The sequence below is a fragment of the Rhipicephalus sanguineus genome, chromosome 2, assembly GCF_013339695.2.
Source record: "Rhipicephalus sanguineus isolate Rsan-2018 chromosome 2, BIME_Rsan_1.4, whole genome shotgun sequence".
Classification (NCBI taxonomy): domain Eukaryota; kingdom Metazoa; phylum Arthropoda; class Arachnida; order Ixodida; family Ixodidae; genus Rhipicephalus; species Rhipicephalus sanguineus.
Genome location: NC_051177.1, coordinates 183,120,110 through 183,408,467, shown reverse-complemented (window position 1 = coordinate 183,408,467; position 288,358 = coordinate 183,120,110). Strand labels below are relative to the sequence as shown.

The window sequence follows — 288,358 nt, the reverse complement described above, 5'->3', positions numbered from 1 at the left end:
GAAGCCACCCCCTCGATATCGAAACCGAAAGTGTCTTTTTAAGGTGGCGCTAATTAAAATATATACGATGCATTCCCAGGGACCACAATAGTTGTTTTAGGTTTCTTGACACCAGTATTTTTATTTAGAGCAACAATCCGAAAATTTTTAAAATTCGGGTCAGTATTCCTCTAAGCTTCTTGTGCTTCGAAAGGCAGTCTCCACAATACACTCATTGCATGGTTCTGTTTGGTGTCACAGAAGTCTGGCAACTTGGGGCATACCACGGAAGCTGGCAAAATACTGAGAAGCGCGAAGCGGCTCGTGGGTTACGTGCGCCCCAGTGACACGGGCACGGACGCACACCTGCCCCGAAGGGGCAGGCGCGTGGGCTAAACAGCGCGTGGCCGCGATAGCGGCCAGTAGCGCGTGACCGAGACCCTGCCAACCGGCCATTGAGCGTTAACGAAATGGCCGCGAAGCGAGGGCGAAGCCACGATTAGGTTTCCGCGCCCGAAGGGCGCAGATGGCCTTCACTGAGCAACAGGGAAAAACTGCCGGCAACTTCGCACGCGTCCATGCCAGCGTCCGTGGTGTGCCCGTGTCGTATCACTGGGGCGCACTGCCCCAAGTTGCCAGACTTCTGTGACACCAAACAGAACCCTGCCCTCATTCAGAGCTATACTTTCTCGCCATAGGACGCACAGGAGGAGTAGAGTAAGAGCAAAGCACAAAAACTATCCGCGCCGAATGAAGTGTGAACAGCGCACCGAACGCGCGGTCAGTTCAGGCCGTCTGCTGCCGACATCTAAGATAGGCAAGCGCATCCGGTTACCGATAGTTATGCTTTTCTTTCCTTTGACATTACATATTTTGCTTTGCCACTGGAGCGCCACGTTCATGCTTTCCACTGATCGCAACTGGCGCAGCGCAGTTTCTCTGGCAGCAGCGTGCGTGAAGCGAGCGCAGCTCCCTTATAGAGTTTTCATCTTGCTTCCATCTCCGCCGTGTTATCAGCGCCTAGCTGCCATGCGAACAGAGGGCGGATATAATAGCGAAGCTCCAGTGCACGTGCATTGAAGTCACCCAGAGGTGTTGCTGTTTCGAACTCAATCGGTCTGAGGACGCGAAAACGAGCTCTCACTGCGCCGTCTCTTACAACGAGCATCTCGGGAGCGCGCGCGCCTGCTCGGTAGCCCCGCGCTCGTGGCCGCTGCAGTGACCAAATAATTTCAAAATTAACGTCTTCAGTGCCGGCGACACCTTTTTCGGTACCTGCTGGCCTTTTAATAAAAAGAAATTCAATCCTGCCTGCATTTTATACACTTGCTGGGCAAGAAGTCAGAATTGCCAATCCTTGCCTAAGGGTCTCATGGAGGGGCCGTAACTATTAGTCCAACAACATTATGCAACATGTTTTCAATGATTGTGAAACCTGATGTGGAGGAGAATAAGTGGACAAAGTTTAAGCAATTTAAAAATTGTTTTTTTTAATTGTCGTCAGAAGTTTCCAATGTTCGGTGTTTTCTTGAACTTTGCCAGATCATATCTCTTTACTGAAAAGTTATATAAATATAAGATTCGGCAGTTTGGTAGATAGGCATGCGAAAAACATAATGCGGAATTTTTGTCGCTATGCTACAAGGCTTTTTTGAGATAAAGACCTTCAAAATAAAGAAAATAACGTTTCCTAGGCCAATTTCGAGGTTTTTTTATAAAAACATCTACACTACACATAAAAACTAAAAATACCTGAGCAGAAGCAAAAACATGCATATATTTAGTTTAAGAAATTTCAGCTACCTAACTTTAATATATTTTGTGCAATTCATAACGAAAGTTGGCCCAAACAGCAGAGCGCATGAGAGCAATAATGACGTCTTCGTCATTATTGATTTCCTGTGCTCCGAAAAAATTTTTGGCGGCAAAACAAATTGCGGATCTCTTCTTTCCACTCATGAGGCAATAATATATAAAATTTTGAAATAAATTTAAAGGGACACTAAAGAGCAAAACGATTTTTCTCGCATTAGTAAAGTAGTCTTCCACGATACCAAAAACACCACGCTTTCTGCGCGAAGACGCTTAATAAGCGAGAAAACGCGCAAAAAATACAGGTGGCGACGCCACCTTGGGATTCCCGCACCATTTGCCGTGACGTCACATATTTTTGACGGCGCCTGCTTGGGCCTACGCAGTTCCTAATAGGTAAATCGAAGTACATTGTCCTCTGAGGGGGCCAGAGACTTGACATAACGAGTTTGTGGAAATTTCGTCGAGCCAGTGGCGCCAAATTACGTTTAATGCTCTTTGAAACCTTTTACGTCACGAATTACAAAGTTCGGCGCGAAATTTAAAAATGAAACTTTGAACTTGGTTTTCTCCTCTAATAATAAACCTATGGTGGTGAAATAAACTACACAAGACTTCTCCGAGCACGCTTTATCAATCTAAACCAATTCATTGTTTCTCTTTAGTGTCCCTTTAAGAGGTCGACCAGCCATCGTTTGTTCGATCTTATACGTGTAATCACCCTCTTGTTTATTTTAGGCTGTCGGAAGCACTTTCAGCGCGAACGCTGAAAAAAAAAATGTTGTATTGACACACTTCTGGAAGAAGAAGATGTTTCATTAAAAGGAGGAGGAGAGGCAGGCCTGGAAAGCGGGTTTCTAGCCTTCCACTCCTCACAGGGCAAGGGGGGGAGAAAGAGGGAGGTATGACGATAGATCGGTACGTATAGTATGACACAATAGGCAGTTTTCGAATAGCGTACGCTAAGTTAGCGTTAGCGTTTGCGGCCCGCTATTTCCGTCACAAGCGGTTAGCGTACGACGCATGCGCAGTTGCGCGAAAAGCCAATGCAAGAATCCAGACGGCGCTACCGTCGCTTCCAGTTTTAGTACATGCGTATCGCCGCAGTCCGGCTCCCACCGCGAACAATAGATGACGTCACTGCCACGTGACCTAATGCTATGACGTCTGCTTGCTGTATTTTCCCTAAGTAAGTTTTGAATTTTCCCCAGTTTTCTCCGTGTCGCCACGGGGCGCCTAGTATTTTTTCTGTTGCTCAGTGAAGGCCCTCTGCGCCCTTCGGGCGCGGAAAACTAATCGTGGCTTCGCCCTCGCTTCGCGAGTGCGGCCATTTCGCTAACGCTCAATGGCCGGTTGGCAGGGTCTCCGTCACGCGCTACTGGCCGCTGTCGCGGCCACGCACTGTTTAGCCCGCGCGCCTGCCCCAAAGCCCGTCCGTGCCAGCGTCCGTTGTGTGCCCGTGTCACTGGGGCGCACGTAACCCACGAGCCGCTTTGCGCTTCTCAGTCTGGTAACAGACTAATGCAACATCAAACAATACCCTGCCAGAAAAAAAAGATAAAAAACCGAGATAGCAGCGAGGTTCGAACCAACGTCCTCGCAGTTTCGTGCACGACACGCTAACCGCTGCGCCACTAGAGCCAATCGGCTGGGTAGGTTTAACGGGCTGCATTTGTATTGTCAAGCTGGATATAACTTTCAGACTCGTTATTCTTACGTCCAGACGTAACTGCAACGGCTCCTATGGATGGAAACAACTTTATTGTGGAAACAACTTTATTGCAACGACTCCTATCGTTATGTCTAGACGTAACGCTAACACTGCCTTGACAGTAAAGGCTGGGGACAAGGCCGAGGAATCGTCGGATCGTTCCCTAGCTACAGTAGTACCTGTATAGGGGCAGGGAGTACCTCCCTAAGTGCACGTCATATCCGGTTTCGAGCCAAACCGGGGAGAGCCAGACTCCGGCGATACGCTTTTGTTTTAGTCCCCATTGGTCTTAAGGGAATGTCACTCCCTTGACCCCATGCTTGACCCCCTCTCACGAGCAGCCGGCATCTGTCGCCATGTTCTTCCCGGAAGTATGGACCGGAAGACTAAGAAAGCCACGCACGTTTGAGTACATTAACCATGCACCTTTTAGCGGACAAAATGCGAATGTGACGTGCGTCACGGTGCGCGTCTTCCTCGTGCTCCTAACAGGAGCTGCAGAAATAGAGTGTCTTCTCATCTCCTTGAACCTCTACCTCCCCCGTGTTTCCCACCGCTGGTCTCCCCGTCGTTCGATGTTTCACTGTGTCTGCGACTCTGCGGGGCGATCACCTCATACAACCATCGCCTCTTGCACGTGGGCCTCTAAAGGAGGCGTTGGAAAAGTGTTAAGAAGATTACATGGCTACCGGGAACTAATTTTCTGGTTACCCAGCCCGCGCAAGGAATGACGTCTGATTAGACTATGAACGACTTCTCTCGTGCCTGAACAGCCGCGGCATGTGACAAACTGATTAGCTCGATGCTAGCTTCGCAAGCCGAGAGAGAGAGAGAGAGAGAGAGAGAGAGAGAGAGAGAGAGAGAGAGTGAATAAACATCTTTATTCGGTACTATTTAGGGATCGTCCTTGGGGTGGTCGCCCCCTTCCAGGAAACCATAGTTTTCGCAGAGTCGACGTCCCTCGCTACCAGCTGGCACTGGTCTTCGAGGCTTAGGCTCGCGCCCATGTACAAAGTGCATGAAATTCATGAAAGTATGTACTGTCAAAACGGACGAAGCTCACTGATTCAGTGCCGAAACAATGAATGTACGAGAGAAAAGAAAATGAAGCTTAGGAAGGTACAGAGGACATTACTTGTGTGTTTTAACTGCAGTATAATAATTATGGGATCAATGGAGAGGAATTGAAGTGGATGAAAAATCTACTTGCCGGAGGTAGGGACCGAACCTACAACCTTCGGATTACGTGTCACAGCGGCGGTCGCTTTGCCGTCCACTTACAATACTACAGCTAAAACATACAAGTAATGTCCCCTGTAGCTTCCCTAAATTCATTTTCTGTTGGTTTCATTAGGTTGTGTCGAACAAAAGAAACGAGCCCTCGATCAATCCACCACCCTTCCCCTTATGAGGATGGTGGCAGTGCTCTCTCCGACAAGGACTCCAAAATTTGGTTGCCTCATGCACAGTTTCGCGATGAAAACTTTAGTCGCTGTCACTTAACAGAAGTGTTGTGTATCCCTTCATTCTATGCTTCAGTATTGCTCACGGTTGTTAACTATACACATTTCCGATTAATTGTTGCATAATCTTGACTGCATCAAGATATGAACAGCAGGGCAAAACAGAGTTGAAAGATGATAGTGCCTGTGGTCGGCTTGTGGTTCAAGATCTTTATATTGCAACAGAGAAATCCTTAACCGTTTTGTAGCTAAAATGACCGGTTTTTGTTCCAGAACAGAACTACTGCAGCATTTATGTGTGCACGCGTACGATCCTTCCCAAGCGCAAGGGCACACGTTTTTAATGTTCTACTCAAGTGTCACGCTTAATTGCCAGTGAATGTTGCAGTAACTTTGATGAGGTAATGTGGCCGCGAGCTTTGGTACGATACGCCGTGTTTCCTTTGAGTGTCCTACAAGTGTCAATATGCTTCTCTAAAGCGCTCTTTTTCTGCCAATAATTAATTATGGCTTCCTGGCTTGGGCGGCAAACAAAGAAAAACACGAACGGGTGTGCAGTGTTGCAAAAACGTGTGGTTCGATTATTATGCAAGGCTGAATACCTTTCTCACCCCGGCGAACTTTTTGTAAGACGCATCATTATCCCAATAAGTTACATCTACAATGGTTAAATATCCCTTCAGTTTAGTGAAGGAAAAATTCAGCAGATCTCACGCGTTGTGGGAATCGGTTACATGCGAAGCAGTCCGCGAGTACTTCTATACTGTATTTTATGGCATTGAACCAAGCTTTAAGAGGTGGATCGACGTGTTTTTGTAAGTGTAGTAGCTGTGTGCACATCGTGGGCTTACCAGGCACGTCGATGACGACAACACTAGCGTTTAAAAGGTAACTTATGGTGCGACGTAACGTCAGCCCTCACGTTAGAGTACATACGTCAGTATTATCGAAACTAAGTGCACTTTATGGTGCAATCATGTGAATATCATACGTAACTTTCGTTAATGTATTCTTCCGGTGCCGAGAAATGTTTGAATATAGCTTGCTGAATCACAGGAATACAAATGTAATGTTTATTAGACTGCTATAAAAGCGAAGCCAACATTGGAACCACAGACGTTAATCTGATATGACGCCTGTATCATAGGAGTACATATATAGTGTTTATTGCTTTCTTGTAAAATTAGATAGCCAGGACCACAACCACAATTGACGTTGCACCGACATTACGCCTGCATGGGCTATTTTTTTCAAACCAGTTTATATAACTGGCGTGGCTCTGCGGTAGAATACCGAGTAGAATGCTTGGGTTCGATTCCTGCTGGGATCCTAATTTTTATTTTTCCATTCGTCGAGTCAACGCTGCCAATGTCGGTTTTTCTTAACGCTCTCGCATTTAAAGGGGCTCTGCAACCCTTTCTTAGTTATATTGGAATAGTCTCATTATTGACGTATGACTCTTCACGAGTCATATGCCGCAAAAATTTTTCGAATCCGTCAGGTCTAAGTGGTGTTACCGAATTATAGAGATCACGTTCCGCAGCTTTCTCCCTCAACTCAACGCAACGAGCGCGCGGAAAGCTGCGCGAGGCGTGAAGGGAGGGAGGGAGCGCGGAGGTGCGAGGAGGCGACGTCAGCGCCGGCGGCATTTTTTTCATTTTTTTTTCTCTCTGGCGTCTCGGCGCAACCACGTGGTCTGTGGCGCCACTTCCGGTCGCCTCGCGCGGTCGTCGTCGAGACTCGAGCGGCGGAGCCCATGGCACCGTGTATCTCGCGTGCTTGAAAACTGCGAGTCGGTTTGTAATGTTGGGTGTGCACCTCGAACTGCCGTAGTGTTTTCATCGCTCTGCCAACCATGGACGCAAACGTGCGTGCGCGTTTGGAACGAATGACAGCTGAGATTGGTTTCGACCCACACTCCGATACACCGCCTCTTCGCACTGCTCGCGCTTGAATCGTATTCAACACGGCAAAGCTGCGTGCACCCTTCTCCCAGTGGCAGTACTTCGATGCTGTTTGCTCTTCGAATGCGGGCGCACAGCGAGTGCGGGCTGACAACAAAGAGCTACAGACTAGAAGAAAGGATCGTGGGGCATCGGGCCGGCGCGGACCCATCCCCCGGCTGTCTGCAGCTACCGTGAAAATGCGAATCTGCTTGGTTGCTGTGTCGCGGTTTCTCGGGAACCTGAGACTACGGGGAGGATACGCCGAGGTACGGCTCGATGACATACTGAACAGACAGCGAACGGGACTCTCGCCATACAGCGAACACAGGTATCCTAAGCTAGCCGGCGACAGCATTGTTATCAGAGAAATGCTGCACCGCTGCCTCGGTCGGTCGTGAGAACGTGCCGACGATGCAGTTTCCAGCTGACGAGGCAACACTCGAACGGCTGCCACTCTCAACGGCAACCGGCGATGGTCAAAAGCACAGAAATATTCACGATTTCGGCACTGCACATGGTGAAGAAAACGCAACCACGCAACTACGAGCAGGCGAGCTGTCGGTGAGACCGGAAGTGCTAATATTAATGTTTGTTCGGTGTTTTAACGGCATAACACAATATAAACATACATATTATCTACTTATTGAACTCAAAATTAACAACTAAGGTAATAATGAGGGTGTTATCGTGATTAAAACATCAGCCAATGGTGGAACTGCCGACAATCGCGTCATATATTGCGGGACTAATACATCATTTGTGGAGAGAAGAGGGAGCGATTTTCAGCTGACTTTGAGAATTTATTGTAAATTCCAGGCCGCTCGCTTCGCTATAATATTTGGCTCGCGTGTTCTCGGGAGCCTCGACTACCGATTGGCAGCGCTTTTTGACCCTGCTCAAAAAGTGTTGCAGGGCCCCTTTAAATGACCAATATCTGTTCTCGCCGTTCCGGGGTAGATATAAACTGTCAGTCACCTGTGGCCCATACCCGTACCCCGCGGCCCCGTGGGTAAACGGGTATGTGCCACACGGGTCTGGAGGATAGGGTTGACGACGTACATGACAGGATTTTCACGTTATTCATGCCGTGACCCTACAGTCATATTCCTGAAATCCTCTTACCCTCCCATGCCAATTTTGGTCTACACCAAGTTAAGCAGGTGATCATAAGAGCACCCAGACGTAGGAGGCTAGATAGATACATAGATAGATAGATAGTGTTTGGGATATGGCGTCGAGAAGCCGTTGAAGAACTCGATACCGTCGAGGTGATTAAAAGAGGGCTTTATTTGACACTGAGTGAGGCCATTCAGACCCTGCTAGCCGTTCTATGTCCCCGTTTTCTCTCGTGCTCACTGGTACTTCTTTCTCCTCTTCTGTCGGCTCGCTGGTGCTCGCGATGGAACAACATTCCCGGCCGCGCAAATGAAGTTAATTACAGAGTCCCAGCGGGTATAGCTTTTGTATGGGCCTTGTCACAATCAGACCTCCTTGCTGTTTAACCTTGCACGAATGACATGCCCATCTGAACTTCTAAAAACCTGAAGGATTCTTGCAAGTTTCCATAGTTGTCTAGGTGACGTCTCGGAATGTACGATAAACGATGTCACCTTCCTTTAGATCCGTGGCTCGTTGATTGCCTGCGAAGTGTGCAGACCGGAGCTGCAGCAAATATTCTTTCCGCCATCGCTTCCAAAAATTCTCGGTTAGAAGCCTTCTGTAGGCATGTCGGCGAATGACAATCCGATCGTCTCGAGTTGGCGTCAACGTCGACCGTGTCATATGGCATAGCAGTTAGTCGACGTCCAAGCAGTAGATCGGCTGGAGTCAAAGTGCACGGTTCCGCTTCGTCTGTCTCGACAAAGGTTAGAGGCCTAGAGTTGATTACTGCTTTCGCCGTCGTCTCCCTAGTGATGAGCAAACTGTCGACCTTGCACGGTCAGTCCGGGCGGCTTGGTGCGAGTCCTGCGGAATCCTGTCTGGGTCACACATACTCGAGGCATGTCGGCCTTTGCACTTCGAACACGAGATCCTCCGCTTGCAGTCGCGTGCCCTGTGGCCTTTCGTGGTACATCGGAAGCACCTTTTGTCACTCGACAGCACTTGCTTCTTTTGCGTCAGGGACATGTCGGTAGGACACGCTTCCGTGGAGTGCTGCTTGGATGAACAGAACGCACACATCTCGTTGTAGTGCTGATAATCACGAGTCGATTTCGTATGGAGAACAGATGACGTAGGCTGCTTCCAAGGCCGACTACGGGCTGGCTGGGTCGCCACATGTTGAGCCCCGCTTTCTCGTCCGCTGCTATCCTTATAGTCGCTTTTTTTCAAACTCTCCAGTTCGACCGAAAGGAGCTTCAGGAGACCGTCCAGCCCTGCGTTGTCCGCGGCATCATTCTCAGCTTGTGCGGCAACAGGTACGGTGATACAGGACCACGACGTCTCGGGGTAATGCCCTAAGTATGACGTCGCAGGGCATCGACGAAATGAAGACCGCTGCACACCCAGTGACTCCAGCCCTCGGATGTTCACGAGCACGTGGTCGTAGAGTTGTCGGAGGGCTCTTGTATCACCAGATGCTCGAACAGGAGTCAGCTGACGCAATCTTGCAAAGTATTCCTGCTCTTGGCGGGTCTTGTCCCCGAATCGCTTCCGTAGTAGGTCTACAGCGTCCTTATAGCATGCTTCAGTCGTTGGAAGACCGGCCACCGCTGAGGCAGCGTCTCCTTTTAAAAACTGTCGCAGATAGTGGAATTTCTCCGTCGTAGTCAGGGTGACGTTGTTGTGGACAATCTGGAGAAACTGCTCCCTGAACTCCGTCCATTTACACACATCTCCAGAAAAGGGCGCGATCGTGAGCTTCGGCAGCTTGGCTCCCGTCCTCTCTGATGGTGTAGCGATCACATTTGTAGCCGGCCCCGACCCCGATCCCTCTTCTGCTGGTGTGCTTGAAATGCGGTTCCGACGGCTTATGAGCTCGGCGAGAATGCGCGTCGCGTTGTCTTCATACTCTAACATTGTTTCGTACTCGGATTGGAAGTCCTCGTCCGTGATGACGCTCTCTAATTCGTTGTTGATCTTGTTCAACTCATCGTTGTTCGTTTTGAGCCTCTCGTAGATGGAATCGAGCTGCTCATGCGTTGCGGAGTCGTTGCGAAGTAGGGCACTTGCCTCATTGATGATCCGGCTGTTCAAAGATCGTCGTGAAGTCCGCTTCGCCTTGAGCTTGTCCATTTCATCCGGGCAACTCGTAGCCGTCGGTAGGTCTATCCCGGGTTGATCGGCACCAAATGTTTGGGATATGGCGTCGAGAAGCCGTTGAAGAACTCGATACCGTCGAGGTGATTAAAAGAGGGCTTTATTTGACACTGAGTGAGGCCATTCAGACCCTGCTCGTAGTCCTATGTCCCCGTTTTCTCTCGTGCTCACTGGTACTTCTTTCTCCTCTTCTGTCGGCTCGCTGGTGCTCGCGATGGAAACAACAGATAGATAGATAGATAGATAGATAGATAGATAGATAGATAGATAGATAGATAGATGATAGATAGATAGATAGATAGATAGATAGATAGATAGATAGATAGATAGATAGATAGATAGATAGATAGATAGATAGATAGATAGATAGAAACGCTTAAAGTGCCAAAGGTTCCCTAGGAAATGCTTCACATTTAAAACAATGCTCTTCAAACCCTAGCAGGACCACAAGCCAACTTTTCAAAATATAAAACCAGGGAACCGGAAGAATCCCACATTAAACAATGCCGCGCTAATTATGGCGAACACACGCTACGGTTCCCGCTAGCAAAATTACTAAATGCTCCTGAACATCGTGTATTTCTTGACATAACGCCATTACCATAAACTCCTTTACTTTTTGTTTGAAACGTCGCTGAGAAATGGTTATATCGTTTGAGTGTGTTTATCACAAATGTCTTTGTTGCAAGAGTGTCTTATGCATGGTATGTGCAAGCATGCTTCATTCCTGTACGTGAGCCATATACAACACACTGTGCATGTAATTTTAATTATTTAATACTTTTGTTGTGCTTGTTGCAACCACAGTTATAGGGCAGCTAGGGCACTGTCAAGCTGCCTTAACTAGCTTTGCTTTCCCTGGTCATCCGCAACATCGTTTTTTACGGTTGCAAATAGTCATTTCAGTTCAATATCGCTTAGTAAAGTGGCATGACCATTGTTGGAAAGACGCAATGTTGCATCACATCTGCCATTGTAGCAAAATAGACATACAGCTAGTTGGTATTTGTTCATTTTAATGCAAAAAGTCGGGTGCACTAGCACACAGGTACAAAAGAAGAAAGAAGGACGACACAAGCGTTCACTCGCAACTGGAAGTTTATTGAAACAAGCAACACGTGGTAAGGTTTCTCTCGCCTAAGAAACGATTTTCTCGTATTAGCTTGATTGTTTGGAACGCAGGATTGCTGGTGTTTTGAAACTGTTTGAGAAATACGGTTCAGGGCCAAAATTCACAGTAGAGGCCACCGACAATAAAAAGAATTACAGTTTCTTGATTTAAAGGACCCCTGACACAAAATTTGGAAACTCGAGATGCATGTGTTGTTTGATAATCCTGCATGCGTGGACACTTCTGACCGACTATGAGTGACGAATGCTGCCTTTAGATATTTTAATAAGGTTTTAAAGTAAGCGTTGAGTGCTCATATGAGTTTTCAACACCTTGCGACGTCGCCACTAGTATGGTGGAGACAGAGGCCCCGCGTCACGTTTCACGAGTAAATGAGTATTGTCGACGTCAGAGAATATTTGCGGGGCGCGCATCCGAGTGGCACCCGGCGAGGACTATTGTTCGTCACCCCTCTCGCTCCGTTGTCGGGCAGCTCTCAACGTTGTCTGGCTGCTTCGGCCAGGAATGTTTTTTTTCTGGGTAGCGGGGGATAGGAGCGGGGGCCACGTACTTAACAATACCGAAGCACCAGCATCATTTGATTCTTCACCGCGCGCGGGGCCCCGATTTGAAAACTGCGCTTTCAACGACATCAAAGCTTGAGTGCACGTGATCTTAGTTTCTTGTGGTATTTAGGCGTGCGTTTTGAATTGACGCATAATTGTTCTCAATTAACGACGCTACCATTAATTATACGATGCGTTAGAGCATAGTATAATTGCCTGTCAAGCGATGATTAAATTCCGGGATTAACAGACACAAAGCTACAAACTTCAGTAAAAAAGTCACAGACAAAACTTTCACTGTCAGGGGTCCTTTAAGGCTATAGAAAACCATATGTGTGCTGGTCGTACTTACCACGCTCAAAGAACGTATGCTAAACTTTTTTCAGGGCATACAAAGATTGTGCAGACTGGAGTGGATTGCCGTGTCTTGGTTACGTGCAGCGCTAACCAAATCGTGCTCCGATGAGCTATCCTCAAGTTGCAGCAACCAACTACAGAGGTTAAATGGTGCAGATTTCCCATCACACGGTCATGCGCAAGGTGTAGTCCAGAGGTTATTGAAGTGCGTGAAATCATATTCGGGTGCGAAGGAAAAGTCACAGTTTCGCCCCTAGGGCGCAGCAATGAATACGATAGCAGAAAGTGAATGTCACACGAGGAACGACAAGCAGCTCGATACTCGCAGCGCGCCGCTGAAGCAACAAAGAAGGACGCCCGAAAGAACGCACAGGCATGCACAGGACAAGCGTGAACTAACAACTGTCACAGTTGTTACGCCTTTGTGCTTGAGCAACGCGCTGCAAGTGTCGACAATGGAGAATCAGACGCCCTTAGATATTTCTTTTTCTTTTAAACTGTGGCGCGTGGAGTGCCCTCTGCGCCTCCTGCCACACAGGGGCGTCTGACGCAAGGTGTGCCCGGTCTTCTTTTTTTTTTTTCGTTCAACATCCCGAGTGGGTACAGAAAGGGGCCACTGCCGTGTAGACCTGCGCGCCGGTCGCAAAATCGCCGGCGGCGGCGCGTGAACGGCGCGGGGTTCATCGGATCGGCGGCGGCGTGGCGCAAGGGGGGGGGGGTATATTCAAGAGCTGGTGGGGAGAGAAATTTGTCCCTTAAGTTTTGGAAAAAAATATGCTTCACCGAAAAGGCGAAGCAGTGATTGCGATAGCAACATGTCGTGATGTCATACGAATTAAGGATAGCACTTAACTCTTTCTCGTCCAACCTAGTGTAACTAGATCTACAAAACGCTCGTATATGGAAATACGGCCGCTCCCGGGAGAGAAGCCGTTTTCGTGCAGTTTGTCGTATCAGCGGTCACAGCACGAATCAGTGGGATCACAGCGCGTAGAAGGGTATACGAGTCGTTTTCTGGTGTCTGCCGAGATAGCACGCGTCAGCGCCCTTATAGTCAAAGTTCACAATTGCTGCTCAAGCCACGCACCCGTACCCTTCCCCGGCGTCCCTTCATGCTCCTTCACCCAGTAAAAGACGGGCGGGGCGTTTTCTTTCTGGTTGAGGAGCAACTGACGGCAGGACTCGCACGCGGGCTGATGTTACGAATGCGCTTTCCGTGAGACGGAGATGGCCAGCTTGTTTCATCTCTGCTTCAGCCGTGTTCCTCGTCAGCGCTCGCGAGCTTTTACTCGCGGTTACAACATAGGATGCGCGGAGCGATGTTATCGATTTGTACTTTATTCGGAACATGACGGCGACGGTGAAGAACTGTCCAGAGTGTCAGTATACTTGTTGTCGTAATAAAAAAAATATGCCAAAACTGCGGAAGCGGGCTTGCTTTTTTCTGGGGAGCTGTATCGTCTCCACTGTAAAGAATTGGTCCGTTGGAAGAATCAAATAACACGACGCCTTTTCCATTGGTTTCGTTCTCGCCTTCACAACCCTTCTTGCAGGCGATATCTCCTAGCCACATTTTTCTTCATAAAGCGCGCGTACAATGTCATGACCAAGCGTTGAGCCAATCAGGATTTTGCACTTCTCGGCTACACCCGGTTATCTCCGCTTGCGCAGTCGGAAACCCACAAAATCGAGCGAAACCAGTTGATTGGGCAGATTAGCCACGCGAGACAAGGAAGAACGGGTAGGCGATTGCATGTCAAAGCAGGTTGGGAGACAAATGACAGTCAGTCAGTCAATGAACTTTATTTATAAATTGTCCTGAGGAGCCGATTCCCCTCAAGAGGGAGGGTCGGCTGCGGGCCGCCCACGTGGGGACAGGAAGAGCGAGCCCCTCCGCCAAATTGCGGGCCCTCTGGACAGCCCGGATTTGGACCTCCCGGTCCGAGCTGGTGATTGCCGTCTCCAGGCGTCCTCTGTGCTGAGATTCTCGCAATCGCGCAGCGCCGTGCATTGCCAGAGCATGTGGGCTAACGTGCATCGTCTCTCATCGCAATGAGGGCAGTGCGGCTTTATGCTGTCAATAAATTTGCTGTACACTAAAGGCGACGGGTAAGTACCCGTTTGCAGCATTCTTAAAGTGACTGACTGGGTCCTCGAGAGTTGCGGGTGCGGGAGTGGAAAGCTACGCCTGGCCAATTGATAATGTTTGCAAATCTCATTAAAGGTGAGGAGAGAATCAAGCTGCCGGATGCCATCCCCAAAATTAGATGCCGATTGCCCGTCACGGTGGGACAGTTCGCGTGCGCGGGTATGGGCAAGCTCATTGGCATTGGGGATAACAGGGTGGACATCTTGCCCATGTGGGCAGGAAACCAGGTGATGTTGCCGTCGATTTCTGTGCAATTTGGTCTTTTGGTAAGAATATGGGCCGCCTGCTCACAGATTGACCCGGTCATGAACGCTCGTGCAGCAGCCCGAGAATCAGTGAAAATGCGCGTGCGCATGGGAATCGCCACGGCCAGTGCTATAGCAGCCTGCTCTGCCCTGGCCGGCGTGGTATCTCGAAGAGATGCTGTGAGGAGTTTACCGTGAAGGTCAGTGACCACAGCCACGAAATTGGCTGTGCCGGGATACTGTGCTGCGTCAACGAACGCCACAAGTTCAGGGGTGGCAGAGGCGGAACTGAGGAGCGACCTAGCCCTAGCGGCCCGGCGGCCGACATTATAGAGTGGGTGAACGTTTCTAGGAATTTGTGAGACCTTAATCCGCTCCCTCAATTTGGGGGAAGTTGTATCTTTTTGTCTGCTACCATAGTTGGTTCGCAGCCCAGAAACTCCAGGATGCGCCTCCCAGCTTTGGAAGAGGACAGTCGTGCAGCTTGTGCTGTTTGTTGCGCTTCTGCAATCTCATTAAATGTATTATGCATACCAAGAGCCTTGAGCCTTTCCTCATTAATAATCGCATCCAGTTTCCCTTGTTCTTTCCTTTCCCACCTATGCGCTGCGGCAATGTAATTAATGTGACTCATAAGAAAGGCATGGAAAAGCCTCATGAGGTTGGCCTCACAAAGCCCCACGCCTGTTAGATACCCGAAGTATAAGCTTGACCATGTTCTCCGCCTTCGCCGCAATACGGGTCAGAGTATGAGAGTTACTTCCGTGCTCCTCCAGGAACATGCCTAATATCCGAATTTTATTGACTCGTGGGATGGCCTGCCCTGACCGTGTGTGAATTTTGATCCTAATCTCTTCCGGCGGAAATGGAATGGTGGTGAACTTGCGTTTCTGCTGTGTGTACAGGAGCTCCGACTTGGCGGTCGACAAGTGCAGCCCCGTGCTATCCAAAAACTCTTCCGTGCACCTGAGGGCCTGCTGGAGGGACTCCTCAACGTCTCCGTCCTACCCCCAGTGCACCATATAGTAATATCGTCCGCATACAGCGCATGTCCGATGCGGTCGATACGAGCGAGTTCGAGTGAGAGTTTCCTCATCGCGATGTTAAAAATTAATGGCGAAATGACCGATCCCTGAGGGGTTCCCCTAGGTCCAAGGTGAAATTCCTTGGAGCAGAGGTCCCCGAGCCGAATTGTGGCAACGCGATCCCTGAGAAAAGAGCGGACGAACCGTAAAAGCGGGCCCCCAATCCCAACTCGGAGATCGAATCCAGTATGTGGGCATGTGAGATATTATCAAAAGCTTTCTCCAGATCGAGTGCAAGAATCCCTCGAACATCTGTGGTGTCTATTTCAAGAATCTGATGTTTAAATTTTCATAACGTCTTGCGTAGAGAGCGCGGGACGAAAGCCAATGAGATTGAAAGGAAAGAGCTCGTGTGTTCAATGTGATGGGAGATTCGGTTAAGGATTGCATGCTCTGCGACCTTACCCACGCAAGACGTGAGCGAGATCGGTCGGAGCGTGCCGAGTCCGAGAGGTTTACCAGGCTTGGGAATGAGGACGACAGAGGCCGTTCGCCACTCCTCCGGCACCTGCCCCGACTCCACACCCGGTTGACCTCGTCAGTTAGAAGCTCAATGGATCTATCGTCCAGATTTTTAAGTAGCCTGTTAGTGATACCATCCGGCCCGGGAGCCGACTTTCCATTGAGATTGAAAAGGACCCTAATCTCCGCCGTGTCGAAGGGGAGTCCAGCTCTGCATCCTCCACCGAAAAATTCGGGTAGTCTGCATCCGTGGTAGCCCCCAGGGGGAGGTACCTATCCGCCAGCTGTTGTAAGATTTGATCATCGGAGAGCCCAGCAGACCTCTCCTTGTGAATGAGCCGATCAACAGTGTGTCTCTGATTAGATTTAGTTTGCTTATCTCCGAGGAGGTGCTTGAGAATGTTCCATTTTGCCCCTGACCGCATCTGCCCATCGACAGCGTTACAGACCTCATCCCATTGTTGTCTAGCCAGGGTTTGGCTGTACGACTCAATTTCCTGATTGAGTAGAGCAATTTTTCTGAGCCGCCTGTTGAGTCACTGCGTACGCCATCTGTTAAGTATGGAGTTTTTGGCTTCAAGGAGCCTCGCTAGGCGGCTGTCCATGCGCTCGGTTTTGAGATCCGTCTCCACCACCTTAGTGGCAGCTTTGACATCTGTCTTAAGCCGCTCAAGTAGCTGGCCAAGGTCATCGTACTCATTTTCATCGCTCTTTCTGAGTTCCCGAAAGGCATCCCAATCAACAATTTTGAAAACCCGCGGCGTGGTGCTTTAATCGCGAGGGAGATAGACGCGATGAAATGGTCGCTCCCCAAGTTCTCATGCAAGTTCTGCCAGAAAGGGCACTCGACGTTCCTGACAAAAGCCAGGTCCGGCGTGGTGTCCCTTGCTACAGAATTACCGAGGCGTGTGGGAAAGGTGTGATCAGTAACTAATAACATGTTAAGATTGGTAGTATGCTGCAGAAGCGCCCGCCCCTTAGCCGTATTATTGATATAGCCCCATGTCTGATGTTGCGCATTGAAGTCGCCAGCAACTGTAAACGGAGCCGAGCCCGCGATTTTGGAGGCTTTGCCGAGAAGCGCATTGAAAGTCTCCCGAGATGGTGAGCTATAAACGTTCAGTATGAAAAGGTGCTCCTTAAGCCGAGAGTTTGGGATTAACTCAATGAATACGTGTTCCACCTTTAGGTCTGGGCGTACCTCGCGAACCTCAAAGGAGAACTCTTTGGATATGAGGGTGGCGACCCCGCGTTTTCTTCCCCCCAGCAGGCCACGGAGCGATAACCCCGAAGGGCCACCTTCTTTAAGGGTCTCCTGGAGGAGTATTACGGCTGGCTTATTCGCCTGTGAGCTAACGAACTGCTGCAAGACTGCCTTCTTCCGCTGGAAGCTCGCGCAATTCCATTGCCAAATGACAAATTCCTTATTTAGCTTCGCCATGATTGCTACTTAAGTTTTGCTCCACCACCACCACCCTTGCAGAAAGGGACTGGATGATAGAGCTGACACCAGCGATGGCTTCCTTAATTTCACGGACCCCCGTAATTTCCTGTTTAAAGTCACTGAACTCCTTCTCGATATCTACCGGAGGGTCAGCGGCTTTTCGCTTACCCCTCTAGGTTGTGCTCGGCCTGCTGCACTTTCACCGCCCCTTCCGGCGTGCGTTCGCGCTCCTCAACTAATGCTTTAATCTCCTGAAGCTCACTCCTCAGAGTTGCATTCTCACGCTCTAGCTGCTGTATTCTAGCCGTAGCTTGCTCTGGCAACTGGCGCTGCACGATAGTGCGAGACTCACGTTTTTGGCCAACTCGTTCAGCCCAGGTAGGTTCCTGTTGAATCCGGACACAGGAGGCAGACCTATCCTCGAGCGAGAGCGGTGACCCGCACCCTGCCCAGGAGTATCAAGTCCGCCCCCCTGGTTGACTCCGAGCCCGGCAGCTTGCTGTGGCACGAACTCCCCGCGCTGCTTGTTTGCTTTTCTGCGTCGTCGCCTTCTACGCCGAACGATGTAGGGGACCTGGTACCTGCTTTTGCAGGCCCGATCTGCCGTCGGATGCGCTCCTCCACAGATGGAGCACTTCGGCTGGCACGTGTGATTCTCAGGGGGCGATGAGACCCCACAGTCCGGGCAGGTGATGACCGTAGGGGTAGGACAAACGTCCGAGCGATGTCCCAGTTTTCCGCAGGTTCGACAGGCGTCGATTTGTCGTCGGTAGAGGTGCACCTGATCATGTTCGTCCCACACATGACGTAGTTTGGAACTTTCATACCGTCGAACAGGACGATCACCGTGGGCGTTTGCTTGATGCGCCGTACTCCGAGAACCTTCGGATTTCTCGCGTGCACGAAGAGCTCACCAAGCCGGTCGTCAGACAGCTCAGGGTCAATACCCCGAACAACTCCTCTGCACGTATCTCCGGGTGGCGTCACATAAGTAGAGACTTCATGGAGCGTTTCTCCCACGCGAATTTGCTTCACTTTAGCGTAGGCTTCCGCGTTCCTAGCGTGTGGGCTGATCACAAAAATGTTCTGCATTTCATTGGCACAAACAATATCCTCCTCTGCCTGCGGCGGGCCGAGACAAGCAGCCATACCAAAGCTTGGGTAACCTTGAGTCGACTGACCTTGCGCACATCCATGCCTCCCTTTGGACGCACGACAACCCGGTAGTGATCTTTAGGCAATCGTGGCAGGCGCGACGCGGCGATGAGCTTGTTATCGGCCCCTTCGGGTGCGCTGGACGGGCGGCACTATTACCGGCACTGAGGCCAGGGCTGTCGCCGGGCGTAAAATCCTGACGCTGCTTCTTCCGAGAGTGGGCAACAATCCATCCGGAGGCTTCATCCTCCTGCCTGGAGATTTCTTCGCCGAAGACCATCTCCTCGAGCGGCATCCTCGAAGCGTCTCGCTCGGCAGGCCGAGCAGAGCGCCAACGTGGCACGGGGTGAAAAACCCCAATAAAAGGTCGAAAACTTGACCTACCCGCAAAAGTCGGGTATCCACTCGATCCTTGAGAGAAACTGATCAGATGAGTCGAAAACCGAGGTCGATCGGCAAAGTTGCGGCCAAAAACATTGAAAAAAGCAGGAGCCGATGCGAGCGCGCGCCTCGCGTCTAGCAAGCGGCGTCTCCAGACGAATGACAACTGATATTTCTCGTATATGGACCAATCGAGAGTATATGCCCTAATTATATCACGTGAATCACCACTCTGGAGTCACGAAGTGCGCAAAAAAAACAGAAACGCGAAGAGAGAATAACACGCTCGATTTTGTAATTTCACAGCCTGTTTTCGGGCCCTCTAAAAGGACAGGATGTACAAACACGGACACAAAAGAGTAGTCAAGGCACCACAATCCGCTAACAACTGAAAAATCGTACATCGGCGGAAAGGAAGCTAGACACAAATACTTATCTGCGCATTCCCAGGCAAGAGGCGATACATGTCTGTTAGGTGCGCGTGGTGGTCTACGTGAGGGATAATTGTTCACTCTCTTGACTTCTCTCTTGTGTCTGTGTCTGCACGTGGTGTCTTTTTAACATGAATACCTACCACTAGCTCAGCTATCTGTTATTCTACGTTTTTCATTGCCTTTACTTCTATATTTATTTGTCGATTCGCTCGCGTAAAAATGAAAGGAAAAAAGTATATTAACGCATCGATATATTAATTATCTTTTTTATTCATCTATGCACAGTGTACTTGGTCCAAGACGCCACGAATATGCTATCCAGCGAGTTGCTTCGTCACCGTTTAAAGGGACACTAAAGGCAAATAACAATTTATGTCAGAGGGAAAGCTCAATGTATGAAAACTTCTAAAACGGCAATATTATCAGCAGCAGTACCCTACATACTGAGAAATTAAGCTAAAATATCACATGATGAGCGCCACGAGGGACATTTTCGAAGTGATCCCGATGACGTATGAGAGTCTGCCTACAATAAATCACTAGTAATCAAACTAGCAGCAATAAAAAAGAACCTTCCGTGCATCAAAAGACGTAATAAAATGCTGTTTGTTCGTTTCCGTTTGATTCATGGAAAAAAATTGGCCGCGTATCTGCATGCTTCGCTGCAAATGTCGTCTAAAGACGATAGAAGAGGCGCTGCGTGAGATATGAACGCCATCTGGCAATACGTCGGGAAACGTGAATGCTGTGTTGCGGGCTGGTAGTCCCGGCACAGCAGCAGGCGAAGACCGGCGGTGACCAACGCGACCGGCGGGGGACGCCAGCCAGCCCGAACACGCGGTTTGGCGCGAAGCGCCGAAGCAGAAGAAACGTCCGCACTCAACGAGTACTCGCCACACACTCTTTTATATTCACGTCGCCTGGGTAAAGCAGGAATGCCAGAGCGGCGCCCCATGGCATTCGTACAGTGCAATATTGAACCGAAACCGAAACACAACAATGAGCTCGTGCAGAGGGCACGGAGGAAGCCAAGTTTCGGCGCAGTTGCATTTTCAGCGCAGCTTAAGAAACTAGGGTCTCTAGAATTACGTATCTATGTATTTTCTATTAAAGGAACACACCACCTAATACTTACCTCGTGATGTTGTGCCTCAGATATGCGTAATGTTTGCTTTTTGATCAACAATGTACACAAGTATGAACCTAGTCAGCCGTTCACGATGGCTGGCCCTTGGGCAAGTGGTTCAACTTTGGCCGAGTGGCTGAATCGGGACGTGCCGACAAACAGAAAGACAGACAGACAGAAAGACAGACCAAATTTCTGCTTTAAGTTCCCCAAGAAAGACTATCGTCTTTAAAAGAATCTCTGTGGCGTTGCCATGGGGAACGGCGCGCGTGGTTCAAAGGTTGCGTTTTCGCCGAACTGCGCTTCGCCCGGCGCCCTGCTTTGCTCACGCGGTCGCGGCGTACTGCCGCGGCGTACAGCCCAGCGTCGCGAGCCAATGTCTCGTTGTCAAGTTCTCCATCCACATCCACTACGGCGATTGCGGGAAGCTTCGATGGCTTCGATGGGCGTTGTTGCTGCTGGGTCCCGCTACTTTCGCTCTGTTGCTACTATAGTGTCGGCGGCCGCGCAGTAAAAGCGGGCAACGTTGGGCACGGCAGCAGTGACGTATGAAAGTGTGATTTCAGGCGGGTGATCTGAAGTGCGCTAACGCGATGCGGACCACTAAAACGTGATTTTATTTCAAAATAAGCACTTCCTTGGCATAAAAGTAGCACTACGAGGTTTCTGGGCCGCTATTTCAACAATCATCGTCGAGTTAATATTTGCCTTTAGTGTCCCTTTAAGGTTGGAGGACGCCGCATCGTTGAGGTCAGGGAATACTCGTGAGACATCTGGAGGAGACAAAGATACAACTTCCGGGAGCTATTCTCGATGTGTCCATGTAACGGAGATGTCCACAGTCCATTTCGGCAGAGCACATTCAGTTTTTAGAAAAAACGCCAGGCCTGCGCGGAAAGCGCAGCACAGTCACAGCGAAAGCTCGAAGAGCGGCATTTCTAGAGCCCGTTATAAACTCTCTGTGGCTACTAATACAACTACACTAGCAACGTACCCACTACGCCACAAACGATAATTTTTGTGAAGTTGGAAGCACCCACCACGACATTACTCGTCATTCTGCAGAGAAGCGAGGTACCATCTTTAAGGCATTCTGTGCAGTTTCTTGATACGACGACTGATGACGATGAGAATTATGACTGAGCCTTTTGTAATCGGTTGGAAGCTTTAAATGACCCACTAGTTACGTACTTCGCATTGTGTGACGCCAGGTCGTTATTTCATTCTCCCACCACACTTTATAACATGCGCTAACGTGAGAAAGATATAGAGAGAGGGAATTAACTTTATTGAGACCCTGAGGAAATGGATCATGGGAGCCTTATGGGGTTCCTTGGCAACCAATAGAAGTGCACTTGCGCGGAACCCACTACGCTATATAATAAATTTTTGTGAACGAAGGAAGCAGCCACTACGCAATTTTTCGTCATTCTGCGCAGAACCGTGGTATCTGCTAAACACCTGTAAGGCATTATGTGCACTTTGTTGATGCTGTGGCTAATGACGATGAAGAATTATGGCAGAGCCCTTTGTAATGGGTTGGAAGCATTCAACAATTCACTCGTTGCGCAATTCGCATTGTGTGACGCCTGGTTACAGAATTGGCATTGTGTGACACTTGGTTGTTATTTTACTCTTCTACCACGCTACATTACGTATGTTAATGTGGTTCCTTCCCGACATGAAGACTGTATAGGGTCTTTTTGCAAGGCAGTTTCAAGCACCGGCATGGCTCAGAGGTTGAAAGCTGGGCTCCCACGCGGAGGGCCCAGGTTCGAACCTCGTTCCATCCTGGAATTTTTTTCTTATTTCGAGCGATAGTGGTTACGGACACCGGCGGCGGCGGCGGGCAACTACGGCGCCAAAAACGGCCGCTGAAATGATCTCTAACAGCTTTCGCTGTAAAAGCGGTGAGCCGTGATGTCACTTCGCTCTTAAAGGGACACTAAAGAGAAACAATGAATTTTTAGATTGATAAAGTGTGCTCGGAGAACTCTTGTGTAGTTTATTTCACCACCATAGGTTTATTATTAGAGGAGAAAACCAAGTTCAAAGTTTCACTTTTAAATTTCGCGCTGAACTTTGTAATTCGTGACGTAAAATATTTCAAAGAGCATTTAACGTATTTTGGCGCCACTGGCCCGACGAAATTTCCACAAACTCGTTATGTCAAGTCTCTGGCCCCCTCAGAGGACATTGTACTTCGATTTAATCGGTTAGGAACTACGTAGCCCAAGCAGCGCCGTCAAAAATACGTGACGTCACGGCAAATGGTGCGGGAACTGCAAGGTGCCATCGCCACCTGTATTTTCTTTTTGCGCGTTTTCTAGCTTATTAAGCGTCTTCTCGCAGGAAGCGTGGTGTTTTTGGTATCGTGGAAGACTACTTCACTAATGCGAGAAAAATCGTTTTGCTCTTTAGTGTCCCTTTAACTACCTCGACGCACCGAACCCGCAAGTACATTCCCATCGCAAGAAGAACGGGAACGAAATGTAGAGAAACAGGAACTTGCCAAGTCAGAACTTGCATATGAATGTGTCACAGGGAATGCGTACCGACTTTCACAGGTGCGTTACACGGGCGGCCGCATTAAACCTAATCCGATGGCTAACACAATCACAGTTTATGCGCGGCCTCCGAGATGTGCGCCCAAAAGCGGATCTCTATGGGCTGCGTTCGTTGCGTTGAAGAGCATTCCGTCCCTCCTATTGTGTAAAGAGTTGTGAAAGCTTCGGGACGTCAAAATGAGGCTGTGGAAGAAAAACCGAAACAGGGGGTGCGCTGCTCGCCGAAATCCAGCCAATCAGAGGCAGCCGAAATGGACAGTCCCAAGGGGGACACATCGAGAATAACTCCCCAGCCATAAACAATGAAACAGAAGCATGCTGGCAGTTGTGACCAGCAGAGCATGGTGTACTATAGGGGGAGCGGCGTCGGACGTTAGGCACTCTGCCTCCTAAATTCTTTTCTCCATGGCTGAAGCGCATTCTGTCCCTTTCATTTGTGTCGAGAGTTATGGAAAGCTTCGTGACTTGAATCAATATGACGTTGCTGAAACGAACCGGAAACAGAGGGCGCACTGCTCGCGGAGCTCCTGCCAATCAGCAGGGGCTGAAATGGACAGTCCATTACATGGACACATCGAGAAGGGCTCCCCCGCTGGAGCGGTGTATTTTATGTCCAGATTCCCCGTTCATGCTGAAAGAAAAGACAAACGGCGGAGCGCCGCAATTATTGCGCGGCGGCCGCGGTGGCGTCATCACTCTCGGAACTTCGGCGGCGGCGCGCGCGCGTGAGCAAAAACAGGCGGCGGGCGGAGGAGCGCGCGCGGCGGCTCACAGGTCTACTGTCGTGTGCGTATCAAGGGCAGTTTTCAAATTGAAAGAAAATGTAGGAGCATTGCGTGATAGAAAACATGCCCAAGCTCCTCCGAGATATGCCTACCACAAGCGGTAGGCATATCTCATATAAATAACTCGCTGTGCGCATTCATGTCGTGTGGTTGAGTTGTCTAACGCAACGCGCTGGGGAGCGAGGGGTCGCTGGTTCGAATCCTGGTCGGGTGGTTCGGTAGTTTATTCTTCTGCTTTAGTTTTTCTTGTGCCTTCTTTATATATATATATATATATATATATATATATATATATATATATATATATATATATATATATATATCAAAACCTGCTTTTATTCCATACATAAGTATGTTCCACTGTCGCAAACGAGCGCTTGAACCACACTCAAAAGCACGTCAAGACGCGGCGCCAGTCGGGCGCGCGCCTCGACTCAAGGCGCCAGCAGCGGTCGCTTCTCCAAAGCGCACCGCGCTTCGCCCTTGGAGACGGCGCACGCCGAGACAGCCCAGCACCCGCGCAAGATCGAGAGAATTCTAGAAATAGACGCGGCGCGTCCGCCGCCATCGTCGAATAGGCGAGAAGGATCTCGCTCTTTCCTTAGCTTCCACTGTGCTGTGAGCAGATGAGTCATTTCGAAGCTTCGCGAACCCGTGCACGACCTGATATAAGTGCGCGGCGGCGGAGGGTCAGTCAGTGAAGGTAGAAGTTATGTTGTGCAAGTGAGAGCGTGGCTTGGTCGACCAGCGAAGAAATCTTGTTCAGGATGTAGTGTCGTCAGTCGGCCCTTGAAGCATTGAGAGATGATGCCGTGGGAGCAGTGAAAGTTTGAAGATATTGTCACCGTGGAGAAGTGATCACCGACTGCGAAGGGGAACGATTCGTCAACGCTACAGTCTACGTTAGATAGACTCGTCAAGCCAGTGAATATGAAAGGACTTTAATTGTCCTCGAATATTCTCGAGTGCTTGTTTTTGAGCACGATTGATTATTTCCTATTACTGTTAAATCCACCTGAGCTGTATTGTGATTGAGCCAGCCAAGTGTGCATGTTTGTGTGATGCTTGTACTGCCTTAATTGAGAATATATTTTGTGTTATCAACCCTTGGCTCTGACTCAGTCTTTGGACCACAACCGGCGTTCACTGGCGCGCTAAAATGACCTACCCTTAAATTGTCCGTGCTTTCGTGGTGCGTTTCGGGGGCCGATACGTCAGTCCTTAGAATCTGCCCGGCGATTGCCTCCCCATTAAAGGGGTTGTGACACCCACAGCTTAAAAATATTGCCAATCTATTCGATGTAAAAGCTGTTTTTTTTCGGCTCCTATTAAACTGAACAATGTACGTTGCAAAATAGAAAGAAAGCAGCCAACGCAAAGTGCCTAGGAAAAAAAGGGTGCCATGTTAAACATAGCTCGCGTTTTGTTCAATGTGCAACCTGCGTCGCGTAGCTGTTACCGCAGTCATGTGGCGGTGTCTATGTGGGACAAACTGGCGGATGCTTAAATATTCGTTTACAGGAGCACAAAAGAGCGGTAGCGTCAAAAGAAGGTGCACACTTGGCGTAGCATTGCACCACGTGCAGCTGCTCACCCTTTTTCATTGACGCTACCATCTTCTCTAGGCATCGAGACAAAACGCTCGTGAATTAATCGAAGCGCTTCATATTAGCAGGTGCGGTGACCCGCGTGTCAGCCACCCGACAATTGCCTTAACAGAGAAGGAATACTCCTATTTGTGCAACACGCTGCGCTTATTGACCCCGCCTCCCTCCATTTTGTTTTTTTACGCGTGTGCCCCCACAATAATTAATCTATTATAGTGTGGAAAGTTATTCTGTTTCTTAGGCAGATAAATCTTACCACGTGCTTAATATGCATTATATGTATTGCTTCTTCAAAAAGCTTCCAGTTGCGAGTGTGCGCTTGTGTCGTCGTTTTCTTGCTTGTCCCTGTCTGCTAGTGCGCCTCACTTTTGGCGTCAAAATGAGCATTTGCCAACATTGCATCAACATTGCTGCATGTTGTCCAGCGTTGTGCAGCAAAGCGCAACATTAAAAACACTGGTGCAATTTTGTAGCAACATGTGAAGGGTTCGGGCCGTCTGCCCCACGGAATCGAAGGAGCGGATGAAAGGTTCAAAGATTTATTCGCAGAAAAAAAAACATGAAGGAAACACAGTGGAATAACACGAAACTCACGGCCATGACACCGCCCTAACCTTCGCCCCGGCGGGGCACACACCGTGCGCGCACTGGTCCGTCGCCGACTGTCCTGGTCGGCGCGTCGGCTGCTCCTTTTGAAACAGCACGACTGTGCCACGCGCATAGGGCTGACGCGCTGGAGTTTTGAGTACTGTGGCGGAGCCTGGTGGCGTGCGCCGGAGTTGCTTGGTAGTCAAAAATGGACGCCGACCGGCGAGTTACGCAGTTCTCAGTTGCTTTAAGCGTTTTACTTAATTTTGCGCCTAGTTTTCAGGCTCAAAAGTGCTTAAAACGTACGCAGGAACTTGTCCGCTATGCCTGCAGAGTCTGACATGTTTGACGAGCGATCCCTGCTTCAACAAACCGTGCCGAAAGCAGGTAGTCTGGGCGACGGCTCTGAGCAGCGCGCGGGCCCCAAGCGCGGTCGCCGCCGTTATTGTTGCGTGGTTAATTGCCTCGAACATGGGGGTAAGGATCCTAATGTGCGGTTTTACTGGTTCCCCTGAAAGCCGTACGAAGTGGAGCGACGGAACCGCTGGATACGTGCCGTCCGACGCGTGAAGTGAGTACGCGAGCAAAACGTGGTTTGTAACGTAACGTGCCGATTACTTTTCGTACGCGCGTGCACGCGTTTATATATGTATATAATTCCCTGTGTGCAGTCCAGACGGCACGCCGTGGCTGCCGACGGCGATCACGAGGATATGCAGCCGGCATTTCGTGCGAAACGAGAAAAACGATGACATGAGTCACCCTGCGTATGTGCCTACGATTTTTCCGGCAGCTTACAGCCGGCTGCTTCCAGCGGCCGGCTGTAAACATTGCGCGCCGTCGCTTCTCGACCGCGACCGCACGCTGACAGAATTTGACGAATTCCCTAGAAGCAAATGTTGAAAATTACGACCGTGCATGGGGAAAAAGTGTGTTTGCGACTGAATGCGGCAGAAAACGGCACACGACGCGAATGCGCTCATTCGGGCCGCCGACGGCTAGCCTTCGTCACTGGACCTTTCTTGATTCCGTTTCGTCGTGTAATGTCGTCGTGTAATGCAAATCATGTCGGCTTTCTTAACAGCAATCTTTTCGTTTATGCACTGTCGTTAATCGCGCGAGCATGCCTCGTAAAACTTAACTCGAGTTCAACGTCGTATGAGATTCGCTGCACTTGCGAGTTGCAGCGCGCCGAAATGGTTCCTTCAATCTCCTGCACGTCGTAAACATACATGACGTTGACGAGCTTCTTGCGTTACGCAGATTTCTTGGCCTGAAGAACTCAGCCACGCCAGAAACTGGCCGAGATCCAAAGCGCAGCACAACCGACAGCGGCGGCTCCATTGCGCATCTGAGCTTAGTGCTGCATGCGGCCGCCTGTCTGACTACTCGAAACCAAAGAACTTGTCGTAGGGGGCGCTTTTTAGCACCGTTTTCGCAGCGCCGCCTGGGCAGCCAGTCAGGCCTATCGCTAGGCGCAGCTAGCGCGTGTGACGCTGGAACCAGCCGCGCGATGGGTGTGACTCCCACACGTGCTATCAGGGAAGAAGCTTCGTCGAAAACAAAGGAATGGAAATTAACGAGAGAAAGGATGTGGCAGATAGCGGTGCTATTTAAGCGTCGCCAGAGCAAGCTTGAATTCATCCCTGACTGTGTCCCGGCGGTTCCGTCCACTCGTCCCCTAGTGGATTTTTCGGCAAGACGAGTGGCTCCAATTCGGACGTTGAAAATTGTTCGTCCCCGCTTCCAAAGAAGAGGAAGAAGCACGTACAGCAGTACAACGTTGAGTGGAGAAGCGGCAACAGTTTCGAGGCCCTCATCTCCAATAGCTCTGAAGGTACAAATTTCGCTTTTTGCCAGGCATGTGACGACAATTTGGCGGCCAGAAAGCGTGAACTAGAAAAACATGTGGCTACAGTGAAGCATGTGTCTAACGCAAAAAAGGCTTGTTGGTCAGCCGACCCTCTTAAGCATGCCTTCTAAAAGCCAAATGACACAAGAAAGCAAACGTGTCAGTGAGGGAGAAATCAGTGGCAGTATTTTTTGCTCAACATAACTTGGCTTTTCACCGAGATGGAGCACATGCCGAAGCTCTTGGCAGTAGTGTGCCTCGACTCAAATGTTGCTAAGAAGATTGCATGTAGTCGGACAAAAACCTCAGCCATTGTCAAGAACGTCACCGGTCGGAAAAGTAAGGAGCGCCTTTGTGAGCTTCTCAGAAAGCGCAAGTTTTCATTAACTGTGGATTAGGCAACAGACAGCAGCTGCGTCAAGCCTCTCTGCTTGCTGACGCAAGTTTTTGACGGTGAGCGTGTCGTCGATGCATTCTTTGATCTAATTCATAGTCAGGGTGCAACTGCACAGGTTACGTATGATCACATCTTCAAGGCTTTTTCGACTGGCACGTGCCGTACAAAGAGAATATGATAGGGTTCGCAGCTGACGACGCCAACGTTGTGATGGAATCGAGGAAATCTGATGACGCACCCTGCGAAAAGACATTCCTAATCTGTTCGTGATGAAGTGCATCTGCCACTCATATCGCCCCAACAACACACAGGCATCCTAGGGACGTACAAAGGATGTCCCATACGGGATTTTTAGGGCATCCTAGGGATGTCCGAGATTAATCCCAAACACTACCCAAGTGAGACAAAAAACGACTTCCCTGGGATGTCCCAGTGTCACTGCATGTGGTACTTGATTGGGATGTTAGATGTATCATTTTTTCTCATATACTGGACTGTCACAGAGGTTTTCAACGCGAGAATGAGGAAGAAGGGCAAGTGTAGAAAGAGCACACTGCATATGGTACTTGATTTGTATGGTGTATGTTTTCAGTTCTCGAAAAACGAGCCTGCCATGGAGCCCCCAGTTCAAGAACTCTGGAAGAACATCCGTACAGAAAAAAATACTTTTATTCTGTTCAACGAAGTGAACTATATTAATGCACAATGAACTGGCAAGCTTTGTGTTGACACTAAGCGGAAAAAAGAATGAGTATAATAAAAATAATTGTTAGTCACTTTAAATAACCATATCACGCTGAGTCAGCCTCTGTTGACCTTTCTCCTGCCGCCCTCTCGGGAGCATGTCGGAACCATGGCATGCCAGCTTTTTCTATGTCTTTCAAGGTGGCCCTGAAGGACGTGTCATTGGTCAGGCTGCCTGCACACACATAAAAAACATGCATTGTTTTGTTAAGGTTAGCAGGGTATCTTTAGATTGAAAAGCAAAAACTTTCACAACCATTACTGCCTCTCACTTGCTCAAATTCCTGAATAATGATGCCCTTGGTAATCATTTATTTTTTACATATAATCTAGTTCTTAAAATAGCATACAAGTAAATATAGGCACAATGTTTCTGCACCCAGTTGTCTAATGGTAACAGGTGCTTTGTGGGTTATGTACATTGTGCCTTTGCATTCAGCACAAGCATTTCGCGTGCGGGTGAGTGCACATGTTCTATAAAATATCCTCAGGTGATTCAGGAACATTATACACAAGGAAACATTAAAAATGAACAATGAGAAATAAAAAAAGGAATGTAAGGCAGTCTTCTATAACGAAATATAACTTACTACACATCAGCTTGCAGATGTTCAGGTCACTGAACTACTTCTTCCCTTTAGCTCCAAACCAGCTGAACTGTACAGCAACATTCCAAGAGAGCATGCTCTTGAGGATGCGGGACGTTTTTTGCTGCGTGCTTTCACCTCCTTGTATGCCATGTGCTTTTTCTGGAAGGAAAAGTGCAATAAGAGTTTGAAAGAACCAATTCTCAAAACCCGACATAATATGACAACCGATGGTTTCAGTGCAGCGTGTTCTGTTAAACAAAAATGTGGGAAAACATCAGGCTAAAGGAGTAGTTTATAGAGTTAAACCCACATATATCGAACCCACATATAACGAATTATTGTGTATAACGAACATCCCCTTGAAAATTTTTTGTATATAATTTTCATTTATATATCGAATTAACTATATATCGAACTTCTTTGTGATCCCCTTCAGATTCAATGTATCAGGGTTCCCTTGTATACCATTATTGTTTCACATACTCACAAAAGGGGAGCTTATTGTGATCATGAAAACAATGAAGGCAGTGTTGTGTCAATGCTTATAATATAGCAGAGTAACAAAACTGAGGAAACAAAGATCCCCTGTTGGTAAAAATTAATCCGGAGTCCCCCACTACGGCGTGCTTCATAATCAAATTGTGGTTTTGGAATCTGAAACCCCAGAATTCAATTCAAATCATTCCTGTTTATGTACTTAGTCATATACCCTAAGGGCCCTTGCAGGCATAACATGGGGGGGGGGATTTTAATACATTGGTGTTGCGTTCACAAAATAAAAATAAAAAGCACAACAAGTTCGCGTGCAACATGAAGATGAAGATGCAATACAATGCAATGTAATACAAAATACAATATATGCTATTACAAGTGTTAGAAGGAGTGATGACGTTCGTAATAAAAACAAGGCATCGGAAAATAAGCTAAATTACAACTCTACGTTGAACAGGTGCTTCAATGCATTAACAAATGAGTCGTGATCACGCAGTGACATCGCTTGGCAGCCTGTTCCAATGGAAAATTGTAAGAAACAGCAGTGAGTTACGAAGGTAGTGTGTACAACATGGGCCGTTTTTTATATGCGTGATCCAAGCGCAGAAAAATGAGATGGGCTGGTTTGATTTGTGAATGTAAAACAGCGAATCACTGGAATAAAGTCTGTGAAAGTGAGAGAGTAGCGCGATAAGCCTTCGCTTTTCTAGTGCAGGTAGATTCAATGAGGCTTTGATAGTTGTCCCACTATGGAAGTGTGAATACTTTCCTATAATAAAGCGGGCTGCTTTGTATAACTGACTAGGGTTGCAAATAAGGGCGGCATATTCTATTTTTGAGCAAACTAAGGTTATGTACGCAAGAAGTTTAGTAGATGGCTTGGCAGAGTGCAAGTTACGTTTAATAAATTCTAGTGCTTTTGAAGCCTTATTGGTTACTGCATCAACAGGCGCATTCCATGAGAGCTAATACGGCGATCTGGGCGAGTTGGTGTACTAACATCTTCGGGAAAATGTGCAGCGCGGCACGGACATTCCATGAGAGATTAGAAGGCGGATGCCTAAGTATTTTAGCATAGGTAAATTTTCGACTGCCACATTGTTAATTATGTAAGAGTGCAGCTCGGGGTTACTAGGTCTTTTAAATTTTATATATTTGGTTTACGAGACATTTATTTCCATCTGCCAACGTTGGCACCAGTGCACTATTTGATGTCAGACTGCAATGCACTCACATCAGCACTATTGGCAATGTGCCTGTATACAACACTATCGTCTGCGAATAGTCTGATTGGTGATGACAAGTGGTTACTAATATCGCGTTAACATAAATTAGAAATAAGAGTATAAATAAGTCTATAAATTATATGCTACAAGGCATGGAAATAGGCACATAAAATTGCATTTCATCAGCCACTGCTACACTAAATAGTAAATGCAGGCATGTAAACATGTAGCTGTCACTTAAAAACAGAGCATCCTTGAAGCTATGAAATGTAAACTTAGGTGACAGAGATCCATAAATCAAAATTACCATTGCAACCCTTGCTTCACTTTTGGCTCCAAGCTCTTCATCATATCTCAACAAGTCCTCTACAGTTGAAAATGGCAAGTCAGGAATGTCCGTTGAGTGCAAAGGTGCATCGTCCACTTTCTTGATTAGTTCACTGAAGCACTGCGTGTGTGTCTGCTGAGTCAGCTTTATGGCGTTTAGTGCAAACAAAATCTTTTCCATGAACGCTGAAATAAAAGCACAGTTGTGAGCATAGTAGATGGTATGCTAACATAGTCTAGAGCCACATATTAAATATGGTTTCCTTTAAGAAGCTCACATTATTAAGCCGTCACTCCCCCTACCATCACTAGTACAGCATTGAAAATGGAGGTATCCCTGCATTCACAACAATGAAAGGATAAATAGCCATCTCTGTCTGTGGGCGGTGAAGAGTGATGTTTATGCATCCTGTCTGGCTGATGCAAGTATCACGAACCTGAAATTTTAACTCGGTGATGACCAGTGTTGCATTCATAAATGTTAGCTTACATTTTTTTCCAAATGACCTACTAGTTACGTTTACAGCACAGAAAGGCAGGTGTACAAAATGTGAAAATGAGAACACAGGGACAACCTTCCTTTTCTTGTGTCAATGTTTTGAATGCCAGTCTTATTGTAGAAACTTATACCCACTTATTTATTTCTTTATTCAATACTGCGGACTCAAGATCCAAGCAGGGTGAACATTAAAGGACCCCTGACACCAAAATTGAAACCTCGAGATGTTTTTGTTGTTTGACTTTCCTGTATACGGGGACACATCTGACTGATTATTAGTGACGAACGTTGCCTTTAAGATATCTTAATTTGGTTTTAAAAGTAAGCGTGAGTGCTCATTTGGGTTGGCTGCACCTCGCGACATCCTGGTATGACGTAGATAGAGGCCCCGTGTGACGTTCCACGAGTAAAGCAAGTATTGTGGACGTCACGGAAGGTTTGCGGGGTGCACGTGCACAATACGACGACTGGCACCCCGCGAGGCCTATTGTTCCGCACCCCTCTCGCTTTGTTATCGGGCTGCTCTCGAGGTAGTTTTCGTGAGGGGACACACGCTTAACAGGTTTAACCCATACCGAGGCACCCACATACTTTCAATCTCTACCGCACGCGGGGCCCCGATTTGAAAACCGCGCCTTCAACGTCACCACAGCTTGAGTGCACGTGGTCTCTGACGCTCCCCCGCATGGGGCGCTAGTTTCTTGTGGTTTTTAGGCGGGCGTTTTGAAGTGACGCTAAAATGGTCACAATTAACTACGCTAGAATTAGTTATACGATACGCTAGAGCATTTACGATTTAACTTAGGGATTACCAGACACAAAGCTACAAATTACAGTAAAAAAGTCACCAACAAAAATTTTGCTGTCAGGGGCCCTTTAATAAATACAAAGCAGAAACACTCAGCAACAAAAGAAAACACAGATGCAAGCTCAAAAATGTTAATTCGCAGTCTGCTCATTTGCCTTAAGGCAATTCCATTCATGAATGGTCCTTGAAGATGAGAATATTTAAACAGGTCAGTGCGAGCAAAATATGACATGAGCACGTTTTCTTGGTGGTGTCAGGTGGGCCTGCTAGTTAAGGGTGATAAATACGGTGATAGATCGAGAGCTAGTTTGTTATTCCAAAGCTGGAAAAGAATTCTAATGTATATTTTGCCTTCGTGCTAGGATGCTACCGACGAGAGGTAAAAAAATAAGCGCTTCCGAGCTGAACTTCAAGATTCACAGATTGATGCGACAGTGAAACCACATTCGACGAGATATTGGTAAAGCGTCACACTCACTGTCGGAAGCCATGGACGTTTGCTCACGTGTGCACAGTCAAGCGCGACCTAGAAAAGAAACAAAACGAGCCCGTAAGACTGGGTTGCGAACAGTGAACATAGTGAGGTTGCTTCTGCAGTGAGCATAGATGCTCTAGAAATAGCAATATTTACCTTTGTGTTAAGCGCAACCAGTGGTAAACGCCAGGAAAAAGCGCACGAGAAACCACTTCGTCCTCCACCGTGGTTCTGCATAGTTCCGCATTCTATCGTCCCGCTTCTGCTCAAAACAAGAATGATGATGATAGTGCGTTCAAAGAAATGACAAAAGTATTTATAAACATTTTAAATTTCTACAAGAAATAGTTATTGTTATACAATACTTATTTTTTGCGCGTATTTGGATAAGAACACATATTTACAATAAAAAAGTGACGTAAAAGCGAAACCAATCGGCTTCATGAGCAACATGCCGTGGATGTGCCGTGGCAATCCTGCGAAACAGCACACCGCGCTGAAGTAAAAAGAATGTTCTGAAGTCAGATTGTGCGCCCCATTCTATGGTGCGCCCCCCTATAAGCCAAGAAGGACGACTCAGCTTTATACTGAACAATCGCGATCCGGTCATAAACGTGCCACTAAGTAAACAAACCACGCAATGGATTTTTTTTTTCGTTCTCATGTTACAGGACTTGCTAAAAACAATGCAAAATCAAGAAAGTCGTAACTATGTTCACGTTGTAACATATCGCTATTTACAACACGCACGGACGAAGTAAGTATGCTGTTTCCAGGTCACGTCCCGCAAGGGGCGTTTTTCGGAACAACCCCTGCATAATCCCGTGTGAGACGTCCGCAGGATGCCTGTCGGACGTCCGGTGTGGGACATGGGATGTAGGTACATTTTTGGGACATCCCTGGGAGGTTTTGTGTTGTTGGGGATCATCTCTTAGCATCGTATGCGTCTGAGAAGTCACCGCATGCAGTAGAAGACGAAGTATGGGATATATATGAATACTTCCACCCAAGTGACAAGAACGACTTAAAACTTTTCAAGCATTCCTTGACAGCAAGCCTCACAAGATGCTAAGGGCAAACCAGACATATGGGTTGTACCTCCATTGTGTTGTAGAGAGAGTACTGGAACAAACGAGCCTTTTTCTACTTTCGTTCTGTTTTACTTTACTTTCGTTCTGTTTTACTTTTTGCAGTAGCCAACGCTAGCTCGTGAGAAGCGCGCGTTCTGGTATGCAGTAGAAGAAGAAGAAGACGTTGGCGAGTGAGACTCTCGTTCGTGTTCGCCTGTGTGGCATTCTTTCTTCTTTACTGCGCGCGTTCTGGTATGCAGTAGAAGAAGAAGACGACGTTGACGAGTGACACTCTCGTGCGTGTTCGCCTGTGTGGCGTTCTTTCTTCTTTACTACGTCTCGTGTTTTCAACGACACCCGAAGACAACATTTCAGAAGTACGCACCATGAGGCTCCCTCTGGCACGCTTTCTCTTTAGCTCGGAGTCGCCAGATGGAACACAAGGCTACGGAAACGGAGGGCACGGAAGGCGGCGGCAGCGCGCGCTCGCAGACAGAATCTTGAGGTGAGAGCCCGCGAGGCCGAAGCTGCACGTCGACGCCGCGAAGAAGATTCCGCCGTTCGAGCCCGCGAGGCCGAAGGTGCTCGACAAGCTGCATGGCTGCGGCGAGAAGACCGCGCCGTTCGAGCCCGCGAGGCCGAAGCTGCTCGACAAGGTGCAGGGCTGCGGCGAGAAGACCCCGCCGTTCGAGCCCGCGAGGCCGAAGCTGCTCGACAAGCTGCACGGCTGCGGCGCAAAGACCCCGCCGTTCGAGCCCACGAGGCCAAAGCTGCACGGCTGTGGTGCGAATCGGATCTTCAAAATGTGAAGGACTGTGAAGCGGCGGGAAAGCGCGCGTATCGGCAGGAGCCCGAGGCTGTGCGAGCACGTGAAGTGGCTGCAAAACGCATCAGGCGGGCTCTGCCCGAAGGCGCCGACGAGCGCTTCCAGCGGGACTTCCTTGATAACATTTTCGGCCATAGTTGCGGTGTGTGCAACAGATTGTGGTTCTCAAACAATCTAGTCACAATATCTTCCATCAAAGGACCACGCTCGCGCCAATGCCATCGCCGTGCTGCAGCGCGAGTTCGCTTCACCCCACTCATCATCATTCACCACGTGGATATGCTGCGATTTTTTCGTATTAAAGACGATAGTCTTTCTTGGGGAACTTAAACGCAGAAATTTTGGTCTGTCTTTCTGTCTTTCTGTTTGTCGGCACGTCACCCGATTCAGCCAACCGGCCAAAGTTGAACCACTTGCTTACCGCCCACCCATCTTGAACTGGTACGGCTGTTCGTACTTGTGAACGTTGTCGATCAAAAAGTAAATATTACGCATATCTGAGGCGTAACATCATTAGGTAAGTATTAGGTGGTGTGTTCCTTTAATAGAAAATACATAGATACGCAATTTTAAAGACCTTGATGGTATGCGTTTAACGTTGAGACAGTAACGCGTTTATTAAAAGATTGCCACAGCTGAAGCGATCAGCGGTCCAAGCCGAGCAAGCGCGAGCGCCAACAACCGTCTTCGTCTTCTTCTTTCGCTGGCGTTCTTGTCTGCGCCCTACCATGTTACAAATCACTCCCCCGCGGAAAAGGAGCCATACTGGCGACCTAAGGAACAGGTACAACTGGTGGGTCATAATCCGGCTTCAGTCGATCGACGTGAACAGTCTCGCGGCCGCGACGACGGCGGTCCGTAGATGATTGAACAGGCTCAATCATATAGTTAACTGGGGATGCTTGACGTAGGACGCGGTAGGGGCCTTCGTACTTAGGCAGTAGCTTTGTGGAAAGGCCAGGAGCGGAGGAGGGAACGCGAAGCCACACCAACGTTCCAGGCGAATACGACTGAGGAGGCAGGTTTTCGTCGTGACGGTCCTTCTGGCCCTACTCGCCCTACAATGTTACAACCCTAGTTTCTTAAGGTGCGCTGAAAATGCGACTGCGCTGAAACTTGTCTTCATCCGTGCCCTCTGCACAAGCTCATGTTGTGTTTCGGTTTCGGTTCAGTATTGCATTGTACGAATGACAGGGGGCGCCGCTCTGGCATTCCTGTTTTACCCAGGCGACGTGTAAGTAAGAGTTTGTGGAGAGTACTCGTTGAGTGCGGACGTTTCTTCTCCTTCGGCGCATCGCGCCAAACAGCGTGTTCGGGCTGGCCGGCGTCCCCACCGGTCGCGTTGGTCACCGCCGGTCTTCGCCTGCCGCTGCGCCGGGACTACCAGCCCGCAACACAGCACTCATGTTTCCCGACGTATTGCCAGATGGCGTCCATATCTCACGCAGCGCCTCTTCTATCGTCTTTAGACGACATTTGCAGCGAAGCACGCAGATACGCGGCCATTTTTTATTTGACTTTGCATTGCATTGCTTTGTATATTGTATTTCAAATTTGGCTTCTATTTTATTGTATTCCTGTCACTTCATCTTCTTTTCAACTGTTCTTGCCTGTGGCTATTTCGTGCCTTGTATCTGTATTTCGTGCCTTATTTTATTATTATTATTATTATTATTATTTATTATTATTATTATTATTATTATTATTATTATTATTATTATTATCATTATTGCTTTCTATATCGTATTTAGCATTTTTCATTCTATGTTATTGGTTTCCTATTACTTCATCTATTTCAATTGATCTCGCTTGTTCACCATCTACTAATGTTCTGCGCTTTTTTAATTCACTTTTAATTAACTTTGTTGTAGTTCTTACTGAGCATCCCATTTTCAGCATTTATACTCTGGGACCCCTCATCTGTATACAAGTATTATGTAACTGATGCTTATGTAACCAATAAACTCCAACTGGATCCGTGAAGTGTTTTTTTCTTTCTTTTTTTTGGAGAAGAGGCCGTCACATCTCGCCTTTTGGCGCCACAGACAACATTGCAGCGACTTCAATCCTTTAATCAGAATGTATCTGAAGTTTCTGGAATTTGTCCTTCCAATTTTATCGAAAGGCAAATGCAATCGGAATTCCCTCAAATTCGCAACCTGAGGAAGACAGTTCGTGATTCTCTCAGGACCATTTATGACTGCTACATCAAGAGTTCATATTCAAGATCCCCACTAAATGAAGATGTAGAGTTCAGAAATGCTAGTCATTTCCTTAAGTTGGAAGAAGTGTATCTGGGAACGAAAACAACATGCTCGCTTCCCAGAGAGAATAACCTCTCAGTACAACATCTCGTAGGCTTCCGCTTGCGGTGTCTGGACTTTTAGATCAAAAGTGCCCATCCGATACACTCCAGATTTTCGTTCAAGGATGAAGCTGTCAAGCTTCTTGACGTACCTCACAATCCTCTTGGGAGACTGCGCTGACCAGCTCAGAGCCGCAGGAGCAGCGTCGGCTGATCCAGCGGGCACGTTGTGTGGCGCGAGCCAATGGGGCCCTGAACTAAGGGCTCCACCCAACGAGGATAATCCTTGAGGCCTTCACAAATAAAAGTTTTTCTCTCTCTCTCTTGACGTACTCGACCCTAGAAAAGAAGGCGCAGTCCTTTGCTCCCGTTGCTGAATGTCTCCACGATATTGCAGGCGTGAGAAACCTACAAGCGCTTGACAGTGAGTGGCGTGAATTCAGAAACATTGATCATCAAGTGTCTGCAGATGTGGATGTGTAAAAATTTCGGAGGGCGTCTTTCAAAATGGGGCACGGAGACGCACTCCAGAATTTCCAAATTAGAGAACATTTGTGTTTTCCTTGTTTAGTTTGCCGCATTCAAGTGCCGCCGTGGAGCAGATATTTTCAGGCGTCACTGTTCTTAAGACCAAGCAACGGAACAAGTTAAGATACAGTTTGTGCGCTGCAACACTTGCCGGCATCCTTCAAACGAAATACATGACTCATGAGTCGGCTTGTTTCTCTTTTGTCGTCACCGTTGCACTGTTAAAGAGAATGAACAGTTTAATGTAGGACAAGGTCGACGAAAACTGAAAGACCGTCACTGCAAACTTCTTTAAGGAGTGAATGAACATTGTACTGTTAGTTAGAGTACATATTTTATTCGATTAAAATAACTTTCCTTTACAGATAATAATTGTATGCTACTACAATTTTATCTTACCGCCATCTGTTATCCATTTCATGTTTCTTCTTGCATTTCGTATTCATATATCTATTACTTAATGTACTTGTCGGGAATGCAGTCCGGTCATATTTTGGAAGCAGTTGTGTTTTCTTGATCTTGTTGTCTCAAACTAATCTAAATGTAGTCCCAAGTTGTATAGTCTTGCTGTAGTCAACTAGTAACAAAAGTTGCAACATTGCATGCATTTGCTGGTTCATTTTTCTGCATGCGCAGTACACTGTGCTTGAATAAAACAAGGGTGCGCATTTTTTTCGTAAGGTTTTGTATTTGTTTACTTTAATTATTTGAGTATACGACGCCCATGTATATGACTGTCGCGATTTTTTCTTGCTTTCTTGTGCCCTGTCTTCTTCTCTTTGTCCTTATTGCGAAAGTTGTATTCCAACGGCTGTAACAATTTGTGCCATTGCTGCACTTTGCATTGCCTTCCCCCTCTTCTGCAGTCACTTAAGAGCGTCAGTATTGGGAATAAACAATTTACAGAGTTTTCCTTCAGTTATTGCTTCTCTACACATTTTGTTGCAATTTAAGAAAAATAAGGTATCTTAATCTGAAAAACAAAACTTCTGACTTTGTTTTATGATTTGCGCGGCCATTTTTAGAGAATAAAACTCTGAATTTGACGCTGCAAAGCTTGGCTTTTCAAATTTGTTTCTTCCTTAACATCACAGTTTTTGCGATAAACTACGTACTCTTGACATTGTTTTCAGGTGTACATGCAAGTTCATTTGAAAAGTACATGGCTTGGTGTTCTATATTGCATCTTTCAATGCAGTAATACAGTGGAATTCTCTCTTTGCCAGGAGAGAAAAAAATACGGTGATCACAGCAGACCTATGTATCTCTTCTTTCCCAACCACCAAACATTCTTTTTTTGGTTTTTCAATGCGGTTCAATAAGTTAAGCGAATGGAGCCTTGACAGTTTAATTATTATTGACAGATTAATTTAGGTGACATTATGCATATCGTCCTCAGCGGCACTGTAGCGATCGGTCATAACGACCGCATTTGCACAGTGCGTGCCCATCTCCCCGATTTTGAAACACTGCCCCATTTCTGTCTCGTTCTTTATTATAATTATTTTTTGCGCATGTCAGGCTTGAGTTATGTGCTATTCCAAAAATTCTAACGTCCCGTTATATGCACGAAACCTATAAACCACGGCTGCACAAGTCCTTCAGCGCTATATTTGTTTTATAATAGTGGGCGCAAGTAAGCTGAAACACCCTGCATAAGCCGGCTTGGGGTAATAGTGTCTTTCCCTGTAGCGCATTTCGTAAGTCGTTTAATTCATTTCTTTATTATCATTAAGTTCTTTCGTACTGTGCTTAGTAATGGAGGTAACGAAAACTTTTGTTTTCCACAAATAATAAACGCGTTTGTTATTTCCCTGTCTTCAGCTTTTCATGTTCAGTAGAACCGCGCTGTCACATTCCCGGGTACAGCGTTTGCCTGGCTCTTACGCCGTTTTGCGCCAGCCCCAGCATAACTCTCATAGGATTCAATGTACCTCGCTGTTACGTCGCAAATTTGGGACCATTCCCGCATTCTACGTTGCGAACCGACCCTACGAACGGCCCTAGCGGCCATGATGACTTTGCACATGATTTAGTTTGGTGGTTTGACGATCGAAGTGGCCGCAAGAAGCAGTGAGGGTGACATCTATGATGCATTTTAAATGCGAATGCATTTCTTAGTCGGCTATGTCAGGCGTCCGGCGTTGTCCGCGCGCCTCCCCGCTCTCACTCCGTCTCCCATAGCAACAGCTGCGGGCGCGCGCGCTTATCCTCGCCCCTAGCTACCGGAGCCGGTGGTGCGGGCGGAGTAGCGGAGAGTGAGTGGAGAGGAGGAGCACGCTCTGGCGTGTCAGGAAGCTCGCATCGCGGGAGCTCGGCGGAGCTCCCGCGTGTGTGGAGAGAGTATAGGAGAGGGTAGGTGCAGTGCTTCGCCGCTCCTTCTCTCGCCGTTCGCTCTCTCTCCTCTCTGCGCCACCGCCTCAATGCAGTGCGTTTGAAACGCGTTTGTGCTGCCTTGGCACACTTGAAAACAGCGCGTTATAAACGCGTTTGTGCTGCATTGAAGGCGGTGGCAACATCCCTGAGGTGATTACGAACGCACGTAGGAAGCGTTCGTTGAAAGAGGCGCCCAAAATGGAGGCACTTGAGCGCGTCGATGTGTCCAGCTTTACGCCATTAAAATTACTACGCCGTGTATTCTCGGCGCAAGAAATGCATTCGCATTTCCTCACGATTCCCTTCGGGAGGTGGGGCCATTTTTAAGTCCCGCCACCAGAACACGACCTCCGAGATCTGTACATTTTTATCTAAACATGGCGTCTATTACGTGTTTGGGTGACAAAAATTGGCTTTGATGCGTTCAACAATACTACCGATCGAACATTAGTTTTTGTTGCCCGGAGGCATCCTGTTTGCGTGGAGTGGGTGCCGGTGTAGACTCATAGCTGTCGTTATTGTAGGAAATACTTTTTATGGTCTTCTCGAGTTTCCTGTCTCCTTCTTGTGGGCTGTCACATGGCACTGGCACGTGCAGGTGATTTAGAGGCGCCCTTGTACTGTTCGGGCGTGGAGAAAATGCGCCAGGTGAAGCTGCACGATATCCTTCAAGCGAAAGGTTTGTAATAAAATTGTGTGCGTCTCGCAACTACTTTTCTTCTTTTTTTTCCGTTACTCGGCTGTTATGTTTCCCGGCTCTTAAGTCTTTTTTAACGGTCCCGTGAAAAAATCCGGCAAATCTCACGCGCTGCGGGAGTCAATTGTAATGCGAAGCAGCAAGTAATTAGCTGCATACAACGCCTTTGTCTTTGAGCAAAATGAAGACATTCATGTTATGACATGTAGTTCACTATCGCATGTTTGTCATACATGCATCCATATACAACCTGGTACATACCATGCTACTTAAACTTATATTATGGTATATGCAATGCATGACTTGTCATTTATGTTCGTCACGAACTCATGTCATGTCATACCAATTTTGCTTTAACCCAGTTAACAAAACGGCCGCGAGCGCACCATCATCGTGGCGTGTAAGTCCTGCCTTGCATGTCATACATGTTATGATTTCCTTGTTACCACCTGCCATTTATGCTCATCATGCAGTCACGTCACACGTCACTGTGATTCTTTCTTTTTGTTCAATGTACTACATATGTTTGTTACCTTGATTTGAAATTGAGCGAATTTCGAGTAGTTTTGATATGTACAGATTAAATATAGCAACAACTAAGAATTGTAATCTAGAAAAGTTCTTGTAGTTCTGATGTGTATATGTGGTTTTCCTTTATTGATGCCTTTACGTACTTCCTTTGTGCTTTTTTTCCTTTATGCGTTGCTTTCTACCTCTATTGTTGTAATTTCACACCACTGTATGCCATAGTCTGGTGCACGGATCTAGTCGAGCCTCTTCAGGCTTTTTGTCCGCGCACCAAACTGTCAGATGTTGAATAAAATTGACTTGAATTGAAAAACAATACTGAATTCGGCATATGTCAAGCCAGCGAAACGGCCGTAAGCACACATGAGCGTGACGAGTAAGTCATGCCGCACATGACATGCATGTCATGATTTTTATATTACCACCTGTCATTTATGTTCGTCACACAGAATGTCCTCGCCATAGCAAGTTATGGTATATATCCATTTAAATAAACGGCGTGAGCGCCCCGAGAACCATGTCATGTAAATCATGCCGTACATGACACGCTTGCCTAGATTAGCTCGTTAGGACCTGTCACTTATGTTCGGCATACAGTCTTGCCCAGCTACACCAATTTTGGTATATATAGGGTCAAGAAAACGGCCGCAAGAACAGCAAGACAATGGCATATAAATGATGCCGTTCATAGCATGCATGTCATGATTTTGATCGTATGGCCTGTCATTTACATTGTTATACAGTCATGTCAGCCACGTCAATTTTTTAACAACCAGAAATTGGGTAAGTCGCACTAATCACTCCTGGTTTCACTAAAAAAGAAGGCAACAGTAGCCCTACACTAGGGAACGGGAAAAGGCGACGGTTGGCTGCGAGAAGACCCTGATGCGATGGAAGGCCTACGCCAGCGATGGACGCGCCCCTAGGTCTATGAGAGGTAACGAACGCTTGGTTTCAGCGCCAGTTTCTGTCTCCGGAGTTTGGACATCCGTGTCGTGTTTGTGACTGTATGTGGTTTAACCTCGAACCTCTTCTGCGCTGAGAATCAACGTTGAAACAACCAGTACAACCTAGCTAAAGCCTAGCAGCGACTTTGAAGCAACCTAGAAACAACCCTCATCACCTAGCTAAGGCCTAGGAACAACCTAGAAGCAACCAGATTAGTCTTCAGAGTCCTCCAGTTTCGCTGTTTCGCTGTTTCACAGGCTTGCGCGGCTTAGTGCTTAGTGCAAGCTTCGCCAATTTTTTGGTATGCATCTTATATTAACCGAAACTGGCCGCGAGCAGTACAAAGTCGTAGGCGGCCAATAGATAGATAGATAGATAGATAGATAGATAGATAGATAGATAGATAGATAGATAGATAGATAGATAGATAGATAGATAGATAGATAGATAGATAGAAGATAGATAGAAGATAGATAGATAGATACGCTCAAATATCGCAGAAGTTCGCTAAGAAATGCTTCGTATTTAAAACTGTGTCACTGGGGTTCTACTGTATTGTTTGTATTTTGTCTTGTTTGCTATTATTCATGCTCATGTATCGGCATGTCAAGTTATTATGCTACTAACTATCCAAGCTTGCATTCCTTCAAGAATTTTCACTGAACATCAATTAATTGATTAATACCAGGTTTATTATAAAACTTGGAGCGCGCTTGAGCTGCGCCTTCAAGTGTAGACCGCGATAGCGTAACCAGGCCCCGTTGGCAGCGCTTTCCCTCAACCACTAGCCTGCAGCTTTGCTTCTTGATGGCCACCTGAACCGTGCCGCTAGGAAAGGAACGCCTGTGCCCGTAACATTGGCCGTTTCAAACTATCCTAGAATGCCTACTGCAAGGACTGTTGGGTAGTGCCTACTATGCTATATTTTTTCATATTGCGAACTGGCGAAGTACCCACAAGGCACCAAGGAAAGAGGATGACTTTTAAGGGCTCGTTTCTTAGTTAGACACAATAATAACGAGAAAATATTGACAAAGAAAGTATAGGGAGATGTTACTCGTTGTAAACTCAATATGTAAAGCACGTAGAATAGAAGAGGCGTCCCTAAGCCACATGCTATGGAGGTGTCTCAATCAGCAAACAGACTCCCCAGAACCTCTCCGGGAGCGATGGCACAAAACGCTGCTCAGCTTCGATCTACAGGACCAAACCTGGGCTATCCAGCAGGCCAGGGAGGCTAGTGGAAGACAATTTCTTCCGTCCTCCATCTGAGCGGTCTGGCCCGGACCAGCAACTAGCCGGATCTCGCAATAAAGTTGTTTCATTCATTCATTCAATATTCGTTGTAATTAAGATAAAGTGTGAAGAAAGTAAAGTGGACAAAAAGATAACTTCATCCTCCCATCCACATTATGGGGTTATATGTGCACCTAAACCCAGGAGTGTTAGTCAGCGCCAGTCGCAGCCATGGCGGCGGTGTGGAACTCTCTTTATCTGCCTGTTGGCGTCACGTAGCACGTGATCTTTTTACGAGCTGGCAGTTGACCAATAATCCCTCGCATACTACCTGTTATGGTTTCGTCCTCTTTACATTCTTCACACTTTATCTTAATTACAACGAAAACATCCCCTATTTTCTTTGGCAATATTGTCTGTTAGTTCTCGCCACTAGGCATCAGTATGGCAAGACGCGCACCTGAGCAGCTGCACACTTTGTTGATGTTGTTGTTGATGCTGGGACTGCTAATGATGGCGATCAATTATGCCTGAGCGCTTTGTAATGGGTGGGCCCTTAAACCACCAACTCGTTGCGCAATTGCCGTGTTCTGACGCCTGGTGCGATTGTACGCTTTTGCCACGCCGCAATATTACGAGCGTTAAAAAGGAGACTCTTCGCGCTACGTGACATTTGTATATATATATTATATATATAGTTTAAAGCATTGGCATGGGTCTGTGGTAGAACACCTACACCCACCAGACAGACGACGTGAGTTCGATTCCCACTAGAACCGAATATTTTTATTTATTTAGTTGCATCTATCTCGACTTTTTGCTGACAACCAACGACGCCGACACCGACACGCGAATTTCTGCGAAACGAGCTCTTTAACGCTATCGCGTTGAAAGGGTCTCTGGCGTGAAATTAAACGAGAGGCCCTACATTTCGCGCGAACAACGTAATTATTCGACGGCGCCAGCTTAGTATATTTATTAGTGGTTGTCCTTCGAACGTGGAACACAAAAATTACACTTGGGAAAAAAGATTGCGTTGTAGACAAGCACTTTGACAATCGTAGAAAAACCATACTTACGAAACTTTGCGTATAGTACCATTCGTTTTAGAGAAATTACTGATCATATCGGCTACGTGTTGATCCCTGCCATGTAACAATAGGATGAATCTCCACGTTACATTCGTCCTATTGTCTTTGCTAATGGTACTAGGTCTTCTATACGTCATTTAGCCTAATTGACTCACCATGGCCTCGGAGATTGCGCGCCGGCGGGTATCTCGGAGGCTATAGACTCAAAAAGCCTTGTTTCGTGGTCAAAATAATACCGTCTTCGTTTTAGTGATGCCAATTTTTAAGTGGTTATGACTAAAACATCATTTTCCAGAATATTAGACTTGATTAGCTGTTGTCACTAAGTCTGCACCTAAATTTGCCACAGCAAATAAACTGGTGTCAACTGCATGGATTACAAATGTCGTTTTTTTAATAATTGTTTAGACCATGATAAAGCAAAGTACAAACCGAAAAAGTAACAAAATCCTCCCAGGGGAAACCGCATATAAAAAAGTTTTAATTTTTATATGCCCCTGAAATCATTACAATCCGAATTGAATGCTGCAAATACGACGATGATATGGAAAATGGCTATGCTGCTAAACACCGTAAATTGTTAATGTCTTAGCCAAACATTGCGCTGGACAATGTGAAAAATGCTGTGGAGAAACCTGAAAATAAGCCGACTACAGCTTCCTGACTTTCAGGGTCTTCTAAGCGAGACGAGAAAAGTTCGGTCAATGTAATTTTACGGAAGCCGTATTTAGCGGTATGTGCAACAATGCAAAGTTCTACGAATAGTAACCAGTACCCTCTGTGTAGCAATTTGACCGCCTACTTTTGACGGCGGAGGAATGAAGGCAAGTGCGCCTTTGCCACTCCCCCTTTCAGTAAATATGCCCATGAAAGCGGCAGATTTTCACGAGACCTCGCCAGGGATAACAAAAAGGTGAAAGCCTCATATGTCTGATTGGAAAGATCACATGATCACGGCGTGATCACGAAATGGTACGAAAATACCACGAGAGCTCTTCAGCACGAGCTACGCGTTCACTGCGTCGTTGCGGTGTACGCGTGACTTTTTCAGGAGCTTGCTCCTTTTGCTGGGGGGTTGTCTCTCGTCCCTCCTGCCGTGTACGCTAGTTCTCATTGCTCCCGCTAGAGGCGCAGCTGTACTCTCCGTTGATTCAAGGGCGCGTGCTCCGCTCTCGACACACGCGCCCTTGATTCGTGCACGTGAGTGCGTGCTCCCGTCGAGAGCGGAGCACGCGCCGAGGGTCGCGCCTTAGATAGCGCTCGCTCTTGGCTCGCTTCCGTCTCTTTCGCCGGACATCAATCAGTGCACTTCGCTACCGCTACTCATCATGAACACCGAAGTAGTCAAGGCAGCAGCGGCGGAAGGCTCACAATGCAGCAGCAGCGCGGCCTCACCGCCACGACCTTGCGGCGAGAGCTCGCGAGGCCGAAGAGAGTCGCCAGCGCCGACAGCAAGCACAAGCCCACTACCAGCATCGAGGCGGCGACAGCAGCGAGGGCTCGCGATGCCGAAGCTAAACGGGCTCGTCGACAAGCGGACCCGAGCTTAGTGCCCGCAAAGCAGAAGCTGCGCGAAAGCCTCGATAAGCGGACCTCGAATCCGCCACGGCGCGGGGATGCAGCAGCCAGCGCCTGAAGCGGTCGCTACGTGAGGCTGGTAGCGCCGATGCTCGCTTTAAGCGCGATTTCCTAGATCGCAGTTTCGGCCACAGCTGCAAGGTATGCCATCGCGTGTGGTTTCACAACTTCACCACAATCTCGACCATCCTGAAGCTCTTGAACAAAATGTATATACTGCATCAATATGTGAATTTGTGGGTATAGTGCATCAATATGTAAATTATAAATCTGCGATACCAAGGCGTTTGAACTGGACTAGTTGGTACTTTTGAAAGCACTAGTGTTTTGGGTAGGGTGGGACAGAGAACGAAAGGGAAATTTTAGAGGCTTTTTACATAAAGGAACGGGGTAATGACTGTGTCAGTGACACGTCAGTGCATCTATCTGACAAAGAGATGATCTTTCTGAACGCGATTATTGCTAGCTAAGTTTTTCGATTATTTTTTCGTTTTAGGCGAAGCATGCTGCTCACACATGCGCAAAGTGGTTGCCGGTAGGTGTAAATAAGCCTTTCAAGCGCGATTTTCTGTTCAATTGTAAGTGCCAGCTTGTCCCGTCGACTTCTTTCGCTGTGTCTTGTGTTTTCCCTGGTTTTTTATCCTTTGTAAATTATAAACAGTGTGTATATAATGTGTATATACAATCACACCACAATTACTCTTGTGTCACTTCTTTATATGATGATGATTGAGCAGATGTACAGAGGATTCACGGTTCAGCGGATTTAACCTCTGGAGCAAGCGCCTTCATCATCATTCACTTCGTGGATATGACATGAATTTTTTTTGTAAGCTGTGTTCCTTTCAAGCTCGGCTCGAGGCGCGCGAGCTGCACATTCACGTTGTACTTTGCGGCGTTCGCGTGATTAATTTTTTTTTTCTTCTCTGTACGTACATTGCGAGAATGTTTACGGTGTACCTTCCACTCCTGTAATAGCCCTACAACAGGGCTGACAGTATTAATAAATGAAATGAAATGAAACAAGCGCCGTTCGCGTGATATAAAATACACGTTAAAATAACAGCCGATGGCTTTCGAATTTCAGTCGTCTTAGGCGAATTCGTAAGGAACCCTGTTAGTTTTTGTTTCTGTTCTGTATCGGCCATAAGCTCTTTATGATTGGTCGAAATCTTCCTACCCACAGTATCTATTCGTAACGCGATGCATCGAAAGGCGCGAACACACCGCACCGCGTAATTACTGCTCTTGAACTGTGAGGTAAAACATACATCAAGCAATACATTATTTCCGATACTGCATCGCCATTAGTCATTTGCCCTTAGTCAGAAGTTTGCGCACTCGCTAAGATCGCGTGCCTGTCACGCGACGATGTCAAGCGCACGATGTCAAGTTGATGTGTACGGAATAAACAGCGCATCATTTTTAAATGCCGAACAATACTTTTTTTGAACAACCGGAAATATCTCGTTTCAAACGGAATATAACATTGATTCGCGCCTATAATTTGGGGCTAGTCGTAGAGTTAGCGAGAATGATTGGCGTGTAATAATTTTAGGGTGAGCGCAACATTGTTGAACTATTCATCCACGTATAGAACTTCGCTCTGTTGGCTGTTCTTTGCTGAGGCTGTGCTTTTTAATTCCTTGACGCAAACCGCTGCAGTCGTTGCAAGCCACACCATGATAAGCGGAGCGGATTAACAGGAGACACAAAGGAATCATCATCCTCCGGCGTTTAACATGACCCAACTATAAATCACTGAACACTTCTCCGCTCTCAACGACTACAAGAAGCGAAGGATATAGGCACAGCACGGCCGCTACATAACAAAAAAAATCACCGCATCTCACGAGACCTTCAAACGTAGGCGGAACCGTCAATGTTGCCAACTAAAAAGTGTTGCACAATGTTGCCCATCAAGAAGTAGCGCTCGGTTTGCGCATGCGCGAGAAATCTGGGGACGTTTGCGTCTTGAACGTTTATTTTCGCCTAGGTACAACCGAGAAAAACGATGTTATGTCCGTTCGTCCCTAGATTCGTCTCAGATCCGTTAGTTCTCTCGGCGGCACCAACCACCGTGTCGTTTGTTTGGCTTTTGTATTTGGTGGTAGCACGGGAATATTGTTGCACAGCGTGGGATAAAAGCTGCAGCCGAGGTGAGTACCATGCCATTTCTCATTATTTCGTTTGCAATATTAGCATACGAAAGCGGTATAGGGACCACTCGTGGACCACTTGACGTTTGAAACTCGCAGGCGTCGTGCCGATTCAGTAAAGGCTGTTGCTACGGTTACGTCCAGACGTAACTGTAGTCACCGCTATCGTTACGTCCAGTTTAAAGTCCCTAGATTTTCCCTGTTGAAGAGCAGGGAAAATCTAGGGACTTTAGTTCGGATGTGGTTTTCCACACACGTTATTCTCCTGTTGCTCTAGTGAAGGCCCTCTGCGCCCTTCGGGCGCGGAAAACTATCGTGGCTTTCGCCCTCGCTTCGCGAGTGCGGCCATTTCGCTATCGCTCAATGGCCGGTTGGCAGGGTCACGGTCACGCGCTACTGGCCGCTGTCGCGGCCACGCGCTGTTTAGCCCGCGCGCCTGCCCCTTCGGGGCAGGCGGAGGCGCACGTAACCCACGAGCCGCGTCGCGCTTCTCTGGCAACAGACTTCAACAACACCTGAGAGAAAAAAAAAGAAAGAAAGAAAAAAAAAAATTCACCAGCAGCGAGGTTCGAAGCAACGCCCTCGCAGTTGCGAGCACGACACGCTAGCCATTGCGCCACTGAGGTCATTTTTTTTTTCTTTAATTCATGGAAATATGACCCGTTATTGCTGTGAACCACACACTACAAATCGGTTCGATAGGTCTAACGGGCTGTATTTGTATCGTCACGCTGGACGTAACTTTTAAGACTCGTTATTCTTACGTCCAGACGTAACTGCAACGGCTCGTACCGTTACGTCTAGACGTAACGCTAGACACTCCCTTCAGTAAAGAGGCGTGTGTAAACGGTAAACTCCCGCGGTAAAATTTCATGGGCATAGACCGTGCCAAAACCTTTATCGCAGTACTTTATGAATGCGATGTACGGATTAATCCGCGGTGATTTTTACAACGCCTGGCGAACGCGTCGTAATGAGGAGTAGCTTTTCATCGATCTTTTACGAATCTGGAGGATAAGGTATGCGTGTGTTTGTCATATAAGAGCTAGTAAATAGGTATGACGCTCAAGGCACTTGTGCTAAGTGAAGACACAAAACGACAAACACGGGCGCCAACTTCGTACTGTTTCTTAACAGAAACCACGCTCATTTATACATGCTGCCGAACAAGGTAATCGCAATATGGGTGTGCTAACAAATCATCATGACCCCAGTGATCTACCAGAGTCGAAAGATATGCGACAGAACTGCACTGACCTGAACTGTGCAATCATACCATACTTATTTCCCTCGAGTATTGAACCAACTGCTCAACAACAAGCCCTGTTGTAGCATATGTACATAGCAAACATTTAGAGGAACCTTCTCTAGAGAAAAAGTGATCTGTGGTAGCCTTGTGAAAACAGAGCTAACTCATCGGAACTCTGTTTAACATCTCACTTTTTGTGTGCTTTATTTGAATTCATTATAATTTAAATATGAAATGTAATTTTGTTATTGCATTAATAGATTAATATAATACATTTCAAACCTACAACTCGTCATCGCAAGACCTATTGCGGGGAAACCTTGAGAGTCCACTAAAACAAAAGGTCTGCGTAGAGTCTTGTTGCTGTTACGTTTGGCCTTAAAATTCATCGAGGCAGACGCCATTGAGCGTGCAGTTATCTATCAGAATGCTGTCTTCCCCCCCGTATCGGCGCTAGACGGAGGCAGGAATGCCGATTCTTCCTGGAGGAGCTTTTGCCGGGCGAGCGGACATGTCGCCGTGGATGGATTTCCCAGAAAAAGGACGTCGGAATTCGGAGACCCCTTTTTGGCTCGTTGTTCTCTGCGTGAGATAGCACCGCGGAAGGGATTCTCAGCCAGCCACTTCTGCCTTCTACCCTACCGCAGCAGGGAAAATTAACCCGTGCCGGAGGGAGCGGTCTGCGTGTTTTCCGGAATTCGACACACCCGCTTTATCGTGCGTTTTGGTCAGCGTGGGATCGCGCCGTTGAAGACGCTCCCATCAACCCAGGTGGTGCCGTCACCCGAGGCAGCCATCATTCAACGCTTCTTCCGAGTATTACCGGCAGTGGAAGCGGAAGTCATCGGTCCTCCACCCCCAACTCCCCTTTGGACTGACCTCCTCGCCGACTTTCCCACCTACGACCCTTCGGGGCGTGGCGAGTGTATTGTGTGACTATTTGCCTCCTTTCGGGAGGCCGGACGCCAGGACGGCAGGTCACCGGATTGGCGGGAGACGCTGACACCGGTTTGCTTGTGCCTCTGTAGTGACAGTCTCAGGGCTATAAAAGCAGAAGACTTTTGATGTTATTTCGCTCTCTTTTCACTCCAATCCCCTAATCATGTAAAATAAATCTACGTTCCTTCTTGAAAGAACGCGCCTCCTCACTGGGAACCTTCGGCTATGGGGATGGACGGCGGGAGCCAGCTACCGTAACGAAACTCCTCGCCGAACCCCACTCCTTACAACTGGTGGCAGCGGTGGGATGGACCTTGCGACATGGTGCTGCGTTTGTGGTGAGTGCTTGGTCTTTGCTATGACTTTCCAGGCTTCATTTTGCGTTTACACTTGAGTAGTGTAGAAGCTGGATTGTGTTTTTGTGGGTTAGGTAGATAACCTAGTTATGCGTAACAAGTCAGTTTGAGGGATCACCTAATTATGTGTGAGCAGGACCAAAGCAAAGCGGCAGTCATGGATTTGAGGACGATGCTGAAAGATGAGCTTTTGTTTGTGTGCGAGCATCTCGGCATCAAGGTAGATAATAAAATGGCAAGGACAAATATGTGGAAGCTGATTATTAGGGAATCCAGTGAGGAGGACATTAACGACGCGTTAGTAGCTTTCAAAAGGTTTGAAGAGCGAGAAAGCCTAGAAAGAGAACGCGAGAGACAGGAACGGAAGGAGAGGCTAGAAAGAGAACGCGAAGAGAGGAGAACAGAAATGCAACGTTGGAAATGGTCTCAAGTAAATTCAAGGATTCACCAATTCAGAGAGGGTGAAAGCATAGAGCGTTTTCTGACCTCTTACGAGAAGGTTTGCACAGAACTTGGGCTAGACCGGGACTATTGGTCTATTGCATTATACAGTGTTCTTCCGTGTGACTTGTTTGGTAAGATAGGGCACCTTCCCAAGGAGGAGTTCAATAAGTACGAAGTAACTAAGGCAGTTTTATTGCGGTGCTTCGGTATCACCCTTAAGAGTGAGCAAAACAAGAGTGACTTGCAGAGAGATCCTTCTGCGGAGAAAAATGCGCGACAGGTCGTTGTTAGTGAAACCGACCCAGAGAAAAGTACGCGTTTCTCCGATTGTGCGAAGGTAGAGCGTGAGCTAGAAAAGGAGAGAGAAAAACGCGAGAAAGAAAGAGAAGAACGCGAGCGAGCCTTAGACGAAGAGATTGAAAGTTTGGAGCGTAAAGTTGAGGCAATGCGGCGGAGAAGTCAGACGTCCGCAGAGGTTGCGCACGAAAGGTGCGAAGAAGTGGCGAGTGCGGTGCACTTTAAAGCCACAGGGAAAGCCGCTCCTTGTGAGATACCACCAGGGAAAGGTACGCGTCTCTACGAGTGCGACATGCGCACGGAGTCTTCTGCGGAGAAAACCGAGAGACAGGTCGCGGATAGTGAAATTGCGCCTGATAAATGTCTGCGTTTCTCCGATTGTGCGAAGGCCGAGCAAATAGAAGACGAGACCGCGGCTGGTATCGAGTCTGAAAGGATTCCGAAAGGCACTCCGTGTGGGACCGAGGTTGGTTCCAGCCGCCCTAATAGGGTCATTGAGGAATTGGAGACTTCCCTCGCACCCCAACACGTGAATGGCCTTCCGGAAGTCGAGGGAGAAGAGGACAACGCTAGTCCTAAACGCAGCGGTAACGCGACGCTCCAGAAAGACAGCACTATGGCAGAGAGCCTCTCTAAAAAAGTTCCTTTTGATAGCGGAGGAAATACCCCAGAGTGTGAGAGGGTAGAGAGCCATACTGTCGAGAAGGGCCCAGCTGTAGTTTTTGCAGATGAGAGCACAGATCAATTGGCCCGACAGGGCAACGGAGCGGAGAAGTCGAATGACTTAAGCAAGAGAGAGAGTGGCGCACAAGCACCCATGAGCTGTGAAAATGCCGTTGTCGCAACCCAGAGTGAAGTCCACCGTAATCGGGGAAACGTTCGCAAACGTCGCCGCAAAAGAAAAAAGCGGACTCGTGCGGCGCCGCGAAGTGTTGAGACAGGTGGCACACGGCAGAGCGAAACACAGGACAGGCGAGCGGGCAGTTTGAGAAAACGCTCTTTGAGGCGTACAGTCGGATGCAAGCGACCGCCGCTGCGCAGAAAGAAAAAGGACAGGTCATCGGGCAGTTCAGGGAAACGTCCTTCGGGGCGCGCAGTAAGGTGCAAGCGGAGAAAAGGGGGAAGCGGGGGAGAACAATGCGCATCTCCACGACGGAGGGTGCCTTCAACAGGTACAAGTTTCCGGGGACAACCATGTCGAGGTATTCCTAGACGCAAGGCAGGAGGAGCAGAGCGCCGAGCGAGAGCAAACAAAAGGAGAGGATTGCCACTCTTTCCCCCGCGTTTCTCGTGTCCCCTTCGCCTTTGTGAAGGAAACCGTCGGAATTCCCGAACGAGGCGTGACGGAGAAGTACAGCTAATGGCGCGCGCTCATTGTAGTCTCTGGCGATCTGAAATGCCGCCAAGACCGCGACCGCCACGAGTACGACTAAGAAGGGGAAGAAAGCTGTAAGCTTGTCGGAGAATGTAACAGTTTGTTGAAAGGATGTTTTTTTGTAAGGTTATTTTAGTTTGATGTAGTGTTCTTTTGTTATCTCCGCGACTAGTTTGTTTAGCTAAGCAGTTTCTTACTTTTGGGTATTTTTATGCGATGTATGTGTTTCTTTTATTGAGCCTGTAAGCATTGTGCGAAATAGTTGTGGGCGCAATATTATGAGTAACTTGTGCGGAAGCTGTGACCCGCACGGAAGTGAGCTGACCGCGTAAGTTGAGTCACGGTAGTCATGAGTGAATATTGGTACGACCGCTAATTGTGAAGCAGTGGTATAGCGTTTGTCGATCGGAAGCGAATTTCACTTGTTTGTGTTTTTTATGTATAGCGCATTTTAAGGGAGCAAATTAGCAATTTTGAGGAAGGTTTTAGAGTAAAACCAAAGCGGTTTTTGAAATGCTCAGGTTTGGCGCTGAATGTGGCTATTTTCGTGGACCACTGTCAGGATTGACAAGCATGTGGGGCCGGATATTCAGCACGAATCCAACGCAGATTACGTCTGGTGCTCCCGAGGTGTACGGCATCAAGAGCTATTTTCTTTGCGTGTTGTTTTTCGTGAACATTTAGGTTCTGTCGCGCGTTAAGAGACGTTTAGTTACTAGGAATGTGGCGTATGGCTAATTGTGTGGTTTAATGTTTCAGCGCTCTATGAGAGCTAAAGAGCACAGCAGAGCGCAGTGCGTTCTTATCAGAGCGGCTCTCAGGGACGGGTAGCATTGACCACAAGAGCCTGTTAGTACGCGATGTTTATTCCCTCTATTTTGTTTACATTCATTGATGGCTTACAGGTCGTGTGATCACGTATGCTGAGCGTTACGCTTTACCGAACATTAAGGTCAGGGACACGTTTCAGACAGTTGTATGACGCAGCTGAATCTGTTGTGAAAGAGTTTGCGAGTACGTCAGGTTGTGTCTCAAGTAGGTAATAGCGGCTACGTTTTGAGTTTGTTTTGAGTGAGAGTAGAGAATACGCACAGATATCTTGTGTAGATTGTAGGCAGCCTTCATGTGAAAGTTGTGTTGTTGGTTGTTTTTCGTGTAGTTAGATATGAGAACGTAACGCTACATAGCAGTGCGGATGGTAGAAGCAGACTGTTTTAAAATTGGTTGTTTCAGGATCTAGAGCCAGATTATATCTGCTTTTGGTGTTGTTTTGCTTGGACGGCCAAATGATCCCTCTTGTAGGCATCTCCTCATCCATGAGTGTTGTAGCTTTGACGGCACGAAATTCTACCAAAATTTTAGAGTAGCGGGTTTTTCATTTATTTGTGTGTCTTGAGAGGCCTGGAGAGTTTTTAGCGAGTCCAAGGCGCTTGATCGCGGCATGGTATTGTGTTGTATGGTTCGCTTTGCTGCTGTCGATCATTGTGAGGTGGTTTGGGAGTTTGTTGCGAGTTCGCAGTTGCGGTTCCAAGACAGGACGTCGTCCTCGTCACCAGCTTTTCTCTTCGTGCCCAGCGGTTGTGAGCGCTGGCCAGCAGAGATTTTCCGGGCGGCGGAGGAGCTGCTACGTTTGGCCTTAAAATTCATCGAGGCAGACGCCATTGAGCGTGCAGTTATCTATCAGAATGCTGTCTTCCCCCCCGTATCGGCGCTTAGACGGAGGCAGGAATGCCGATTCTTCCTGGAGGAGCTTTTGCCGGGCGAGCGGACATGTCGCCGTGGATGGATTTCCCAGAAAAAGGACGTCGGAATTCGGAGACCCCTTTTTGGCTCGTTGTTCTCTGCGTGAGATAGCACCGCGGAAGGGATTCTCAGCCAGCCACTTCTGCCTTCTACCCTACCGCAGCAGGGAAAATTAACCCGTGCCGGAGGGAGCGGTCTGCGTGTTTTCCGGAATTCGACACACCCGCTTTATCGTGCGTTTTGGTCAGCGTGGGATCGCGCCGTTGAAGACGCTCCCATCAACCCAGGTGGTGCCGTCACCCGAGGCAGCCATCATTCAACGCTTCTTTCGAGTATTACCGGCAGTGGAAGCGGAGGTCATCGGTCCTCCACCCCCAACTCCCCTTTGGACTGACCTCCTCGCCGACTTTCCCACCTACGACCCTTCGGGGCGTGGCGAGTGTATTGTGTGACTATTTGCCTCCTTTCGGGAGGCCGGACGCCAGGACGGCAGGTCACCGGATTGGCGGGAGACGCTGACACCGGTTTGCTTGTGCCTCTGTAGTGACAGTCTCGGGGCTATAAAAGCAGAAGACTTTTGATGTTATTTCGCTCTCTTTTCACTCCAATCCCCTAATCATGTAAATAAATCTACGTTCCTTCTTGAAAGAACGCGCCTCCTCACTGGGAACCTTCGGCTATGGGGACGGACGGCGGGAGCCAGCTACCGTAACGAAACTCCTCGCCGAACCCCACTCCTTAAGGTACGTGCACACTGGCGGGAAGCATGCCGCGGCGGCGTCCCGCCCGTCGGCGCCTCCGCGCGGCAAGCAGCAACACGCTGTCCACATTGCCGGCGCGAGAATCACGAGACAAGAACGGACATGTCGAGGAGCGCGCACCCGCCGGCTTGCTGCCGGCTCGCGATTTCTCCCAGAAAGGCGGAGAGGAGTTGCGCGGGTGAGGAGAACAATGTCTGGTTGCTATGACGACAGCCCGCGTGAGAAGGAAGAGGAGGTAAAGCAGGCGCTGATTGGTGGTTGGCTTGCGCGGCAGCCGGCGGTAGCGGCGAAAATAGGTCCCCGAGCGATCGAGTCGGCGGGAGAAAGATTTTGACGCTCCGCGGGAGAAAGAGAGAAAAGCGGCATCGAGCGAGCGGTGAGCGGCGGGCGGGAGAGTGCCGCGCCGCCAGTGTGTTCGTACCCTTACATTGCACAGAATCACTATAAGGAAACATCCTTTTGCCGTGGCTATGTCATGGCACCCAATGGTCATGTGATGCGATATGGACATGCACAACCTGCTTTGTGTATCCACATTGTTAACGTGTGAGCTTTCATCTTATTCCACTATATGGTGCAAGAGCTACATGATATTGCTGCAACGGCATTGTAATGTGTAGGAATAGTATAGGTCCATTAAACACAGCCTGGGGCAAGGTCTATTCATTTGACCAAATATCTGGTGTGGAAAAGGACAATTATGAATTCCATGTCGGGAGATGTCCCCTTGCCTTGAACCATATGCACACAATCAGTAAGCATCGGAAAGCTTATACACGCCTTTATGTGCTTGTATGATGGCATATATAATCGAAGTAAATAGGTCTGACGCTCAAGGCACTGGGGCTAAGTGAAGATACAAAACGACAAACACGGGCGCCAACTTCGTACTGTTTGTTAACAGAAACCACGCTCATTTATACATGCTGCCGAACAAGGTAATCTCAATATGGGTGTGCTAACAAATCATCATGACCCAGTGATCTAGCAGACACTGGGTCATGGTGGCCCAAAGGAACTGCAACGAAGCCCGAAAATAAATCAAAATCTCTTTGTGTTCACCTCCTGCTATTCCTACCCGCATAGTCCAATAGCCACCTTCTACTGGCACAACATTGTTAGGAAGGCATACACCTTAGTAATAGGGAACAAAAAGCACTGCACAAAATGTGCATAATGTACACTGCTGGGACCTTCAATGAGAAGCCAACAAAAAGGAGTTTTATAGATGATATTTAAGAGACAAATTTTGTGTGCCCCTGCAGCTAGTGCAAGCAGAGAGAAAAACTTTACAATGGTAGGATATCTGATGCACCAGCGCAGGGTGTGCTTAAAGCCGAAATATCCTGATAATTTGCTTTTTTGCACAATGACATGTGAGAAAATACACTGTAAACTATGCCACAAGACCTTATAGACTGTAAGTTTTAGCAGTGGTATGATCTATGAAAAGAATGGTGTCACGAATAGCTTTTTTTCCTTTCGGCTGTCCATACATCTTTCGAAAAACACGCATAGTGCACACGGTTTGTTATAATTTTTATCTAGGCTGGTGTACTGACAACAAACATAATAAATCCTTCTTTTTCCCTCTATTTTTCTTGCTGGGGCAAGGTGCTACTATGCTGCAGGCACTACAAATCCAGAAGGGTTTACGGTTGGGTGTATGGGTAGAGCATTTTCCGAAGTTCAATACCAAGTGCAATACAAACAAAAGAACAGAGCATTCTGTTCTCTGTCCCCACTGTTTTTATTGCACTCCTTATTGCAACTTTAAGTTATGCTGCAAATCACATTCCTTGCTACACTATCTGCTGCAAAACGCTCTTAACGATCCCGACCTGCATTTGCAGAAAAAATAGGTACGGTATGCCACTTTTGAACAAACATTCATCGTATCCTGTATGCCCAACTATTTCCACGGTGGGGTCCTTTTATGCAAGGAATTATTGCAGGTTAAAGTATGTTTGTTAGCAAACCATGCACCAACAAAATGTAGATTGTTGCTACTTAAAACGCCTTGCTCTCGATTCCGTGTTTGGGCAACACCACTTAGTTTACTGGCTCAGGCCTCAGTTGGGCTGGATTGGGCCGGGTAGGTGAAATGTTTTTTCGAATTCGGGACGGGCCCGGGTCTCGCTTGAAGTCACCAAGCCAGATTCGAAGGAGTAAACTTCGATGTTTTTCCAGGCTGAGAATCATGCCCAAATTTCGATGGTAACCTCACATGACACTGAGGTTTGCGTGCTTGCAAGGAATGCTGTGATGAATTTCGACAGAGAACTGAGTTCAAACTTCTTTAGTTGAATTTTGAAGCGTAGAAATGAATGCGGCTTCTTTTCCAGACTGATCACAATAGTCATTAGCAAAAAAGATCAAAAGAGAGTTGCAACAGGTGTGACGTTGGAGATATGTACGGCAAATATGATGACTGTGACCACGTGTAGTAGGAAAACACTTTGGCACCTGTTTTGAAAGGACGAAAAACGAAATTGTTTGCGACATCCACTCGCTCACGTCCTGGTTGGATTCCCCCAACGCCTATAGCGGCAACAACGTGGTCTCACTGCCGCGAGATGCATCTGCGCATTTCGGTAGAACTGTGACTGCAGAGTGGAGGTTCATGCGGAAGATGTAGCAAATGGCATGTATGTTTCCTAATGCCACTGCTTTGGTACTCCACGTGATCTGGCTCTCATATGAAACTAATTTATGTCTTAACACGGGTCTGAAAATAGCCGTAGAAGGTTTTAGTGCCTACACCGCTTCAAAGGGTCTGTAGTGATTAGAGCAAAGGTGGAGAGGGAAATAAAGAGGGAAACAGAGAAGGCATCTCGTTGTACAAATCGTTTTGTACAAGCGGGTGAAATACAGTAGGCTCTCGTGAAACGGAAACTGAAGGGACCAGAAAAATGTGTTGCATTTACAGAGAGTTAAAGAGGTGTGCAGAATTCAGAATGAAAAACCAATCATATTAGAGACAGTTGTTCCATTTAAGCAACACTTCCATTTAGGAGATTTCCATTTGTGCTTAATTAATGTGCTTTAATTAGACTTTGCAACAAAATGCAGACTTTATTAGCAAGGACAGCCTTGTATAACATTGTTCCATGGTGTGCATGGCTTCCAGTACATTAACTGAAATTTATATTTTACCAATACACAGCCCTACATTCTAGCAAGGGGTTCACAGATCTCCTGTCGGTATTGGTAGGGTTCTGAGACACCTCTAACTTTTAAAGGGGCCCTGCAGCACTTTTCCAAGTAACCATCGAACGGCTTCATTGAAGGAGTTTATTGCCTCACGAATCAACCGCTGCAAAAATTTTCAGAATCCGGCAAGTACGAGAGGAGTTAAAAAGATTTGTTGCACGCTGTAATGGCTTTCCCTCTTCTCTCGTCCATGCGAGCGTGCTGAACGCTAAGTAGGGAGGGATGGCATGGGAGAAAGAAGTTACGTCACCCGCACGTCATGACCTTGAGAACTTTTTCTTTGTTTTCCTTCGAGCACGCAGCTTACTTTCAGTGTGATGGTGAGCACACGTGTGGGCTCATGGTGGCCTGCCGTGGCGGCCATGGTAACTATGCTCAAATCAGCTGATGGTCATGAATTTGGGCATATGGCATCATTTGTAAAAAGAAGAGGGAGCAATTTCTAGCTGACTTTGAAAATTAATTGTAAGTTCGAGGCTGCGATCTGAGTTGTAACGTTCAGCTCCAGTGTTTTCAGGAGCCTCGACTACCGATCGGCAGCGTTTTCTGACTCTGCTGAAAAAGTGTTGCAGGGCCCCTTTTAAACACTGCATTTGTAAGCCTTTCTTCCAGAGATAGTTAATTTGCAAGAATGTTGATGTGCCTAAATAAACAGTGTACTTACCTTTACTAGTAGGTGCTCAAGCACATTGGTGGTGTGCTTCAGTTGTAATATATACCCGCCACGGTGATATAGTGGTTAAGGTGCTTGACTGCTGACCCAGAGGTCACGGGATCAAATCCGGGCTGCAGTGGCCGCATTTCGATAGAAGTGAAATCATAGGTCAGCAAACTCACTCATGAGTCGACTCACTCAGACTCGGATCAAGCCCCGAGTCCGAGTGAGTCAGGCCGAGTAATATTTTCATGGCTCTGAGTCCGAGTGAGTCCAAATGAGCATGGACGTATCTACCGGGAGGTCCAGGGGCCCTAGCCCCCCCCCCCCACCCCGAGAAATGTTAGAGGGGCGGAGCCCCTCCACTTTTGACAGTGGTCATTGTCGGCTGCAGACTGGGAAACTAACAAGTGAGGCAAAGTTTCACTTCCCCGCATCAATAACGTAATTATGTAAAAAATTGGTCCTACGATTCTGCTGAGACGACTGTCCTCCTCCTCCATGTGTCATGACAACGCACTATAGGCTCTCTGCAGGGCGGGCTGCCTATTCCACGCTTTCGCGCCTTGCGCTCGAGCATTGCAGAGGAGGCTATCGCTCAGCAGGGGCTCTATAACATTACAGCAATCTGTCATGATTTTATTTTGTTCTGCCTGGCCTGAAATCTAAGTAATCGGCGACGCAAATACGGGCGGGAACCAGTAAACGTTTTATAGCCCAATCAAACGCTCTCCTTTTTCAGGAAATTTAGTTTCTTTCCTTGAAAACGAATAGCATATCGCCACTTCTCCATATATAAGCTGCTGTGACTTGCCGAGCCAGGAGAGCTAAAAAAGATTCCCACTTTAGTCTCTGATTAACCTTGCTTATCATGTGGGAGCCCGCAGCGATCGCGGCGGCTTGTAACAATGCGATAAATAATGCAGTAGACTCGAGCACATTGAGAAGCCCAGCTTTGAAATTTGCCCCATAACTTGATCTACTTCAGCAGGGAGATGATCAGCGTCCACGGTTTTCTGGACTAAGAAGGCTGCCCATCTGCAAAGGACTGTGTTCTTCTTAATAGTCTTTATCTCTCTCTCTACCTCTCTGTCAGCAACGATGAGTTCACAGAGAGTTGTATACACGCAAAACAGCTCAACATTGTTATACTACACCTGAGTACATCTATTATACACATCCATCTCGCCCGTTGCTATAAGTAGCCGCTGCCAGTGTGATTGGCGGGCAGCCTTTTTGAATTACGTTCAGAATGAGACACTGTCTGGCTATTAAAAAAAAATTGTTTATTGTTCAGCACAGTAATGCTCTCCTTATTGCACACACTTCATTTTAACGCTGCGAGTTTTGCGCACTTGTGACGTCGCATAACAAGGAGGCGATATTATGGCACACCGAAAATTTTTGACGAATAGCGAACAACCAATGAACAACTGTGGCCGTTTGGGCGTGTTGGTATCACATGACCAATAAATTCTAAGCACACAAACAGACGAGGACAAAGTGTGTCATACGCGTTCTTTGTCCTCGGCTGTTTATGTGCTTAGAATTTATTGGGCAATGAACAACAGTACGCCGTATTGAAAATAGTTTATTATTATTATTTTTACGTAGTCACACTTAAGTAGTAATTATGCGGTGGATCACTTGCGCGTGATTTGTTGCTTCGTGTTACGAGCAGGTGCTGTGAGAATGACCAATAAAATTTCGACCAATCATTAAATGCTAACAACCTACACAGAACGAAATAATACGGGGTAGTTTAACATTATAATCACCCACATTTTTTAAAGAAAAATTTAGCTTACACAGTTTACGTAGGCTATTTATTTGGAGAGGCCGGAAGGGAGGAGTAAAGGGCCACTTCACTGTTTTCCCGTCCACCCTCTCACTCGAGCTGGGTGGGGGGTGGACGGATAAATTTGTAGTCATTTATAATCTTACAGTATCAGGGTGTCGGAACAGAGCGAAAACCGAAAACGAAAAACGAAAAAAAAAACGATATTTTTAACCAGAACGAAACGTAACCGAAACTTTATCTATTATTTTGTTCCGGAGTGAAACCGAAATTTTTTCCGTCGTTTTTCGGTTCACGAGAAAACTTCGCAATCCGTAGCTACTTAGCTCATGCAATGTGAGCATATCTGAGGGTACGGTATGAGCGCGTACCTCAGGCAGGAATTCCAAAGCAAAGACATGTTGAAATTGTGCGAAAAATGAAAACAGTGGCAACCAGAGATGTTTATGTTAACGCAAGTGGACTCTTGCGCGCCTGTCACGCAGGCCAAGGTGGAGAAGGCATTGTCGGCGCTGAATTTTGTTACAGCAAAAGCTGTTATGAGATCACAACAGCTGATTTTGGCGCCATAGTTGTCCGCCGCCGCCTGTGTCCGTGACCGCTATCGCGTGATATAAGAAAAAATTAAATGAGAAACAAATATCTAAGATCGCATGGAATTTCAACCCGCGCCCTCTGCGTGGCAGTCGGGTATTTCACCACAGTGCCACGCTGGTGCTTGTAACTTCTTCGCACAAATACTCTATATAGGCGTCATGTCGGGCAAGGAATCGTGTTAATATATGTAATATAGCGTGGCAGAAGAGTAAAATAACAACCAGTCATCACACAATGCTAATAGTACAAAGAGTGCGTGGTTTAATGCTTCCCACCAGTGTTGCGAAGTTGCCTCACCAGAACTGGAATGACTCCAGAATCATTCCACATTTTCTCGACCCCGGAGTGGAATGGGGACGACGCTTGGAGGAATGGAATGAGAGTAGAATTAAGCGCCTTTGGCACGGAATGTAATGGGAATGGAATTACGTCTTTTTCCGAAAATAAAGCAGGTTTCCGTCCCCCCCCCCCCCCCCTACGTGCTGTTTTTCAAACTTCAAACATAGTAAGTCAGAGCCTCGAAGTTAACAATAAAGCAGTATTTTTAAAATGGCTTGGCTTTTTACAAGCACGGTACGTTTATAAGCAACGCGCCTACTAGAAACCGAGGCATAAGTCAGTGTACAAACAAATGCATTATCCCAGCAGATACCGAAGGGAGAAACAAATTGCCTTTGTGCGTTGGTTCCCATTGATACCACCACACGAAAGTAGCCAATACTCTATGCACAGCCTGATCTTTATCTCACGAGCAGTTTAGTACCTCACACACATAAATAACCTTTGCGACAAGGAAGGCATTGCATACCTGCGCATAGGCGAACACAGAAAGTTCTCCTCACCCCATCCATGCTTGCGAGGCGCGCTTGACAAGTGTGAGTGCTGACAAGCAGTGCGGCCCAGTGTTCCGTATTCGATGCAAAGGCACAAGTTGTCATGCGGTGCGCTGTTCCAACTAATACTAGCAGATCTAGAGGGTTTTCTTCCGCCTTTACCAAATCTTGGTTTTCTCCATATTCACGACCGCTCCAGACGCGTGGCAAAACTGCTTAGTCTTCTTGAATACTACTTTTGTCAGCATAAAAATACGCTATGTCGTCATTTTAGCAGTAACACATTTAAGCTTAAAGAATATTAAAGGGCCCCTCACCAGGTTTGACAATTTTGAGCTAACGAGCACAATACATACACTGGGCGTTCACGATCACGTCTGCCAAAATTTGCAACGCTACGCGCCGCGGAAATGGGTCAAATTTCAAGGTGAACGCTGCTTGCCCTTCCTCTCGCGGGCGCGCGCTTCAGAGAATGAGGGGATGACGTACATGGTAAAATGGCCCTACGTAGATGGTAGTGCTGTGACGTCGCTCCTCTACGTAGACGACTGTGCTCTGACGTCGCCAACAGTAGCACGTGACGCTGCGATAATTATTTGACACGACATGTGTAGCTTGTGTAATTTGTTGCTTGAATAGATTAATAAAACTTGAGAGAAATAATGAGACACACAAAGGGAATGTGTGCGTCTTTTTCATTTTTTTCCCCGTGAACTACAGCGAGATGCGGGGCTAATGTGCCTCCCTCTCCCATGCGTTCGTGTCCCCGCGGTTAGCGCATCGAACAGACGCCAGCCCTGGAAACGAAAGTAATGTGCTGTCGCGTTCGAGCACTCATTATGCTCGTTTATTCTACCGCGTCCAAGTAAACGTTAATGCGGCACTGGCTCATGATACCGCCGCTCTCGTGCCCGTACAAATGTCTCAACTTTCATGCGCGTCCCGCAGAAACAGGCAGTACACACCAGAGAACGCCGACAAAACGCCCATGGCCGCTACATAAAAAAAAAGTTAGCGGCCGTTCAACGCCGCTCGCGTGCTCGGGCTGGCTCGGGCACGTCATGCGCACGTGACCATGCATGCGCATGACGTGTTCATGCGATGTGTCAAGTGAAGAGGGCAGGGAAGGGATTTGGCTTGCGAAGGCTACACGGGGCGAGTGGCAAGGGTTTGAAACTCGCCTCCTCGCATCATGGTTTCGCGCCGCTACAAATTATTCTTTTTCTCAGCTCGTAATGAACAGATTTGAAAAATTCTTGCGGCATACTGTTCTTCATGCAGCATACAACAACCTCCAGCGTCTAACTAAAATTTGCTATGTGGCCTGGTGAGGGGCCCTTTAAAACATCACCATTAATTAAAACATGCTGACCATGCAAATACTATAGGTAGCGGGACAACTGCCCTTATGGGAATTAATAGGGTGGTTGTACTGCACGATATATGTCACCAAGCTACTATTCCTCAACCTTGTTAACGTGTTTTGAATACTTTTGCAGTTCTTAATGCATCTGATGACATCAGCTTTATGCCCCGGGGCGTTCATTCTTAACTCAATAAAACTATCAAGATGACTTTCCTATGTTGAGGAATTACAGGAATGGAATTGAACTGCCCGGCCATTCCCGGAGTGGGAATGCTAAGTTTTTTCATTCCGAGGAATTGAAAGGAATGGAATTGCTGCAAGTTCGAATTCCCCGGAATGGGATTGGAATTCAATGGAGCCGCCCATTCCGCAACACTGCTTCCATCCACTGCAAAGTGCTCAGCCATAAGTCTTTATCATCATCAGTCATAGCACAATGAGCACATAATGCCTTACAGATGTGTAGCGGGTACGACGATTCTGCGAAGAATGACGAAAAATGGCCACAGTGGGAACTTCTCTACTTCAGAAAAATTGGTATGATTTATGGCATAGTGGGTACCTTGTATGTGTACTTGTATTAATTGCCCCAAGAGACTACAACGGGCTCTACAAAGTCCGCTCTTCCGGCTTTCGCTGTGACTGTGCTGCGTGTTCCGCGCAGGGCTGGCGATCATTTAGGAGCTGGCTCCTTTTGCTGGGGGGTAGTCTCTCGTCCCTCCTGCCGTGTACGCTAGCTCTCATTGCTCCCGCTAGAGGCGCAGTTGTGCTCTCTGTTGATTCAAGAGCGCTCACGAGGTGGCGCGCCACCGCTCAGGCGGCTCCGCCCTCGGCACATGCTCTAGTTTGATAGGAGACCGCTAGAGGGTCGCGCCTTAGACAGCGCTCGCTCTTGGCGTGCTTCCTTTCTCTTTCGCCAGACATCACTCAGTGCACTTCGCTACTGCTACTCGTCGTGAACACCGAAGAAGCAAAGGCAGTAGCGCGGAGTGCTCGCAATGCAGCAGCAGCACGGGCTCGCCGCCAAGACCTGTGGTGAGAGCTCGCGAGGCCGAAGAGAGACGCCAGCGCCGACAGCAAGCACAAGCCACAGGCACCGAGGCGGCGGCAGCAGCCACCGCCATTATACTACAAGGAAAACGTTACCCCGAGCTTATGTGGTCCGTAAATGAGCTATTGAACAAAATGTATATACTGCATCAATATGTAAGTTTGAGTATATAGTGAATCGATATGTAAATTATAAACATTGTGTATATAATGTGTATATACAATCGCACCACAACAACTCTCGTGTCACTTCCTTATATGATGATGATTGAGCAGGTGTACAGGGAAATCACGGTTTGCCGGATTTAACCTCTCGAGCAAGCTCCTTCATCATCATTCACTTAGTGGATATGCTGTGACCATTTTTATCAGAACAGCGCTCTCACACATCAGAGATTACACTCAATGACATGCCGCTTCTGAGATCGTGCTCACTCCCTTGACACAAAGCAATGAGCCCACTAAAAAAATTCGTATTTGTCTTTTGAGAAAACAAATGCTATGACTTTGAAATTAATACTGGCTAGTGCTAGTTTGTAGGAATTCGTGGTACAGTTACTTCCGCTCCTCTGAAGAACGTGTTTTACCCTTGTCCCACTTTTCTAAGAGGAAGGCAAGTAACTACATCACAAATCTAATGTTTTTTATGATTACCTTAGCTTCAAATTTTTGCATACAAAAAAGAAAACCGTTACTTAGCATTTTTTTTCGTTCCGGAACAGAAACGGAACGGAACTATCTGCGGTGGAACGAAACTAAAACCGAAACGAAAAACACTTTGTTCCGACACCCTGTATAGTATACACAACCAGCTCAATGTGGTTTCCATAAATATTAATCGACTGAACTTGGTCTTCTTCTTCAGAAAGACTTTATATTAGAGGGGTCTAACAGTAAAGAAATTGGCACTCGGCTTATTCTGAAGACTTTCGCTAAGTACCTTGCTTTGTCAGCCACATGTCTTGTTTTTAAGGTACTAGAGTCATAGCAGGTTCTTCATACTCGTCGTATTTACAATACCAAACTGAGACTGTGAAGTTTCCAGATGGAATGCTCAAATAAAGAACAGGTTAAATGTGGCTTTAATTTTTAAACTTGACTGTAATATTTCCAAAATGTTATCAAACACTGCTGTGTTGTCGCAGTACAGGGCGGCCCAGCCTGCACAATCTGTTTGTGCAGATTCTTCCTCGATTTCAGAGAACAGTTTTGAAGAGCAAATCATGTAATCATAACAATGAACATAACAAATCACGTTAAATTGAGAGCAGATGTGGTTCTTTCTCTCTCCATATATATATATATATATATATATATATATATATATATATATATATGTATATATATATATATATATATGTATGTACGGTGCGCAGAGTGAGCGACGCCAGCGCCCCCACTCGCGAACGAGTTGATACGCCATTGCGAATGAGGAAAATTTTTGTGAGTCTGAGTCCGAGTGAGCCCTGAGGGCAAAATATATTTCATGAGTGAGTCTGAGTAAGCTTCACATTTGTTTCCCGACCTATGGTCCTATCTACTCAACTTCAGCTTATGATGACTCGCGTTTATACTCACGTCTACTCACACATACTTCAAAGCACTAGCGTTCATAAGCCATCTCAATATTATTGATCAGCGGCGTGAGTTACAGAGGGGGGCGAGGGGAGGGGGGGTTTAACCTCCCTCTGGCAAAATCTTTCATGGGAAGACTTTGATAAAATATCCCGTGTGAGTCATCTCTTTCAATAAAAATGTTCTTACTGCATTGTAACCATTTATAACTCGTATTTGAAGATATGAGATGAAAACACGCTAAGTAGAACACCAGTTATATGAGATATTGATGTTAAAGAGCATTGACACTATTGCCACGCCCGCTTCTTCTTTTATTTTGATGTGTTCGAGTTTGACCAGCAAGGACGGTTATCAACGCTCGACGCTGGCCGCAAAGCAGTGTTCGAGAAGCTTCACGATTTTAGTAGATCGTTTTGTTAAGATTGTACGCCGCACGCGAATGTTCCAGCTTTGTCGAGAGATAACGCCGCCACCAGCGATATTGCTGGAAAGTTCCATAGCGCCTGTATAAAAGCCGACGCGCTTGACCGCTTGTCAGTTGATCGACGGACGACGCCCTGTTCGCCGCTATCATTGTACAGCGTGTATTGCTGTAGTTCTAGTTCTCATTTTCCGGCCACAAGTTCGGCCAAATAAACAGTTTCATCCTGCAAACGCCGACTGCCGTCTTCGTCGACGTCACGACCACGTGACATCTGGTGGAGGTGCTGCTTCTTCCATGATCCGGACGCCCTCGCGAAGCGCTGACCCAAGCCCAAGCCGCGACGAGGACGACGGCAAGGAGAACCCGGATCGTCGAACAAGCCGCAGGCAGAAGGGACTGCCGCCAGAGCACGGGCTCCTCCCCGAAAAAGACAGACAGCCGCAGATCCCAACATCGACCGCAGGGACGATGACCGACCCCGTGCAGCCTGCGCCGGTCCTTCTTCGGCATCCCAAGGAGCCACCAACTTTCCGTGGGTCGTCGTTTGAAGACCCGGAGAGCTGGTTGGAGACGTACGAGCGAGTCGCCGCCTTCAACCACTGGGACACTGAGGAGAAGCTGCGCCACGTCTACTTCTACTTAGAAGACGCCGCGAAGACGTGGTTCGAAAACCATGAAGCGAGCCTTCAATCCTGGGACCTCTTTCGGACGACGTTCCTCAATACCTTCGCGAGCATCGTCCGCAAGGAAAAGGCCGCTGCTTTGCTGGAGACCCGGGTGCAGCTGCCAAACGAAAACGTCACCATCTTCACGGAAGAGATGACTCGACTTTTCCGTCAGGCCGACGCTGCGATGGCGGAAGACAAAAAAGTTCGCCTGCTCATGCGGGGTGTAAAACAAGAACTTTTCGCGGGACTTGTCCGCAACCCGCCCACGACGGTCGCCGAATTCCTCGCCGAGGCTACGACTATTGAAAAGACACTGGACATGCGGACGAAACAGTACAACCGCTCGCCGCTGTCTGCAACCTATTCCGAAGTGCACTCACTAGCCACCGACGACTTGCGCGAAACCATCCGAGTGATCGTGCGGGAGGAGTTGCGCAAGCTGTTACCTTCGCCGCAGCCTCAAGTGGATTCGATCGCAGACATTGTCCGCGAGGAAATCAAAGAGTCACTGGGTGTTCCTCAGCCGGCACCGCCGCAGCTTCAAGCAATGAGTTATGCTGCTGCAGCCCGACGCAACGCCCCCACTCCTCGCCCGCGTCAAGACGCCGCGCCGCCCCAGCAGTTCCGCCGCCAGGCACCACCGCCGCCACCACCGACGCCATACCGCCCGCCAACCGGCCAGCGATACACGCCGAGGAAGACCGACGTTTGGCGCGCCCCCGACCATCGTCCACTCTGCTACCACTGCGGAGAGGCCGGCCACACCTACCGCCGCTGCCAGTATCGACAGATGGGACTGCGTGGGTTCGCCATCGACGCGCCGCGTCCACAACAGGGTGAACGACCACGTGACATCGCCGGCTATCTGGCAGGAGCGCAGTGGACCCCCCGAGGACCTTCCCGATCGCCGTCGCCAGGCCGCTACGCCTCTCCCCAACGCCGCCAGTACACTGGCCCATTCCGGGGCCGATCGCCTAGCCCGTATCCGGAAAACTAAGGGCAGCAACCGATGGAGGTGCGGTTGCTGAACGACGAAATGCTGAAGATCCTCCGCCGCCGACGACGACGCCGCGACGAAGTTCCGAGACCCCGCCGCACGCCGAACGACGTCCTGAAGACGAAACTTTGCGACCGGAAGCAGACCTGACGACGCAACGCGGCAACAGCGGTACAAACCGACGTAGCCGTGACCCGACGCCACGACCTAACTGCAACGCAAGACGAACTAGTGACCTCGACGTTCTTATCGACGGCCACAGCGTCACAGCCCTCGTCGACACCGGAGCCGACTATTCTGTCATCAGTGGGCCGTTCGCCACGAAGCTAAAGAAAGTTAGGACAGCCTGGGAAGGCCCCGAAATCCGGACAGCTGGAGGTCACCTCGTAACGCCGGAGGGAATCTGCACAGCGAGACTCACCATTAACAACCGGATTTATCCCGCGAACTTCGTAGTCCTGCCGCGTTGCTCGAGAGATGTCATCCTTGGTATGAACTTCTTAGGCCTTCATGGTGCAATCATCGACCTGAGGTCTAAGTCAATAACACTGTCCACGGAAAAGGCACTACCGCCGCACACTCCACCAAGAAAGCACGCCTTGAATGTGCTGGAAGACCAGGTCACCATTCCCCCTCGCTCCAGCGTCATCATTTCCGTCGGCACTCAGAAATCAGCAGACTTGGAAGGCGTTGTTGAAGGCGACCAGCACCACTTGATTAACCGCAAGATTTGCGTCGCAAGAGGAGTAGCAGAGCTGCGGGCAGGGAAAGCAACAGTTCTGCTCACGAATTTCAGCAACGAGTACAAGCACGTGAGCAAAGGCACGACGGTCGCCTACATCGAAGAAATCGTAGAAGCCAGCAATGCTTTCGGCCTCACCGATTCTCCCGAGCCTACTCCGACGAATAAAGCGCCGCAACCAGCTTTCGACATCAATCCCAGCCTTCAGAAGCACAAACAAGAACAGCTCAAAACCCTGCTCTTGCAATACAAGGACTGCTTTTCGTCGTCGTCAAGAATTAGGCAGACTCCCGTGGCAAAACATCGCATCATAACAGAGGAAAGCGCCAGACCACTCCGTCAGAGCCCGTACAGAGTTTCGACGCGAGAACGCGAGGCCGTGAAGAAACAGGTCGACGAAATGCTACGCGACGACATCATCCAGCCGTCGAAGAGTCCGTGGGCATCCCCGGTGGTGCTAGTGAAGAAGAAGGATGGGACTCTACGTTTTTGCGTCGATTATCGTCGCCTGAACAAAGTCACGAAGAAGGACGTGTATCCCCTTCCCCGGATAGACGACACCCTGGATCGATTACACAACGCAAAGTACTTTTCGTCGATGGATCTCAAGACCGGTTACTGGCAAATAGAAGTCGACGAGAGAGACCGAGAAAAGACTGCTTTTATAACACCAGACGGCCTGTTCGAGTTCAAGGTCATGCCCTTTGGTCTTTGCTCGGCACCTGCGACTTCTCAACGGGTTATGGATACAGTACTGGCGGGCTTGAAGTGGCAGACGTGCCTCGTGTATTTGGACGACGTCGTTGTGTTTTCCTCAAACTTCGACGAACACCTTCGGCGCCTTGAAGTTGTACTTCAAGCAATCAAGACCTCCGGACTCACCTTGAAGCCTGGAAAGTGCCGCTTCGCGTACGAGGAGCTCTTGTTCTTGGGTCACGTGATCAGCAAGGATGGTGTTCGCCCGGACCCGCGGAAAACAGCTGCCATCGCTGACTTCCCGACGCCAACCGACAAGAAGGCGGTACGCCGTTTTCTCGGCTTGTGCGCCTATTACAGACGTTTCGTCAAGGAATTTTCACGGATCGCCGAGCCACTGACGCAACTCACGAAGGCCGACGTCGAATTCAGGTGGGAAACGTCGCAAGGTCAAGCATTTCAAGAATTGAAACGACGCCTGCAGACGCCTCCCATACTTGCGCATTTCGACGAATACGCCGATACGGAAATCCACACCGACGCAAGCAGCGTAGGACACGGCGCCGTCCTTGTGCAAAAGACCGACGGATTCGAAAGGGTCATCAGTTATGCTAGCCGGTCGCTATCAAAGGCAGAACTCAACTACTCCACAACAGAAAAGGAGTGCTTGGCCATCATCTGGGCTACATCGAAGTTTCGCCCCTACCTCTACGGCCGGCCCTTCAAAGTTGTGAGCGACCACCACGCCTTGTGTTGGCTAGCTAACTTGAAGGACCCTTCAGGTCGCCTCGCACGGTGGAGCCTACGACTTCAAGAATTTGACATAACCGTCGTTTACAAGTCCGGAAGAAAACACTCCGACGCTGACTGCCTGTCCCGCGCCCCCGTCGACCCACCGCCGCAGGACGACATGGAGGATGACTGCTTCTTGGGAACCATAAGTGCCGAAGACTTCGCCGAACGACAGCGAGCGGACCCAGAACTCAGGGGCCTTGTGGAATACCTCGAGGGCAGGACCACCGTTGTTCCCAAGGTATTCACGCGAGGACTGACGTCGTTTTTCTTGCGCAACGGTGTTCTCCTTAAGAAGAACTTCTCGCCGCTTCGAGCCGATTCCCTTCTCGTAGTGCCCTCGACATTGCGACCAGAGGTCCTCCAGGCTCTGCATGACGACCCGACGTCTGGACACCTGGGTGTTTCTCGCACGCTCTCAAGAATACAGGAAAAGTACTACTGGCCGCGCCTTGTCGCCGACGTAACCCGCTACGTCAAGACCTGCCGGGACTGTCAGCGACGCAAGACACCGCCGACTAGGCCAGCCGGACTTCTGCAGCCTATCGAGCCACCCCGACGGCCGTTCCAGCAAATTGGGATGGACTTACTGGGGCCGTTCCCGACGTCCAATACCGGAAACAAATGGATCGTCGTAGCTACCGACTACCCCACCCGCTACGCCGAAACAAGGGCCCTACCCAGAGGCAGTGCCGCCGAGGTAGCGAAGTTCTTCGTTGAGAACATCCTCCTGCGTCATGGCGCCCCAGAGGTCCTCATCACCGACAGAGGTACGGCGTTTACTGCTGACCTAACTCAGGCAATACTGAGATACAGCCAAACAAGCCACCGCCGGACCACAGCGTACCACCCACAGACCAATGGCCTCACCGAGCGGCTAAACAAGACCATCGCCGACATGCTGGCCATGTATGTCGACGTCGAACACAAGACGTGGGATGCCATCCTTCCGTATGTGACCTTCGCATACAACACGGCCATGCAAGAAACGACGCAAATGACGCCGTACAAGCTGGTCTACGGAAGGAGCCCGACAACGACGCTCGACGCAATGCTACCAATCGCCACCGACGAAGACGATCTCGACGTTGCCGCCTATTTGCAACGCGCCGAAGAAGCTCGACAGCTCGCCCGCCTGCGCATCAAGAACCAGCAGAGGGTCGACAGCCGTCACTATAATCTTCGACGACGCCACATGGACTACCAACCCGGTGACCGTGTGTGGGTCTGGACGCCGATACGCCGACGTGGGCTCAGTGAAAAACTTCTTCGGCGATACTTCGGCCCATACAAGGTGCTTCGACGTCACGGCGCTCTTGACTACGAGGTCGTCCCGGACGGCATTACGAACTCCCAGCGACGCCGCGCACGACCTGAAGTCGTCCATGTCGTGCGCCTTAAGCCGTTTTTTGCGCGTTAGCGAACCTGGGGACTGTTCTTTTTCCTTTGTTATTGTAATTTATTTGTGTATGCACTTGTTTTTTTTCCTTTCCATGTTCTGTTGCAAGCATCGGGACGATGCTTTTTCAGAGGGGGGCAATGCCACGCCCGCTTCTTCTTTTATTTTGATGTGTTCGAGTTTGACCAGCAAGGACGGTTATCAACGCTCGACGCTGGCCGCAAAGCAGTGTTCGAGAAGCTTCACGATTTTAGTAGATCGTTTTGTTAAGATTGTACGCCGCACGCGAATGTTCCAGCTTTGTCGAGAGATAACGCCGCCACCAGCGATATTGCTGGAAAGTTCCATAGCGCCTGTATAAAAGCCGACGCGCTTGACCGCTTGTCAGTTGATCGACGGACGACGCCCTGTTCGCCGCTATCATTGTACAGCGTGTATTGCTGTAGTTCTAGTTCTCATTTTCCGGCCACAAGTTCGGCCAAATAAACAGTTTCATCCTGCAAACGCCGACTGCTGTCTTCGTCGACGTCACGACCACGTGACACTATGCTCGATAAAGTAAATTATACGCTGATGGACGCATGAGTGGACTCATTCAGACTCAAATCGAGCCGTGAGTCTGGCTGAGAAAAATTTCAGTGAGTCTTTGTGCAGGTGAGTCCGAATGATAAAAATTTTGGCGAGTCTGAGTCCGAGTGAGTCCTAAAGGCAAAATATATTTCGGGAGTGAGTCTGAGTGAGCTCCACATTTTTTGCCGACCTATGGATGAAATGCTAGAGGCCCATTTGCTTAGATTTAGGTGCACATTTAAGAACCCCAGGTTATCAAAATTTCCAGAGCCCTCCACTATGGCGTTTCTCCTAATCATATTGTTTTGGGACGTAAAACCTCAACAAACCCCAAGTGACAGAATGCTTTTGACGAGGTGACTCGTCACGCAAATGGCCTGTTTCGTCACTCGTTACTAGCGCATGGATTTTTGCACTTAGAGGTTCGGGCTTTGCAGGCCTAGGCCTCTTATGAAAACTACTTTACCCTGTCCAACCCTGGTTTGTGTTGGCACGAGCACATGCAATGATCTATAACACATACTAGGTACATTGACTGTTCCCCCTTTTCACTCTTGGTGCAATACTGCATAGCATAACTTTACTGTAGCAGAGCTGACTATTGAGCAATGGGGAACCAAGTAATGCATAAATGAGCCTTTCCCTATTCACTTTGCCACTGTTGAGATGATGATGTAACCCTGCTACTAAGCCCACATATTGTTTTCACATTCAAAATTTCGAAGGATCTATCTACAACAAACGAAACAGTGAAAGAGCTGACTGCAAATATAAAGGCATGGTTCAGAAGGAGTCAAGTGTTTGCAAATACTCATTGCAAGTTCTGCCAGGCAACCAGAGCGACTAAATAATTTGTGGCATTGTTTGGAGATCTAAGCAACAGTCCATCTGAATGCCTATCTGAACAACAAAGCATATAAACAGAACCAAATGGCTTCATGCATAAACAAAATAACGAAACGTCAATCGTGGGCATCCTGTACATGGCATGGTGTGATGTTTCAATTGCAGTGAAGCCCTAACACTTTTCAAGCCACTGGATTTTATTCTTTATTGGTAGGTATAGCATAGTCTGACAGTTACAGATGTTGGTGTAGATAAGCCAACAATATGACGATAGTATGGCTGCGGGCTGCTTTTTTTCCCTTGAGAAAAAACTTATACGTACAATACCAAGTTTGATTAAATCGTTGCATGTAGGACAGGCATCATACCTGTCATTTCCCACCCTATCATGTGGGAAATGACAGGGTGCCGTTAAAAAAAGTAGGCGATTGTATGGTAACGTTTGCCTGAAAGGCCAGCCATGCCTTCGCCTTTGAATCCAGAGGGGTCAGCAAGTTCTACTGCTCCTAAAAATGTGCATCCATTTTTGTCTGCACGTACTATCATTCAAAAGTAGTAGTTGTAGAGGATCTCACTAGATGCATACCAATAGTGGCTTTTGTGATGTGTACTTTGCACGAACCTCCTGCCGTCTGATATGCTAATACCATCTTTCTATTACTACTACTGATTTAACAAGAAGTCAATGCCTGAAATGTAAGAAGCAGAATCGCAATTCGTGCGTACCGCTGCTTTCGTTTAAAAGTAGCTGTACGCGCGCTTAAGTGCTACAGCAGTACTGCATTTCTTCACTCCACGTTATTTGAAAAAAAAAAAAAAAAACATTCATACAGTATCACAACAGGCAGCGAACCGTATGGACTCGAGATGCTCCGATGGCAAGGTACACGCTAGAAGTGCATATGACATGGAGGACAAAGAACAGCAATGCCGATGTGTTAATTATATAGCAAGTTATGCGTATCAACAAGGCTGTTGCTACGGTTACGTCCAGACGTAACTGTAGTCACCGCTATCGTTACGTCCAGTTTAAAGTCCCTAGATTCTTCCCTGTTGAAGAGCAGGGAAAAATCTAGGGACTTTAGTTCGGATGTGGTTTTCCGCAGACGTTATTCTCCTGTTGCTCAGTGAAGGCCCTCTGCGCCCTTCGGGCGCGGTAAACTAATCGTGGCTTCGCCCTCGCTTCGCGAGTGCGGCCATTTCGCTATCGCTCAATGGCCGGTTGGCAGGGTCACGGTCACGCGCTACTGGCCGCTGTCGCGGCCACGCGCTGTTTAGCCCGCGCGCCTGCCCCGAAGGGGCAGGCGGAGGCGCACGTAACCCACGAGCCGCGTCGCGCTTCTCTGGCAACAGACTTCAGCAACACCTGAGACAAAAAAAAAAGAAAAAAAAATTCACCAGCACCAGCAGCGAGGTTCGAACCAACGCCCTCGCAGTTCCGAGCACGACACGCTAGCCATTGCGCCACTGAGGCCAATCGGTTCGGTAGGTCTAACGGGCTGTATTTGTATCGTCACGCTGGACGTAACTTTTAAGACTCGTTATTCTTACGTCCAGACGTAACTGCAACGGCTCGTACCGTTACGTCTAGACGTAACGCTAGACACTCCCTATCAAAAAATGCAGGTTGCGGGTTGGCGGTCGCGGTAGTAGAAACGTCGGCGCTCGTACTGTCCCCTTCTCGTCTTGTGTCTCCGTCGTGTTTGCGCTGATTTTTGCAAGTACGTGGGCTCATTTAAACTTTTATCATGCCCACAAGAAATAACAGTGGGCATTGTATGCTGCCGTAAACCGATAAAGCATGGTGTTAAGGCAAGGATAACAAGAAAGTTGGATCACGTCATAAATAGCTTGCTTACCTTTCAGATTTGCAGTAATATCCACGATCATTCTTGAGGTGCCCGTAATGCTTGTAGCGTACACACACCCACACACATATGTATTTCACAGCACTGTGTTGTGTTTTCCATGGGCCTTCGAGCTTGAGAAGAAAACTTGAATTCGAAATTAGAAACGGAAGCCGCCACATGTTTCTACAGGAAGCAGATGGCGCTTCGCGCAGCAAGGAACTGAAACCGAAACATTTTGCATTATGGTTTTGTCGTGGTAACTGAGTTGTTTTCTCTCACTTTTTTTTTTAAATTGCTAAATTTCTTAGATTCGTATGCAGAAATATTTGTTTTTCTCCTATTTTTGTAGAAGAAAAATCTTCTCTATCTGCATGTTCGTCATTGCACGTGAGCATTCCTTGCTTGTAAGCGTTCACATTGAAGTTACCGCGGTTACCGGTTTAACTCGCAGAAGTCGGGTGTTGTCACGGCTGCTGTATCGCGGCAAAGGTGAGTCGTAATCCTTAGGATTGTGAACTTTCTGCGTATTACCGCACCGCCAGTGCAATCGTCGGCAAGTAGAACTTGCTAAAGTTATTTGTGCTTGCTCAGTAAAAATATTTAGCCGAAGAAAATGCGATTTCCGAGAGGAGAGGATATAGGCTACACAGGTGCTCACATTGCACTGTTTATTCCCTTGCATGTGCGATTTCACGTGTGCAATCATTGTCGAACAGTACAAATGATTACGGCACATGCTTCCTCTCTGCAAAATAAGAATAATAAAAAGTTGAAAGTGAGCGCCCGTCCTGCCTAAATAACGTCCACTTTTCGGAGCCCTCGTGCACGGATACCAGTTTTCTTCCGTTTGCTTTACGATCATGTACGCATGCTATTTTTTTTATCAAGGACGCCTTTCGTCACGATGGTTACGTTACCGTGCAGACGTGGTTTTTGACCGGCACTTGGAGCGCTGGCGTTGTCTGTCCATTTTTATTTACGGCATTTTCGTTCTTGTTCAAACGTCACAAACTTCTTGTAGACCAGCAGTACGCGAATTGTTTGTTTAAAATCAGGCGTTGTATTCTGTGTAGTGGCAAGTGCAACGATATGATGACAACAGCGTGATATAGTGCTTTGGCTACTCGCATTGTCACTGATTGGTTAAAGTATTGTTTATGGCACATCCATGTTATTCCCTTCTATTGCCGCATTTATTCCATAAATCTTCAGAATCGCAGATATTCATGCCGCTCACACAATGTCTGGCAAGTGTTGTGCTTTATTTTGATGAAGTTCATTACTTCTGTCATTCTGTAATTTAGGTAATGACACAAACAGTAAATTACCTCTATTTAAGTACGACATAGCTAACTTGCATAACTCGATTGTGCTAGCTGTCCTATTTAGTGACTATTCTTGAATGTAAATGGGCTATTTTTGCTTTTAGATGAATTCTTAGGTACGCTAGATGATCAGCAGTATGGCTGAAGCATCACATAAATGATAAAGGACAAAAACAGGCACTATAACATGGGGCAGTCACGTGCCCTTGTTCTTCTCAATTTACTGTTTGCTACTTGTCCTCATAAGTTGCTCAATACGTTTCTTTTCAGCCTTGTAGAACTTACTTATTCTTTTGTGTGAACAAAACTCTACTTAGCATGCCACTTAAAGTGGAAGCACGTGCATGAGCCAGCTTGTTTTTCCATTTGGCCCAGGCTTTGTCTTTTTAGGTGTTCATATTTATGTCCACTCTTGAGCTATTTAAATTGCTTAGACTTCTGCTGCACCTGAAAGGCATCTTCGGTAGGTACCAAGAAATAAAGCATTGCAATTCATTTATTTGAAAGTGAACTTCTGTGCTTGTGATGAGTGGAGTATGTGATTAATGCTGCAAATGTGACTGCATGAATGTGAGTGCTACAGGATTATGCAGCAGAAATAAGCACAAGGAGACATCTATAAATATCATCTATTAAAGAGGTGCAACGTGAACAAGCGTCTCTTGTATCTCCGTCGTGGCATCCGTGACTGCGCACCATTGCCGCAGGTAAAATAGTGCAGACCACGCATCAACAGTGCTGCTGCTGCAGATGACACGACATCACCGTGTTCACTCAGCGTCGCGAGAAGCCGTGCGGCTGCAGCCGCTATTTTTTTTGCCAAAAAAATGCTTTTCGTACTCACTTTTGAGAACTCTTACATCGGTTTGCCAATTCAGCAGGGAGCAAACTGTGATTGTACACCCCAAAGTAATTTTTTTTCCAAGTGCTTCAGCTGTCCTTTAAGCAAAGTTCGAGGATGTGTAAGCACTGCATAGAAGCATTGCAAAGCTTTTAAAATTTATTGCACAACTACAAATAAGCTACAACGCAATGACAGAAACTGCATATCAATCTTTATAATTAGAGATAAAAACATTCGAACGAGACATCTAAACATACACAAAATGCAAGAAATATTTAAAACACTAGCGCAATCACATGAAAAGAATGCACCCTGCAAATGCCCTTGAACACGAATACAAAGTGGATTTTGTTTGTTGTTTTGCTCGTGATAGGGGAGACAGCGTGACAAGATTTTGGAACAAGACCTTGGTTTTGTGAATGGAACAATTTGGTGCAGGTGATTTTTTTTTCAGGGTGCAAACTTTTATTTTGGAGCAGAGGACTAAACATGGTGTGGGTGATTGAAACAAGGTACATGAAATCTGCTCTAGCCCCTCCATTTACACTAAGTTCTGAACTTGTACGCACTTCTGAGGGCATAGGTGACTTTCATATTCTGCTTTCTGGTGTTTACAAGACACATTGGAATACTGGCAAATCTAGCTCCCATCTAGTTCAAACTTAAAGGTAATTTGAAAACTATTTGGTGTCCGTAATTGCGTCATATTAAAATTTGTAAAAGCCCCTTGAAGTTTAGAATAAAGATGTGAAACAGTTATGCAAATAAAAATTTGCATTAATGTCAGCTGCTTACACAGAATCTTAATGCAGAGGGTGGTAACTGGGAAGCAGGTTAAGAACACGGCTCCTCTTCTAGCTAGCCCTGCTGTGGCGGTTGCACTAGCTCTGCATGTTGAGGGCACAGATCACCTGCACTGCATATTGCACTCAAATGGCTGCTGGCTTAGGGTGTGCTGTTGCAAAGCAGGCTGAAATGTCTCAATACTTCTGTACTAAGACAGTGAAGATTATGAGTGTGCCAAAAAATAAGTTAACAAATCCTTGCAGAAGCCCTGGATACTTGAATTTCTGCCTTCTCCCTCTAAATTTGGGGCAGCTACAAACCCTTGGCGCTCACAATCAGTGTATTGGAGCAGGTGTATCACCATTCTTACATGCTTACTATATCGTCTATAGTGCAGGTATCTTCATGTCTGATGCAAATCATGTTATATAATTAGATGCACCTGCACCTTTTTTTCCATGTTGAATTAATGCACTGTGAACCACGGTGCAAGCCTGTGTAACAAAGCAGAGATAAAATATACATCTGCTATACAGACAGTTGCACAAAACCAGCCAACAAAACACATGGCAGTACAAACATGACAGCACAAAGGTTTGCTGAAGACATATATTGCAAGTTCTCTTGTAATCTCTCTCATGTGCTGTTAACCGTACTAAACAATCCAACAAAACAAAAAGCACCTCGTGAGGTTGCAGTGGCAAAAGCAAATTAGCATTGTACATCTGATGACAAAAATTTACAGGACATCCACAATAAACTTCGTGACACAACCCTTCTGTTGATTGTGCACCTTGCTATTCATTGTCATAATTTCAATAAATATGCACACATATTTTACACTCCTTACTATGTTTGGTTTTATGCCTCATAGTTGCAAACTGTACATTTGACAAGTTCATATCAGGGCAGATGCTACTAAAAAAAATGCAACATTTGTCTTTAATTATATATTTTTGTTTTTACTTGCATTGTCCAGCTGAGTTTGTCTACGTTCATGAACTGGAAATAGGCTAAAATCATGTTTAAAGGACACAAGTTGGCTGTTAACAAATCGGAAGTGTGCATTGTCTGGAGTTCCCTGGGTAACACTGTGTCTGCTTGCCATTGCAGTTCACTAAAGCTATATTTTCAATATAACCATGATTCTGAAGCTCTCGTGAACAAGAAATGAAAAAGAAAGCATATCTTCACCACAGAGACAAGCTTTCAATTTCACCTTTAAAATGTGTTTCTCTCAGGAACCAATTTTTGGCAACTTCTTATATTTAGCCATCTTGTTTTTAAAAGGCACTCTGAAGCTCAGGTCTGGATGAAATTTTTCCCATGTTTTCTTTAACATGTGAGGGAGTGCTGTTGCCTTCTTTAAAGGTACTGGAAACCAATTTTTCTCGATCCAGTTTTTTATGGCGCAACAAAAAGCTCCCCATCGGTATTGGTTAAACCTGCAGCAGTTGATTCCAAAAGTTCGTGGGTATATTGTAAGCAGAATTTTTAAATCTGAGAAGCCACTAACAAAGAGTCCCTCTTCCAGCAACGCTGAGAAGCGATAGCAATGCCGATAGCCTTCTTCGCAAACTGTTCATTACACTCAATGTTCTGCTTTCACACTAGTTAGTGCAACTGTGGTTAACCATCGTCCTTTTGACATCTTCAACCATTTTTTAATCTAAAAAGCAGGTGAATAAGTTTTGCGAGCGCTCGTCGTCACATGAAGTCCCTTACCATATCGCGAGCCAGGCACTCCTCGTACTGCTCCAACTTGCTTATTCACTTACTTGGTGACACCTTTTTATTTTTCTAAATATTACAATCATACAATTGAAATCTGTGATTACCGGCCCAGGATGTGCATGTTTGCCAATTCCTTTTTCTTTCTGAAGTGTGTAGCCCAATGGAACGAGCTTGCAGAAAAGTATGTTGTAAAAATTAAATATTTGTATCTATGTTGTAACCTCCCATGCTGTAACGCCCAAGGGTAATGTGGGGTCATTCTTGAATAACCACAAAGCAAAAAAAAGTTGTCGGCAGTTGCCGCTACGTCCCCAACTACCAACTTTCATGCTGCCACTCATGAGCATTGCACCTCGTACGTTAAAGGGACACTAAAGGCAAATAACAATTTATGTCAGAGTGAAAGCTCTATATATGATAACGTCTAAAATGGCAATATTATCAACAGCAGTGCCCTACATACCGAGAAGTTAAGCTAAATGTATCACACGACCTGCGTCACGAGTGGGACATTTTGGACATGATCCCGATGATGTGAGAGCGTCTGACTAAAATTAATCACTAGTAATCAAACTAGCTGCAATAGAAAAAGAACCTCCCATGCATCAAGAGACGTAATAAAATGCTGCTTGTTCGTTTCTGTTTGATTCATGGAAAAAAGAACCTCTTTGACATTGCCATGGGGGACGGCGCACGTGGTTCAAAGGTTCCGTTTTTGCCGAACTGTGCTTGCCCGGCACCCGGCTTAGCTTACGCAGTCGCGTCTCAGTGGTAGTTTCGGTAATGCGTACTGCTGCGTGTGTTTTGCACGCTCGTGAAAGTCGCTTTGACAGAAAGTTCGACAAAATGTCGCATGCATGTGATGTTGCCGGATGCCCGAATGGTGCACGCCGCTGCACAGTAAAGGAGGGCAACGTTGGGCACGACAATAGTGACGTCAGAAAGGCCGCTTTCAGGCGGGTGATTTAAAGTGCGCTAACGCGATGCAGACCACTAAAACATGATTTTATTTCAAGATAAGCATTTCCTTGGCACACAGGTAGCATTACGAGGTTTCTGGACCGCTATTTCAACAATCAACGTCGACTTAATATTTGCCTTTAGTGTCCCTTTAATCGAAGGTGGCACCACTGTTCTGCTTAGTACTAACGAAGGGTTACGTGCAGATTTTAAGTTAGAAAATATTATGATAAAAAAAACTGTACTGCATTTCAACGCTCATATGGAGACAATTAACTGTGTACACTAGTAAAAGTTCACGTGATGAGAATCATGTGCATCTTCAGTGAAGTAATCGCGACTTCAGTGAAGTAATCAAAATATAAATGCGTGTTTAATGAGAAAAAAAAACAGGGTTTGTTCTAGGCAATACCATAGACTATCTTTCCAATAGTAGGGTTCTCTAAATTCGTATTAAGTGTGGTTGTCTCTTCCTTTAAGCTTTTATCTAGCCTGTGTATTTATTACAAACTCCAAGGAACCAATCACTCGGGTCTGAACTTTGTAAGGTTTCCCAGGTTTAATGTTTCGCACTCATTAACATACTTGATGTGCACTTCCCAGAAGTTTTCAGATTTCTACTTTCTCCTGCACAGGAATATAAGCCATTAATAGCCAATGAATGTGGAAGTTTAGTCGTAAAAGATAAGGACAAAAGGGTCTACATTATTATGTATTGTCATGATACAAAACAAAATCTTTGCTGCATTGGCATGTGAAAGTGAGATCTGAAATCAGCAAAGAACTATGTACACAGCCGTAGTTTTGTCTACATTATTTACCTAATAATATTTTTTGAGAAGCACCTCCCTTTCATTGCACACTTCCATTGCACACTTAGCCAAATCTGTCACTTGCACAAGAAAAAAACAAACAAAAAAAGAAATGATTATCATAATGCATGCAATGTGAACCTCTATTTAAAATGTCGGATGTAACTTCAAGGCTGCTTGTACAGTTCGTCTACCACACTTATGATAAAACTAGCAGCCACTAGTCTTAGTATAGGTATGGTCAAAACCTGTATGGCGCCCTTCATTGTTTGCACTGCACAGAATGTCGGCAATTTCTTTCTGTTCAGGCAAACTGGGCTTTGCCATAGATTGTGATACGCCAACAGGTTTACGTTTTGTCGAGTTAAAACGATGTTGCTTCTCTATTTTCTTATTAAAATGCACACCCGTGGCCACCGTGTGCGGTACAGTTGGAGCTACACTGCCAAACTTTACCAAAATTTCTGACAGTCTCGAGTGAAGCCATGGTGCAACTTGCTCTGCAAACACGGGCTCTTTTAGGCGCTCTACTATGGTTGAGGCCATTGTGACACAGTCCTTGCTGCAAATGCTGGTGGCACTTCCCTTGTCTCTGAGGTCACTTAGAGAATCCAGCGAAGCAACTGTTCTTACGATGTCTCTGTCACAGCCCTGTTGAAATAAGCGAAATGGAATTGTATTAGGAAGGTTTCAGTCTGTATAAAACAAAGGTTACACAAAGCAGTCCAATATCAAAAAGGCACTGCACTCTTTTGCCAAGGTTTGTCAGGTATTGCAATATGTTATATCAATTTTTGCTTATTTTATTTAATTTTTGTGTTAACGACGCTAACATCTGTCATCATTTTCGACAACGTTTCTGTCTGAACATGATCCATTAACTGCAGCATATGCCCTATGAAAACACAGCCACTAATGGACCTTATATGCAATGTTTCAGCGCTGTGAACTATAAGAATTGTGGGTAATGGATTCAACAGTGGCAATTATGTCTATCTATGTAGCACATAGATCTATGTAGCACAAAAACGGGTAATTTCATGAGGACATGTACACACCCTTCTTATTGAGAAAGCTTTGGTATGAGCAAGAACCAATTACATGCACTGCTTCGAACATACCACAGCACGTGATTCAATGTAGAGCACGCGGGGCTGCCAGTAGAAAATGCACAGAGAAGCAAAAGGAAGAGATGGGGATGTTCACACACACAATGTGCTCCCCCAGCTCTGGCACTTAGAAAAAATTCAGTGAAGGTGCGCCGTTCATTAGCTCTTGCCTCTTGGCCAGTCTGGTAACAAGAGTTGAATGTGTCCCGGCTCTTCCAATAATGGACTGACGTGAAAGATTAATTCCATGAAATGTCACTTATATTTCATACGTTGCACCACTTAGGGTGTAACAAAAATTTTGCTGAAAGATCTACCACAGCGATACAGTACTTACAGTGCTTGGGTGCTGACCCGAAGGTCACGGGGGCTGCATTTCGATGGAGGCAAAATGCAAGAGGCCCACGCACTGTGCGATGTCAGTGAAAATTAAAGAACACCAGGAGCATCACAAAGCCATTCCTTTGTCATTGCATGACTTTTTTATGCCAGTCATTGCCATTAGCCTTCTTCAAGTGGTAGAAATTTCCAGGCAGCACCTTTTGACCAATAGCTGATGGCTGATGGCAGTGAAAAGCATAAAAAAAGGTAATAGAATTCCAATGGAATCGCTTCACAATAGCACCCCAGATAGTCGAAATTTCCGAAGTCCTCCACTACAACATGCCTCATAATCATATCATGGTTTTGGCATGCAAAACCCCCGAAATTATTAAGGTATGTTCTAAGTAGTGCATGTGACTGACTCTTGCTCAAACGAAAGCTTTCTCAAGAAGAGTGTGAGCATGCCTTCATGAATTCGCCTGTTTTTGTGCCTTTTAGGGATTTCACACTTAATGTCTAGACATAATTGCTGTCTCATAACTTTACATAGGAAAAAACCAAATAATGGTAAAGTAGCTCTGAAGTGGTAATGCTTGAGACATAAAAAAATGCAATGCACATAATACAATAAAACTGTGCTTTCCTTTTATGTTTCCAAGTTTTCCTTGTGTAACTAACCAGCATGAACAATATCTTGACATGAAATGGCATTTGTGGTATGCACAGTGACAGGTCTATGCATAAACATTCATGTGAGTGGCATAGTTTTATGTGTGGTGCAATAATCTGCACGCTAGTTCATTGTTAGTGCATGTGCAGAGGAAAATTTTAATTTAAAGGATAATGAATTCACATGGTTTTTTAAAGCAAAGTTTTATAGATCACATGCAAGTAAACTAACAACTGTGATTAGTTACTGTTATTATTGTGCCATGCACTTTTTGAAACTTTGTCGCAGGCACAGTCTGTTCATTAACTTTGACCAAATTGTGGTCCTTGCATTCCCTCCGTGTTTTGAAAACCTCACTGCTGGTAACTTTTTTTATTTTTCTTTGCAACTGCTGACAGCATTACACATTTCAGGACAGGTAAACACATGTAAGTGTACACAGTGCACTGGGGAAGGCTACGCAACAGGTTATACCGTAAGGTCTTATATGGTGTTGCCATCTTTACTTTTGATGCCTACTTTAAAGGAGTAGTTACCCAAATTTTCAAAGCTGACTCTGTCATACAAGTATGCTGTATACAGATATTGCCCTGAGCAGTGCAAAGCTCAAGATCTGCCGATAAGATATTTTATTTTGACATTGAAGTCAGTTTCGTTATGCCTCACCGATTGAAATCAACACTAGCATGACGTCATGCTACATTATCAATTCTTTTGACCTCGTGCACCATTATAGCTAGTTGTGATGACATCAGGTACCAAAACATGCAAAATGGTCACTTGTGCATCAAGATATCTTGCACAGGTACATGATAAGTACATACTTTGTCATTATGTTAGGTTACAATAGGAACTGAAACTAGTTTCTAAAAACATCTTGCTCTATTTCAGGGTGCACTTCTCCATTTGTTCTATTTTTCAGAGTACACTCATCCTTTCATTTATCTGACAGAAAACAACTATGGGAAATTTTTGTGTCTGTAGCCCTTTAAATTCTGCATGCTCTCAGGATAACTTCTTGAGCGAGTTGGTGTTTACAAACATATTGCAATAGTCAAAAGTTTGAAAAAGAAAATGAAGATGATGAAAGACAGACAGACAAGACAGATTGTCTTTCTTTTCCTTTCTGTTTTCTTTCTTTTTCGAACTTTTCGTTACTGCAATCTTTAGCATGCTTTAAATGCTAAATTTGGACGAGATAAACATGAAGCTTACCTGGGACATATCCTCGATGTTGTTTCCTTCATTGTATTCATTGTGTTGATGCTCGTAGGTCGTGTTGCCATCCTTGCACTTAACCGAGTGGATGTGCTTGCAGATGTGTCTGCGAAGCTCGTTGTCAGGGCAGGTGCAGGTCATCATGTGCACGCATACTCTGCATTCAGGGCAGGTGTGCGGGCAGGGGTTTGGGCATGTGCCTTCGCAAGTCACAACATACATGTGGGTAGGGTGACTCTGTGATCGAACAGTCCACTGATTGAAAGAAACTTTACTGATGCCATTTTCAGAAATGGTTTTTCCTTTGTCATGCCTGATCCTTGTCTCACGTTCAAATTCACTCTCTGCGTTCTTAATGAATTTTGTGAGGCGGTCAAAAATTTTGTTCCTTGTCAATTTTAGGAGCACTGATATCAATTTGTCTACCCGCCTGTTTGTTTTCCCGTGGAGATAACAGTACTTGATTACTGTATGCAGTGCCTCAAGCCGCATGTTGGTGTTTATTCCTGCTGTTTTGCGGAAGCAAGATGCCCAAACCTCTCTCCTATTTACATAATGGTTTTGGAAATAATCTCTAAATTTGAGCAGGGCTGGATGCTCTCTCCCTTCGGTCTCACACCAATGAAAAAAGTTTTTGATGGACTCATCCAGTGACGCTGCATTTGGAGCTGCCAGGAGTGTTCGAAGTGCCTGCAAACAAAGAAAAACAAAATAAAATTACACATCTTTAACGTGCATTACAAATGTTCTTAAACATAGCATATTATAGACACTATTTTTTTTTCGCACACATAAGCAGCTGTACTGTCATTATAAAGCATAAACTAGGACAATTAAAATGTTTAATTAGCATTACTGAGGTGTTATGTTTAGCCTTCAACCCTTAAAAAGAGTGTAGTGACATTGTGAATGACTGCAGACAATTTCTGTGCAGGTTAGTTGGTCTTTTGTTGCACCAAGGGGGACGAACAAAGGAGAACAAGCTGCATCAGCATACATGATGACTGTGAGCACTTTCTTTTGCTTTTCCATTTGATGCCATGGGCTCACTTTCGGCATAATCACAAGCGTGTTAGTGTAACCATACAGTGTATAAGTTCTGGCACTACGAAGCGTGGCGCAAGTACTTGGCAGCACCCCATGGCAACCTTGGTGACAATGCAGCACACACATGCTCGAATCAGCCAATGGCCATGTGTATCGCCGCCTTTCTTCGCCATTGAAGCTGACTGAAGGCTATGTTGGAGCAGTTCGGAACAATTCTTGCAATTTTTATGCTTTTGGAGCAGCTTGGCGCAGGAAAACGGAATCGTATCAAAAATGCACATTATACGCAGCTGTCTCACCCTGCATGTAGTTGCATACATAAACTTCACACTTTCATGAAGACAATTACTTATACTGTAAGCCTGCCACAACACGTAGCAACTTCAGCTTCCGCCCTCCCCGGCATCGCTGTCTGGGTCAGTACATCAAGCATGAATACCCACCGAGCACTGTTGAGGATGCCGTCAAAAGAGCCGATGCGCTGAATTGCAAGGATTTGTTCAGCGCTAAAAAGCAACCATCCGTTCAGGCACAAAGTAATCTAGTTCTAACACACTCAGCATCGGTGCCAAACGTTTCCTCAATTCTCAAAAAACATTTCAACATACTAACGCAGAGTGCTCATCTTAAAGTAATCTTTCCATTGCCACCTCGCGTATTCTTCAGGCGGTCTCGCAATCTGCATGACATCCTAACTTCATCTAAAACAAAATCAAGAATCAAAAAAGATATCAGTAATCCCTTACGTGCATGGCCTCTCTCATAAAATTAAGAAGGTGGCAGCTGAATATGGCGTCAAGGTAGTATTCTCGGCAAAAAACAAAGTTGGAGGAGTGTGTTCGGCTGTGAATAATTTGTACGAAGAAAGGCCTAATGATATCGGTACTAAATGTTCCAAACGTGAAGATCACCGGGTAGTAGAATGCAAAAGAAATGTAGTGTATAAAATTCCGTTCAATTGTGGCCACTGTTATGTAGGTCAAACGGGCCGATGCTTGAATGTGAGATTAAAAGAGCATTTGAACAATTTGAAGGGAAGGCCAGAAACACATCTGGCTATGCATTGCGCGCGGTGTTCTTCTAGGTCGTGTAACCCGTTGTTTGATAGAACTGAAGTTATGTATGTAAACCCCAATCAAAAGACAAGAGAAATAGTGGAGGCGTGGCACATTTCTAGACTTAAGGACATGTGCGTTAGTCACCCTTCAGTAGTGCTGCATGATAAAGAAATAGAATTGTTGAACAAGATGTAAGATTACGTCATCCTTTGTAAAGGTTTTATTTTTGTGAAAAATTGTACGATGCCAATTTGCTCATGCGCAGTGTTCATGAGGGCGGAAATTGAGTATATATGATGGTTTCCTGGTGAATAAAAAATCAGTTGATAGTCTGCGCTGGTCCGTGTGTTCTTTCTTGTGTGTCCTCGTGTGTGTGCGCTAAAGTTCCAATATAAAACAAGGGTTCCCGATGATGTCGGTTGTCGACCTTGCAAAAAGCCACGATGCAAGGTTTGCGCGCATATGACGTCACACATTGCTAAAAGCACTGCTTCTGATTTCTTCTATAAAATTAAAGGAAATTTTACGTGTGACACTTACAATTGCATCTATTTGCTCGAATGGTCCGTCTGCAAATTACAGTACATTGGACAAACCGAAACGCCCTTCAGAGATCGGTTTAACAACCACAAGTGTCATGCTGCCACCATTTCTAACCTTCCGCTATCGAAACACGTGCACATTCCGGGCCACTCATTTGATAATATAACAGCTACAATCCTTCAATCTGGTTTCCGTACCCACCGCGAAAGAGAGCTTCGAGAATCGTATTTAATCTATAAGTTTAAAGCCGTCACTTGTGGTATGAATGAAAGCGCTGGCAAACTTTCTTTTTTACCCATGTAGTTTCCTAAACACTCTTGATGCTACCCCCGCTATTATTGCCGCTATGCTTTCACGCAGATAGATTAGTTCCCTGTTTGAGCTTTGTTGTCAGATCATGACAAGATGTTACACCCGCGTTTATGTTTATCGATAACTTGCTTGCAGTTGTACCTATGACGTGTTATTGATGTTTGTGCCGGTGACACACACGTTATGTGGCTTCATCATTTTTTACTCATTGTTAATAATTTTTTACTCTTTTATTCGTTTTGTCTTGCGCAAATGCGCACTCGTGTATTCTCGTTTTTTCTTGCCCAATCACGCGCACTGTTTCCCCACGTCCTTTTAACAACCGCTTGTCAGCCATTAACAGCGCTATGATACGTTACTGGTCATTTTATATTGCGTGACCGTCGCATGTTCGCATCACTCCGACGAAGGCCGGTCCCGCGGCCGAAACGTCCTTTACAGAACAATTTTACAGAACTGGACAAAAGTCCAGTTCCGCCACCTATGCATATATATATATATATATATATATATATATATATATATATATATATATATATATATATATATATATATATATATATATATATATATATATATATATATATATATAGTTCAAAAAAATCAAGCACGTAGGAAAAAGAGCACTTTTTCTCGGGAGTCTAGTTCCACCACCTATGCAGGTAGCATTCTCAGTATATATTTACACTGGCAACAAATGAGCGGAGGTAGACCAGTGTCGCATACGTCCTTGAAAACGTCCAGTACGGGGCCGCGGCTGTTCGATGGTTTAAGACGAATGAACCACGATTCCAGTAGTTCTCCTTTGTCCCACTTTCGTTTACGAGCCAACGTCGTCGCATCGTTTGAGTCGAAGCTATGTCCTGTGCAGTGGTGTGCGTGGGTGCGTATGTGGCGAAACTTCTATGTCATTTTGTTCATAATTGTTTTGTTAAATTGGAGTCAACCTTTTACAGTCATGAATTCATCCGTCTTTTAAAATATTTTTGCATCCAGAGAGATGTGTTCATCCTGCACCTGCGATTTTCTCATGAAAACGGAGCGCTTTCTTCGTTCCAGCCCGCGCGGCACAAGGCCTCCAACGCTCAAGTTTGCGCAGCGCCGTCCGCCGCCCCAGCGGAGAGAGGGGAAAGCTCCGGTAGCTCGGACGGGTCGCTCTAAAGCCCCTCCATCGCGTCTACTGCCGCTTTTTTAAGTACCGCCATCTATTGTTCAACGACGACACCCACTTCCGGTTCCGGAGCTTCCGGAAGGAAGTTCTTGAGCCACTTCCTTCCGCTTTTTCCTTCCATCTTGTTTCTGCGCACGCATGTGCACACGCGAGAAAGCACATATTTGCTTCTCCGTTTCGCAAGTGTTGTTGTTTTGAGGTTCGTCGTAAACTGCCTGCCGCCGAGCGAGTTTTCGCTCGGTGTTTCTGCGTCGCGAGGGCGTGGGCGGGCATGGGGCAGGTGCATCAACCGGAAAAGCAGCAGAAACATCATGGCGGCACATCGGCTTCCGCTAGGCGGGGAACCGGTGCAAAGGGAGAGGGGGCGGACGAGTTGGCGCTACTTAACCTAGCCGGCGGAAAACGCATGGAGGGGCTTTAGGTCGCTCTTGCTTGGTTTTCCCATTGCGCGCGCGGAGAACGTGCTCCGCGGGGCTTTTATCTCGCATTTTTCACGCTATGGGTGCCGTTCCTTCGTCGCACTCGAAAGCAGGCATGCAGTCCTGCTGCATTGTGAACTGTCAAAAAAGTTTAAAAATGACGAAGAGCCGAAAACTTCCTGTCATGTTCTACCGTTTCCGATGCAAGCAGTGCGAGGAACAGATGCGTCAAGAGTGGATTATGGCAGTTCGCCGCGATGCTTTTGCGGTCTTGTCACCTTGAAGCAATTTTTGTCGTACACAGTATTACGAACTATTAACGGGGAGAAACGCGATGATCGTGCTCATTTGAAAAGGAAGTGCGCTTGTGAACCGAAGCTACAACAAATAGACAGCCGCTGTACGTTTCGAGATTGCGCGCTGGCTTTCCGAGTCGACCATTTGTAATGTGCCAGCAGCGGAGCATGATGGCTTATTACACCACAGTTTAGATAACGTACCGTGAGTACTAAGTGTTTAATTCAGCTGATTGCGGTACATTTCCCATCTCGGCTCCCTGTAAACAGAATTAAGCTGCATGTTTGCACTGAGCGCTTATAATGGCCTTGCATGCGACACGCCGTGATTGCTTAGCAGGCTGAAGTGTTGGGCTGCTGAGATCGTGGTCATGGGTTCGATTCACGCATACGGCAACTGCATTTCGATGGGAGCGAAATCCAGTAACACCGGCGTACTTAGATTTACGTACACGTTAAAAGAACCCCAAGTGGCCGAAATTCATCCGAATTAATCCACCACGGCGTGCCTCGTAATAATGTCATGCGTTCGGCACGTAATAAAAACCCTTGCATGCGCCTGATCCGCGGGCAATATACAGTTGCCGCTTTGGAAACGAGCTGAAAAAAAGAACCAAGCTGGCAATTAAATTTTCGATGGCTTCGCCAATTCAGATGCGCTTATCATCGGGCACAAATCTCGGCATAATCATAAACATGCGCGATCCCAGTGGGTATTGTATGTAGTACCAGGGGCGTAGCCAGAAATTTTTTTAGGGGGGGGGGGGTCCTACCATACATTATGTATGTTCGTGCGTGCAGTTTGTATGTGTGCGTGTACATATACGCAAGCAAAATTGAAAATTTTCGGGGAGGGTTTGAACCCCCCCCCCCTGGCTACGCCTCTATATAGTATGAAGTTGACCAAGCGAGCTGTCGAAACAACCAAAGCGACATTCGAATAAGCGAGCACGGTGCGTGATCAGGCGTCGATATTATTCGAAATGAAACACGCCTCTGCAAGAAACATGCACGGTCGAAGTGGGTATGAAATATTTATTTTTTTGCGCGTATCATTATGCTGTCAAAAGGAGCTCTAAAAAATCCAAGGTGGCATTATAAACTTGCGATCCGACGTTCTTGTCATCCGATGCAAACCTCGGCAAAAGTGAAACTCCCACGAAACTGAACACTGCGCATTGCGATGCAGCCAGTGACTCAACTCAACAGGGCAGATGTAAATTTATGCTCTTCATACTGAGTTCATAATAAATTTAAAGCCGCACGACAAACTTGGCATCAAAGCAATCGAAAAGTTATCAATAGAAAACGCACGCGAAAGCGTGCTGGGTGTTTGCTGACAGCTCCGAGTAGACACGACTGCCGCAACGAATGTGCGTTTTACCGGTAACATAATTACAGAACTAGCGCAGTCACCTCCCTATTCATGTCAAAGAAATGTGCCCGTTCAGCATCGGCGCGCACGTAGCGCTCGCACAAACAGCATCGCCCTGCTCGGTCCCGAAAAGGTGGTCGATCAACCGTCCTCCTCTGGTGAGATTCCCTCCGTGAAAACGCTTTTTTCCATCTCTGGGATCTTTCTAAACCTTCAGAGCAAGCGACACGTGAAGCTGCACGTGCACGGCGAGCAGAGAACAGCGCGTGCAGGGCGTCTGAACGCGCTCAGACAGCGCAGTCAAAAGCCAGGCGCGGGGAGAGAAGCGACCGGTTTTTGCAAGAAAGGCGGCGAAGGGTTGGATGGATGCTATGAGCGTCCCCTTTGTAACGGGGCGGTGACATGTCTGCCACCAGGCTCGGAAAAAAAAAAAAAAAGCTTCCTTGTTTTATGTTGGCCTAATACCTTATCTACATTGATTAAATCTATGTTATTATACCAAAAAATACAAATTCACGGTCTATCTCTCTGCCTCTTAAGGCAGAATGACCTTATTATTCCCCCCTTATTTATTTTTGTTCTTTATCTCTACTTTTCTGCCACCAATACTCTAACCGTCTCTTACTTATTTCTATCGCGGACATGTTCAGCTTTCCATTGTTGTCCCTAAAACCCAAGGCTTCATGTAGACTCGTGCCCACACGTATACCTGGGTGAATATCGCCACATTCAATCAGTACATGTTCCATCGTTTCCTTAGTTCCCCCGCAGCATGTACATTGTTCTTCTTCGTTACTGAATCTCGCTTTATAACTACGCGTTCTAAGGCAGCCCGACCTCGCTTCAAACAGTAAAGCGCTTCCCCTTGAATTATCATAAAACCTTTCCCTCCTTATTTCCTTTTTTCCCTTTCGGTAGTTACTCAGAGCCGGCTTCTTTTCCATCGCTGCCATCCAATATGTCCTCTCCGCCTCTCTGACCTTCCGCTTAATGCTCCTTGTTGCCATATCGCCCGCACTGCTAGCCGTATATTTACTGGTGAGCCTCCTAGTTCTTTTTCTCCACTGCGTGTCAACACTTTTTCTATACAAATACCTGAAAACCTTCTCTGCCCATCTACTCTTCTTCATTTTCCTCAGCCTCTCTTCGAATCTCATTTTGCTCTGAGCTTCCCGCACTTCAAAGCCTGTCCATCCCATATCACCCTTTACAGCCTCATTTGTCGTCTTCCCGTGAGCGCCCAACGCGAGGCGGCCCACCGTCCTTTGATTTACATCCATTCCTGATTGTACCTCTGACTTCATGCACACCACTGAGTTCCCAAATGTAAGCCCCGGGACCATCACACCCTTCCACAGCCCTCGAAGCACCTCGTACCTATTGTACCCCCATAAAGCTCTGTGCTTCATAATTGCAGCATTCCTCTTTCCCTTTGCTACCGAAGCTTTCTCTTGTACCTCCATATATCTATCCCCCTCATTTACCCATAATCCGAGGTACTTGTACTCGCTTACCCTCGGTATTTTTTGGCCCTGTATAAAGACCGCATGGTCTTCGTGATCATTGAATACCATCAATCCACATTTTGTTGCACTAAATTCTAGTCCTAGAGCCTCACATTCCCTTCCGCATATATCTGCCAGTCGCTGTATATCATCTTGACTGTCCGCAAATAAGACAATATCATCAGCATAAAATAGACCTGGAAGCTTCTGCTCAACCATCGTGCCGACCTGTTTGTGTGACAAATTAAATCCAATGTTGCTACCTTCTAGCGCTTTTTCCATCCTCACCATGTACAGCATGAATAACAGCGGGGACAAAGGACATCCCTGTCTCAGCCCCTTGCTAATTTCAACGCTGTCCTTGCTACTTATTCCTTCCCATTCTATACAAACTGTATTTTCTCGGTATATTTCCCTCAAAAGCTGTATACAGTCGTCACCTATGCCCACTTCTTCCAGTATATCCCACAAAATTTCCTGATTAACGTTGTCATACGCCCCGGTAATATCTAGATAAGCTACGTATAAGGGCCTGTTTTCTATTTTCGATATTCCTATACACTGAGTAAGAACAAACAGATTATCGTCTAACCGCCTGTCGATTCGAAATCCATTCTGAAGTTCTCCCAAAATATCATTTTGATCCACCCACGCTTCTATTTTTAATTTTACTGCCTGCATCGCCAACCTGTATAGCACCGATGTAATGGTTAGCGGTCTATACGATCGAATGTTATCCTTTTCTCCCCTGCCTTTATATATTAAGTTCATTCTACTTTTTCGCCAACTGTCTGGTATTTGCCTCTCCTGTAAGCACTTTTCTACGGCTTTCAGCAGTGCTTCTTTAGTGTTATGTCCGAGTTCGTTAATGAGGCTGACGGGAACCCCATCTAAGCCCGGTGTAGTGCGCTTAGGAATTTTTCCTTCGGCTTTCTTCCAATTGAAATTCTCTAGTACTACATCTTCGTCGGTTGTACTCCTTTGCGTACTTTTACTCACTGGGGGAATCCCCTGGGCGACCTTTTTAAACGAATCGGCTGTTATCTTTCGGATGTAACCTAGCGCTTCATACCCTTCCAATTGATTTCCTCCTTCATCTACCATATGTTGTTGCATTGTGACAGACTTCCTACCCAGCGCTTTTAGGTGGCTCCAGAATATCCTAGGCGCGGCCTTCTTCTTTTCGCGAATCTCTGTCATCCAGCGTTCACTTTCACCTTTAATTTTTGCCTCGACTAATTTCTGCACAATGGATTTTTGCTCTAAATATATTTCCCATATTTGGTTGACTTCGTCCTGTGGCCGCTTCTCCTTTTTTGCTTGTCTGTGCTCCCGTGATGCCTCACGTCGCTTCTCGATCGCCTCCCGGATTTCTTTGTTCCACCAACTTTTTGGCTTTCTCTTTCGTTTCCAACAAATCGTTTTCTTCTCTTTTTCCATTTCTTTTGTGATTATATGTAGCAGCTCACTATACTTCCAGTCTTTACCTGCTAGTTCGTCTACTTTTTCCTCGACTCTTGCGGCTATATTTGTTATTTGTTTGTCATTTAGATACAAGCTGCCAAACTTTGATTCTATGTTCTTATTATCAGTTTTATATCCCATTTGTAATATTATGCGTTTATGATCACTACCCAAGCTGTTAATGCCTTCCTCGTCTATTCTCATCTCTCTAAGTTTGTCATATATTCCTTCTGTCATGAGACAATAATCAATGCTCGATTGCCGGTTTCCGACTTCCCACGTGATCTGCCCCTCACACTTAGGCCCCACGTTAACTATCTCAAGACTATGTTGCTCGCAGAGATCTAGCAATAACTTGCCATTGGTGTCTGAATATCCGTCAAGGTCATGAATGTGAGCGTTCATGTCCCCTAGAAGGATTATCTCGGCATCATGACCAAATTCTTTAATATCGGTGCTTATGCATTTCACTATCTCCAGATTCTTTTCTCTGCAGTTATTCCTCGTCCACAAGTAAGATACACCTAGCCACGTTTTCTTTCCACCTACTGTGCCCGAAACCCACATGTGCTCTGAACACGTTTGTTTCACTCTATCCAATTTTGTTCTGCTATGGATTAGCATTCCAACACCCCCACCTCTCCTTTCTGATGTGATCCTGTTACATCCTTCCCAAATATAATTGTCAATATGTGGTGGCTCTTCCAAGTCTCTGAGGTGTGTTTCTGTAACCGCATAAACACCTATCTGTTCCTTGCTCAACTGCTCCTCAATCTCTAACCATTTTGCCTTTTTTCTGCCACCCTGCATGTTTATGTAACTAATTGCAACACGCGCCTTCTCCCTTCTTTTACCTTTTCTCTGGTTTTTCGCTATACTGCCTGTCAAAGGGTCCCCCTGGTTGTTTTCCTCGTTACAAGCTACCCTGGGCACCGAAGGGCCCGCGTGCCCCCCAAAAAAGCTACTGTGCGTCCTGCCAGTCGCCAGCCCACCTCATGACCAAGCCTCTTATCGAAGTGAATTCTGTCTCTTTGGAAACCGCCCCACCTGTGCACCTCCCTGTTTATATCCACTACCTCGAAGCCCTTCTCTCGACTAATTCGCCATATCTCTTTGTTTGCGTCGACAACCGCTCTTTGCAAGTTGATATTCCTCACTGGTACTTCCGGTATTGTGCATACCACTATCTGCACCTGAGGGGAAATGGTGCGCATATCATCGACCCTTTTCGCCAATGTGGTCGCTAGTTCGGCTGATTCTTCATTCAAGACGTCGTTTAGACCTCCCGCGATTATCACGAGGTTACGTCCATTAGCCTTAGTTGCGAGTTTTGCGCTAGCTTGTCTCATCACTGATCCCAGCCTATGTCCCAGGAACTTCCCTATTAAAACTCGTTTGTCGCCTCTCACCCTTTCCTTGAGTGCTTCTTCGCATCTAACTAAATTCGAGTCCCCGGCGATTATCACGTGCTCCGACTCTTCTGCTGTACCGTCCCGCACCTGGCCACTGCCTCGGTTATTAGCGCGTGCCACTGCTGCTTTGTCCCCTCCCCTTCCCAAAACTACTTCGCGGAAGCTGGGTCCTGTGACCCTTGCACCTGTCTTTTCCAAACCTGTTTCCCCCTTCGCGTCTACCACTGTTGGGGTCGATGCTCCGCTGTTCCCGCTGTCGCTTGCTTCCTGGTTCACCTTGACTACCTTTGCTAACCCCTCCTCGGCTGACTTAAGCCTTCCCCCCATAGCCATCGTTTTTTCCCGCTCTGTCGCCAACGCAATCTCCAACTCGGCGATTCTTACCATGAGCTCATTCTGGGCAGCCATCATTATCAAACGCGTGCGACGCAGCGCCCCCTGGCCGAGCTTGGGATGGATGGATGGATGCTATGAGCGTCCCCTTTATAACGGGGCGGTGACATGTCTGCCACCAGGCTCGAAGGATAAAAAAAAGAAAAAAAAAAGAAAAAAACTTCCTTGTTTCATGTTGTCCTAATGCTTTATCTACATTGAATAAATCTATGTTATTATAACAAAAAATATAAATTCACGGTCCATCTCTCTGCCTCTTAAGGCAGAATGACCTTTTTTTCCCCCAATTATTTATTTTTGTACTTTATCTCTACTTTTCTGCCACCAATACTCTAACCGTCTCTTACTTATTTCTATCGCGGGCGTGTTCAGCTTTCCATTGTTGTCCCTAAAACCCAAGGCTTCATGTAGACTCGTGCCCACACGTATACCTGGGTGAATATCGCCACATTCAATCAGTACATGTTCCATCGTTTCCTTAGTTCCCCCGCAGCATGTACATTGTTCTTCTTCGTTACTGAATCTCGCTTTATAACTACGCGTTCTAAGGCAGCCCGACCTTGCTTCAAACAGTAAAGTGCTTGCTTTTTATTATTTATTTTAAATGTATACACAAGCTTACAAGGTCACAAAGGGAGGCCGAACAGGCAGCGCCACCTGACGCCCGCGGCTGAAAAGTTGGGATTGTCGTTTGTTGCTCCCGGGCGCGCAGTCACGGTAGAAACGCAGGGCTCCTCGCCGAAAGGACGTAAAAACGTCGCAGTAGTCCGGTACTTTTTCGTACTTCTGCGTGCATGGCTGGCACAAGAGCTGTAGGAACACCGTTCAGAAGCAACTAGCTTTAAAATTCTGCGGGTTACCTCAGAAGTCGGACGAAAATGAAAGACAACTCAACCGCAGCTGTGCGGGGCTGCGTAAGCAACGCCTCGAATTCCGTACATAAGTGTCCCCACTTTCGTGCGTTTATTTTCGCCTTTTATTATTTATTTTAAATGTGTACACAAGCTTACAAGGTCACAAAGAAATAGGAAGGTAGCAGGCTGACAACGGCCACCTAGAGGGGCAATGGGCCTGTCTGCGTCTCCTGCTCTCACGCGTGATTTCTTGCCAGCCAGAGCGGCGAGCAGGGGTAGCCGGTGCGGAATCAGACACAAATTTGCCACGTCCTCTTCGCTGAGAACGAAAACAGTTCGGTATGGCTCAGCACACGTAGAGCACTGAAAAATCAAAAGCTCACCTCCACTCGTTCGGCGTAGTCCTCGGTTTTCGATTGCACTCTGCATTTCCCAATAATGGCGGAAGATTCCATCGCGCACATCAATTCTTCTGTCAGACCGCACACTGACCACTCGCGTGTAACTTCGTACCAAGCGACCAAGAACTCCTCTTGAAACGCACGTTATTGCAATTTCAATCCTACGGAAACCGCAGAACAACAGACGATCGTCGCGTCTTGTCCTCACGTTCACGCGCGGGCTGGCGGCCGTGGCTGGCGATGCGCTTTCCTAGCAGACGACAACCAGACGAACTGATGGGCGCTCGCTTGCAGTTTCACTGTCTGTGAAGTGTGTGCGCTCGCTCGCCTGTGTGTGTGCGTGCGTTGTGAGCGTGTTTGTGTGTGTGTGTGGGTGGGGGTGGTCTACTGTTCCCCGTGTGGTCTCCAAGAGACGGAAAAGAACTTGTTTCCGGCGCAAACAGCTGTCTTTTGTCGGCTTTTTCTTTTTTTTTTTGTTGGTAGGGCTCGCAGTTCGGTTTTCAGCGAAAAGAATGACTGAGAGGGGCCTGTCTTCCTCGAATGGCTTGAGGCGAATAGGGGACGAAGTTTTTTTGAATGCTTACGTTAACAAGAGTCGCTGCATGCTGGTTTTTCGGCAGCTTTAAACGGCTGTAGTTTGAGAGGTTTTTCAGACAGGAAGAAAAACATAAATAAAGATAAGTTAGCACAGCGCATTTACACACGAAGACAGAAAAAAAAAAAAAAAAACTACGGCGGCCGTTCTTGGAGAACAGCGGCCGCCGCCTTGAAACATGCAGTCGGGCCCGTAGGCGACAATCCTAACAGTGCGCCGCTAGCCCGATAGAGGGCGAGAGCAGTAGCGCCACCATACCAGCTCACGAGGTCACTCTAAAGTCCTTTACGTGAGGGGACATCTTACGGAAAGGCGTTAATGTGCAGTGACACTGTTACAAGTTGCCACCACATATAGACCTCTCCCTGTTTGCAAACAGTGTGACGTCACTGGCAGTGCCCCGCCCCCAAGTCCCGCCTTCGGAGCAGGTGCTGGTTGGCAAGAAAGTTCCGCCGCTGGGATCTCTCTGCATAGCAGCGCTGCGTGTGTCTGCTTTACTTCGATAGAAGTTTTTGCAAATTGCTATTTTCTGAACTCACAGCTGTTAGAAGGAAGAGTTACTGCCTGCAATGAACGATTCTGTTAGGTCAACATATGATTTGCTCGTCGTGGATGACAGCCATAAAAAAATCTTATGCTCCTCGAAAGCGAACGTTGTACATTTTCACGACGACTGGTGTTTGGAAATATTAGCATGGCATGGATGTGAACGTACTCAATTTCCGTCGCGAAATGTGCACTGCAGTTTTAAACGATGTACAGCATTGGCGGCTACTGTGCGCGAGGTCACGGATTAGATTCTCACTCACGGCGCAAAATTCTGATCAGAGATGAATGAAAGAAAAAAAAAAAACGAAGGAACCGCTCATTAGCCTGCGTTCGGTTAACAAATCGCCGTGAAAATAAAGCAAAGCTTTCCCCTACGGCGTTTTTCATAATCCACTGAGCAGTTTTGCGATGTTAAACACAATAATTTAGTTATAAATAATCTCTTGCGCGCTTACTTCGCTGTATCTGATGCCTACAACGTGTTCCTATACTTACTCCCCTCCTTTAGACTTGGTACACAAACTCGGATTGTCACTTCATAAATATCGAGCCGTAAAGATAAGCTAACTAGAATATGACAAACAAGAATCTCCACTGCTTCCATTAAGACGTACATCTCCAATAAAATGCGATACGCGTATGGTTCTGGATATTCGCCGTGGTAAACCGTACGTGCATTTTCGGCAATTCTAAAACACACTGGTAGCTCATGCGTAGTCTCACCTTTCAGCCCGGACATCATGCACTTTTTTTTGTTTGTTGTTCTGTGCACCCAGCACAAACACTGAGATGTACGCACTCGCAGATCATCGCGTCAAATAAAATGTCCAATCCTGATGTTCCGTCGACAACCGGTCACTGCAAATTGCCCTGTTAGATACAACGCGTGCCAATGTTTTTGCAAACAAGATGCATCGTTATTCACACAGCACACACCACACACAATATTGTCACTTTCAACGTCCGCAACTGTGAACCGATATCGTCGCTGCCTTTAAACGCACACTACACGCCACAGTAAACGAGGCACATTTTCGAAGACGATATCGCTGTTTCTCGCACAGACCACCACGTGCGTTCACTTCTCCAAGTTAAACAGCCAGCAGCGTGGCAAATTTTTCGTCACGCAGTCCACGACACATTTATATGTTCTTTGACTTATACCACAAATAATCTTGGAACCGAAAGATTAAGAAAAAGGTTCAAAAGAAAAAAAAGAACGTGCGCCAAACACCGTGCGACTGTACCACGCTGAGCCGGCAGCGGGAGTGTTTTGCCAACCACCCGCCGTTGCACGTGCGCCGAGAGGTCACGTGACCTGACGTCACGGGGAGTGAGTGACGTAGGCCGGTAGAGGTCTATTGCCACACTAGCGTCGCCAGCGCGAAGTCGGCGACGGGAAGGACGGCAGGTTAGGTCGTTCTACGCAAGCAAACACAGCGAAGAGGTCAGAAACGTGTTTGGAAAGCAAAAAAACAACTTTAATCTAGCGGTATCGCAGCTCAAGGAATTTCAGCTATACAACACTTAAAGCAAACTAGCATACGTATTTTTTAGCCATAAAACCCAACATAACTAACTAACATACATATAAAATCGATCAGTCAGCTTACAAGAGGCAAGTATCACACAATTAACAAACAGTAGTAGATATTAACGCAGGCTGTACATCTAGGTTAACAGCAGACGTAAATCGAGTTAACAGTAGCTAAAAATGTGAAAGTTCGAAAGTATAAACAGGTGAAGTCATACATGCGATGCCCGGAAGCGTTGAGTCCCCGACGATCGGATGCGAGAAGTTACAGAGAGGTCTGGCACAAATGCGATGTCGGCGGAGTTTCAACGTTGATCTTTCCGGGGGCTAGTGCTTGAAGGCGATCTCAAGCAAGTTGAGCTAACTTGAGATTGAAGTTCCGATGCCTACGTTGCAGTTATTAATTACGCGTATCAATTAGACGAACGGCTAAGTTTAGGTGGCCAGCCGATACAGAGCTACACTAAAAACTTCCAGAAAGGATATTTGCTGATTTGCTTCTGCACCATTTTAGACAAGCAACGATAGACTGATTAGCAGGGCGATATCCCTTCGTGTTCCCCGCTTCTCTTACTGGGGCAAAAGGGACCTCCACATGGGCCCAATCATGTGCGTTTCATTGTTAACAACTCGGCCCTAAAAATATATTGACCACGCCCCTTTTTAATTATGGGAGGATACTTAACTGAGCGACAGTGACAATCTGTTAAGGCGATCGCATACGGCTTGCCCACGTGCAGTTTTTACCGTGAGAATGATCGATTTCCTTGGCTCTCAGCCAATGCTTTCAGTCTATATACCTTGTTCGGGGTACATCGCGGCCTTCAACGACCCTGCCGTCGCCGCCGGTACAGGTACAAAGGATCAAACGTCAGCGGCGAGCGTTCGAAGAAGAATACCCCTTCGGCTCTAAAGACAACCCTCTCATGGTCAAGTGGTCCCGCCGGTCAGCGGGTGAACGCGGCGTCCGTTAATAGGCGTGGCGCCAGGTCGCAAAAATGGCAATCCGTGACAAACACTGGACTTTTCTGCAAAGGGTCCTTCAGAGCAACGAAATGGGCTCACTGTGAAGTACTGAACCTTTCGCCCGCGTTTGAGGGGAAGTAGTTAAAAAGACGAAAAAGACTGTCGAAAACGACACCCCGCTCTCCGTACAGGGGCAAGAGAACGACACGTCCCTGGACAGCTGTCGAAGATGACCACCCCTTTTCTGGGCCCTCCGCTAGCACAATATAATCCTTTCAATTCACGGTAGTACGGCATCAGCGTGGGAGAGCGGAGCCCGTTAATGAGCGTGTCGCTGCGTCGCAAAATGGCCATCCATGACACTAGCGGCCTCTGTTTGCAGCATGGCAGCCAGTTACAGGGCCGCCATAGACGTAGCAAGGACAGCCAGCCCAAATCAGTAATGTTCGCACCGAAGGGTCTTTACAACTGTGGCAAGAAATTCTAGAAAAAAATCCAGATAATTTCCGGAGCAGGTGGTTGTTTTGGTCGGCGGTACATGACAGTACGAAAAATTTTCGGGGGGGGCTGTAGCCCGGTCAGCCACTGGTTGGAGGACACGGAGGGGCGGGGTCGCGACCCAAGAAAAGCGGCCGCGAGGCAACGATGCGGGGAGAGGAGAGATCAGGAGGCTAACGAGCAGCAGGAAGAATTGGACAGCGACCCCACAAACAAACCCCGGGCCCGACTCTCACAGCCAGCCCCGAGGCCTCCATCAACGGACCTTTCGTGAGACAAACTCCTTCTCTTTTATTTAAACGAGCTTTGTGGGAATGGAGGATAGAGGACGGAATGAGATGAGGATAGAGGAGATCGGCAGGATGGAATAGAATGGATTGAGAGAGATGAGATTGAGATGAGGGACGATGAGATGAGGATAGAGGAGATCGGCAGGATGTAATGAGGATGGGATGAGATCGAGATGGGAGACGATGGAAAGAGGACCGAGGCAGAGGATGGAATGAGATAGAGAGTAGAAACGACGAGATGATGCCTGAGGGAGACGATGAAGTGGATGATTGAGACGATGACGACGGAAGAGATCGAGAGTCGCGAGTAGCTGAACGAATTGGACGGTGACCCCAGGAACGAACTCACGAGCCCCGACCCGAACAACGAGCCCCTAGGCCTGCGACGACATGGACCTTTCGCGAGGCCAACTTCTTCTCCTTTATTCTGACGAGCTTTGCGGGAAGGGAGGCGGCGCGTTGAGACATTGCGCGATTTTATTAACTAATAACTTCATTGTGTGTGTCGTGTGTTACCTTTGCTGAGTCCAGTTTCTGCGCTATGTTTTCTTTAAGAATTGTTCGCGCCGTTGTATTGTAGCAGTTATTTTGTTTATGTATCCTGTGCCGCGCATCACGAGTGTTTTATTCATGTGTCATAATTTTGTGTAGCGTGTGTCGTGTGCGGAGAGCATGTGCGTATGTCATTTATGAGTAATATTAAATAATTTGTTTGTAAACAAGGAAACCTCGTTGCCTCTCTCCCTCCCGGCCCCAGCACGAATCCTTTCGAGGAGTTGAGATGCGTAGCCAAGAGGGGTGAGCGAGAGTAGATAGTGGCAACTTTAGCGTTGGTCGAGTAAAGGGATTTAGTGGCTTCCCCCTCTTTGGCGGTCGATAGAAAGGGGGGACGTCTCAGTTAATGCAAAAGAATTTTGATGATCGTACAGAAAATCATGGAGCCGGAAGAGCAGGTTTTTTTAATAATTAAAAGTCCGATATGAAAAGCCATCACCGCAGATCGCAGCAGCCCCTGCAGCCTATGAACAGCGAGCATCATCTGCCTGTGCACGAATTTAGGTGACGTGATTTTTTTTAAACACGGTAATCGGTAAACACTAACGTAACGGCGAAAGAGAGTGAGCGACGTCTTTGTGCGGCCGATATGGTCGCTCACTGGAGCCACAGCCAATTCTTCAAACTTCATTATGGCTGGAACAGAATGAGAGCAGAAAGCACAATAGGTCGACTCCACGAAAGATGAAAAAACGTGTATACTTGATGTTTCCCATTTTCCTGATAATTTTGTATGTTGTGCACATATGACTGCACAGCACGAAATCGCAGTTCGTTTTCAAATGAAATTTTTTTTTCAACACAGGAAAATTCGACAAGTGTCGCCGTGTGACGGCGACCATTTTACGAAGAGTGCGTTTTCGTAAATTTGCAACCATGCTGGCAGCTACTGAAGCTATATATTGCAAATATCTTTCTTTTTAGCGGAAGTAGAAGTAAAGAGAAAATAGCTCTTATCATTTCATGGAATTCTGAGCAAATTATGTATTTGAAAATCAGTCAAATTTGGGACGCTATGGCTACTTCTGTTAACATCTTTGCTTGTTCAAATTTGCAGTATGAATAGTCCTTTATGTGAATAATGAACCTCTGCATTTGTATTTCGCTAATAATTTTCAAAGTAATAAATTTTCATGCTCGAAACACCGAAAAGACACAAGTGCTCCTCGATTAAAAAATCTATAATAAAAAAACCCCAATCTCAATTTTGTTCAAAGTCCCCCAAAATGTTCTCAAAGGACTGCAGAATGGTATTATGAAAAAACATGTACCATCATTTTTATTAGAACAAAAGCAGAAAATGTCAAACATTGTGTTTTCAGAGCGTGATGGCTACTGCGTAAAGGGCATCTCTATAGTAACAAGAAAATACAGTAACACGTCTTCTTTCTTCTCTGAGCTTCGCTAAACATCGGTAATGATCTATTGTCGGAAAGTGGGAACTGTTTTGTAAAGAAAAAGATTGTTCCAATTAAATACACTTGCGACACCACTTATATTCCTCGTCGACGGGCAGTACGAACACTTTCATTCCTCTCGATATATATTTTTTTTTTTGGTAAATGCGCTTATATAAAAGTAATGAAGCTAAACGCGAAATTTCTGTAGCTGAGTCGATCATGCATTGTAAGAATGTGAGAAATCGCAAATTGCGACAGTGGTGAACGGCGAGTACCGCAGTGCAACCTAAGCACAACAGCCACGCATGGTTTGCCAGGCTTTGTCGCTCTGCACGAGCAAATGCAGCAAATGCTGGGGTGTCGATTGCGTTGGTTACACGATACATTTTTCACCGCTCGGTCTCTGCATCCGCACCGTGCCGATCATGTGGCGGATCGAGTGGCCCGCGCTTCACCCCTTCGTGTAAATGGAGTAGCGTGCGTTACGCGGACAGGTGCAAAGAGCAGCGCGATAGACGCCCGCCTGAGCCTGAGCAGACGACAGCAACAAGCACGGCTGTGCCAGTCAGCCAAACACCACCTGAGATAGAAGTTATGCATCCAAGTTGTGCTTCACTTTGGTGCGGTCACTGTCTAAGCCGAAAAGGACTAAAATGGGGTATGGCATTGGTCCTTCAGGGGACTAAATGGGCTGCCACAGATTTTGAACCATTTTTGGACCAACTGCGGGAGTAACTACAGGGGTTCAACTTTTACTCTCTAGCACTTACTCCAGGTGGTTTAAACGTTGGTCCTCGTAGAATGCTCCAGAGGGTCTAACAGTTGAACCCTCTGGTCTAACCGAGAAAAAAAGAAAAGATGGCGATTCTTCGCTATGTTGGCGTAATTCTTAGTATTTCTAACTGAATCAGCATTGAATGATTATTTGCGGCACAGACATACACCACACAGACACTGTGCACAGACATACAACCACACACAACCATTGCAATCTAAACACCACACATACCTACCGCCCGCGCTACAGAGCTGAAAATCAACCATCGGATATAGGCACAGTATCTTGACCTCCCATGTGGTGCTGGTGGCAGACTTCTGTTCGAAGTAATAAAACAATAAACATTCGCAGCGTAAGTGTAAAGTGTGAGAGCGGGCTAGTTGGTATTCCATAATACTAAAGCTTTAGCGCAAAACGAGCACGGCGGACAAAGAAACGACGAAGACAGGCCGCCGTGCTCGTTTTGCGCTAAAGCTTTAGTAAGTGTAAACTTTCGTGGGCTCAATAGTAGCACCGCAACACACCGATCTTTTAATATGAACCCGCCGGACGTTTAACCCTCCTTTCAGTTAGCGAATTCGAATTATCAGCTGGTACTCTATCGTGTCGGCCGAACCAGCGTTAGCAATGCTGGTGCACAAGTCCGTAAAATGCACTTATGCACACACAAGCATAGAAGCGGCACTTATGCAGGAACGCCGGCGAAGCAGTGAGGCGTACCGCCGATGCCGGCTTCTTGCCGACAACGTCGCTAGGCCTTTACGAGGAGCACGGTTATGAGTTAAACGACCGCTGGGGATCACAACATGCGTCTCCTGTGCAATTTTTCTTGTCGTTATTTTACATACAAACAAAAAATAGATGTCCGCTGTCGGCGGCATCTTACAGAGTGATGTAGATGTATGTATACCTACAACGACGAGACGGCGCGCAGGCACGGTTCTTTCACCGTGCTCGTAAGTCGCTCGCTGTACACCGCCGACCGCACGTTGATTCGTATCGGCGCTCGCCTTCACGCTAGATGTTTGACAACAGTTGTCGCATGGAGAGAAAGACACAGATTAAACTGTACTTTATTCCAGAAGACATCATTCTCCGCGAAACAAATTCTACGCAACGTTTCTTTCACCTGCACCGGCAACGAACTCTCACCGGCCGCCGGCCGGCTTGGTGCCGACGACGTAGCGAAGCCTACTTCGTATCGCTTCGTAGTTGTAGCCGCTGATTCTGCGGGAATGTAACCTCTGACGAACAGCTTACTTTTGTTAGCGGTGGCAGTGTTCTTCGTAGTTTTTCCCAATTCGGTACATTGAAGCGAGTTATCCGCGGTGTCCGGGCCCGAAGGCTTGCACTTGTTTGGGTCCGGCAGCTCGTAAAGAAGAAACGTGGGTGAGCGCTCTCGCTCGCTGTGTGCGCCGGCGCGAGTTGAACTTGACTCTCATAACTGCTTCTATTCGTTGTAATAGTGCTTCGCTTTCACTCTGGCGTGTAAGCCATATAACTCGTGATCGTGCTTGCCGACAGGCCCGGGAAATGCAGGGCGGCAGCAGGCGATCGGCGCGCAGTTACACCCCCCGTTGGTCCCCTTCTTGCCGGGCGTTTGCGCACGACACGCATTGTCTCGCATTTACACCCTGTTGGACGAACCGTTGATCCTTTGGTTTAACGACTGCCGTTAGTCCAATTTTGCCCAGTTTCGGCTTAGAGATACGCTCTGAAGGTGGCTATGGGTAGGCGTTATAGCCATGACCGAGTTTTTTGTACGGACTACCTCATGGTGCACAAGAAAAAAAAAAAAAATTCCGCTGCAGCGGAATTTTCGTTCTGTAGAAGTTATCGGATCGAGTCTCTCTTTTGCAGAGGTTCATGAAGCAGGATGTGCGCTCAATTCAAGGGGGAGACCAGATCTGCCAGCACTGCTTCAAGAGATACAAGGACATGCAAAACAAAGCAGATGCAATGCAAACAAAACGTGTTTTGTCCGTGGTCAGAACTTCTGCCACCAATCTTCACGTAATCCATTCTCTTTAAACTCTGCATTGATCACATAAAGTTTGATAATGTACACATTTTGGCCAACAATAACCACAGCTCTTGGCGACCGCTCTCCAGAAATTCATTTCCATTCCTGAAGAGACGTTGCCTTTCATACCAATCTCTCAATTCTGGCACAGCACAACATCATAAGAGACGTGTGGAGGGAATGCGTTCTTTAGCATGCAAGATATGAATTATACTCAACTGAAATAGATGAAAGAAATGGAGTCTACAACTGAAAGTGCCTACTGTGGACTGAGGGATGTCTCTGCGTGAAGTCGCAAACCACGCAAATGCATTTAATTGGAACGATCTTTTTCTTTACAAAACAGTTCCCACTTTCCGACAATAGATCATTACTGTTGTTTAGCGAAGCTCAGAGAAGAAAAAAGACGCGTTATTGTATTTTCTTGTTACTAGATATGCCCTTTACGCAGTAGCCATCACGCTCTGAAAACACAATGTTTGACATTTTCTGCTTTTGTTCTAATAAAAATGATGCAACATGTTTTTTTCATAATATCATTCTGCAGTCCTTTGAGAAAATTTTGGGGGACTTTGAACAACTTTGAGATTGTGGTTTTTTTATTATAGATTTTTGAATCGAGGAGCACTTTTGCCTTTTTGGTGTTTCGAGCATGAAAATTTATTACTTTGAAAATTATTAGAGAAATACAAATGCAGAGGTTCATTATTTACATAAAGGCCTATTCATACTGCAAATATGAACAAGCTAAGATGTTCACAGAAGTAGCCATAGCGTCCCAAATTTGACTGATTTTCAAAAACGCAACGTTTTTCATGAATTTTAAAAAATACATAATTTGCTCAGAATTTCATGAAATGATAACAGCTCTTTCCTCTTTACTTCTACTTCCGCTAAAAAGAAACATATTTGTGATATATAGCTTCAGTAGCTGCCAGCATGGTTGCGAACTTACGAAAACACACTCTTCGTAAAATTGTAGTCGTCAACCGGCGACGCTTGTCCAATTTTCCTGTGCTGAAAAAAATTTTCATTTGAAAACGAACTGCGATTTCGTGCTGTGCAGTGATATGTACACAACATACAAAATTATCAGGAAAATCGGAAACATCAAGTATACACTTTTTTTTATATTTTGTGGAATCGACCAATATGCTACTACAATTGAGAACTGCGGCGGAGAGCGAGGGTCGTCTGCTTGAGCACGAATTGAGGCGACGCGATTTTTTTTCTTCTTTTTTTTACACCATGAATTGCCCTTGCTGGATTGTAGGATGCAAGTCTGGTGACCGGCGCATGTGAAGCTGCGAAATTATGTGCCCGCAAATGAATCCGGCGAGCGGAGTGGCTGCAGCGCATCGATGCACTTAACATTAGACTCCTCATCCGATCAGTGCCTAAATGTAGGGACAGTAGTTGTGATAAATCAATCGATATCCACATTTCATTTATTCGACTTGGTGACGAAGCCATTTCCATTACGCAATCTCCCGACAGCGGCGCGGATTTTCTGAAATTGTACGTAATATTCCGAGCACGGCAAGTGACGTCTGTAATTCTGAACAATGCCGGAGCTTTCCAGCCGAGCGCTTCCCTCCTCGATCTCCACACCGCAGATGAGTTATGTCGCGTAGGCTGCTTGGGCAAATAAAACTTCGTGAAGGCATTTCCCGCGTATTTTCCGTTCCATTAATCGGCCCGACAAGTGCGCGTTAGCACTGCGTGTTAATTTTCGGGTGGCATTTAGAAGGGCACCATAAACTGACGGCGCCCCCCCCCCTCCCTTTTTCTTCCCACATCTGCCACGGCAATCACAAAAGGAGAGGGGCGCCCTAATTCGCGCAATTCCTTTTACCTGACCGCCTCTCCCTCCGACATCGCCGCTGGCACACCGCAAAGCTGACTCTGCAGCCTGGTTTCAGAGGCACTTCTCAAGCAAGGACCTTTCTTGATGTCTTTAGTGCTTCTTTCTTTCCTTTTCTGAGGGGGGAGGGGGCGCTGACGCCGCCCGTGCCATAACAAGATGTGATAATTTACTGGGATGGAAGCACTGTCCCAATTGCTCCAAACAACTTGCATGCTACCGCCTGTTCTAAAGCGACACTTTTGAAGACTATCCACCTTTTACATTTTCCTGGGCTGCCCTCTGCTGTTTTATTAGGGGCCGGGACAACTATTTCCAGAACGAAAGCCTCCAAGATGGAGACGTTTTGAGACTTTTCCACAGGGGGAGTGGGAAAGCGTATGCATCATGGCATCATGAAAGCGGCAGGTTGCTTAACTAGGTGTGGTCCACGTCTTCAGTGGCAACTCAATCGCTTTGTCACCGTGGCCAACCCTATCAAGTCCGTTTTAGTACAGTCAAATTAAAAGTTATAACTTGCATTGTGCCATAGCTTAGTGTGGTTTCTGGCACTAACATGTCATACGAACCTCATATAGAATATGTTATCAAAACTGCCTAAAAGCACTTGTGTTAGCTGATTGTGGCATACTTTGCCGAAAACGTGAAATTTTCGTGTACATTGGCTTTTTTTTTATTCCCAACTAATTTACTGCTACTTAATGTCGGGAACCATATTACATAGCTTCAGTAAATTTCGTTGCTAAAACAAATTCATGTTATATACTATGCCCTTTACAGAGCACAAACTTTTGATTACTTCAGTGAAAGCCCAATTATTGGTTCATTTTATTATTCATAACAAAATAAAATACAACATACAGGCTGCAGAGGCACGAGTTCCAAGGGTATTCAAGGGTACGGATCAGTGTTCCATGTAGCATTTCTTTACTATGTCAAATTCCATAACACTATGCTAGAAACACAAAAACTGTCTTCAAAATATCCAACCCTGCTGGGACTTTCTTGCATCAGGTGATGTTCTCGAGTTCTCCCTCTTGACTTTTTGAAGTACGTATTTCACAAGCAAGCATCGGCACAAGTCCAAGGAAGTTCACTTTTGTGCACCGCTTGCTTCACAAAGTAAGAAAAAAAGTGCAAGAGATTTCAGCATAAACATCTTATAACCCAAGAGATAAATGTATGTGAAATGAACAACATTATAGTGCAAACAGGGTAAAGAACTAGCACCAAGCAATGGTGTTGCTCCCCATCTCCCACTGGGCTCTTTCCATTTGTGCACATGCACTTGTAAGGCTTTAATCTTTTATAATGTGAAGCCCATATGAACTGAACACAGGTATATGGAATTTCTGTGTGTGTAGAACAAGTTTAATGCGCACAGAAAGTCATGCAAAAGTACAGCATTGTAATATTCAACAATACACCTTGTGATACGTTTGTGCAGTATTACCTTGTTTGACTGAGGCACAGCCTCGAAACAGGAAAACATGAATGCAGTTTTCAGAGAAACGAGAAGTTCTTACACAAGGAAGAAATTTGAAAAAGAATTGGATGCACCTTGAACACAAACTAATAAAAGAATGAGGCTTTGGCAAAGAAAGCATGGTGTACCAGCAACATTTCGATATAATGTTCAAACAAAAGCACTGTTCAGCCACAGTTTCGTTGATGTGGATAGGGTGATGAATCTGCACACAACGTCACAGTCGGCAGCTTTTAGTCATAGCAGGTAGACGGCCTCCAAGTGAAATCGGGAAGATCTGTCCATGCAGCTACCACGGTGGCTTTCAGTTGGCACCCTTAGTGGTCCTGTGGCCTGCAGCCAACAATGAAAGCATATCACCAACTTTGACGGCAATTTCCATCCTCCACAGAGAGGTTTGGGAATTCCTAGGAACTGGAACAGCAAGAGCGCCTGAATCCCATGTGCACCAGGTTCTTCCAAGGACGTCTGGGAACTCTGACGCTGCCAGCATTCTCGTGTTTCAGCCTAGAACCTGAGAACCTTGTCATTGGTTGTGCCACCTCCTGCCAACATAGCCTTCTTTTGTCACACGCACATGTCTATGTGTGTGCTGCACAGTGCTACTGTCATGTAGATTTCACCACATCACGTTGTCACACTGTACTCTTGTACACTCTTTTATCATAGCCTCTGCAACTGAACTTCTCTAAACTGTGCCGGAATCGCTTCTCACATTAGTGAAATCATTCATGCTGACAAACAGTATTGTTCTTGCAGGTGCTGCAAAACAAGGTAATGATCCCAAGGTGACTTACATGCTATGGAAGATTCATGAGAAATGTGTGTTTATCAGAATATAAAGCAAGGGACTAAGTAAATGTTCATGCAACATGCTTACGTTCTTAAGTCATGTCTTACTGTACGATTACGAGACTTTATCAACTATTCCATGCACTGCAGTGGACTGTGGGATTTGGCAAAGAAAGCATGGTGTACCAGCAGCCAAGTACCTCAGTTCTGTTTCTTGACCGCAGCAACAGGTCGTGTTTGAGAACTTGTTGAAGTTAAACACAAAGCCTCCCATTACTGCAAATTTCATGGAGCACTTGATTTCATACACAAGGGACCAATTATTACACACTGTATTTTACCCTGTATTTTATTAATCACGCATGAACCACAACAGCCTCTTTATTAAGCACAACAGCAGGCACTTAACCATGCAGTGAAAGCCTAGATTCTGGATTGTAAACACAATGCATGGAAGATTTACACAGCTTGTGCTTACTGTACTGTAACTAAAGTGCCGTAAAGAAACTCTGCACTTTCCATAGAAAAACGAAGAGCAGCAACTTCATTTCATCTTCTGGGCTATTATTCTATAGGGAGATAAAGGCTAAGTAAACGCAGGAACGTTAACCAGAAGATAAATATCAGGTTTGCTACCATGCACTAGGAAAAAGGTAAGGGGGTGTTCTAAGCAAATGTGCATGCGTTTGTGCATAAATCGATTTTGTTAAACATGCGGTACAACTGCTGAAGCTTAGAGACAAATATTTCCATTACAAAATGTGTGCTGAGTAACTGCTTCAGAAGGTTGTTTGTTATGCTGCTCCAAAGTGAGGTTTCAGCAGCTCCAGATGCTTGCTAATTTACACTTAGAATTAAGTTACAGCTGGTCCTGTTTTCTGTGTGCTTCCTTGTTAATTATTAACAGTTTTCAATAATTCATTAAGGCTATTGTATATGTTATTTTTTTGCTTACCATAGTACTGACATCCTGTTTTTTTTTCCCTTTCAGACAGTAGCTGCCTTGGCCTCTACAGATGTCGGCAACATATTTTCCTAAACATGCATAACAGGTGGAAATCATTCCTCCGGACACCGTGCGTTGATTGTTCCAGATACAGGGATATTGCACAGAAATGCCTCTGATGAAATTTCACGCTCCTTTGAAGACACTGGAATATTGCAAGTTAATAAAGTCATCAAGTCTGTAAACTGCAAAAGCTTACATCATGAGTATGCAAATTCACTCTCCTGGCAAAAACACTTAAAAATACCTTAAGTGTTTGCCTGAATGTGGTTAGCCAATCAAGTAAGCAGTTGTAAAGGGGCCCTGCAACACTTTTGAGCACGGTAGAAAATGCTGCCGATCGGTAGTCGAGGCACCCGAGAACATGTGAGCCAAACAATACAGCACAGCATGCGGCCCGGAGTTTACAATTTTCAAGGGCAGCTAGAAATCGCTTACTCTTCCCTCGACAAATGATGCCATAATCCAAGATGATCATGTCATAAACATAAAGTTTACGGCCATTGGCTGATTTAAGCATTGTGAGCTGCATAGTTATCATGGCCGCCGCAACGTGGCCACGCTGCACGCTCATGATTATAATGAAAGTAAGGCAAGTGTTCAAAGAAAGAAAAGTACTCAAGGTCACGCACACTGAAAAACTGACGTAGCTTCTTGCCCCCTTGTCATCCCCCTTTGCAAAGCTTTCAGCACACTTGCTGGTACAAAAGGAGAAAGCACGTGACAAATCCCTGTAACTGCACTCGTACGTGATAGATTCTAAAAATTTTTGTGGAAGCTGATTCATGAGACCTCCATTAAGGAAGTCATTCAACAATTACTTTAAAAAGTGTTGCAGGGCCCCTTTAAGGAGACCGCGGAACCTCCAGAAAAGCTGTTATGCTGTTTAAAGAAAACAATCCTAAACAACCAAAACAGAAAAATAGAAATGAACATTTATAAACAAAAAACAAAAGGACATCACCCCTCAAATTTTTGCTCTAACACTGCTTTCTCGTCATGAATGTGCAGAAACGATGGTCTCCTTTCGATAATACTGCGAGGCATATAGGAATATGCAGACAGCAGCAAAGTGCAGTCTCGTGTGCACCTTGCTTGTGCCCCATCTTATATACATCACAGTATTATTCAGAGATGCCACACCAACGAGCCTGTATGAAAGAATGACCTCCCCTGTGCAAGTGGATGCCAATCACCATGACACTTGTCAACGTCTTTGCTTCCTTACAAAGTAATTATGTGGAACAGTAAATATCCAGGAATACTCAAACATTGTACACCTGATATTATGATGTTCTGGAGTTGCAAATTGGATAAGATATTTAGTACCTCTGTTAAAATGCTCGTCAAACTTAGCTTGTTGCTATAAGTGATGAAGACAAGTTCGAAACTTACCACCAGTTTGTCTTTTACTGGCTATATTATTTCGCTGTTATTTTTATAGCTCCAAAGGAGCTGTGAAAAATTTTGTTGGTGGCTGGCATACCTGTTGCTGACATACGGGTTTTATGGCTCTTTCAAAGCCATAACATTAATGTAGGAATATAGCCAATAAGGACAAACTGCTGGTGAAATATCCCCTCGAACTGCCTGTGGAACATTTACTCCCTTTATGAGGAGAAAAGCTTAGGGGGAAATCGGAAGTTGGTGAGTTGAAGCGGTCGATAATCTTGCATAGGGTCAGATCATGGCACTGTTCAGCAGCAATGTCGACGAGTTCAGATATGGCAAGCACACATAAACTAGTATCACTCAGTGCCGTTTGTGGTAGGTCTATAGAGTACCAGAAAAGGCAGTCGGAATAACGACGCAAGCGGCTAGACTTGCAGACTGTGTATGAGTACTCATGAAGTCATAAAGCCCGATGCCCAAGGTGACCAGGAGGATGTTTGAAGAGAGACAGATGTTTATGTTGTGTTTTTCTGCACTGTGTATTTGTCTACAGTTCGTGCTTCTCGTATATCATGGATCCATGTTAAGTCGCCTAATTCCTGTTTTATTGCCAGGAGAGACCATGTTGAACGGTCTGCTGCACAAATAAGGACTAAATTTCGCTACACTCCAAACATGAGACAGGCGCTCGCTCTCTGAGATGGAAGAATTCCACCCAGCTGCGAATAGAAGGCAGCTGGCAAGAACACGATCGTGACCATGTTGACATTAAGCGAGAACGACATCTATGCTAGGAACACTGGCATCAGTACAAACTTCATTTGGGGCACAATCATCAAAACGAGCTAGTGCGAGTGATGAAGCAGTACTGCAATGAGCTGCGAAAATGTTTGGGCAGGACCCCAAGAGAAGTGCAGCGTTTACAGCACAGTTACTAAGGATCAAAAACAAAAGCAGGTAAAAAACATTTTGAAGGAAGAAAAGAAGGAATCTACTTGTAGCACTTCAAGATTTATGCACTTCGTTTTATATAGCAGAAAACATTACAGCTGTAGCTGTCCTAGAGCTTGGGAAATTTTGCCCCAAACAAGCAAGGTCAGTAAAGGCTTTCTTTCATTTTAGGAAATGCAAGAAAGCAGATAAAGCTCGTTTTGGACCACACCTAACGCAAGATATGGAAATGTTTTTGTTAATGTTTAGCAGCCACAAGGAAAACAATCTGCATGCCTACTGCTGCAGCATACATCTTCAGCAGCAGCATGGCATGAAAGGTCCCATTTTTCGGCTTTCTTTCAGTCGAAATATAGCTTGTCTTGACGTAAATTGCTGTTGGGAGGGGGGTAGGGGCACATATCAATCCAAGGTGTAAGAAACTTGGTAAGCACTTGCAGCAATGCCTGTATGTTACAAAAATACTATTTTCAGAAAATCATTTTTCGATGACCTTTTACTTGTCCCACTTAAAGTAAATGAGGGCAAAGGAGCAGTACACCTTCCATGTGGAACATATTGCAGTGTCCCTATTTGTGTATAGCTATGCGCTGGCAACCACGGCTGGGCAAAGATACTTTGAAATTGTGTCGCGATACGAGGCAAGAAGTATTTGAGATACAGATACAAGATACTGCAACACGGATTGTATCTGATACGATACATTCCAATTGTATCTTAAGATACTTCGATACATTCTCAAATTTGTTAATATATATCCATATAATGCAGCATTAAACGCCTATGCACATAAATTTTCGCTTTAAAATTTATTAACTGCGACCAATTGTGTTTCTTTGAATGAAAACTCTGTTAGTATCTCAAAAGTTTTGTACTTCTTGTTCAACGTATTAATATCCGTTTCATTCCGAAACAACTCATTGCCATTGTTTTAGCTGCTTAACATGACAGCTCTTTATACATTTCGCTAATAGCGATTCTTGCTTGTAGCTGTTGTATTGATAGGGGCTAGTCGCTGCTCTGCTTGCTGAACACCAAGCGGGTTGTCAACTAACCATATGAACTTCAATAAGAAGCCTCCGCACGATGGTGCAAATACCGCTGTGGAGTTCTACCTTGCCGGTAAACATTACGGTTTTCGCAATTACGGATCACCGGACAGGTGTACGTCACCAAGAACATGTGCAGCCCAGAAACTATTCAGATGTATTGTAGATTTGCACAAAGCGCTGCAGGACACCGCCGCTATTCACATTATTGCCACTTATAGATCCGATTACCTGGTGATTAGCAACACTAAAAGAATTTAGGGAAGCCTAAACAACGAAAACAAATATATATAAGTAAAATAGAAAAGTGGCTCCGTATCAAACACAGCAAATAAAAATGGAAACACGATACAGGAAGCACGCCCAAGAGCAAATAATAATTGTTGCGTTTTACGTCAAAAAACCACGATATGATTATGAAAGACGCTGTATGGAGGGCTCCAGAAATTTTGACCACCAGGGGTTCTAAAACCTACATATAAGCACAAGGGCCTCTACTATTTTCCCTCCATCGAAATCCAGCTACCGCGACCTTCGGGCCAGCAGTCAAGCGCCATAAGCACTGGACCACCGCGGCGGGTAACCCTTAATAGCTACAATTGAATTCAGTGCCTATGTAAAATAGAGTAAAACGGCTCGTTGGGACGCTCATGACAAAAACGGAGCATTTGGTATAACAGCGTTTCTCGAATATCTTTGCGAAAGTATTTAAGATGGCGCCTAATAATTTACGTTATTATAATGCAAACTCAATTTGCTATTTTCTTTGCAGTAAGCATAAATATCGTTACTGTATACTCCAGGTGTGCCCAGATTATTATATATTTGTTCTCAATATCACCTTTACATAGCAGTAAATTCAAATACAATATAAGTATGTAAACTTATATTCCACTTGAAGAAGAACAGCAGCAGAAATGACGCAGACAGTTAAAACTAGGAATAAAGCAGAGAGCTTACCTTGGCAGCACGCTGAAGGCATATTGCAGTAAACAGGCCGGCAAAAAAGAAAACAATATAGAGACTGTAGCGAAGCCTTTGAGTTGAGTAATGGGTTGCGCTCTTTATGGCCTTCTAGTGGGTCGTCCTCTTGGGCTCTTCCCGCTCGCACTCTGAGCTCGTGTTCTTGCTTGACTGCCCTTCGTCTCTGCCCTTCGTTCTGCCCTTCGTCACCTACGCCTATAATACCGCCCCTCAAAGCACAACTGGGTTTTCACCCTTCTTCTTATTGTACGGAAGGCACCCGTCGCACACCATCGACACGATACTCCCATACAAGCCGGATTCAACTGAGTGTGCGCCGATTTCTGACACAGCCAGGCTTGCGGAAGAGTGTCGCGAGCTTGCCAAGACTTTTACAACGCAGGAACAAGAGCGGCAGAAGAGCATTCGCGGTGGCACCACCACTTCTGAGTCCACGTTCCTCCCTGGAGCGCTCGTATGGCTCTCGGTCCCTACCACTGCAACTGGCCTCTCTTCAAAACTACTGCCGAAATACGAAGGCCCCTATCGGGTCGTCGAGCGCACATCCCCGGTCAACTACGTGATCGAACCCATCGAACCATCTTCGGACATGCGCCGTCGAGGGCGCGACATAGTCAACGTGGAGCGCCTCAAGGCCTACTATGACCCACTCATAGTGACGAACTGTTAGGTCGCCGGACGGCTCCCTTTTCGTTCCCGGGGTAATTGTAGCGAAGCCTTTGAGTTGAGTAATGGGTTGCGCTCTTTATGGCCTTCTAGTGGGTCGTCCTCTTGGGCTCTTCCCGCTCGCGCTCTGAGCTCGTGTTCTTGCTTGACTGTCGCCATTGAGCATCGTCGCCGACTGCCGTCTAATAAACACCTCAACAGAGACATAGATAATGTATGGGGTGGAAAAGAAGGACAGCTAAGAAAGAACTTCTGCTGACAGTCAAATTATGATTTTAAAAACTCTTTGAATAAAAGAAAGACAGACGTACGCCAATACAGCGCCTGTTAGGTGAATGCTTGTTCTGTTAAATCCAGCAGCGGTACCGTTGGTGCTATAGCTGTTAGAATCTTATTTGCATATAAGTCCAATTCATTGCATGCAATGCAAACTTACATTCACGAGATCCTTCAAATCGCCGATGTGTGAAAGCCACGAGAGGCAAAGCAACCCGCCATTGTTGCATTCTTCAGGCTTCGTAACGAAGCACCACACAAACGGAACTTCAATAATGACTTTACAGCGGCATCAACTTGTGTGCTAAAGACCCCGCACGCATTGTAGTGTGCAGCAGTGGAGAGTGGCTAAGTGCCAAGCGTCATGGCACTGACAAAACTAAAAAAATAAACAATTAAAACAAAAATTCGGCTGGGCGCAGACGTTCGTGCTCTTGTCTGTCGAGACGACGCGAGCGCCACCTCGTAGCTCTGCTCAACCAATATATAGGGACGCTCAGAGCTTATCGCCTATCCTTGCTGGAAAACTCTTGCGGAAAGATAAAATAATGTCACTGCCTTTAGTTTTATTCTGGTGACTTAGTGGCAGCAGTATCAGCTTTAGAAGCGGATATCAGCCAACGTTTATTGCTTCGCACGGTGGTGGTGCGATCACAGTATCTTATATCTTAAGATACACGATACATTCTTCAATGTATCGGAAATAGATACAGATACTTGTTTTGCGAGACGTATCCCGATACAGATACAAGATACCCAAAGAGTATCTAAGATAGTAGTATAGATCCAAGATAGTAGATAGCAGTATCGAAGATACATGTATCTTCGATACTGCCCAGCACTGCTGGCAACGTCAGTGAAGACAACCGATCCACTCGAGAGGCACAGCACGAAAGAGTGAGGAAGAAGACGTTCCCTTCGAGTATGACATACCATACTTCTGCTTTTCGCAATAAAGCTCCTGTGCTTTATAAACTGCGACAATATCGTAGGCTCAAGAAACACTGGTGCAGATTGTATGAGTAGGCTGCAGATGTAGGCACTGCCCATAAACAAACAATATACCTGTCAGACTGCTTAGACTTCAACGGTCAGACTTTATATCTTCCTACAACAATTTGCATACATGTGCTTCTCGTAAGTTTTTTGTTCCACACACTTCATACAGTCTATTGTTTAAACTCTCAAAAGGGGGGCTTTGTCATGTGGTATGCGGTGTTTGTGGTGTTGTGCGATGCATTGACGGAGATGACGAAACAGCGGAAATGATGAAATCATGAATTCGACCAATAGTAAACTGACGTGAAGAGAAGAGAGGATAAAAAGAAAGTGCAAGCTACGAGAAAGGAACTGAAGGAAGCAGTTGCAGGTCGCAAAAGCTTGTTGGGTCTTGGTCCTGAAGCCTATCCGCTGCCTAGTTAAACCACTCGCCTGGCTCCCTTTTGCTTGGCACTAATGTAGCGAGTTCCAGTTCGCTGTACATAAATCCGGGACGTACTCCAGACCTGAGCCTTCTGTTGGCTGTCTGGAACTTCTTTGTGCCACTACTACCCTCCCGTCAGTCCATGTCAAGTTCATACCGTCAGTGCGAGGCGCAACCCAACGACCCATCGATAACACACTGCCAGCCAAATGCGAACCATCACAAACATTAATAATAATAATAATAATAATAATAATAATAATAATAATAATAATAATAATAATAATAATAATAATAATAATAATAATAACGTTTATTTGCCATCTTTGTGATATACAGATGGGGGGATTGTAGAAAAAAAAGCTGTCCCCGGACAGCTTGACTAGCATACAACCCTATGTATTTGGGTTGACTGGATTACGTGTCTAATCTAGTCAAACTTGATTCATTGAATAACGTATGCCCTGTGTAATCCTTACAGTACATATAAGGTGGTCACTTGCATGTCATTCTTCTTTGTATTAAAATAGTAATTCGATATGCAAACGATGCAGCTACTGTGATTTCACAAACCTTGCCTCACTTACCAACAGCATACGACAACAAGACGGCCATCTCTCTGTGGCCAAAATGACATTTTAAACAGTTCTGCTGAATACCAGCGTTGTGAGAAATCTGTAGAGTGGATGTAGTGGACTAGATGACTTGTGAACATAGGTGAAGAACAGCGTCAAGGCAGCAAAGGCAAGTGGACCACATGAAACCACGAATTGGGGAGTCCATCATTCATTCAAATGCTGGCACTTTAGAACCACCAGGTGTTGTCCCTTTTTTCATACAAGAACCACACAGGTGGCCCAAAAACTCACTGATGGTTCAGTTATGCCCTTGGCCAACGTTTTGTCACCGTTCATTTGAATGACACAGTGGTCTCACGAATCTGGACAAACTGTTTGACATGGAGGCTCTTCACTTCTTTAAAACATCGACACTCTCTTTTTATGTCGTCAATGGTCAAACAGTCCTTGTGCATGAGTAAATTAAAGTCATAGACGATGCCTTTCAGCATGTGGTTCACTTTCTAGGCTTCGGACATTTCGTTGTCCATTCACCAATATAAAGCTTATATGCAGCCCCAAATGGCAAATTCCTCCTCATGTGTTTAGAACCACACCCAGGCCATTCCATTCAGGCAGTACATCATGTTAGCCATTATACTAGTTTGGTGACACCTGTCAGTCTTGCTGGCTCAGTTGTACTCAGCCAGCCAATCTTTCACATGCATATTATCGGTACTGCAGGAAGTGCCAGGATCTCAGAGTTCAGTCAGGACAATCTGGTGTGGTTGAGCTGTAAAAGGTCCAGTGGGCCTTTTAGCTGACATGATAAAATGGCCCATAATATGTCAGCCGTGAAGTTTTATGATGTGCTTTGGATGTGCCGAGGTCCACCACCAAAGCTGTTGCAGGGAGATGTCAGAAAGTAGTTAGCTTGTATTAGCGCGGTACACACGAGAAGTAGACACAACACACAAAGAAGACACAGGTAGGCGCCCACCTGTCTCTTCTTTGTGTGTCGTGTCTACTTCTCGTGTGTACCGCACGAGAAGCTGAGTTCATGGATAACCAACTCGCCCGAACTACAACACTTCAGAAAGTAGGTTGATTTAGAATGTTTACACGAGGACAGTGAAGAAAGCCAAAACAAAAATGACAATCCAGGCAACAGCTTTTCCTCTCCGTCCTCAACGTAAGCTGCCCATAACAATGCTCATAACGTTTCTACTAAAGGATTTCTCAACATTTCTACTCAACAGACGAAGAATGTGCTGCACCTGACAATTCCGTGATTTGCAATGGTGCTAGTGATGGTGAATCAAGAGTGACTTCATAATGAAAAATAATAATGTCTGGGGTTTTACACAACAAACGCACGATATGGTTATGAAGCACGCCGTAGTGGAAGGCGCCGGATATTTGGACGAGCTGGGGTTCTTTAACGTGCGCCTAAAATTAAGTATACGAGCCCCTACCACTTCATCTCTATCAAAATGCGACCGCCGTGTTCGAAAAAAAAAAGGCACTTCAAGCTTTTCAACAAACAATCCTCTTGAAAGCGAGTAGCAACTATGTTCCACCACCATAATGACATTAACAATCATACTAAGCACCGCAACGTAGAAGCTTACTAGCAAGTGCTTGGAACGGTGGATGCGCCTCCAATGCTTTACTGAGCACAGACATCTTGCATAAATTTCTATGCAGTGCACGTACCAGTTGCAACTCCAAGTTGGACGCGTTCGCCTAGCGTCATCAAAATCACTACGGATTTATCCGTACAACGCAGTCACAACGCAGCCACTAGGGACGAACGGACCAAACATCGTCATCCTCAGACGTACCTAGGCGAAAACATACCCAGTCCCCAGACTAGAGTGACCTAGAATAGGGGGAGTGTCCAAAGCGCCGGCTCCCGCGTGGGCCTTTTGCCGTGAACTCCCGCGCCGCGCCGCTGCTGAGACCTAAAGGTAGCATATACAGTAACTCTAGGACCCGTGGGCTTTCCGCGCTCGGGAAGCGCGCGGAAAGCGAGGGGCGTCTGCTACGCGCTGTAGTTTTTTGCGCCGCGTTTCCACACAGGGCACTTGAAGTCTACTTAACTTTTATAATGCGGTGCGGAATGGAGCTTATCCATTTTTAAGCGTTGTGTTAGTGCTGGGGCAACAATAGAATGCAAAAAATCATGTGTCAAGCGGCATCAGCGTGGCCTAGTTCCGGTCAGAGAGTTCGATAACGTTGGTGCGTGTGTAAAAACGCGCAAAACGAACACGCACAAGCAAAGAACGAAAAAAAAAATCTTATTCGCACGAGTAATCGGGCAATAGCATCACGCATGCACGAATTAAGAGTAATAAAAAAAAGTAAATTGCACGCGCAGTCAGCTGAAATACTTGCGCGCAGGGACCGCTTCACACTACGAGCTTTTTACTCATGGTCGCCACTGGTTTGCTAGCCATATGCACACCGCTTTATTCGACAATTCAGTAGCCTCCACTAGCTCTTTATTATGGACGGAGCACACCGGGAAGACGCAAGGGGAAAAAAAGGAAAAAAAAAGGAGTAGAGACCGGCCATACGACCGCAATGCTGTTGGCTTATTTTTGCTTCTGAGGTAGCGTGCAACAAGGCTCACCGTATGCAAACAATTGAACGAAAAGCAATGCCAGGTAAACTAACCTTATTCCACCAAGTTTTTGCATAAAAGGCGTAATATAGAAAATAATCCTTTACAAATATCCAGATATCATGAAACAAAGTTACAAATACCCCCATTCTTGCTGTACAAGCTGCCGAAACGAAAATACGGTACGAAATTGACAAATAGAAGTGTAATATTTATATCACTTCAGAAAATTGTTCAAATGCAGAGATTCCTTATGTGCCTAGCCTGAAAAAATGCAACATGCGATAGTATATATATATATATATATATATATATATATATATATATATATATATATATATTATCGCATGTTGCATTGGATCGCTGAACGTCAGTATGAAACGTTCGCGCGAGATGCGTGCATTGCTTCAAGCCTTCACCATACGGAATGAAAACAGTTTCAAACAACTCGTTCTCAACTTCAGATGTTTTCACGGTTCTCGGAGGTTAGCGTTCGCCTGGTTCAGACTTTAGAAAAAGATGTGGGTGAGTAGTTACATAAAATACAATTGTTTCCGCGGCAGTTGAGTGCGCGCCAACAGGGCACCCGACCGCAATTTCCTGCTTTTTCCTGATGACCTCAATATAGCGTCCACCACAATTTCGTGCTGAAGCTCCGGAGTACTTAAATAGCGAGTCTGCTCATCTCTTGAATAAATATAAAGAGATGACCAGACGGGTAAAGCAAGCCTTTTTTTGTCCCGCAGACGCGTGCAATCAGCTGCTCTAGACTGAGAATCACGTTTGTTTTCAGGCGATCGCTCGTAACGTGAAGTGAGGCATACACGATGTTGCACTGTCATCGTTTCATTTTCTTTGGTTTGTCTTTTTTTAAGGCTAAAGCCTTAGATGCCTCATCAAACACGAAAATTGACCGTCGGCGTCCCGCGTAGCCAACACGAGTGATGCACAAAATCATCACGCGATGACGTCGACAGAACTTGTGACGTCACTATGACTCATTCAACGTGACGTCATATGATGACGCCATCACATGACATGGTCGCTTTGCAATGCCTCCGTGATCGGGGGCCGATCACGGAGGCAATGTAAAAGCAGGTGAGGTGCAGAAAGCTTGCAATGCCTTCGATACTGTCGGCAGTCCGAAACCACGTTATGTGCAGAAAGCGTTCGGAGAGGGGCGAGGGAGGATCAATGCATCGACTGACGAAAAAAAATGGCTTTCGTTTTCGAGTCATCTCACACGAATGCATAAGGGACCATGCTATTTTTTTCATGTAATTTTTTCGCATACATTTCACCTATGCGGTCAGTTCTTCAAAATGTATGGGTAAGTCTAAAATGTTTACATCGATATTGGTGACCACCAGGTTTTTTATAACCTTACGGAAACAAATCGTCAGACCACACATCGTCAGAATTATTTCTGGCTAAAGAAAGCGGGTTTGCGCGTTACACACCGTATTATTATTGTTAGTCGTTACGCAAACGGCAAGCATATCAGGTTAGTGATGCCATGACCTATCGGTCGTGTTGGGCATAGGTACATTCGTGCCCCTCCGTGCCAATTTTCGTGTATACCAAGTGAACGAGACGCGAGTTACGCGAGTAATTTTTTACTTTTGGTACCGCGGCCACGCCGACTGACACATTCGGCTTCGCATGAAATGGCTTGAAACAGCAGAGCGCTGGAGGCAGCCTTGTAAAACAAATCGAATGCACGAAATAAAAGATAGGATATGAAGGGTGCAAACGCGTTAGCATGCATGAGCTAGTTAATAAGTGCACATGTGCTACGTTCTCCTGGTTATATCCAGTTTATTCTCTCCTGCAGCAAGTTTACGTTCGTCATTCCACACGAAAGTAAGTTAAGTGCCTTTTCTCACGATGAAGTGCGCGCAGGATGCGTTCCTCAAACAGCCGCGGAAGTGTGGACCAATGCGGTGACAAACCAGCTGAAAGGATATATACAAAATCCCCGTTTCACAACACACAAACTAACAAACGCGTTTTCTGTGTGATGAGTCGCTGCAGTATTATGTTGCAGTAACACAGTATTAAATATTGCCCAAATTTCAGCAATTTTAGCTAATAGCGGCCAAAATATCACGCGCGTAGCAGACGCTCGCCGCTTTTACGCGGCTTCCGCCGCGGAGAAAGCCCACGGGTCCGGCACGGCCGCGCCGCGGCGCGGAAGTTCACCGCAAAAGGCCCTCGCTCCTCCCATGTATTCGCGCGGCGCTTTGGACACTACCCCTATTCTAGGTCACTCTACCCATAGAGTTTCCTAAAGTGACCTAGAGGGAACTCTGGCGCTGCGATCGTTCAGCCACCATGGGAATGATGAGTAGTACACGGATTTGCCTAGTCTTCGTGCTTGTGGGCTTCGAACGCACTTGTGGCTTTGTTTATTGCTATGTTTTGGTTTTCTTTCGGATAAAAGAATGGATCGTTGTGAACTTCGTGACCAGATTTAATCGGTGAGCCTAAAGAAGTTAAAGTGGTGAAGTGAAACTGCTGATTTTTGATGAACTTCGTTTTGCGACAAAGCGGATGCAGGCGACGCGGAGCCAAACGGAGCCGAAAGAACGAAGTTTAGACAAATCCGTGTACTACCCGTCATTCCCATGCCGGCTGAAGCGCCATGCGTTGCAGCTCCCATAGACACTAGCGCCAGAGTTCCCTCTAGTAAGTATTGTAGGAAACTCTATGACTCTACCCAGACGTCCCGAGATTACACGAGCATGCGCAGAACGAACGGCACTCGTTGGCAACATTGACGGTTCCGCCTACGTTTGAAGGTCTCGTCCGCATCTCTAGGAAGTGAATGATGATGAGTCGGCGATGCACGTGGGGATCGTTCGGTGTTACCATAAATCACCTGTGACTCTCGTGTATTTTTCACTGCAGCGTGCATTGTGCTGGCACATGCTTTATTGATGGGCGCTTAATGTTGCTGTTTTTACGTTGTTCTGTCATTTTATTTTCGTGCTTGCTCCTTTTGTTAACTTTTTTTCACAGATGTTCTCGGTTTCGACTGTACACGGTGCTGTCGGTTTCGGTTTCGTGCACCGTGACTGCCGGACGCGGATGAATGAACAAGCCTCGGCCAACAAGAGGAAGAAGACTTCTCCTTGGCGCGAGCGAGCGCTCACTTATCATCATCAAGGCGCTCGAAGAACAAGCGGAAGAAGACTTATCCTTAGCGCGAGCGCTGTCGGTTTCGGTTTCGTGTACCGTGACGGCTGGACGCGGATGGATGGACAAGCCTCGGCCAACAAGAGGAAGAAGACTTCTCCTTGGCGCGAGCGCGCGCTCACTTATCATCATCAAGGCGCTCGAAGAACAAGAAGAAGAAGACTTCTCCTTAGTGCGAGCGCTGTCGGTTCGGTTTCGTGTACCGTGACGGCTGGACGCGGATGGACGGAGAAGCCTCGGCCCTAAGGTGCTTCGCCCCTAAAATGGGTGCGGCTTGCTCCGTCGCTTTCGCAGATTGTAGTGGTGTGGTTTCTGGAGGAGCAATTTGTCGCCAGGTTTCGGTCCTGGCAATTTTACTGAGACGTCTCGATGCCTTCTCTGTCAAGACCAACCCTCCGAACGTGCTTGTCAGTATGGGGTTAGTCAAACCGTTTCCGAGTGCGTAAGTTAGCGTCCGAGTTCTTAGCCTCGCTTCCACGATGTTGTCCACGAAGTACTGCACACGCACGAGAGGCGGGGAATCGAGCACGAAAAAGCCTGATGTAATTCAAATGACATTAAGGAGAGCTATGAGGTGGGCTAGCTGGTGTTCATTAACCTTCAAAAGTGCGCTTAGTCTAACACAGACACAGTACAGAACTAATAAAATAAAGGACACAAGACGTCGAGCGCAGACTACCAACTGGCTTATTGTCTGTAAAAAACGTGGCCCTGAGAAAAGGGTGTGTCAAACGAGCCTGCGCAGATGCTCAGAGAAAAGATTGACGGGGCATGGCGTTGATTACACCAGAGAGGGAAAGAGAGGGAAAAAGAAAAGAGAAAGAAAGAAAAAAATAAGGAAAAAATAAAAAATGCAAAAAGAGGACGCTATCGCAGATGTAAGATCAGGTCAGAACTATAGTGTATTCTTTTACAGCGAAAGCTGTTATGAGATCATTTCAGCGGCCGTTTTTCGCGCCGTAGTTGTCCGCCGCCGCCGGTGTCCGTAACCAATATCGCTCCATATAAGAAAAAAAAACGAAATAAGAAAAAAATTCCAGGATGGAACGAGTTTCGAACCTGGGCCCTCTGCGTGGGAGCTTTGCAAAAAGGCCCTATACAGGCTTCATGTCGGGAAGGAACCACATTAACATATGCAATATAGCGTGGTAGAAGAGTAAAATAAGCACCAAGCGTCGCTCAACGCGAATTCTGTAACCAGGCGTCACACAATGCGAACTGCGCAACGAGTAGTTTGTTGAATGCTTCCAACCCATTACAAAGGGCTCCTCCATAATTCTTCATCGTCATCAGGCACAGCATCAACAAAGTGCGCATAATGCCTTACATGCGTTTAGCAGGTACCACGGCTCTCCGTAGAATGACGAAAAATGGCACAGTGCCTGCTTTCCTACTTCTAAAAAATTACAATGATTTATAGCCTAGTGGTTTCCTCGCAAGTGCACTTGTATTGGTTGCCAAGGAAGCCCAAAGCGCATGATCCATTACCTCGGGTTCTCAGTAAAGTTCTTCGCCCCCCCCGCTCTCTCCTTCTCTCTCCCATGTCAGCGTATGTTATACAGCATGGCGGGAGAGGGAAATAGTGACCGAGCGTCACCCAATGCAAATTACATAACTGGTGGGCCGTTTAAAGCGTCCAACCCATTACAAAGGGCTGAGCCATAATTCTTCATCGTCATCAGTCGTCGCATCAACAAAGTGCACATAATCCCTTACAGACGTATAGCTGGTGCCTCGCTTCTCCGCAGAATGACGAATAATGGCTTAGTAGGTGCTTCCCAACTTCACAAAAATTGTGATTTATGGCGTAGTGGGTGCCTTGCTAGTGTACCTGTATTAGTAGCCCCAATAGAGCTTACAGTGGGCTCTAGAAACGCCGCTCTTGCAGCTTTCGCTGTGACTGTGCTGCGGTTTCAGCGCAGGCCTGGCGTTTTAAAGACGATATAGTCTTTCTTGGGATACTTAAACGGAGAAATTTTGGTCTGTCTGTCTTTCTGTTTGTCGGCACGTCACTCGATTCAGGCACCCGGCCAATGTTGAACCACTTGCCCAAGGGCCAGCCATCTTGAACGGCTGACTAGGTTCATACTTGTGTACATTGTCGATCAAAAAGCAAACATTACGCATATCTGATGCCCAACATCACTAGGTAAGTATTAGGTGGTGTGTTCCTTTAATAGAAAATGCATACATACGTAATTCTTAAGACCCTAGTTTCTTAAGCTGCGCTGAAAATGCGACTGCGCTAAAACTTGCCTTCCTCCGTGCCCTCTGCACGAGCTCATTGTTGTGTTTCGGTTTCGGTTCTGTATTGCACTGTACGAATGCCATGGGGCGCCGCTCTAGCATTCCTATTTTACCCAGGCGACGTGTAAATAAAAGAGTGTGTGGAGAGTACTCGTTGAGTGCGGACGTTTCTTCTGCTTCAGCGCTTCGCGCCAAACCACGTGTTCGGGCTGGCTGACGTCCCCGCCGGTCGCGTTGGTCACCGCCGGTCTTCGTCTGCTGCTGCGCCGGGACTACCAGCCCGCAACACAGCACTCGTGTTTCCCGTCGTATTGTCAGATATCGTCCATATCTCACGCAGCGCCTCTTCTATCGTCTTTAGACGACATTTGCAGCGAAGCACGCAGATACGCGGCCAATTTTTTTGCAATATCTACTTCAGCCGCGGTTAGAACGATAGAAAAAGCATTAACACAAGCATCCGCGTCTTCTTCCATAATGGTCAGACTCTCTATGATTGTTAAAATGTAAACGGAAATAATTATAAACCGAACAACTGCCACTATCCGCATGTCAAGTGCTATACAGAAAGGGCCTAAGTTTGCGAGTTTGCGATTCAGCCTATATACGATAGCGCTTTACAAAGGATAACTGTCAGCATGTCTTATTTAAGAAAACGCGCATTATGTTCATAATATATATTTATTCCTAGGTTTAATCATGCCGAGTTCAAACAATACATGATGATTTTCCAGGCATCATTTTTCGCTATCAGGTCAAGTGTTTCAGTGAGGTGATCCGTCTGCTGGAAACGTCAATATTGCTCTTCACAGTGGCGTTGTTGTAGCACAGAGCTTGGCGAGCGCAGAACGGTTCACCTTGGACGTCTCAGTTTTCGGTAGCGACTCGAAGAAGAACACGCCACCGTAAAGGTGCTTGTGCACGGCGAGGTTTTCTGGGGACGAGAATACGTACGCAAAGGTACTTTGAACGACAGTGACAAAGTAATGTTAGACGACCTAAATACATTCAGAACGTCAAAGCAACCCATTTTGGGATAGCATGCTACGAATTGAGTTCATAGTTGTCGAAAAAATCATAGCTCTCGAGAAAATTAAAACGAAATGTCTGTTCAATGAAACAATGACATCAACTTTGGTTGACTGCTCATAAGCACGCTACTATGAATGTTAGGTGGCACAGATTTCCTGATTTTATGAATTTTTGTTAAACAATACATTTACCTAATGTACCACTTACTTTATGGGTCCTTAGAACAGACAAGCTTTTTTTTAAAAAAAGAATTTCGCCAGAAGAGCAAGACAATGCGATATCATCAGTTTTGAATATTATACCCAGTCAGATTAGCAAGTTTAGGGGCAGTATCAACTGCAGTAAACGTGACCTCTCTAAGAAAACTGGTGTGTAGCGTCGTGTCCAGACCCACATGTACGGAGAGACAGGATGACCACGACAAGCCGTGTATAGAACGTTAGTATTGATGACGAGATCCGTAACGCTCACCTAAGCGTCCTTACTCAGCACTATGTTTCATGTGAGCTAGCAACCTTCTGCGAACGCTTTGCTATGTGTGCTAACACTGAAATAGCTAACGCTATATATTCGAACACTAAAGCATGAACTTTTCGACGAATTATCAACGTCGATTTCGGTGTTACCAAGTTCATTCATACAGCACAAATTATTTCCTGTACATTCTAGTCCGAAAGACGTTTTACCTGCGATCGTTTTCTTGATTCTTTCAGCAAGCAGCCGGAGTCCATCTTCGTCACCCGGTTTCTTAGCCACGACGGCGGCCGCGGGCGCCTCTCCATATTCCTCGTGTTCGAGTCCAACCACCGTCACTTCGACGATGTCTTCAGAATGCTTATGCAGGAGCAGTCCCTCAAGCTCAGCGGGTACGACCTGATTATCCATGCACTTGATCATCTCCTTAATCCGCTGCACGAAGTAAAAGCGGCCGTTTTCGTCATAGTATCCGGCGTCCCCTGATCACGTCAGAAGGAGAGAAAAGGTTAGGAGGTCAGTCTTACGACCCGCTTTCTGCAGTCATATCTAAACAAAACAACTCACAGCGTCCCCTATGAATTCGCCTTAGACGACTCGAAGGCGAAAGCCATCCGGTGGAGCTATTTTACCGGACGCTTTATGTTCAGCAAACGCCGTTTTTCAGCAAACGTCGCTTTGTTTTTCAGATTTTTTTTTGTCACGCGAATGCTGCAAAGGCGTAGTGGGCGCGCAGCTCGCGCGTTGACGGGATATTTTTAATACTTCACAACGCGACCTTGAAACAAAAGTCTAAAGCTATCGCCTCTAATCTTTTTTAAAATTCAGGAGCCCTTCCTCTATCGGGCAAATCGGGACAAACGAAGCACAGTACATATCGCAGAAACGAACACAAGACAAGACGACGACGGCACGAGCCCACTTCTCTTGAGTTCGTTTCTGCGCTCGGTAATGTGCTTAGCAATGGCCAACCAACACGGGGTGCTATCCAGAACTTTCACCATTTTCTATATAATTTGGCATAGGTGTGACGTGTGCAAAATGGTGACGCAAACACATAAATTGCTTGCGCAACGTGACGTAAGGGGGGCCTTGAAATACAAAGAAACGTGCAATTAGGCAACATTTTATTTCTTTAACTGCTAACACAACAACAAAATAAAACAAAACTAAAGCGTTTAACTTTGAAGTCGTCAAGCAGACAGTATCATCTGCAATTTGGCACCATTTTTGAAGATGAGCGACGTAGCCATGAGCAATCATAGTAACTTTTCCAGCCACTACGCGAGCCAGCCAAGCCAGCGCCGACATTGCCGACATCGCGATGTTTCGTTGTGACAGCTCCCCCTCTAACCACCAGTTTCGTTTAGATCTTCTGTGGTTATGTCTGCAGAGAGCCGGACAGTGGGCCGCGATGTTGAATTTTATTACCGGTGACCCTCATATGGGGAGGGTGGCTTGCGACTTACTGCCGGACGTGCGACGGGAGCTGTGGCAGACGCTGACAGAGCACTTTAACCGTGTGGGCCTCAGCAGCGGGCCGCCGCCGGAGTGCCGACGGCTATGGCGAAGTAAGGTGGCGGCAGCGCGAGCCCGAGGCGCGGAATCACAGCGCAATCAGGTGAGCTTGCGTTTCACTCGGGTGGTCTACGTTTCAGCTACGCACTTGCTTATTGCAGAAGAAGAGGCGGAGGGCCGTTTGATTGGGCGACGCATGTTTCGGTGGACGACGCCCGCATCATTACAATTGTGCGCGTAGACTCCGTGTTGGGCTGCGGCGGCCCTTTGTTCCAAAGGCCCGCGGCATCCAGAAGCGCTGCTGATAGTAGAGAGGTAAGGAGCTGCACAGCATGACAAGTAATAATAATGCCCCTTCTGTTCCTTCTCTCTTTTAGATGCAAAGCATCTTACAGCGGCGGCATGTCCCTCATTATCGTCGGCGTCCGCACTCACACTGCACATGCGCAACTCTCCTCCTTCCCCCTCTCCAACAGCTGCGCGTTACTCTCTCCACTTCTCTCCTACCACCTGCTTGCGCTTCTCCTGCGTTCTCGCTTGTGCTCTCGCGGCGCATGCGCTATTCTCCTCCTCTAGTCTCCTCTCCTTCAAGTGTGAATATAAAGCGGGTAGAGCGCTGCGCGCGTTCAGTGCAGCGCTTGCTTCGGTTGACTCCTCTGAAATGCTCGACATACCGAAATTCTCTCCTGCGCAACGCCGCGATGATCGCCAGTGCATGCGCGTCCCCTCCCCCTCTCTCTCCACTCCTACGCTGCTCCCCTCTCGCGCGCCTGTCGACTGCGTTCCCCGCTCGCCCTGTGAGAATTAACCACTGATCTCCACTAGGAGGAGCTGGATGACGCATCGAGCCCGCGGGCGTGAAGCCACCGGAAGCCGCCGTTTTTGTCCCGGAAGAGACCTTTTCTCTTCTTTTTTAAAGAAATACCTGCCTGTAGCGCAGTAAACTGTACGAATCGACCGGAAAAGTCGTGAGGGAAGACATTTCACGTGTAAGTACCTCAAAGTTGCATTACTTTTTACTCATTTTGTACGTTGCAGCACTCCGCCGTATTCAGGCGGTGTCGGCACGGCGTCTGTCATCTTTCGTGTAGCGTTCGTCGGCGTATAAAGTGAGGCGTAATCGCAGAGTTTGAAAAAATAAATAAGAAAAACGATCATAACAACAGCTACCAGCCGAGAATATTTTAATTGCGCGACTGAGACGGACAGAAGACGCCAGCTTCCGGGACAAACAGGGGACCTTCCGGTGGCTTCACAAGCGCCCGCCTCGTAGAGCGGGGATGCGCCGTCCAGCATTTTTAATGGAGGTCAGTGGAATTAACGGCCAGGCTAGAGGGAAGACACGACGCGCGTAGCGTTCCTGTTCTCGTTCCACGACGCGAGGTCGGTAGCATGCCCAACGAACGCCAAAGGAACGCGATCGTGCAAGTGCTCCGGCTTCGCATCGCCTCATGTTTAACGTGATAGCGTAAAGAGCTCGTTTTTTTGTTGTGTTGGCGGTTCAGCGTCTAGTTTATTTCAATGAAGGGAAAGCTACGGGGGCGGAGCGTCTGCACATGTACTGCCACGCGAAGTAGTCCGGTTTGGCGCGCGTCTCGTAACGCCGTGGAAAGTGATGGCTAGCGTTGCATTTCGACACAAACGCTGCTCGGCGTCTAAGGTACGGGTAAAATGCGCGACTTTTTCACGCACGCAAAAACGCAAAGTGACAACGTATAAAGTAAAAGAAATACAAACATCTCGCTTGTGTGCGCTGCGTTCCGTCTCAAAAAGCTACATGTAGAAAATGAAGCAGTATTTTATATATCCCACGCAGAAAATACGGACGCAATTGTGGGACTACATTCATATTGACGACGTACGCGACAGGACTTTGACCTTCCTCATGTCATGATAGACAGTCATATTCGCTAAACCCATTTACCGTCGCATGCCAATTTCGGTCGACGCCTAGCTAAGCGGTCGCTCACGATCGAGAGGAGCCAGACGTAGGCGGCTAGATAGATAGATAGATAGATAGATAGATAGATAGATAGATAGATAGATAGATAGATAGATAGATAGATAGATAGATAGATAGATAGATAGATAGATAGATAGATAGATAGAAACGCTCAAACTGCCTTGGGTTTGCTAAGAAATGCTCCGAATTTAAAATGAAATGAGAGACAAATTTCTAGGATCGGATGGGATTTTGACCCGCGCCCTCTGCGGGGCAGTCGAGTATTCCACCACAGTGCCACGCTGGTGCTTGTAACTCCTTCGCAAAAATACTCTATACTGGCGTCATGTCGGGCAAGCAATCGTGTTAACATATGTAATATAGCGTGGCAGAAGAGTAAAATAACAACCTGGCGTCACACAATGCGAATTGCGCAAGGAGTCGGTCGTTGAATGCTTCTAAATCGCTACAAAGGGCTGAGCCATAATTCTTTATCGTCATCAGCCACAACACAAAGTGCGCATAACGCCTTACAGATGTGTAGCAGGTGCCACGATTCCTCGAAGAATGACGAAAAATGGCATAGTGGCTCCTTCGCTACTTCAGGTGATTTATTGCGTAGTGGGTACCTTGCATATATACTTGTATTGCTTGCCCCAAGAGAGTATACAACGGGCTCTAGAAAGGCCGCTCTTCTAGCTTTCGCTATTACTGTGCTGCATGTTCCGCACAGGCCTGGCGATTTTTAGGGGCGAAGCTCCTTAAAGCGGCACCCGTTCGTCCCTCGTAGTGCGTAACCAGTCGTAACGCTAGTACCAGATCTTGACCTCCAAGGTGGTGCCGGTGGGAGATTTCTCCTGTGCGTTGTTGAACAATAAAAAATTCGCAGCGTGCGCGTTAACTAAAAGCCGAATTCTTCTGTCTCTCATTCCCCATTAGCAGCCATTGGCATGTTCCTGTAGGAAACGTTAGTAGAAGTAGAAGTGTAAGTGTTAGCTAAAAGCCGACTTCTTCTGTCTCTCATTCCCATTAGCAGCCATTGTTTACCTCCAAGGTAGTGCCTGGTGAGATTTCTCCTGTGCGTGATTAAACAATAAAAATTTTGTTCAAAACGCCGTTGATTGATGAAATAAACCAACGAAAGACGCCAGATGTTTTCTAAAAGCAAAACGAAAAGACGCCAGATGTTTCTAAAGCAAAACGAAAAGGCGCCAGCTGCTTAACGAGAGACGCCAGATGTTTTCTAAAGCAATGGTTTTCTAAACAATGAAAATTCACAGCGTACATGTAAAATTAAAGTGAGCTGCAAGTCGTCATAACTCTCATCGAACCTTTAGTATAAACGCGCCCGATCTCACGTCGGTGATGATGTACTGGGCAGAATTCACGGAAGATTCACGGTTTACCGATGAACCTCCGCAGCTTCGCCCACTCATCATCATTCACTTCGTGGATATGCTGTGATTTTTTATCGGAACAGCGGTCTCGCACATCAGAGAGTACACTTAATGACGTGCTGCTTCTGAGATCGTGCTCTCTGCCTTTGCACAAAGCATTCAGCCAGCTAAAGAAATCGTAATTGACTTTTGAGAAAATAAATACTTATGACTTTGAAGGGTACACTGGTCTGTTCTAGTTGGCAGGAATTCGTGGCACAGTTGCTTCCGCTCCTCCGCAGAACGTGGGAAAAACGTGTTTTACCCCTGTCCCACTTTCGAAGAGGAGGGAAAGGAACTACATCACAAGTGAAATGCTGTTTATGATTATGTCAATTTCAAAGTATTGCACGCAGAAAAAGAAACCGTTACGAACCGTTACGGAACATTTTTTTTCGTTCCAGAACAGAAACGGAACGGGACTTTTTGCAGTGGAACGAAGCTAAAACCGAAACGAAAAACATTTCGTTCCGACACCCTGATCTCGACCCGTTCAATTGCATGACTAAGGGCAAAGTGCGAATCACACAACAAAATCCCACGCTGATGTCAAATGAATGCTCCCCGTATACAATCGGCAACAACCATAGATACGGTTGAAATACATGAATGCGTGTTTCGCACATGGCCGTATCATATAGCAAGTGAGAAACAGCTGTACAAAAAAAGTCACAGTTTCGCCGCAAGGGCGAAGCAATGAATGCGAAAGCAAGAAACTAATGCTATATGAAGTGAGGCTCGCCAATGGATACTCTCAGTTTGAACAGCACTCCTGTTGCAAAGGCGGCCGAAGCAGCGAAGAAAACTAGCGTGCTTCAAGTGTCGAGCTGTGACACTTGATAGTTGGCGCTCATCTTCTGTTTGTTCGTTTAGCGGCGTCCCTTGAGCTCGAGTGACCTTCGTACGCTCCATAACATGAGCGCGGACATCCTCTTGCCCTCACCACGAGAAAACCGCGCGAGCAGACAGCGGAAGGCCAAGGTTCTCCCTGCGCAAATATAAGAAGCGAGCGAGCTCGCCGACGACTTTTAAATGCGCCCGTCGCGCTCCTAGCGCCATCTCGCTGGTAATGAAGAAACGCTCATACGCGCCTGCCGTCTCTGAGTCCGTCCAGCGGTAAAGGGTGTGTATATAACGCTCGCCGTTAGCTACGTGGAGGATCAGCGTTTCGTGGCATAGTGGCTAGCACCACTCGCTGCGGAGCAAGAGGCCCCTGGTTCGATTCCGCGCTTCGGAGGCATTTTTCTGAATTATTTTTCTTTGGAGCTTTTTTATATATATATATATATATATATATATATATATATATATATATATATATATATATATATATATTGCCACGCCCGCTTCTTCTTTTATTTTGATGTGTTCGAGTTTGACCAGCAAGGACGGTTATCAACGCTCGACGCTGGCCGCGAAGCAGTGTTCGAGAAGCTTCACGATTTTAGTAGATCGTTTTGTTAAGATTGCGCGCCGCACGCGAATGTTCCAGCTTTGTCGAGAGATAACGCCGCCACCAGCGATATTGCTGGAAAGTTCCATAGCGCCTGTATAAAAGCCGACGCGCTTGACCGCTTGTCAGTTGATCGACGGACGACGCCCTGTTCGCCGCTATCATTGTACAGCGTGTATTGCTGTAGTTCTAGTTCTCAGTTTCTCGGCCACAAGTTCGGCCAAATAAACAGTTTCATCTCGGACGTGCTGACTGTTGTCTTCGTCGACGTCACGACCACGTGACATCTGGTGGAGGTGCTGCTTCTTCCATGATCCGGACGCCCCCGCGAAGCGCTGACCCAAGCCCAAGCCGCGAGGAGGACGACGGCAAAGAAAACCCGGATCGTCGAGCAAGCCGCAGGCAACAAGGTCTACCGCCAGAGCACGGGCCTCTACCTGAAAAGACCCGGCAAACAAAGATCCTGACCTCGACCACAGCGACGATGACAGACGCTGTGCCGCCCGCACCGATCCTTCTCCGGACGCCCAAGGAGCCGCCAACCTTCCGCGGATCGTCGTTCGAAGACCCGGAAAGCTGGCTCGAAGCCTACGACCGAGTCGCCGTTTTTAATGCCTGGACCAGCGAAGACAAGCTACGGCATGTCTATTTCGCTTTGGAAGACGCCGCTCGGACCTGGTTCGAGAACCAAGAGCGAAGCCTGACAACGTGGGACATTTTTCGCGACAGGTTCCTCACCACATTCACGAGCGTCGTCCGCAAAGAGAGGGCTGAGGCTCTGCTCGAGACCCGCGTGCAGATGCCGAACGAAAACGTGGCGCTCTTCACGGAAGAGATGACCAGGCTGTTTCGCCACGCAGACCCTACCATGCCCGAAGAAAAAAAAGTTCGCCTTCTCATGCGAGGAGTTAAGCAGGAGCTCTTCGCTGGGCTCATGCGGAACCCACCCAAGACAGTCCAGGAATTTGTTTCCGAAGCCACAACCATCGAGAAGACGCTGGAAATGCGAACCCGACAGTACAATCGCCGCGCATTCCAAGACAGCGCAGCAGTTCATGCCCTCGGCTCCGACGACTTGCGCGAAACGATCCGAGCCATCGTGCGAGAGGAGCTGCGAAAGCTCGCACCTTTTGCACAGCCCGAAGTGACGTCGATTGCGGACGTTGTACGCGAGGAAATCCAACAGTCACTGGGTGTTCCTCAGCCGGCACCGCCGCAGCTGCAAGCAATGAGCTATGCTGCTGCAGCCCGACGCAACGCCCCCCCTCCTCGCCCACGTCAAGACGCCGCGCCGCACCAGCAGTTCCGCCGCCAGGCACCACCGCCGCCACCACCGACGTCATACCGCCCGCCAGCCGGTCAGCGATACACGCCGAGGAAGACCGACGTTTGGCGCGCCCCCGACCATCGTCCACTCTGCTACCACTGCGGAGAAGCCGGCCACACCTACCGCCGCTGCCATTATCGACAGATGGGACTGCGTGGGTTCGCCGTCGACGCGCCGCGTCCACAGCAGGGTGAACGACCACGTGACATCGCCGACTATCTGGCAGGAGCGCAGTGGACCCCCCGAGGACCTTCCCGATCGCCGTCGCCAGGCCGCTACGCCTCTCCCCAACGCCGACCATACACTGGCCCAACCCGGGGCCGGTCACCTAGCCCGCATCCGGAAAACTAAGGGCAGCAACCGATGGAGGTGCGGTTGCTGTACGACGAAATACCGAAGACCCTCCGCCGCCGACGCCGCCGCCACGACGAAGGCTTCAGGACACGACGCGAACCCCTGACGACGAAACCTCGCGGACCGAAGTAGACCTGACGACGCAACGTGGAAGCAGCGGAACAAACCGACGTAGCCGTGACCCGACGCCACGACCTAACTGCAACGCAAGACGACGAACTAGCGACCTCGACGTTCTTATCGACGGCCACAGCGTCACAGCCCTCGTCGACACCGGAGCCGACTATTCTGTCATCAGTGGACCGTTCGCCACGAAGCTGAAGAAAGTTAGGACAGCCTGGGAAGGCCCCGAAATCCGGACAGCTGGAGGTCACCTCGTAACGCCGGAGGGAATCTGCACAGCGAGACTCACCATTAACAACCGGATTTATCCCGCGAACTTCGTAATCCTGCCGCGTTGCTCGAGAGATGTCATCCTTGGTATGGACTTCTTAGGCCTTCATGGTGCAATCATCGACCTGAGGTCTAAGTCAATAACACTGTCCACGGAAAAGGCACTACCGCCGCACACTCCGCCAAGAAAGCACGCCTTGAATGTGCTGGAAGACCAGGTCACCATTCCCCCTCGCTCCAGCGTCATCATTTCCGTCGGCACTCAGAAATCAGCAGACCTGGAAGGCGTTGTTGAAGGCGACCAGCACCACTTGATTAACCGCAAGATTTGCGTCGCAAGAGGAGTAGCAGAGCTGCGGGCAGGGAAAGCAACAGTTATGCTCACGAATTTCAGCAACGAGTACAAGCACGTGAGCAAAGGCACGACGGTCGCCTACATCGAAGAAATCGTAGAAGCCAGCAATGCTTTCGGCCTCACCGATTCTCCCGAGCCTACTCCGACGAATAAAGCGCCGCAACCAGCTTTCGACATCAATCCCAGCCTTCAGAAGCACAAACAAGAACAGCTCAAAACCCTGCTCTTGCAATACAAGGACTGCTTTTCGTCGTCGTCAAGAATTAGGCAGACTCCCGTGGCAAAACATCGCATCATAACAGAGGAAAGCGCCAGACCACTCCGTCAGAGCCCGTACAGAGTTTCGACGCGAGAACGCGAGGCCGTGAAGAAACAGGTCGACGAAATGCTACGCGACGACATCATCCAGCCGTCGAAGAGTCCGTGGGCATCCCCGGTGGTGCTAGTGAAGAAGAAGGATGGGACTCTACGTTTTTGCGTCGATTATCGTCGCCTGAACAAAGTCACGAAGAAGGACGTGTATCCCCTTCCCCGGATAGACGACACCCTGGATCGATTACACAACGCAAAGTACTTTTCGTCGATGGACCTCAAGACCGGTTACTGGCAAATAGAAGTCGACGAGAGAGACCGAGAAAAGACTGCTTTTATAACACCAGACGGCCTGTTCGAGTTCAAGGTCATGCCATTTGGTCTTTGCTCGGCACCTGCGACTTTTCAACGGGTTATGGATACAGTACTGGCCGGCTTGAAGTGGCAGACGTGCCTCGTGTACTTGGACGACGTCGTTGTGTTTTCCTCAAACTTCGACGAACACCTTCGGCGCCTTGAAGTTGTACTTCAAGCAATCAAGACCTCCGGACTCACCTTGAAGCCTGAAAAGTGCCGCTTCGCGTACGAGGAGCTCTTGTTCTTGGGTCACGTGATCAGCAAGGATGGTGTTCGCCCGGACCCGCGGAAAACAGCTGCCATCGCTGACTTCCCGACGCCCACCGACAAGAAGGCCGTACGCCGTTTTCTCGGCTTGTGCGCCTATTACAGACGTTTCGTCAAGGAATTTTCACGGATCGCCGAGCCACTGACGCAACTCACGAAGGCCGACGTCGAATTCAGGTGGGAAACGTCGCAAGTTCAAGCATTTCAAGAATTGAAACGACGCCTGCAGACGCCTCCCATACTTGCGCATTTCGACGAATACGCCGATACGGAAATCCACACCGACGCAAGCAGCGTAGGACTCGGCGCCGTCCTTGTGCAAAAGACCGACGGATTCGAAAGGGTCATCAGTTATGCTAGCCGGTCGCTATCAAAGGCATGAAATCAACTACTCCACAACAGAAAAGGAGTGCCTGGCCATCATCTGGGCTACATCGAAGTTTCGCCCCTACCTCTACGGCCGGCCCTTCAAAGTTGTGAGCGACCACCACGCCTTGTGTTGGCTAGCTAACTTGAAGGACCCTTCAGGTCGCCTCGCACGGTGGAGCCTACGACTTCAAGAATTTGACATAACCGTCGTTTACAAGTCCGGAAGAAAACACTCCGACGCTGACTGCCTGTCCCGCGCCCCCGTCGACCCACCGCCGCAGGACGACATGGAGGATGACTGCTTCTTGGGAACCATAAGTGCCGAAGACTTCGCCGAACGACAGCGAGCGGACCCAGAACTCAGGGGCCTTGTGGAATACCTCGAGGGCAGGACCACCGTTGTTCCCAAGGTATTCACGCGAGGACTGACGTCGTTTTTCTTGCGCAACGGTGTTCTCCTTAAGAAGAACTTCTCGCCGCTTCGAGCCGATTCCCTTCTCGTAGTGCCCTCGACATTGCGACCAGAGGTCCTCCAGGCTCTGCATGACGACCCGACGTCTGGACACCTGGGTGTTTCTCGCACGCTCGCAAGAATACAGGAAAAGTACTACTGGCCGCGCCTTGTCGCCGACGTAACTCGCTACGTCAAGACCTGCCGGGACTGTCAGCGACGCAAGACACCGCCGACTAGGCCAGCCGGACTTCTGCAGCCTATCGAGCCACCTCGACGGCCGTTCCAGCAAATTGGGATGGACTTACTGGGGCCGTTCCCGACGTCCAATACCGGAAACAAATGGATCGTCGTAGCTACCGACTACCTCACCCGCTACGCCGAGACAAGGGCCCTACCCAGAGGCAGTGCCGCCGAGGTAGCGAAGTTCTTCGTTGAGAACATCCTCCTGCGTCATGGCGCCCCAGAGGTCCTCATCACCGACAGAGGTACGGCGTTTACTGCTGACCTAACTCAGGCAATACTGAGATACAGCCAAACAAGCCACCGCCGGACCACAGCGTACCACCCACAGACCAATGGCCTCACCGAGCGGCTAAACAAGACCATCGCCGACATGCTGGCCATGTATGTCGACGTCGAACACAAGACGTGGGATGCCATCCTTCCGTATGTGACCTTCGCATACAACACGGCCATGCAAGAAACGACGCAAATGACGCCGTACAAGCTGGTCTACGGAAGGAGCCCGGCAACGACGCTCGACGCAATGCTACCAACCGCCACCGACGAAGACGATCTCGACGTTGCCGCCTATTTGCAACGCGCCGAAGAAGCTCGACAGCTCGCCCGCCTGCGCATCAAGAACCAGCAGAGGGTCGACAGCCGTCACTATAATCTTCGACGACGCCACATGGAGTACCAACCCGGTGACCGTGTGTGGGTCTGGACGCCGATACGCCGACGTGGGCTCAGTGAAAAACTTCTTCGGCGATACTTCGGCCCATACAAGGTGCTTCGACGTCACGGCGCTCATGACTACGAGGTCAGTCCCGGACGGCATTACGAACTCCCAGCGACGCCGCGCACGACCTGAAGTCGTCCATGTCGTGCGCCTTAAGCCGTTTTTTGCGCGTTAGCGAACCTGGGGACTCTACTTTTTCCTTTGTTATTGTAATTTATTTGTGTATGCACTTGTTTTTTTTTCCTTTCCATGTTCTGTTGCAAGCATCGGGACGATGCTTTTTCAGAGGGGGGCAATGCCACGCCTGCTTCTTCTTATTTTCATGTGTTCGAGTTTGACCAGCAAGGACGGTTATCAACGCTCGACGCTGGCCGCGAAGCAGTGTTCGAGAAGCTTCACGATTTTAGTAGATCGTTTTGTTAAGATTGCGCGCCGCACGCGAATGTTCCAGCTTTGTCGAGAGATAACGCCGCCACCAGCGATATTGCTGGAAAGTTCCATAGCGCCTGTATAAAAGCCGACGCGCTTGACCGCTTGTCAGTTAATCGACGGACGACGCCCTGTTAGCCGCTATCATTGCGCAGCGTGTATTGCTGTAGTTCTAGTTCTCAGTTTCTCGGCCACAAGTTCGGCCAAATAAACAGTTTCATCTCGGACGTGCTGACTGTTGTCTTCGTCGACGTCACGACCACGTGACAATATATATATGCATACTTATACATATACGGTGAATGACGGCGGCGACGGCGACGGCAAAATCCAGCCGAGACTGTCCATATAATTGCTATCGCAATAAAAAAAGCGCTCGCGCGGGTATATATACACCCTGTTATTAACAAATTTTGAACTTGAGAGAAGGCATCATTTGTTGTGACAAACAAAGTCGCAGAAGTTCGCTAAGAAATGCTTCGCATTAAAAAAAAACGGGTATAGCAGAGTTGACGTGTATATCATACCCATATATGCATAGCGGTTGAGCCGTCGGTGGTTCGGGCCTCTTCGATATGAATATACATTTATGATGTCGTTCGTGCTCAATCATCGCTGACCTCCTCAAGCGCGCTTGCCACAAGTGCAACACATCCACCTGCCGCCATATAGCGGTGTGAACCTTTTACACGCCAATGAGCCAACACGACTGCATTATCCAGCGCCACCATGCTAGCTTCGACTGGACTGGACTGGACTGCCATACAATCCCTGGACTAACCGCGGACGCTCCTCCCTCCGACAGACACTTTATTCCAACCTGGGCTTACAGCCCTGCCGGCACGCCGTTTTTGCTCGACCGAGACTTCATACGGCTGCCTCCCAGTTCTGAGGACGTCCTATGACGTCAATCACGGCTCTGGTGATGTTTAGCATGATATTAGGGCGTTTTATAGCGGCCGATTATGACGTCGCTGCATGACGAACTGAGCATTCTGGATCCGCGTTTTGGACCGATCTCTTTGTATGTTGTAGCAGAAGGAGCTGAAGCAGAAGGAGCGTGACTGCGGCGCTTGTCTGTTTAAGTGTTCCTTTCTATTCCTCGTGTGTTTTGCGCACCGTTAAATTTTCTTGTATGTGGTAGTTTGAATGCTTTAGCAGAATATTCATGGTTCGTGTAGTGACACTGTCGTTTTCCTCGCATTTCACCTTCCTCTTCTGCGCCATATGCTCAGAGTCCTCGTTGTACGCGGATTCCATTTCGTAGCGTGTCTGTATAGTCAGATCCTTCGGGTTGTGAAAAGCTGAAGCTCCGAAGCTTGGTCCATGGCTTAAACACGGACCTCCTGAGCCCAGGCGTCCAGTTCGGCAGCAGCGCATCGAACAGTGCAAACGCTTACGAAAAACTGCATCTTTTTGCAGGTGAGAGAGAGCGTCGATTCGCTTTTAAATTGCTTCTGTACTTCTGCGCCGCTGCCGAACACGCCAGTCGTTCTCGTGTTTTTGTATGAAAGTGTTTGGATTCATACCTGTGATATTCTGCAACGTCTCCAGGGAAAGAGAAGAAGAGGAAAAGTGATTTAGCTGTCTTATTTGCCGAATTTAGGCGCGAAATACGTGCTGAACTAAGGGACCTGAAAAAGTCAGTTCAGTACTGCAGTGACGCATGTGACGACGTCAAAGATGTGACACAGGACCTGAAGGCAATAAGAGATGAATTAAAAAGCTTGGTCTCTGAGAATCAAAAACCAAAAACTGAAAACAAATAGTTGAATATGAAATTACAGGAGTTGGAACAGTATCCAAGGAGTAACAACCTCGAGATAAACGGTGTTCCGGGTGAATGCGATTCTCTCTTGGCCGTTCAAAAAATCTGTGAACTATTTGACGATGCAGTTGATGAGAGGGACATTGATAGTATATGCCATAGAGTTCCAACTGCGAACTCAACGACCAAGAACATTGTTCTTCGTTTCGTAAGACGTGCAAAGCGAGACTCGATACTCGCAAAGGCTAAGAAAATGAGAATTGGCACAAAAGACATTGGCTTGGATGGTGCTAGCAGTGCAACCTTCGTTAATGAACATTTGACGCGGCACAACAAGCAGTTGCTTGGAGCAACAGTTGCAAAGAAGAAAGAACTCAAATGGAAGTTCGTGTGGTCAGCAGGTGGAAAAGTCCTAGCAAGGAAAGATGAAGATAGCCGTATCCTGCGAATTTCTTGTTTGGAAGACCTTTCTAAAATGAACTAAAAGTGAGATCAGTTCATTTTTTAAGCTTTACTATTCACTGTACATGAGTATGTTGCGATGTGTACACATCAGAAGTATTTAACACCATATTTATATCTAATCAATCTGATTTTTCTCTGATACACTTAAACATTAGAAGCATAAAAAACAAGCCTCATAATTTGCAAATTTTTTTTAGTCTCTAGTGTTCAGATTTCAAGCCATTATTTTAACGGAGACTTGGCTGACCCATTCTGATGATACACCCATCCTTAACAATTACGCGTGCATACGCTTGGACCGCGATAGTAGGAGAGGGGATGGTGTGGCGGTGTACATCAATAATGGCTATGCTTAAAGCATCATACAGGAGTACAGAATTACAAATGTAAATGTTGAATGCTTAGTTATAAAAACACCTCAATTTAAGCTTTCTGCCATATATAGGCAACCAGCTGGTTCTAAACGTGACTTCTTAGACTTTCTTGAGCAATTGCTGCAATTTTTTTAGACTGACAAGCTACCTTTCTTGTTCTTGGTGATATAAATATCAGTACAGCTAGCAATGATCTGTATGCGATGGACTTGATTATTTCATACGGATGTGAGAATTTGGTTTCTGTGCCCACACGTACTGGTTCTAAAAAAGGTACAACCATAGGCATTTGTGTTACGAATATTAGCACAATACAACTTAAGGGTGGAGTGATGGCTAGTGACCTGAGCGATCATTTGCCCGTGTTTTGTGTTACTGATCACTTTAACCGCAGACAACAAACGGAAATACGCAAGTAGGGAGTGATAAATGATAAATCACTCGAAATTTTTTTTTTGCACTCGTGGAGGCAATAAACTGGACTAGCGTGTATCACTGCAGCGATCGTAATGATGCTTACGAAAACTTCTATAACAAGTTAAAAGCAAGTTATGATGAGGCGTTTCCTTTACGGTATGGCCGAAAACATAAGAAAGCAATAAGAAAACCGTGGATAAATGCTGAACTATACAGCAGAATAAAATAAAAAATAAGATGTATCACACCTTCATTACTACGCGTTATTTTAACCTATTCAAGGAGTTCAAGAAGGTTCGAAATAAAAATGTATGCAGACCTCAAGAAAGCAAAAGGAAATTATTACGAAAACTTGTTTCTACGCCATCAAACTAATGCAAAGAAGATATGGGAAACAGTAAACAGATTAACAAGCAGAAAAGCTGCCACAGCCAGCGTGCAAGAGATTGAGATGAACGGAAATGTGATAACAGGGCAGTGTTTGGCTGAGACATTGAATGAGTATTTCATAGGCTGATAGCGCAACTATAGGCATGCAACAACCAACAATATACGTTAGTTCTCTACCAAATTCTATTGTTCTGCATCATGTCCCCCCGCATGAAACCGAACTATTACTGCGTAGAATAAAAATGATGTCGCAGTTGGTTACGATGATATTAAAGCTCATCCAGTAAACTATGTCTCCAACTTAATAGCAAGCGTTCTAGCGCATAATATTAACCTAACGTTCGACACTGGTATCTTCCCTGACCGATTAAAATAGCAAGTGCTGTACCAATATACAAATCTGGAGATAAAAGCGCCCTTACCAATTATCGCCCAATATCGATATTGCCTATTTTATCTAAAGTCTTTGAGTGGGCAATTAATGATCGTATAACAAAGTTCACAGAGAAATACAATTTTATATCTAGTTCGCAGTTTGGATTTCAAGAACACAAATCAACTGAACAAACGCTACTTTATGCAAAGGAGAAAATCATTCAAGGTATTGAAAATAAGAATTATACATTAGGGTTGTTTCTAGATTGGCGAAAAGCGTTTGATTCTGTTAACCACAGTATATTACTTTCCAAGTTGCAATGGTATGGTATACGTGCCACGTTATTAAAATTAATAACAAACTATCTTGAGAAATGCTTGCAATATACAAATGTAGATAATTACACCTCCGCATGGTTGAATGTAATCAACGGAGTGCCTCAAGGATCAGTGTTGGGTCCTACGCTGGTCCTACACTGTTTTTGTTATACATCAATGATATAACTAACATTGACAAAACCCTGGATATAGTAATGTTTGCAGACGACGCAAGCATATTTTTCGCGTCACGTACGAAACGCGAACTTCAATATCAGACTAATTTTTATTTACAAAACCTTTCTGAATGGTTAAAAGACAATTGTCTTCAATTAAATGCCTCTAAAACCAAGTACATTATTTTTTCTCCCCCGAATAAACGCGACCGACACGTCACGCATATCACGTATAGAACTCAAAGTATTCAGCAAACATCTGAACAGAAATTTCTAGGTGTTTGGTTCCAGGAATATTTGGCCTTGTCGTGTCATGTACACAACTTGGCAATCGATATAGCGCGATGAATAGGATGCATGAAAAAAAAATTGCGACATTAATACCTCTTCGCCTAAAAAAAAAAACTCTTTATCACACTTTAGTATACTCGAAGATTGCCTATTGTTCACTAGTATGGGGCACCACCACTCAGCGAAACAATAACAGACTAACGACACTACGAAGGCGAGTACTGCATATTTTTGAAAATTATGTAGGCGATATCCGTGAGTTGCGAGCCAGGAATTTATTTGTGCAACATGCCATGCTTATGGCCAATCAAGTTTATCTCTATAAACTAATGCAGCATATACACACCACAGGCATATACAAAGATATTGGTTCGGTAGCTAAATCTCAGTACGGCTTTAGGCAGCTGATGAAGAGGCTTCCGAAGATTAGGACAAATTACGGGAAACAATTATTATCCTATCAAGCTAGACAGATTTTGAATAAACAGAAAGATACAATAAACTTGGCAGATTGCTGAAAAGAAGGTATTAAACGTTTCTTGCAACGACAGCATGTGTTTTGTAAGATGTTGTTACGTTAACTTTTACTGTACTCCCAACATGCCTGCTTTCTAATCTATTTTTTCTTTGTATGCCCAGTGTATTGATGCATTGCTGCTCTCTACATATCTGTTACACGATACAAAGGTCTGTTTAGCTTACCTAGCACATGAATCCTGTGTGAATGAGAGAGTGATCCGTGCGAACGATTTGTTTATGTAAAATGCGTGTATAATGTGTGTTCTCTGTTAATTATGGGCATATGTAATGTATCTAATATTGTTACCATATGTAATAGATAGTATTTCTTTTTTGTTCTTTGGCTGTATATTGAGTGAAACCTGAATTCTGATACAAAGTGCACTTTTGCATATGTGTTGTCAACGCTGTATGAACTCAACCGGGGCAGGTTTAGTCTCTGTCTCCGCAGGAAATGACCTCCAATAAGTTACTTTGATTTTATTTTATTCGAAGAAACGATTAGGGGAGCGTCCACCCCCCTTAATCACCTAAGGGGATCGCAAAGTCTTCCCAATACTTTTAATCAGTCGGAACTGTCACGTCACTGTTTAATCGGCGGGTGATCCTCCAGTGGCACGGAGGACTTGACTCTAGCCTTCTCAGGAAAAGGTGCCATGGCCGTATAATATCTTTTTATTGCGATAGCAATTATATGGACAGTCTCGACGGGTTTTTGCCGTCGCCGCCATGTCCCTCCCGTATGAAGTCCAAATTGCCGCGGGTAAAAGCACGCGAGCGGGGCCGACGAACGCGGCCGAAGCAGAGATCAAACGGGCCGGCCCAATTCCGTCGCTCGGATGGTGCATGCGATAACATCACCCCGCTCGGGAAGCTTGCCGTGGAAGCAGACAGGAAACGCCACGCCCTTCTTTAACGAGCATGAAAAAACGCATGCACCCTACGTCGCTCGGAGGGTGTATTCGCTCGGAGGGGGGAGGGGGCGGGGAGGGTTGTCGCGCGGGCAGCAACTTTGAACTTTGAATCTGTGGGCGCGGTCGCGATCGCTGGCGTGCGCGCTATCTCGACTGCCATCAAAGCGGGCGGCTCGTGTACCCTTCTACGTGCTGCGCTTTCACGCGAAGTGACTTCGGAGAGCATCTCTCCCTGGAGCGGCCGCATTCTCTTACACGAGCGTTTCGTAGTTACGCGAGATCGGATATAAATCAGTCAGCTGCCAGCCTCACTTAGTATAACACTACAATTTGTTGCTATCGCATTCATTGCTTCGCCCTTGCGGTGAAACTGTGACTTTTTTTTCGCACGCCTCAAACGTTTGTTCACGAAAGTACACGGCTGCTACTGCAAGCATGCAATATCAATACAACAATCATATGATTCATAGTACACAACGCAGAACATTGATAGCGTGCACGGCTTCATTTCGGAGCGCATATGGACCATTACGCATCTTTAACATGACAGAATGAGACTTACCTCGAGGTATACGTCTCACACGGTGTAATCGCGACTTGGGAAATGCATTTAGATTTGAGTCGGGCGTCGTTGTCGTCGACTGTCTGCTCTTCACCGTAAACGTGATTGACGAGCCTTTCTCCTTTTATAAAGTTCGCTTTTCGGAAGTGCCTGTCCAGCTTAAAGATCTTTTTGAAGCGGCACTACAGGCGGTACATTGTGAGGCCCGCAAGTGCACCGCGAGAGCTCTGCACGTGCATGAAGCGAGCGGCAGCGCGTTGGAGAGAACAAAAAACGCGCGTTGTTTGCCTTCAGTTTCTATTTTTCTGCCAGAGAGGACGCTGCCTGCCAAGAGTAGCGAAAGAGTAACAAAAGTTTGCGACGTGGCTAGGGGTTGCCTACTTGTGGACGGGAAATAACTGCAGAGAAAAGAATCAGGAGATAGTGGATTGCATTAGTGAGGATATTAAAGAATTTGGTAATGGGGCCGAAATCATCCTTCTAGGGGACATGAATGCCCACATACACGAGCTTGACGGATATTCAGACACCAATGGGAAGTTATTACTAGGTCTCTGCGAGCGACATAATCTGGAGATAGTTAACAGGGGCCTAAATGTGACGGCCAGATCGCGTGGGAAGTCGGAAACAAACAGTCAAGTATTGATTATTGTCTCACGTCTGAAGGAATTTATCACAAACTGAGAGAAATGAAAATAGACCAGGAAGGAATTAAAAGCTTGGGTAGTGGTCATAAACGAATAACATTACAAATGGGATATAAAACTGGAAATGAGAGCATAGAATCAAAGTCTGGCACCTCGTATTTAAATGACAAACAAATAATAAATATAGCCACAAGAGTCGAGGAAGAAGTAGGCAAAATACCAGGCAATGACTGGGAGTACAGTGAGCTGTTAGATCTAATGACGAAAGGGATAGGGAGAGAGAAGAAAACTATTTGCTGGAAAGGAAAGAGGAAGCCAAAAAGTTAGTGGAACAAGGAAATCCGGGAAGCGATCGAGAAGCGGCGTGAAGCATCACGGAATCATAATCATAGAAGGGCAAAAAAGGACAAGCGACCGCAGGACGAAGTCAACGAAATATGGGAAATATACCTAGAGAAAAAATCCATTGTACAGAAATTGGTCGAGGCAAAAATTAAAGGTGAAAGTGAACGCTGGGTGACAGAGATTCACGAAAAAAAAGGAGGCCGCACCTAGGATATTTTGGAGCCAAATAAAGGCGCTTGGTAGGAAGTCTGTCACAACGCAACAACATACTGTAGATGAAGCAGGAAATCAATTGGAAGGGTACGAAGTGCTAGGTTACATCCGAAAGGTAACAGCCGATTCGTTTAAAAAGAGCGTCCAGGGGATTTCCCCGGTGAGTAAAAGGGTGGCGGAGAGAGCAACCGAGGAAGAGCAAGTACTGGAGAATTTCATCTGGAAAAAGGCTGAAGGAAAAATTCCAAAGCGCACTGCCGCGGGTTTAGATGGGATTCCCGTTAGCCTCATTAACGAACTAGGAAATAGCATTAAAGAAGCACTGCTGAAAGCTGTAGAAAAATGCTTAAAGGACAGGCAAATACCGGATAGTTGGCGAAAAAGTAGAATGAACTTAATCTATAAAGGCAAGAGAGAGAAGGATAACATTTGCTCGTATAGACCACTAACCATTACATCGGTACTATACAGGTTGGCGATGCAAGCAGTAAAAATGAAAATAGAAATGTGGGCAGAACACAACGATATTTTGGGAGAACTCCAGAATGGATTTCGAGTCGACAGGCGGTTAGACGATAACCTGTTTGTTCTCACTCAGTGTATAGAAATATCTAAAATAGAAAATAGGCCCTTGTACATGGCTTTTCTAGACATCACTAGGGCGTACGACAACGTTAATCAGGAAATTTTGTGGGATATATTGAAAGGAATGGGCATAGGCGACGACTGTATACAGCTTTTGAGGGAGATATACCGAGAAAATACAGTTTGCATAGAATGGGAAGGAATGAGTAGCAAAGAGAACGTTGAGATTAGCAAGGGGCTGAGACAGGGATGTCCTTTGTCTCCGCTGTTATTCATGCTGTACATGGTGAATATGGAAAAAGCGCTAGAAGGTAGCAACTTTGGTTTTAATCTGTCACACAAACAGGGCGGCGTGATGATTGAGCAGAAGCTTCCAGGATTATTTTATGCTGACGATGTTGTCTTATTTGCTGACAGTCGAGAGGATATACAGCAGCTGGCGGGTATATGCGGAAGGGAAGGGGAAGCTGGAGGACTAGGATTTAGTGTAACAAAATGTGGATTGATGGTATTCAATGATCCTTGTGATCAGGCGGTGTCAATACAGGGCCAAGAAATGCCGAGGGTGAGCGAATACAAGTACCTCGGAGTATGGATAAATCAGGGTGACAGGTACATGGAGGTACAGGAAAAAGCCTCGGCAGAAAAAGGAAAGAGGAATGCTGCAATCATGAAGCACAGAGCGTTGTGGGGATACAATAGGTACGAGGTGCTTCGAGGTCTGTGGAAAGGTGTAATGGTTCCGGGGCTTACTTCTGGAAACTCAGTGGTGTGCATGAGGCAGAGGTGCAATCGGGAATGGATATAAATCAAAGGACTGTGGGACGCCTCGCGTTGGGTGCTCACGGGAAGACGACAAATGAGGCTGTAAAGAGGGATATGGGATGGGCAGGTTTTGAGACAAGGGAGGCTCAGAGCAAAATAAGGTTCGAAGAAAGGCTAAGGAATATGAAGATGGGCAGAGAAGGGTAGATGGGCAGAGACGGTGTTCCGTTATTTGTATAGGAAGAGCGTGGACATACAGTGGGGAAAAAGAACTAGGAGGCTCACTAGTAAATATACGGCTGGTAGTGTAAGCAGTATGTCAACAAAGAGCGTTAAGCGAAAAGTCAGTGAGGCGGAGAGGATTTACTGCACGGCAGCTATGGAGGAAAAACCGGCTTTGAGTGACTACCGAAAGGGCAAAAATGAAATAAGGAGGGAGGCATTTTACGATATTTCAATGGGAAGCGCTCTACTGTTTGAAGCGAGATCGGGTTGCCTTAGAACGGGTAGTTATAAAGCGAGATTCAGTAAAGAAGAAGAAAAATGCTCGTGCTGCGGGGAAGATAAGAAAACGGCGGAGCATGTTCTGATTGAATGTGGAGACATCCACCCAGGTGTACGTTTGGGCACGAGCCTACATGACGCCTTGGGTTTTAGAGACAATAGAAAGCTGAACACACCCGCGATTGAAAGAAGTAAGAGACGGTTAGAGTATTGGTGGCAGAAAGTTAGAGAGAAAGGACAAAAATAAATATTGGAAAAAAATAAGGACATTCTGCCGTAAAGGGCGGAGAGCGGGGCTGAAAATTTAAGTTCTTTTTTCTGGAGTAAGATAGTTTTTTTTGAAGTAAAGACACTAGGCCAACACTAAGAAAAAGAAGAGTAAAGGGTTTTCTTTTGTCGAGCCTGGTGGCACAGTTGTCACAGCTCCGTTATAAAGGGGACGCTCATAGCATCCATCCATCCATCCATCCATCCATCCATCCATCCATCCATCCATCCATCCATCCATCCATCCATCCATCCATCCATCCATCCATCCATCGATCCATCCATCCATCCATCCATCCAACCATCCAGCAGCGCCACTAAGAGATGCTTGGGGAGGCTATGCGGCGTAGGCGATGACTTGATTCGGTAACGACACAGCTACGTGGATTTGCCTTTTGCGTCGCGTTAGCGTGTGGCGCCTCGTCGCAGGAATAGTGCAGTTTCCACATGAACCAACGGTGCCTCTCCACCGCCTACTGCTTCGAGTGCGATAGCACCGACTATTACAGGAGGTGGTGGTGGTGGTGGTGATGTTGCAGCAGGCGGGGTTAGCCTGGTCTGCATGGCCGGCAATTGTTCCGTTTGAGCATCTCCTGAATTGGAAGTGTCTGTCACCACGTGTTGGACAGCCCAGGGTTTCGGAGGAAGACTAGCAAAATTCGTTGTACGCTCCTCCGCGTTGCCGCGGGCCCTTCAGGAAAAATGATGTCTTCAACTGTCCGGTGCCTATGACAACCTTTTTGCAAGGTGCGGACCATCGCTGCTCTTTCCACATCAAACTGCGGGCAAAACCAAATAAAATGTTCAATATCCCCGATGTCACCGCAGAAGGCACAAAACGGGGAAGCGTATCGCCCAGTCTTGAATGACCAAGCCGGGGTGTATGCAGAGCCGGTTCTTATGCGGTACAACAGCGTCGCTTCTCCATGAGGAAGTCCATGGATTACACATGCTTGGTGTGGAAACTTGTAGATCGCCTTGAAATGATTGCGTATCGCATCTTTGTTGTTCTGGAAAGTCTTAGGAGTTATTACTTTTGCAACAGATGTCCGCGCTTCGCATGCAAGGGCATCAGCCTTTTCATTGGCTTCAATGCCAACGTGGGATGGAATCCACTGAAACATTATATTAAAGCTCTTGCCAATTAGATGTAACGCCGAAGTCTGGGCCAGTTCGTACATAACGCTAAAGCAAAAATCAGTCAAGAAGACGACGAACAAAGGAGGGAGGTAACACATAAAACGACTGGACTAACAACTGTGCTTTATTAACACAGAACATCTTTCAGGAAAACAAAAAGCGCATGCGCGGTTCAAAAAAGAAAGGACCGAGAGTCTGACGCCAAAGAGATAGGCACCCACATTCCTTCTGCATCAGTGAAACGGACGGATGCCCACGGTGCATGTGGATATCAAATGGATTGTGGTGGTTCTTGGGCCCTCAGATGCAGGAAAACCAAGGCACGAACAAGAAACACATTTATCGACTTGACACACACACAGTTACACACGCTTTGTCTGGCTGAAGAATACAAATATCCTTTAAGTCCTAAATCTCAGAGTTTTTAACCCACACGCGAGAGGATCGGCGCGTCCTGAAGTATAGGCCCGTCGAGCGTCACTCATAGTACCGCAGTCAGGTAGCGACGATGCCAGCACGAAGCGGACAGGTGAGTGATGAAGTCGTGCGAAGGTGCACGAGCAGACGACGACCTGCTCGTCGCGAAACCCACAGGCCCACGCTGACGACGGCCGACTCGGACGTGGCACCACGGCCACGATCTCGGCTCCGGAACGGGGTCAGCTCGGGTTGTGCCGGAACCGCCTGGACGTGGCACCGAGGCCACGATCTCGGCTCCGGAACGGGGTCAGCTCGGGTTGTGCCGGAACCACCTGGACGTGGCTCCGAGGCCACGATCTCGGCTCCTGGCCCGCACGCTCGTTCACCACAGGAACAGCTGCTAGGCCCGGCCCGTAATGCCTGCTCGTTCCCGGGACGCTCGTTCCTGGCCGCGCTCTTCCAGCCCGGCGACGTTCTGCAGCTCTCGAGCTTCGCGAGCGTCTCGCTCGCGCACACCGTCGTCGTCGTCTCTGGTTCGGCGTACTCTCTTGTGGGTTATAGTCTCTTACCACACATATAGTCTCTTACTACATGGACGTAGTACTGACAATTGTCATAGTGCATGTGGATATGATACGCTACAAGGTGGGACGCGAAATTCTTGAAGCGTATCATATCAACATGCACTGTGACAATTGTTTGAGTACTACATCCCTTTCATTGATGCAGAAGGAATGTGGGTTCCTATCTCTTTGGCGTTAGAATGCCCCGTTTTCAAGAAGGCCGCTTTTTCAAGAAGGCCGGCACATACCCTTTTACCATGGGCCGCGGTGTACGGGTATGTGCCACAGGTGATATCTACCCAGGAACGGCGAGAACAGACACTGGTAACTTAAATACGAGAGCGTTAAGAAAAACGGACATCGGCAGCGTTGACCCGACAAATGGGAAGAATAAGGATTAGGATCCAAGCAGGAATCGAACTCAAGCATTCTGCGTGACAATCTGGTATTCTGTCACAGATCCGCGCCAGGTCAACGACCTCGTTTGGAAAAACAGCCTATGCAGGCTTAATGTCGGTGCAACGTCAAATGTGGTTGTTGAGCTGGCTATTTAATTTCACAAGAAAGCAATAAACACTACATATGTACTCCTACGATAAAGACGTCATATCATATTAACGTCTGTGGTTACAGTGTTAGCTCCGCTTTTGTAGCAGTCTAATAAACAGTACATTTGTATTTCTATGATTCAGCAAGCTATATTGATACATTGCTCGACCCTGGCGGAATACCTTAACGAACGTTACATACGATATTCACATGATTGCACCATAAAGTGCGCTTAGTCTCGATAATACTGACGTATGTACTCTAACGTGAGCGCTGACGTTACGTCGCACCATAACTTACCCTTTAAACGCCAGTGTTGTCGACGTGCCTGGTAAGCCCACGATGTGCACACAGCTACAAGACTTACAGAAACACGTCGATCCACCTCATAACGCTTGGCTCAAAGCCATAAAATACAGCGTAGAAGTACTCGTTGACTGCTTCGCATAAAACCGATTCCCAGAATACGTGGGATCTGCCGAATTTTTCCATTGAATGTACCATTCCTCTACACTTTTCCTGGACTTGTACTAAGCTCGTTGAGTTGACCTTTTTTAAGCGCTTATCACTTGTGAAGCTTCATCCCCTCACTAGGCTTCACGAGTAGCTGTGGATGGGGGAAGCCGAAGACGTGAGGCGTGACAATGGACTAAAGGAATGTACTCGCTCACTTATTGTGTCCAAGCTTCAGGAACAGGTGAGGAGGGGAGAGCCGGAGAAGTGGAGCTCGACAGTGGACGACAGGAATGTACTTCATGTGTCCTCCGGAACGATCTATGTACATCTACATACTTTTCTTTTTTTGTTGTCCTTTTTTCTTTTTTTTTCTCCTCGGAAAAAACGTGTTGTTCGTATGTCCAAGTATGTGCACGTGGTCTGTTCGCGACCCTGTTCTCTTTTTTCTCAGTTTTAGTATTTTTATTTTAGCTTATTTTTTTACTTTCTTACTTTTTTTCTTTCTCTCGGCTCGGAGGACAACGATATAAAAAGCGCATCGAAGCCTGATAAATAAAAAGTTTTTTAGAAGCGTATACCTTTTGTAGCATTAGCTACACTTGCCTAGCCGGAGCCGATTTCGCGTGGATCCTCATGAGCCGTGCTGCGCATGCGCACGGTTCAGTGATGTCACACAGCTGGCTCACCGCTCTCCGCGCTCTCCGCCACCGCAATCTCACGCGCACTCCGCCACCGCAGCGCGCGACTCGCCGCTGCTGCTCTGCGTATTCGAGAGGAGTGACGTCGTAGCGATGGTAGACACACTAGAGCACTACACGGGTTCGGGCCTACCCGAAAACCCGGGCCGGGCCGGGTAAAGTAGTTTTCACGACGGGCCCGGCTCCGAGCTTAGGGCCGGGCTCGGGTTTGAGGTGGCGGGCTCGGGTCGGGCCGGGCTTAGACTTTGCTCAGTTCTTGAGATTCTTACACGTACCTTGTGCATACATATATGTTCCACATATTTTATCTCGAAAAAAAAAAACGCTTTTTTTAGTGCGGGACTAGCTGTTTGGAGAAGTTTTATGAGGAACAAGTACTGAACTTCTTTTGCTTCTTGCATATGGGGCTACTTGACAGACTAGGCGCTTATATAGTTAACACCTCACTCTTTTTTGCTTTATTAATTGCATTCGCTATTATTTTATATCCGGAGTGCTATTTTGTAATCGGCAGTAATGAATATAACATAATAACTTTATATAATAAAATTTTCTTTGCCCCGCCACCGGGGACTAGTGGTTACGGTTCTCGACTGCTGAGCCGAAGGTCGTAGGATCGAATCCCGGCCGCGGCGACTGCATTTTTGATGGCAGCATAAATGTTTGATGCCCGTGTACTTAGATTTAGGTGCACGTTAAAGAACCCCAGGTGGTCGAAATTTCCGGAGCCCTCGACTACGGCGTCTCTCATAATCATATTGTGGTTTTGGGAAGTTAAGCCCCAGATAATAATAATAATAATAATAATAATAATAATAATAATAATAATAATAATAATAATAATAATAATAATATTATTATTATTATTATTATTATTATTATTATTATTATATAATAAATTTATATCTATAACTTATCATTGGAAGAGCTATTACCGAGCCCCAAAGCAGGGAAATGTTCTTGAAAGTTCCGCAGTCCACTAAAACGATCGAAAGGTCTGTGCCGAGTCTCTTTACATAGAATCACTATAGACACTTTCTTTTTCCGTGGCTCTGTCACGGCTCCCAGTGGTCATGTGACGCGACATGGACATGCACAGCCTGCTTTGTGTGCCCACATTGTTAACATCTCAGCTTTCGTCGTGTTCCGCTATATGCTGCACGAGAGCTGCACGATACTGCCGCATCATGACGTTGGAATGTGCTGGAATAGCATAGGTCCATTAAAGAAGGTGTGGGGCAAAGTATATTCACTTGACAACATATCTGGCTTGAACAAAAGACAGTTACGAATTCCGTACCGGGTGATGTCCCCTTACCTAGAACCATATGCATTCAATGAGTAAGCCTCGAGAAGCTTATTAGGGCATTTAATACCAAACTGGAACGAACCCCGAAAACAGATCGAAATCTCTTCGTCCACCTCCTGCCAGTCCTGCCCGCGTAGTCCAATAGCCATCTTAAACCGGTGCAACATCGCTAGCAAGGCATACACAAAAAAAGAACATAGTACGAACCATGCATGGCATACACTGCTGAAAGCTGCAAGGAGAAGCGTTCAAAGAGGAGTTTCACAGTTTATGTTGAAGAGTGGCACCACGCTCGGGAACAAGAGAAATGAAGCGATGAGCTGGAAAGCTATGTTCACTCTGCAGAAGGCCGCAAAGACTTCCGAAATTTGGTCCAGTGGGGGAAGGCAGAGAACTAAGACTACAACGCCTTCACAATTCGCAAGGCAGATTTCGAGAGCCCCTGCGGCTAGCGCAAACAGTTCAAGAAACTGTAGCGCGGCAAGATATCTGATGCAACAGAGCATGGCGGGCTTTCAGCCGGAGTCTCTTGATAATTTGACTTTTCGCACAATAGCATGGGGAAAAATGAACTGTAAACTGTCCCGCAAAAACGCATTTCATTTTCATCTACTATACCCTCAAGGCCAAAGGCCTTACAGAGGGAAGTGAGCAAACAAAATAGAAGTAAAAGCAAACAAGAAACTCAGCAAACAAACAACTCAGCAAGCCTGTATACAATAGCGGTGGTGTGATATCTGGAAATAATGCTATAACAAATAGTATTTTTCGTCCTTTGGGCTGTTTATACGTATTTCGAAAAGCACACGTGGTGCACGGAGTTCGTTATAAGTTTTATCTTGGTTAGCATACTTATAACAAAAGTAATAAATTTAGCTTTCCTTGTTTATTTATTTGGCCGTGGCAAAGTGCTACTATGCTGAAGACAGGCGCTACATACCCAGAAGGGTGCACCATTGGGTTTGGTGGTAGAGCATACTTCAAACTTCAATGGAGAGCGCAATAAAAACAAAGTGATCAGAGAGTTCTGTTCTTTGTCTCCTCTGTTCCGTTCGCGCTCCCTGCTGAAACTGAACTCATGATGAAAATAACTTTTTGTGCTACAATATCTGCTACCAAACTCTCTTGGTGATTCAAATTGTACTTGTAGAAAAAATATGCACAGTATACCGCTGCGGAAGTAATCGTTTATCGTACCCAGCATGTCCGGTCAACTGTTACCACAGTGAGGCCATTTTGTACAATAATAATAATGTCTGGGGTTTTGCGTCCCAAGACCACGATATGGTTATGAGAGACGGTATAGTGGAGGGCTCCGGAAATTTTGACCTTCCAGTGTTCTTTAACGTGCACTGATATCGCGCAGCACACGGGCCTCTACCATTTCGCCTCCACCGAAATGCGACCATCGCGGCTGGGATCGAACCCGCCACCTTCGTGCCAGCAGCTAAGCACCGTAGCCACTGATAAACCTTGGCGGACGCCGTTTTCTACAAGGAATTATCCTGTAAGCGTAGCATGCGCCAACAAAGCGTAGATATTTGCTACTTAAAACGCCTTGCTTTTGACTCCATCTGCGGGCGGCACCACCTAGATTATTGGCTCGGGCCCCTGTCGGGCCCGATCTGCGATCGGGCCGGGCCGGGCCGGGTATGTGAAATTTTTGCTCGGGTTCGGGCCGGGCCCGGGTCTTGCTTTTGAGTCACCGGGCCGGGTACGGGCGGGTAAACTTCAACGAGTTCCGGGCTCGGGCCGGGCCCGGGCCGAGAATTCCGGCCCGTGCAGTGCTCTAAGACACACTGGCGCCAGCGCGCGGGCAGCTATTCGCCTTCGCTGTGCAGTCGCAGTCTGACACAGCGCTGGAGCCGCGTGATAGCGCCTCTGACTGGCGTTTGCAGGTGGGTAACGCCATGGAGAGGGAGAGCGCAAATGCGGCTCAACGGCGCAGAAGAGGCGGGAGGCTTATCTGATCGGATCCCGAAGTAGTTGCCCGGCAATTAGCGGTTCAGCGTACGAAGAATGAACAGAAGAAGGCTAATAATCCTAGACAATCTGGAAAGCTAAGAATAATCAGCTGAACCTTTGCTAACGCTACGTATATCCTGGCATAGCCGAGCTAAGCCACTGCAAATTTTTTCCTATTGATTTTACGGGAACAAAAGACAGACTCTCTCTTTCTATATATATATATATATATATATATATATATATATATATATATATATATATATATATATATATATATATATATATGGCACGGGCGCATGCTAGGCTAGAGAAGCAGAGGAAGCCGAAGTAGAATAAGACCGTTCGGCCGTTCCTTGACTGGCGAAGACGGACGAACACAGGCGTCTTCTGCCTTAAGGCTTCGTTTCCGACGACTGCGTCATTGTAATGAAGAAGAGAACAGAGACAGCACCCTTGCTGCGGGCCGGCTGGTCTTATTCTACTTCGGGCCGGCTGGTCTTATTCTACTTCGTCTTCCTATGCTTCTCTAGCCTAGCATGCGCCCGTGCCCGAGCGTCGCTCTTCTTCACTACATTCGGCCACGCTGCGAGCATGGAGTCCTGCCAAAAATCGCCCCTTTATGGCGGTGGTCCTCTCCTCGCAGGTGGAAACATTCAGAGGTCCTGGGCTACCATCCGTAGTATACTGATGCCTCTGGCGGGCGGAATTGGCTGCCCCGCAGAGGCCGGTCACGGCTTCGCTGTGACTTGCTCTGGAAGTCAGGCGCTGATGGTTCTGGTGGACGCCATTGGCTATGTCGTGACGGTCGTCGCACCGTAAGGGAAAACGTCTCCGGCGGGCGGGATTGGCTGTGTCTGGGTGGCCGCCCCGACCTGCCTTGCTGGGCTGCCGAACACTGGTGGGCGACATTGGCTGTCTCGTTGTGGCTGCAGGTCTCTGCCACGCTGCGACCTGGCGTTGTCTTCTACAGAATGTAGCGCTGGCGGGCTGCACTGAACCTTCATAGAGGGCCGAAGGTGCCTGCGACCCTTCAGAGAGGGTCGAAAGTGCCTGCGACGACTGTCTTGTCGCAGTTCTGAACGCATTGTAGGAGGTCCTTGATACTGTATGGTGGCCGGCTGCGAAATCACAGAATTAGGAAAGATGACCTCAGCAACTGTGAGATCCTCGGCAGGCTTTAGCTGTGAGGCCGAGTTTATGTCTGCCGGTATGTCGAATGTCGCAGGGCTACCCGGTTCAGGAAAGCGGAGGTCAGCATACAAACCACCGGTAAACTTGGGCTGTATTGGCAGGTCTGTTATTACGCCAGCTTGATTGGTCGCGTGAGCGGTGATGGTTGTTATACGCTCTTCGAGTTCCTTCACCGGTAGCGTCTCAGACACGACAGAAGGTGGCACCTGCATGTGCCTTAGTGAAGGCGAGACAGGGGGCCGCTTCTCCGTCTGCGTTGGACCAGGAGCGCCAGCGCAGTCCTCTCAATGGTGGATCAACATGGGAGGGGGGCCTTTCCTTCGTTTTTTGTTCGCTGAGGTAGAACTGGCGTCGTCGCAAAATAAACCGGCGCCTACACGTGCCCAAGTGATGATGAGCTTGGGACCCCCATAATCGATTTTTGTGGCTTGGAGGTGGCCCTGGACTCGGGTAAGGAACGTAGTGAGGTGGGTCGCGACGAGACGATTGAGTTCTCGACCTTGTCGCCTTTGTCGCCTTTGTCGGTGTCTGCATCTGCCGCCGGGCCTTGCGCGAAGCTTGCTGTGAAGGGGCTGTATGGCACAGGTACACCATCCGTACAGTGTTTTTGACGGTCTCGGTTACGGAGGGAGGGCATGGTAGTGGGGGCCCGAGCTGCACCGTCGAGCTTGTACGTCTCACAGCTCCCATCCGCGGCAGACAGTGGGTCGGTAGTTACGGGGTCGCAGGCATGTGATAGCGGGCGAAAAAGGCTTATCAGCTTGGCGCACCATTCAGGCCAAGACCGCTGCCTGACGCCTTCGTAGGCATGCCATGCCTTGGCGGCGTCGCGAAGGCGGTCGATGGCCACCAGCCATTTCTGATTTTCCGGCCAGGCATGGCGACAGCCGAGCGCATTGATGGTAGCCACCCACACATAGACGTCACCTTGAAAACCCCGGAACACCGGTAGTTCCTATGGAGGCATTGATGGTAATGTGCCTTGCGAGGACCCGGAAGTTCTCGCGGCAAAATGGTCTAGCTCCTTAGCTAACAGGGATGTCGCCCGCATGACGTCAGTGAGGTGGTCAAGCGAGGAGCTTGAAGAGCCAGGGGTGGTGTCCGCGGAGATTACGGGGGCCGCGGCACTCACGGTGGTGGTCGAGAACCCGGAATGAGGTGACGTCATTCAGGCAAGTCGCTGCGACAGGCTCGCAGCGGTGCGGATGATCTCCGCTGCATCGTCGGGTGAACCGCCCGGAGAACCAGTGGCGGCGGCCGCGGAATATGTAGTCGTCGCAGCAATCAGCGCGGCGATGTCGTGAATCAAGGAAACGTGGTCGACGCTATGAATGGGAGCGCCGGTATAGTACCGTCGAGTCGCCGAGGAGGCCTGGACGCCTTCCCCGGACGGTGCTTGTAGCACCGGCAGGTTAGTGGGTGCCGGGGAGGCTTGGACGCCGTCCCCGAATTGTCCTTCCTGCGGCGGCAGGTATGCGGTTTCCATGTCCTAGGAAGCACAGAAGGCGTTCCTTGACTGGCGAAGACGGACGAACACAGGCGTCTTCTGCCTTAAGGCTTCGTTTCCGACGACTGCGTCATTGTAATGAAGAAGAGAACAGAGACAGCACCCTTGCTGCGGGCCGGCTGGTCTTATTCTACTTCGGGCCGGCTGGTCTTATTCTACTTCGTCTTCCTATGCTTCTCTAGCCTAGCATGCGCCCGTGCCCGAGCGTCGCTCTTCTTCACTACATTCGGCCACGCTGCGAGCGTGGCCGAATGTAGTGAAGCCGGCCAGCCGGCCCGCAGCAAGGGTGCTGTCTCTGTTCTCTTCTTCATTACAATATATATATATATATATATATATATATATATATATATATATATATATATATATATATATATATATATATATATATATATATATATATATATATATATACAATGAAGGAAAGAAGACGGCTTTTAAGGGCTCGTTTTTCTTTGTTATACACAATATTATTGAGAACTAACAGACAATAATGCCAAGGAATGTATAGGAGATGTTACTTGTAATAATTGCGATATAAATGTGAAGCAAGTAAAGTGGACGAAAAGATAACTTGCCACCGGCAGGGACCGAACCAGCGACCTTCGAATAACGCGTCCGATGCTCTTCTACTGAGCTACGGCGGCAGACATTCCCCCGTCCACCTTATAGGGTATATATGTGTATTAAACCTAGGAGCGTTTGTCAGCGCCGATCGCAGCCATGGCGGCGAGTGTGGAACACTCTTTTTCTGCCTTTCTGGCGTCACGTAGCACGTGATCTTTTTACGAGCTGGCAGCTGACCAATAATCCCTCGCATACTACCTGAAGGCATCAAGTCTGCCAGAATGAGACACTTGCTATGAATGAAGAAAAGAAGATGCCTTTTAAGGGCTCCTTTTTCTTTGTTATACACAATATTAATGAGAACTAACAGACAATAATGCCAAGGAATGTACAGGAGATGTGACTTGTAATAATTGGGATATAAATGTGAAGAAAGTATATATGTGGGTCATTCCATGCCAAGTGTCCCAGACGGGGCGCTCGCACATCACATATTTTGATGATAAAATTTGTACCTTTTTCCTGTGCCACATGGAGTATTGTCGCAAAACATTTTTGCTCGAAAAAAATTTGGCAATCATGGCGCCCCCTAGAAGTTCGTTTGTATTTGTTAAACTGTGCCTAATTAAATAATGTGTGTAAAATCTATTTTTGTGTGTTGAGCTTCTAAACCGCGCTTGCGCTATCGGAGAGGTTCTGTTTAGTTGTCCTATTCATTAATCCCAAAATTTTTATGTTTCACTACCAGCTACGTATCTTCAAAAACTACAAAATCTTCAATGTTCGTGATTTTTTTCTGAGCTATCTGGAACTCTCCCTAACCAATCTTAATAATAGTACGATTTTCAGGAAAGTGTATTTCAATACAAAAATGTTTAGGGGTAAAATAGACTTCAAATATTCCCGAAAAAATTGTGAAATTACAGAAAATATGCGATTTGTCGCATGTTTGGCCGTATTTTTCATACTGATGCGTAACAAGTAAAAATCCTCGTCATGCGGCGTTTGATAGAAGATTTCATCGTTAAGTAATGCAGATCTGCATTACTTAACGATGAAGTCTTCTATCGAAAGTCTAATCAAATCATTTTTTGTTTTAAGGAAGAAAATAATTTTTGAATTTTGCCCTCCGAACGCGCCCTGCATTTCATATTGTTGCCATTTCGCCGCAAAGCATGCGGTCGCCCTTACAGCTGACGCTCGTCACAGGCAGCGGCAAGATGCGAGATGTGTGTCAGTGGCTCGTGAGTGGTCAAAAGTTTTGTCGCGTTGACGTCAGGGCGACGAGTAATGAACTCTCGTTACAATGTGAGCTTGCTTGGCGGGCCCAATGGGAAGTATGGATGTCCGAGAGCAGCCTTGAAATTGAAATCGTCATTCGTGAGAAATAGTCTTCTATGATGAAGGTGTGAACGCAGAAGGTCATTGGACCTCCCACGCACACCATAATGTTCCAGCTTATACAGTAGTAGATAATGTTGCACACAATCAAAAGCTTTTGAGAAGTCGATGTATACACCTAGTACTATATTTTTGTCTTCAAAGGCATCTATTATACATTTTTTGAGCAAGTAGTGCTTGTTCTGTGGATTTCCCTTTCAAGAAACCGCACTGGGCCAATGAAATAACAGAGTGTTTTTACAAAAAGCGAAAACGTCGTGCGTGCATAATCTTTTCCAGGCCTTTCGATAAGACTGGGAGTATAGAAATTTGTCTCAAATTCCCCAAATTATTTGTATCGCCCTTTCGTGAATGGCAATTACCCTTGCCGTTTGCATTTTTTTCTGGAAAACAGCTGCTTTCAAGCACTAAATTCTACAGTGGCGTCCGCATAGGTGCAATAATGTCGATGATGTGTTTTATAGGGCGAATTTGCATGTCATTAGCATCCAGTGATCTTAAAGTTCTTAAGCTCCTAAATATATCGACAACTTCACTCTCCGTTGTGGGGAAGAGCACCACACTGGAATGGGATGCACTGGTGCCATGAATGGGACATGGATTTAGGTTGTGTGCACTGACTGGCCTACCGCAACGAAGTGGTCACTAAGTGCATTTGATAGATCTGAACCGACATTCATCACAGCGTTTACACACAGTCTCGAAATCGCACGGTAAGTCATGGGATGCATTATGGTGTTTAGTCGTTTCCACAGCAGCTCAGTGTCTGCCGAGACAGAGAAATGCTTGGAAAAGTATTCTTCCTTTACTTTCTATAGCATAGCATTGAAGCGATTTCGGAATGATTTAAACTTTTTCCATGTTTCAGAGTTTCTGGTCCTCATGAAATCCCGATAAAAGTTGTTTTCTTACCTTGATTTAATAAACTGTTAGTGTTTTTACGCTTACTGATGATGCCCGCGAAATACAAAAAAAACAGCATGACTGATACCCCTTTCATAGGAATCGCTATAACACGAAAGTGAAACGTCTCTTTACAGGGCGTTTATTGAAACGTCTCTTTGAGCGTTTATTGTGCATTGTGTCGCCTCAAGGGTGAAGGAATGAATGCTGTAGCAAAAAATTGTAATGTCCGCGCAGAACGTCAAGCAGCTCGAAACTTGCAGCGCGCTCTAAAGTAGAAAGGAAGTTTGAAAACTACACAGGACGAGCGCGAACTAACACCTGTCAGAATTGTTACTTCTTTGTGTGTGAGCAGCACGCTCCTTTCGGAAACGCGGCCGCCGCAGCGAGCGCAGTGACTTCGTGCTCTCTGTAACGCCAACGGAAACTTGCGGTGTAAGCACAAGACGTACAAACCGCCCCCATCACGAGATAAGCGCGCGCGCACGAAAGACACCCCCTGTAGAGGCGCGGTCGCATCGCAACGTGCGGAGCGAGGACCTTTAAAGCGCGCCCTCCGCGCCCTCTGCGCCCTTCGCGCCGTGTCGCTAGTCATAGCAAGACCACCCTGAAGCCATCGAGCTCCGAGTACCTCCAACGGTAAATAGTGTATATAAATAGCTCGCCGCTAGTAAGGTAAAGAGCGTACGGTCTGTGGCCGAGTGATCTCGCGCTACTGAGCGAGGGGTCGTAGGATCGACTAGCAGCAACGGAACTTTTAGATGCGAAAGCGTCTTATGCTCGGGTCAGTGTCCGTTCTGCGGCGTCCGCACCCATACTGCGCATGTGCCAACTCTCCCCCTCTCCTCACGTGAGCGCGAGGAGAGGGGGAGAGTTGGCGCCGGCAAGCGAATCTCGAAGTGCAAGGCTGCAAAAGCGCGCGTTTGCTGTGCTTCCGTCATTCTCTCTCTGTGCAACGGTGTGCGAAACGCCATGAACAACGTCAACGTCGGCGCTAGTTGCAGTGGAAGCCCTACCGCCGCGGAGCAGAGGAAGGCTCGGGAAGCCGAACGTAAACGTCAACGTCGGCAAGCGGTAATTCAAACGCTTCGACAACCACCTTCTCATAAGTCACATAAGAGAAACGGAAACTCGATGCGCACCCCTCGCTATGCTTTTGCATCCCACCATGGTTGCCCGTAGGGGGAGATGATGTGTAATTTTTTCTTCTGGTTTTTTTCTTTTGCCATCTATTAGTGTATATTTTACAACGTCATATCCGTGACGGAAATACTTCAGTGCAGCCGTCAGTGCACCCTCTTGCGCCCCGTGACTGCAGTACTCGCTAACCTTCCGCGTACAAATGGTATATACTTCCCTCGTTGCAGTTCACGATAGCGATAAGCAGACGCAGTGGTTATAGTTCGTGCGGCCGAACAACAGGTGCGCCATCGCACAGCCACCACCATCCTCGCAGCCTTGTCGCCCTTTAAGGCAGCACACACGGACAAATGCTACGAAACTCGGAATGTTAGGGAGCACTGCAATCACGGCACGCATAGGCTTGCGAGCGGGCATGACACGTGGCATTTTTTTAATATTTTGTGGGCACCTCTGGCTAGCGGTAAAACACGAATACTTAGAGCTTCGGAACTATCTAATCAGGTGTTCTGCAAGTGATGTATAACTTCCTCTTTGGAATTTTTTGCTTGGCTTAGTTGCTTGAGATGTTAATTATTTAATCTTTTCTAATTATTCAGTTAAACAGCACACAAAAAAGTCACAGTTTCGCCGCAACGGCGAAGCAATGAATGCGATAGCAACAAATTGGAATGTAACGAGAACAACGGAAAGCAGCTCGAAATTGTCAGCGCGTCGCTCGAGCCCAAAGGACGCACGAAAAGAACGCACACAAGACGAGCGCGAGCTATCATGCGTCACAGCTCGATACTTGAAGCGCACTGCTGAAACATAAAGCAGGACGCACGAAACGAACGAACAGGTATACACAGGACGAGCGCGAACTAAACGTCGCAGTTGTTACTTATTTCTGTTTGAACAGCGCGCTCCTTTCGCAAACGCAGCCGCTGCAGCGAGCGAAGACACGGTCGTACGCTCTTCTATATGCTCTATGACTTCAGCGCGGACATCGTGGGGAAAGCACAAGACACAACTCCCCGCTCTACCCCGCGCCCGCCCCCCTTCTTTCCTTGAGATAAGCGCACGAAGGCGACCACGCCTGTAGGGCAAAGAGCATCGGCGTGCTCCTCGCCCAGCTAGAGTCACTGGAAAATTTCAGAGTACCGCAAAGGTAGGCTGCACGCGGGCAACATTGGGCGGCGGCGGCCATTTCCCTTCCGGACGGTCCGGTGCGTTGGTAGTGTGTGTTGAGAAGTGACCGATCTTTTCGCCTCGATGCCGTGTTACGCTCGGCGTAACTGCAATATGTGTGTGTGTGTGTTTCTTCAAAAGGATATCAGAAGTGATTTAGAGTCATCGACAGTCATGAATCGGCTGCGCAGTAAGCGGTGTAGCTAATGAAACGTACGGAGAATGTTGCCATGTGCTCGCGAACTCTCTTCGTGGCTTCAACGGTCTCTTTTCGTTTCACGGCCGGATGTGTTCGCAAGGTCCGGAGCTGTATAGTTGCATTAGCGTAATGACCGTGCGAGATGCCATTTACTTCGACATTTGGTGAATACTGACTGTTTGCGCTAGCTTTGCCGTCGGTGTTCAGGTTCACTTCATAGCGCATTCGAGAAGATTATCGAACATCGAAAACATCCAGCATTGCGTCCTTCGACTGATCGCTGACGCATACCTTACTTGCGCACCATGCTTGCTGTTCAGCTGGGTGTTATCTGTAATAGAAGTGGTGTGTGTACGGTAAGTGGAAGTTGTGCGGGAAGTATTTGTCTCGGTTCGGAACGCCAGCAGCCGAAAGCACGGGCGAATCGGCGTGCGTTAGGTAAGGTGCATCTTAGTTTGCGAATACGTTGTCATTTCCTAAAGATACGTGGAAAATAGGCCATCAAAAATGATTGACGTCACTACTCAGTTGTTTCATTTCCTAATTTCTGTCTCCTTAATATTCCGAACGTTGCAGTGCATTTGAAAATATTTTGCTGTGTTCCGACAGTTTTTTTTTTTTTTTTTGCGTTGCCAGCTCGTAAACAGCTGGGGTTCGGTTTCTGCACTGCTTTTAATTTCAAATTTTTTTTTCGTAATGCACTCTTGTTAAAACTTCCTCGACGCAGTGCATTATGTTATTTTGATCAGAAATAGCACATGCCGAAAAATTGGTATATAGATCTAGGGCTCGCATGAAATTGATTCCCTCAATGCGTGGGAGGATAAGCCGATTTCTTCTTTTTTTTGTTTGCTGTGACCATTTCTCACCCACTAAACAGTATTGTAAGGGTACGCTCGGCGCCATGCAGCATTAGCAATATTTTGTTTTTGAAAAAAATAAAATACGCTTAATAACATTGCCTTATACAAAGTTTATCAACAGAGTTTCACGCTTCAGTTTTGCGCAGTGGCAAATGATCATGCGACGTCTTCGATTTCGCTCTCGTGCGTGACACGCTGATAACTCGAACTGCATGCACAATCTGTTCAACATATCGAGATATAAACAGCCGAGCAAATAGAAAGGTAGGTAGTATGTAGTTTTCAATGTCGCTGAACATAGCGAACCGAAAAGGTGAAGTATCCTGTTGCATGAGAGCTTTTCCAGCAAAGTTTGTGTAGTTCACTGCAGAAAGGAGTGTTCTTCGAGGGGGGCGAATTCATTCCGCGGCCAACTATGCAGCCACGTACAACGACGCTCTTTGACGTTAATGTTTCCCACACGGAATGCAAAAATATACGAAATTCCCAGAGTAGGTCACCAGTAACGTTCGGTTACTGGTGAGCTACTCTCTGGCATCTCCATGACGCGTTTAAAAAAGCGACGAAGTACTTCTAGGGACCGTGGTACTGCTAAATGTCCGGCCGCGATCTGCATTCAACGCGCCTCAACCCAAAGCGCTTGGAAGGGATATGGCGGCGAGAGGTCACGTGATGCGAGTAAGCCAATCGCGTCGGCGGCGGCGCGCGCTAACAAAAAGATGCGATACTCTGAAATTTTTCTAGTGACTACGCCCAGCGAGCTCCTCGCGCCATCTCGCTGGTAATGAAGAAACGCTTATAGGCGCCTGCCGTCTCTGAGTCCGGCCAGCGGTAAAGGGTGTGTATATAACGCTCGCCGGTAGCTACGTGGACGATCTGCGTTCCGTGGCGTAGTGGCTAGCGCTACGCGCTGCCGAGCGACAGGTCCTTCGTTCGATTCCGCGCTTAGGAAGCATTTTTCTGAATTAATTTTCTTCGGGGCGTTTATATATATATATATATATATATATATATATATATATATATATATATATATATATATATATACGGTGCATGACGGCGGCGACGGGGACGGACGAAAACCAGCCGAGACTGTCCATATTATTGCAATAAAAATAGTGTGACTTACTACATGCATTGGGCCGAGTGCTGATAAAATGCATCGGCACATTTTTAAGCTCTGGCTATAGTTACCTGGGGCACCCTGTGTATGAACGAGGTGCTTCTGCTGGTACGTGTTTCACTACTTCCTGGCTCAGCGCTTTTGTACTATCAGCATCGCTTTTTTTCATCACTCGTTTGAACTAATACGCACTTCGTTAACGTAGTCGATGTGGTGTTATGTTCGTGAGCTTGAGGCCGAGAGCACGGTGCCCGCCAAAGCAGCATTCCCGTATCAGTTGAGCTCGATCAGGACGCATCGTGAACTTTTGTTCAGTCAGTTTTGTTTAATTTAAAGAGGTTATGTGGTCTAGTATTTGTGCATGGAGTTTCTCATTGAAAAAATGGCTTCCGCAGAGAGCCATCATCTTGAAATAAATGTTGCTGCTAATGTCTACTGCCGCCAGAATAGATCAGGGAGGGCCTACTCACCGGACTTGCACCACCCGTCGCCTTCGAAGAACTCGGCGGTCTCTTTGGGCCGTTTGTAGTAGCTACGCATAACAGTGGGAATGCGGAAGCATATTTCTCCCGTCTCGTTGGGACCGAGCTTCTTACGGGACAGGAGGTCCACTACCTGTAGAAGCGCCAAGTACAATTACATGAAAATGCTCTGCAACCCTCAAAGAACGTATCTACAGTCATAAAATTAAAACACAAATGTACATATTAAGGACAGCACTACAAGGAGGCCAGCAGTTCACATTCTCTCGCGCAGTATTGTTATTCATATTGATTTAGACGTGTAGACGCTATTTAACAAATTTGGCCACTTACAATTACAATTACTTCACTGTAAAAAGTACCCGACTGCAATTGTAAATGCAGCCTCAAAAATTGTTTCTAAAATACTCTAGAGAGAACGATTACGTCCCACGTTACTTTTCATGTATACATTTTTATTGCTGTAGCGCATACAGCGTGATCAAAATGAAGCTTTGTGGCTTTCTTAAAATTCAGCATTGGGAGGAACGTGAAGGCCACCTCTTCATATAAGCTGTGTGGCCAGGGAGACAAAAAGTGGGATGGTAATTATCGCTGCAAACCTCCCGCAAGACATAATAATGCGCTTTTTAGTAACTGCAGTAAGCTGGCCATGTTGGTATTGAGAAGTCAGAGGCATTCGTGTTTCTACACCTTTCCATTTTGAAGAACTCTTCTAGCCTGTGTGTGCTCCGGGATAACCGGCTGTAACGTTTAATGCATTTTGTATGAGTACACATTCAAGAAAGTGAGGACTGGTGCAAAGCTCCTCCCTGATCTACTTCAAGGTACAAATCAACTGCGGTATATCCGAGTGTGGTCAGCAGTCATACAAAATAAAGATGTGGATAAGTTCATGTTCGGCAGGCACAATGTGTCATTGCACATTCCACTGTATCTATAATTATCTGCGCAAGCTTCAGAAAGCGGAGTATCCAAAAACGCCAAATTCTGTGCGAAATGCTGGGAACGCTCTTTCTACATGTTGCAGCGACATTCTTCACATACAATTCGATCACATACCATGTCGCGATATAGTGATACTTACGGAAATGGATTAGCAGGGTGTTTAATTGCCCTGTACTACTTTATTTCTTGAAGGATTTTTCAGCGTTCGTTATTTCCCGCCAGGAATTTACCCAACCACACGGGTTTCCGTCGAACCCTGGATTCCGTTGCTCTACACTCGTCAAGATGACATCTGTTTCTCGGGCGGGAAAAAAACGTGCAGTTGGTACGCGAAGGCTGTAAGCGCTGATGAATAGCCTGTGCCCTTGCAGAAAAGCATAGTCCCAATGTAAGGAACTGCTCCCAAAATCAATAAATTTGATGCAAGGGCGCACCTTTGCCATTCCTAAGAAAAATGAATACAAGTTGCCAAGAAAGCCTGCCGTAAGCAATTATTCAACATTTCCAAGAGAGTAGATCATAGCTTAAATATACGAAAGATGCATCAAACTTAAGTGTGTTTAAAGCGTAAAGGATTTATTTATTTGCGGCATCCCATTTAATGAATCCTTTGATTACGCCAATCACCTTTGGGTGATCGCCATCTGGACCAAACTTACTTTGACCTCGGTCATGCAGGCGGGATATCCGAGGTCTATGCCCTTGGCGTGGCTCTTAGTTGGCGACAAGACAAGGCCGCCACTCTCGGTCATGCCGTACATGTTTACTAGGCACTGGAGATTGCCAAATGCCTTGAAGGCCGAGTCGTACGTGGTCTGGGTCAGGTTTCCACCTCCTACGCCCAATCGTCGGATGGTGGGGAGCTGCAGACCGGTGCGAAGCATCCCTTCGCACAACATGTGCAGGAAAGAGGAGAAGAAAAAGGCGGCGGTCACCTGCGCGACAGAAGGCCAAGAACAAAATTGCATTATAGACTGGCGAACAGCATTTGCAGGCAACTGAACTAAGTCAATAAAAAAAAATTCAGAAGAGAAAAGGGTAGCAAAACGTTCAGGGTACGCGCATGTTGGCGGACGCGCGCCAAATAGCATCTTCGTGTCGGCCGCGCTACGCTGTAAATCGAGGTTAGCAACCCTACAAGAGGTGCGATGAGCGCCCGCTTACTTTTAGGCAGGTTTAATAGACATAGGCGAGCGCAGGGTTGACCTCCGCCATTCCCGCTGGTCGAGTCCGAAATAAGAGAAGGTTTACAATGTATGCAAAAATGGAAACGGAGCGATGACGTGCTTCTTACAAAAGCCAGCCGTTGGTTCCGGGCTTTCCGGGAGTGAAGTTTGGAAGTTATCAGTTCTTGAAAGGCAACATTAGGAGCTCTCGGCTGCTATTATAGTAAAAAACCTGTGCCGCCATAAGTCTGTTTATTAAAGAATTACAGAACAGCTCCGAGACTGAGTAATAGTATGGGGCTGAGTTGGCCCCCCCTGTATACATGACTAGATGGGGAGGCCGCCATCGTGCACCCCCCCCCCCCCCTTGCGCGCGTCTACGATGATGGGTAACGCTTCGTATTCACCTATTCGCAGATTTTCAAAACGTGCTACCTTGGTTTGTTTACTATATGCATCGATCGAGAGGATGCTGAAAAAGTCTCGCTTCGGTACAAGGCACGGCCACACGGGCAGACGAGCACTAGGGCATTCTACAGGCGCGTAGCTTCGCGTGCGTCCAACAGATCGCCACGCTCGAAACTGCGCTTTGGTTTTGCACGCTCCAACATGGGGATGTGTGGTTTGGCTTTGAAGGAACCCTAGGTGAAACACCAAGTGAGCTTGAACTTACAAATTCTTCTTTAAAAACTCCATTATTGCGACAACAATTATAGGGACACTAGTGGAGCATTCTGCCGTCGCCATCGCTCTGAGAGCGCGTGTAAAATCTAAGTCGATAAGATCACACGGGGTATCATATGTTCTATGTGCATGTGAGAGTGTGCGAGGGTAGCCAATGACCGCAGCTCAAGGGGAGAGGAAACACGCCATCCATCTTTCGTCACGCGCAACGTCCATGGAGGTTGGGGTCTTTGAAGGAGGCTGCGCCGCTTCGACAGAAACTCTGTACCTTGATTGGCCTGGCGCGGTCGCGCGCGCCCTACCTTGATAGGGATTAGCAGACGACTCGTTACTTCTGCGCGTGCTCTGTTCTCACGGCTCGGTCTGCGTTGAAGTGACAGAGGGCATGAAGATCGCTTCGCTCGCTGCAGCGATCGCGTTTTCTTATGCCATCGTTCTTTTTTTTTTACTTATTCCCACTCTTATATGTTAAAGGAGTGAGCTGGTAACCTCAGTTCGTAAAACTTTGAATTTGTTGCTATCGCATTCACCGATTTGCCCTTGCGGCGAAACTGCCACTTAAGCTAATTTGCTTGTCACAGGTTCATAATTAGTAGAGAAAGTTACAGTTATAGTTTGATTTCTGAAGGTCCCGCGCAACTTCAGTTCTTAAATGTGGGCGTGACTTTTACAAGTGGAAGTTCACTTTTTCTGTATTTTGGCTGCATTGACCCAATAAAATTTGCTGAAACTAGCCATGGTAGGTATCTGGCAATCTTAGAATATAATACAACTCTATTTCACTAATACAGAATTATGTACACCTTAACAGACGCCGGCAATAGTTACGGCGTGGCCACGTGTATTTTTTTTTTTTGAGCTTCTCGAGCCAAAATAGGGGCTTTAGTTATTTCAAAATAATAAATTAATACGCTGATAAAAACTACTTTCTTGTCTTTTTAGTGTCCCTTTAGGCCTTTTCTGAATATTTGTCTAATGTCCTACCTTAAAAGAGGGCTACACAGCCCCAGGACACCTTCAGAAGTCGGAGACAAATGCGGACTCATTTGGCGAATGTAATAACGATCACAAGTTGTCCACTAAACTAGATAACTTCGATAAACTGGCTTGCATAGCGCGGCAACAAATGGGGACAAGTAAGAAGTAGTACAAGACGAACACAAGCGCTTACTCGTGTGGAAATTAGGACACAGGTGAAGTTCATTACAACAACAAATGTGATAGTACGCGTACATAACTAAAATTATCCGGTTAAAGGGTAAACATTTGGGGTGGTTGGTTCATGATTACTGTGTATGCCGGAATCAGTGCTATAAGACGGGACGAAACGAAAGAACAGCGCAATAGTCTGTCTTCGTTCGTTTCTTCCTGTCTTGTAGCGTTGTCTCCGGCACTCATTCTGTCAAGCTTTTCTGCTTTCTGACCCCGTCATATGAATTATCCAACATATTTCCAGATACCTTTTGAGTCAAAGCCCGCATGTACTAATGTGAAAAGTTAGTGGGAGCACGCGAGCGCGTGGCAAATAGCCTCAAACGCAACGCAGGGCCATTCGTGGCGGTCGCCGGCGGAAAGTAGGAAGGACGCCGCGGTCCCGCTAAATGTGGGCACGCCCCCGTCAGTATTCCTGTTAAAAAAAAACAAACAAACTTGGAGGACGCTTGAGCTTCGCTTTCAAGGGTAGAACGCGATAGCGTAATCTGGCACCGTTCGCGTTGCCTTCTCAATCGCTAGCCTGGCTTCGCTTCTTCTTGGACATCTAAACCGTGCCGCAAGGAGAGGAACGTCTGTGCGCCCGTAAATTGGCCCTTACCGACTATCCTAGAACGCCTAATGCAAGGACAATGGCCATGTGCCCACCACGCCATAATTCCTCCTTTTGTCAGTTGGCGAGGGGCCCACTACGCGTCCGTAAGGCAACACGCGCGCATCTGCACGCGTTGTTGATGCTGTTGCTGAAAATGATGATTAATTATGCCTGCGTGTTTTGTAATTGGTGGGCCTTTAAACCAACCACTCATTGCGCAGTTCGCATGTTTTGACGCCTGGTGTGATTCTGCGGTTCTGCCACGCAATATTACAGTGATAATGACACTTCTAGCACTGCATAACCTCTATATACAGTGTTTTTTTCCGAGGCAACTTCGAGCATGGGCTCGGCTCTGTGGTAGGACACTTGCTTGCCACGCAGAACTCCTGGGTTCGATTCTCACTCGAGCTGAACATTTGTTAATATTTTATTTTTTTGCATCTATCTCGACTTTTCGCTCACGGACAGCGCTAATTATTCGCTCACAACCACCGACGCAGACACCGACGCTGGAATTTCTGCGAAACGAGGTGTTTAACGCTTTTGCGTTAAAACTGCAGCTGATTGTGCATCATGGGCGGCTCGCGAGTATAAGGCGGGTATGCCAAGCAGAGCGCGGCAGTGTGCTTTACGCAGCTTCTCGCAAAATACTCCCTTTCCATTCGCATGTGTGTGTGCGTGTAGCATAGAATCAAGATACAGCAAACTATTATTTAAAGAAAACGGTACTTCTCCTTGCTGCCCGTGAACACAACAGGCGCTACAATATCAAGCTGTTATTTGTGTGATACATTTCGCGCATCTTAACAGCCGCGTGGTGGTAGAGACAACAGCTCACGGAAAAGCGTCACCTTTTCCACTTTATTTTTGACAGCGCTTTCCGAGTATGGGTCTAATTGGCGTTTGAGCTTATTCGCCACGCAATCGCGTGTTTCCTGTCATAGTGCTCACGATAGTACCTAGCTCAGATATTTAAAGGCCAACTCCTGCCATTTTTTTGGCCATGTCAAAGTAATGGTGCTTTTATGTTCCTGCGACGCTCATGTCACGAGAAGCGATACAGAAATACTCGGCAAATTGGAGAATAATTAAAAAAAAAAAACATGGTTGATCCCTCCATCATAGGAATCAGAATAACACGAAAGTAAAGCGTGCCCTTCCCTTACAGAAGTAACTGAATGTTTACTGTACTATTATATACGAGAGTTTGCACAATGTATACTGATGTCTGGCAGCTATAGCACCGTCTAGCGTGGAGGCACCCACTTTGATAATTGGTGGTACATCTCCATCCCGACGACTAACGTCCATGCTAAATGATTAAACAAACCCTTGTGGTAGCTGTAGTAGTTAACGGTGAAAGCGTATCAGAGAACGAGGTGTGATAGCCAGAAGAGCGTCGCACACTGGACGCAGAACTTGGTCGCCTTCCCGTGGCATGGTAAAATGTGATTGAATACCACGGCCGGACTAGAAGGAAACGCAAAGTGCGTCGTGCCGCCGCGGTAGCCCGGCTGCGATTTTTCTCGCGGCGAGCGCGTGAGCGGGGAACGCGGTGTTACAGCCAGGTGAGACAGGCGCGCGTCGCAGAGCTATTCTTCGTTTGGATTAGCGTGATGCTATGAGCAAGGCCGACGCTTTTACGACGGTAGGGTTAAGGTCGCCACCTCGCAGTGTACTAATTCATTGACAAACTTGAACTTTTATTCAAAACGCGCCGAATGGGACGGACGTGTAACGCGTTGCAGGTGCTAATCGCGGAGGCCACAGTAATGACGAATTACTTTACCGCTGCCAGAGGGCAACACCACCCTGCCGACCGCGAGAGTGGTAGATATAAAAGGCGCGTTTGTAAAGCCCCTACAGTCCGTGACCGCGGCGCAGTGGATAGCGTGCCGGGCATCTGTTGTTGCGGACAGAGCGGTCGTGGGTTCAATGCCCGTTGACGGAACTTTTTTCTTTGCCATCTGATCGTGTATATTTTTTCGACGTCATTTCCGTGACGGAAATACGTCACTGAAGTCTCGGTAGACCCCGGCATAAAACACTTTCGTGTTAAAATCAAAAAAGTCACAGATCGCCGCAAGGGCGAAGCAATGAATGCGATAGCAAGAAATTAATGCTATACTAAGTGAGGCTCGCCAATGGATACTCTCAGTTTGAACAGCGCTCCTGTTGCAAAGGCGGCCGAAGCAGCGAAGGAAACTGGCGTGCTTCAAGTGTCGAGCTGTGACACTTGATAGTTCGCGCTCATCTTCTGTTTGTTCGTTTAGCGGCGTCCCTGAGCTCGAGTGGCATCCGTACGCGCCGTAACATGAGCGCGGACATCACGGTGAAAGCTTGAAACGTTCCTCTTACCCTCACCACGAGAAAACCGCGCGAGCAGACAGCGGAAGGGCAAGGTTCTCCCATGCGCAAATATAAGAAGAAGCGAGCGAGCTCGCTGACGACTTTTAAATGCGCCCGTCGGGCTCCTAGCGCCATCTCGCTGGTAATGAAGAAACGCTTATTATCGCCTGCCGTCTCTGAGTCCGTCCAGCGGTAAAGAGTGTGTTTATAACGCTCGCCGTTAGCTACGTGGAGGATCTGCGTTTCGTGGCGTAGTGGATAGCGCCACTCGCTGAGGAGCAAGCGGTCCCTGGTTCGATTCCGCGCTTCGGAAGCATTTTTCTGAATTATTTTTCTTTGGGGCTTTTATGTATATATACATACTTATACATATACGGTGCATGACGGCGACGGCGACGGCAAAATTCAGCCGAGACTGTCCATATAATTGCTATCGCAATAAAAAGCGCAACACCGAAACCTAACCGAGCATGCTGTCTTCGCGTGACATATAAGCCGGCAAAAACCGGAAATCACGCAAGGCATACTGGTCCCGCCAGCGCGTAGTACGAAAGCTGCGAAAGCGACGAAGAGCAGACGCTCAGAGGAAAGGTGACTCCGTCGGAAGCATATCTTGTGTGCGACTGACTGACCGTACTACGTGCACAAGCTCCTCGGAGCTGTCGGAAAACGACAGCTGCGATTCCGACGCCTTTGCAGGCTAATATCCCATCGCCATTCCTCTTCGATGAAGTGGACACACCTGTTTCGTTCTTTGCTTGCCTGGTTGCGCATTCCACCGCCCAGATGGTGCCACCTGTCCAGGCGGCCCATGTTTGTGGGGCTGCGATTGGGTAAAATGCTATCGCTGAGTAGTTTGCGGAATAACTAAAGCTTCTTAATATTGCTGTGGGAAGAGTGCATAGGTTTGGCAATACCGGCGTTCAACGTCGCATTGGTAGGGCCGAAGGAATTTAATATAAACCAAGTACGTGCCACCTTTTCGCACCAACGTTACTAGATTAGGCGACGCTGCTTCGCACGGCGCGACGCTCACCGTATACCGATAGGCCCGGTGTACCCTGTATATGTTACGGAAAGTGTTTCCGTACGGTAATGTTCACGCATGTGCGTTCTTTAGTCGGTACGGTATTACCGCACTTTTCGGGCGGTAAACCGGCATTGCTAGCTCTAATATAAAGAGACAGGGTAATCGTTAGGTGTGAGTGTTTCGTGATTGCCAACGGGGAATCGTGTGCAGCCCACAACGCAACACCACTTGCCACCCATGGCGCGCATTACCACAAGGAACTGAAATTCACACGCCCAGCCAACGAAGCGCTCGCCAAACACATGCGATTGTTGCCTTGCGGATAGCAGACGCTCTAGTGGCCCCTCGGTTCCGTCATTTCCGCTTTAATAAAAATGACGTCACGCACACAATGTTGCCAATAATTCTGGGAAGCGAGGTGGGGAGAGTCGGGGCAATCAATAAAATTCATTTGTAATGAATCTGCGGATGTCTCCAGCTTGTAATTTGGCATAAATAACGGGAACGTGAAAACGAACGTACCCAGCGAATTTCATTGAGATCCATTGGCCTCGAAAAATCGCCGGCATTGGCCTTATTGAACAAGGGGTGTCACCACAGCCAATGTTTCGACAAATGGGCAAAAAAGTTGCAACAAGAAAGAAAGGTGGGCCAGTTGGTACAAATGCATCCTTGAAGCAGCGCCAAAGGCGTAGACATAGAAGGTCCTGTGTGTTTGTACCTTCTAAGTCTACGTCTTTTAGCGCTGCTTCAAGGAGACAAGAAAGTTGTTGCCTGGACGAAGACAATTCCACTTATCGTGACAACCCCTGTTCTTTCATGTCTTCAATTATTGCACGCGATACAGTGACTTAGACATTTCTTATAGCTATTTTCTCTTTGTTCCTGTTCACAATAAGCTACCTAAGATAACATTTGTGAATCCTCGTCACGCCTCAACGCTGCCTGCATAGGCTTTACAGCGGAAAAGAGTAGAGTGGCCTTATGAACCAACTAAAAAATGTGTGGACGTTGTGGGCGCTAGAAGCTTGCCGACAATCTGTAAGAGAATATTGAAGGTCCTGTCACCTTGTTCTTGTTGACGATGTCGGCCAACTCTGGCAGTGTGAGTCTTGGGGACGTGAGTACGCAGACCGCTCCGTCCAGCACCGTCATCATGGACCACAAGAAGCCGGATCCATGAGTGATGGGCGCAGGGAGTAAGGCGACGTCAGTCTCGTCATGCGTGGCACACGGCCTGCATCATGTGTTCAGAGAATACACTGACCCCGGCTGGAAGCGTCGTAATGAACACGTTCTGCCGTGTAGCTCATTCGGCTTGTTGGTGTTCCATCATCTCTAAAGCGCGGACGTATAACAGAGTCAAACTTACAAGAGAGGCGATGTCGAGCGACAGCTACGTCGTTTTATTTTAAACAAACGCTTATTTGAGCGAAGCGAAGCGTCATAGACGGCACGTGATGTAGGTTCCGTGTAGTTTGTATGATCTCTCATAGACAGAACTGTTGCTTTTAAACGCATAGGCGTGCCCTGAGTGTGGTGAATGACACAGCTGTGACCACCTAACCAGTTGACAGAGAGCCGTAGACGCAGATGTAATTGACGTTCTCTTCATACTAGCTGCAGAGCCAGTTTGTTAGTCACAGAAAGGTCAGAATAGACAAAAACGTGATCGCTGATACTTTCTTGTCTATTCTTATGTTTCTGAGTCGTCCTTGTTTCTCACGGGTGCTGCGATGAGCTGTCATGACGTTGCTCGTCGCAGCGCGCGGTATGCTGTAGGGTTAACCATTTCAATGTCAAATGCCGAAATTTTTGCCTGGGCCTTACTTATTCGTCACTTGAAGTGACCAACTAGGCAGATGATAACTTAGGTGGATTACAGGCAGGAAAGTCGATTATGAACGGCGGTAGTGAAACAAAAGCAGGTCCATACGGTTTCAGGATGATGTAGAGTCATCATCCTCGATCATCATAATCATAGACATCATTCCTTCAGCCACTGCGCCGCATCTACCGCGTAACTCACGCCGAGAGCTCGAAGTGCGAGCTAGGAGAACGAGTTCGCGATGCCGGCCAGACTGCACGCCGCCGCAGCCTGCCGCCACTCCGCTTCAGTGTTTGCCTCCTAATAAAGGGGTGAGCATGGCACAGCCATGCTGTCCACAAAGATATTTGCCAACAAGCGAGTGTATGGCAAGTCTTGTAACATAACGCACACGAGTGAATTTACTGCCTGTGTTTGGAAAATTGGTGAACACATGGTTTCCTTTAGTCTAGGACCACGCTAGAATTGAAGTCTAGGATGACCCTGTGTTCCTTCTTCACGTCGTGTCCAGCTACGCTCGTGATAACGCGTTATTATGCTTTATACCTACTAGCCCAACTGAACACCTTAACAATGTTCATGTTCATTCAGGAAAGGGGATGCAGAGCAGGAAGACTATATCGAAGAAGAATTATGGAGGACATCCAAAGGACTAGATTGTGGCAAAGAATGCCGACGACATTAGCGAAGAAGATATTGTAACTGTGCAGATGACTACAGTATCACGTGACACTATGCTTTTTCTTCAGATGTACACATGGCGACCATATCAACTGCCCTCTGCCTTGAATTTCGCGACTGGAAAGAGTGTAGGCCTTCTGCTTTAAGGCCGTTGCACTGGCTGTCTCTCTTTGCAAATGCTTTTACAGCACGCTTTTCTGGAGACAGCTTAAGCCGAATGTACTCGGTGGACTAAACCAGCTGCCTTATTTATATTTTGCGAATAAGAGGAGGGTACGTTATCCGCTGTGTGTAGTCAAGTCAGAGGCAAAGTGCCTCGGTTAATTCAGGTTCTTGCAGTATGTTGCCTATCTAAGCAGGATTTAGGGAGTTGTCTTGGCGAAACTATCGTCGAGATTAAAATGAGCGAACAGATGAGGAACGCTATGGAAAATGTTTGGGTGAAGCTAAGTACCCATGTATCTATAGAGTCGCCGAAAAAAAAAACTATTCTAACTTTTCAGACGGTCATTAGCTGTTATGTTTTGTAATTTTCCGAAATAAATGTACGTCACACCAATTTTATATTTTGTGGAAATGGTGGTCATGATTAGGGAAGCATGTGCAAAATGTCGCAAGGTTCGTTATGCATTCGCCTAAGGCTACTCGAAGGTGAAAGTCTTCTTCTTCTCAGTCAATGTATTTATCCTCCCCCGCTTTCCTTCGAAAGTTTTCTGCACCTAATGTGGCTTTGCACGGCCGCCAGGATCGGAGCCATTGCAAGCTTTCTGCACATCACCTGGTTTTGCAGTTCCTACGTGATCGGCCCACTCTTGACCAAGAGACAATGTCGTGTGATGACGTCATGATGTGACGTGACGTCATGGCGACGGCATAATGACGTCACTATGACATCACAAACTTTGACGATACATGACGTCATTGTGATGATGATCTTTAGTATCAGCGACATTGACACCGGCACCGCGGGACGTCGCCGATTCCGATAGTCGATTCTCAGGTTTGATGAGGCATTGTGATGAGTGGAGTGCGCGTTTGAATTGTGCGCCTGTGGAAAGTGCGCGTGATAAAGAGAGACGACAATTGGAGTGCGCGCGCGGAGGTGGGCAGAGTGCCGAATGGACGACGACGACGACGAATACCTTCATGAGGGCACGAGGCGCAAGGATTCCACGTACAAGTGGCCCAATCAGAAACCAACACGGATCAGGTCAGGGGCCAATTACTTGCTAACACCGAGATCCAGCAGTCTCCAATGAGGAGTGGACAAGTGTGCCCGAGAGCAGAAAAAGCCTGGCCTGAGAAGAGCAGGGGAGTTCGAAGGGAATGATGCAAGCAGAAGGTTGGCACCGGACCGGGCGCTGAAGAGGGGCCGTCGGGTTCCGGACCCGAGCCACCAAGACTTCAACCGGCCGTGGCCTCCTGCCATCGAATTCCCGTGAGAGGCCATAGACATGGTGCGAGAACTCCACCCCAAGGCCTTCGGACTCCAGTGCCGGCAGGCAACGTAGCAGCAGCAGTTGGGCTACGGGCCCGAGCTGTGCATCGAGTTGCCTGGCCAGGTTGCCCTGGCATCTCAGTGCGTCGCCCAGCAGCCACCGTTTCGTCTTCGTCACCAGCCAGCCCGCGTCAACTCCATACGTCAAGCCTCGGCGATTTGGTGAGACTGAACTGGTTTTATTCCACGCTTCTCTGCTCAGCCACGTCAGAACTAGACTGTCCAGTTTAGGTCTTTGAACTCGCCTTTTGTTTGTTGTTAAGAATATTTTTCCGTGTGCAGCGAACCTTTTGTTGAGTGTTTGGCTTTAGATTGTTTTTCGCGCTAATGGTTTATTAAATGTCTTTGTGTGTGTTGAAACCAACGGCTTTGTCCTCAATAAAGCTCTCCGACGCTCAAGTCATAGAGAGCTGTTGTGAAGAGAAAAAGAACCTGCATAACAAATTGGCGTCCGCAGCGACAGGACAAAGCCGTTTGTTTTTCACCTTGACGTTTGTATAGTTAAAGCCATGACGAGCACGTGGGAAATATTGGAACTAGCAGAACGCATGGGTCTCAAGGGCGCGGAGTTCAGAGCGTGGTATGAAGAGCGGATGGCGCGAGAGCGAGAGAAACGGGCTGCAGAACGAAAGGCAATGAAGGAGAAGCTTAGGGCTAAAATGGCACCGCTCGAAGTGGAGAGGCGCGCACTTGAGAGACGACTCGAAGTGGCGGTGGCTAAAGGGACACAACTTGAGATACAGAGACGTGAACAAGCAGTCGATGGTTGCTCCGATAGCAGTTTTTGCGGGAGCGAATTCGATTTCTGTAAGGTTAGCCTTGAACCTCGCCATAGCCTTTCGTTAGAGCCAGGAGCTCAGATAAAGGATGGCAGAGAGGTGGGCAGCCAAGAAAGCGGAAATTTTGCAGAGCTTGATGAAGCGAAGGACAGCTTCGAAAGCATGGAACAAGGCAGTTCCATTGAGAGTAAGTCGTGCTTTGGTACCTCTGAGAGGCCAAGCAGATATCAGGAAGAGGTAGGATTGCCTCTCAACAGCTCCACTGAAGGAGCACAAAAAGATCACCTGGGTGATTACGGCGAGTGCTGTGAAGAAAGGTTTAAGGTGGTGGCCGCATATTCTTGTGTAGCGCTGGATGTGGTTTCAGGCGCCACAAGCATTGTCGAAGATGAAGTGAACAACTCACTCTTAAAGAGAAAGAGTGTGACTTCTGGGAATAGCGCAGATGCTACTTCTCTGAGAGAGCAGGATGAGAGGGCAGAAGCACTCATCAAAACAAACAGTATCGAGTCGAAAGCGCGTTTGTTTGTACATGCTGATGCGGCCGAGCAGGATGGCCAATGTGTAAAGGTCACTAGCGTGGAACCTAGCGATAAATCGGTTGAAGGTGAACAAGATAGCCGATTGCAAGCGCAGTCCTCTTCGAGCACCGATGAAATTTTTGCGTTTGCTGGAGCGTCTTTGGTTTCAAAAAACACTCAGAATTCGTGTCGGCTAAGAGATCGTGAGCCAGAGCAACGCCTCCTGAGGCGCTGGCCAGAGGAAGGCGTTCGCGTCAGGAAAGACGTCGTTTGGACGCTCTTGTCTCGGTGCGCCTGGAGGCAACGCATCGTGTTGGGATTGAATTCTGGCTGTGCTGTGGCTAGGAATTCCATTGAGCGTCCAGTTGTTTTCACGTGGGGTTTTAGACACGCGTCTTATCGAACACGCTTGAATGCGTCTTTCTTTCTTTGGTCTTGTCGGCGTGTGAAAACTTCCATTCGTTTGGTTTGAGACGCTATAACTTGAGCGTCGAGTTCAATGACCGGTCGCTGTTTCGGGTTCCTGACTTTGGATAGCGGATTGATATATTTTGTAAATATCCGAGTGTATTGTGAACTTTCTTTTAACTTTGAATGTGATGTGATGTACAGATATTGATGTCGGATGTGAGGTGAAGTACCTAGGTTATGCGGCAGCTCTTTGAGTGTAAAGCGATCAGGAAATTTTGTCCTTGCATTGAACAGTTGGGGCTACCGGAACTTTAGGTTCAATGGAAGTGTAAGGGTGCAAAAGTACATTGGCTTGGGCTATACTAGTAAAGTGCAGTGACTATTAACTGGCAGACTTTGCTGTTACCTGTGCAGCATTATGCGATCGCATTGCGACACTTGTTGAATTGTATATTTACTTGTCGTAAATGATATACCTTGTGTGCGCATTGACTGTATCCAAAACGGATTAGTGTACAACAGCAATGTTGTGTGCTCTCTATCACTTATGTGTTCCGCGCACTGAGCGGCAGTTTTTCGAAGCGAAAAACTTTTCGGAAAAGGGGCCTATGTGATGAGTGGAGTGCGCGTTTGAATTGTGCGCCTGTGGAAAGTGCGCGTGATAAAGAGAGACGACAATTGGAGTGCGCGCGCGGAGGTGGGCAGAGTGCCGAATGGACGACGACGACGACGAATACCTTCATGAGGGCACGAGGCGCAAGGATTCCACGTACAAGTGGCCCAATCAGAAACCAACACGGATCAGGTCAGGGGCCAATTACTTGCTAACACCGAGATCCAGCAGTCTCCAATGAGGAGTGGACAAGTGTGCCCGAGAGCAGAAAAAGCCTGGCCTGAGAAGAGCAGGGGAGTTCGAAGGGAATGATGCAAGCAGAAGGTTGGCACCGGACCGGGCGCTGAAGAGGGGCCGTCGGGTTCCGGACCCGAGCCACCAAGACTTCAACCGGCCGTGGCCTCCTGCCATCGAATTCCCGTGAGAGGCCATAGACATGGTGCGAGAACTCCACCCCAAGGCCTTCGGACTCCAGTGCCGGCAGGCAACGTAGCAGCAGCAGTTGGGCTACGGGCCCGAGCTGTGCATCGAGTTGCCTGGCCAGGTTGCCCTGGCATCTCAGTGCGTCGCCCAGCAGCCACCGTTTCGTCTTTGTCACCAGCCAGCCCGCGTCAACTTCATCCGTCAAGCCTCGGCGATTTGGTGAGACCGAACTTGTACTATTCCCCGCTCCGCTGCTCAGCCGCGTCAGAAGTAGACTGTACAGTTTAAGTCTTTGAACATGCCTTTTGTTTGTTATTAAGAGTGTGTTACCGCGTGCAGTGACCTTTTTGTTAAGCGTTTGCCTATGTATAGTTATTTCTCCTTCAGTGTATAATTAAATGTTGTGTGTGTTCTTTGTTAAACCAACGGCTTTGTCCTTATTAAAGCTCTCCGACGCTCAAGTCATAGAGAGCTGTCGTAAATAGAAAAAGAACCTGCATCACAGGCATCTACCTTATGAACATTAAAACTTCTTGAGCAACAGCAACCGCCACAAACAAACGCTTAAAGACGCCGTGGAAAACCTTTCAAGCGATCATAGGATGAGACGCAATATACGCTCGGACACCTGGAAATGCCACCAAATGCAGTGACATGCATTAAGTGACAGGCTTACCCACCCTTTGGAACCACCGTAGATTACTTGCAAAACAGGGCGCTCGCGCCACTTTTTACGACCTTTGCCTCTGCCTTCTGGTCAGGGCGCGCTTACTAGAGGCGGAGATGCTCTGTTCATCTTCTACTGTATCCTCACTCCGTTTGCAGCGCTTGCCCTCCCTCCCGTGCCCAGGCGCGCTCCCAGGTCCCCATCCACGAGTGATGATGGCGCATCCGTATGCTATCTGTCGATCCCCCAGAGTACCGACAGCAAGACGCGGTAGGAGCTTACCCTGACTGGACCTTGTACAAACCACCACTGCGACGCCGTCTGCGAGTTTTCGCTTCGGAATGCCCCTATAACTTATATATCAATAAAACACAAAACAGAAGATTATGTGTTATACCCCGAAAATTGGGCACATACTTGGAGTCTCATGCAACCAAACGCGTAAGTACATGATTTATTATGGACTAAGAAAAAATAAACGCCCCAATGTATGTCTCTTCAGAGACGTTACATGACATGTTTAAAATGCTGTCGAACAACATGGGACCACCAAATCTGGCTGCACGCTCATATTTCGTGTTCAGCGTTAGGTGTCTCATTTTGCGAACATAGAAGAATTAAGTACCTCAGTCTGGCACGATCATAAATGTCAGAAGCAGAATTTAAACTAGATGAGAAGACTTTCGCGATTAACCTGCTTGCGAACATAAATATCTGTTGCTCAATTAACACCTTTGTGAAAAATATAATTCTGGGGTTTCACATTGGCGTTTTATACAGGCAAGGTTTCCAAGGGTGTTCTCTGTTTACGCGAAACTGAAGTTCTGAAGCAAGTATTCATAAGAAATAGCGTGTTCGGAAATTTTCACGTCATTCTTCGAAGTGACAAAAGTGGCTTCTGTCATTTCTATTTCATAGCGTGTCGACCCATTAGAAAAGATACCGCCCCATTCATTAACAGCGCGTTCCGCAAATGTGTATTACATGCTAAAATCATACACGGTTTACTACCAGGTCAACCAACCATACCAACTGAATTTCCCGAGTCTCGTGCGCGCCATAACAGTAACTTGTTTATCATTTCAAAAAAAAAAAAGACTAAAATAAAACTCGGAATATAATAGAACAAAGCCTCACTTGGTTATGCAGTGGTTGGCCACGAAGCCGTAGTGCGTAAACTCCACTCCTTTCGGGAGTCCTGTCGTTCCGGACGTGTACATGATACCCAGCACGGTGTTCTTAGGGTCTCCAACAGGACATTCCTGGAAGGTGCCTGCGTCCGTGTCTTTCAAGGGTGCCGCTGACACGAACCCCTCAGCTTCGCCCATCGTGAACATGCCCTGCGCGAGGTGCAGCTCACAGATTTTCCATCTTTATTTTTAAGGCGACAGCCTTTTTTAAGTGCCTCATTAGAAAAACAACGCGACCTGGGCTATAAAATCCACTTGCCCTTAACAAAAATTAGATAAAAATGAGGGTTTGAGCCGGAATGTAACTCAGGTATTCTGCGTGGCAGTCAAGTATTCAACCACAGAACCGCGCCGGTGCTTGAAACCGCATTGGAAAAACACCCCATAAAGTCGCCATGTCGACGATGCTGCGCGTTAAACGACATGGAGTTACGAGACAGAAGTGTACAATCCCACCAGGCGTCACACTGCGCGGATTGGGTAACTAGTGCGTGGTTTAAAGCTGCTAACCCATTACGAAGGGCTGAGGTATAATGCATAATCATCATCGTCATCAGCCAGCAGGTCAAAAATTACGCAGCTAGTCACGTCACATGACTTCTAAAGCTCCGATGAGGATGATGACGGCGATAAAATAGCAACACAGGACGGCTTTCGCCTTCGAGTAGCCTTAGCCTAAGTCACCCGGTGCGGCTTTTTTGTCGCCATCATCATCATCATCATCATCATCATCATCATCAACATTTAAGCTCCAGAGGTCATGGGACGTGGCTGTAGTCGGATACAACTAAAGAAGTCCGGAGAGGGCCTGCCCAGACGACCGAAGCGCGGCAGCCAGTCTATGTTTCCCGAAGGTGGAGCCACCGCCCGTCCGGCTCATGACGTCAGTCTGGAATGCGCGCTTATTGGTGCAGGCTTGTGTGCATCCGCCTTTGAGTACGCAATGCCGCGAACTTCTAAACTTGTATCCTAGTGTAGCTGCGCACATTTTGATGCGCTGTCTCGTAGATGAATGCGGGAGTGATCCTGTGAGGTCTTCTTTTTCTTCTATAAGTATTTGTTGTAGGCATAACGTAGACGGTCGAACATCATGGTGTGATAATAATGCACGCGTCCCTCGCTCTGATAAAAATCTCTAAGTGCGAGCGGTATCAAACTCTCTGCAAATTCCAGAGGGGTAGTGAGGCTTGCTATATGCGGATATCGCTGACAATATTTATGTTTCTGTTAAAAACTCCCATGTTTGTCTATCATTTGTAATGCAAAACCAAAAGAGGATCGAGAGGGTAACTGTTTTTTTATTGAAATAAAAAATAAAAGAAAGAGTTGTCACGATTGCTTGGTGACGGCTACCCATTTCCACATAGTTGTTAGGATAAAAAATAAGAAACGGAATATATATATATATATATATATATATATATATATATATATATATATATATATATATATATATATATATATATATATATATATATATATATATATATATATATATATATATATATATATATATATATATATATATACAGTCCTACAAGTTCAAGAACTCAGTAGCCATCGCAAATATTACTGTCTTCGAAAAACCGCTGGAGCACTTTCATTGCTTTGCGGTTTATCCTAGTCGGCCATGGGCCTAGTATTTTCGCTAACGAAAACGATCGCTCCGAGTCCAGCGTGTGAAGTTACTGTTCGAGTCGCTGTCTATGTGTGTCATGCTTGGGACAGTCGAGCAACAGATGATGCACATCCTCGTCGTCGTGGCCGCACGAACATGTTGACGATGATGCACAATGAATCCGGAATAAGAAGTGCTTTGTGTAAGCGGTTCCGAGTCTTAGGCGATGAATCAGTGTGTCGATACGTCTTGGGAGCTGGGGGTCTAATTGGCACTCAAGGTTAGGGTCAACAGCGTACAAGATCGATTCCTTTGTGCTGTCTGGGAACCAGGTGGATAAACATAATTCACGTTTTGTTCTTCGTAAAATTCGATTCATGTCACATTGGGATACAGGAATGAGGCGGGTTTGTGTGTAATGATGAGCGGCTTTCGCCAACTCATCTGCCATTTCATTTCCCTTGATCCCACAGTGACTGGGAACCCACTGAAATGCCACGTGATGACCTGACTTCGTAGCTTCTGAAAGCTCTTTTAAGATCGCGTATACTATACCTATATCTATTTTTCCTGAAGTGGCATTTTCCACACCCTGTTCATGCTGAGGTAGATTTCTGAATTAACCCTCTTACTTACTGCCCTTGTGACGTCATCAAAACGTCATGATGGCGCCACATCACGACGTCATCGCATGACATCGTCGCCTGGTCAAACGGTGGGCCGATCACTGAGGCCGTGATAAACCAGGTTAGGTTCAGAAAGCTCGCAATGCTTCCGATCCGGGAGGCAGTGCAAAACCACGTTAGTTGCAGAAAGCTTTCAGAGGGCGGCGGGGGAAAATTAATACATCGACTGAGAAGAAAAAGAAGAAGATGGCTTTCGCCGTCAAGTCTCGATCGTCTTATGCGAATGCAGAAGGGGCCTTGCGAGTCTTATTGTTAACGTATCTTCTGAAGCACAGTTTAACTCATGCTAACAAATACTGCTTCGCCAGTAGTCTGTCGTCAGTGGCGGACATAGTAGTCAAACTACTTAAACATGAAAACGAACAACACTCGCTACTGCACCTTGAGAGCTAGAGACGCTGCTGCCTTCTTCACTTTGTTTGCGAACTGGACATCTGATAGAACGTGCGTGCTGTCGCTGTCTTCCATCTGGTAACGTAGCTCCCCTGCGAGGAAATAAAAGAAAACGTGATTTAAACTTAAATTAGAAAGAGACGTAACTTCCCGTAGGGCATTATTCCTTCAACGAGCGGCACATTTTGGAAATGATCCCGATGACGTGAGAGAGTTCGATTACAATTATTCACTCGTAATCAAATTAGCTGCAACAAAAAAGAGCCTTCCGTGCATCAAGAGACGTAATAAAATGCTGCTTGTTCGTTTCTGTTTGATTCATGGAAAAAATAACCCCTTTGGCGTTGCTATGGGGAACGGCGCGCGTGGTTCAAAGCTTCCGTTTTCGCCGAACTGCGCTTCGCCCGGCGCCCTGCCTCGCTCACGCGGTCGCGTCTCAGTGGTAGTTTCGGTATCTCGTCCTGCCGCGTGTGTTTTGCGCGCTCGTGAAAGTCGCTCTGACAGAAAGTTCGACAAAATGCCGCATGCATGTGATGTTGCCGGATGCCCGAATGGTGCACGCCGCCAGTGCACGTCGCCGCGCAGTAAAGGCGGGCAACGTTGGGCACCAGCAGTGACGTGAGAAACACCGCTTTCAGGCGGGTGATTTGAAGTGCGCTAACGCGATGCGGACAACTAAAACGTAATTTTATAAGCATTTCCTTGACACAAAAGTAGCACTACGAGGTTTCTGGACCTTTATTTCAACAATCAACGTCAACTTAATATTTACCTTTAGTGCCCCTTTCAACGGGAACAGGAGCGTACTCTCCTGTTTTCTTTTTATGGTCGTTGTGTCGCGCGTTATCCATCTTATATATACTTATTTGGTGATGATTGTGCTATCTTCCGTGTAATAACTGATTCGGGAGTTGTGACACATTTTGGTTTGGTCTAATTGTCGTAGGTGACTGGTTGTAATCGGAAGTAAACCTTGAAAAATGTAAGACGATGCATGCATCTCGAATAACTAACTGCATGCATAAATAATTAAATAATAGTGCCTTGCAATTTGTGAACACTCAATACTAGGTGTCCTAGCTTGCTTCTAATGCCGATATCGACTACGTAATTAGCGATGCTAACCGCATGCTCGGCTGCGCACGTACCTTTCCAACCGCCCTTTAATCCCATAAAACCTTTCTTGTGCTACCCTTGAAACTACGATACCAAAATATGCAAATGCTGTTTTCATTCTGCGACTTAAAAACTAATTATTTCATAAGATCTCGTTCGAAATCAGTTCGTTGCATGTTGGGTAACTCAAGCAGCACTGCATTTGTGCCTGCCGTAAAAATCAGTGTCGCATTATAGACATTTCCTTGTGACCGTAAAACACGTACGTTTACTTATTTTTCGCAACCTATCCCACCACTTAACACTCCTCATACGAACTCAGTTTTAGAGTCATAATACTAATCATCCCAAATCGACTAGCGTTATAAGGGTGGTCTTGAATTCTATCGCAGGGAAACTTCCTTTTCAGACATTTATTTTCCGGTTATCCGCGGACTGCAACCCCCTTCATTCTGAAATCGCCTCCGTTCACGATAACGAAATGTTTCGAGCAGCTTTCGCTGGCATTTTGTAATCTTTAACTGACATTGTGTGATCCCAGTGCACTGTATTTTTGTTTGTCGCTTTTCTACGTTAGCTTGCAACAAAAATTTTCATTACGTTGTGAAGCCTATTGAAACTGTATGATCAAAAGCCTCCGTACTTACATGCCCTAATTGCTTTTATTCCTCCTGTTCGCTGTAACCCACTTCCTTCTTTAATGCCTTTGATCCTGAGTGAGATAATAATAAATTAAATAAATAACAAGTTCACCCATTTCTTGCCCTGCTTACACGAGCATGAACAATTCGCAGTTGATGGACCCACAACTATTGAAGACATTAGGTCTGGAACCGGAACATTGTTGAAAAAAATGCTGCTTTCCGAGATGGCCTTATTATGAAATTTTATGTTACATTTCGAAAATTGTTTATTCGTTCCTTGAGGAACATTTTAAGGTGGCCCAGGAGCGCCGTGCACCTCCTGCTTCTTTTTATTAGGACCAGACAAGCTACGGACAATCAAGCATTAAGAATGGCCCATAGAGCTTTATATTTAAAATCAAGCATTATTGACAGTAAACACATATAGGCTAATATCGTTATGTAAAGTTCATTATAAACTGTAGGAGAACTTATTCAAGAAGAGCTTAACTGTCATCGCTAAATGTATGAATGACCAAAAAAAATGCAGTATTCGTAAGGTCGCCCTATACAAAAGATTGTGTCTACAGCATAGTCAGTTCTTTAGTGCCCTAAAGGTTATATGGAAAAAGTAGCTCTTCCTCAAATTCACATCGCCAAAGCTTTCGACAAGGTGCAGCATGATTTCTTGTTGCAGCTGATGAATGTCTAGTAACGTGATGTATTTTAAAATTGCGTATCACGTTTCTATAAAAAGTGCGCTTCTAGGTCAAATGCACATCGCAGCCTTTCAGATATAATGAACGTCAATTCACCCTCAGCTCACAGATGTCCGCCTTCGCGCTTACTTTCTTCCACATACTTGGAACCACTTTGTTTAAATGTAATTTTTAATGGAAGCATTAAAGAATGCACCTATAAAGCTCAGGAACTTTCCCTCTCATCTTGTTCCGAAGACATTGCCTTCTTCCGAGTCAATAAAACAAGCGTTCATGAAGTGGTAAACGCTAGTTCGCGTTTCTGGGAAATGACTGCAGCTAGTATAACTTTCCGTAAACTGGCTACACAAACTAGATAAACTGTCTAGAATTGTGGCTCTTCAGGTGGGCTCAAATTCTATCAGCATTCATATATTCATTGGAAGGAAACTCTGATATCTTATTCCGGTGTGCTTCTCGATATCTACTCTAATATACTACGTCCGCGATAACCACTACACGTTGGAAAGCGTCAACCTGGCAGGGAGGCGACATTTCCAATATTTCGAGAGCTATATCATGCAACGTATTTTTTTGTTTCATGAAATTTCATTCACGTTCTACAAGCTATGGACTTCTCTCGCGTACAAATTCAGGCATTTGATAGATTTGCTTATTTTCTGGGCGTTCACCATAGGAAGCCATGAGGCGAGACATTAGATGGGGGACCTCGCCTTTGTGCACTTGTTTGTGCTACAGTTGGTGATGCGATTATTTGACGACAAAGATTCATCTCACCCATTTATTCTAGGTGTACTTCAAACCCATCTTACTACTTCCCTTTCCCTTTAATCACGAAGAACAGTGGTGGAGAATTACATTTGTGGGGCTCCATAAACGAAATTGTTGGCACTGTCCCGTTTCTGAAAGTCAGATCCATATTAGAGCATTTGTACAATGTTGAAGAAAGGGCGCTAACTGCTGCACTTGTGAATAGTCATTTTCCTGAACCTGCTTACACAGGCGAACATTTATTTGTTTCGAACTTTTCGCCTAACGTTAAAGGGGAACGGATACAGGTTTCTCGGAGAAACGGCGTAGAAATGCTCACGCACTTCCGGAGAACCGCTTGTCGCAAAGCTTCCGAAAGAACGCTAGAGACGGCTTGTATAGCCACGGCCGCCGTGGAAGGCTGCAAGCGCGACCGTGGCTGTTATGCATAACAGCATGGCGCTGACACAATGCTGCTCTTTCAGTATTATAGTGGCCCTATAGCGCGTCTCGGGAGAGTTGATGGGCGTAATGACCATGTCGTCGTCTGAGGCGAGAGCGCTAGTGCGAACACATGCTGAATACACCCGTTTTGTCGTCTATGGGCCATTCCACGCCAAACGTCCCAGCCATTTTGGCGACCATATCGAATGTGAAAAAAAAATTGTGCTGATTTCTTGCATGCAAAACAGTAAATTGCTAGAATATTTTGCAGAGAAAAGAGTCTTTGGTCACGTGGGAGCCTTCCGATTTCGCATAATGTCGTCTGAGTGACGTTTGTTAAAAAATTTTTCTGAAAGCATCGTTTCGAGTTTCATTACCAAATTTGGCTTATGCTTTAAGCAGAAGCGTTTGCGTAAGATGTTTGAACCTCAGCAATATTACCGCAATTTTTCTGCCATATACCCCTCCAGAAATTTTGCCAAAATGTTCTATGTTTGTATTTTTTTCTTGTAATACTGCATCATGTATGAATATCCAAGCAATCGATACTTACTCTACGCAAGGTATATTTTGCGTAAAAATATTTTCAGATCAGTAAAGTTTGTAAATCTTACGAAAAAAAAAATGAAAATTGTGAGGAAATCTTCATTTTGGGCCACGTTGAGACGCAATTTAAACCACGTGGTGCTCCAATTAAAATCAGCTTTATACCTCAATGGAAAGCAAATGAACAGTTCTTGTTATATGGCAACTTTTAGCATTACGTTTTCTGTTTAAGGAAAGAAAATAATTTTTGAAGTTTGCTATTGACGGCTATCTCCCCATTTGTTCATACGGCGGCTTCCTCATTAAAGTCGCCGATTGCCGTCAATGGGAAACTTCAAAAATTATTTTCTTCCTTAAAACAAAGATTGTAAAGATAAAAGTTGCCAGATTAGAAGAACAAGAACTGTTTATTTGATTTCTATTGAGGTATAAAGCTGATTTTGAATTGAAGCATCAAGTGGTGTAAATGGAGTCTTAATATGGCCCAAAGTGAAGCTTTTCTTAAATTCGTGATTTTTTTCTCGCAAGATTTACAAACTCCAGTGGTTTGAAAATATTTTTAACGCTAAACATACCTTCTGTAGAGTAAGTATTGATTACTTGGATATTCATACATAACGCAGTATTACAGGGGGAAAATGTAAAGATAGAACAGTCTTGCAAAATTTGTGGAGGCGTATATGGCAGAAAAAATTAAAGTAATGTTACTGAGATTCAAACACCATAAGCAAACGCTTTTGTTTAATATGTAAACCAAATGTTGTACTGAAACAAAAAACGATGCGCTCAGAATAAATTTTCTGACAAACATCACTGAGACGACATTAGTCAAAATTCTGAAGGCTCCCATGTTGACCAAATTTTCTCTCTCCTTAATATTCTAGAAATTTACTGCTTTCAATGCAAGAAATCAGCACGATTTTTTTCGATCACATTTGAGATGCTCGCCTAAAGGGCTGGGACGTTTGCCGTGGAATGACCCCTATGCAAGTGCGCATAGTCGTGCGATGCAAAGGGCCTTAATGCAATTGCAGACGGCGCGAAAAAGTACACGCGTCAAACAACAGCATGCGAAGCGACTGGCAAATGGACGCAAATAGCTGTCAAATGGACGCTTCCGGTGGCGCCGTTCGGGCGACGAAAAACTATTAGTTGGCATCCGCAGCAGCTCTGCAGACGCAGCCTGGCATTGGAAATGGATGGCGGCCTGAGTCGGCAGATCTGCTACAGATGCGTGGCAAACGCGACTGAAGCTTTCTAATATGTGTATGTAACGTTGGCGACCGCTGGTCGGTGCCGTCGTCAACCTTTAAGTGCCGAGCACTTTAGGGACCCGGCCTGTCGTCCATCCATGCATCCCATGTGGCATGATCACGCTCACAATAAGGCGCTCAATACAGGCCACAACAAGGCTAGCAATGCTCAAAACCGTGTTAAAATCAACGAAGAAGGTCTAAAACAATACACTGAACAGAAATAACCAAGTAATCGCAATAATTAACTAAAAAATGCTAAAAACATTTCGGAAACCTGCGGCTGACTTCGGGGCAAGAGAGGGCGCCACTACCTCGCCCGGCGTAGAGTTACTGTATATGCTACCCTTAGGTGGCAGAGTTGCGCATAGGTCTGGCTAACAACCACAGCTATGCGGCAGGCAACGTGCCTACCGTGTCCCCGATTAACATGTCTGGCGTGTCGAAGACCGGTGATAGACATTGGCTGTCGATGACTAGTGTTAATTCAGGTCGCTGCAGCGGCTGCGTCGAGAAATACAAAAAATCACGCCATATCCACGACGTGAATGATGATTGAGGAGCTGGCTCGGAGATAATCGGGTAAACCGTGAATGCTTCGTACAATTTCTCTATTGCCATATAAAGACGTCACACGTTGTTATAGTAGCGACTGTGGTCAGGTTGTTGTCGAACCACAAGCGGTCGCAGACCTTGCAGCTGTGGCCGAACGTGTGGTCGAGGAAATCGCACTTGAAGCAAGCATCGGCGCCACCAACTTTAGGTAGTGACCACTATCGGCGCTTGGCCGCTGCATCTTGCGCCCGTACCTCTTCGAGGTTTCTCTTGCCGCCGCTTCCGCGCTGCTTCGGCTTCGCGGGCTTGTATTTCGGAGTCCACATGACGCTGATGTCTCTCTGCGGCCTCGCGAGCTCTCACCGCAGGGTCTTGGCGGCGAGCCCGCTATGCTGCTGCTTTGCGAGCCCTCCGCTCCGCCGCCTTGTCTTCTTCGTTGATGTTATTAGTAACGAAACGCACTGCGAAGTGGAGTGAGCGCCGCATGCTACACTTGGCTATGCTGTATGTGGTTTTGCCTGCGCCATCGTCATCATCAAGGCTCTCGATGAACAAGAGGAAGAAGATTTCTCTTTCGCTCGAGCGTGCGCATGCTACAGTTGGCTATGTTATATGTGGTTTTGCCTGCGTCAATATCATCAAGGCGCTTGAAGAAGAAGAGGAAGAAGACTTCTCTTTCGCGCGAGCGTTCGCATGCTACATTTCGCTATGCTTAGTCTGGTTTTGCCTGCTTTAATATCATTTATCACGCACTTATGGGGATGTACAGTGTAGCGTCATCAACGTACATCGTCTTCATTGTCATCATCATTTCTTCCGCCGCCACGCCGCGCCTACCGCGTGCCCAAAGCTCGAGGCGCGAGCCAGTGAGAACGAGCTGAGGCTCCTGGCTGTCTGGACTCCTGCAGCCACTGCCGCACCGCTTCGGCGGTCCGCCTTGAAATGAAGTGGCGAGAACAGCATGGCCACGTCGGCCGCCGTCACGTCTTCTCACGTCTTTCTCTCTCGCTCACTGCAACAGTATTGTGTCATAGCGCTAACCCGTAAACAGCCACAAGGAAGTGAGCATCGAATTTGAAAAGCAGCAAGAACTGCTCATGCACATTTTAAAAAGTATTCTTCCTTTAAACACGTAACTATTGTTTTCTATTGACAACATTTCTTTCTATTGACAACTGGATGACAACTTTCTATTGACAACTGGATGCCAAGACGAAACCTGTCAAGCCGTTCACCTAACTGTGTCTAGCACCTACGACACAGACTTAAATAGCGTGACAGTGCGCGTTTCTATTTCTGTTAAATCGACGCACATCATTTCTTAATCGGGATATCAAACAAGCTGAGCGTGCGCACCGACATCGTGCTGTTGGTGTGCAGTGATATAGAGCGCTGAATTAGGCTAGTGTGCGTATTTATTTATTCTTGCAACCACGTTTTTGCCTCACAAGCTGCGTGACCATTGTCAAGACAGTGCCAGGACACACTCCATTCATTAGGCGAGGCGTTTTAACATCACTTATTGCAAACGCGCCACGTGCGAGAAAGCCACCATTTTCATAGTTTCAGTGAGAGAGAGAGGAACATGATTGAAGGAAAATGGGGATCTTGGGGCCTCTGTCGCTGGGGCCCTAGTGGTCTAGGGCTCTAGTGGCCTTGGCCGCCCGCCGGACTCGATCCAGGAGAGCGAGTTGCACTCAGGCTCTGAGCTGGTGGTTTGTGCCTCCCAATGCACTAGGTGTTACTTTAGGTTCCCTAGCGTTTTTCTTGTAAGAAGTTTTCTTTTTTACGTTTTCATCCTATATTGTATGTAATAATGGCACATGGTCAATGTGCTGTCAGCATCCTGAGTGCACATTGGCACGAGTGCTCGATTTTCTTCACTTGTTACCTAGTTTCAGCAAAGAAAGTTTGTTACAGTGCTGAGTTTCGACGCAAGCCGCCCCTTAGTGCATAGGAACCACTAGAATGATATCGCCAATTCTACAGCGAAATGATCTTGTACTTATGTTGCGTGTACTGAGTCAGTGTGCGCCGCACGGCTGACGGGAGGAACGGTTTTCGAAGAACGACAACAATACTCGCCGCTGTCGCTGTGTGTGCGCGTTGCTTCCATTAGATATGTGCAGCTGTTTTGTTCGTCGTCACCGTAACGTGGCAATATAAAGGCGCGCATCTAAGGTTGAATAATTGGTAAATTATTCATATGTCATAAAAACGGCGACAGAGACCTGTCAAGGTGTATAAAGAAGCGCCACTTAATTCCCCTCGATTTTTTTTGTCGCTGTTCGACAATGGCTCACTTTACGCAGTGCCATAACAAGATTGTGCTATTTTTATAAAGGACAAGTTGTAGCTTCATTTTAAGGATATTTGGTGGTCTTAAGAAACTCACCTTCGGTCAGTGATGTCTTGGCAAGAACCAAGCAGGCGCCGGCAAATATGCAGCCGTACATGGCAGCCACGTTGTCCAGACTGTTGCTCAAGTGAACACAAACACGGTCACCCGCTGAGACGCCATGCTGCTGGAAGCCTGCGGCGTAGCGTTGAATTCGCAAGAAGAGCTCCCGCCGTGTCAGCCGCTCAACACCGTCGACCTGCAAGTTTGATGCGCGAGAATTGCGACGCTGTCGTTCTGAAACATTAGCCAAACGCAGCGATTTAAAGTACTGTCGACACCAAGCACCTTAAATAGCAACACATCCATACGCCCACCTATGCTGCACGCACCAGTGTTTCTAGTTTGTGGGGCAGTCACACCCAAACCTCCTATCTTAGAAGAGGTGAAACAACCTCCTATCTTAAAAGCGAAAACCTATTATCGAGACAATTCATGCTGGTAATGCTGTCAAGATCGATGGAAGAAATATTAAGCTGAGATACTGAGCCGCAAACATTGTCGTCAGCCAAGGGAGAGCGCGAGAGGGCGTCGGCGTCCGAATGCTGTCGTCCACTGCGGACCAGCACGCGGATATCGTAGTCCAGCAGGCAAAGCACCCAACGGGCAAGGTGGCCGGAGGGATCCTTTATTTACGACTGCCAACAAAGTGCGGGGTAGTACGTGACGACATCAAATGGGCGCTCAAAGAAATAAGGCCGGAACTTCGTAAGAGCCCAGATGATCGCAAGGCATTCTTTTTCCGTGACGGTGTAATTGGTCTCGGCTTTAGTAAGCGTACGACTTGCATACGCCACGACATATTCAGGGAACCCTGGTTCGCGCTGCGCAAGGAGAGCACCGAGGCCATCACCGCTAGCATCCAGGTGTACCTCTGTAGGGGCCGTTATGCTTGTAGTGCTGTAGTATATGGGAGGAGACGTCAATAAAGGACGGAGCTTTGCGAACGCGTCGTCGCACTCTGACGACCACGAACTGAGGGGCCCGTTACTTCCGAGAAGCTTCGTCAGCGGCGATATGATAGCGGCGAAGTTGCGAATAAAACGTGGAAAGTAGGAACACAGTCCTAGAAAATGCGCAGTTTTTTACTCGCGTATTTTGGGGAACTCGGCCGCGGCCCGAAGCTTGGCTGGACCGGGAGAATTCCGTCGTCGGACACGACGTATCTTTAGTATTGTCAGCGGCCGTGCTGCAAATCAGCCCTTCTTTAGATTCAGTCGTAGGTCGGCGTGGCTCAAAGGCATTAAAACATACAGCATGCATTGAAGACGCGTGGAGAAGTCCGGAGCCAAAACGACGACGTCGTCGAGGTAGAACAAGCACGTGTGCCATTACAGGCTGCACAAACTGGTATTCATCATGCGCTTAAAGGTCGTGTGGGTATTATGCAATCCCAACGGCATGACGTTCAATTCGTACAAGCCGTCGGGAGTCACAGAGGCTGTCGGTCGAGCGTCAACAGCCATGGTTACTTGTAACCTGAGCAAAATCTAGAGAATAGAAGAATTCTGCTCCTTGCAGGCTGTCAGTTACGTCGTCTGTTCGCGGTTGTGGATAAACGTCCTTGCGCAGGGTTTCGTTGGGTCGTCGGCAGTACACACAGAACCCTACAGAACCATCGTTCTTCGCAACAAGAACGACAGGAAACGCGCAGGGGCTGTTTGAAGGTCGAATGACATTGCGTCGAAGCACGTCGTTGACTTGCTCGTTAATTACACGACGTTCTTCGTCGTGTATGGACGTTCCCGCCCGGCGTAGCGATTGGGTACCAGCGTCGATGCGATGCGTAGCAGCGGGCGTGCGGCCGATAGAAGTTTGCGCGATATTGAAAGAAGAACGGGAACGTGATCGGAACGCCGAGCTTTGCCGACGTGCCTACTCGTCGCTCAATTTTTACCTTTTGGCCTTCTCAAAAATAAAGTTTTTCACCACCACTCGTCGCTCAAGCTTTTTCATATATGCGATCTCTTTTGTGCCAAATATCGCCCGGATTTTTGTTCCATCGTGTGCGCCTCGTCCCCCCATCACCAGGTGGTGCGCATTTTTGTCTCTGATTGAGTTTTGGACATCTTTCGGCACTTTTTCACTGTATGGAACTGAAGGCTAGTTAGACCTCGCTACAAGTGCGCCCGCCGCTACGAGCGGCGCCGGCACGGCTAACATTGACATGACAGGGAGCGCGTCGGCGCCACTTCTGTCGACACCGGGCGTCTCCAACCCCGCCGAAAGGGGCGAAGAAGACGAGATCCAAGCAATGGAGGGAACCGAATGGCAAGTGGTTCGATCGAAATCGGCCAAGAACCAGCAAGCGGCAGAACGAGGCATGTCTCAACACAATGCATCTAGAAGCTTCCAAGATTGTGCCAAGGTTGTCGCCAAAAGCAGCCACCGGGCGGCTGCCTTAAAAGAGAGTGATTACGGCTTCACGTATGCCGGAGCTACCTTCTACGCATCGGAAGATTACAGTTAGACCCCAAGACGGTCTAGATTCGCGCAAAACCAGTTGCTACGGCATCTCCATCGCCATCTTCATGGCGGCCGGAATCACAGCAATCCAAGCCTCCACCGACTTGGTCTGCCCCAGCGCTGTGCGAAAACCTCGTTGTGGTGTGCACCGAAAAGGGAGACAACGCTTGCAAGATCTTGGCTCTCAAGAACATTCGCGTCAACGGTAAAGAGCACGAAGTGGCGGTGAACGCCGCCGCCAAAAGCAACTACGTTAAGGGAGTACAGCCGCGGTCACGTCTGTGTAGAGCGCGCGAGCAGCCGGTTTTTGCTCTGCGGGGGCGACACCTTGAGGCAGTTTTTGGCTCTGACGTGGTCAGCCTGACTACCAGGCCGCGCATGCTCCTGACATACCACGTGAGAGCCCCAAACTGCCTCAAGGTGTCGCCCCGCAGAGCACAAAATTACACCATCTCCCGCTAAAGGGGACCATGAGTAGATGCGAAGCCGGAGCACTTGCACGATCGCGTTCCGTTGGCGTTCGTTGGGCATGCTACCGAGCTCGCGTCGTGGAACGCGAAGAATGACGCTACGCGCGTCGTATCTTCCATTTAGCCTGGCCGTTAATTCTCACATGGCGAGCGGGGAACGCGGTCGACAGGCGAGCGAGAGGGGGCAGCGTAGGAGAGGAGAGAGAAGAGAAGGGGACGCGCATGCGCTCGAGCTCATCGCGGCGTTGCGCACGAGAGAATTTCGGCATGTCTAGCTAGGGATGGTAAAATCGATGAACGATTAATCGATTAAAGGTCCACAATTAATCGATTAATCGTCATCGATTCCGGTTTTCGATTAATCGAATTAATCGATTAAAACTATTCGATTGATTGATTACGGCTCCTCCCACTCCCGCCCCCAACCTCGCCCCTTGTCCGGAGCGCATGACTGCGAGGCGCGTTATCCTGAGGCGCAGATGCCGTGTACATCGCTTCTCTGACTGCTTTCGCTACAGCGCATATTTCTGCGCTAGCAGAACGAGCCCGGAGCTGGCGGCGGCCATACCCCATAGAGAAAGATATGAACTCGCCCTGATCTCCGTCGCGTACGGCGTCCAACTCCAGTACTACCCAATGCTTCAAGCCCGGGTAGGAGGCGGCTCCACCCCCATCGAGGCAGAAATGAACTTGCCCGCTTCTCTCCGGCTCACAGTCTACTGCTGCTACTGCCTTATACGTGCCAGCGCATCGTCTTGTTGCTTATTTTGTTCGTGTTCGTTCTTTTGCCGCGCTGTTTCATCGTGTTGCCGCATAAACGCATATCTCCTTACATTTGATAAGCGAGTAGTTTTTGTCGCCTGTAGTGTCAATCGCAACTTTCTTTATATTTTATTAAACCCTCAGATTTTACTCGTTTCTTGTATAAGTGTGGCATTGTAATATGCGCTGCTTATTTCCTGACTGCAGCAACTTTCGTGCTTCAAGGGGAGACGAGGTCGTAGTTGCACGTGCTGTCTGTTATGCGTGCTCGTGTCAAGAGAGCCGAGTCTATATTTTCCGCGCCCCAGCGCAAGCAAACCGCGCTTGAACACTATGTTCGAAGAAGTGACTAGCTGTCATTAATTGGGCTAACTGCATCGCAGGAAAGCTAGCTGAACAATTATGAAAATGGTATATATACCAATAAGACGAACAGTAGGGCTAGTTGGTATACAGCATTATAAAAGATGGTTGCTAGCGTCTTTGTCCTCTTTACGCTAGCAAACGTGTCTTATTATGTATATACAGATTACCTAATCCTCTTTCCATCATCGTACTTCATAACTCTTTTTTCCCCCGTTGCGTTTTCCCCGGTGCAGAGCAGCAGGCAGGGGCGTACTAGCTCAGGTCACCCTCTCTGCCTTATAATATATTTTTTCTCTCTCTCTCTATCATTGGTAAAGACTATTTTATTTGCTAAAGAGTAAAACAGAACGGCACTAAGAACCATGCCATTGGTTGAGAGAAAATGTAGCGCAGGAATGCGCACTCGCGAATTGTGAAAAGGGTCTTATAGACCCTTTATGTAATCCGCAACTTTACGCGTCGGCTTACCGAACGTCTAGCATCCAGTGCATCACTATTGAAGAAGTGACCTTGTAGCATTTAGTAATACTGTATGGTCGCATATTTAGGGAGAAATACAGCTTTCATTTCGAGGCCCCCGTCTTCTGCTGTGATAAGAAAGAAGGACAGTCGCGAAATTTATGTTGTAATGTCTGATACACTAGATAGCGCTCACAGTTCAGGCTGTACGCACGAGTGAAAAGGTGCGAGTGGCGCCGTGTTAAGGCAACGATCAGATGAAACCTGCGGAGTATACTAGCGCTGCTGCTGTTTGTTCTAGCCGGGAGGCAGAAACTCATGTCACCCTATTTCCCGTAGTTGCCTGTACCGATGGTCTGTTTGAGGCCAGCATGCAGGCCCGTAGCCAGGGGGGGGAGGGGCCCGGGGGGCCCGGGCCCCCCCCCCCAGAATTTTTTATGATATATGGTGTTTTACCGAAAATAAATAATGAAAATAGGTGTTTTTCTCAAATAGTCAAGGCTTTGAGCAAGTGCCCCCCCCCCCCGAAAAACATTCCTGGCTACGGACCTGCCAGCATGTTTCTGTGTAATCTCTGCATGGGTGACTTCAAGGAAAAGATCGCGTCAGTCCGCAATTATAGTATTATGTAGGGCTTCCACAATATCTAACCGACAAACCGAGAAAAGGTGCCGTGCTTACGGAGCGAGCGTCTTATTTAATTCCTCCTCGTCTCTCTTTTACCTTTCTCGGGATTTCCTCACCCTCCGCCACACTGCATGTTTCAGCTGCGACTTTCCAACCAGATGTGGTCCCCGAACGCACCTCCGGTTTCCATGAGCTCGAGTAGGCAGGCTTCGAGAAACAATACACCATCTCCCGCTAAAGGGGACCATGAGGCGATGCGAAGCCGGAGCACTTGCACGATCGCGTTCCGTTGGCGTTCGTTGGGCATGCTACCGACCTCGCGTCGTGGAACGCGAAGAGGGACGCTACGCGCGTCGTATCTTCCATCTAGCCTGGCCGTTAATTCTCACAGGGCGAGCGGGGAACGCGGTCGACAGGCGGGCGAGAGGGGGGCAGCGTAGGAGAGGAGAGAGAAGGGGAGGGGACGCGCATGCGCTCGAGCTCATCGCGGCGTTGCGCAGGAGAGAATTTCGGCATATCTAGCCCGCGTTTCAGAGGAAGAGTGGAAAGGGGGAGGGGAGAGGGGTATGGGAGAGGGGGAGGGGAGAGGGAAAGTGGAAAGCGGGAAAGTGGAGAGGGGGAGGGGAGAGGGAAATTGGAGAGGGAAAGTGGAGAGGGGAAGGGGAGAGGGTGAGTGGAGAGGAGGTTGTAGAGCGGGTATGCGCATGCGCAGTAAGGGTGGTCACGCCGCACACCACCGGATTGAGCTCGGCCTTAAGATACTTCGCATCTAAAATACGACCTGCTGCCGAATAGTCCAGGGATGACGGCCACAGATGCTTGAATCCACGACATCAACCAACGACGACGAGCCCCTTGTGTCCAGTGTGCGAAAGTGGAAATTTTCGCACACTGGACACAAGGGGCCCATCGTCGACACTTTCGAAAGTGGGACTTTTCGATCGTCAGCGCGTCTGATAAAAAGATTTGGGTCCATATCAAACACGAACGATGCCTCTCAAACAGAGATATAGGTTTTAAAGCACCCACAAAAATGTCGATTAATCGATTAATCGAATAAAATATTCCACCGAAAGCAATTAATCGATTAAAGGCTACATCGATTAACGATTAACGATTAATCGATTAAAATTTTTAATCGACCATCCCTATGTCTAGCCCGCGTTTCAGAGGAAGAGTGGAAAGGGGGAGGGGAGAGGGGAAATGGAGGGGGGTATGGGAGAGGGTGGGGGAGAGGGAAAGTGGAGAGGGGTAGGGGAGAGGGTGAGTGGAGAGGGGAAATGGGAGAGGGTAGATGACAGGGGGAATGGTGCGGGGGAGTGGAGAGCAGGTGTGTGGAGAGGGTATGCGCATGCGCAGTAAGGGTGGTCACGCCGCAAACCACCACCGTATTGAGCTCCGCCTTAAGATACTTCGCATCTAAAACCGGCTGCTCGCGCGCTCTACACAGACGTGACCGCGGCTGTACATTGTTACACGCAAACACGCCGAACTACCTTTTCAGACTGCCAAGGCTTCGCGTGGAACCATCCCCGCAATATATTGGCGGTTGCTTGCAGGGCTATCTATATATATATATATATATATATAAATATATATATATATATATATATATATAAATATATATATATATATATATATATATATATATATATATATATATATATATATATATATATAGACACACATACACATACCGGCCGAAAGCTCAGAATAAATGCTATGCTTTCACTGTAACTTTCATTTATATAATTCAACCAATAGCCCGGAACATTCTTTTAGAGCGCAACTCTTAGGCGCCCGTACCTGCGTCGAGCAGCATCGCCGTTGTCGGCGCCGTAACCGACAGAGCGAACGAGGAAGAAAGATGACGATCGAGAGACTGCCCCAAGGAGTTTTCCACACATGAGAGCCAGCGAGCTGCTGTGTTAGCGTCTGCAATGCCTCGTGCCTGCTTGCGATTCTTGGGACAGCGCAACGCATGCCTCTCGCGCACGTGCGAGAGAAAGGGGGCTGACCTGTGAGGCTTGGGAGCAGAAGACGCGCGTTGGTCGAAGGGATACTTTGTGTGTGAAATGTTCTAGCGGACTCTTAAAGGACCCCTGACACCGAATTTGGAAACTCGAGATGCTTGTGTTGTTTGATAGTCCTGCATGCGGGGGCACTTCTGACCGATTATGAGTGACGAGCGTTGCCTCTAAGATATTTTAATTCGGTTTTAAAGTAAGCCTGAGTGCTCATCTGAATATTGAGCTCCTATCAACATAACCCCTAGTATGACGCAGACGTAGGCCCCTTGTGACGTTGCAGAGGTAAAGCAAGTATTGTCGACGTCAAAGACAGAAATATGCGCGGTGCACTGTGGTATATTGCAAAGCATGTTTGCTCTTTGCTCCTCCCACCTTCTCCTTCTTCGGTACGTCTCGGCAGGCACCGTGAGCTCTCCGTGTGTGTGTTCTCCATCTGGCAGCTCAACAAGCGCGTGGCTGACGTCACCCAATACTGAGCGCACGTCAGCACGCGTGCCCTGAGGCGCGACCGCCGCGGCGCGGCGCTAGTTTCTTATCCTCTTTCGGCGCGCGTTTTGAACATACACTAAAAATGACCATAATTAACGCTGCTAGGATTAATTAGACATCATGTTGGAGCATTTACGGTGTCATTCCGTGATTACAAGACATAGACCTACTTATTGCAACATAAATGTCACAAACAAAAAAGCGGCTGTCAGGGGCCCTTTAAAGGGCCCCTCACCAGGTTCGACAATTTTGAGCTGAAGAGCGCAATTCATAAACTGGGCGTTCACAATCACGTCTGCCAAAATTTGCAACGATACGCGCCGCGGAAATGGGTCAAATTTCAAGCCGAACGCTGCTTGCCTTTCTTCTCGCGGGCGCGCGCCCAGAGAGTGAGGGGATCACGTACACAATAGAATGGCCCTGCCTAGACGGTAGCGCTCGGGTGAATGATGATGAGCTTGGGCGAAGCTCCTGAAGCAATCATGGTCTCGGGATCCGCATCCCGTTGAGCCCGTTTCGCAGCGGCGTCCTTGGCGCGCACCGTCGGGGGATCCGCCTGGCGCCACGTGCGCTTGGCGGCGGCTTCGCGGGCGCGCACCGCCTCGAGATCCGGCTGGTGCCGCGCTCGCTTGGCGGCAGCCTCTCGAGCTCGCACATTGGGATTCTGTCGACGAGCACGAGACGCAGCGGCCTTCCGCACCCGGCGCTCCTCGTCGTCCATGGTCCGCCAAGCAGCACGATTCGGCAAGCGCACTCCTCCACGTACGGCGAGGATCAAGGAGAATGAGAGATAAAAGGCGCAGCAGCCAATCTGAGAGGATGGATGCATGGATGGATGCTATGAGCGTCCCCTTTATAACGGGGCGGTGACAAGTGTGCCACCAGGCCCGACAAAAAAAAACCCTTTCCTCTTCTTTTTCTTAGTGTTGGCCTAGTTTCTTTACTTCAATTAAAACTATCTTACTCCAGAAAAAAAAAAACTTAAGTTTTCAGCTCCGTTCTCTGCCCTTTACGGCAGAAGGGCCTTATTTTTTTCCAATATTTATTTTTGTCCTTTCTTTCTAATTTTCTGCTACCAATACTCTAACCGTCTCTTACTTATTTCAATCGCGGGTGTGTTCAGTTTTCCATTGTCTCTAAAACCCAAGGCGTCATGTAGGCTCGTGCCCAAACGTACACCTGGGTGGATATCTCCACATTCAATCAGAACATGCTCCGCCGTTTCCTTATCTTCCCCGCAGCACGTGCATTGTTCTTCTTCTTTATTGAATCTCGCTTTATAACTACCCGTTCTAAGGCAACCCGATCTCGCTTCAAACAGTAAAGCGCTTTCCCTCGAATTATAGTAAAATGCCTCCCTCCTTATTTCATTTTTGCCCTTTCGGTGGTTACTCTAAGCCGGTTTTTTCTCCATAGCTGTCGTCCAGTAAATCCTCTCCGCCTTGGACTTTTCGCTTAACGCTCTTTGTTGACGTATTGCTTACACTACCAGCCGTATATTTATTAGTGAGCCTCCTAGTTCTTTTTCTCCAATGTGTGTCCACGCTCTAGATGTGTCCACGCTCTAGATGGCGCAATAACGCCATCTAGCGTGCATTCACCCAACCACCATATTGCACACATCTTAGAGTCACTAGAATTTCAGAGTATCGCATCTGTTTTCCGCGCGCCGCCGCCGACGCGATTGGCTTACTCGCATCACGTGACCTTTCGCCGCCATATCCCTTCCAAGCGCTTTGGATGCAGGCGCGTTCAATGCAGAGCGTGGCCGGACATTTAGCAGTACCACGGTCCCCAGAAGTACTTCGTCGCTTTTTTAAACGTGTCATGCAGACAGGGGCGTAAGCAGACATTTTTTTTCGGGGGGGGGGGGCACCTCCTTGACCTGAACTGGGGGCCTGGCAGGCAGATGTGGTCGAGCGTCATTTCGTGCTATGCATGCCACGGGAAAAAATTTCGGGGGGCGGGGGGGGGCGGTGTGTCACTCCCTGGCTACGCCACTGCACGCAGACGCCAGAAGAGAGTAGCTCACCAGCAATCGAACGTTAATGGTGAGGTACTCTGGGAATCTCGTTTATTTTTGCATGCCGTGTGGGAAAAATTAATATCAAAGAGCGCCGTTCTACGTGGCTGCATAGTTGGCCGGAATGAATTCGCCCCCCTCGAATGACACTCCTTCCTGCAGTGAACTGCACTAACTTTGCAGGAAAAGATCTTATGCGACAGGATACTTCACCTTTTCGGTTCGCTATGGTCAGCGATATTGAAAACTACATACCTTTCTATTTGCTCGGCTGTTTATATCGATCTGTTGAACAGATTACGCATGCTATCCGAGTTATGAGCGTGTCACCCACGAGAGCGAAATCAAAGATTTATTAAAATAATAACTGTTTACTGGTATACCTTGAAGGCAATTGTGGCATGATCATTTGCCAGTGCATAAAACAGAAGCGTGGAGCTCTGTTGATAAAGTTGGTATAAGGCAATGTATCAAGGGTATTTTTAAGGTTGTTGCAAAAAAATGCTGCTAATGCTGCATTGCGCCGAGCGTACCCTTAAAATACTGTATAGTGGGTGAAAAATGGTCACAGCAAGAAAAAAAAACAGGTCCACGCATTGAGGGAGTCGATTTTATGCAAGCCCTAGGTCTATATACATACTGTGTTGCAGTAGCATTCGCTTTAAAAATTCCGGGATATGATATTTCTGATCAAAAGAACATAAAGCACCATGCCGACGAAGTTTTAATCAGAGTGCATTATGAAAAAAAGTGCAGCAGTGCAGAAACCAAACCCCAGCTGTTCAGCGCTGGCAACGAAAAAAAAAAAACTGTTGGAGCACAGCAAAATATTTGCAAATTCATTGCAACGTTGGGAATATTAAGGAGACAAGAAAAAGGAAATGAAACAATTAAGTAGTGATGTCAATCTTTTTTGATGGCCTGTTTTCTACGTATCGCAAGATAACATGCACCTTACCTACCGCACGCCGAGTCGCCCGTGCGTTCGGCTGCTGGCGTTCCGAATCAAGACATGAATACGTCGCGTACGACTTCCAATTACCGTACACACACAACTTCTATTACACATAGCAACCAATTGAACAGCAAGCACGGTGCGCAAGCAAGCTATGCGTCAGCGATCAGTCGAAGGACGCCATGTTGAATATTCTCGATGTTTTTTGATAACGTTCTCGAGTGCAGTGAACCTGAACACCGACTGCAAAGCTAGCGCAAACAGTCAAGATTCACCAAATGTTGAAGTAAATGGCATCTCGCACGATCTCACTGCGCTAATTCAACTATGTTTACAGCTCCGGACCTAGCGAACACACTCGGGCGTGACGCGAAAAGAGACCGATGAAGCCATGAAGAGAGTTCGCGAGCACATGGCAACATTCGCCGTACGTTTCATTAGTTACACCGCTAACCGCGCAGTCGATCTATACCTGTCGATGACTCGAAATAACTTCTGATATCCTCTTCAAGAAACACACACACATAATGCCGTTCCGCCGAGCGTAACACGGCACCCAACTGCAGTTTGCATGCATCTCTATGGGACAGCGCCATCTATTGAATGATACGGGATGGAGCGATGACCGACCAGGTCATGCTATGAGGAGCTTCGCCCCTAAAAACTGCCCTACCCTGGCGTCGCAGCTCCGCTATTTGGCGCAGGTACCGGCGGCGACTCTGAACAATGTGCGTCGCTTCTATGATAAGGGCGTTCCGAGAGCGTTTCTTGTACCTGAAGCCAAGCTTTTTCAGCATCCTCTGCATCGTCGTCGTGGACACGGTCGGTAGCGCCTCGTCTTCTTTGAAACGTTGCACCACTTTGGCGATAGTTGGAATTTCGCCTTTCTCGAAAAAGCCGTCAAAATCGTCCAGCTTTTTTTTTTTCGATCACAGTCTTTCCCACAAGAACGTTTCTTCTGTGGTAGAACTTCGCCGGCGTCTTCCATCTCCCCTTTCCACCGATACAGCGTTCGCTCGCTCACCTGGGTCAGTTTCGCGGTCCTCTTGATAAGTGCATCCACACTTGCACTGTCCCCACACTCGACGCGAAGCCCTTCAAAAACATTCAAAGCTATCTGCTTCGCCAGCTTGGGAAAACCGCGCACATTCAACGAATGGCTCGCTGGTCGCACAGCTTGAGAGGAATCTTGCACACACACAACCAACTCGGGCGACACCATGATTCCGACAGGCGGCGCATCACCACCTCACAAGCCTCCGCAGAGATGCGTCCATGCGGGCTTTCCCTTTTAATTCCACTAATGATAAAAACACTCTGCACGCTTTGAAAAAGTGGATCCTAGCAATATTTTCAATTTGTGTGGGTGTAGCTTGCGAAATAGAACTGGATTGCTGAAATATTTCAGGGGCTATTTCCTGTGCCCCTACAACCCTGATTGGACGAGAGAGCTCTACCTTTGGCTGCACTGCAACAGCTTGTGAAACAGAGTATAGATGTTCATGCAGCACACCGCTAGTCTCGCGTCCATACAAATGTCGCAGCTTTCGTGCTCAGTAATAGGTTCAAATCCAAGTGATCGGCGAGGGCGCATGCGGCGTAACTTGCAGAGATGAAGCGCAAAGAAAGCCGCCACAACACCGCGCGTATCGTGGACTCGGGCTTGTTCTGGCACGTCATGCGCTCGTGACATGGTGTGCGCATGACGTGTTCATGCGTATGCGTCATGTGATCCTCCCGCTCGCCTGCAGAAGAGGTCAGGGAAGGGATTTACCTTGCGAAGCTACGCGGGGCGAGCGGCAATGATTTCAAGCTCGCCTCCTCTCATCATGGTTTCCCCCGCCTCAAAACATTGGTTTTCTCAATGGACTGATTAGAAAAATTCTTGTGGCATAATGCTCTTTATTGGGCGCGCAACAACTTCCAGTGTCTTACAAAATTCGGTATGTCACCTGGTGAGCGGTTCTTTAAGGGCCCTTTATATCCGGCGCAGCGTTCGCGTTTACGACGCCAGGTTCACCACGCCACGTTACGTTGCGTTGCGCCACGTTACGTTGACGCGAAAACCGAGCATTGTATATCCCTCTCGCGAATCGCCTTCATGCATGTGCATTTGCTCAACTTATCGCAAAATTAAAGCACCTTTACATTAGGCGGTATCGTAACCGTCGGTGAATCTTTGGAATAGAATATATATATATATATATATATATATATATATATATATATATATATATATATATATATATATATATATATATATATATATATGTGTGTGTGTGTGTGTGTGTGTGGGTGTGTGTGTGCGGGTGTGTGTGTGTGTGTGTGTGTGTGTGTGTGTGCGTGTGTGTGTGTGTGTGTGTGTGTTTGTGTGTGTGCGTGTGTGTGGCAAACTCCGCGTAATGTGGGCGCATTTGCTGGTTGCTGTCATATTTTCTGCTCCGTCTTCGTCGCAACGTGGTTGCGAAACGAGTTGTGGATCACTCACCAATGCCAGTCCATCCGGGTATTTTGCAAGAACATCCTTGATGACCGTGTACGCGGAGCACAAGGGTATCGCTACGCTAGGGTGCGGTGAGTACACCACGCCGTCTTTAATGAGGGCTTTCATTGCTAGATAGCGCGTGCAAGCGTACACTTAACGTGCTCCTAATTAACTGCCTGCCCTCACTGCAAGCCTGAGTCCAAAAGACAAGCCACGGCACTAAATGCTCGCCGAATGCGTGTGACGAGCTTCTGAACAAGCAGTTGGGGCGCCAGCGGAGAAAGACTTGATAAGATTGCTTGACCTTTGGGCCTGCAAGCTACCTTTCGTGCAGAATTACTTGACCGCTTTATCACTACTGGGTTGACGTTCAGGAAGTAAAAGAGCGTCATAGCTCCGCTTCGACCACGTGACGACGACAGATAATGAAACCAAGAAACGTATTTATCTGAAGTCTAAGGGGCAGCTTATATTCCAGTAGGTATTAGGCGAAAGAAGTGGACCTCAGCCGGTAATGCGTCAGTTCGAGGGACGGAGTGGATACGAAAGGAAAAAGAAGCCGAGGAGAGTTACATGGAGCGATGAGATCAACAAGTTCGAAGGAATAAAAGTTCATGAAAGACAGGGCGAATTGGAGATGATTGGGAGATACATTCATCCTGCAGTAGACATGACGACAGTCTGAGTATCATGAATATGAATTATGACGCAAATCGAAATGTATTGAAAGCACGTGTGGACGCGGGTTCGGAATCAATCCACGCCATTCATATTACATGCATGATACACATGTGTAATTGTGCTGCCGTGCGAAGGGCTGTTGTGCTTAGCGTTGTATGAAACGCTGTTCAAGCTCGTGAAGTTTCTTTTAACTTGTCAGGACGTTGTTAACTTAACTTGTCCCGACCTTAGTGGGTCGATAAACGTCTCCGAATACTCTCCCGTCTCACCTACCAAAATTCAGTTAGTGGTGTCACAAATGACTCATTGTTTTGAACAAAACTGCGCTTCTTTTCTTGCACAGACGCCAAAATTTTCCCACCACGAACTATATTCCTAAAAGCTCTATAGTCTCGTCCATCAGTTATATTAAGTATCTTGACGTTAACATTTCACGGGAAGTAAATAGGTCTCCCTGCGAAAGTAGTTAACAATGCTAACGGAGCTCTCGGTTACTTCCGTCGCAACACGCACTTTGCCTCTTGATCAGTTAAATTACATTCCTACGTTACAGAACCCTAATTCGCCCAAACTCGAGTACGTGTCCGCAATTTGGGACCATGCCCAAGTTAATCTAAATAAGTCTATTGAACAGGTTTAAAAGTGCGCATTTAGATTAATCTACTTCGGTTACTGATGCTACACCAGTGTTGCTACTCTTAAAAATAAGAGGACTGCCAAACTTAACCTGTACCGCAAAATTTTTAGGCTATCCTTAAATATAATATTAAGTGCTGGGGTTTAACGTCCCAAAACTACGATGTAATTATGTGGGATACCGTAGTGGAGGGCTCCGGAAATTTCGATCACCGGGGGTCCTTTAACGTGCACATAAATTTAAGCACCCGGGACTGAAGCATTCCCGCCGCCATGAAAATGCGGCCGCCGCGGCCGGGATTAAATCCCGCGGCCTTCGGGTCAGCAGTCGAGCACCATAACCACTAGGTTACCGTGGCGTGTTCTAGAATACCCTTGTATCGCAAGATGTATCATGTGTTTCATTATAACTCTCCTATCCAACCAGGCCACGGTACTTCATCTCACAGAAGTCACCACAAAGCCGTCTAGCCACCTACTGCTTGCACCACGACCCCCTATGACACATTCATCACTCGGTCAGCCGGGGACTGAAATGGTCTTTCCGCAAGTGGCATCCAACATTCTAACAAGGATAGCATTAGAAAAGTTATTGAACCTTTATTACACTATCTTGTCTGCGCATTCCATCATAAAAAGCCCTCGGAAAGGGGTTCTTTGAGGTAGAAGATATTAAACAATAAAAAACTTGAAAAACGCTTGAGCTTCGCCTTTAAGAGTAGAACGCGATAGCGTAATAGGGCCCCGTGCGCATGGCCTTCTCACTTCCTAGCCTGCCTTCGGTTCTCGGTGCATGCCTCAGCCGTGCCGTAAAGAAATGAACGACTGTAGACGTAACATTGGCCGTTTCAAACTATCCTAGAATGCCAATAGCAAGTACAGTTGTTAATTGCCCACTACGCCATAATTCTTCTTTTGGCGAATCAGCGAAGGGCCCACTACGCGTCCGTAAGGCAGCAAGCGAACCTGCGCAGCCTGTGGCCATTCCACCGGCCTTTCTCTCTCTCGTTCGCGTGCTAAAGCCCATCGCTGTCTTCCTCCTTGCGCAGGTCCTGTCTGTGCCCTTTTACGTGACCGCTCAGTCCAATCTGGTCTTGTCCTTGACAGACAGACAGAAAAACTTTATCAGCAAGTGTGTTTGGACCCCCCGGGTCCCTGGACCACTGCGTGGTCCCACGCCACGTCTACACGGTCATGCCTCTCACCGCGATGACATCGGCAGCCCGAGTCACCGCACCAAGTTGCAACGCCACGTCCCCAGACGAGAGCAGGACCTCCCAGTCCTCCCAGCTGGAGATGGCAGGCATGTCCTTAATGCGACACTACACATGACACTCGGGCATTTATTCATCACAACCTCGCTTTTGGGAATAATAATCCTACATGGGAAATGTGGAGCGCCGCCTGGAAAGAAACATTTTCGTCAGAGCTGACTCTCTTCAAATGGCAGGAACGCGTTATAAAGGTTAGACAGAGCACAGGCGAGAGCTTACAAAAGTACGCTTACGTGAAGCAACGGGTGACTGAAAACTGCCCCGGCATGCTTACTGACACCCAGAAGATTGATTACCTACTAGAAGGTCTCCTAGAACCACATGTTATTGCAGCCATCGCGGCTAATAGACTTTCAACGGTACGTGACTTCATAACTGCGTGCACAATTCTGGAGAAGTGCACTCAACCTACTAAAAACACGGCAAGTGTAAAACCACCAATAATGCGGCCCCAGCAATGACTTCAAAGTGACAATTTAGGTCATCAGCACAATATCTAGCCACCAGCACTGCCAACAGCTGCGACAACGCATTTCTGAGTTGCCCATTGAACAACAGGAACGGCGATAGTAAGCCATTTCTGCAGGCTGTGGGGCCCCAGCATTCCGGAGTGGCCAAGACATAACACAAGCAGTCTGCTTGCAAGTGGAAACAGCTAGGGATTTTGGCAGCAGCATGTCCTCCGCGTAACAGGTCATCACGGACCCAGTCGTCGCACATCCCTTGCGCCCAACAGCCCTAGGCCTTTCACAGTATGCCCGGTAAACTAGAAGGTTCCCACCAGCTGTGTCCATTTTTCTTGGTGAGCGTTACAGGAGTCGGAGAACAACAAGCTTACCCAGACTCTGGCTCGAAAGTGACATTGATTTCTAAGATATCCTTCCTTCTACAATGCTCCTAACGTGGACCAATAGACCTCTTTCCGTTGTTGGAGGGGGTACAGCACTACCGGTTCGATCGGCCCTCCTGAAGATAACTATTGACCACATCACTGGTGTGGTTGAGGCAGCAGTTTTGGAAAACAACACCCTTCCCCTTATCCTAGGTGAAGACTGGTTTTCGGCAGCGCAAGCTTGCTTGATCTTCCAGCCACCACAACCCACTAAGCTACGACACTCAGCCATGGGTGCAACTCATCTAGCCACTCAGCCGAGACCTAAAGAGAAAGATGCATCACCATTGGTTGAAATTCGGAAATGGTCTACAGGAAAGCACAGGCCAGGGAGCCTGCGGAGGCAGCACACTCCGTCAACCGAAGATCGACGTTGCAGGTCCACTTCCAGTTTCTCGTCAGCCTAAAGTTCAAGCCATGGTTCTGTCAAGAAGGCAAAAGAAGATAAACGTCACGCGGTCTCTCTACTGCTGCAAAAAGACGCCAGGCCTGCGCGGAAAGCGCAGCACAGTCATAGCGAAAGATGGAAGAGGGGCATTTCTACAGCCCGTTGTAAACTCTCTTGGGGCTACTAATAAAAGTACACTTCAAGGTACCCATTACGCCATAAATCATAACTTTTTGTGAAGTTCGGGAGCACCCCCGTTATTCGTTATTCTGTGGAGAAGCGAGATACCAGCTACACATCTGTAAGGCATTATGTGCACTTTGTGGACGCGACGGCTGATGACAATGAAGAATTATGGCTGATCCCTTTGTAATGGGTTGTAACTTGTAAGTTCTAAAGGACCCACTAGTTACGTAATTCGCATTGTGTGACGCCCGGTATCTATTTCGCTCTCCCACCACGCTATATAAAATACGTTAACTTTAGAAAGAAAGAGAGGGGGAAGAACTTTATTGAGTCCGTGAGGAAATGGATCGTGGGGGGCCTTATGGGCTTCCTTGGTAACCAATGCAAGTGTACTTGCGAGGAACCCACTACGCTATAAATCATAATTATTGGGAAGTAGGGAAGCAGCCACTATGCCATTTTTCGTCATTCTGTGGAGAACGGTGGTACTCGCTAAAGACATCTAAGGAATTATGCGCATTTTGTTGATGTTGTGCCTGATGACGAAGATTTATGGCAGAGCCCTTTGTAATGGGTTGGAAGCATTCAAAAACCCACTTGTTGCGCAATTCGCATTGTCTGGCGCCTGGTCACAGAGTTCGCGTCGTGTGACGCTGGGTTGTTATTTACTCTTCTACCACTCTATATTACACATGTTAATGCAGTTCCTTCCTGACGCGTAGCCTGTATCGGGTTTTTTTTGCAGAGGATTTTCAACCACCGGCATGGCTGTGTGGTAGAATACTGGGCTGTGTGGTAGAATACTGGGTTCGAACCTGGGCCCAGGGGCCCAGGTTCGAACCCGCTCCATCGCGAATATTTTTTCTTATTTCGTTTTATCTTATTTCGCGCGATAGCGGTAACGGACGCCGGCGGCGGTGGACAACTACGGCGCCAAAAAAACGGCCGTTGTTGTGATGTCATAACAGCTCACACTGTAATAAGCAACGTTCGTCGTATGCGTGCTGGCCGAAACTTCAAGGGGTGTCGAACAGGGGCGTAGCCAAGGGGGGGTTGCGGGGGTTCATATATGCACGCGCGCATATAGGCACGCGCACATACAAACGCACGCACGAACATACATAAGGTATGGTTAAACACCTCTCCCCCCCCCCCCCCCGAAAGAAATTTCTGGCTAGGCCCCTGGTGTCGAATAACGATTGCTCTGGTGCGGGGTGCTCAAACACCTACCAAAACTCGCCCGCAACACGGTTTTACTCATTTACCGCAAAGCCTCATGAGCCGGAGCGACGGAAGCAATGGATCGCCGCTGTTCGTTGGGAAAGACGAGCCGCTTCTTGATCGGGTGAGTTAATGCGTGGCTTCTTGTTCTAATGCTTCCGTTCTGCCATATCGGTGCTTGTTGGATGCACTCGATCATGTTGTCACTGGCAGGCGACGTAAGTTATCGCAGCCTGAGCATATGTTGGTTCGGTTCCACTGCTGTGCAAGGACACTTCGTCCAAACTTTCTGTATTTATTATTTGCAGAAACAGCAATGCAGCAATGGTTGACTTCAGGAAGAACAAGAAGTGATTGAGACGTCGCATTTGTGAACAAAACGAAGCGGATGTTCACCACGAGCTGCACCTCATAGCTGGGCCTTGTTACGCTGGTCTGCGCGACGCACCTTGCATGTATGCGGACTGGGTTGTCCTGAATTCTATTAACAATGTCATTGATCTCCTTAATGGAGAAGCAATCGCTAGGCATATTCCAAGGGCTGACGTATCGGCTCCCTGAAACGCATCACGAAAGCACAGACAATATAAGGGTAGGTCCTTTTAGTGCGCAAGCGAACGCCGGTTGTGGTACAAAGACAGAGTCCGAGCCAAGAGTTGATAACACAAACAAAATATATTCACCGGATTGACGATTCACTCCACGTAGACAGTAGCGCTGACAGTTCGTCCTTCGTTGTCGGTCATCACGTCTCCTCGGCGACCCTCTTCAAAACTTGTGACTGCTCCCAAGGCGTCATCGCTTCACAGTCCGATTGACTGCACTACATAATCAAACAAGACGCCTTCTGTGGTCGAGCGAACCACGCTTAACTACTTCACTGACTGACCCTTCGTCGCAGCGCGCTTATATCGCCTCACGCCGGGGTTCGGGAAGCTTCTAGGTGATTCATCTGTACGTAGCACAGCGAAAGCTAGGGAATGGGCTAGATCCTTGTCACAGATTTGTCTGCGGAATCGGACGGGGGCACTTTGATTTCTCGAATTCTCCTGATCTTGCGCGGCCGTTGGGCTGTCTCGGAGGCGTCTTCTGCAGAGATGGTAAAGGGAGCGCTTTCGGCGCCTTTGTATACTTGTTTTTTCAATGGGCGCGCTCTATCGCGGGCCAACCGTCGGCGCCGGGTTTCCATGCCATCGTTTGAAATTGGCGACACGCGCTTAGTTAAGCGCTCGTTTGTGACGAACACTATGCACAAGTCCACTTTCGTAGAGGCCCGCGCCTTTTCCTCAGATGCCAGCGCAGAATTAGTTGTCTGGCACCGGAATGAATGGGAAATCCCAGCCGCGAATTACAGCCACATCCTCGCAACAAAGCTATGCAAAGGGTTGTCGGCTGCTCCACTTCTCGTGTGTACTGTCGACGGCGCCCGCTAGGTGGCCGTCAGTGGCGCCTCTATAGGCGGTGCACTACGCGTGTAACATGACCCTCGGGCGCTAACGCCCGAGGGTCATGGTGCTTCCTATGGTGTTGCTGAGCGGTAGAGCTTAAGGCGGGACACATAAACATTGTCTGCGGACAATGAAGTGGAGGCAGATGAAGACTTGAGTGGGCCTATCTAGTAGGTGACGTCTGTCACCTGGCTTAATAGGTGGTAGGGTCTCGAATAACGGGAAACCAGTTTTTCAGAGAGTCCAAAGCGCCGAGTCGAAGTCCACAACAGCACAGTAGAACCCGGGGTTAAGGAGACGTCGCGACTATGTGCGTCATAACGCTGCCTCTAGTGCTCTTGCGATGCTGAAAGGCGCTTACGGGCAACTTCTCTTGCTTTGCGAGCTCTGGCAGTGATATCACGGGCGTGTTCAGTCGGTGAATCGACCGCTGCCGGAAAGATGGTGTCGAAAGGTAATGTTGGGTTGCGGCCAAACAAGCGAAAGAAGGGTGAAAAACTTGCGGTATCGTGGCGTGAGGAATTATAGTCAAATGTGACAAAAGGCGCTGCAATGCCCCAGCCTTGGTGGTAGGAGGAGACGTACTACATAGAGTGCTATCAGTTAAAGTCCGTTTGAATTGTTCAGTCAGTCCATTAGTTTGTGGGTGGTAGGCCGTCGTAAATTTATGTTTCGTCTCGCTGGAGCGAAACAGATCAATGACTCTGGAAAGAAAATAGTGTCCGCGGTCTGCGAGGAGTTGGCGCCATTCACCATGATGGAGGATAATGCCATGCAGGAGGAAATCGGCAATATGCGTGGCACAGCTAGTTGATAGAGCCCGTGTAATGGCGTACTGGGTTGTATGATCCGTCGCTACAGCTATCCCCTTCGTCCCGGAAGTAGACGCGAGGAAAGAGCTTAGGAGGTCAAGGCCAACTCGGAAGAAGGGGTCAAAGGGAACATCAAGTGGCGTGAGCAGTCCGCCAGGACTCTTAGGAGGTTTTTTACAGCGTTGGCACTGGTCGCATGCGGCGACGTAGCGGCGGACAGAGCGATAAAGACTGGGCCAATAAAATCGACGCTGTACACGGTCGTACGTCCGAGAGAGACCAAGGCGTTCGGCAGTGGATGCGTCATGGAGCTGACCGATAACGCTCGCTCGTAGGTTTGAAGGTACCTCAAGAAGCTGTCCGCATCCGTATGCGTGGACGTTGTGACGGTACAATGTGTCATCCTTAACACGAGCAGTCGAGTAACGGATCGGGCGCCGTAGAACTAAGCTTCTTGATAACGTCAGATAAGACGGGATCTCGGCGCTGTTCATCACGGATGTCGCTTAAGGTGGAGAGGGAAAGTACACACGGTGGCGCTTCACCCAAAGCCTCAAGAGGGTCCATTGGATCGCGGGACAAGCAGTCGGCGTCATCGATAAGTGGTCAGATTTGTAGGACACCGAGTAATTATATTCTTGGATCCGCAGTGCACAGCGACAAAGACGCCGAGTGGGATTCTTCAAAGACGAGAGCCAGCAGAGTGACTGGTGATCGGTTGTGACGATGAAATGCCTACTATGTAGTTAGGGCCAAAATTTGCCTACCGCCCAAGCGAGAGCAAGGCACTCCCTTTCGGTGATTGAGTAGTTCTGTTCGGCTGCGGAGAGGAGGCGGCTGGCATAGACAATAACACGTACTCACCCAATTTGATGCTGGACCAAAATAGCACCGATTCCGTGGCCGCTGGCTTCGGTGCGGACTTCTGTTGTGGTGGAAACGTGGGCCAGAATAGGTGGGGTTGTTAGCAACGTGATGAGTGTAGAGAACGCCGTAGGCTGCGCAGCACCCCAGAAGAAGGGGACATCTTTCTTTAGTAAGTCTGTGAGAGGACATGCGACGTCCGCAAAATTATTCAAAAAACGTCGAAAGTGCGAGCACAGACCGAGAAAGCTGTGGACTTCCTCAGTGCAGGCCTGGACGGGGAAGTTCAGCACGAATCGAACTTTATAAAGATTGGGACCAGCGCAAGAGGAGTCGACAAGATGTCTCAGCATGGTTAGTTGCTGTTGTCCGAAGTGACACCTTGACTAGTTCAGCTAGAGATCGGCATTGCGAAAAACACAATGGATGAAAGAAAGATGTTCGAGGTGCGTTTCAAAGGTGTGGAAAAAGACTGTTACGTCGAAGTAGCGCAAGTGAATTGACCACATGAAACCTCGCAGGAAAGTGTCCATCATCCGCTCTAAGGTGGCCTGAACTTTGCGTAATTCGAAGGGCATGACCTTAAACTAATAAAGACCGTCTGTCGACATGTCATCGATAACAATTTTCAAGTGTCCTGATCGAAGGTCGAATAAAAAAAAATATTTAGCGCCGTGAAAGCATTCTGCTGAAGTTGAGTAGATAGAACTATACGTCGGCAAATAAATGTGGAGCTCGCTCAGACTCACTCAAGAAATGTATTTTACACTTAGGGCTCACCAGGACTCAGACTCACAAAACTTTTCTCAACAGGACTAAATTGAGCTCAGCTTAACTACAATTTTTCTCAACCGGACTCACTCGGGCTCAAACTCACCAAAATAATAATTAATAATTGTTGGAGTTCTTTAACGAGCACCTAAATAGAAGCACACGGGCCTCACGCATTTTCGCCTCCATCGAAAATGCGGCCCCCGCGGCAGGGATTCAACCCCGCGACTAAACTCAACAAAGTGTTACTCACCCGGACTCACTTAGACTCAGACTGACAGATTCACGGCTCCATCTGAGCCTGAGTCGACTCGATGAGTGGGTGGTTTCACTATCGATGATAGTGTTCTTTTCCGAAGCAGTTTTAAGCAATGGTGTGGCTGTGTGGCAGGACAGCTGCTTGCCTCGCAGCAGGCCTTGGTTCGATTCTCACTCGAACTAAAGATTTTTATTAATTATTTTACTTGTATCTTTCTCGATCTTTTGCTGACGGACAACGCTGACTTTTCGGTCACAACCAACGAAGCCGACACTAATTTCGGCGAAAAGGGCTCTTTAACACAATCGCGTTAAAAATCGGCGTGGCTCCAGAGAGTAGAAATTTTCCTGCTCAATCAGCAGCAGCTTCGCTTTCTATGGCAGCGAGGTGAGAAGCAATATAATGGACCGGTAGCGAGACTTCCTATAACTTTGTGCAGGTGTACACGTGCACACGTGCATACGTGAACCTCTGCTGTAGTAAAACTACGTGCAAGCTGTTTGACCAGAAGTGGCTAAAAGAATAACGTTTTGAACATAGGACCCTGGTTGGGACAGGTTGCAAACAAGTATTTTAAATGCGAAGCATTTCTTAGCGAACTTCTGCGACTTTGAGCGTATCTATCTATCTATCTATCTATCTATCTATCTATCTATCTATCTATCTATCTATCTATCTATCTATCTATCTATCTATCTATCTATCTATCTATCTATCTATCTATCTATCTATCTAGCCGCCTACGACTTTGTGCTCTCCTGGTCGCTTGGTTAATCGAATGTACACCAAAATTGGTATGGCGTAACATGACTGTATGACGAACATAAATGACAAGTCATAACATGAAAATCATGACACGCATGTCATGTACAGCATGATTTACATGCCACGCTCATGGTGCGCTGGCGGCCGTTTCGCTAGCTTGATGTACACCAAAATTGGTATCTCGCGACGTGACTGTGTGACGAACATAAATGACACAAGTTAACTTGAAAATCATGACACCCATGTCATGTACAGCATGATTTACGTGCCACGCTCATGGTGCGCTGGCAGACGTTTCGCTAGCTTGATCTACCCCGAAATTGGTATTGCGTGTCGTGACTGTGTGGCGAACATAAATGACACACGAGTTAACATGAAAATCATGACACGCATGTCATGTACAGCATGACTTACGTGCCACGCTCATGGTGCGCTGGCGGTCGTTTCGCTAGCTTTATATACACCAAAACTGGTATCTTGCGACGTGACTGTGTAGCGAACATAAATAACACGAGTTAACATGAAAACCATGACACGCATGTCATGTACAGCATGACTTACGTGCCACGCTCATGGTGCGCTGGCGGTCGTTTCGCTAGCTTTATATACACCAAAATTGGTATCTTGCGACGTGACTGTGTAGCGAACATAAATAACACGAGTTAACATGAAAACCATGACACGCATGTCATGTACAGCATGACTTACGTGCCACGCTCATGGGGCGCTGGCGGCCGTTTCGCTAGCTTGATCTACCCCGAAATTGGTATTGCGCGACGTGACTGTGTGACGAACATAAAAACACGAGTTAACATAAAAATCATGACACGCATGTCATGTACAGCATGACTTACGTGCCACGCTCATGGGGCGCTGGCGGCCGTTTCGCTAGCTTGATATACACTAAAATTGGCATCTTGCGACGTGACTGTGTGACGAACATAAATAACACGAGTTAACATGAAAATCACGACACGCATGTCATGTACAGCATGACTTACGTGCCACGCTCATGGTGCGCTGGCGGCCGTTTCGCTAGCTTGATCTACCCCGAAATTGCTATTGCGTGACGTGACTGTGTGACGAACATAAATAACACGAGTTAACATGAAAGTCATGACACACATGTCATGTACAGCATGACTTACGTGCCACGCTCATGGTGCGCTGGCGGCCGTTTCGCTAGCTTGATCTACCCCGAAGTTGGTATTGCGCGACGTTACTGTGTGACGAACACAAATAACAGGAGTTAACATGAAAATCATGACACGCATGTCATGTACAGCATGATTTACATGCCATGCTCATGGTGCGCTCGCGGCTGTTTCGCTAGCTTGATATATCCCAAAATTGGTATCACACAACGTGAATCTGTGACGAACACAAATAACAGGCGTAACATGAAAATCATGACACGCATGTCATGCACAGCATGACTTACGTGCCACGCTCATGGTGCGCTCGCGGCTGTTTCGCTAGCTTGATATATACCAAAATTGGTATCACACAACGTGAATCTGTGACGAACACAAATAACAGGCGTAACATGAAAATCATGACACGCATGTCATGCAAAGCATGACTTACGTGCCACGCTCATGGTGCGCCGGCGGCCGTTTCCCTAGCTTGATATACACCAAAATTTTTATCGCGCGACGTGACTGTGTGACGAACACAAATAACAGGTGGTAACATGAAAATCATAACACGCATGTCATGTACAGCATGACTTACGTGCCACGCTCATGGTGCGCTGGCGGCTGTTTCGCTAGCTTGATAAAGACCAAAACTGGTATTGCGCAACGTCTGTGTGGCGAACATAAATAACAGGTGGTAACACGAAAATCGTACATGCATGTCATGTAGGTATGATTTAGACGCCACGGTCATGGTGCACTCTCGGCCATTTTGTTAACTGGATATATACGTAAATTGGTATGGCATGACATGAGTGCCGAACATAAATAGCAGGTCACGCATCCTATATATGTAGCAGAATACATGTTTCATTAGCATGGCATATACCAGATTGTACACGCATGCATGATTGACAATCTCGCGATATATGGCGAACTAGATGACACGACATGAATGACTTCATAAGCCTCAATGACAAACAAGACGATGTATGCAGCTCTTTGCTGGCTGCTTCGCATTACATCGATTCCCACACTGCGTGGGATCTGCCGATTTTTTTATGGTGTCCTCTTAGCGTTAAACTTTGTGATTGGGGACGTAATGAATGTGAAAAACAAAAGCGCTAACTTGCACACTGTTGGTCTCTCTTTGTCACATTCATTTGGTTTCTTGACAAAAAACATATTCCGCTAGGATGACGTCATCAACTACCAACTAGCCCGATCATGGACCTTGTTTTCAGGTCTATTTTCAGTGAGTGAACATGCACATATTTCTGAATAAAGTTGTTGTCCATACCGTTAGTGGCGACATGTGGCACATGGCCATAAAGTCTACCCATGATAGTAGTGTACTACGTCATAATCGCAATACCTGGCAAGCATACTTGGGGCTTTAGCAATTGTCACCTCCTGCCGGAGAGCTTTTGCAGAATAGCATCGCCTTCCACCGGGAACAGATGAAGGTTTTATTACACGTCATTGTTGCAGTGCTAGCAAAATATTTATTTAGCCTTTCCACTGGCGGCTCACTGTATTCGGTGAAACAATGGCCGTCTAGCCGTAACTGCATCCACCATGTCCATCGTTAGATCAGACAAAACGTGTCTTAAAAGCACGAATAACAGACGCAGAGTTAGGTGACTAAATATACATATTATGTGACCAGCGCACTACCCATGTGTGTGGCCATGGGCAGGGCTGCCAGGTCAAAAAGACAAAAAAATAGATGATAAATTTTGCAAAACTAGTCAGAAAATAGTCAACTTGAACCAAGCTCAGTAAGGAGACAAAAGTGTCCACTCTTATGTGAAAATAGCAGTGAGGTTCTTATGTAAATGACCAAATGCAAAAGCTTTTTCGCGATAATGTAAAAAGGTGGAGAATGACCACTTCAAAATGAGCATTGTTGCGTTTCCAGCATAAATTCTTGACCTTAGAAATCCTTTCGCGCAGGATGACGATCTTTCTTGAGCTGTTGCAAAAATTACTCTTCAGGCGTCGTGCATGCATTTTCCTAAAACGACTAGAAGCAACAGCCTTGTGGCGACATTAAAAATGTGTACCGCATAAGTGTGCTCAAAATCATCGTTGCTGAGATTGACGCAAAAATTTTAGTCACTTTCACAATGATTTATTGCATAATGACGAAGCCTTAGTAGTTAATATTCCTCAGTCGCAGATCGTTCGTTATCCCAAAAAATGACGCAAACACTTCATCGGGTATCCAGTCGCCAATGTTAATGAGCGCAGAGCGCCGTGGATGGAGATCACTTTCGATTATCCGGTTCGCTTCCCATTACGGTTTAAATCGCGTTCAGCAATAGATGGTCTTAAAAAGGAGCCGCAACGCACCAGTTTTCCCCGAGACCCAGTAACTTATTCAAAATCTTTTACTTTTGTCTAGTGCAAATTCCAAATTCAATTTTTGTAGCTTAATTTAAACAGGCCTTGGCCACCATGTTTTCACACAGCCTACTGGGATGCCGGCTGCTACCATGTCACCGATAATTTGGTTGAAATCGAGGGAAGAGGAAAGTAGCCCCAAAGTAGCCAAGCCACTTCTTTTACCGCCACGAACCTAACAAAGTAACCATATTGACGCAATGTAGCCAAATCTGGAAACCCTGCCCATGGGTGTACAGCTGTAAGCTCCCTAAGATGTAAGTTCTAACACAGCTAACTTGATAAAGTTGATAAAAATGCAAGTACAGAAATGCTTTTGGCAGCGGAGCTATTCTAGAACTGGGCCTGACTACAGATGAGTTTCCACGTCGCATGCACGCTCTGGCTTTCAGATACACCCATAGATGCGTAACTGCCTCGGTCGCGGGCGATGCGCTAGCCGCACAGGAAAACGGGGGAAGGGCGGTTCGAGCGTGAATGAGGCCTAAAGTCAATGTAGTGGGGGCGGGGTTAGCATGCGCTGCCACACGTCAGTTCCCGTGGATCGATCTATACTCTAAAATAACGTAATCGCAGACATCGACACAAAATCACAAAATACCACGCAAAATCACAAGTTAAATACAGGAGAACCACAACTCCGCTGTTTCTGCAAATTTCACAGTGGCTGGAACATGGGTAATCTTGATGCAGTTGAAGCTCATTGCAACGAACACATATATAGCAAATTATCAGTTTTAAGGAATGAAGTATCAACCTTGGCTGGCCACGCTTCATTTCAGTGACATTTATTACTTGCATAACGGAACTGAAAATGCGAGCGCCACGGCGATATGTCTCTAACGAAGAAACTTTTGGTTTGCGCGAGGCTCTTAACTTAAAATGTAGCGTAAAAAGCAAATTATTTGTTCAGGAATAATTCACGATCACATTGTTTTATAAAATTGGTTGTTAGACGAAAACTTCGGTTAAAAATGTGGTCAAATGCACCTTTAAAGAAATGGGAACGCAGGCTTGTTTTGTGAAACGAACTTTAGTCTCTTGTTATTTCACCTTCTTATGTATCGGTATGTTTAGTTTGAAATGCAACACGCATAGAGGTAAGAACTACCTAGTTCATATAGTGGGTTCGAAGCCTGCAATAATTAGTTTTTGTATCTAGGCTTTTCGCGCGAGCCAGATTGGCGATTTGTTACTGCCGTTTTCTATGTCCTCTTTTACAGCGAATATCGGATATAACGAACTAATTTGTGATCCTGACGCTACTTCGTTACATTGAGGTTCGACTGCATAGTGGGCCACAAGGACGCAGTTTTATTGTTCGCATGTGCGCTTTAATGTTCCCGTAGAGTATGTGACAATAATTTCCAGGCGGAAGTCTCTACGAGTCTACGGCTCTTAGTACGCTGCTGAGGTAAAGGAACGGTACTAGTTCTGGTTACTTTAGCTTATGTTTTACAGCGAGGCAGTATATGGCTAAAACCTGAGCGCCGGGCGAGTGTGCCAAAGGTGTAGTTTTCTCAGGCTCCGCGAGATGGGGGTAAACGCGCGTATGAAGAGTGACGGAGAGAACAGCACTGCGAGCATAATCGTCGACGATTTCCCAGTACTATAATGCTTATTGTGAGTCCTAGAATGTCGCAAAGCTCCCTCGGCGTCGAGGTGCCAACTAGGATGAGTTCAAGGGCGCGTACGCCTAGTATCAAATAGAACCTCTCGATCGCCATATCTGCTCGAGCTGCCACGTGTGAGACATACTATTGTCCTCGAGATACAGCAGAGTCGGGACCTAGCGGTGAGCGGACCAAACCCTGTAGTGTGGATAGCTCCTTGCGTCGTCTGCTAGCCACAACGTGTTCGCATGTGTGTGAATGTCATGGACATTCTCACAGGGCAGCTTATTCCGCTGTGCTAGCACAGTCTGAATGCTTGTACGTATGCCTACACGATATATACAAATATTTTGCCTTCCGAGGCTTATATGCACGCTAATAAGAGAGTGCATGCACGCGTCGGTATGGCGCTAGGTTTAATGATCGTACCTTCCATTCGCCAAAATAATTTCAATGTGGGTGCCACTTTGTCGTTCAAGCACATCACGTAGTGCACTTGCCGTCGTCCTAAACTAAAGAAGTACTAAATGTCGAGGTGTGAATGCAAAATTTTAGCGACACCATCTCGTGAAGTGTTGGCGATTTTGAAATTCTTGTGATACCGCAAATCAAGAACTAGCGTCAGCAAAGGCCAGTTAGCGGTAAAAAAGGCCTCAAGCCACGCAGTTTTATAGCGGTACACATAATCGTGCAAACAGAAAAGCAGTGCGCACAAAGTTCTACTTCAGCTAATTGCTCAGAAATACAGGCTTTCTTTTTTTTGTAGCCGCTTGAGCAAATGATTCAGTAGATAATTGGCTCAATCATTCAACACCATTTATATTGTAGTATAGGCAGAACACAAGCTAAACACGTACAAATAAAACAAGAAAAAGGCGTAGGCGGCTAGATAGATAGATAGATAGATAGATAGATAGATAGATAGATAGATAGATAGATAGATAGATAGATAGATAGATAGATAGATAGATAGATAGATAGATAGATAGATAGATAGATAGATAGATAGATAGATAGATAGATAGATAGAAACGGTAAAGTGCCTTTCGTTCGCTAAGAAATGCTTCGCATTTAAAATGGCGACCACGCCGTTAGTTGCGTACACGTTAAATTCGTTTCGTTATTGTGATTTTTTGCTTCTCAATTATTCTATTAAATTATGTTCACGAACTAAACAAAGGACTGCGACCTTTTTTATGCCTTGCATTTTTGTATTATCGAAACCTCTCCCGGCGAGTCTACGCATTCGTCCAGCGAAGTGCGTTCAGTGAACGCACTCCAACTGGAGCGCAATCTCCGAGTGTTTCACTTGCTACATTTCGGTGTGGAAATGTGCACTTAAACTGAGCGACACTCACCGTAAGTGCAGTTAACTTTCCTGCTTTTCAGGGAAAGTACTGCCAACCATACGACCAAAAAGCTGCAGCTGTGCTGCCTTCGTAAAACCTGCAATAAAAGCGTCGACGCTTCTGCGAGTGCCGCAGAATTCTCGCAATGCTTTACCGTAAGTCACATTGTGAGGCAACGTAACAGCTGCCAAGAGAATGCCAAGACTTCATTTGCTGGGAACTAGGGGTTTCTTAATTCCGACAATATATTATTTCATTGTAGCGAAATATTTCGGCAACATACGATGTTTAAATGAAAGTATGCGACACAAAAGTTTCCCCAATATATGGTCATGAGGCCATGTAAAGTAGCGCAAGGGGCCACAAACATTTTTTTAGAAGGCATTGCTTCGTTGCTCACATTGTAACATTGGGCGTCCACAGGGTTCCCCATCAGGGGGAGTCACCGCAGCGCCCCCCCCCCTTTATTGGTTGAGCCCAAAAGAAAGCAGGCTTCGCAATTAACTTATGACGTGCTTCTCTCGAAGGCCTGTCTTTTGTTCTTGAAGATAATGCAACGCAGTGCAGCCAGAACTGTCACCGACTGGCCCAGCTTTCAATTCTACTGCCTGTCTTTTGTGCCCGGTTTTGCGAGGGCAACAGCGGGAATGAAATAGTTCTTGGAATGCAACATAAGTCGTTTTCGCCCGCCATTATCGTAAGAAAACTGAATGGCCCCTGCCATATCAAGCATTGACGGCATAAGCCCCACTTGGCAAAGGTACGGTACAGACTTGCAAACTCCCGTAATGTGTAAAGACCCCCCGTGCGCACGACTATACCTGTAGCGTTTGACGTTGAACGCTGTGTTAGTCGCCAACTGACATCCTGCTAAGTGCAGCTGTGATGCGTCAAATTGAGAAGCTGTTTCCATGAGTTCACTATCACATAACGCTGAGCTCAGTTTCCGCTTACGCAGACGGTTATAGTCCGCGTAAGCGGAACGTCATTGTCCGACAGTTATTCTATGAAACTCATCGTCAGATATCTTTGATAGGAAACACGGCGCACATGGCGCTTCGCATTCCGAAGCCTCGTATGATTAGTATGAAAATGGCTGGTCGTACTCAAAGGACAGCTTACTCCTTTCCTCCACGCTATTCATCAGCACAATCGACTTTCTTAAGGTCTCCAAATATCACATCGGCATACCTACTTAGCATGCACATTATGTTTTTAATGCCAACCAGTTATCTGGATAGCAAACTCTCAATTTGTGAATTTAGTACAACATAGTGGTAACCGTTATTGACCCGTTTTCTATAATTTTGTACTAACGATGACATTGAAAATGGATAAAAACGACATAGCAGTGTGGTAACAAAAAAGCGAAGTCGGTAAACCAATGGGCAATTGATCTACAGTTTTCACATCACCATTAGTGATGTCTAGGGCGTAAACTATTACTTAAAAAACAAAGACCGCAATTCTGCGGTTTCGTAGTGTAGAGCCACCTTTATCCTGGCGCCAGCACCTAACATAAACTGTTTTCATTGAATGTGTATTTCTGTGAAAAGTGTTGCTTCTCTACAGTCATGCCGTTCAATAAAATATTTAAAGTGAAGAAATGAGAAAAAAAAAATCAGACGAAGCTTGTACTAAGCCGCGCCATCGTTGAAACAGCGAAACTGGACGATTCTGAAGACTAAGCTGGTTGCTTCTAGGTTGTTTCTAGGCCTTAGCCAGGTGAGGCAGGTTGTTTCTAGGTTGCTTCTAGGTCGTTGATCGGCTTTAGCTAGGTGATGCTCGGTTGTTTCCACGTTGATTCTCAACGCAGAGAGGTTCGAGTTAAACCACAGACAGTCACGGACACAACACAGATGTGCATACTCCGTAGACAGGACCTCGCGCTGAGACCAAGCGTTAGCACCTCGCATAGATCTACGAGCACGTCGTCGTTGGCGTAGGCCTTCCATCGCTTCGGGGTGATCTCGCAGCCGCCGTTGCCTTTCCCGTTTCCTATAGTATTCTCTCGTTGTACGTACTCGGGGTCTTCGGCTCGCCACCGTCGCTTCGCATTCATTTCCACCGTCGCTTTGCATCCAGTTGTGTGTTCTGGAATTTACCCAATTTGTGTGGCCCATACCCGTTTATGTTGATGATAGTTTTATGATAGGCCGCACAGTGTGCATACCCGTTTGATGACGATAGTTTTCTTCCTCATTTTTAGCAGACCAGTGGTGAGTAGTGGGATTTATCCGATTTCTGTGGCATGTACCCGTTTATGATAATGATAGTTCTTTGACACGGGGTGAACAATGAACGATTTCCTAAACAGCTTTGCTGAAAAAAAACATAACAAAGTGAAGTGAACGGTTGAAAATAGTATTAAGTTTTAAACTCCACATGTAGAGCACCAGCTGTTCGGGCGCATACATCACAGGTGTTCTGACATCGCAGTCGCACATGGTTGGCTTCGTCTGATGTCGTTAATTTTTATTTATTTTGGAATTCTGCGTATTATAGTTTTCTTCTATAGTGCTTCAAATATCTGACATGCAATCATAGTATTAAAGCATACCGCGCCGCCACGTCTCTTTTCTCTCGTTCAATTTAAACAAAGGATTTCCCGTGACCCGTGTCAGAGAAATAAAAGCTTTGTAGTTTAAAAGTGAACGCTGCAGCAGCAACACGTCCATTCAAGACCATGAAAGCGCGGGTAGAGAACGGCGTAGTGTACTCGCCTTTTCCAAGTGTCGAGATACCCCTGTGTTCGGCGTACGACTTCATCAGAGATGCGCTTGCCAAGTACTCGGACCAAGTGGTTGTGGTGAGTTCACGGTTCGTTTTTTTAGGCAGCGGCACCCTCCGTGCTGTCTTGGAGGTTAATGCGTAGTGCTGCTAATCTCGAGGGCACGGGCTCGATGCCCGGCCACGGCGACTGCACGGGGGCGAAATGCAAAGAACACCCGTGTGCTTAGATTTAGGTGCACGTTAAAGAACTCCAGGTGGTTTAAATTTCTGGAGCCACCTATTAAACACTCCCAGTTTTTGGAAAATTGCCCTAATAATAACAATAGCTATATTCTTGCTATGACGAACAACCTAATTTTGACTGAATCCTTGTACAATAGCCGTAATGCCGCAAAGCGTAAACAAAACGTCACTACTGGCTTCTCGTCAGTTCTAATTATGATTTCCCACAAAGCGCCTCATGCCTACACCCTAAGAAAAAAAAAAGAGTACCTGTTACTCTTTCAGGTGAGTACTGATTTCCAACGTATATAACTCTCTAAAGACCGAAACTTTGTAAACAGTGTAGTCTATGTATATATGTGTGGTTGTCCTACACCCTAAGCCTCATGCCCTAAGAAAAAAAAAAGAGTACCTGTTACTCTTTCAGGTGAGTACTGATTTCCAACGTATATAACTCTCTAAAGACCGAAACTTTGTAAACAGTGTAGTCTATGTATATATGTGTGGTTGTCAGTGTATATATCATAATCATCACCCTGGAGCACCTGGAGTAGCATGTCAGGCGAATAGCCAGGCAAACATCTCCAGCTTTTCATTAAAACATTTCTCTCTCTCTCTCTCTCTAAAGATACATACAGATTCACTATCTTTTGAGACGCTCTTCTCCCACGACTCTCCGGTGAGAGCAGAATGATCCCAAAAGACTGGTAATGCGTATCTTTAAAGTTAGGTATATATGTGGCAAATCAGCATTCACCAAAACATGTAACAGAACTCTTTTAGGGGCGAAGCACCTTAGGGTCTCGGTTTGTCGGCGTGTCATGTCATAGTCACAGTCCTCCATAAACGGCTACACGCCACCAAAAAAAGGTATATCCAACTACTCGCCACTGGTCTATGCTATGCATACTATGAGCTAAAGGTTCGTCGTTACTACCTCAAACATTATGTTTTGCTTAGCAGCGGTGTGAGAATCACCGATGCAATTTACCAAGGCGCTCTAGTTTCTAGTGTAAAACCAGAGAAACAAACGTGGATTTTTACGGTAAAGTCATCTGTTTGAAACACCGAAAATATTTCTAAAGTGATGGTGCTTTACTCGCCACCGGTTTACTAAAAATGATGGCAACAGTTAGCCCAACAAATAGCCGACGACGTTAGTGGAGCTGAAAACCCTTTCCTACATGCTTCGCCCTCCCCTATTTCTTTCTTTGCATATAACTCTGAGACATCTGTTCTCACTTGATAATGAAAAAAACAAACAAACCGGGGTGCTAACTTTTGCTATCACTGAAACTTCTTAGCTAGGATAGCTGGAATGCTGGCATTGGATGCCTTTCAACTGCTCAACAAAAATAAGAGGAGAGGGGGCGGCAAAAAGACAGATAAAGAGACGAAAGAAAAGTAAAGTACGCGCACATTGCTAGCATTACCAATAAAGTTAAGTGTGTGGCATTCTAAGTATGCCACAATCAACGCCTCCTTCGACCTCCTGTAAAGCTTCTAGCATATTTAGCGCTTTTAGTCAAGCTAGAATACGCATTCTTAGATTGAAACTCGCAAGAAGACTCTCAGATTGACCGATCTCGAATCCGTATTGAATTGCGAAGCGGTTTACCTCCTATGATTATTCTTATCACACTATTGTCACTGAATATAAGTTATGATTGAACTTTGAAATTCTCCATCAGCGCAGCAAAAGCACCAGATTACGCGTTTTTCAATAGTTCTGTTACTCACTGCTTCATCAGACTGGCATCGAGCCTACGATCTAAGATCAGGAGTGCATATCAGCAGAAACTACAAGAGGGGACAGAAAAGGGTACACAGAGCGCTGAGGTCAGTGCTTTGTGTCCTCCCTTCTGTCCCATTTTGCTGTTTGCGCTGATATGCACTTTTAATCATGTTGTACCAACACGCCCAATCCAACAGTCTTCTAAAACTCCAAGACAAATGGGCGTTAAGAGAGTGTCTTTCATCCTATTAAGTATGAAAGACACTAGGGCCTCCTCCTAGGGCCTTTCTGTCCTCACTCCCCTCCCCTATACAGAGTAGCATGTAGGCGCCTTTAGGTACGCCGGCAGAATTCTCTGTTTTTCATTAAAGAGCTTTCTCTCTCTCTCTCTCTCTCTATTAAGGACAGTTAAAAGGGCCATAAAATCCAATTTTCAATGGTAAGCTTTACTGTGTGGGCCAATGCTTGTGCGTTCGCGAACAACTTGGCGAAATTGTAGCGCATTCGGTCGTGCACTCAACTTATAATTGAATGTAACAGTATGGAGAGCTGGGCGAGTTGGTTTGAGGACATTCTTGGAAACATTTCGGCGCGCACACAAAAAAGACGAAAACAAAAGGCGAGTAGACAAACGGGCGCGAACTCACAACTAAGTTTATTGAATGTTTTTTATGATTGAATGTTTTTGTATGTATAATTGAATAATTGAATGTTTTTATAAACACGTGAGTGGACTGGCAGTCGGGCAACACTGGCACACTAGCCCACTGTGACGTAGAAGCTGCTTGCTGTGCGAACGTCTGCATTCCGGCGAGCGATTTTGTTCCGTGGTAAGCTGCGCGTGGAATTAAACGATTGGCAGAGAATAAAACAATGCCACCGCGGCGCAGAAGCAACACATTCATCGAGTGTGCTAAGCTGGCTGGTTTGGTAGCAGATGGCGGCTGCGCTCAGTACAGCGTATGATGCAACACACGCCATGGCAAAATAGCCGTAGTAGGCGGTGGGCAGCGTCTATAGCCGGTGACTTCTAAGGCTTATTTTCGCCTGAAATATTCTTTTACAGTCAATTTTGTGTATATTTAGGATTATTTAGGAATTTGTGTATAGGAATTGAAAATTAAAGACATCGAAGATAAAAAGCTTACGCTGGGGGTCTTCATTGATTATAGCAAAGCCTTCGATACCCTAAATCATCATATTTTGCTCGGGAAGTTGGACGCTTATGGGGTACGCGGTGTAGCCATTTCGCTATTCTGTTCATGTTTGTTCGAGAGGAAACAGTGTGTTTAAATCGCTAACTATTTTTCACTATTTTTCTTCTTGAAAAACCATTTCTTGTGGCGTGCCTCAAGGAAGCATCTTGGGGCCAATACTCTTCAATATCTACATAAACGATAAACAACGACGCCGCATTTCTACTGTATGCGGATTACACCAGTATTTTTGTTTCAGGAAAGAACCCATCTGAAATTATTACCAAAGCCCAAAGCGTACTATCAGATGTGCTGCGGTGGTCTATTGCTAATGGCCTGCGTATAAATGCGAAAAACAAAAACAAAAGCTGTGTTTTTCAGATCCAGAGGCACGGAAATTAATTTTCACCAATCATTAACGCTCGAGGGAATACCTGTGGAAATAGCGGAGAAACATAAAGTTCTGGGCGTGACTTTTTCCGCTGATATTGTCGTGTCATGTTGAATCAATGACTCAATCATTATCGCGTGCTGCTGGTGCTTTGTCAAGATGCAGGCACTTTCTTCCAGAAAAAACTAAAGTGCAGATCTACCATGCCCTGTTTTCCTCCCATATAAATTACTGCTTACTTGTGTGGGGCACCACAACCTTAAGTAACATAAGAACAATTCACTTATTGCAAAAAAGGGCACTGCGATTTGAAACTGCGGCCATGTACGTGGGCCCTCACACTTTCAAGTGGTTTTTTAACCGCTTTTCGCCTGAGGGTCTCCCAACTATATTTGGAAATAAAGATTTCATTGATTGATTGATTGATTGATTGATTGATTGATTGATTGATTGATTGATTGATTGATTGATTGATTGATTGATTGATTGATTGATTGATTGATTGATTGAAGTCGCGCTTAAAGGTGGCGATTTGCAACGTTCACAGCCAGGGCAGCTGCGAACAAGCGTTCGTACGAAATTGTTCATTCCGGGCTAGTAGTAGACATAGCGAATACGTTCGTATTAAGAACTCCGACGTGGCTATATTGCGATTCGTCGTGAAAAGAGACTCGTATAAGTGATCTTAATCTGCGGGAAAAGGTCAGTAGCCATGTATGGCCTCCGGAAGCGTTGTTGTGTCACTGAGGCAGACGATCATGAATTGCGAAATGAGTAGCTTGGAGTCGGAGGGATTGGGATGCAGGGATGGTCGATGATCCAGAGATATAGTCGAAAAAGAAGCGATCCAAGGCTCACGGCCTTGCTCGGTGGCAGTGAGTAAATGTCACTGATCCCGTTAATCGGAATGGCAATCGCCGGGCGGATTCCAAGGGCTGGCGTCTCGGCCCTCCGAAAACGCACCACGAAAGCGCGGACAATTTAGAGTTGGTCCTTTGGTGTGCCAGCGAACGCCGGTTGTGGTCCAAAGACCGAGTCAGAGCCGAGAGTCGATAACACAAACTAAAACGAAATATATTCTCAGTTAAGGCAATACAAATATCACCAACACATGCATACTCGGCTGGTATCAGTTACAGCTTCACAGTATAACTCCGATGGTGTTTACACAACGGGAACTAAACAAACAGATCACACGCTACAGCTGCATTCGCATGCATTACAACTATTCGAGGACAGTTAAAGTCCAGAATGTACAACGGCGTATCCAGTCCACAATACTTGGACGGTAATCGAATGCTTCTCTTCAAGGAAACACTCACGCCAACTCCAGCGGTGTCTGTCGTTGTCCCTTCCGTCGACGTAACTTGTCACGGCTCACACGGCGTCGTCCTCCGATTCCTCCAGATCGACGATCGACTGACCGCACACCATCATAAACACGTCTTCTTCGGCTAACGGAGCCACACTCAGCATAACTTCACCATATCCCGGCCGACTGACTCACTCCTTCACTGACTGTCTGGTCATCGTTTGCGCGCTTTTATCCCCTCTTTCCCGGTTTCTAGAAGCGTCGGGAGCGTTCTTCGGCGTGTAGTACAGCCAAGGCTAGGGAAAGGGCGAGAGCTTTCTCGTAGGTTCGAATCGCGGCGGCTTCGCTTGGCGATGAGTCATCCCCTCCCTCTAGAAACCTCCAGGCTTTTCTGGGCGTTTGATTTGAGACGGCTAGTGAGCGAGAAGGATGCGGCACGCCGGCGCCTTTTGATGCTTGTTTTTTAGTCGTTCGCACTTCTTGGGCGAGCGGCTCGCGCCGTTTCCTCCCGCTGCTGTTTGAAAGCGGTGGCGCGCGTGCTTTATAACGCGCTCGTTTGTGACAGTAAACATCAATGTGGTTTTGCATAGCTAGTAAGATCAGACTACACGTGAAGTTTTTGAGGCGTTCGCTATGAAATGCAAAGATACAAGATGTGTTGGCACCGCCTCTATAAATGCAACTGACAAGGAATGTGAGTATCTGTGGAATTAATATTCTTTGACTAAAAGCTTTGTCACTTGACGCATGCGCCGCTAGAAGTGTTGATAATTGTACGCACCTTTAAGGGTATATTAGTGTGTTTTCACAATAAACCAAAGCAGCTGGCAGCTACTCCTGTGTCTAGCCATGTTTCCTTTGCGCTGCTTCACGTATGGCTGATGCACTACCTCTCTTTCTTTCCTTCTTTGTTTGTTTCTTTTTTATTTCTCATTGGATAATGTCTCCTCCTAACTGCTTTTAATTACTGGATGTCAGCAATCCGCCTTTTTCTTTTTCCGGTGCTGCCCTCGGCCTTTTGGGTAGGTTTTATTAGGGGCAGGGACAACTGGTATCGCCAGAACGGAGGTCTCAGAGATGAAAAAACGTTTCGCGACTTTTCCACGAGGGTAAGGGCGCATGCGCCGTGTCATCGTGAAAAAAGGTTCATTGTACCTTGATACACGTGCTTACCAGCGCAACACTGCTTTAATTACAGGCAACAACGACGGTGATGCGTTCGTATCCAGGCAACAATGAAATTTCGCAACCTGGAAAGGCAAGTCACATCGTTAAAAGATCAGCGTGCGATATGAGTAACGGCTGATCGCCGGCAAGTCGACGATCCAGAGAGCATCACTTGTTGCGAAACGGCGCATACACATGTGAATTGCGCGCCTTCGAGGACCGCATTCCTGCACTAGAATGACAATTGTAGGAGTTTTACGTCCTGAAACAACGTTATGATTACGAGGGACGCCGTAGTGGAGAGCTCCGGAAAATTTTGACCATCTGGTGTTCTTTAACGTGCACATAAATCTATATACACGGGCTTCAAGCATTTCGCCTCCATCGAAATGCGGCCTCCGTGTTCGGGATTCGATCCCGCGACCTTCGGGTCAGCAGTCGAGCACCATAAGCACTAAACCACTGTGGCGAGCCCGCATTCCTGTACACTCGCAGGCACCTGGCTTTTTGTCTACGACGCCGCCACCAACACCTATGAGTTGTAACAAGCTTCGCTTGCAAAGCGACTCGTTCGGTGATATGTATCTAACAAGAGTGCATCGTGTCGTTTTTCAACACGGTAAAACTTGCGGCTTTGCACAACGTGCCTGCGTTGATCTCATGAAATCCTCCCGTCCCCGTAGACTGTTGCACAATGACAATATGGAAGGCTGCTAAAATAGCGAAAAAAATTCTCGCACTCTTCCCCCCGCCTCTCCCGGACTTTTAATAAAGTTTATTCACTCATGTCAGAAGTCTCGCACATATTCGAAATTTCGGAGGCCCACCTGTGGGAGAGAAATTCAAGAAAGCCATAAATTAAGTTACTTGGTAGTTATTCAGGACTTCTGCTTCAAACAAAATAATGGGGACACAGAGGCGAATACTATGTATATAATCCATTATCCTTGCCTGTCTGTTTCCGTTCTTGTATTTAGCGGAAGAAGTTATATTCATAACTGAAGAAACTGCGCAAATTGAACGAGGAAGAAGAACGCCCAAACCAACAGGAAGCTAAACAAAAGAACAAGAAAATATGAATGTACGAGAGAATGTTGCAAGCAAGCAACTGCTGTCTTGCAAGAGCAGCAACAATGGAATTAAAATAAGGAATTAAATCATGCGTGAAAGTATCTTAAGGTACCTATAGCAAGTACTCTATTTTATACATTTTATTGCTAGTATCTTGTGTTTGTATCTCAAATAATTATCTTTTCGGTATCTTCAATCGTATCTTGATACAATTGCACAGCACCTATGCCCACACTCTAAGCCGAAACTGGGGAAAGTTGTACTAACTGCAGTCGTTAAACCAAGGGATGAACGGTTCGTCCAAGAGGTTGTAAATGCGAAACAGTGCGTGTCGTGCGCAAACGCCCGGCAAGAAATGGACCAACGGTGAGTGTAATTGCGCGCCGGTCGCTTGCTGCCGCTCTGCACTCCTCGGCCCTGTCGGCTGGCACGATTACGAATTATATGGTAAGCCGTGTTATGACTACGTGCGCAACGTACGGATCGTCGGTAAGGATCGTGACTGTAAACGCAATCAACGTAATGAGCTTGTTCAGACGTTGTTGTATTTAGCCTAAAGTACGTAACGTTTGGGACGTAAATGTTGACGGGCCCGCGACTTTTACGACAACTGCTGATGCGACCATTACGTACGACCAATGGTCAAAGCAGTTTCGGTTTTCATTTTCCGTTCACGGGGCTTCCGTCTTCCCCAGATCCGCCTGGAAAGTCATGCGGTAGCGTGTATGTGCAGTTGGTTTGCCTTTGTTTATTGCGTTGTGTGCCCGTGGCCAGTAACCATGACCCGTGCTGTGCAGTGATGACATACTCGTAGAAGAAGTGCGACAGAGGCCCGCACTGTACGACTAGCGTCTGAAATCGTACCGCGACAAGCAGCTGCCTGACTGGAATTTTGAAAGAGGTTGGAATTTTGCAGCTGAACGATTGTTGGCAATGCACGAGTTGCAAGACCTTCAAGCCAAGTACTTGCAGCAGCATCTAGTGTCTGCCGCGATGCGCGTATTGGTTGTTGAAGACGCCGGCATAACTTAGTAGGATACCTCAGTAGCGTTTATTGGTTGCCGCTCAATTTAGAATTTATTTTTTGCGCTCGATGCGCGTATTGGTTGTTGAAGACGCCGGCATAACTTAGTAGGATACCTCAGTAGCGTTTATTGGTTGCCGCTCAATTTAGAATTTATTTTTTGCGCTCGTATAGCGATGTTCCAAGTTGCTTCACGAAGGCAGAACGGGCGTTCATAGAAGCCAAACTGGCCTCCCTAGCCACACTTCGGTCGCACTAGAGGGCAGACGCGACATGCGTTACTGAGAGCGCACATCACGTATCCCCTTTAGCCCAGCCAGCCCAGCCATGGCCAAACGCGCGAACCTTGCTAGGCTGCAACAATTGTAGCGACGACGCAACGCCCTTTCAGAACGGTGATTGGCCCGTCGTAAAAAACGTACCTTACCGAAAAGCTCAATGTGAACATACGAGGTCGTTAGCAACGCAAACGGATGATGCAGCTGTTATGCGATAGGACATTTGTGACAGATGCGACTGTAGTCTGAACCCGGCTTTACACGCCAGAGTGAAAGCGAAGCACTATTGCAACAAATAGAAGCTGTTATGAGAGTCAAGTTCAACTCGCGCCGGCGCACACAGCGAGCGAGCGAGCGCACTCACCCACCCAAACAAGTGCAAGCCTTCGAGACCGGACGCCGCGGATAAGTCGCTTCAATGTGCCGAATTAGAACTACGAAGAACACTGCCAGCGCTAACGAAAGGAAGCTGTTCGTCGGCGGTTGTATTCCCCCAGAGCTCGGCTACGACTACGAAGCGATACGAAGCAGGCTTTGCTACGTCGTCGGCACCAAGCCGGCCGGCGGCCGGTTTATCTATTCATGCTTAGATAGACCACTATTGTGTTTGTAGTCATATGCCCACCTGCTGTGGTCTTCGTATGAAACTGGCAGCATTGTAAATGAAACAAACGTACTGGTAACCGGGCTGAACGTATGATTAATCCCAGTGGAAATCAAAAGCCCCGTGAATTATAGTGAGAAAATCGAGCATTCTGCTGGTGGTTTTAACAAAATTTTTATGTTTAAATTGCGGTTGAAAGCACGAAAACTGGTAAGTCGCGCTGCCTGGTGGACAAGTACTCGTACTGCACGAATGAGAAGTTAAATTGCTGTACGTACTCTGCTGTTGTTTTGACGGAGCCTACTTTGGTCCTTAACTTTGCAGACTGTATATGATTAGTCATCGCCGCTTAATTCTCTGCTTATTACGAGGTAAAAGGAGTTGAATCTGAGAAGGGGCGCTATCATCGCGGCAACTAGTGGAACTGAAAAACTATGTCGAGTAGCGGCGCATGCGCTGTGTACCGCGGCGCTCTAGTGCGAGCCGGCGCAACACATGCTTGACAGAGAGGTACTCGTTTGTTTGCCGGCGTATTCGCAATGCCCACGAACTATAGGTGGCGCGCCGTGCTTTTCAAGATGGCGCCAGGAAGAGGGTCAACCCGTTTGTTAGCATAGGAACAGATAGGAAGTGCGGACGTACGACCCGTGCTGCTTTCACCGGATGAAGTCATGAGCTGCGCTGAAATAGATGAGACTAAAATGCTTTCCCAAACCATGGAAAGTGCTTAATACTCGCCACCTAATTATTTGCTGCGGCGTGAAAGGTTATATTTCAGCTCCGTTACCGTGCATAACGATGCTTTGCGAAATCCTGTGCGTGCTACATAAAACTGCATGAAGTAGAACTGACGTATCAGCTGAACGGCACTCCGAGGTAGTACGTGCCGAGCCAGCCTGACGGATTTGCCGCAGTAGTTGGCCGCCAGCGAGTAGCGCCATCGCGCTGCTGCACGGACCGCACGTTTAACGTGGTGATGGTTTGCAAACATAATACGCCGTCGTCATTACTTGCGCAGTCGGGAACGCGGAGTTACGTCTTCAACGGAACACAAGCATTTCACATCCCATTCAGTAGCGCTTGTGTCACCGCCACGCTGAGACTCTAGCCGTGTGCATGCAATTCACTTCACTCGCATGTTGCAGGTTCGATCAGCACGATCGAAACATGAATATCGAAAAGAATGCACGCCGTTGCGAAAGCATACGTGAAGAAGTTAGCCGAGAGGCGTGCATTGCGGCCGTGACTGCACGTTCTATCGTTATAACCATTTCGCTTCGCTGGTCGAGCTCGAGCGTGTTGGCGGCATGCGGCCTCCATATCATATAATTGATACATGCAATGCACAAGAGGAACTATGCTTTTATTTTGATCTCGCTCTAGGACATTATACATTAAATACAATCAAAGTGACTTACGAGCGTGAAAGAACATTAACGCACGAGGGGACGTGAAGTGCAACTCGCTCCTCGTGAGTTAGCAGCTGATCGTTCATCGTCGCTGTCACTCTCGGTGCTTTCACAGTCTTCAACGTCCAGTGAAAAATCCTAGTCCTCAAGATGGTTTCTTTCAACATCACTGCTGAAAGCAATCTGAAGAATTTCCTCCGCCGAACGACTTCGACCACTCCGCGTCACGACGTCTGGGCGCGGAGAACACTCTGCTCTCAGAGCGGTCAACAAGCAAATCGCTTGCAGTGTGCTGCCACCTACCAACAAACGTACAAAAACAAGCGGCGCAGCGCTGGCTATGAAATATGAAACCAACACACTGGCGAAGGACGGCGTGGAAAGCGTTCGCTCCACGAAAGGCGTCGAGCAGACGCGTCCTCGAATGATCGAAACGTCGCTCGCACGATTCGTAACAGCGCTTTGCTGACGAAGGATAGAGGTATCGCCAGCTTGAGATCAGGGGCGTAGCCAGAAATTTTTTTCGGGGGGGGTTCAACCATGCTTTATGTATGTTCGTGCGTGCGTTTGTATGTGTGCGTGTATATATACGCAAGCAAAACTGAAAAATTTCGGGGGGGGTTTGAACCCCCCCAACCCCCCCCTTGGCTACGCCCCTGCTTGAGATCACATCGCGTGCCCGCGGGACCTCCCGCGTACAGTGTTATGGGATTCATGCACTACAAGAAACACTGACCAATGCTATATGCAAGTAAAACAGGGCGAGCTTCAACTTTTTTTTCACGAAAACTTCACGTCTCGCAAGAACGAATCAGATTTCCTGTGTCACGGAGAGCCCGGTTTGTTCACTGATGCAGGGAACATGCAAAGTCGTAGTGTTGTTTTCTTGCCAACGCGTTAACCCTGAGGCTAGCACAGCTGAACAATTAAGGGAGCGACTGCGTAGTGCTGCCATTTTGTCGTCTACTAACCCTCCTCGAGAGGACGCTCCTGAATTCCGCTTGGCGGCGCGACAGTCTATGGGCATTGCGAATAGTCGCTATCGCTCTCACCTACCACCTTACGACTTCATCGGCGCCGCCGACGGAAAATTCTGATAAAACATATTTCACGGTGTCTTCCGAATTACCATTCCATGATTAGAGACTGTGACCGGTAACCTTTCCGCTGTACTGGAGAAAAAATGTAGCATAAACATTTCTTATCAGTCCCTCGAAACAAATGAAGCGGGCGTTACTCGAGTCACTCAAGTGCAACCTCCACCGCTTATCGAAAACGGAAAGCAAAAAAAAAAAAACGAAACAAAAGTGCATGCTTTAGTTACCGTTGAATGCGCTAAATCAGACGACATTAACGTTTTTGTTAACTGCAATGTGCTAAAAACACTCTGCAGAGCGTTGTGCTGCTTTGTTCTCTCTATCTAAACGATGCAGTTAAGGTGTTTTTTTTTTGTTCACGTTTCCTTTCTTGAAGACCCGGTTCTCGCCACTTTGCTATCAGGAATGCTTTGTCACGCTGATAGCGCACATGCTGTTCGTGACCGGGAAGTGCCGAGACCGCGGTGATAACGCAAGGAAAGTATGCGAGGTAGATGACGATTACAGTTTTGTGGCAGAAATACTCCCCAAATACTCGATTTTTTCTTAGAGTGTAGGTCAGTATTTAGCTTGTTCACAAGAAGTGAGATGTTTCAGTCACAGTCAAATTTGGTGGTACAATCAGCGTACAGAATGCACTTGGTGAACGACAGAGAGTTAGGTCGATCAATTATATAAATAAAAAAAACAGGAGTGGCCCCGAAATGGACGCTTGAGGAATGCCATTGTTTGTGGATTGTTGTATAGAGTATATTAGAAATAGGCACAACTTGAACTCTTTTATATATGTAATATTTTAGTGTTCAATCATGGTATCAATGTAAATTTGTTTGATTATTAATCGCTAGAAATGATTTACTGAGACGAAGCGATAAAAAGGAAGGCTGCTTTCGGCGGCTGCTGATAAAGTATAGCAGCTGGTTTCTTTGCGATAGGGTATTGCACTTCTCTTCATACTTCCTGCATGTTTATAGACATGCTCTCTTGGAGGATGCACGCAAGAAGAAATTGATACATCAAATAATATTGGCAAGACTTTCAAACGACGTGTTTTTCTGAATTTTTATAACGCAGGCTTAAAGGAGAATAGAAAACGTAGTTAATAATATCGGCGTTAAGTAACTTTGGAGACATTTGAGAGCAAAAGAACAGATGCCCAAAACCAACATAAATTGTGAAACACAAATTCGAAAGTCCATAATAATCGGCGGTTTTGTTTGAAATACAAGAGAAGAAGCTAAAATAAACCACAGTCAATTGCAAATTAAGCAGTTACAGTACAAACGCTGAACGTTTAAGATAGTTTGGGCTCTTGTGATTCGCTTTTTAACGCGATAGCGTTAAAGAGCTCGTTTCGCAGAAATTCTGCTGTAGGCGGCGCCGTCGTTGGTTGGGAGTGAGAAATCAGCGTTGTCCGTTTGCAAAATTCAAGGTAGATGCAAATAAAGAATTAATAAAAAACCTTTGGTTTGACTGGAACCGCAGATTCGAATCTGCGACCCCTCGCTCCGTAAATTCGTAGTTTAATTTTGCATTATTCTCAATACTCCAATATCTTACAGGACAATGAGAAAACAAGACACAGCGAGGTATATCTGCGTGGTCTTCGTCCCGTTTTCTGCGCTGTTTTGCCCCAGTGTTCGTGAACCAACTAGCCCACCTAAGAACGCTTGTACACGAAGCGTATTTTAGTTGCCTGGAATGTTTGGACGCACATGTAACAGAATGCAACAAACGTACGTCTGGGCGTATTACAGCCTTAAAGCTTGTAATAGACGCAAGCATACTTTACGAGGTACGTACATTCAATGTCGTCTGGCGCACCCCACTGCCGCCAGGGGATCAAGATGTCTGCCGCTTCCGGGAGCCCTACATACATTGTCGCCTATCGCTCCGTGCGCGACAAGCCCTTTGTTAAATGTGCGAGGTGTGTAGTCTACGAGATGCGAGATAACGTGAGGTAAAGTTTATACCGGCCAAACTGGCGACGTATCGGCGACCGCTTAAAGATATGCCCTTTCGATGAAGAACGGAGCAAGGGTATATTGGCCTTAATATCGGAGTTTATCGAATAAATCGGAATTGTCAAAAAATTTATCGGCGAGTGTTATACCTATATGCTCTTACCGTTGCTGACGTCCCTCTTGTATTATGAGACGAACACACGTCAGGGAAGCTTGAGGGCAACATGTAGGCTATATTATATTGTACGTCGTGCTCTGCAGAAGAGAACGTGTAAGGAGAGCTCCAGGAGCTCAGAAGCAAGCGCTGGCGGCAAGAAGTAGCAAGTGTTTTTAACCTTCGCAGGTTGATGAGAATAGCCAGCTTACCGGCGGCCAGTTGTTCTCTTGGATGAAGCGCTTCGCTGCCGGTTTCCAGAAGCATGGTGTAACGACTGGCGACAGGATCTGCATTCACGTGAGCAACAGCGTGGAGGCCTTTGCCGCAATGTTTGGCTGCGTCTTCGTGGGTGCCACCCTCGTCATGGCGAAGCCATCTCTTACTGAAAGTACGGTTGTGTCAAGTAGAATAGAAAGAAGCACTTACTTGGTCTATAGCGCGCACGAATCATGCATTACTTTGATCCTTTAGAAATTGACCGACAACTGCCCGGAATGTGTGATGATCCCCCATGAAATCGAGAGATCATAAATCATAATGAAAGAATCGAGCAATCGTTACCGCTGTTTGTGGCATGTTCGTACGATTTTATGCTTTGCAGATCGACCAATTCTGACAAAACCATTTCATGGCCTACTATGCATTCCATTTCTATAATTAGACACTCTGACCGACCGCGGTAAGTTTTGCATTGACACGCCTCGTCTGGCCGCGCCGTTTGCTCCTTTTCTTTGTTAACGTTTTTTCCGTTGTCATAGCAACCGGCGGCTCGCGTAGACGCGCCGGCACATGCGGAGTCAGACGCGCCGGTCCACGAAACGCTGGTTTCTACGAGAGCACCGACAGGCGCGTGGAGTTGCGAGCGGTTTTTGTCCGTCTGCCTGCGTGTGTTGTGTGTGGTTGTTTGCGTGGATCATACATAGGCTTGTTACTGAGCGCGACAGAAAGGCGAAAATTGAACTTCACTGAAGATCGAGTGCTACTCGTAGACTTGAAAGCGTCGCATTGTGATAGCGAAAAATTGTGATAGCACGCGGTGTTAGTGAAAGACAACACGTGAAAATTGAATTAGCTCAAAGCAGCCAAAGCGACGTGCTGCTGCGCACCGAGCAGCGGCTACACGTGAGTGCAAAAATAGTTAAAAAATATCCCATCCTGCAGAGAAACACGTCGGCTGTCGCGCCGTACCCTGACTGATTTTTTCACACGTTTAATAATGCGGGACAGTATGGCTAGGGTATGTCCACCAAGTCACCATTGACAATTTGAAAAGTGCGTGCGCCGTAGAAACATAGCGCCACCAGCAGCTGAAGGAGTGTTGACACGGGAAAACCGACGTTGTTGGGGCTCGTTTCCAGCGGCAAGCTCGCGAACATGAAGTGCTCGCTTCGAGAAGCGGAATCTGCTCAGCAACACACCGTCGCTGAACCCTTCCATGGAATTTTGACGGTTCCCAAGCACTCGCAGCGTTAATTGCACATATGAACGCCGGTAGCGCACGTCACCTTTTCTTTAATGATTTTGTAAAGTTTCTTGCGTAATCAGCCGTAGCGCACCGCATAAGTGGCGCCTTAAGGTACCTGCCGGGCTACCTTATCGAACGCCACCTTTTCACGGCGATAAGGTTAAGGAAAGGCTGGATTGAGGCATAAGGTTTGTTTATGAAACGCGTTAAGGTGCCGAAAAGGTAAGGAGGGCAAAAGATAAGGATAAGGTCGGTTTGTGAATACGGGCCTTAGAATGAACTGAATGAGTGGCTAGACGGGTCTCCCTTTTATATATGAAAATGGGAAACACATGCGGGGAGAAGGAAGGGTCGTTTGACGTCATTCGAAGCCCTCGTGTGAAGTTCAGAGGAGCTTAAACCTAACCTATACCAGGAACGCGTGGGAGGGTGTTCCCATTGTTGACAGGCGCCTTATCATCCATGAAGGGGTTTTGATGCTTGTTTTGTGGTATTCTTTATTGAAACGAATACTGAGCTGTATGCTGTATACCTGATTGCAAAGAAAGATATGCCGTTTGCCTTCAATTGTTTCAAGGCCCATAACACCCAGAGGTCGAAGTGTAACTATGACGTTGCAGTTGCGCACGAGTCTACAGCGAACGCTTGCGGAGTTACACGCGTTTGCTCGTTTCGCTCTTTCCTTCACCATGCTGCGTTCGCCGGCTCGTCTGTCCACCTATCCGAACACCCTCCCTCAACGTCCGAGTTGAAAACGCAAGAAGCGCGCACATCTGCTAGCAGAGGAGCACGCAAGCATCTTTGGTAGGTAGTGAGATTTGCTCAATTTCTGTGGCACATGCGCGCGATAGGAGTTTTGTGCTGACGCCACGACATTTTCAGATCAACCAGAGGTATGCAGCTTAGCTGTAAAACACAACGCTTACACGCAACTTGGAGAGCTCCTAACTAAAATTCTGCGTGATTTTTGTTCTTTACGACGATGATCGTCTTACGTGGGGGAGGGACGGATGGACATTTTTCTCGTTGAGTCATCATAGAAATGCTTAGGCATTTAAAACCATAACATTGGGGCACAAGCTTGTTTTGAGAAGATTGTGTGAATAACTGAAACTCGGTCACAGAAGCTAGTGCAGGATGAATTGAGAATGCCGGGGCTCAGCGTCATGCCAAAGCTTTTGATGTTCAACAGCTGTGAAGGAGGGGGTGGGCTCAAGGCATTCCTTGGCGTGGCCGCCTCCTAAATAGGTATGTGTCCCGATAAGTTGGGCCGGTAAGGAAAGATAGTCTCCCGCGTTCTAGAAGGTTCGCGCTCACACAAAAGGAAGAATGTTGAAATACATGCAGTCCACTACAATGCAGTGTTTTCGACGTGAATCATGAAACGCTGAAAAAGGCCCCGATTGGTGTAATCAGACGAGACATGTTTGGAGAGCATGTCGAGAAGAGTGCGGTTGAATTTTTTCGTGAAGCCATTTTCTTGAGTATGGTAGGTGGTGGGGCGAAAATCAACGATGCGACATTCAGCGAAAAGCGCTTTCAAAATTTAAGAAAAAGACGCACCTACTCTTACGATCCGACATTCGTGATATGAGCTGGGACCGATAATAAGCACTCCAACGAGGACTGAGCTGCACAGCGGGCAGAGTGGCTGTCTCTGCGTGTCGCGTCAAGTGGTCCATGACGGCCATTATCTAGCGGTTTCCTGAAGTCATGCATGGAAGCGTCTTTGAACAAGTCAATAGAAATGCCACCGAACCGTCTGGCAGGGCAAGTTGTTGGCTGTGGCGGACCGGATACATGCTAAGCACAAACGCTGCGGTGTAGCACTGAGAGCATAACCTAGCTACACACAACGGTTTACTTGCCGCGCGCTAACAAAACCGGGATTGAAGCCGGTTATACGTTATGAAGACCCCCGCCCGTGGACACTGTGGGTCACCGTGGAAGGCAGGGCATATTTCAACAAGAAGACTTCGAGGTGACAGGAAATCACTTTTGGCTCGAGATAAGTAGCTCCCTCGAGAGGAGGCTTTCCCGGATCTCTCTGCCGTCAAGATTTTTGTCAAGTGAGAAGCTTAAAGGGCTCAATGTTCCAGAAACTGGAGGAAGAGATGGCTTGTTTGATAGGAAACGAACAAGAACGATACTCTAGGCACTCTTGCATTGCTCCGAATGCGCATCACAGCCTGCTGCGAACGTAAATACTCCGAAGCGACAGATAAGCAGGCACGGCTATCGGCTGACACGGGCGAACGTGAAAGTGCGTCGCTGTCGTGGCAGCCAGCTCTGTAGATAACGCTCATGTCAACATATTGCAGCCTGAAAGCTGTATTTAACTTGAGGTGTGTGACTTTGTGCGTGCGTGCTTTCCGTCTCTCTCCGTTTCTCTCTATCTCTATCTTTAAAACTCCCCCTTCCCTTTTCCCAATGTAGGGTTGCGTACCAGTTCTTCTAGACTGGCTAACGTGCCTGCCTTTCCTTTCTCTCCTGTTACTTCCTTCTATAGTCAAATTTTCACTCAAGCTGATTTCCCCTGCTCAGACAGAACAACCTAAAGCGTACATTTTTTTTGTTCTATTTCCAACAGGAGAGCTGCAACATCTCATCAGCGAGAGCGACTGCACACACGTTCTTATAGACAGCAAATTTGCAGCGAAGACTAAATGCGCGACTTCGCCACTGTTCTTAAAGGTGGAGTACATCATGCGCACGTCTTGAATAGTAAAAGGCCATAAACACTACGATGTCGCTTGAGGGCGAAAATTTAGGCAATTCATATATGCGCTTTAAGAACTTAAGGTAAACCTTTAAATATTATTTTAGCCACTATGAAGCCTTAAACAGAAGCAATTAATTTTTCTTAAATGACGAACTGCTTTAATGGGAGTACGACGCAAACAAAACAGGCACAAGCACGAGTAGGCACGGGCACAGCGCTGACTTACGACTGAAATTTTATTTTTAAGGGGATGAACCTCACGTACGTAAAATAAAACAAAGAATTCCTTAATCTGCCATCCGTTGTCTCAGGACGCTCAAACATGCTTCGTTCAGGTAAGCATTTACCTTTTTGCTGAGCGAGACAGATGCTACCCTGACATAACCACTGCCGAATCATTCAATCTCCTCAGCTTCTATGATTTATCTGCGCCGTCAATCTCTCATTTCTGCTCAATGCCCTGCACTTTTCGAACATTGGTACGCATCGGCATTGCTTACAATAAACTTTTTTCATTCAATCATTGGGGTCGCAGTGCATTAGTGTGCCGTCCATTACCTTGTTTTCTGCTGAATTTTGCTTTTTGGATGCGCTTTCATGATTGCGCTCAGGTGTCCAAGGTGTGGTGATTGTGCGCATAGGGTGCACGGCGCATGTCCTACCGGTATCTGGCTGCTATAAAGAGTGGAGTGACGCAATAAACCATGTCAGTTGAGAGTAGCGCTGTGTTCCGTCTTCTTTCTTGTGGTGTCGTTTTTTGCGCTAAAAAAGCAATATGCAGTTTTTGGGGTCAATCATTGGTGTCGATGGATGTGTGGCTTGCAGTGAGGCTCCGGTTGGGCGCATGGAAGCAAGTTCACTGTTCAGGTGATGCATGGTCAAGGCTGTGCTACGGTTCAAAGACGGTTGCCGTATGGTTCGGCCAACCAATGATTTCCAATGCTTTACCATCGGCCTTTCTCCTTTCCTCGTCCTCACCTTCACATCGCTCCTCCTCACCTCACTTCCCTTTCCCAACCCCTTGCTATAGTGCATGGCTTTGCTATTCTCGGGACTGCTTGGGACCTGCCCACTACCTGTGGCGGCGCAGGAAATGTACTCTACAAGGCTATGTGCGGACGACAATGGCGGTACTCCAAGCTTAAACAGCTCCGCACTTAAAAGTTCCTATTACCAATGAGTTCGTGCTGTGCCGCTGTATACGCTTAGTGCTCTTCTTCGTCATTTGATCTAATAATAATGAATTAATGGGATTTTTAGGAGAATCCACCTTCCAATGGTCGTAGCCATATCACGTTCAACTAAATGGGGTGAAAGCCTTACGCGCGGCACATTTCTCGCTCTTGTAAGAAATTATGTCTTACTGAAGAATGTTGTAGTCCCTAAATGACCAACGGGGTATGGCTGAGACGCGCTCTGACGACCGCAAATGGATATGTGCGTTTTCCAGTTACATGGGCCGTAATGCCATATATTTTCAAAGTAGCGGGCTCACATCTCGTACTTCGCAGGGCTCGTAAGCTATATGGCACTACGGACGTGGTACTCGCCTCGCCACCTATCACGCACGTGTCTGGCCTCCTGTGGATACCGATGTGCGTTCTCAGTGGAGCGAAGTGCATTCTGACACCGCCACTTCTGAGGCTGCAGGACTTGGCCCCTGTTGTCAAGAAATACCGGGTACGAGTGACTACATGGAATCGCTTTTTATACGTAGAATCGTATGTCTATTTCAGGCAGGAAGGAAAGAAGTGGAAATCTTAAGGGCTCGTTTTCTTTGTTATATACAATATTAATGAGCACTAACCGACAATAATGCCAAGGAAAGAATAGGGAATGTTATTTGTATTAAGTGTAAGGTAAATGTGAAGAAAGAAAAGTGGACGAAAAGATAACTTGCCGCGGGCAGAGACCGAACCTGCGACCTTCGAATAACGCATCCGATGCTCTACCAACTGAGCTCGCCGTCATGGCTACTGGCGGCGCTGACACTCCCACGTTTAAATGTACATATATACGCCATAAAGTGGACGTGGGGATGGCCGCCGAGGTAGCTCATTTGGTAGAGCATCGGACGCGTTATTCGAAGGTCGCAGGTTCGGTCCCTGCCCGCGGCCAGTTATCTTTTCGTCCACGATTCTTTCTTCACATTTACCTTACATTTAGTACTTCCCTATACTTTCCTTGGCATTATTGTCTGATAGTGCTCATTAATATTTCAGGCAGGAGCTGCTTTTGATTCAGGGATCCTGCCGATGTACGTTGATGTGTAAAGGCGCAAGGAAAGTATCTGGCAGTGTACGAAATGTCTAGAAGTTTCAATACAAGGTGCTCTTGAACAGTTGAATAACTATAGAAGACGTTCGAAAAAGCTGCGCCAAACCTTGCAGGGACAGCTTGAGCAGGTTGGTTTATTCATGATGCGTCTGCTACCCCTTCAAAAGAAACGGGACGAAAGCGTGAACAAGGAAGAAGTGATGAATTACTGCCTAAACGTTGCTTCAAGTTCAATTTGTATGTTTCTCTACTATTTTTTGTTGTGGCTCATGCACAACAGCATCAAGTTTTGACTAACGGGAATACCTTAGTTCAGATTCTCTCATGGTCACAGTGATGCCTCAGCATTTCGAGCTTCTCTTATATGCCTTATCGATAGAGCAATAGAACTGCGCTCCGAACCCTCTCGCAGCCTTCCATAGCAAAGCCGCGATGCTCACAGTATTACACGGCAATTTCGTATCATAATTTAGCCAGCCATCACTCACCTTCTACGCACACCTTGGACTTCCGCGGTCCGGGAAAAAGTAAGCGGTATGACGTACGTAAAATAAGAAAATGAACAAGTACTGACAGACACACCGGATGTAAACGAAAAAAAAAAAACAGCTTCGTAGAACGCGCATTTTTCGATTGCGCTGCTTGGTTAGGACCACACAACATGAAAATCACGTCGTGCATGCCATGTTCGTCATTATTTACATAACACGGCCTCGGTGCTCTCGCGGCCGTTTCAATAAATTGACGTACAGTGCTCACGAATTGAAACTCGACATCAACTGGTTTGCGTAGTTGCACGGGATAATTCCTTCATAGTGCTTCAGATGTGGTCATTAAAGGTAGTGTTCCCTCTGGTGTATATGTTCTAGTCCAAACTGCGTCTTTATTACACCAACTGAATAAGGTGGATAGGGAATTGCGTGCATTTCTTAGCCCTAAATTGTCAAATTTCAATCCGTGAGCACTGTACACCGCAATTTCTTAAGAGAGGATATGTCAAACTCCTAGAAAAGTACTGGCCCATCAGCTTAGTATCCGCTGCCTAGAAGCTATTTACCAAGGGAATCGCAGGTAGAATTAGGGCCATCTTGGAATTCAACAAACCAAAAGACCAAGCAGGACTTCGTAGAAGCTACTCGACGCACAACTTTTCTAGTCCTTTCGAGCAAACGGGCAGCACTGATGTAGGACAGAAGTTCCAAAGTTCATTTTTATTTCCTTTTTTTTAATATTACTCTAACTTTTTCCGTATGCATGTTTCGCGAAAAAATGACTGATAATAACACAAATGGAAAGCATCCTCTATGCAAGGCGCAATGATATCAATAACCAATTCTACCGGCGCAGTTTGAATGCCCGAGGAATCAGTAGCTCTGCTTTTGCTTAACGACAACCATAAATGAATGAATAACTTTCTACCTGGTAATCTCATTCAGAAATACTAACCGACTGCTTGGAAAGTTCATGTTCGAGAGGTTAAAGTTAGTAGATACCGGAGAAAAGAATATAAGAATTTGTTAAAGCATTAGCAAGAGCTTTAAAGCTCTTGCTAACGCCGATATTCAACTAAATAGTTCAATATCGGCGTTTATGAGCGCAGTCGTATTTTTTTTTTCAGGTGTGGTCCCAGTTATTGAAGAAACAAGGGCACTCCCCATTTTATCAGGGCTTCCTGCTGATGATTTGAAGAGGTTTAAGTGATGATGTTCCACAGCAACCCATAATTGTTTTGCGACGTAATTTTTATATTATTTGAAATCTATGAAGGCTTAAAGAGATTCACTTCGCATGAATAGACTGCAGAGCCTCTGTCTTTTATTTAAAATGTTAAGAAATTATTTGTCTGTCCATGACTTATGACACTTTTTTGCAGGCTTGAATGTTGTCATCGGAAAACATGCATAGTATTTTTCTATAAACATTTGCATGAACTTGTCATAAGCCACATCCGCGCTGTGTTCTCCGTACACATCATCCCAAGGTGCATTAGCAAGACAATCTCTAAATCTAGTTAACGCACCAGTATTTACGAGGCGGTAACTCAACGTTCGACGCGGTCATTTGTTTTTTAACTGCAATGCCAACAGATATTATTTACGTAAAATGACACGAGGTGTGTCTATTTACAAGTGTATTTACACTGATGTACACAGCATCGATCAAGATGGAGGGCAGCACGCACACCGGACAGGCTAGTTCTCTTTGTTGTCTCCTGTAGGCAGAATGTCTGACCCTTGATGAGTTAGCTGCCTAGCATTATCGCCTCCGGTAAAAGTGGCGTCACGGTGCACTTCAAACCTGATCTTCAGAAGGAGGGTGGAATGGTTTTAGTCTACCGACGTGCCCTACGGCAGGGGATGTGACTGCAAGCGGCCTAGTCTCAGAGACGGCAACGATCTGGTAGGTGACGTCCGTTACCTGGCGGACGATACTGTAACAAACCATGTACCGAGATAACGACTGTTCTGACAAGCCAACACGATGAACTGGGAGACACAGGAAAACTAGGGAACTGGGTGAGAAACGAACGTCGGCATGCCGACGTTCGTTTCTCCGACGGCCTAGAGTGGGCGAAATGACGCGAGTGGTGGGCACGAGCGATAGCATCACGTGCGTATTAGCTAGGCGGAGGTGTGGTAACCGGAAGTAGGGTGTCCAGTGGTAACGTCGGATCACGGCCATAGAGTATATAAAAAGGTGAATAACCGGCGGTGAATTGTAGGCGAAGGTCACGTGAGGTAGCGCCAGGTCTCAGTCACGGTGGTCAGATGACGCATAAGTTGAGAGCATGTCCATGACGGTGCGATTTAGGCGCTCGGTGACGTCATTTGTTTGGGGATGGTAGGAAGTGGTTAACTTGTGCTGCGCTGAGGTAGAGCGCAAAAGATTGTCGATTACTCGGGACAAAAATCCGCGGTCATGATCCGTGAGTGATTGGCCAGGAGTGCCATGGTCTTGAATGACATCGTGGGGCAAAAAGTCGGCAATGTCAGTAGCAGTGCTCAGTCTGTCGGAACGGAACGAAAACCAAAAATGAAAAACGAAAAGAAACGATATTTTTGACCAGAATGAAAAGTTAACGGAAACGTTATCTATTAGTTGGTTGCGGAGTGAAACCGAAGTTTTTAACACGAAAGTGTTTTATGCAGGGGTCCACCAAGACTTCAGTGACGTATTTCTGTCACGGAAATGACGTCGAAACAATGTACACGATCAGATGGCAAAGAAAAAAAGTTCCGTCACCGGGCATCGAACCCACGACCGCTCGGTCCGCGACAACAGATGCCGAGCATGCTATCCACTGTGCCACGGTCACAGACTCCACAGGCTTTACAAACGCGCCTTTTATATCTACCACTATCGCGGTCGGCTGGGTGGTGTTGCTCTCTGGGAGCGGTAAAGTAATGTAATTCGTCATTACTGTGGCCTTTGCGATTAGCACCTCCACCGCGTTACACATCCGTCCCATTCGGCCCGTTTTCAATAGTCCAATTTTGTCAATGCTCTAACACACCGCGAGGGGGCGACATTAGTAGCAAGCGTCGTAAAAGCGTCTGCCTCGCTCATTGCATCACGCCAATCCAAACCAAAAATAGCTCTGCTACGCGCGCCTGCCTCACCTGGCTGTAACACCGCGTTCCCCGGTCACGCGCTCACCCCGAAAAAAATCGCGGCCGGGCTACCGGGGCGGCACGACGCGCTTTGCGTTTCCCTCTAGTCCGGCCGTGGTGTTACATCACATTGTAACATGCCGCGGGATGGCGACCAAGTTCAGCGTCCAATATGCGACGCTCCTCTGGCTATCACACCTCGTTCTCTAATTACGCTTTCACCGTTAACTACTACAGCTACCACAAGGGTTTGTTTAATCATTTAGCATGGACGTTAGTCGTCAGGATGGAGACGTACCACCAATTATCAAAGTGGGTACATCCACGTTAAACGGTGCTATAGCTGCGAGACATCAATATACATTTAGCAAACTCTCTTATATCAATGTACAGTAAAGATTCAGTTACTTCTGTAAGGGCGCGCTTTACTTTCGTGTTATTCCGATTCCTATGACGGAGGGATCAACCATGTTTTTTTAGTTGTTTTTCGGTTGCGAGAAAACTTGGCAATCCTGGACAACTTAGGTCATGCAACGTGAGCAATTATGCATATCTCAGGGTACAGTATTAGCGCACACCTCAGGCAGGAATTCTAAAGCAAAGATATGCTCAAATTGCGCGAAAAACCAGAACAGTGGCAACTAGAGAGGTCTATATGAACGCAAGTGGACTTTCGCACACCTGTCACGCAGGTCAGCTTGTAGAGGGCATTGTCGGCGCTGAAGTTTGTTACAGCGAAAGCCGTTATGAGATCGCAACAGCCCATTTTGGCACCATAGTCTGCCGCCGCTGTGCGTCCGTAACTGCTATCGCGCGAAATAAGAAAAATTGAAACTAGAAACGAATTCCTAGGATCTGATGGAATTTAAAACCGCGCCCTCTGCCTGGCAGTCGAGTATTCCACCGCAGTGCCACGCGGGTGCTTGTATTTCCTTCGCGAAAATACTCTATACAGGTGTCATGTCAGGCAAGGAATCGTGTTAACATACGTAATATAGCGTGGCAGAAGAGTCAATGACGTGCTGAGATTCAATGACGTGCTGCTTCTGAGATCGTGCTCATTCCCTTGACGCAAAGCATTGATTCCGCTAAAAAATCGTAATTGACTTTTGAGAAAATAAATATTCTGACCTTGAAGGGTATACTGCTTTATGCTAGTTGGTAGGAATTCGTCGTACAGTTACTTCCGCTCCTCTGAAGAACTTGGGAAGAACGTGTTTTACCTCTGTCCCACTTTCTTATGAGGAGGGTGTAAGTTAGTCCAATGTTTTTCATAACCTTAACTTCAAATTGTTGCATACAAAAAGCCGTTACGAACCGTTATGGAACATTTTTTTTTGTTCCGGAACAGAAACGGAATGTAACTTTTTGCGGTGGGACAAAACTAAAACCGAAACGAAAAACATGTCGGTCCGACACCCTGGCAGTGCTGGTGGGGAGCGCTCGAGTGATTGCACACCTGAATGAATGGTTCATAGCAACGGCGACCCAATTGCTGCCAGAGTTTGACTCCGGAAAAGGACCGAGAAGGTCTACACCAACACGGAAGAAAGGCTCGGTAGGGATGGAGATAGGTTGAAGGTGTCCACCAGGGGGTACGGCCGGTCGCTTCCGACGTTGGCATTTATCGCCGGAGGCCACGTAACGTCGGCCTAGCCGGGCGAGGCCGCGCCAAAAGAAACGGCGCCAGACACGGTCGTACGTGCGAGATACCCCCAGGCGGCCGGTAGTAGGGTCGTCATGAAGCTCACGCAGCACCGTTGAACGCAGATGTTCAGGCACGACCAGAAGTAGCTCAAGGCCATCTATCTGGACGCTAGGACAGTACTACGTGCCTTTCAAGAGGACGAACATGCTGATTGACACGTCGTTAGGAGCATATTCGAGATGGTCAATAAGCGATCGCAAGCAAGCAACATGACGTTGTTTGTCACCAATCTGAAGAAACTGAGACATGTACATGACGCTGTATGTAGGCTCGATTAGTGATCCGTCTGGTTGGTCAACAGGGTAGCGGGACAAGTGATCAGCGTGCAGATGGAGACGTACAGACTTGCAGGCAACTGAGTAGGAGTACTTCCGTGGACGCAAGGCCTAAGTCGTCCAGTAGGGCCGTTCAGTGAAGAAAGCCAACAGAGTGCGTGACGATCTGATTCACGGAAAGGTCGGCCATACAAGTAGGAACAGAATTTCGAAACCGTCCAGACAAGGGCAAGGCATTCCCGTTCTGTTATAGAGTAGTTGCGTTCAGACATCGAAAGGAGACGACTTGCGCACGCAATTACGCGATCAGTGCCCCGTTGAGTTTGGGCCAAAACTGCTGCGATGTCATGACCACTTGCTTCCGTGCGTCCTTCTGTAGGAGCATCTGGGCCAAAATGTGCAAGTATAGGTGGTGTCGTTAGAGCGGTGATTAGCACAGAGAAGGTGTCAGCTTGTAGATGACCCCAACAAAACAGAACGTCTTGTTTGAGAAGGTCAGTGAGTGGTTGTGCGAGTAACGCGAAGTTTTTCACGAACCGGCGAAAGTAGAAGCATAGGCCCTCGAAACTGCGAACATCACAGACATAGAACGGAACGGGGAAGTTCTTTACACCGCGTACTTTTGCCGGGTCTGGTCGGACACCAGAAGCGTCAACAAGGTGGCCCAACACAGTAATTTGACGAAGACCGAAGTGACACATCGAGGAATTTAGCTGGAGGCCAGCTCGTCGCAATATTGATAGAATGGTCGAAAGACGTTCAAGTTGTGTTGCGAAGGTGGGTGAAAAGATTATCACGTTGTTTAAGTAACACAAGCACTTCGACCATTTAAATCCTTGAAGCATCATTCTCTCGAAGGTTGCTGGAGCGGTGCAGAGACCGAAGGGCAATACCTTGAATTGGTAAAGGTCGTCAGGGGTAACGAAGGCGGTCTTCGCACGATTCATGTCGTCTACAGCAATTTGCCAGTAGCTAGATCGGAGGTCGAGAGATGAAAGAAAGTGGCGCCATAGAGGCAGTCGAGTCTTACCACGGGGTAGGCCCAAGGGTAGATGTTGAATCGGTGATGTCTTTCGCAAGCATTTTGGCTACTTCGTTTTGGATCACTTCTCGCTCTGACGCGGACACGCTGTAACAACGACGGTGAGTGGGCGCAGAGTCACCAGTGTTGATTCGTTGAGTGAAAATCAGTCTGGCCTAAGGGACGATCATGGATGTCAAAAATGTCACTGTATGAAGCGAAAACCTGGCAGAGAGGGTCGGCCTGGTCAGCCGAAAGGCCTGATCCAATCATGTTTCTAAAAAAAAAGGCGTCGTCAGAACTGGGTAACCGTGAGACTTCTACTTGGTCAGGAGCAGCTACGGTGACAACGCTGACGTCATAGTCTGTTATAGCCATGAGTTTGGCGAGTGACATCTGGTAGGGTAAGACTTGGGGGGTGAGGCCAGAATTTAGGAGCGGAAGGAAGACACAGTTATCTGCTATGGTGGCGATGGTAAGCGGCACAGTAACATTGCGCGTTAGTCATACGTCGGCTACCGGTGCAACGATGTAGTCGCCGTCAGGAACTGGAGGGGTTCATGAGAAGCACGGGTACGTGACGGCTAGATGTGTCAGGCGAACGGAAGCGGCTGGGCTCAAGCGGCTCATGGGGCTTTCACAGTTATCAGAGAGAAAGGGAAGATCGAGGCCGAGTGTACTAGAAGAACAAACAATTAAGGCCGAATGTGCTGAATGGAAATCAAGGCCATGTCTGAGGTCATGAGGGCAACGAGCAAGGGCGGCAAATAGAACCACGGTGGGACGACCGGCAGTGCTGACACGGGCAGTGCACATTCCAATTACTGCAACAGTACCGCCATCGGCAACACGTATTGCCTGTGTCGTAGACGGCATCATATTATTCTGTAAACGGCGTCGTAGAGGACCGCTCATAAAGGACAGGTGAGCGCCAGTGTCGGCAGTCACAGGAACATTGTCGGCTTCTACTTCGAGCAGGCTGGGGTGTATGGGGAGCGTCAGTAGAGGATTTGTAGGCGTCGATGGTATTGCATCTGTACCTGCATAAGATGAAAAAATGTTGCAGTGGCTTAGTTTGGCTATGCCAGGATAACGCAGCGTTAGCTAAGGTTCAGCTGATTGTTCTTAGCTTTCCTGATTGTCTAGGATTAGCTTGACTATCATGCTTACTGCTGCTCCAATGACACACACATTGTATACATATTATGTGCACATGCAATTTATTTTGCCAGGCAACTACTTCGGGATCCGACGAGTTAAGCTTCTCCGCTCTTCTGCGCCGTTGAGCAGCATTTGCGCTCTCCTTCTCCATGGCGAAACCACACTGGCAAACGCCAGTCAGAGGCGCTATCAAGCGGCTCCAGCGCAATGTCAGACTCCGAATGCACAGCGAAGGCGAATAGCTGCGCGCGCGCCGGCGCCAGTACGTCTACCTCGGCTACGACGTCACTCCTCTGGAAAGCGCAGACCGGCGGCAGCGAGTCGCGCGCGGCAGCGGCGGAGTGCGCGGGAGGTGCCGACTCCGATGCGCCAGCTGTGTGACATCACTGATCCTCGCGCATGCGCAGCACGGCTCCTGAGGAGCCACGCGAAACTGGCTCGGCTAGGCCAGTGTAGCTAACGCTTCAATATCTAGTTTTCGTGTTGGGAGCGTCCGGAGAAGGTCGGCGAGGAAAAGCGTCGAGGCTGCGGAGAGCGGGATTGGCGGCGTTGCGGCGACGGGGAGCGGGAGTAGCGGCGAACGGGCGATGTGGCGCCTGTGGCTAAAGGCTCGTGAGAGGACGACGAGTAGAAATTGTGGGGGTGCAGAGGCTATATAAACACGTGTACTGAAACACCACATGTTTCTAGAGACACGTCATAGTTACTTACGAACAAGTCCAACGCAGTCTCACACGTCGCACTAATACGTGTGGGTATCCTTATTACATTTTGACAGAAATGAATATTTAACAGAGAGTCGAATGTTTGTTTCGTTGTGCATGGAGCAGCCATAATTATATTTAGGAAGTTGGAATGGCTTCAGTCCCAGTTTGAAGAGAGCCCGGCGTTTCGGAACCGATTCGCTCCCTTCCTCGTGGGGGGGGGGGGGGCTGTGTTGGTCATGGACGCATCGCCGCGTCTTGTTCCCTCACCAAGGCTCCGGCTTTCCCTTTTCCCTAACGTTTCGGAGGCCATGAACGTATACTGGGGGCATTGTTCCTAGCGAGTGGTTCACGTTTGCAGGTGTGTGCTGAATGTGTCAAAATTCGAGCAAGAGCCTCCTTCCCGTATTCCTTTCTGTTTGTAGAACAGGAGCGCCGTCAAAATCGATTTTATGGTCGTGCTTCTCACAGTGCTCTGTGAGAAACACGACTTTAGACGACTGCCTTGAACTTTCAGCTTCCTAAATTTTCTACCCAACCAGACAGATTCTGTCGAAATGTTTACATAATTATATTTAAGTCACCACGAAGGATTATTTGAATCTGAAAACCATAAAAGCTGCGAATAATCTCCTTGTGGTGGCCAACAGCACAACACAGAAAATTATATTACCATATTTGACAATAACAGATTCATAATGAGCTCTGATACAGCGAAATTCAGACATTCGATCGATAGTTCAGCTGTCATGCAAGCATTACGGAATCAGGATGCGAACGAACCATATATGAAAAAATGCTAAAAGAAATGTACAACGGCTCCACAGCCGCCAAAGTCCTCCATAAAGACAGCAATCAAATTCCAATAAAGAAACGTGTAAGGCACCGCGGTGATTTTTAGAGCCCTGCGTTGTGAACAGTTTGGGTAAGACTTCATGCAGAATATCTTAGTAACCTGCGATTCGCTGACGACATTACCTTTCTTACTAACTCAGGAAACGAAATGTAAAGCATAATTAGTGTATTCGATAGGTAAAGCTGAACGGCATGTCTGAAAATTAACCGGCAAAAAACTGAAGTAATGTTCAGCAGTATCGGAAGAGAACATCGCTTTGCCATAGGTAACGAGGCACTGGAAGTGGTAGAAGAATGTGACTACTTCGGGCAGTTGGTAACCGCAGATCCATAGGCGTGCGCAGGGTTCACCTTCAGGGGCTGGGGCGAATGTTCGTCGCAGCGCCCCCCTCCCAATTATGTCAATGTATGGAGCTGACATTGCGCCCCCCCCCCCCCGGAGTCGCAGCGCCCCCCCCCTGTTATGTCAATGTGTGGGGCTGACTTTGCGCCCCCCTCTTAGGTGAATAGGGGGAGCGGACGCCCCCTCCCGTGCCCCCCCCCCCCCCCCTGTGCGCATGCCGATGCGCAGATCCAAACCATGAGACTGAGATAACTACGACAATAAGAATGGGGTATAGCGCATTTGGCAGTCGCTCTCAGACCTTAGATGGTGTTTAACCAGTATCCCACAAAAGAAAAGTATATCACAGTGGCATCTTACCGGTGCTTACCTGCGACAGAAAACCGGACACTTACGAAAAATGTTCAGCTTAAATTCAGGACCACGCAGCGAGCGACGGAAAAAAATTCCGGCAGATCACACACATTGTGGGAATCGATTTCATGCGAAGCAGTCAGCCAGTAGCAGCCTATGCCGGATTTTTCGCTTTGGGGCCGAGCGTTACGAGGTGTCATCTAACGTTACCATGTGAAAGAACGCCTTTCCCATATCCTATATATGGGTAATACCTGAGGGGGACGCCGATTCTGAAATATAGTTTCGTTCCATGGTGTTGCTTCAACTCATAGTGACCGCATGAGGTGCCTCACAAAAAAAATGCTTGAGACCAGTCCCATCTCAGTAGCTTACACAAACGAAGCGCTACTAATTGTAATAGGCAATAAAATAATGCGAGTACTATTTAGCAAACTCACAGAACTTTATTCCGTGTGAAGCCGCGGGCCGCAAGCGAAAGGTCCGCGGGCCGCGTGCATGAGACCCCTGAGGCAGATACAGTAAAACCTCGGTGATACGATCACGGCTCGTACGAATTTCGGGGTGATACGAATTTTTCTGTGGTCCCGCTCAAGGCCCACTAGTCTGCAATGTATTGGAGTACGGTTTTTGCAAACCGATTTGCACCCCGCGACGTTTGATACGAACGTAGGCTAGCGGACAGGTACGAACAGGTGCTGCCCGCGCTGTCGCGGAAGACACGGCAGTCACGCGCGGGCGCGTGCATGCGCGCTGCGCGACCATCAGCGGTGCGTCGTTGCCTCCGAGATAGTGCGCGCGGTTCTTGGAGGCCTTTAGGCGCCTTCGCGTTTAGATTAAAGATGACGTTGACGTCGCGCTTTTTTTTTTTTTTCGACGCGTTGACGCGTGCGCCTGTGCTCGAGGCAGCAGCGTCCTTGTACTGTGTTAACACGTGCCAGCCACGTCGATGCTAGCCATGTCCCCGCAATCAGGCGTTCTATAAAACAAGACTGAAACTTGGCCTGCGAGTCCGTCATGAAGTCTTATTAAAGGTGGACGAAGACGCCAAGAGAGGAAGCGGACGGTCTTGGCGAAGGAGCTTGGCCTCTATCTATCGTGTGCAAAGCGCTTCTTAAGTCACTTTCTCCGCAGTACTCTGGTGGCATGCAGAAACGCCTAGTAAGATTAGGAAGCGGCTACTAGCGGTCACGTGGCACAACACATCTGGTTCATTAATTACGCGCGCATGCATGCACCGTATATTCACGAGTACAAGTATGATCGTTGGCGCCTAAAAACTTCACTGGCAATTATTCAGAGCTGTTCATGACGTCGCTGCGGCCCTGAGAAACATTAAACCAACACGCATGCCAACTTGCTTTTGTCGCATACTAATTTTCCATGTTTTCTGGTGATACGAATTTCGGATCATACGAAGCAGAGTTGCAAGCTACCCACTAGGCCATAAATAATCGTAGCCTTATGAATTAGGGCCGTATACTCACAATGCCATTATTCAACACTCTGCGGATAAGCGAGGTAACCGCTACACATCTGTAACACAATATGTACACTTTGTTGATGCTATGGCTGATGAAGATGAAGAATTACAGCTGAGCTCTTTGCAATGGGTGAGAAGCTTTAAACCACCCACTCATGACGCAAATCGCATTGTGTGACGCCTGGTGTTATATTACTCTTCTACCACGCTGTATTACATCTGTTAACGTGAATTCTTGCCCGACATAACGCCTCTATAGGGTCTTTTTGTGAAGGTGTTTCAACCACCGGCGTGGCTTTGTCGTAGAATACTCGACTGCCACGCATAGGACCCAGGTTCAAATCCCGCTCATTCACGGACGTCTTTCCCATTGTGCACGATAGCCGTTACGGACACGTGCGGAGACTGCGCACAAGTACGCCGACAAAATCTGCTCTTGTTGTGATCTCTTAAAAGCTTTCACTGTAAAAAAAATATTGTTATAACATCAAGAGACAATAAAAGAGCAGAATGGGTCAGGAAAAGAACGCGTGTTGAGGACATCTTAGTCGAAATCAAGAATATATTGGCACGGGCAGGGCATGAACCGAGAAGGCCAGATAACATCTGGTCTATAAGTGTAGTAGGCTTGATTCTAAAACAAGGCAAGCGAGCCAGAGGAAGGCAGAAAGCTGGGCGAGCAAATGAGATTAATACGTGTGTGGGGATAACGCGGCCGCAGCAAGCACAGGACAGGGTTCATTGTAGAACCAGGGAAATCCCGGGTCTGCAGTGGGCATAGACAGCCTTATTATTATTACGATACCACAACTGGCAGCAAATGACATGCATGTGACTAACATGGATGTGACAGGTCACGACAAAAATGCCATGTCATGTACACCATGGTATTGGCATGGTGTGGATCTTCGGACGAGCGTGCGGCCTCCGAGATCGACGCGGGCGCGCTGTTCATGACACCAGCCAATACCTGACGCTCCTGCGTGCTGCGTAATTTGCCGAATAGCGAGGAAGGAATATTTCGTTGTATCTCACACAAATTTAGATTATGTCGTACGTGGAATGATGTTTCACTCCTGCGTTCACAGATGAACTGTCTACACATGCGCAGTATTTTCAGACAATATCCAGGTTCTCTTGCAGGGCCCCTTGAACCGAGGCATTCACTATCGCCAGTTGCAGGCCATGTGGCCTCAGACAATTCGCTCACAAAATTTTGCATTTCTACTGCTCGCGCAATACCATTACTCGTCAGCGCCAGAACTCCCCTTCGTATTCTTTACATTACGAGCAGCAGCTTTATTTGTGTGTGCAGGTGACGAGGGCGTTCTTCTTTCCATCCCAACTTCGCTCCCTCTGCGAAGAGATGCAACGTTCAGGAGAACGGCTGGACACAATTCGCCGTGCAGGTGTCGCTGGCGCACCGCTCACACAAGCGACATATGACACCGCCTTGAAGGCCTTCGGCGGCCTCAAGACACTGGTGAACGTCTACAGTCTCACTGAGTCGGGAGGTACCCTCTGCACGCCGTCTACGGACAGCAACACAGATTTAGGCTTTCCGAGCGCCATGACCGAGCTCAAGGTGCGTATCGCTTTGCACCGTAGAAGTATTTCCCCTATATGAAATCAATGTTAACGTAACGTCGCTACACCAAAATTTGATACAGCTCTGACAGCAAGGGCAGATTTCGTATCGCCTTCCCAATCGCTAGCTTGACTTCGCTTGTCGGTGAAGACCTAAACCGTGCCGCAATGAAAGCCAAAGCGAACACGCCCTCCAGCTCATACCTTAATTTGCATTTACCTCGAATTTTCGCTCACGAACAACACTGCTTTTTCGCTCACTACCAAAGACGTCGCCGCGGACGGCGTCACAGACACCGACACCGGAATTTCTTCGAAACGAGCTCTTTAACGCTATCGTGTTAAAAGATAGATAAAGTGGCATAGACACCACCGACGGCGACGTCGGCCACTCCGAACAAACAAAATGGCTTCGCTTTGAGGTGAATCTTTTTTGTTTTTGTATTTCTGAAGATAGCGGACTTATTAGTAATTTGAAGTCACCCTTTGGAACTGGTGCGATGGAAACCCTCCTTACAGTCGCATCCCTTCAAGATATTTTGCGATGAATGTCCTCCATGCACATGCCCCACTTTGACATGTGCAAAGTTCAAGAAACTGTAGTATTGATGCGGTTTTGAAAAAGTGCGAAGTTTATGTCAAATGATACATGAGTGAAATGTCATGCACATAGGTCGTGGACATAACATCTCGACGGACGCTTAGTCCTGGTGAGATCGGGGAAATTTGTTTCCGGTGTCCCGCTGTCATGCGTGGCTACTACAAGCGGCCCGAAGATACAGCCGAGGTTTTCGAGGATGATGGATGGTGCAAGACAGGTCAGTGTGAAGCCTTTTCTTCTAACTAGACAACCGGCACTTGCCACGGTACATCAGTGGTGGTGTTATATGTTTGTGGGTTCTGAACGGAGCAACAGTTGCGGCGTTCCGGTCTGTAGGAAAAAAAAAGGTCCGGCAGGTACCGTTCGCCGTTAAGAAGGGCATCAAAGGAGTGTAAAAGCCAACACCCTACGGTAAACTGACAACAGCATGGACAGTGCAAGCCCGCACAGATTATACTGCTCATACAGCATTTTGACACAAAATAACAGCTTCAATGTAACTCATTGAAGTCTAGAAGCGAAGTTTGGATCCTTTTCCAGATTTGTCGCATTAACCACCAGCAAAGCTTCAGCACAGAGCTGCAAATGCGTGAGCTTTGAGATGAGTACGGCCAATATGATTACATTCTTGGGGTAATATAGCCTCCGATCATCGCGACCCCACGCAGTATGCAAGCATTTCAGTATGGAAGCACTTCAGTACCCTTTTCAAGTTTAAGAGCGCTGAATTGGCAACGGCGCTGTGACCTACCGTCGAGACACATATTGTATCTAGGTTTATTTCGTGCCCGCTCTGGCCACGTCTTGTTAGGTGCCGTTACGCTTCACAGCAAGTACCGGCTACGCAAAGAACATGTTCATATGTAACAGGATCCTGTGAGGGAAAATAGCGTCCTTATTTCCAACGCAGCAGTTAATCTTGGTATGCCTGGATGCATGACTCGCAGATGCAGTGCTTGTTTAGAGTCGCAGTATCAGAAAACGGAAGTATCAAAATGTAATGAACTAACTAATAAGCCATTTCTTCATGCATCGTGAACGCACGATCGTTAGCAGAACCGGAAGACAGGAATATCTTGTTTAGTGCCCTTTGCCCAGAGACATAGCGCAGTTTGCGGTATTTAATGGAGTATTTCGTTTTTCCAAATTAGCACAGCTGGAAAATGGAAACCCGCGGAGCTGCTAGCCTTCCATGCGAAAATTTATTACAGGCTCCGTCGAACACCATAGCAACCACAATATGACCTGACTGTTGAAATATAACGTCCCAGGAATATTCCATCGCCTAAACTTCGCGATTCTTTCAGGTATAAAGAGGTTTACGCGCAGTAATGGCAGGTTTAAAACGGTTTTCTCTCTAATCTGGTTCCAGCGACCACTCTAGAAGCTACACAATGAAAGGGAGACTGAGGGGATGGCACGAAGGCTTTCTGACGGCGCCGTGGAAACCTAGGCTAACTTTCTCAAGTATCAATTCGCACTCTCGGAGGCTTTTTCTACGCGAAAATTATGTTCGCCTATCTTTCACAAGAGCGTGCTCAGGCAAAATTTGCTCAGCTCGGAGCCCTTTTGGTGTGATCCCAAACTACACATTTGCTTTAGGCACCTAAGAGAAATGACAAATAAGTTAGTTTACAAAACTGCTGCAATTGCTTACGAAGGAAGGAAGGAAGGAAGGAAGGAAGGAAGGAAGGAAGGAAGGAAGGAAGGAAGGAAGGAAGGAAGGAAGGAAGGAAGGAAGGAAGGAAGGAAGGAAGGAAGGAAGGAAGGAACAAGCGGAAACACAGGGAGGTTAGCCAGTTCTTAGACCGGCTGGCTACCCTGTGCTGGGGTAAGGGGTAAGGGGGATGAATAATGATAGAAGAGAGATGTTATAAAAATAAGGGAGAGCAAGAAAAGAAAAAAAAAGAGAAAACAAAGGGAAAGAATACGACACTGCTTAGAGTCTGTCTCAAAGACCAGTTGTCCGCAAGAAGCGCAATAATGCTTTCAAAGCCTTCTGTGCTGACGACGGGCTCGGCCAAGGCCCCAAAACCCTTTGTTCCGACAAGGGGCGATTATCAAGTTTATCTAGCGCATACGAAAGTTCTTGTCCTGGCGCACTGAAACGGCGACACTCGCACAGAAGATGGAAGATCGTTTCTTCGCAGCTGCAGTTGTTGCATGTAGAGTCGTTGGCTACAAGACTTCGTTCGCTTCTGTGCCGCCTGTGGCTCAATTGGCGTGGCCTTTACGAATGCCTACTGCTGTCGAATTGCTTACGAAATTGGGCAAAAAACTCTATATAAAGAAGACGCAAATTTGGATGCTAGAAAGAAGCTTTCTTCTCGGGAGTAGTCGGGCAGTGCGTAAGCATTAATTGCAATGCATCACTTAAAGGGCCCCAAACCACCTAAAGGTATAAATTCAATTGTGGTGTTGCTGTTGTGCACGAATGTACAACGAACACGTGGCCATGAGAATTCTTCGAAATGGTGCTGTAAAGCGGAGTTATAAGCCCGTCATGATCGAAATGCCACACTCGCTCGTTTCGCTCTTTCTTTCGGTACGCTGCGTTCATTGGCTCGTGTCGCCTGCTTGCCGAGTGTTCGGCGAGCACGATAAACAGAAAACGCGCGTACCTGCAGGCAGACAAACAGGTTGCTTCTGCTTCTGAACTGACCAGATTCTCCTGCTGACGTCACTACAAACAGTGGGGATACTGAAAGGCCCGGAGAAGAACACAGGATTGTTTATTTTGTGGCAAGCCCGCGGCACGTATATACTGCCGCGTTTGTGAGGGCAACCTGAACTCGATGCGTGCGTTTATTGAAATGTTTAAAAAAATGTATATCGGAGGTTGTTTAGAGGTCCTCTAAACAACATTATGTAACACTAGCTAACGTAGCCGTGATTTAAACAACACTAAGCATGGCTACACAACGCTTAACACTGTTGTGACAGCGCCTATTCCCACCGCTAGTATGTTATCAATGACGTCAAGTTCAAATTTTGGCGCTCTCTGAGCGCTTCTGGACAGCTAACGCGATTTCAAGGGTAAGAGAGGCAGCATTTTATCAATTTCACTTTGGAGTTTTTTTTTTCCGCCGCGGGAGGATTGTTAAACCTCCTTCGAAGCCAGGGAGGTGGGCGCTCGTGGTTTCGGTTACGGCGTTGACGTCGCTTGCGGGTGCTCCACGGAAACTGCGAAATTTGACGGGTTCCCATAAATCTGAGCGTCAACCTCCGGAAGATGGTAGCAGCAGAGACACGGAAGACGACTTCGATTCGTCGGACTTCAGCACGGACGGCGATAGTGCGTCAAACCGCCCCGGAGCATCATCAGGTATCCACCGGTAAGTTTCGCTCCCCCCTGGGGCCGTTTTATCGCTGCCGCGCGTTGACGTAAAAGTATCTGGCGCGTACTAAAGGTCACAGCTCTTACCCGCGAGGTATCTACTTGGTTCGGGCGGGAGCATTTGGCGCAGGCTGCAGAAAGAGCGGAGTTCTCTTCGCGAATAAGTCTCTTCGCGACTTATTCAACTGCTCATACCACGACATCCATGAATTATTTGCAATATAATACTTGATCTTTAAATCAATTGTACATTCAGTTACATATTTTTTCTCTCATTCCCAAATCAAAGCTCTTAGATATATATTTGCTTTTTTCACTTGCATGTAGATACTTCTAGGGTTGTAATCTATATAATGTATAATGTTGTAATCTGTATAATGTCTTTTTATGCAGTGTGTATGCCTTATATTTTGTTTCTGGATGACAATCGCATTATTATGTTTATGTTTTCTACACAGTGTAATAACTACAATGTGTACGCCCTGTTGTGGCGCACTGCCCGTGAAGTGCCATATCGCCATGTTTACCGCGGTGCTGCTACCGCTCCGACTTTTTACTTTGTATTATTTATTTTCTGCTTTCTTTTTTGTATGGGGCTGTGAACTAGTCAAGCTGTCTAACACAGCTTTTTTTCACAGTCCTTTCTTTCTGTACGACAGAATGGAAAATAAACTTTGACTTTGAAGACTGCGCGGAGTGGACACTGACCTCCGGAGTGCTGCGCGGCGGCTTCTTCGTGTCGTTTTTCACCACAGAAGTCGTCAGAGAGATATGCAACTACACAGAAGTATTCGTGGACGCATATTTTCTAAAAACCAACGCACAGTGAGAGGGACCGATCCTGGGGGGAGGTCACTCAGGAGGAGATGTGCATGTTCGTCGGACTTCTGGTGCACACGAGAATCGTCCAAGTTCCGTGCCTGCATTGCTAATAGAGTCGACGACACATTTTTCCAGGCCTTCTTCGACAATATTTTGCAAGATCCCTCCACAATTCATTTTCGCTGCCCTTTCAATAGTAGGGCAAACCGGCAACAAGATTTTCAAAAGACAACTTAGAGTGTATCATTCGTGCCAGTAAGAATGTGCACCACTCACCTCGTGTGCGAATAGCCTGAGCGTTGAAAATCAAAGAAGCAACACGCCGGTATTCCCGCCGATCACGTTCACACAATCTTTGCTTTGTTTCATGGAACCAATGCACGATTGCATGACCGTAGAACAATAGAGTCTGCAGAATGTGGTCTAGTTTTGCGCACAATAACATTTGTGGCGCTTAAAATATGTGACGTGACTGATCACGGGTGGCAAGTGTTATTGAAATCACTGTTGTCACTCGAAAGTGTTTAATGCCGTGGTCCACCAAGACTTCACTGAGACATGACCAAGAAAAACCAGAAAAGAAAGTTCGTTGATTTGGATGACCAAGGAGCCGAAGCCACGACCTCTCGTCGGCGACAATATGTGCCAGACGATCTACCCACTGCGATACCGACGCTCCTTATCAGGCTTCAGTAACTCGCTTATATATCTCACACTTTCTTCCTTTCACAGTGACCTTAGTGGCGCGAGGGGAGTCGTGTCGTTCTCTTGGATCGGTGAAGTGAAATATTGCATCATGACACTAACGAGCGCTGATAGTAAGCACTTCGCTTGTTTCAGCTTTCGGGGCAGCGACAGACACACCCAGCGTTTCTAGAACCAATTGTCGGACACGCCAGCGGGACGCCGACCGGCTTCCCGCGTTCACGGCTCAGGCTACGATCTCAGCCTCTCGCTTTCCTGAAGCGCTGTGGGGTATGTGCATGGGCACAGTCGAAGGTTACCCTGTTACTGGGAGCGCACACCTTGGCGTTTCTCTCCTCAAGTGACGACGCTGTGAATGAGTGCATATCGATTGCACTTGTTGTGCTTTATGTGCTTGTTGACACCGTCTTTGCTCGGTATTCAGCGTATGCTGTGTCCAGGTGCATATTAACTACTTTTGCTACCACAAGAGTGACATCATGATCTCTGGCGTTAGTCGTCGGCATAGGCGTGCGCAGGGTTCCCCTTCAAGGGGGGCGAAGGTTCGTCGCAGCGCCCCCCTTCCAATTATGTCAATGCATAGCGCTGACATTGCACAGACCGCGCTGCGATATTCTTGACGCTTCACGATTGTTCCAGATAATTCTGTCAACATTACGCACAGGACGCGAATGGTCAAGTATTTTCGAGAGCTTTAGCAAGCGCCAGCAATAACGCTAGAACATTCGATGCCGCATGTATACATACCGACGCGCCTTACCACAGATCAGATTATCGACGGCCGACGCTCTGTTCGCCGCTATGGGTGCACAATGTGTATTGCTTGTAGTTGAACTTTCCGTTCCCCGGCCACAAGTTCAGTCAAATAAAGTTTCCTCTTGAACACGCCGACTGATTCCTTCGTCAACGTCACGACCCCGTGGCAATACGCTTCGTACCCTCTGCTCCAATCCAAACAAAGGAGGAGGACAGGGCAAATGCGAAAGCGGCGGTGGGGGAGAGGCTGCTGTGGCCAAGCATTGGGTGAGTCAAAAGGAAAGAGGCATTCGGTGAGAAAAACGAGACGGGGGGCGGGGGGAGCGGACTTTCTAACCTACCATTTTTAAGTGGTGCTTCCTTCTGAGAACCATGATTCAGCGAAACGTCAAGATGGGCGGTTTCTTCATTCCAGGGACCCTCTAGCATTTCTTGTTTTGGCGACGAGGTGCCGTTGTTGTTCCAGGTCTCCGAGGCGAGTTTGGCCTCCCACGTTGAGATGAGGTGTCCGCTTCATTCTCTGGCGTTACAATTTTTTCGTGGGGGCGACGCGTCTCGAGTGTCCACGGCAATTAGACACAGGCGCTCCATTTGGTTCAAGGGATCGGCGGTGGCGTGGCACGGGGGGGGGGGGGTTAATTCGAGAGTTGGTGGGGAGAGGAATTTGTGCCTTAAATTTTGAAAAAAAAAATCTGTTTCACCGAAATGGCGAAGCAGTATGAGTGCGACATGTACTGATATACGAAGTAAGGCTAGCAGCTAACTCAACCCGCCACGGTGCTCTAGTGGTTATGGCGCTCGATAGCTGACCCGAAGATCGCGGAATCGAATCCCGGCCGTGGCGGCCGCATTTTCGATGGAGGCGAAAACACCTGAGGCCGGTAATAATAATATCTGGGGTTTTACGTCCCAAAACCACGATATAATTATGAGAGACGCCGTAGTAGAGGGTTCCGGAAATTTCGACCATCTGGTGCTCTTTAACGTGCACGGGCCTCTACCAATTCGCCTCCATCGAAATGCGACCGCCGCAGCCGGGATCGAACACGCGCCCTTCGGGTCAGCAGCCGAGCACCGTAACCGCTATACCACCGCGGCGGACCACACCTGAAGCCTGTGTTCTTAGGTTTAGGTGCACGTTAAAGAACCTCAGGTGGTCCAAATTTACAGAGCCCTCCACTACGGCGTCCCTCATAATCATATCGTGGTTTTGGGACGTTAACACCCTCCCCCAATAATTAATAGCAGCTTACTGTTTCGCGTAACTCTACAAAACGCTGGTGAATGGGAATACGGCCGCTCCCAGGACAGAAGCGGTTTTCGTGCTGTTTCTAGTATGAGCACGAAGCGGTGAGATCACAGCGCGTAGAAGGGTACACGAACCGTTTGCTCATGTCTGTCGAGATAGCACGCGCGTCAGCGCTTGCGAACGCGCCGTTATAGTCAAAGTTAACAGTTTGCTGCTCGAGCCACGCAGCAGCCCCCCCCCCTCCCCCGGCGTTCCTTCATGCTCCTTCGCCCAGCGCAACACGGGCCGGACATTTCCTTTCTGCTTGAGGAGGTATCGACGGCAGGCTCGGAACACCGCGTTTTCCTGGAGGGGGTAATGGTGAGCGAGCGGGGCATGTCGCCGTTGATGGTTCCCCAGCAAAACGACGGGCAATTCGGAGATCCCTTTTTGCCTCGGTGTTTTCAGCGTCAGATGGCACCACTGCAGTGATTCTCACCAAGCCACTGCATTCTTTTACCCGAGCGCAGGCACAAAGGTTTGCAAGTGCTGGAGTGGACTGTCTCCCTATCTTCCGAATGCGACACCTCTCCTTTGTTGTGTGGTGTTTGTCAGCGTGGGACAGCGCCGCTGTAGACGCTCTCATCAACCCAGTTGGGGCCTTCCGCAGCCTTCAACGCTTCTTACGAGTGTTCCCGGCAGAGGGAGCAGATGTCATCGACCTGCGTGATCATCATTGTGTGGTGCACTGGTGTTCCCCAATGGGACCTCTCGCCCTACGAGTGTGTTGTGTGACCTTTTGCCTCCTTTCTGGAGGCCGGACACCGGGACGGCAAGCCACAGGATTGGCGCGAGCTGCGGACACGGGTTTCAGGGCCCTCAGTGTAGGCAGACATGGGGCTTTAAAAGCCGAAGACTTTTGTAGTGGATCAGTTCAGTCGAGTGAGTTGATTCACTCGTATTTTCTCTGACTTGTAAAAATGTAAATAACCTACGTTCCTCTTTGAAAGTGCGCCCCTCCTCACTGGAAAACATCAGCTATGGGGACGGACGGCGGGAGCCAGCTACCCTACGAGACCCGCCGAACCCCACTCCTTACACGGCATGACAAAGCAAGGCGGGAGACAATTCGCAACTGATATTTCTCGTACATCGGCCAATCGAGAGTATTTCCCCTAATGATGTCACGTGAATCACCGTTCTAGCGTGACCAGGTGCGCCAAAAAGACAAGAAACGCCAAGGAAGAATAACACGCTCGGTTTTGTGTTCTCAGAGACTGTTCTAGGGCCTTTTAAAAATGACAGGGCATACAAACATGGACAAAAGAGAGTAGTCAAGAAACCGAAAACGTCGCTAACAAACTAAAAATCGTACAGTGACTGAAAAGAAGATACACATGAATATTTATCTGCGCATTCCGAGGCAACCGGCGATACCCATCAATGAGATGCGTGTCGTCGTCTACATGGTAGATAACTGTTCACTGCTTTGACTTCTTGTGTCCCTGTTTGGACGTCCTGTCTTTTTAACCTGAATACCTACCAAGTAGCTCAACTATCTGTTGTTCTAAGTTTTTAACTGTGTTTACTCTTATACTTATTTATCAATTTACTCGAGTAAAAATGAGAGGAAGAAAGTGTACCAACGCATCGATATATATTACTAATCTATTTTATTTATGTGTGCACAGTTTACTAGGTCCAAGACACCAAGAATGTGCTTTCCAGCGAGTTGAGTCGTCGCCCTTTAAGGCTGGAGGACGCCGCAGCGTTGTGGTCGGGCAATACTCGTGAGACTTCTGGAGAAGAGAAAGATACAACTTCAGGGGAGCTGTTTCGATGCGTCCATCTAAAGGAGATGTCCATTCAGTGTAGCCAGGTCGGAAGAGGCAGTGTACCCGAAAGCCCAAGAAACTGTAGCCCAAGTATAGCCGAAGTAAAAAAAAAGAGCCAGAAGATTTGTAGCTAACTGTAGCCATTCTTATTTTTACTTTTATATGTACATGCTATTTCACGTGCTAGTACTACAATCCCTTTTATTGCGATAGCAATTAAATACACTCTGGGCTCGTTTTTGCCGTCGCCGTCATGTCCCGGATATATGTATGTATGTATGTATATATATATATAAAAGGCACAAAGAGTAATGAAGCTGAAGAAGAAAGTCCGATCATCTTTAAAAGGCGCGAAAAAAACCACAACGGACAGGTAGGAAGGAGACAGGACCTGTCCGTTGTGGTTTTTTTCGCGCCTTTTAAAGATGAACTTCAACCAACTCGCCCAACTGTCTCTGCTAATTAAGAAAGTCCGAAGCACCCGACCGTGGATTCGAACCAGCGACCCCTCGCTCCCCAGCGCGCTGCCTTAGACAACGTAACCACGCGCCATGCACGTGGCGGCGAAATAACGGTGCGCTATTTATATACACCATTTACCGCTGGTGGTACGCAGATTTCGGAGGAGCTTGAGCGTGTTTTCTATCACGCAACGCTCCTACATTTTATTTCAATTTCAAAACTGCCCTTCAGACGCGCATGAAAATGTTGCCCCTTTATGTACCCACTCGTGATGTGGGTGCTACCTCCGCGCATCGTATGTTCTACCGTGGGTAAAAGCGCGCGATCGGGGGCGACGAACGTAGGTGAAGCAAAGATCAACGAGCAGGCCCATCTCCGTCGCTCGGAGGGCGCATGCGATAACATCAGCCCGAACGGGAGGCCTGCCGTCAAAGCAGAGAGGAAACGCCCAACCCGTCCTCAACGATCATGAAAAGACGCGAGGGGAGGGGGGGGTGTCGCTCGAGCAACGACTTTGAACTATGGTGCTGAGGGCGCGCGAGCTATCTCGGCAGCCAACAGCGGGCGGCTCGTACGCCCTTCTACGTGCTGCGCTCTCAACGAGAAGAGACTGTGCGGTAAAAGCGTCTCTCCCTGGAGCGGCCGTATTCTCTTACACGAACGTTTTGTAGAGTTACGCGATATTGGATTCAAACGAGTTAGCTGCCAGCATCACTTCGTATAAAGTTACAGTTTGTTGCTATCGCATTTATTGCTTCGCCCTTGCGGTGAAACTGTGACATTTTATTACGATAGCAATTATATGGATAATCTCGGCGGATTTTTGCCGTCGCCATTATGTCCCGGATATTTATATGTATGTATATATATTAAAAAAGGCACACAGAAAAATGAAGCAGAAGAAAAAAATTCTGAAGCAACCGACCGCGCATTCGAACCAGCGACCCATCGCTCCCCAGCGCGCTGCGTTAAACCACGCGCCATACATGCGGCGGCGAAGTAACGGTGAGCTATTTATATACACCATTTACCGCTGGCGGTATGCAGATATCTGAGGAGCTAGAGCGTGTTTTAAAGAAGAGAGGCTTTCTTGGGATACTTGAACGCAGAAATTTTGGTCTGTCTGTCTTTCTGTCTGTCACACGATTCAGCTACCCAGCCAAAGTTTAAGCACTTGATGAATGCCCAGCCATCTTGAACAGGTGGCTGCGTTCATACTTGTGAACAGTGTCGATCAAAAAGCAAATATTACGCATATCTGAGGCGCAACATCAATACGTAAGTATTAGGTGGTGTGTTCCTTTACTAGAAAATACATAGATACGTAATTGTAAAGTCCCTAGTGTTAGGCTGCGCTGAAAATGCGACGCTATGCACGAAAAAGCCCTCTGCCGACGATATTGTGCTGCCGCCTGGCAGTGGCCCTGGATTCTGCACAAGCTCATGTTTCCCGATGTCACTGCCAGATGGCATCCATATTTTACGCAGCGCCTCCTCTATTTGATCAGTGCCAGCCAGATGCGGCCGATTCAACATAGAGGAGTCGCTGTCTGAGGCAAGGCAAAACATAAATGGCAGAAGACCATCGTCTTTCGCTGACAATTGCAGCGAAGCACGCAGATACGCGGCCAGTTTTTCTATCACACAACGCTCCTACTTTTCAATTTCAAAACTGCCCTCCAGACACGCATGACAATGTTGCCCTTTCCTGTGGTCACTCGTGACGTGGGTACTTGCGTCAGACACCCCCGTGTGGTAGGAGACGCAGAGGGTTCACTCTACGCGCCACACAAAAAGAAATGTCTAAGAGCGTCTGATTCTCCAATGTCGACACTTGCAGCGCTTTGCTCAAGCACAAAGACGTAACAACTGTGACACTTGTTAGTTCACGCTTGTCCTGTGTATACTTGTGCGTTCTTTTCGGGCGTCCTTTGTGCTTCAGCGGCGCGCCGCAAGTATCTAGCTGCTTGTCGTCCTTCGTGTGACATTCCATTTTCTTGCTATCGCGTTGATTGCTTCGCCCTTGTGGCGAAACTGTTACCTTTTGTACAACCTGTCTTTAGTGTATGAAACAGCTTATGTTGAAGAAGGTGAAACTTTCGATATTGGCACGCTCCCTTAAGCAACCATCGAATGTTAATTGAATATATACGAAGATAACTGAATTCTGCATGCTCTGTCTAATCACACCGTTGCTTCTGGAAAGTGACCCTCCAATGCGAACGCTTTCTATACGACCAGTTACACTGTAACTCTGCAGTATTTCACACATGAAGCAAAAGAGAGTCAATGTCTATTTTTTTTGTGCTTCCCTAGAGAAATTTTGTGATCAGAGCCACCAGCCTCTGCCACCTGCCCTGTAAACATTATGTTAATGCATCGTATTCAGTTCAGCGCCACCACATAAACATCAAGACCTCTTGAACCCGTACAATATAACAATGTTGCGGCAGCGAAGGACAGAGCCGTGGAAGCGGTAGATAATAATAGTTCTTGGAGTTTTACGCCCCAAAATAACGACATCTATATGAGAGACGCCGTAGTGGAGGGCTTTCGAAATTTCGACCACCTGGGGTTCATTACGTGCACAAACTGAGCACACTGGTCTCTATAGCAGTTGGACTTCATGGAAATTCGGCCTCCGCGTCCGGCTTTTGTCCCGCGAGCATCGGGTCGGCAGTCGAGCACCATAACAAGTAGGCACCGCGACGATTAAAGAGGTAGGTAAAGAAGAAAAAAACTGTTTTGAGCGAGTTTGACCCTGGCATAGCAGACGTCACCCAAGGCACACGCGGTGAGCACAACCGTCGAAATCTGATATTGGGTAAATTGCGTGAGCTCTCTATTCGTGACCATAGCAGAGTGCATGACTCATCATTCTTTGCAGCGTAGTCACTCTGGATTGTGTAGACTCTACACCATGGACCACTATTCGCGTTGCGCTTGCAATCTGATTAAAGACAAAGTTAACCAATAGGGAATCGGCGAAATTCCAGAAGATTCCGATGCGCGAAGGCGCGTCTTCTACCTATGCATATACACATCCAATCCTTGGCAAGCAGTCCGAAATATCAGCCCAACATATTGTGCTTCATATGCTTGTACAGTGAAGGTAGGACTTCCGGAGAGGTGGAATGGTGTTGCGCTGTCGCCGTGGGGAGAAAAATCGGTCAGAGACCGATAGTGCTCGTAGCCCGATTTAGGCGACGAAACTTGCCAATTTCTGGCGACTTTTTGCGCTTTCGCAGGTTCAAGGCCGAAGGTGAATGCGCCTTTAGGGATTTGTTTCTGCTCGATCAGAGTCACATCTGGAGCGTTGATCATGACGCATTACGTATCACCCAAACAAAGCCAAATCGCAGATTTTTAGTAGCCGAAATATAGCCGCATAGCCAACTTGCCCAAGCCGACGCCAAGCATTTCTTTCTGCAGCCTCATTCGGCTATGTATAGTCAAATCTGGCAACACTGAGTCCATTTTGGCATAACGCATTCACTTACTCGAAAAAGTGGTGAGCCGTGATGTCACCTTGCTCTTAACCACGTCGACGCACCGAACCCGCCAGGACATTCCCTGCGTAAGAATAAAGTGGAGAAAACGTACAAAAATAGGAACTTGTCAAGTCTGAAATTGCATATGAAAGCGTCCCAGATGTTTGAGAGCGATGCAGGGAATGCGTACCGACCTTCTCAGGTGCGTTAGACCGGCGGCCGCATTAAACCTAAATCGATGGCTAACGCGATGAGAGTTCATACGCGGCCTCCGAGATGTGCGCCTAAAAGCGGATCTATGGGACTGCGTTTGTTGCGTTGAAGCGCTTTCCGACCCTCTCATTTGTGTAGAGAGTTGTGAAAGCTTCGTGACGTCAAAATAACTTTGCAGAAGAAAAACCGGAAACAGAGGACGCGCTGCTCGCCGAGCTCCCGCCAATCAGCGGCGGCTGCATTGCACAGTCCATTACATGGACACATCGAGAAGAGCTCTTCGGTGAAGTGATGTGTTTTATGTCCATATTCCCCGTTCGTGTTAAAAGAAAGTACTAACGGCGGCGCGCCGCAATTATTACGCGGCGGCGGCGTGATCACTCTCGAAACTTCGGCGGCGGCGGCGGCGGCGGCGGCGGCGCGAGCGGCGTGAGCAACACAGGCCGGCGGCGGCGGCGCGCAGGTCTAGACCACATACGGACGTGAGACGGCCAAAATTTCGCTCCTGCGAACGCATCGTGTAGAGATAAATAGATTTGCTGTTACACGTGCTCCTGCCTCTGACGTCGCAAACGACCGCTCATGCTTGCGCAATTGGGGGTGTCCTAGTCATAAGATGATCAAGCTGCCGATTTCCTGATTATTGATTGCTAGATTTTGTGAACCGGAGTAGTAATCACCTCGCAAGTATTGTGCTAATTGGAAAAGGGCGTACAAGCGAAGCCCGTATGTGTGTCATAACTGCGTAATATACCTGTTCTTAGGAGCGGAGCTCTTTAAGCTTTTTGTTGCGCTGGGTAGTGCGGACAGCAATTATAATCATGAACCGATACGCGCTCGCTTCGTATTTTTCCACTTCTGCTTCGCTCCTAAAACACGTGCGCCGAATTCTCCGGCGTTGCCTGTGATAACCCTGATGGGTGAGAGGAGAGAACGAGTACAGAGAGAGATAGGAAGAAAGAGAGAAAGAAAGAGAGAGACAAAAAGAAAGATATAAAGAAAGAGAAAAATCATGGCGAAAGAATGCTAATTAGGCGACGGGATTCGATTTCGCGTACCGACAATCCGAAGGCCAGCGTCCTAACCACTCGGCTATCCAGGCACGCTGCCAGAGCATAGCACAGACTTGTATAGTATGGTATAGCAAGGTGGCGCGAAAGGGAAGTGAAGGTGAGGAGGAGAGGAAGGAGGAGGGAAAGCGTAAAGCATAGAACAGAGAGAAATGGAGAGAAAGAAAAGGGAAAAAGAGACAGAAAGAGAAAGTAAGATAGAGAGAGATAGAAAGAGAGAGAATGAGACAGAAAGAAAAAAGAAGCGATGAATAGAGAGAGAGAGTCAAAGAAAGAACGGCAAGAAGTAAAAAGATGGAAAGAGCGAGAAAGATAGAGAAACACATAGAAAGAAATGATGGTCCTTCATCAAAGAAAAAACAGAAATAAACAAAGACAAAAAGACGTAATAAAAATAGACATGAAAGGAAAAGAAAGCAAGAAAGGAAGCAATAGAAAAATAAGGAGAAACAAATAGGGCCGCCCAGCTCTGCACTCCCTTCAGGCTTGGCACCACTAGTGCGGAGCATAGGTTTAATAACAAGTCACCTGAGAAAAGTCGCGTTACATCTAGTCACGTGACTAAACCTACGCAACCCTCAGGTAACTAAAATCACGAACATGACGTAACTATCGACGAGACTAGAATCATGTAACATGATGTAACTACTCGCGTGACCGAAAATCGCGTAACATCCCGCAACAGCTAGTCACGTGACTAAAAATCACGCAACATTCTGTCACGCAACACAGCGTAATTGCTAGTCACGTGACATGTGCCGTCATAAACCACGTAACAGCTAGCCACATGACATGTTCCCACCAAAAACAACGTAACAGCTAGTCACGTGACTTAAATCACAACATCACGCAACTGGTAGTTACGTGACATGTCTGGCCAAGTCTAGGCATACTTAATACTACTAGCAAAAACTTCACCTCTCAGCAAAAGCTTGGCAATACCAGCAAATTTTAGCTAGGTCGAACTCTAGCTACGCTGATGGTTCCGGCCTTGCACCTCTAGTGCAAGCTGCGCATTTTAGTTTCTTATTGTTCTTTGCCCCGCCACAGTTGTCTAGTGGCTATGGCGCTCGGCTGCTTACCCGAAGGTCGCGGGATCGAATCCCGGCCGCGGCGGCTGCATTTTCAATGGAGGCGAAAATGTGTGACGCCCATGTTCTTAGCTTTAGGTACACGTTAATGAATCCCAGGTGGTCAAAATTTCCGGAACGCTCCACTACGTCGTCTCTCGTAATCATATCGTAGTTTCGGGACGTTAAACACCTGCAATTATTACGTTTAAGAACATCCGAGGGTCGTGGGATCGAATCCTGGCCGTGGCGGCTGCAATTCGATGGAGGCGGAATGCCAGAGGACCGTGTACTTAGATTTAGGGGCACGTTACAGAATTCCAGGTGGTCGAAATTTCCGGAGCCCTCCACTATGGCGTCCCTCATAATCATATCGTGATTTTGGGACGTTACACCCCAGATATTATTTTTACTTACCGTAATTTGGGCTTGCCTGACGTCAACTGCTAGATCCTGTATAGTAAATGACTCAACAAGTTTACGTACGTCATGCTCGTGAGAACTTTTCCTTAAATGAGCGAGTGTGTACTACTAGCATACTTACTTTAGTCTTTAGTCGACCTTCTTATTCAATTACAAATATTTCGAAGACATCGCACTGAGCGTCACACCAAAATAAGTTGACCACATCCGAGAGTTTCAACTTAACTTAGTTGTAAATGCGATAATGTCATGATAATGGGGCTGTGTTTTGAATTGGTTTGTGCACTTCATTTCAGGCGACGCCGGCTACTACGATGAAAGCGGCCGCTTCTACTTCGTGCAGCGCTTGAAGGAGCTGATAAAATGCATGGACAACCAAGTCGTACCGGCAGAGCTCGAAGGTTTGCTGTTGCAGGAATTTGCTGAAAACATCTCTGAAGTCGTCGTGTTGGGTCTCGACCACCCCGAGCTTGGACAAGCGCCGGCAGCTGCAGTCTTACTCAAGGAAAAGACACACGGTGCCGGCGACCTCACCGATTTGGCAGAACGCATGAAAGCTACGATAGCGCGTATGTTTCAATAAGTATTTTATTTCGCTGATGAGGGCGTAGTAGCAATAGAGAATAGAGCACTATTTTATAGATACCACGATGGTCTAGTGGTTATGGTGCTCTACTTCTGACCCGAAGGTCGCGGGATTGAATCCCGGCCACGGCCGCTGCGTTTTCGATGGAGCCCAGAATGCTTGACCTCTTTTACTTGGATTTAGGAGCACGGTGAAGAACCCCGGGTGGTCGAAATCTCCGGGGCCCTCCACTACCGCGTGGGTAGTGAGTATTATTACTCATTTGTGTAAGTGTTATACCGCTCCATACAACGGCGTAACAAATTATCATGCAGGATTTGAATTCTTGTGAAAACACAGTTGTATTGTGCACTGCATTTTGCACAGAACTCCTGTACCTGCCAACGTGCCAGCAGGCAGGTTGAAAATGTCCCATCTGCAAAGATGGCGCTGCTTCTATTTTCCGATTTCTTTTACTGCGTGAACTATTAATATTTCAGTTCAGTTTATTGCCCCGGTGTGCGCCCTGCACCTAGGGCTGTTTCGATGCATGCGTTATTATTCTTGCTATGGAAAAAAGCTGCGATAGAATGAACATGACACAAGCTTGTTTGTAGCATGCTTTGATAATTTGGGGATAACAGTAATAATTTATGGGGTTTCGCGTGTCAAAACAGGATATGATTACGAGGCACGCTCTAGTGGAGCAGACCGGAAATTTAGACCATCTGCTGCTCTTTTACGCGCCCTTACATCCCACAGTACACGAGCCTCTAGCTTTGTCGGAATCAGATAATCAGGAGAGTCGTACAAAGCTTGTTTAAAGGGAAAATGTGCTAGTAATTCCTAAAATGCTTGTATTGCACGCTCCGACAAATCTTTCCGAAATAAGGTAAGCGCCTGCGCCGCAGAGCTTTACATTCTTTATTTGATTTTATATTGACCTCGAGGCTATACAACATTCTAGAGGGGAGAGGTGAAAGGCAAGAAGAAGGGAGAGGGAGAAGGAAAGATTGGGAAAAAGGTAAAATTAAGAAAGGAAAATCGACAACCACCCGTTTGTTGCCCGAAGCCACAAGGGCATCCATGCGGGTTTCTCAGAAAGAAAGCTACTTGACGAAAAGTTCATCATGTTCCGGGTATCGAACGCTGGACCAAAGCATTTCCGGGGTGGTTGCTCCACCAACTGAGGTGACCAGGAAGCTAGAAATTTGCATCACGAGGGCGAAATATTCGACAGCTCGAAGCAACTGGACAACTGGACACATAATCTAAATCGTTTCTGCGGAATCCAGCAAGGTGGCGGGAGGGTTAAGAAAGGGAAAATGTCAAACACCCGTTTGTAGCACCTATTCGAGTGGAATTGTGTTCAAATTGTAATAGTTAGCGATAGATGTCTGGTTAGTGTGATGTGTGGCTTCGTGCCGCCACCGGGCAGCTGCCAATTTTCCTTTTTTGACCTTTCCGCCAGATTGCGAGATTCCGCAGAACCGAATCGCAAAAGGTTAAGATGGTACTACAAAGAATGTGTATACTGAGTTGTGATGGCATATGCGAGATGACGTGAAAGAGGCAGACTGTATAAAACAAATCTTTATTACGCGATTGGGATCACATATTTCTTGAAAGGCACAGACGCCAGTCAATTTACTGCGCATGAAGAGCGAAGTGAAGTTAAGGCTAGCCTTCATGGCAGTTTCCCTGGATGTTCGATGATGGTTGGATAGAATGAAACATGCCGCGCGGTTTCGAATAGTTTCTAGCTTGTTATTGAAGGTTACCTGGTCAGGGTCCCATACGAATGAGACATATTCGTGTACATGACGAATGTACGTGACGTGTAAATTTTTCGTTAAAAACGTTGGCTCATGAGCAATGCTTCGTTTTACGTAAACGAGCCTGCGATTCAACTTGTATTTTAATAATAATATCGCCGGGGTTACTTGCCACAACTATGATATGATTATTAGGTGGCACGCCATTGTGGAGTACTCCGGAGATTTGGACCACCTGGGGTTGTTTAACGTACACCTAAATCTAAGTGCACGGGCTTGTTGAATTTCGCCTATGCATCGAAACGCGACCACCGCTGCCGGAATCGAAACGGCAACTTTCTGGCCAGCAGTCCAACCACTGTACCACTGCGGCGGCTGACATCCCATCCCCACATTGACTACTTAACTTAGATGTTAAGTAGTCAACGTGGGGACATCGCTGTCAGGTAGTCAGGGTGGTTTGACCATGACAAAGAGTTAGTAATAAGAAGACCAATGCACTCATAAGACCACACATATTCGGGTGGGATTGCGTTCGAACGGTAGGAGTAAACAGCGATAGATGTGTGGTTATGTGACTCTCTGATTGCTTGTATTTAGAAATATTAGGTTCCATTTTCCACAGTTTACACAAAAGTAAAATATTACTTAACGCATTTTGGGGAGTTTTGTAGTGGCTATCATTGGTAACGTCACGGTAATACACAGTCGTCTGCAGAAAAGGCGAATAGGAAAACATATTTTTTGGCAAGTCATAACTATAACTCAAAAGTAGTAGAGGGCCTAGAACAGAACCTGGTGATAAGCCCGAACGCATGGGTACTCTAGAAGAATCAGTATCGTTAGTGGGAAGAAACTGTGCGGTTAGAAAGAATTTCTCTTGTCCCGTCAGGCAATAAGGTGTCAGTGTGCAGGTAGTGTAATATTAGTAGGAGCACCTAGTGGTTAACCTTGCCAAATGCTTAAGCGAAATATAAAAAAACACAACCATTCGCCACACCTCTGTGAAGAGCAACGTGCAGGTCGTATGTGAATACAAGAAGCTGATTTTTGCTTAAAGTAATTCACGAAAGCAATACTAAGTGTTATGAAAGAATTTATTCTGATTCCAATGCTTGACAAGTTGAGTATCAGTTATTTGCTCAATTAGTTTGCAGGAAACAGATCTAAGGAAATATATAGATAGTTACTTGAGTTATGCATGTATCTAGACTTATGAAATCGGATCATTTTGGCCCGAGAAAGGGTAAGCAAACGTTTCATGAAGTAATGAATGATAAAATGTTTGCGACTGGATTACCGAATTCATCGACAAGGCGCAGGGCTAACACATCCTTCGGTTTAACAGCGTTGTAGAATTGTTTTTCATTCGTATTAACGCGATAGCGTTAAATAGCTCGTTCCGCAGAAATTCCGGTGTCGGCGTCGTTGGCTGTGAGCGAAAAATCAATCATCATCTTGTATAAAATAAATAATAAAATTTTAAGTTCGAGTGAGAATCGAACCCAGGCCGTCTGCGTGGCGAGCAGGCGCTCTACCAGAGCCACTCCATTGCTTGGAACTGCACTGAAATTGACTTTATTGCTTCACATACATACGCGTCCTTTGTACAGGTATCACAGTACGAGATGTAATATCGCAGTAAAACGGGGTACAAGCGTATATTGCCATCGGGCGTCACACCATATGAACTGCATAACGAGTTGGTGGTTTAAAGCCGGCCACCCATTACAAAAGGCCCACACATTACTGCGCGTATTCCCTTACGAACACTTAGTGGGTGCATCGCAACTTCGAAAAAAATGCCCCCACCTCCCCGAAGGGAATCGTGAGGAAATGCGAATGCATTTCTTGCGCCGAGAGTACACGGCGTAGTAATTTTAATGGCGTAAAGCTGGACACATCGATGCGCTCAAGTGTCTCCCTTTTGGGCGCCTCTTCAACGAACGCTTCCTACGTGCGTTCGTAATCACCTCAGGGATGTTGCCACCGCCTTCAATGCAGCACAAACGCGTTTAGAACGCGCTGTTTTCAGGCTGTGCCAAGGAAGCACAAATGCTACAAGCGCGTTTCAAACGCACTGTGTTGAGGCGGTGGCGCAGGGAGGAGAGAGAGCGAACGGCGAGAGAAGGAGCGGCGAAGCACTGCACCTACCCTCTCCTACACTCTCTCCACAGACGCGGGAGCTCCGCCGAGCTCCCGCGATGCGAGCGCCCTCACATGCCAGAGCGCGCTCCTCCTCTCCACTCACTCTCCGCTACTCCGCCCGCACCACCTGCTCCGGTTGCTACGGGCGAGGAATAGCGCGCGCGCCCGCAGCTGTTGCTATGGGAGGGGGAGTGAGAGCGGGGAGGCGCGCGGACACCGACGCCTGACATAGCCCGACTAAGAAATACATTCGCATTTAAAAGTATCACGCGCGTAGTTGCTGCTGGTTTAAAGCATGCCACCCATTACAACGGGTATACACATTAGTGCGCGCATTCTCTTACACACACGTAGTGGGCACACTGTTGTCATAAAAGTGCTGTTGAAGAGGACGGAAACCTTTACCGGTGTGTGTGTGACTTTAGGCACCGTGTTCCGACTCCTCAGATTAGATTTAAATGCACCAAATGTACTTTCATTCGGGGCTTTGTCTCTTGGATATAGTGACGGGAAGATCGCCGACGCCCTGCAGGAGTTTCTTAAAGGGTCACAGAGATTTAGGCTGTATAATTAATCTTTACTTTTCTTTTTCTACTTTTCCGAAATTATTTATTATTTTTATGCAAATTCTCCGCTTCATTGCTTATATTATATTCTTTTATTCTATTCTTAAATTGTTTTTTCATTCTTCTTTTCTCTTAACTAGAAAAAAAATTTGCGCTTTACTTATATTTTGAAAATTAATTATATTGAGATTACTTATATCGAATTTAATTATATTTTGAAAACTATCCGGTTCTTGGCCATCTCCCAGCGTGGGTGTGTGCCAGAGTTTATAGGATCTATTACACTCTACCCTACCTTTACTATAGGTATGTCGTGTGTGTGTGTGTGTGTGAGTGTGTGTGAGAGAGAGAGAGAGAGAGACCGGGCTCCTGAACATAAATGACAAGCGAAACAGAGCACGATGAGGATGGGGCCGGATATCGCGTTCGACTCTTAAAGGCAAAGCTTAAGCGTCCCCGAATTTTTGATGCGTGCTCTGCTACAGGCCGCTCAGGCCTATCTAGAGAAATTTATTGTATCAACAGGGGTGTTCGACGGTCAATCACTCAATGAAGCCAGTTACTCAATGAACAGAACGCCTATCCAGTGTGTGAAGACGACGTTTGTTGTTCTGGTTTTGTGTTCTGATTTTACCTTGATAATTCTCGATTCCTTGAAGCCACGGCAAATTGCTAATGCGGAGAGAATACACTAGCCTTTATCGTGAGGTTTTTCAATCAAATCGGAAATGGACAGCGGAAAAATGGTATTTTGGACTTTTTAGAGATGTAGCACGGCACGCAGCAGCTATTTTATAGGCCGACCAGCGATCAGCGTTTTTAAATGGTTTTTGCGACAACAAAAATTCGGGATTTCTACTTTAAAGGGCCCCTCACCAGGTAACATAACGAATTTTAGTTAGACATTGGAAGTTGTTGCGAGCCCAATAAAGAGCATTATGCCACAAGTATTTTTCTAATCGGTCTGTTAGAAGCTGAGAAAAACAATAATTTGTAGCGGCGCAAAACCATGATGCGAGGACGCGAGCTGCAAACTCTTGCCGCTCGCCCCGTGTAGCCTTCGCAAGCCAAATCCCTTCCCTGCCCTCTTCGGCACGTGAGCAGGGGGATCGCATAACGCATACGCATGAACACGTCATGCGCACACAATGTCACGAGCGCATTATGTGCCCGAACCAGCCCGAGCCCCCGAGACGCAAGCGGTGTTTTGGCGGCGTTCTTTGCGCTTCATCTCTTCAAGTTATGCCGAATGCGCCCTCGGCGATCACTTGGCTGTAAACCTATTACTGAGCATGAAAGCGGCGACATTTGCACGGACGCGAGACTAGGGGTGTGCCGCATGAACATCTTGTTAGACGCCGGAGGATAAATGAGCCTAATGAGCGCCGGAATGCGGTAGAAAATTAGTTTCGTTGTAAAGTGTGGCGTCTGGACGATGCGCAAAGCGCGAGAACATGAACGCGTGCGAAACGGAGGTAGATTAGTCTCGAATTTCGCTGCGATTCGCAGTAAAAATTAAAAAAGAAAACGCACACATTCCGTTTGTGTGTTTTATTTTTGCTCTCAAGTTTTATTCACCCATTCAAGGAACAAATTACACAAACTACACGTCGTGTCAAACAATTATCGCAGTGTCACGTGCTACTGTTGGCGACGTCAGAGCACAGTCGTCTACGTAGAGGAGCGACGTCATAGCACTACCATCTACGTAGGGCCATTCCACCATTTACGTCATCCCCTCATTCTCTGGACACGCGGCCGCGAGAAGGGCACGCAGCGTTCAGCTTGAAATTTGACCCATTTACGCGGCGCGTAGCGTTGCAAACTTTGGCAGACGCAATCGTGAACGCCCAGTGCATGCATTGCGCTCATCAACTCAAGATTGTCAGACATGGTGAGGGGCCCTTTTAACAACCTTTTCACGCATGTGAAATACCAAGGCACGTTAGAATTTCCCTTTGTAGTTCCTAAAGTTGTGTCAGCTTTTAGTGTGACGCTTTCCGGAACGTTCGGGTGGCTTGAGGGAGCTTTTACAGTGAAGCTCTATTTGGCTAGGAGATGTGTCCGTTTGTGCGCTGGTACGTGACACACAAATTAGGCAAACCCCACCACTCACCACTCCTGTACTAAAAAAATCACACCATCTCCGCCAGGGTGTTGGAACGAAATGTTTTTCGTTTCGGTTTTAGTTTCGTTCCACAGCAAAACGTTCCGTTCCGTTTCTGTTCCGAAACGAAAAAAAATGTTCCGTAAAGGTTCGTAACGGTTTTTTTTTTATGCAAACATTTGAGGTTAAGGTAGTCATAAAAAAACATTGGATTTGTGATGTAGTTACTTGCCCTCGTCTTAAGAAAGTGGGACAAGGGTAAAAAGCGTTCTTCAGAGGAGCGGAAGTAACTGTACCATGAATTCGTACCGACTAGCACAAACCAGTATACCCTTCAAAGTCAGAGTATTTATTTTCTCAATAGTCAAATACGAATATTTTGAGCAGGGACAATGCTTTGTGTCAAGGGAGTGAGCACGATCTCAGAAGCAGCACGTCATTGAGTGTATTCTCTGATGTGCAAGACCACTGTTCTGATACAAAGGTCGCCAGGCCTGCACGGGACACGCACCACAGTCACGGCGGAAACTGGAAGAGCGGACTTTGTAGAGTCCGTTGTAGAATCTCTTGGAGCAACTAATACAAGTACACATGCAAGGTACCCATTACGCCGTAAATCATCGTAATTTTTCTTAAGTAACGAAGCACCCACTACGCCATTTTTCGTCATTCTTCGGAGAATCGTGGTACCCGCTGGACATCTGTAAGGCATTATGTGCACTTTGTACTGTGGCTGATGGCGATGAAGAATTATGGCGGAGCACCTTGCAGTGGGTGGGAAGCATTAAACGGACTCTTTGCGCAATCAGCATTGTGTGATGCCTGGTTGTTATTTTACTCTTCTGCCACGCTATATTACATATGTTAACACGATTCCTTGCCCGACATGACGCCTGCATAGAGTATTTCCCGAAGGAGTTACAAGCAGCAGCATGGCACTGTGGTGGAAGACTCGATTGCCACGGAGAGGGCTCGGGTTAAAATGCCATCCGATCCAACGAATTTGTTTCTGATTTAATTTTTCCTCGCAATAGCTGTCACGGACACTGGCGGCGGCGGACAACTATGGCGCCAAAATCAGCTGTTGTGATCTGATAACAGTTTTCGCTGTAGCAAACTTCAGCACCGACAATGCCTTCTCCACTTTTGCATGCGTGACAGGCTCGCAAAAGTCCACTTGCGTTAATCTAAACGTCTCTGCCTGCCACTGTTCTCGTTTTTCGCACAATTTCAACATATCTTTGCTTTGGAATTCTTTCCTGAGGTACGCGCTAATACAGTACCTGGAGATATGCTCACATTCTATGAGCGCAGTGGTCCGGATTGCGAAGTTTTCTTGTGAACCGAAAAACAATTAAAAAAAATTTCGGTTTCACTCCGGAACGAAATTATAGATAAAGTTTCGGTTACGTTTTCGTTCCGGTGAAAAATATCGTTTTTTTTCGTTTTTCGTTTTTCGTTCCGTTCCGACACACTGATCTCCGCTAAAGGGGACCATGAGGCGGTGCGAAGCAGCGTTTCGGCATGTCGAGCCCGCGTTTCAGAGGGGAAGGGGAGAGTGGGAGGGGAAAGGAAGTGGAGAGGGAGAAAGTGGGAGAGAGGAAGGTGAGAGGGGAAAGTAGGAAAGGGGAAGGGGAGAGGCGGAATGTGGGAGGGCGGAAGGGGGAGGGGAAGGGGAGAGGGAAAGTGAGAGAGGAGGAGGGGTAGGGGAGGGGTAGTAAGAGGGAGAGGAGGTGTGTGGAGAGGGTTCGTGCATGCGCAGTAAGGGTGGTCACGCCGCACACCACCACCACCACCACCGGTTTGAACTCCGCCATAAGATGCTTCGCATCTAAAAGGAAGAGAACACACGGGCGGCAAGTGCCACTTAAAATTTGTCTCCAAGTGCATGCGGCAAGCCAGACAGGACGACGCATGTCGCGGCAGAAGCACGCATGCTGCTGAAATTGAAAACTAGCATAAGAACTGTAGGAGGACTGTAGTTACGGTACTACAGTTGTAAACAAACTAAATAGAAAAGGAACTTTCTGGCCAGACATTTTGCAATTGGTTGCAGTGTGTGTGAACGGTTATGGTTCGAAATTATGTGTTAGCTCTATTTCATGTGCTAAACTGCTTCAATAGCCGTCCACCTTGACAGATAACAATGGCTCCTGAACTTGTTTTTGCTAAATTTAGTGTTTCCGAATTACCGAGTTTGCGTAGTGCTTTATAGTGGCACCAATGCTTACAGCGGCAACTTCTGACACACTGTCCCTCTCTAACTAAAGGCATGCGAAGATGACAATGAAATTATTTGTCTTATTTACCTAGAGGTGCGAAACGTCAGTCTGGAGGTAATCGTTAACTTCTTGTACTTTTATGATTGCCCTTGGTCGATAATTCGGAAGCACTACAAAAAAGTTTTAAACGTAGTGTGGTTAAGCAGAAGCAACAACATGTCGCCACTAGCTTTGTTAGTACTGCTGCTTACGACTCTGTAGTAGCCCGATAACAAGCAAACAGCAAAAAATTTAGGAGCCATTCCACCTTATCAAGGTGGATGAGAAACAAAGCTGTTTAGCACAGGGCACAGCGGTGACACGGTGGAGGCAAGTTTGGTATGAAGGGCCATGTTGTGAAGGTACCCATAAACGCTGAAACCACTGTGCTGCCTACAGCGACACATCGACGACGACAAGGCCATCGAGGTTAAGAGTAGGCTCCAGTGCAATACACAATTTGGGAAAGAAAGGAGGTAACTGCGTCATTTACCCACCTGTGAAGCTTCGGAAGGCAGAGATCGGATATC

The 288,358-nt window shown here is 47.2% G+C and overlaps 2 protein-coding genes across 3 annotated transcripts; one reads left to right on the top strand and one right to left on the bottom strand.

Annotated features, from left to right (window-relative positions):
• Window positions 1-128,639: 128,639 nt before the first annotated feature.
• On the bottom strand, window positions 128,640-243,243 carry LOC119383910 (uncharacterized). Of its 2 annotated transcripts, none has more exons than XM_037652184.2 (9): window positions 243,037-243,243; window positions 196,632-196,833; window positions 188,219-188,322; window positions 185,481-185,683; window positions 177,991-178,159; window positions 170,543-170,818; window positions 168,924-169,068; window positions 129,677-129,946; window positions 128,640-128,892 (listed from the first exon to the last, which is right to left on the bottom strand). In XM_037652184.2, the coding sequence occupies exons 1-9, from the start codon at window positions 243,118-243,120 to the stop codon at window positions 128,765-128,767; spliced, it is 1,581 nt and encodes a 526-aa protein (XP_037508112.1). In that variant the 5' UTR covers window positions 243,121-243,243; the 3' UTR covers window positions 128,640-128,764. The 2 variants fall into 2 exon arrangements, with proteins under 2 accessions (XP_037508112.1, XP_037508111.1); XM_037652183.2 differs by lacking the exon at window positions 243,037-243,243 and adding an exon at window positions 209,770-209,991.
• Window positions 243,244-262,376: 19,133 nt separating this feature from the next.
• Window positions 262,377-279,396, top strand: LOC119382082 (luciferin 4-monooxygenase-like). The gene is made up of 4 exons (XM_037649814.1): window positions 262,377-262,391; window positions 263,067-263,211; window positions 278,703-278,975; window positions 279,359-279,396. The coding sequence occupies exons 1-4, from the start codon at window positions 262,377-262,379 to the stop codon at window positions 279,394-279,396; spliced, it is 471 nt and encodes a 156-aa protein (XP_037505742.1).
• Window positions 279,397-288,358: the final 8,962 nt, after the last annotated feature.

Excerpts from the sequence above, each read along its gene's own strand:
- LOC119382082 (XM_037649814.1), top strand. Across the intron at positions 263,212-278,702 it reads TGATGGATGGTGCAAGACAG|GCGACGCCGGCTACTACGAT; the intron begins GTCAGTGTGAAG and ends ACTTCATTTCAG. Across the intron at positions 278,976-279,358 it reads CATGAAAGCTACGATAGCGC|AACTCCTGTACCTGCCAACG; the intron begins GTATGTTTCAAT and ends CATTTTGCACAG.
- LOC119383910 (XM_037652183.2), bottom strand. The coding sequence starts at position 209,892 with ATGAAAGCCCTCATTAAAGACGGCGTGGTGTACTCACCGCACCCTAGC. Across the intron at positions 188,323-196,631 it reads CAAGACATCACTGACCGAAG|GGGAGCTACGTTACCAGATG; the intron begins GTGAGTTTCTTA and ends ATTTCCTCGCAG. Across the intron at positions 178,160-185,480 it reads GCCAACCACTGCATAACCAA|GCCGTGTGCCACGCATGACG; the intron begins GTGAGGCTTTGT and ends CACATGATGCAG.